Source organism: Tamandua tetradactyla, chromosome 2, assembly GCF_023851605.1.
Source record: "Tamandua tetradactyla isolate mTamTet1 chromosome 2, mTamTet1.pri, whole genome shotgun sequence".
Lineage (NCBI taxonomy): Eukaryota > Metazoa > Chordata > Mammalia > Pilosa > Myrmecophagidae > Tamandua > Tamandua tetradactyla.
Genome location: NC_135328.1, coordinates 77,606,254 through 77,894,611, shown reverse-complemented (window position 1 = coordinate 77,894,611; position 288,358 = coordinate 77,606,254). Strand labels below are relative to the sequence as shown.

At 37.0% G+C, this 288,358-nt stretch overlaps 3 protein-coding genes, 1 long non-coding RNA gene, 1 other non-coding gene and 2 pseudogenes across 8 annotated transcripts; 5 read left to right on the top strand and 2 right to left on the bottom strand.

The window, feature by feature from the left end:
- Positions 1-18,711: 18,711 nt before the first annotated feature.
- On the top strand, positions 18,712-20,415 carry LOC143660883 (E3 ubiquitin-protein ligase makorin-1 pseudogene; annotated as a pseudogene).
- A 2,160-nt stretch (positions 20,416-22,575) lies between these two features.
- LOC143675147 (U6 spliceosomal RNA) lies at positions 22,576-22,682 on the top strand. Its single transcript, XR_013171391.1, has one exon. It is a non-coding gene; the product is annotated as a U6 spliceosomal RNA (small nuclear RNA).
- Positions 22,683-43,074: 20,392 nt separating this feature from the next.
- On the bottom strand, positions 43,075-43,580 carry LOC143660878 (large ribosomal subunit protein mL49 pseudogene; annotated as a pseudogene).
- A 2,017-nt stretch (positions 43,581-45,597) lies between these two features.
- On the top strand, positions 45,598-58,193 carry LOC143660871 (uncharacterized). 2 transcript variants are annotated; one of them, XR_013164289.1, is made up of 4 exons: positions 45,598-45,893; positions 46,252-46,411; positions 55,106-55,140; positions 57,704-58,193. It is a non-coding gene; the product is annotated as an uncharacterized LOC143660871 (long non-coding RNA). The 2 variants fall into 2 exon arrangements; XR_013164288.1 differs by lacking the exon at positions 57,704-58,193 and having other exon boundaries at positions 55,106-55,535.
- Positions 58,194-102,559: 44,366 nt separating this feature from the next.
- DENND4C (DENN domain containing 4C) lies at positions 102,560-260,934 on the top strand. 3 transcript variants are annotated; one of them, XM_077148069.1, is made up of 33 exons: positions 102,561-102,997; positions 146,127-146,448; positions 153,330-153,582; positions 154,478-154,547; positions 156,297-156,466; positions 168,882-169,120; positions 171,197-171,263; positions 172,030-172,088; positions 173,402-173,546; positions 177,534-177,709; positions 192,303-192,403; positions 192,729-192,947; positions 201,052-201,197; positions 202,308-202,343; positions 202,431-202,561; positions 203,758-203,890; positions 204,944-205,150; positions 209,694-209,822; positions 210,017-210,161; positions 210,440-210,586; positions 215,042-215,164; positions 216,003-216,149; positions 225,310-226,487; positions 229,126-229,303; positions 230,841-230,950; positions 231,242-231,417; positions 242,908-243,090; positions 243,925-244,120; positions 245,783-246,028; positions 247,105-247,222; positions 255,093-255,243; positions 256,766-256,830; positions 257,060-260,934. In XM_077148069.1, exons 2-33 carry the CDS (start codon positions 146,144-146,146, stop codon positions 257,194-257,196), a joined length of 5,886 nt encoding a protein of 1,961 aa, XP_077004184.1. In that variant the 5' UTR covers positions 102,561-102,997; positions 146,127-146,143; the 3' UTR covers positions 257,197-260,934. The 3 variants fall into 3 exon arrangements, with proteins under 3 accessions (XP_077004186.1, XP_077004184.1, XP_077004185.1); XM_077148070.1 differs by lacking the exon at positions 102,561-102,997 and adding an exon at positions 104,649-104,924; XM_077148071.1 differs by lacking the exon at positions 210,440-210,586 and having other exon boundaries at positions 102,560-102,997.
- PDF (peptide deformylase, mitochondrial) lies at positions 231,432-241,421 on the top strand. The gene is given in 2 exon segments (XM_077148073.1): positions 231,432-235,128; positions 235,131-241,421. Coding segments are annotated over 2 exon segments (732 nt in total). The 5' UTR covers positions 231,432-234,722; the 3' UTR covers positions 235,457-241,421.
- On the bottom strand, positions 260,590-264,005 carry RPS6 (ribosomal protein S6). Its single transcript, XM_077148072.1, has 6 exons — positions 263,874-264,005; positions 263,204-263,335; positions 262,592-262,802; positions 262,254-262,400; positions 260,814-260,971; positions 260,590-260,731 (listed from the first exon to the last, which is right to left on the bottom strand). The coding sequence occupies exons 1-6, from the start codon at positions 263,877-263,879 to the stop codon at positions 260,636-260,638; spliced, it is 750 nt and encodes a 249-aa protein (XP_077004187.1). The 5' UTR covers positions 263,880-264,005; the 3' UTR covers positions 260,590-260,635.
- Between the last annotated feature and the right edge of the window lie 24,353 nt (positions 264,006-288,358).

Genomic DNA, 288,358 nt, shown 5'->3' with positions numbered 1-288,358 from the left:
GTTTGTTGTTTGTAGCTTCTAATCACAGTGGCTTCCTCTCTAAGCATCTGTGGGCCATCACTTAGTTCCTCTGGAATACAACACTAGGTTCTGGCTTGCTTATATCTCATGGGAAGGCACATGGTGATGTTTGTTGAGCTCTACCAGTGTCTAGGCATATGCTCTGTTGATACTCCAAGTATCTCCAAACATCCACATCTCTGTCAGCTCTGAAGCATCTGTTCTCCAAGTGTCTGCATCTGAGGTTTCTTCAAAATGTTTCTCCTTTTAAAGGACTCCAGTAAATGAAAAGATCAAAGGTAATGGTAAAGTTATATAGAGAAGGTAAGGTTTAACAAATGAGTATGTTGCCGAATCATTATATTGATACTACTTTTAGTCTCCAGTATCTTAGAGCAGCTAGAAGTAAAAACCTAAAATTGGGAGCCAAGATTGTGGCTTAGTGAGGAGTGAGGTTTAGTTCATCCTCCAGAGCAACTAGTAAATAGCCAGAAACAGTACAGAACACCTGCTGGGGCCACGTCAGTGACCAGACACACAGCGTACACCCGTCTGGACCACCTATGATCCCACCCAGAACCATGAGTTCCCCAAGCCATGGCAGTTTCACCCCTCCCCCCAGGCTGCTTCCCAGAGTGGAAAGGAAAGAGACTTTACGAGCAGCAAGGGCTGAGTGCAACTAAACTCCAATTGTGGAGTTAATTAACAAATTCTGATTATTAAAAATAGGCACACAGCTCAGCTGAATCTCAAGTAAAAGCCGAGGTTGCTGGTTTTTGCCCTTGGAGCAGAGAGGCCAGGGCTGAGGGAAAAAGAAAAAAAAAAACCTACAGGTTTTTTGGATTGGACAGCACAAAATAATTGAAAGGGTCCAGCCCCTGAAGGAAAGGAGGTGGCCCATAGGACCTGGAGATACACAAAGCAATGTACCAACTTAAGCTCTTGACTGGCGAACTCAAGGAATGGGAGTCCTGCTCTGAAAAGGATTTTTTTTTTCTTTTCTTTTTTGGGGGTGTGTTTCTACAGCTTCATTGCTCTTTGGATACAGCTGCAGGCTTCTCAGGCTCCAACTGCCCCAGGCATGGGCAGAATTAAGCTTGTTTGAGAGTTTGTCTGGAGACTGTGCCTTCCCCAGGAGAGGGGTGGGGCCCAGCTTAGGTAGAATCCCTCCCTCAAGAAATTCATACCCCAGCATCTGGAAAACTGAAGTGATTAAAGCCAGCCTACATCCTTTCCTCTGTCTCAAGCAAAACCCCAGCAGGAAGAGTCTGCTGAAGTTAAAGGTACCACAACACTTTATCCAGGTGGGACCCACTGGCAGACAAGCACCACATACCAGGCAGAATAGCAAAAACACAGAATCCAGAGGCTTCATATGAAAGTTTTTCAGCCTGCTGGGTCTCACCCTCAGGGAAACCTGATACAGGTAACACTTTCCTCCCAAGAGGAGGCCAGTTTTGTCTGGGAAACTCTGATTGGGGTCTATAATAGATATATAAGTAGACCCTCCTGAGGGGGATAAAAAGGCACCATACAGTCAGGGCAAGAAACAAGAAAACAAGAATAGAAAAACTCTGATCTGTTAAACAAAACCTTAGCTAGAGGTCTAAATAAACTGAACTGAATGTCAAAGAACAGATATACAACAAAGTCATTCAGCAAGCAAATGCTAGGTAAAAAAAAAAAGTGAAAACAATCTCCAGAATAAACTAATTAAGAAAAGTAAATGCCTAGACACCAGCAAAAAATAACAACTCATACTAGGGATTGAAGGTATGGCCCAATCAAAGGAACAAAGCAACAATGCAAATGAATACAGGAGTTGAAACAATTAATTCAGAATGTTCAAACAGACATGTAAAACCTCATCAAAAATCAACCCAATGAACTTAGGGAGGATATAAAGAAGGCAAGGAATGAACAAAAAGAAGAAATTGAAAGTCCAAAAAAACAACTCACAGAACTTATGGGAATGAAAGGCACAGTAGAAGAGATAAAAAGAACAATGGAAACCTACAATGTTAGAATTCAAGAGGCAGAAGATAGGATTAATGAACTGGAGGATGGAACATCTGAAATCCAACAAGCAAAAGAAAATATAGGGAAAAGAATGGAAAAATATGAGCAGAGACTCAGGGAATTGAATGACAACATGAGGCACATGAATGTATGTGTTGCAGGTATCCCAGAAGGAGAAGAGAAGGGAAAAGGAAGAGAAAGACTAATGGAGGAAACTATCACTGAAAATTTCCCAACTCTTATGAAAGACTTAAAATTACAGATCCAAGAAGTGCAGCCTACCCCAAACAGAATAGATCCAAATAGACATACTCCAAGACACTTACTAATCAGAATGTCAGATGTCAAAGAGAAAAAGATTATCTTTTTTTTTTGGTGTTTAAACAGGGGAATTTAACAAATTGCTAGTTTACAGTTCTAAGGCCAAGAAAATATCCCAATTACAACAAGTCTATAGAAATGTCCAATCAAAGGCATCCAGGGAAATATACCTTGGTTCAGGAAGGCTGATGAAGTTCAGGGCTTCTATCTCATTTGAGAAGGCACATGGTGAACACTGTCAGAGTTTGAAAGAGAGAATCTTGAAAGTAGCAAGAGAAAAACAATCCATCACATACAAGGGAAGCCCAATAAGACTATGCATAGATTTCTCAGCAGAAACCATGGAGGTGAGAAGACAATGGTATGATATGTTTAAGATACTAAAAGAGAAAAACTGCCAACCAAGAATTCTGTATCCAACAAAACTGTCCTTCAAAAATAAAGCGAGAAATTAAAACATTTTCAGGGGAAAAAATCACTGAGAGAATTTGTGACCAAGAGACTGGCTCTGCAAGAAATACTAAAGGGAGCACCAGAGACAGATAGGAAAAGAGAGGAGAGAGAGGTGTGGAGAAGAGTGTAGAACTGAAGACTATTATTAAAGGTTAAAAAAAAAATTAGATATGACATATAAAATCCAAAAGGCAAAATGGTAGAAGTACTACCCATACAGTAATAATACTAAATGTTGATGGATTAAACTCCCCAATCAAAAGACATAGACTGGCAGAATGGATTTAAAAACAGGACCCACCTATATACTGTCTACAGGAGATGAATCTTAGAACCAAGGATAAACATAGGTTGAAAGTGAAAGGTTGGAAAAAAGATATTTCATGCAAACAACAATCAGAAAAGAGCAGGAGTAGCTATACTAATATCTGACAAAATTAGACTTCAAATGTAAAACAATTAAAAGAGACAAAGAAGGACACTATGTAGTAATAAGAGGCACAATTCGACAAGAAGACATAATAATCACAAATATTTATGTACAAAGCCAGAGTGCTCCAAAATACATGAGTCAAACACCGAAAACAATGAAAAGAGAAATAAACACATCTACCATAATAGTTGGAGACTTCGATTCCCCTCTCTCATCAATGGACAGAACATCTAGACAGAGGATCAATAAAGAAACAGAATTTGAATAATGCAATAAATGAGTTAGACTTAACAAACATCCATAGAACATTGCACTGCACAACACCAGGATACACATTTTTCTCAAGTGCTCATGAATCATTATCAAGGATAGACCATGTGTTGGGGCACAAAGCAAGCCTCAATAAATTTTAAAGGATTGAAATCACACAAAACCCTTTCTTAGATCATAAAGGAATGAAGTTGGAAATCAATAATAGACAGGAGGCCAGAAAATTAACAAATATATGGAGGCTCAACAACACACTCTTAAACAACCAATGAGTCAAGTAAGAAATTACAGAGAAATCATAAAATATCTTGAGGCAAATGAAAATGAAAACACAACATATCAAAACTCATGGGATGCAGCAAAGGCAGTGCTAAGAGGGAAATTTATTGCCCTAAATGCCTGTATCAAAAAAGAAGAAAGAGCAAAAATCGAGGAATTAACTGTCCACTTGGAAGAATTAGAGAAAGAACAGCAAACTAACCCCAAAGCAAGAAAAAAAAAAAAGAAAGAATGAAGATTAGAGCAGAAATAAATGAAATTGAGAACACGAAAACAATCAAGAAAATCAACAACACCAGAAGTTAATTCTATGAGAAAATCAATAAGATTGATGGACCCTTAGCAAGGTTGACAAAAAGAAGAAGAGAGAGGATACAAATAAGTAAAATCAGAAATGGAGAGGAGACATAACCAGTGACCCCACAGAAATAAAGGAGATATTGAGAGGATACTATAAGCAACTTTATGCTAATAAACTGGACAATGTAGATGAAATGGACAACTTCCTAGAAAGGCATAAACAACCAACGTTGACTCAAGAAGAAATAGACAACCTCAGCATATAAATCACTAATAAGAAATTGAATTAATCATTAAGAAGCTCCCAAAAAAGAAAAATCTAGGACCAGATGCTTCCAATGTGAATTCTACCAAACATTCAAGAAAGAATTAGTACCAGTCATGCTCAAACTCTTCAAAAGACTTGAAGAGGAGGGAAGGCTAACTCATTCTATGAAGCCAATATCACCCTCATATCAAAGCCAGACAAAGATATTACAAGAAAAGAAAATTACAGACCAATCTCTCTAATGAATATAGATACAAAAATCCTCAACAAAATTCTTGCAAATCATGGGCCATGGTGGCTCAGCAGGCAAGAATGCTTGCCTGCCATGCCAGAGGACCCGGGTTCAATTCCCGGTGCCTGCCCATGTTTAAAAAAAATTCTTGCAAATCTGAGAGTGAAAGAATTGTGTAAGAGATTGCTCTTACACAATCTTCAGGTAGACCTTGCTACAAACCATAACATGCCAACCCTCAAACAGGACATTCCAGTCACTCCTAAAGAACACCTAGGACAATTTATAAGATTCTACAAGGGTTCCAGGCACTAGAGTAACTTTCCAGAAACTTACAACTTCCAGATGGGTCCCTGGTCCAGATAAAACCTGAAACCTAGCCCAGCCTCTCCAGAACATCAGGTAGTTCCATCTCCCTACCCCACATTAGTGGCAGACCCTTCCAATATAAAAAATTTAGACTTGCCATTGCCCAAACAACCCCAATGAGAGGTATGGAAAGATCAAAGTTGATGGTGGAATTATACATAGAAGATAGGACTTAACAAATGAATATGAATGCTGAATCATTAAAGGGATATCACTTTTAGTTTCCAGTATTTTAGAGCAGCTAGAAGTAAAAAACTAAAATTGTGAAATTGTAACCCCTGTCAAAGTCTGAAATATGTTCTACAACTAATTGTGGTGCTGTGCTTGGAAATTTATAGCTTTTTTTGTACAAATTCATTGTTCACAAAAAAAAAAGAAGGAAAAAAGTTGATTGTGATGATAAAAAAGTATTTAAGCCCTCTGCCTCCTATATTCTGGAGTGACTAGAAGGAAAAATATGTGAGGATTATTATGGTAGCCCACTGACAACCTCTGGGATCTATCCTGCAACCACTTTTTGAAGAGTGCTTTGGAAACCATTGCTTTATTATTTCTTTGCTTTGTATATATGTTATACTATAGAATAACAAAGTTTAAAATAAATAAAATAAAATAAAGCAAAAAACAATGAAAAAAAAAATTCTTACAAATCGAATCCAGCACCACATTAAAAGAAATATGCACCATGACCAAGTAGGATTCATCCCAGGTATGCAAGGATGATGCAACATAAGAAAGTCAATTAATGTAATACACCCTATCAAAAAATCAAAGCAGAAAAACCACATGATCATCTCAATTGATGCAGAAAAGGCATCTGACAAAATTCAACATCCTTTCCTGTTGAAAACACTTCAGAGGATAGGAATAGAAGGGAACTTCGTCAACATGATAAAGGAAATATATGAAAAACCCACAGTTAACATCATCCTCAATGGGGAAAAACTGAAAACTTTCCCCCTAAGATCAGGAACAAGACAAGGATATCCACTATCACCATTGTTATTCAGCATTGTGTTGGAAGTTTTAGCCAGAGCAATTAGACAAGAAAAAGAAATAAAAGGCATCCAAACTTGAAAGGAAGAAGTAAACCTCTCACTGTTTGCAGATGATACGATACTATAAGACAAAAATCCTGAAAAATCCACAGCAAAGCTACTAGAGCTAATAAATGAGTACAACAAAGTGTCAGGGTACAAGATCAACACCTCAAAATCAGTACTGTTTCTATACACTATTAAAGAGAAATCTGAGGAGGAAATCACAAAAAAAAATTCCATTTATAATAGCAATCAAATGAGCCAAACATTTAGGAGTAAATTTAACTAAGGATACAAAAGACCTACACAAATAAAAGTACAAGAAATTGCTAAAAGAAATCACAGAAAACCTAAATAAATGGAAGGGCATACCACGTTCATGGTTTGGAAGACTAAATATAGTTAAGATGTCAATTCTACCTAAATTGATTTACAGATTCAATGCAATACCAATTAAAATCCCAAAAACTTACTTTTCAGAAATAGAAAAAAAAAAATCAAATTTATCTCAAAGGGCAGGGTGCCCCAAATAGCTAAAAATATCCTGAGAAAGAAAAATGAAGTGGAAGGTCTCACACTACCTGACTTTAAGGCATATTACAAAGCTACAATGCTCAAAACAGCATGGTACTGGCATAAAGACAGATATACTGACCAATGGAATCAGATAGAGTGTTCAGATATAGACCCTCTCATCTATGGACAATTGATCTTTGATAAGGCAGTCAAGCCAAATCACCAGGGACACAACTGTCTTTTCAATAAATAGTGCCTAGAGAACTAGATATCCTTGTGCAAAAGAATGAAAGAGGATCCTATCTCACACCCTAAACAAAAATTAACTCAAAATGGATCAAAGACGTAAATATTAGAGTTAAGACCATAAAGTGTTTAGAAGAAAATATAGGGAAATATCTTATAAATCTTATAATAGGAGGTGGTTTCCTAGACCTTACACCCAAAGCACAAGCATTGAAGAAAGAAAGAAAGAAAGAAATGGGAACTCCTCAGAATTAAACAGTTTAGTGCATGAAAGAACTTTGTCAAAAAAGTAAAAAGACAGCCTACACAATAGGAGACAATATTTGGAAATGATATATCAGATAAAGGTCTAGTATCCAGAATAAATAAAGAGATTGTTCAACTCAACAACAAAAAGACAAACAACCCAATTACTAAATGGACAAACGACATGAACAGACACTTCTCAGAAGAGGAACTATAAATGTCCAAAAGGCACATGAAAAGATGCTCAACTTCCCTGGCTATTAGGGAAATGCAAATCAAAACCACAATGAGATATCATCTCACACCCACCAAAATGGCCATTATCAACAAAACAGAAAATGACAAGTGCTGGAGAGGATGTGGAGAAAGAGGCACACTTATCCACTGTTGGTGGTAACGTCAAATGGGACAACTGCTGTGGAAGGCAGTTTGGCGGTTCCTCAGGAAGCTAAGTATAGAATTGCCATATGACTCAGCAATACCATTGCTAGGTATCTACTCAGAGAACATGAGGGCAAAGATAAAAATGGACATTTGCACACCAATGTTTATAACAACATTATTTACAATTGCCGAGAGATGGAAACAACCCAAATGTCCCTCAACAGACAAGTGGCTAAACAAGCTGTGATATATACATACATTGGAATATTATGCAGCTGTAAGACAGAATAAAATAATGAAGTATGTAACAACATGGGTGGACCTTAAGGACGTCATGCTGAGTGAGATTAGCTAGAAACAAAAGGACAAATACTGTATGGTCTCACTGATATGAACTAACATTAATGAATGAACTTGGATAATTTCAGTTCAGAACAGAGGCCATCAGGAGATAGAAATAGGGTAGATATTGGGTAATTGGAATTGAAGGGATACAGATTGTGCAATGGGACTGAGTGTAAAAATTCAGAAATGGATAGCACAATGCCAACTGTTAGAACATTGAATGAAGCTGAATGTGAGAATGATAAGAGGGAGGAAATCTGGGGGCACAAATGAAATCAGAAGGAAAGATATATGATAAAGACTGAGATGGTATAATCTAGGAATGCCTAGAATGTATGATGATAGTGACTAAATGTACAAATTTAAAAATGTTTTGCATGAAGAAGAAAAAGGAATGTCAATAATGCAAGGTGTTGAAAATAGATGGTAATTAATATTTTAAAACTTTAACTTAAGTGTGAAACTAATGCAAAAAAACTTATTTGGTACAAAATTTATATTTTGACTAGTGCATTTCCTAATATACCTTATGTGGACAGCTTAATTGAACACCATAAGTACATGGAACCTTGAGTAGGGCATAAGATTTTGTAGGTTTGTCCGAGTGATGCCCCGATAAACCCCAGAGTGATTTGAACAGTGAATAAAAAAGTATTTGCAAAGTCCCATTGGGGGAATGGTGAGAAAGGGGGAAAATTCAACTTCCCCAAGTGGAGAATTCTTGATATTCTCACAAGCAGTAGGGACAATCGAAGCAATAGTCTGAACCCCCAATCTTGGTTTGTTCATAAGAAACTTAACCCTGCAAAGGATACATTGAGCCTACTTAAAATTAGGCCTAAGAGTCACCCCCAGAGAACCTCTTTTGTTGCTCAGATGTGGCCTGTCTCTCTCAGTCAACACAACAAGCAAACTCACCACCCTCCCCCTCTCTACGTGGGACAAGACTCCCAGGGGTGTGGACCTTCCTGACAACGTGGGACAGAAATCCTAGAATGAGCTGGGACTCAGCATCAAGGGATTGAGAAAACCTTCTCGACCAAAAGGGGGAAGAGCGAAATGAGAAAAAATCAAGTGTCAATGGCCAAGAGATTCCAAACAGAGTCGAGAGGTTATCCTGGAGGTCATTCTTAGCCATTAAATAGATATCACTTTGTTAGTTAAGATGTAATGGAGGGGCTGGAGGGAAGTGCCTGAAAATGTAGAGCTGTGTTCCAATAACCATGTTTCTTGAAGATGATTGTATAATGATATAGCTTTTGCAATGTGACTATTTGATTGTGAAAAACCTTGTGTCTGATGCTCCTTTTATCTACACTATTGACAGATGAGTAAAGCATACAGAATAAAAATAAATAATAGGGGGAACAAATGTTAAAATAAATTTAATAGATTGAAATTCTAGTGATCAATGAAAGGGAGGGCTAAGGGGCATGGTATGTATGAATTTTTTCTGTTTTCTTTTGATTTCTTTTTCTGAATTGATGCAAATGTTCTACGAAATGATCATGATGATGAATATACAACTATGTATGTATATTCATCAACAACTATGTGATGATATTGTGAATTACTTATTATATATGTAGAAAGGAATGATCATATATTAAGAATGTTTATGTTTGTTGTTACATTTTAAAATTAAAGAATTTTTAAAAATTCGTAATGTTTCTATATACAAGCAATGACCTAAATAAGGAGTCAATTAAGGAAAAAAATTCCATTCAAAATAGCAACTAAAAGAAGCAAGTATATAACATTAAACTTAACTCACAATATAAAGGGCCTGTACATAGAAAACTATATAACGTTGCTAAAAGAAATCAAAGAAGATCTAAATAGGTGGAAAGACATTGCCTGCACATGGATAGGAAGGTTAAATGTAGTCAAGATATCAATTCTACCCAAACTGATCTACAGATTCAATGCAATACTAATCAAAATTCCAGAAATGACCGAGCCAACAGAAACTTCACAGCAGGCTGACAAAGATGCTGACATTTTGTTCTCAAAGATGAGAACAAAGACACGTATGTCTGGAGAAGCTTGGAGCCTAGCAGATGTTACCATGAAATGTTAAGCAAGCCAGAACCTGTACAGAGCCAAGGGAAGCCAAGAGATGAAAGTCAGCCCTGGAGAAGTAAAGTGAGGAACTTCCACAGGAACAGAGGCTGAAAGCAATGGAGCCCAGAGCAAGGGACCAGTGTGGCTTCCCAGATGACAGAGGTGTTGCAGATGCATCGGCCGTCTTAAAATTAAGAGATTATGAGAAGGCAAGAGAGAAAGAGGAGGAGAGAAGGGAAGAGAGAATAAAGTGGTTAAGATAATATGGGCCAGGAGGAGACCTGACCTTAATTGATTGCAGATGAAATCAGCCACAGCTGCAATCAACTGACTAATTATTTAATAAGCCAGCCATGAAATAACCTTTCAGCAATGGTCAGGCCAGTGCTTACCTGACCAGACAACTGGGCATCATCACCGGTCAAGTTGACACCAGAACCTAAATATCACACTAGGACTGGGTTCACTGAGATGGAAATGACCCTGAGAGATCTCTAGTGTCCCCTCACTCTTGGGTGAACCTTTACTTATGCATCTGAGACTCATGATTGCTAATCTTATTTTAGAAATGTCCTCAGCCACTGCCCTGCTGCTGCTTGTCTTCTCCCCTGAGCTGGAGAGAGCCTATTGCTTTCTGGTCTCTATCCCTGGGCTCCGGGATTCCCGCCTCTGGGTCTCCCACTATCTGTGTCTTACCCCAAAGAGACAAAGACTCCTAACTCACTAGGTAGCAGCCCTTGCTTAAGCTTCCACACTGCCCTTAGCAGGGTACAAGTAGGGATGAAGGTTGAGAGTTCTGCGCAGCAGATTACTGCTGACCCTGCTGCTGCTTGGCAGCAACCATGCCACTTTGATTAATGCCAGCTGCAGGGCCTGCAGGCTGAATACAAGCCAGAAAAAGTTGTTTTGGGGCAGACTAGGTTTTTATTAGAAAATGAACAAAGCCTGCTTCCTTCATAGGAGCAAGAGTAGTCATGCACACTTCCGTGGAACAACTTGGCTTTGCTTTAGGCAATGCACTCAGCTGGAAACTTGTTGGCATCTATTTCCTTTCTCATTTTTAAAAAGTCTGCCCTGGGCCACGGTGGCTCAGCAGGCAAGAATGCTCGCCTGCCATGCCAGAGGACCCGGGTTCGATTCCCGGTTCCTGCCCATGTAAAAAAAAAAAAAAGAAGTCTGCCCTAGTAGATAGAACAAGTAATTGCCATGAAGTAGACTTGGGAAGCCACATTTAGATAAAGGGTAGAATTTCAGTGGCAGGCATTCACATTATCTTGCTACCCTCAAGTTTTAATGGTCCTGTTTTGGCTAACTAGGAAGGAAATTTTAGAGGTTTGCGGGGTAGGGGAAGAATTTTGGGAGGGAGTCAGAGTAATTGGACTGTTTCTAACCAGATGGAAGACCTCAGACAAGTCATTTTGCCTCTCTGGCTTCAGTTTCTCAATTTGTAACATGAGAATGATGAACTAGATGATATCCTTAGAGTTTCCCAGCTCACATAATGAAATTTTACACAGTATTTCTAGATATAGTAATTGAAAACAATACTTTACAGTCTGCTCTTTTTTGTCCTTAATAAAAAAGAGAAAGCAAGGTCAAGAAAGGGAAGTACGAGGTTAGCTCCTTGCTGGTAAGATGTCAGGCATGTGATACTAGACTGGGAGTTCATATAGACTGTAAATCAAACTCTTGGTTGGCCATTGATGTGTAGTTTCTCTTGACCTGAAAGGCCACCAATGAGACCAACTTCTGGTCTCTACCTCACTGGAGGTCCCAGCAAATGATTCAGTTGTTCCTCCAATCACCAGCAAGCAGGGAGGAGGCAAAGAAATCCTGCATTCACCTGTCAGGTGACAGGGCACATCTGCAGTTGTTAAGGACCATCTCGATGCACTGGGCACCTGGGCTGTCTGTTCTCTGTCCATCCTGCAGTGCTCCCTCTTGTCCACTCCCTGCCATTGTTGCCCTGCTCCGTGTTCAATCCTGGGCAGCTGACTACTGAGGCAGAAAAGAGAGACCAGGTAGCCCATTGTCTGGATCTAATTGAAGCCAGATGGCAAGGGAATGCACCTATGCATTCCACACTGGCAACCTCCTGGACCAAAGAACAGGGTAAAAATGGGTGGAGAATGGATTTGAAAGAGCAAATGGAAAATAACCAGCGCATTGCTTCTTCCCACTGCTCGTATGGAGGAAGAGAACCAGCACCTATACCAAAGTCTGTGCCAGACACTTCACTCATACCATTCCTGCAACACAAGATTCTTTATTCCTATGCCATGAAAGAAAAAATACTCAATGACTTACCTACCTGAGGCCAGAAGTGGAATTCAAAATCTGTGCTGGCTCATTCAAAGTCTTTGCTCTGGCATTGCACCATGGTGACTCTAGTAATGCATGTTCTATCTGGTGCCCAGAAAGGCTCCTAGGTTAGGAGACAAAAAGAAAAGTAGAACTTCTGAGCTGACTTAGAAGAACAATTATTTCCTGCAACAGAGAATTAAAAATCAGGAAATAGATGGCTAGCTCAAGAAAGTTGTCTTGACAAAAGAAGTCATGAACATGATCATGACACGCTTGTAAAAATGGGGAGCTGAGGACACAAAGGGCAACTCGGTGGGTCAGTACTTGAATCCCAATCTGTGTTCTTAGTAAATGCATCCTTTGTTGGTTCCCATCCTATGGTTTTAACTGGGGCCCATGGGCTCATTGAGGATCTGTGGTTGGAACTGTATTTCAATAAATTGGTTTCCTTTGGAAAAAAAAATTCCAACAACTTATTTAAAGGCTTGGAAAATCTAGTTATCAAATTCATTTGGAAGAGAAAGAGACCTTGAATAGCTAGAAATATCCTAAAAAAAGGAGAATGAAGTGGGAAGATCAACATGTCCTGATTTTAAAGCTTATTATAAAGTCACAATGGACAAAACAGCATGGTACTGGCACAAAGTTAGAAGTATTGAGCAATGGAATTGAATCAACAGCACAAAAAAAGACCACCAAATCTATGGTCAGCTGATCTTCGATCAGGCCCCCAAATCCTCTAAACTCTGAAAAAATATTCTTTTCAATAAATGGGCTTGGGAGAACTGGATATCAATAGCCAAAAGAATGAAAGAGAACTCTGCCACTGAGCCACCTTGGCGTACCAAGAACCGCTACCATAAAGCTCCTACAAGAAAATATAGGGAAACATTTTCAAGACCTAGTAATAGAAGGTAGCTTCACAAACTTTACATGCAAAGAACAAGCAATAAAAGAAAAAAAATAGATAAATGGAAACTCCTCAAAATCAAATGCTCTTGTGCCTCAAAAGCTTGTTCAAAAAGGTGATGAGGCAGCCAACTCAATGGGAGAAAAATATTTGGAAATCATATATTGGATAAAGGTTTGATATCCTGTATACATAAAGAAATCATACAACAACAAAAGAACAAACAACCCAATTATAAAATGGGCTAAACAAATGAATGGGTATTTTTTTTAGAGTGAATACAAATGGCTAAAAAGCACATGAAGAGATGCTCAATTTCATTAGCTGTAAGGGAGAGACAGATCAAGACTAAAATGAGATACTACTTTACACGTATAAGAATGGCTGCTATTAAACAAACAGGAAAGTACGAATATTGGAGAGGATGTGAAGACACTGGGACACATGCACTGCTGGTGGGAGTGTATAATGATACAACTGCTATGAAAGACAGTCTGGTGGTTCCTCAGAAAATTAAATGTCAAGTTGCATTATGACCCAGCAATACCACTACTTGGTATATACCCAGAAGAGCTGAAAGTAATATCATAAACAGCCATTTACACACCGATGTTCATAGCAGGATTATTTATAATTGCAAAAAGATGGAAACAACTAAGAGCCCATTAACAGATGAGTGGATTAAAAAAATGTGATATACATGTATGATGGAATATTATGCAGCAGTAAGATGAAATAACATCCTCAAGCACATGACAAAATGGATGAACCTTGAGGACATAATGCTGAGTGAAATAAGCCAGACACAAATGGACAGATACTGTATGTATGTATGCGCTTCTTATTTTATTTTTATTGATATATATTATATATTCACATGTCATGTAGCCACCCAAAGTGTACAATCAATGATTCACAATATCATCATATGGCTGTGCATTTATCATCACAACTGCCTTTTTTTCTCTTTTTTTGTGAAAAATAACAAAAATACAAAAAAGCCATAAATTTCAAAGCATAGTGCAACAATTAGCTGTAGAACAGATTTCAGAGTTTGGCATAGATTACATTTCCACAATTTTAGGTTTTTATTTCTAGCTATTCAAAAAGTCTGTAGACTAGAAGATATATCAATATAATGATTCAGCAATCATACTCATTTGTTAAACCCTACCTTCTCTGTATAATTCCATCACCACCTCTGATCTTTCTCCCAGTCTTTAGGGATATTGGGCTAGGCCCATTTCAACTTTTCATGTGGGAACTGGCTGTCAGTAATATGGGATAGGATGATGGAACTAGTTGATATTCTGGAGAGGCTGGCCCCTCTGCATTTCAGGACTGATTTTGTCCAGGGACCCATCTGGAGGTCGTAGGTTTCTGGGAAGTTTCCCTAGTGCATAGAACCTTTGTAGAATCTTATATAATGCCCTAAGTGTTTTTTAGGATTGGCAGGAATGGTTTTGGTTGGGGGTTGGCAAGCTATGATAGGTAACAATGTCTAAGTGAAGCTTGTGTAAGAGTGACCTCCAGAGTAGCCTGTCAACTCTATTTGAATGCTCATGGCCACTGATACATTATTTGTTACAATTCTTTTCCCCATTTTGGTCAGGATGGCATTGTTGATTCCATGCTGCCAGGGCCAGGCTCATCCCTGGAAGTCATCTCCCTAGTCGCCAGGTTGTCATGTCCCACATAGTGGGGGAGAGCAAAGATTTCACTTGCAGAGTTAGGCTTAGAGAGAGAGAGAGAGAGGCCACATCCAAGCAACAAAAGAGGTCCTCCAGAAGTAACTCTTACCTATAGGTAGGCTAAGCTTCGCTGCTACATACTGTATGATTGTGATTTTATGACCATGGTAAAGGTAAAGCCAGAGGCTTTTAATACAGAATACAGGGGATCTAGAGATACATGGAAGCTAGAGATGGGTAAATGGCTAGCTAATGAGGTTGAACTTAAATGCAAGGAAATAGATAGAAGTGAAGGCAGTTTGTTACTGGGTCTATAAGTAATATTGCCATATTGAAGTTTAACGTGATTGAAAGGGATTGCAGAGACCCATGTGTCCCACCAATTAACACTACAAATATAAATACATTTTTGTATGAATTATTACAAAGGTATGAATCTTGTATAAAGAGTATACAATATTGGGATATAGGGAGAAACTGCTATTGCAAGGTATGTGCTATGTTTAACAGGAAAACATCAACAGAACCACAGCAATACCAGGGGTAAATAATGCGGGAAGGGATTGGGTTGGGACTAAAGTAAATCAGAATACAGGGGTAAGGAAGACATTGTTTCTATTTCAGAACTTCACCTCTATGAGACCAAAGGAAGAGAGGTTTATTTTATTTTATTAAAAAATATAGGGTGGTGTTGAGTAGTAGACGTACTAGAGAGCATCCCTATCTTGTTGCCAATTTTAATAAAATCACTTAAACATTTTAGCATTTAATATAAAGTTTTCTGGCAATTTTTTTTAAATGGTCAATTCTAAGTAGCTCCAACCTATTACTATTTTTTTTATTAATATAAGTGGCTACTTAATTGTATCAGATATTTAAATATTAATTGATAGCATTTTGTGGCCTTTCTCCTGATGTATTGCTGTAACGAGTTATGCTGATTGGTTTACAAATGTTTAACTATTCTAGCTGTTTCAGTTTTCCATGATTGTTGTAACAAATTACCACAAGCTAGGTGACTTAAAACAGAAATTTATTCTCTCAAAGTTCTGGTGGCTAGAAGTCCAAAATGTCAGCAAGGTCATGCCCCCTCTGAAGACATATTCTAGGGGAATATCTTTCTTTGCCTCTTCCATTTTCTGGTGGCCTCAGGCCTTCCTTAACTTGTAGTTGCATTGCTTCCATCTCTACCCCCATTATCCCACGCCTTCTTCCCTGCATGTCTCTGTGTCTTTGCCCTCTGCTTTTCTTATAAGGACACCAGTCATAAAGGATTCAGAGTCTACCCGAATTCAGTATGAGCTCGTCTTACCTATTTATATCTGCAAAGACTCTGTTTACAAATAAGGTCACATTCTGAGGTTCCAGGTGGGTATGAAATTTGCAGGGACAGTTTTCAACCCAAATACACTAGCTTTCCTTGAATCATCTTTAATAGTTAAGGTGTATTTTTCTTTTGAGGTGCATCTGGATTTGATTTGTTGATATTTAATAGAAATTTTCACCCATTTTCATGAAAGATTGTCTCTAGTTTTCTTCTTTTGTTGACCAACATATATCAGTTTTGGTTTTAAGTAATTATCCTTTCATAAAATAAATAGGAAATTTCCATCTTTCCTTATGGACCAGGAGAGTTTATATAGCATGAACCCATTTACTCCTGCTTTAAGAAAGTCTTTCTTAATTTCCAATTGGTTAAGATACATTGCTCATCTTTTATTTCTAGTTTTATTGCATCTGATCAAGGAATGTGATCTTTCAAAGTCCTGTGTTTTAAAATGTATCAATCATTTCTTTGAGACAGAGTTAGTTGAATTTTTAAAAATGGTTCAGGGACATAGGAGTAGAAATTATGGAGTCTATATGTTAAAAGTTCTTTTTATGACTATTAAATCTAGCTTATTGATTATAATTTTCATGACTTTTTTTACCTTTAACTGTTTTTGTTAACTTGATCCATCATATTCTGAAGGAGGTATAATTTCCCACTATAAATTATGTTTTAAAGGTTTTCTTACATTTCTATGCATTTTTTGTTGAAGTTATTTGTATGTTTGTGTAAAGATCTGTGCATATCATATCTTCATCTATAATATACTTTTATTATTACAAATAATATATATATATATATAGGGTGGTACGATGGTGGCTCAGTGGCAGAATTCTCGCCTGCCATGCTGGAGACCCAGGTTTGATTCTTGTGCCTGCTCATGAAAAAACAAAATATATATATATGTGTGTGTGTGTGTGTGTGTGTGTATATATATAGAGAGAGAGAGAAATATCCACACACATACAGTTAAACATTATTGTACAATCAGTGGCTCACAATATCATCACATAGTTTTGTATTCTTAACCATTATCATTTCTAGAACATTTGAATTACTCCAAAAAAAGAACTCATACATCTCGTGCCACTTACTCTCTCTCTCTCATTGACCCACAGTATTTAAATCTATCCAATTTTTATCTCCCTCTATTATTCATTTAGTTTTTTATCCTTACTTTTTTTTTTTTAACTTATCTGTCCATACCCTAGATAAAAGGAGCATCAGACACAAGGTTTTCACAATCACACAGTCACACTGTAAAAACTATATAGTTATACAGTCTTCTTCAAGAATCAAGGTTACTGGAACACAGCTCAACAGTTTGAGGTGCTTCCCTTTAGCCACTCCAATACACCATAAACTAGAAAGGGATATCTGTTTCATGTGTAAGAATAACCTACAGGGTAACTTCGTGACTCTGAAATCTCTCAGCCACTGAAATTTTGTTTTGTCTCATTTCTCTCATCCCCCTTTTGGTAAAGAAGGATTTCTCAATCTCTTGATGCTGGCTCCCAGCTCATTCTCGGGAGTCAGGTCCCACATTGCCAGGGAGATTTACACCCCTGGATGTCATGTCCCATGGGGCGGGGGTGCAGTCAGTTCACTTGCCAAGTTGGCTTAGAGAGAGAGGCCACATCTGAGCAACAAAAGATGTTCTCTGCAGGTGACTCTTAGGTATGATTATCAGCAGGCTTAGCTTCCCCTTTACAGAAATAAGCTTCATAGGGGTGAGCCCCAAGATTGAGGGTTCAGCCTACTGAGTCACTTGTCCCCACTGCTTTTGAGTATATCAGGAGTTCCCCTGATGGGGAAGTTGACTATCTCCTCCTTTTTCTTCCATACTCCAAGGGGACTTTGCAAATACTTTATTTTCTGCCCAAATTACCCTGCAATATATCAGGGCATCACACTAACCTGTATAGACCAACAAGAGAAGAGAGGTTTATTTTGCCCAAGACCTAAATTTTCTGTAGCACATAATCTAACTCAACCTGTCCGGAAAGATCATTTTAATGAACCCAAACACAGGTTGCCCGGAATGAGAATAGGGCTTCTAATTTTGCATAGCTTACTGTAATGCCTGCATATATCCTAGAGTGTATTGAGCAGGTAATTAAAAAAAAAAGTATAGGCAAAGTCCCTTGAGGGATTGAACTTTACCACCTGTGACACCCCTGATACTGTCTCAAACATTAGGGATTCCCAAGTCAACAGGACAAGCCCTTGATCTTGAGGCTTGCTTTTGTGAAGCTTATTTATGTAGTGGAGAACCTAAGTCTACCTATAGTTATGCATATAGGTAGGACCTCTTTTGTTGCTCAGATGTGGCTACTCTCTCTCTAAGCGCAACTCTGCAAGTGAAATCAATACCCTCCTTCCTACATGGGACATGACATCCAGGGGTGGAAGACATCCATGACTTCCAGGAATGAGCCTGGCCCTGGCATTGTGAGATGGACAATGCCCTCCTCATCAAAAGGGGGAAAATAATTGTAACAAACAAGATATCAGTTGCTAAGAGAATTTAAATAGAGTCAAGAGGCTACTCTGGAGGTTATTCTTTTGCAAGATTTAGCTAAATATTGCTATTTATCCTGGTTTGACAAACTCCAACCAAAACCATGCCTTACGGCGCGGAGACCTACGGGAAGAGAGCGGATGCCTCAGTTCCCTTCCCCTCCCCTGGCCGTGCTCTCCCGGAAGCCGGACAGGAACTATGTGATCCCGGAACTTCCGGTGCCATTGCTGTGTGGCATAAACAGTAATGGCGGAGGCTGCAGCTCCCAGAAAAACAACCACAACATCAGGAGCAGGGGCGGCAGTGGCGGCGGTGGCAGCGGCCTCCCCCATCCCTATCCCCACGGTCACCTCCCCGTCCCTGGGGGCAGGAGGAGGGGGAGGCAGCAGTGAAGGCAGTAACTGCAGCTGGACTAAACAGGTCACCTGCCCCTATTATATGCATGGGGTTTGTAAGGAAGGAGATAACGGTCGCAACTCACATGACCTCTCTGACAGTCCATATGGTATAGTTTGCATGTATTTTCAGCGAGGGTACTGTATTTACAGAGACCACTGCAGATATGAGCATAGCAAGCCATTGAAACAGAAAGAAGCAACTGCTGCAGATCTAAGTGCAAAATCATCCCTTGCTGCTTCCTCAAGTCTCTCACCAGTAGTCAGATCACTTGTTGAAATGAGTGGGGGTGAACCTGAGTCAAGAAATTCAGACTTTGCAAGCATAGGAGCAGGAACAGAAGATTGGGTGAATGCCATTGAGTTTGTTCCCGGGCAACCCTACTGTGGCCATACTGCCCCTTCCTGCACTGAAGCACCTCCGCAGGGCTCAGTGACCAAGGAAGAAACAGAGAAAGAGCAAACCGCTGTGGAAACAAAGAAGCAGCTTTGCCCCTATGCTGCAGTGGGAGAGTGCAGATATGGGGAGAACTGTGTGTATCTCCATGGAGATTCATGTGATATGTGTGGGCTGCAGGTCCTACATCAAATGGATGCTGCCTAGAGATCCCAACATATAAAATTTTGCATTGAGGGCCATGAGAAGGACATGGATCTCTCATTTGCTGTCCAGCACAGTAAAGACATGGTTTGTGGGATCTGCATGGAGGTTGTCTATGAGAAAGCCAACCCCAGTGAGCGCCGCTTTGGAATTCTCTCACTGCAGCCACGTCTACTGTCTCAAGTGTATTCACAAGTGGAGGAGCGCTAAGCAATTTGAGAGCAAGATCATAAAGTCCTGCCCAGAACGCCGGATCGCATCTAACTTTGTCATTCCAAGTGAGTATTGAGTGGAGGAGAAAGAAGAGAAGCAGAAACTCATTCAGAAATACAAGGAGGCAATGAGCAACAAGGCGTGCAGGTATTTTGATGAAGGACATGGAAGCTGTCCATTTGGAGGTAACTGTTTTTACAAGCATGCGTACCCTGATGGCCGTAGAGAGGAGCAACAGAGACAGAAAGTGAGAACATCAAACAGATACTGGGCCTAACGAAGGAACCACTTCTGGGAGCTCACTGAGGAAAGAGACAGCAGCAATCCCTTTAACAATGATGAAGAAGAGGTTGTCACCTTTGAGCTGGGTGAGATGTTGCTTATGCTTTTGGCTGCAGGTGGGGACGACGATATGACAGACTCTGAAGATGAATGGGACTTGTTTCATGATGAGCTGGAAGATTTATATAACTTGAATCTGTAGCAACTTTCAGTGAATTATGAATTGGTCTGCTGAGCCTCAGACAGTAGTTATTACCTGTGGTGGTGTGGCACTGCCTGTGTTTCTCTCTTAGGCAGGCCTATCAATTCCTGGTGCTGTTGTAATAATTTTTACCTAGGGTCTGTCTTCTCAATCCCTCACCTTTCCCCAAGGAGTGTGTTGTTTTCTCTGTTTAAAAGGTTACAAAAAATAAATCTTAAAGTTAGTTTTTTTTGTAATATGAATTTAATTGTCAGACAGTTAGTGTAGGTTTGTTGCGCCATCTGCTTTCAACTGGATTCACACAGTTCTAGGATAGTATTAATGGATTTTCCACACTCATTTTGAGGACCCCAGGTTCAAAAAAAGCATTGGTGGTGCTTTGGGGTCTGAAAATAGGGGTGATGAGTGAAGGGAACTGAACTGGCGAGTAGACTTCGGCTACAGACTTCAGAGGTGGATATTTAAGGTTCCTGGTGAAATCTGCATATTTGTGTTTTTATATCTGTTGCATACCCTGTAATTCCCACCACATGCACTTGTTCTGTGGTTTTGGTCTCTTGTTTAATTGCACATGTGTAATACTACTGGGTAACCAGAACCAGGTGCGAATGTGTTGAGATTTTTACTGTGTTTAGCATGATAGGAAAATTGTGAAAGAACAGATTAAAAGATATAGTGGCATAAAATAAATGCTAAATTGAAAGTTAACTTCCAAGAGCTGATAGACTTGGCATGTGTGAGCCTGAGTGTATGATGATAAGCTTTTCATCCCTACATAGATGCCATATTCTTAGCCTTAGTAGGAAACTTGGTTTAGTGATTTCAGCGTAGTGTGGAAGATAGATCTTAAAGGACAAAACAGTATACTGATATTGGTGGTAGTTAATATAGCAGTGCTAGCTTGTTCTGTCTTTATACATTTAGAAATGGGGTTAGCCTTAGCGGTTTAAACTTCCTGGTTATTCCATATATTAACACAAGTTGGGTCTCAGATACACAGCTGTATTTAATGTTTTCTAATCTCCTAGCCTTTCTAGTCCAGGCACTTTTTGAAAAATCTTTGTCCTCGTTTGAGGGGTTCGGTCGGGTTTTTGTGTTTGTTTTTGTGGGTATTTTCCACTTTCCGTCTCTGAGCTTTGCAGGAGACAGATGTGATTCAAAACTATGTTTCTAAGGTGTTCATTGTAGTGGAGTCATTGGTTTGTAATAATCAGTCATACTTTTCCACTAATGGGAGAGAGGGTGGTCATCTACTAGACAAGCTGAAGTTAAGTCTTTAGAAGAATTCTTTAATTGGAAATTTTAGCTTTGCATTCTGTTGCTCTATTTCCTGAAAATAGCTTGGAGATACTCCTGATTTATCCATCTACTGTTTTGATTCCTTGGATCCCACTCATTCTTTCACTCTAAGAGAAAACAAGTAACTGTTGCAGAGGTCTTTGTATTTTGCAGCTGCCCTTTTGTAAGGAGCACTTTTCCCAAATAAAACAATTAAAACCAACAAAAAGACATGCCTGACAACCCTAAAGAATACCTCAGGCATTATATAAGATTCTACAAAGGTTCCATGCACTGTGATTACTTTCTGGAAACCTACAATCTCCAGATGAGTTCCTGAGTCAGATAAGTTCTGAAATGCAGAGGGGCCAGCCTCTCTGGAATATGAACTAGTACCATCCCCCCATCCCATATTACTGACAGCCCTTTCCAACATGAAAAAGTTAGAATGGGCACAGCCCAAATATCCCTAAAGATTGGGAGAAAGATCAAAGGAGAAGGTGGAGTTAAAACAGAGAAGATAGGATTTAACAAATGACTATAACTACTGAGTCTTTATATTGATATTTCTTTTAGTCTCCAGTGTCTTCAAGCTGCTAGAAGTAAAAACCTAAAATTATGGAACAGTAACCCATACCAAACTATGTAATCTGTTCTATGATTAATTGTTCAGTGTGCTTTGAAATTTATTGATTTTTTGTATATTGTTTTTCACAATAAAAAAATAAATAAATAACAAAAACAAAGAAATAAACAAACAACTGGGATCATTGAGTCTGTAGAACTGAAAGAAGAATGAAGAAGAAACATGAACAGACCCTGAGGAACCTGTGGAACACGACAGTATATGCATTCTGGGAATCCCAGAAGAAAAAGAGAAAAGGGCAGACAGAATATTCAAAGAACTAATGGTTGAAACTTCTCCATTTTATGAAAGACATGAATACACGCATCCAAGACACTCAACAAACCGCAACCTTAATAAACCCAAACAGACCCACCCAGATGTAACTCAGACTCTTGAAAGATAAAGAGAGAATTCTGAAAGCTAAAAGAGAGAAGGGTGCTCGCTTTGGCAGCACATATACTAAAATTGGAACGATACAGAGAAGATTAGCATGGCCCCTGCGCAAGGATGATACGCAAATTCGTGAAGCGTTACATATTTAAAAATAAATAAATAAAAATAAAAGAGAGAAAGAACATGTCACATATAAGGGGCCTTAATAAGATTAATTGCCAATTTTTCATCAGAAATCATGGAGATAAGAAGGTAGTGGGATGACATATTTAAAATGCTTAAGGCAAGAAACTGAAAACTAAGAATTCTATATCTGGCAAAAATGTCTTGCAAAAATGAGGGAGAGGGGGTCAAGGTTATTTCAGTGGTAAAATTCTCGCCTGCCTTGCAGGACACCTGGGTTCAATTCCTGGACCGTGCACTCCCACCCATCCCCCCCCAAAAAATTCTCAAATGGAAAAAGAATGATATGTGACCCCCACCATACAGCATAAAAAGCAAATCAACAAAAATGAGGGAGAAATTAAGACATGTCCAGATTAAACAAAAGCTGAAGGAGTTTATCACCACTAGACTGGCCTTATAAGAGATGCTAAAGAGTTATGCCAATTGAAAGGAAAAGAAACTAGAAAAATGATCAAAGCCCCATGAAGAAATAGATATCGCCATTGAGGATAATGGCATGGCTAAATATTAGTGCCAGTATTTTTGGGTTGTAACTCCATAAAATGAAATATAGTGTATAAACATGTAATTTGTGGCAAGAAATACATAAAGGTGGAGGGACAGAGGGGTTGAAGTTAATGAGATTCTTATAGATTTAGGATGTTACATTTAAACCCCATGATAACCAGAAAGAAAAAATCAGAGAATATGCAAGCTCACAGAGAAAGAATTTAGAATACAGGTTGCCAAGGACAGGGTGAATGTGGAGATAATGCATTATGGGTGCAGGGTTTCTGTTTGGGGAGATGGGAAAGTTTTAGTAATAGAAAGTGGTAAGCCTATCACAGTATTGTCAATGTAATAAATCCCATTGAATGGTATGCTTGGGGATGATTGAGATGGGAAAGTTCATGATATATATGTTTACTTATATATATATTCCCACAATTTAAAAAAAAAGAAAGATTGATAAATAGACAGATGGGTGGATAAATGAATTATATGACAAAGGTGGCAAAACGTTGAAATTGGAGGATCTGAGTATGGAGGGTGTGGGTAAGGGTACTTTGGAGTTCTGCATATGAGATTTTTATTATTTTTATAACTGTCCTATCAGTTTAAAACTATTTCAAAATAAAAGTTAAAAAATAAAACAAATTTAAATAGTTTTGTTGGCTTCCATTTTTAATGAGAAAGGGCTACAGCCAAAAAATATAAATCAAGGATATGGTTTAAACCAGAAACCTTTTTACATTGTTATAGGGAAATAGAATAAACTTTCTTAAGGACTATATCAAGTCATAGGTAATTTGTCAATTAAAGTATATACATTAAGGATTTTGGGTCAAAGTCTAAATGTCTTTTTTTTTCAAAATTAACCAGTCTAATATGTTAACTTTTAAAGAGAGATCATTTTTAGTACAGTAAAGAAGTGTGTTAACCAGGAAACTCTGTTCTTCAGAAATCTGTATCATCAGACACAGTGCTCTATTGTGAGATTATTTTTTAAAGTTCCCCAGGTGATTCTAAAATACAACCAGTATAGACTGGGAAGAAATTCTCCCTTCCACCCTTGATCCATCAACTCCCAATTCTCTCAGATCTAGCTACTGTTACTGGGCTCTTATAAATCCAGATTTATATGGTACATACATATCCCTGCCTTATGTATATATATTATACATTTATATGTATATAATCATGCATATGTATATATATAAATATATATATTTATGTATGTATATATGACACTCTGCACTACTACATACAATGCACACAAATGTAGTGATCAAGAAAAAGTTTACCTGAGTTTAAACAACAATTCCTCCAATCATTGGCTGTAGAATTTGGACAGACAATTTAACATGGGCAGGCACCAGGAATTGAACCCAGGTCCTCAGGCATGGCAGGCAAGCACACTTACCTGCTGAGCCACCATGGCCTGCCCCTGGACAGACAATTTAACTTCTACTTCCTCAGTTTCTTCATTTCCCTGTAATGTGGTTATAATGTAAGTGCCTATTTCCAAGGGCAGTTATGAAGATTAAATGAAAAACCCCATATTAAAGTGTTCAATAGATGTTGACTATTATTATTTCCCTCACTTTTCTGCACCTATCAGCTTTTTCAAAATGCATTTTGCAGCTAATTTAATATCAGTTCCAATAAATCTGCTTTCTTTTAACAGCTGTGTAATAATGCACTGTAAGATGTACAGTTGAACTAGTTCGCTGCTGATGGACACTTAGGTCACTTCCAGGCTTTTGCTACCACAAACAATTCTGCAAATATCTCCTCCCACAGATATTGGGCTTTGTCTGCAACAGCTATATACCTTTATGACAAATAGCTAAAAGAAGCATTGCTACATTTAAACTTTTGCTGGGTATTGCAAATCATCTTTTAAAACTCATAAGCCAGTATACGCCCCCACTAACAATGTATGAGAATGCCTTTTACCCTAAATTGAATCAGTTTATCAAAATTATGGGTATTTGCCTACTGAATAATTGAAAAATGGCATCTCTTTTTATAATTGTAATGTTGATTTTGTCATGAAGACAGTTAGGAATCTTTTCCAGAATTTGGGAAGGAAGACTTGTGAAAAAGAGAATTCAAGAAGAATAACAAAGATTTATCCAAGAATGTGCTAGTATTTGAGCTGAAGGATTAATGGGGATTTTGCCATGGAGTACGTTGATCCTGGTACATAACAAGCCAAGTGCTTTAACAATTAAATGCTGAGTTAAATGATGAAATTAAGACATTTTGAGAATGTGTTTTCTCGATAAGTGAGGAGATTATTAGCCACATACTGCAAGACACTGACTCATAATTACGTGCTACGCAGCAGATCTGACCATGGATTCAGTGGAGGACCAAGCAGACACTTTATAATGCAGTCCCAATTTCTTACACTTCCTGGATGTTGAGTGACATCTAATGGCCATATTTGAAAAAAAAAAAGTCTATATTTTCTTTATTTCATTTTCAAGGAAAAGTTCCATGTAAAATATGCACAATAAAAAAGTTTACCTCCAGATTCATGGAAAGACTCAGTTGGATTTTCAACCTGCAAACAGAGGAGGACACTGAATAGAATAAATGTAATTAATTTGTTTGGTCTGGTGCATTGCATGAAATAGGAACAGAAAAAAGAAAAAGAAACATGTGAGGATTAGAAAGGATGTTAGACCAGAATCCATGTTGTTTATTTTAACAATGAGGAATTTTATATCAGGAGTGGCTTGCTCAAAGCTACACAGTTACTATGTTATTAATTCCTGGTATAGTTAAGATTTTGCTCCAACTAAGAGAGGAATCATGAATATTTATTCTTCCATTTGCAAAGCACATCATCCAATCAACCTACCCTACATATTTACTGCCCTTTACATATGTGCACCATCACAGGCAACAAGTTGTGGCAAACTTGCCTCTTCAATCTGTTGATTTGTGTTAAGTCAAGAGCAGTTTGGAAGCGAAAAGGAAGTTACAACAATAGAAGAGCTACCCTGGGAGATAAATTCATTAATTCATTGAATAAGTATTTTTGAGCATCTTTTATGTATTAGTGCTAAGTACTAGTGCAGGGATCCAGACCCAAACCTTCATGGAGTTAATAACCTGCAAATGATGTGTTCACAGTTGTGACATCTGCTACAAAGAGAAAGCATAGATACCATAGTAATAATTTTTAATATTTACTGAGTACTTGGTATGTGCCATGTAGCATTCTTTGCGCTTAATGTATATTACCTCATTTAATCCTCACAACAATACTACAAAATAGGTTCTTTATCCTCATCTTACAGAAGAGAAAATTGAGAAACGGGGTGCTTTTGTTCGTTTGTATTTTTTTTTTAACTTGCCCAATGTCACACGGATGAGTGTCTGTATATCCTTGGGCAAAAGCGAATATCAGGGAGAGTCATCCTAGCCAGGAGAATTATGATCTATGTATAGAAGAAACATAATTACTACACATCTTGCAGAAGTGAGGTTGCTTGTGGATATGAACAGTTCGGTATTCTCTGCAGAGCTCCAGGTCCACATATGCCTATACACCAACTCCTCCTGGATGTCCCACAGGCACCTCAAAATAAAATTCTTCCCTATTCCCCTTAGATTATTCTTCTTTCTGGATTTTCTATTTCAGTAAATGGTACCACCACCCACTCAATTACCAAAGCCAGAAAACTGGGAATCAGTTTTACTCAACATTGATTTTGGACAATCAGTGCAAAAGTCAACACAGTGAAAAAGGCAAATGAAGTTTTTGTATTGCTTTGAAAATAGTTTTGACCTGGCTGACCTCCCTGAACCTGTCTCTGTGACCCCCACGGATCCACAGACCACACTCCAAAAACTGCAGTACTGACAGTTAAATCCCCTGTTAATTTTAGATATTGTGAATACTTCTCCTAGTCTATCATTTGTTAATTTCGTTTAAAGTGTTCTTCGTTAAACAGAAATTCTTAAATTTGGCAGATCAGATCCTTTAGGGCCTAGAGATCTACTTCACTATTTTAAATAACTGCATATCATTTCACAAAATGTACTATAATATATTTAACCCTTATCCTGTTTGATGGACATTTAGACTGTTTCCAACTTTTTGGTATAATGTTTAAACAAACACTTTTGTTATATTTCTTGTGCATAGTGTGAGGATTTATATAGGAGAAGTATTGCCTTTTAATTTAAATTTAAACTCAGACCTACTGTATATTAAGAGTCTATTTTCAAGCATTTACATCAACACTAAATGTTATAAGTTATTTTCACTATTATTTTCATTTTGTATCCGATCATTGAAAAGCAGTGCAAGACCATCTCTACTTTGAGTGATCAAGGAAGACTTCATCAAAAGATAACACTGAATATTTTAAATACAGGGGCCTTAAATATAGGTAATACAGACAAGGAAATTAAATGAAGTGACATTTTTTAGGCATATGTGAGGAAAGATGAGAGACCAGTGAGCTAAAAAGAGGTAGGTAGAGTGGGGTTTTATAAGTTAAGGCTAGGAAGGTGGATTGAGCTCAGTTGTTGTAAGGCATAGTAGAGTAGATAAAGGAACCCAACACATAGTCATGAGGCGCCATTGAAGTTTTGGAGCATAGAATGACAGAGCAACACACTAAATGCAATACTTTAGGAAAAAACCCATTAAGGAGAAATTCCCACCACTTGACAAGCTAACATGATTTTATTCTGGCTTCTTTTCTGTACTGTCCTTGGGATGAGGTACCTATGGCAAAATGTTGCCAATGCCTTAAATAATGAATTACCACTTGTGTCAAGGGTAAGGCTCAGAATACATCAGTGGCAAAATTAAAGATTCATGATAATATTTAAAGCAAATTTTAATTTCTAATGATTTTATTTTATGCAATTTTGGGGAAGAGGTCAAAGAATTTGACTTCTGTACTCATAGCTTGGTAAATTATAAAATATCTATTTCACCTCTCCCCCTTTCATTTGCTATTCTCACCTCCTTATAATTCCCATTTCTGGCACATGAATACCAGATGCAAGCTAGTAGAAGCCCTGTGGAAAAACAAGAAAAACAAACAAACAAATCCTGTTTAGTTTCCTGTCTGCTAAAACAAATACCATGCAGTGGGTTGGCTTAAACAGTGGGAATTTATGTCTTAAGGTTAGAAGTTCAAAATCAAGGTGTCATCAAGGAAATGCTTTCTCTGAGAAGACTGGATTTCTGGGGTTGGCAGCCTGAAATTCTTTATACTTGGCTTTTCTGTCTCATGGCAATGCACATGGAAGCCTCTTCTGGCCTCTTCTTTCTCTTACAGATTCTGTTGACATCCAGCTTCTGGCTGCTCCCAGTGGCTTTCTTCTCTGAAGCCTTCTCTGTAAGGCCTCCAGTAATAGGATTAAGGCCCATTTCCAGTCAGTTGGGCCACACCTTAACTGAAGCAACCTCATTAAAAGGACCTATTTACAATGGGTTCACACCCACAGGAATGGATTAAGTTTAAGAACATGTTTTGCTGGGGTACATAGCTCCAAGTCACCACACTGTAATGCTCGTGGAGATGCTAGCCTGTATTGCTTTGAAAGTGAAAGTTTACACTCCCATAAGAAATCCACAAAATATACTAAAAATAAATCCTGGCTAGTTAGAGCACCTACATATGTCTTTATAGTATATAATTATCTTAGGTCTTTGTGCTGACAGTTTTTCTTCCTTTGCTGTTTGAGGCATAGCTCTTAAAAGGGACTCATAGCTGAGACTCAGCATCAAGGGATTGAGAAAACCCCTAGAATGAGCTGAGACTCAGCATCAAGGGATTGAGAAAACCTTTTCGACTAAAAGGGGGAAGAGTGAAATGAGACAAAATAAAGTGTTAATGGCTGAGAGATTCCAAACAGAGTCGAGAGGTTATCCTGGAGGTTATTCTTATGCATTAAGTAGATATCACCTTGTTATCCAAGATGTAATGGAGAGGGTGGAGGGGACTGCCTGAAAATGTAGAGCTGTGTTCCAGTAGCCATGTTTCTTGAAGATGATTGTATAATGATATAGCTTTCACAATGTGACGGTGTGATTGTGAAAACCTTGTGTCTGATGCTCCTTTTATCTACCTTATCAACAGACGAGTAAAACATATGGAATAAAAATAAAGGGGGAAGAAATGTTAAAATAAACTTGGATTGAAATGCTAGTGATCAATGAAAGGGAGGGGTAAGGGGTATGGTATGTATGAATTTTTTTCTGTGTCTTTTTATTTCTTTTTCAGAATTGATGCAAATATTCTAAGAAATGATCATGATGATGAATATGCAACTATGAGATGATATTGTGAATTACTGATTATATATGTAGAACGGAATGATCATAAGTTAAGAATGTTTTTGTTTCTTTCTTGTCATATTTTTTTAAAAATTTAAAAATTAATAAAAAAAAATTTTTTTAAAAAGGGACTCATAGCTCCAGTACATTAAAGGGCTGATAATCTACTGCGCCCCCAGATCAACTTGCATCAAAATGACTATAAGTGCTTTCACAAATGTAGGTTTCCAGCCACACCCCACCCTCCACCCCTAGCACCATGCCTACTTCACTAGAATGGAGAGAAGAGGGGTTTGCATCTCTAATAAGCTTTGTGAATGATTCTTAGGCATTCTGCTCCATTGCTTTCTAATAGCAGTTCTACACCAATATAATCCAGAGAGGACATTGTTGTTTCCTTAGCTCTTACCTATCCTCTCCCTCATTTACTTCTGCAATGGTCATGCAGTAACATTGGTGTTTTAGGGGGTTGACTGGGGATAGTGGGATGGAAAAGTGGGGACAGGGGAGGCATAAACACCCACCTCTGCCCAGGGACTCTTCTCCTTTGGATTGTATGAAGATTTGTAAACTCTGAATTAATTTACCCAAACTTTACAGCAGTAATTCTTAAATTTTGTGCACAGAAATAAATAAATGCCTTTTTAAAAGCACAGATTACCAGGCTCTTCCCCAGGATTCTTCCTTATTCTAAGTGACTCTTATGTAGGTGATCCACAGATCAAGCTTTGGGACAGAATGACTTCAACCTGGAGAAGAATAACTCAAAGAAATAGTGAGGATGTGTGGTCTCTTTTGAAATCTAGATGCTGGCTACTCAATATTGATGATTTCATTGTCCCAACAAATACAAATTGTTTCTGCTGGAAGGAATAGATTCACTTTGGAAAGATTGTGTTCAGTAGTCTCTGAAGCACTGAAACATTTTTTCCATTCTCAGTGTGCAACAGATTGTTGGCCTTCTTCAGTGAGGCAGGCCCAGACAAAATCTCAGCAGGACCTTCTGGACAGTGTTTCTCCACAGATGAAATTAGGTCAAAGAGAAAATCCAGAGTGTCTTGAGGGGAAGAAAAATCTAGGAGAGGCAACATAAAGCACAAGGGGGAAGGAGACTGTCCCACTTGCTCTGCTTTGGTGAAGGCTGCTGTTTGTCACATGAATCTCAGGCCTTCCTATTCTCTGCAGCTGCTTCTGAGTCACTGTGGGCTGTAAGGGAGGGCCCTCTAACTTCAGGCCACATCATGACCACGTGACGCTTAGGTGAAGTTTTTGTGCCAGGCTAATTTAAAAATTAAAGAGCAACCACATCATTGCAGATTTTCATTTATTTTAAGAAGTTCTTTAATCTGCCTTTGTTTATAACTGCACATTAGCAACAGAAGGTACACACACACACACACAAAACAAGCTGGTAAGCGGAATTCACATCTCCTAAGTATAAACTGGTGCCAGTCCTATTAGTCACTAAGGGTGGAGTGCACTAGCAGGATAAATATACAACCAAAAGCAACACTTCCTTGTAATAGTTGGGGTTCCCTAAGAAATCTTTAAAATGAAAACCTAAATGCCTAGGCAGGCAAATACTATACATAGAAAAGCTAACCTTTTCTCTTTCTATTGTCCTTAGCTGTTGTGCAAAGTTGTTGGGTACACTATACCCTGTGAATTAAGATGTCTTTAGTAAACAAGTTTAAATTCTACAAAGACTCCTGCAATTTAAAAACTTTCAGCCTTCTAAACTGTGGCATTCGAGAATCACTCCAAGTAACAGAAACACTACTGAGGTGTAATGTGTTAGGACTCGGAATCCTAGCTCCCCCCTCAGCCCAATGCCTGGATACAAGACGTACTCAGTCAAGACTTACTGATCGCATAATCAACTTATTTGTTGTGGAAGAGAGTTATAATAATGATTAACCAACCTCTTCAAATTTCTATTTTTGCTTCTGTAAACAGGGAAGAAACCTGTTCTGCCTACCTTACAGGATTTTATAAGGATCGAATGAAATATATGTACAAGTGTTGCTTTCTTACCTCAGAAAAAATGCACTGACCATCTCTGGAAGGATCTATAATAAACGGAGACTAGTAGTCATGTCTGGGTAAGAAAACTAAGAGATATGGGTTATGGTAGGCAAAAGGTTTCTTGACATTGTATATAATTTTCACCATATGGGGAAAATACAGGTATAAGAGTGATGAATATGAAATTTACACTTTAATGTAATTTTCAAGAAAACACAGAAGCATGTATTTCATACATTCAGGTATGTTATTCAGACTTGGAACAGAGTGATTTGGGTGTGCTCTAAATGAGAATTAAAATTATACAGCAGAAAGCAGTATATACCTCTTAGGTTCATATTTCCTATCTGATGAAAGTCAATGCCCTTAAATTATTTTGTATAATGGAAATGTCAGTTCAAAGACACTTGAAAAGGCAAGATAGAAAAACTAGTAGGAAACTAAGAAGCAAAAATTCAGGATTTGTTTCCCATAAACAAGATACAAAACTGTTCATAACCATTATTGAGCATTAATTGTTTGAGGATGTCCTTCCATTTAAATTCAAGAGATTATCATGTTTCTTCCTTACCATCAGGAGGCCTAGAGTTCTGTCCTGGCCCTGTGTCAATAGTCATGAGTTGATCTTATCCATAAAACTTAAAAAAACAAAAAACTTCTCTGTATATCGAAACCAGAATAACAGAGAATAACAGACACAGTGTGATCTATGCAAAATCATAGAATCTTGTGCTGAAAGAACCTTAAAGATTACCTCATTAACCAGGTATTTTTTTCTTTTAAGTGGAACTTTCTAATCAAACAAAAATATAAAGTTACACAAAAGTTAAACAGCTCTGGTTGAAGGAGGGTGGGTGTTGTGGGATCCAGACTGCTGGTTGTCCGTTTCTTCACTATGATTTTAACTGCCCAGCACAAATTAAAGCACTGACTAAATCTAAGAGATTGTGAAACAGACTTAGGGAGGTTAGAGATTTTTCTAAGTTTTTCTGTACATTCATAGCAGATTCATGGCTCCATGCTTCATGGTTGTATTCATAATCATAACAATGAACACTGAATGATTCCTATGGGCTAAACCCTGGTCTAAGTGCTTCACTTGCATTGTTTCCTTTATTCCTTACAATCACCCTCTGAAGTATAGGATACACATGAACATAAATTTCACAGATAAGAAAAGTGAGGCAGAGAGAAGATAAATACATGGTCCAAGATCACACTGTCTAATTATGCGGGAATGGAGTTTCATGTTGTCCCTCTAGGCTTTAGATGCTTCTGTAAGAAGGAGCTGGACAAGATAATTTCCCTCTCTCTCATTCTTTCTTTTTTTCTTTCTTTCTCTCTTTTTAACTTTTATTGTGGTAACATATATAAATAACATGAAACTTCTCATTTTTAACCAAATTTGAATATACAGTTCAGTGGTATCAATTACATTCACAATGTTATGTTATTGTCACCACCATCCGTTACCAAAACTTTTTGATCACCACAAACAGAAACCCTGTACTCATGGAATATTAACTTCGATTGCCCCTCCCCCTACCACTGGTAACCTGTAATCTAATTTCTCTATGAATTTTCACATTCTAGGTATTTCATGTAAGTGAAATCATGCAATATCTATCTTTTTGTGTCTGGGCTTATTTCACTCAATGTAATGTCTTCATGGTTCATCTGTGTAATAGCATGTACCAGAACTTCATTTCTTTTTACAGCCAAATACTCCGTTGTGTCATATACCATATTTTGTTTATTCATCTGTTGATGGACACTTGGGTTGTTTCTATCTTTTGACTATTGCGATTAATGCTATTCACAAATATGATATTTAGTGTACAAATATCTGTCCAACTTCCTGCTTTCAATTTTTTTGGATATATTCCTAGAAGTGGGATTGCCAGATCATGTGGTATTTTCTATGTTTAGCATCATTTTGTATTCCCATGAACAACGTTATGAGGGCTCCTATTGTAACTGAAAAATCAGGATTTACTGGATGATTCTGATTAGTAAAACATTACATAAAAATTCCTTTTTGCTTTCTGGAATGTTGGAGTAGACAGGGAAATACCTGAGATCTCTGAATTGTGGCCCAGCTGCCTTGATATCTGAAATGAGTGTAAAAAGCCCTTATCCAGTGCCTTTCTGATTGCAAGAGCTGGTCATTCTCTTGTAGAGCGAAGGCTCTAATGCTAATGAAGTCACCATTAGCTACTTCTTCCTTTTGGTTTATACTTTTAGTACTGAAGTGATAGCTCTGCCTCCCCTCCTTTCAACTTGTGTTCTCCTATTGAAGTTATGATAACACTCCTTTTCTACTTTGAACTTAGCTATCTGAAGTGACCCCATCTCCCCTTGCTAAAATCCTTCAAAAACTTGAACCCCCTAAAGTCAGGGAGACAGATTTTGGGCCGTTATGCTGTCGGTTCTCCTGCTACACATGTAGTAATAAACTCTTTCTCTCTTTGAAACTCTGGTGTCTCGGGAATTGGTTATTGAGTGCCTCAGGCAGAAGAATCCACAGCCTTTGTCTAGTAACACTATTTCTCTGCATCCTCACCAACAGGACAAGAAAATTTCTAAAGTGCATGCTAGGTATACCTCTAAAATTCTGTAATTTTATGATTCCAAGTTGTGAGACTGGCTCTTTCACCATGAGTTGTTTTCAGAATCAATTAAATTCTTCAGAAACTCTTCACTATTTAAGGCCTACAGAGGTACATTTTAAGATGTAATTATTTCAATTCACCAATTAGTTGAGTCAAATACTACCACTGACTCAGTTTTTGTTGATGCAATAAGAGGTATGATGGTGCTGCACTGTCTTGGTCTTGGTGGATGTGGTGAGACCACCAGGAGGCAGATGGTGGGAAAAGGTGGAACAAAAGGCTTGTTCTGAGAGGATTACTTAGCAGAAGTAGCAAAAAGAGCCAATTATGGTGGGTGAACAGGGAACTGTAAGAGGAATTTTTTTTTCTTTTTTTTTATTAATTAAAAAAAGAATTAACAAAACAATTAGAAATCATTCCATTCTACATGTACAATCAGTAATTCTTAATAACATCACATAGTTGCATATTCATCATTTCTTAGTACATTTGCATCGATTTAGAAAAAGAAATAAAAAGAGAACAGAATAAGAATTAAAACAATAACAGAAAGAAAGAAAAAAAAAAACCTATACCTCACATGCAGCTTCATTCAATGTTTTAACATAATTGCATTACAATTGGGTAGTATTGTGCTGTCCATTTCTGAGTTTTTATATCCAGTCCCGTTGTACAGTCTGTATCCCTTCAGCTCCAATTACCCCTTCTCTTTTTTTTTTTTTTTAATTAACAGAAAAAAGAAATTAACCCAACATTTAGAAATCATACCATTCTACATATGCAATCAGTAATTCTTAACATCATCACATAGATGCATGATCATCATTTCTTAGTACATTTGCATCGGTTTAGAAGAACTAGCAACATAACCGAAAAAGATATAGAATGTTAATATAGAGACAAAAATAAAAGTAATAATAGTAAAATCAAAACAAAACAAAACAAAACAAAACAAAAACCTATAGCTCAGATGCAGCTTCATTAGTGTTTTAACAAGATTACTTTACAATTAGGTATTATTGTGCTGTCCATTTTTGAGTTTTTGTATCTAGTCCTGTTACACCATCTGTTTCCCTTCAACTCCAATTGCCCATTATCTTACCCTGTTTCTACCTACTGCTGGACTCTGTTACCAATGACATATTCCAAATTTATTCTCGAATGTCTGTTCACATCAGTGGGACCATACAGTATTTGTCCTTTAGTTTTTGGCTAGACTCACTCAGCATAATGTTCTCTAGGTCCATCCATGTTATTACATGCTTCATAAGTTTATCCTGTCTTAAAGCTGCATAGTATTCCATCGTATGTATATACCACAGTTTGTTTAGCCACTCTTCTGTTGATGGAGATTTCGGCTGTTTCCATCTCTTTGCAATTGTAAATAACGCTGCTATAAACATTGGTGTGCAAATGTCCGTTTGTGTCTTTGCCCTTAAGTCCTTTGAGTAGATACCCAGCAATGGTATTGCTGGGTCGTATGGCAATTCTATATTCAGCTTTTTGAGGAACCGCCAAACTGCCTTCCACAGTGGTTGCACCATTTGACATTCCCACCAACAGTGGATAAGTGTGCCTCTTTCTCCGCATCCTCTCCAGCACTTGTCATTTTCTGTTTTGTTGATAATGGCCATTCTGGTGGGTGTGAGATGATATCTCATTGTGGTTTTGATTTGCATTTCTCTAATGGCCAGGGACATTGAGCATCTCTTCATGTGCCTCTTGGCCATCCGTATTTCCTCTTCTGATAGGTGTCTGTTCAAGTCTTTTTCCCATTTTGTAATTGGGTTGGCTGTCTTTTTGTTGTTGAGATGAACAATCTCTTTATAAATTCTGGATACTAGACCTTTATCTGATATATCATTTCCAAATATTGTCTCCCATTGTGTAGGCTGTCTTTCTACTTTCTTGATGAAGTTCTTTGATGCACAAAAGTGTTTAATTTTGAGGAGCTCCCATTTATTTATTTCCTTCTTCAGTGTTCTTGCTTTAGGTTTAAGGTCCATAAAACCGCCTCCAGTTGTAAGATCCATAAGATATCTCCCAACATTTTCCTCTAACTGTTTTATGGTCTTAGACCTAATGTTTAGATCTTTGATCCATTTTGAGTTCACTTTTGTATAGGGTGTGAGAGATGGGTCTTCTTTCATTCTTTTGCATATGGATATCCAGTTCTCTAGGCACCATTTATTGAAGAGACTGTTCTGTCCCAGGTGAGTTGGCTTGACTGCCTTATCAAAGATCAAATGTCCATAGATGCGAGGGTCTATATCTGAGCACTGTATTCGATTCCATCGGTCGATATATCTATCTTTATGCCAATACCATGCTGTTTTGACCACTGTGGCTTCATAATATGCCTTAAAGTCCGGCTGCGTGAGACCTCCAGCTTCGTTTTTTTTCCTCAAGATGTGTTTAGCAATTCGGGGCACCCTGCCCTTCCAGATAAATTTGCTTATTGGTTTTTCTAATTCTGAAAAATAAGTTGTTGGGATTTTGATTGGTATTGCATTGAATCTGTAAATCAATTTAGGAAGGATTGACATCTTAACTATATTTAGTCTTCCAATCCATGAACACAGTATGCCCTTCCATCTATTTAGGTCTTCTGTGATTTCTTTTAACAGTTTTTTGTAGTTTTCTTTATATAGGTTTTTTGTCTCTTTAGTTAAATTTATTCCTAAGTATTTTATTCTTTTAGTTGCAATTGTAAATGGGATTCGTTTCTTGATTTCCCCCTCAGCTTGTTCATTACTAGTGTATAGAAATGCTACAGATTTTTGAATGTTGATCTTGTAACCTGCTACTTTGCTGTACTCATTTATTAGCACTAGTAGTTTTGTTGTGGATTTTTCCGGGTTTTCGACATATAGTATCATATCGTCTGCAAACAGTGATAGTTTTACTTCTTCTTTTCCTATTTTGATGCCTTGTATTTCTTTTTCTTGTCTAATTGCTCTGGCTAGAACCTCCAACACAATGTTGAATAATAGTGGTGATAGTGGACATCCTTGTCTTGTTTCTGATCTTAGGGGGAAAGTTTTCAATTTTTCCCCATTAAGGATGATATTAGCTGTGGGTTTTTCATATATTCCCTCTATCATTTTAAGGAAGTTCCCTTGTATTCCTATCTTTTGAAGTGTTTTCAACAGGAAAGGATGTTGAATCTTATCAAATGCCTTCTCTGCATCAATTGAGATGATCATGTGATTTTTCTGCTTTGATTTGTTGATATGGTGTATTACATTAATTGATTTTCTTATGTTGAACCATCCTTGTGTACCTGGGATGAATCCTACTTGGTCGTGATGTATAATTCTTTTAATGTGTTGTTGGATACGATTTGCTAGAATTTTATTGAGGATTTTTGCATCTATAGTCATTAGAGAGATTGGTCGGAAGTTTTCTTTTTTTGTAGTATCTTTGCCTGGTTTTGGTATGAGGGTGATGTTGGCTTCATAGAATGAATTAGGTAGTTTTCCCTCCACTTCGATTTTTTTGAAGAGTTTGAGGAGAATTGGTACTAATTCTTTCTGGAACGTTTGGTAGAATTCACATGTGAAGCCATCTGGTCCTGGACTTTTCTTTTTAGGAAGCTTTTGAATGACTAATTCAATTTCTTTACTTGTGATTGGTTTGTTGAGGTCATCTATTTCTTCTTGAGTCAAAGTTGGTTGTTCATGTCTTTCCAGGAACCCGTCCATTTCATCTAAATTGTTGTATTTATTAGCGTAAAGTTGTTCATAGTATCCTGTTATTACCTCCTTTATTTCTGTGAGGTCAGTAGTTATGTCTCCTCTTCCATTTCTGATCTTATTTATTTGCATCCTCTCTCTTCTTCTTTTTGTCAATCTTGCTAAGGGCCCATCAATCTTATTGATTTTCTCATAGAACCAACTTCTGGTCTTATTGATTTTCTCTATTGTTTTCATGTTTTCAATTTCATTTATTTCTGCTCTGATCTTTGTTATTTCTTTCCTTTTGCTTGCTTTGGGATTAGTTTGCTGTTCTTTCTCCAGTTCTTCCAAGTGAACAGTTAATTCCTGCATTTTTGCCTTTTCTTCTTTTCTGATATAGGCATTTAGGGCAATAAATTTCCCTCTTAGCACTGCCTTTGCTGCATCCCATAAGTTTTGATATGTTGTGTTTTCATTTTCATTTGCCTCGAGGTATTTACTAATTTCTCAGCAATTTCTTCTTTGACCCACTCGTTGTTTAAGAGTGTGTTGTTGAGCCTCCACGTATTTGTGAATTTTCTGGCATTCCGCCTATTATTGATTTCCAACTTCATTCCTTTATGATCCGAGGAAGTGTTGTGTATGATTTCAATCTTTTTAAATTTGTTAAGACTTGCTTTGTGACCCAGCATATGGTCTATCTTTGAGAATGATCCATGAGCACTTGAGAAAAAGGTGTATCCTGCTGTTGTGGGATTTAATGTCCTACAAATGTCTGTTAAGTCTAGCTCCTTTATAGTAATATTCAGATTCTCTATTTCTTTATTGATCCTCTGTCTGGATGTTCTGTCCATTGATGAGAGTGGTGAATTGAAGTCTCCAACTATTATGGTATTTGTGTCTATTTCCCTTTTCAGTGTTTGCAGTGTATTCCTCACGTATTTTGGGGCATTCTGGTTCGGTGCGTAAATATTTATGGTTGTTATTTCTTCTTGTTTAATTGTTCCTTTTATTAGTATATAGTGTCCTTCTTTGTCTCTTTTAACTGTTTTACATTTGAAGTCTAACTTGTTGGATATTAGTATGGCCACTCCTGCTATTTTCTGGTTGTTATTTGCATGAAATATCTTTTCCCAACCTTTCACTTTCAACCTATGTTTATCTTTGGGTCTAAGATGTGTTTCCTGTAGACAGCATATAGAAGGATCCTGTTTTTTAATCCATTCTGCCATTCTTTGTCTTTTGATTGGGGAATTCAGTCCATTAACATTTAGTGTTATTACTGTTTGGATAATATTTTCCTCTACCATTTTGCCTTTTGTATTATATATATCATATCTGACTTTCCTTCTTTCTACACTCTTCTCCATACCTCTCTCTTCTGTCTTTTCAGTTCTGACTCTAGTGCTCCCTTTAGTATTTCTTGCAGAGCTGGTCTCTTGGTCACAAATTCTCTCAGTGACTTTTTGTCTGAGAATGTTTTAATTTCTCCCTCATTTTTGAAGGATAATTTTGCTGGATATAGGAGTCTTGGTTGGCAGTTTTTCTCTTTTAGTAATTTAAATATATCATCCCACTGTCTTCTAGCCTCCATGGTTTCTGCTGAGAAATCTACACATAGTCTTATTGGGTTTCCCTTGTATGTGATGGATTGCTTCTCTCTCGCTGCTTTCAAGATCCTCTCTTTCTCTTTGACCTCTGACATTCTAACTAGTAAGTGTCTTGGAGAACGCCTATTTGGGTCTAATCTCTTTGGGGTGCGCTGCACTTCTTGGATCTGTAATTTTAGGTCTTTCATAAGAGTTGGGAAATTTTCAGTGAAAATTTCTTCCATTAGTTTTTCTCCTCCTTTTCCCTTCTCTTCTCCTTCTGGGACACCCACAACACGTATATTTGTGCGGTTCATATTGTCCTTGAGTTCCCTGATACCCTGTTCAAATTTTTCCATTCTTTTCCCGATAGTTTCTGTTTGTTTTTGGAATTTAGATGTTCCATCCTCCAAATCACTAATTCTATCTTCTGTCTCTTTGAATCTATCATTGTAGGTATCCATTGTTTTTTCCATCTTTTCTACTTTATCCTTCACTTCCATAAGTTCTGTGATTTGTTTTTTCAGTTTTTCTATTTCTTCTTTATGTTCAGCCCATGTCTTCTTCATGTCCTCCCTCAATTTATCGATTTCGTTTTTGAAGAGGTTTTCCATTTCTGTTCGTATATTCAGCATTAGTTGTCTTAGCTCCTGTATCTCATTTAAACTATTGGTTTGTTCCTTTGACTGGGCCATATTTTCAATTATTTGAGCATGATCCGTTATCTTCTGTTGGCATCTGCGCATTTAGACAGATTTCCCTGGGTATTGGATCCAAAAGTTTGGAAGGTTTTTCTGTGAAATCTCTGGGTTCTGTTTTTCTTATCCTGCCCAGTAGGTGGCGCTCATGGCACACGTTTGTCTGCGGGTCCCACCAGTAAAAGGTGCTGTGGGACCTTTAACTTTGGAAAACTCTCGCCATCTGGGAGGTTCGCTAGCCGAAGCAGCTTGGAAGAGTGCGAGCCGGCCCGGGGTCCGAACGCGGGAAGGGTCGCTAGCCGCCGCAGCCCGGGAAAGTGCCCGTCCGAATTTCCCAGTCGGCCCGGGGCGACAAGCGTGGCGGGAGGGCGCCAGCGGCAGCGGCCCGCCCGGGACAGTGCACCTTCCCGGGGAGTCACGGGTTTGGAAGGGGCCTCCCCCACCCGTCACCATTCTCCGCAGCCTGGGGATTTCCGATCCAATTCTCTCAGTTGGTCCGGGGGGCCGCGCATGGTGTGGGCGCCAGCTGCTGTGGTTTCAGGGAACTGCCTCTCCAATTCTCACAGCCGGCCCGGGAAGGGGGAAGGGAGTGACTCCGGCAGCTTGCCGCCCCTCCCGGTGAAGCCCGCGCGCCTCGGCGATCTCACCCGAGCGGCCTCTCAGCCAGCCAGCCGTTCCAGGATGGGGTACGCTGTCTTTTTTATCTCTGTTGTGGCTTTGGGTGCTGTTCTGTATAGTTTCTACTCCCCTAGTAGCTGTCCTGGAGAAGAAACTAAGATCCGCGCGTCTTACTAAGCCGCCATCTTCTCCGGAAGTGTAAGAGGAATTTAAGAACATGTAAGTAAGTAGTAGCAACAGCAAGTAATGACTAAGACACTATGGTAATGATAAATTTGGAGCAATTTTTAAATTATGTAAATCCAGTAGCAAAGTGTACAACTTTGCTTTACAATGAACTTGGCTAAAACCTAAACTTTTTGCATGGAAAACAAAACTTATTACCCAAATAATTCTGGAAATTTTGTGATGACCTTGCAAAAAAGGAGAGCAGTATTTTTATAAAGATAACCAGTTCTTGAACTTTGACCAATGTATTATACATACAGACAATTTATCTGACATCAAAGTAGCATGACTTGTTAATCTTCCTTATTTTATTGTTTCAAGTAACATTTAAACTCAAGGGTAGTTCACTACTTCCCTTGGTTTGAATTTCCTGCATACAGAGCTAGAGTTCTTATCTCTCCCTATATACATATTGAACTAAAGTACTTTTTACTCAAAGAGTAAAGTTACTATGATTTTAAAAATAGGCATTATAATTTTGATCGGCCTCTGACCCTTTTCTTTCCAGCCTCATCCTTACCCCATTCACAGTGTATTCTTTACTACAGTAATTTCCAATTTCTTATACTTCTCTAATACACTAGCCTCTCTCACATCTCTTAGCTTTGCACATGCTGTTCCCTCTAATTGAGACAACTTCCCTTCTTCCCATTCCCCACTCTACAGACCTGGCTAATTCCTAATCATGCTCTACAGCTCAGTACAAGTATCACTTACTATTGAAGTTCTTTACTATTATAAAATTGCAATCAGTATCTTGCATATATCTTTGCACACATTTATTATCAGTGGGAATTAGAAGCAGGATTACTGTGACAAAGGTTGTTCATATTTATATGGTTCTTTTTTTTTAATTTCTAAATATTCTACAAATTTTAATAGCTTTAATTGTATATACAGTGAAATAAAAACTTACATTAACAATTGATGGGGCTGGTATCATAAGGTCAGTGTGTCAGGCTCCTTTTCCTTGTCAAGGCAGTAGACTAGAGAGAGGTCTGGAGCTTCCAGCAGGGAGGGTTTTACCCATAGGCCAGCCAGCACTGTCCTTGGTCAGGTTGAATTAGTGAACTAGTAGGAAGACAGGCCCATTTTACACATGGAGACACTGAGCTTTGGAGAGGTCAAGTACCCTGCCTTAGAGAAGAGATGCAGTGGAGTCAGGATCTAAACCTTGCCTTAGCCAGTTGGTGGTGGGGTCAAGTCTGATAAGGTAGAAGACAGGACTTAGTGTTTGGCCTCTGAGACTCCAAAGAAGGGGACCTGGCATGGGATGGGATGGAATAGGATGGCATGACAAAAGCTAGCATCTTCCTGCCAGCAAACTTCTTGTTCAGCCTTGAAACCATGTAACCAGGCTGAGGTGGGTGGCTTTGTATTGGACACTCACAGGCACTCCCTTGTGGTCAGACTAACCAAAGCAAATCATTTAATTTCTTGAAACTTCCATTTTCAGAATTGTGGAAAGCCAGTCAAGCCCAATTCTGGTTTGGAAAGAAACAAGAACTCTAGCTAGGCCTTCTATCTCTTACTCAGGTACAAAGAGCCCAGGATTGAGAGGGGCACTCAGTGTCCCTACACCCAGCCCTGTTAAGACCTGCAGGATGTAGGCCTGAGTAATCTGTTTCCAACTAAGCCAGCTCTGACTTGAATGTGGGTAGCAGTGAGCTCAGGAAGGCCAGAAGGCCAAGGAAAAAGTGTTCCTGATGGGTCTGCCCTGTGCTGCCCTCCCCTAAACTGGGTTGGGCTATTACTTCCACTAGAAGAGTAGTTACCACCTCGAGAATTTGAATAGCTGAGGCCAAGGAGCCCCAACGAAGGGAAAGTGAAAATGGGGTATAGCAGCTAATGCCCCCAACTAGCTCAGCTGTTCCTGGTGGGTCTCTAATGTAGATATCCCTCCCCCAGTGCTGACACCTGTACAGAGTCCCCTTTCTCCCTTTATGCAGACAAGACCTAGTTTAGGCCCTTTATCCCTCAACTCACCCTACCCTGTCCAAGAAAATCTGGTCTCTAAATACCCCTTGTTCCTTGGTTCCAACACCCATCTCCTTCCGCGAAGGTCTCCAGTTTGTGGGGATGCTGTGATAATACAGGCTGCTCAGTGGGGCCTCAGAAGCCCTTCTTCAGGAGTCAGGCTTTGAGCTGCTGGTCAACATAGCCCTTGATGTTTGGGTACCTGTCACCTCGTTGACCTGGGTGACAGGTGTCTTCCCCAGCAGTGGGCTCAGAAAATCCTCCACATCCTTCTGCAGGGCCCACCTGCACCTCCACCTTCCTGATCACTGTCATCTGATGGTTGCCATGTTTGATGTCCCTGTAGACAGGAATGTTGCACATCTAAGAGTACTGCACAAAATAGGGCAAGTTGTGTAGAGAGCCTTGAGGGCGCTGCCAGCCACTGGAAGTGGGATACTGTTCATGTTTGGGGGGGGGGGGGGCTCTGGAATACTGGTAGGAGGTATAAGGTGTTCCACAAACTGGTATTCAAGCACAGACTCCACAAAGCTGGGGTATTCAGGTGGCCCCCAGCTCTGACTCAGAGGTCGTAGCAAGTGGTCCAGCTGGATGCCCGTTCTCAAGCCCCACAGTGCAGCCTGGAACATGGTCACTGCCATTTTGACCTGCCATTTATAAGGTTCTTAATACACATAAGAACACTTCCCTCTAAAAATAGTTGGGAAAGATAAAATGTTTATAAAGTCAAACATTTCCTCACTTGCAAATGACAGCACAAACAAGTGGCTCTGCTACTTCACTCCTCTTACCCTGAGCCCTACTGCTGCTGGTAGGTTCTCCTTTTCACAAATGCCCCTGTTCCTGAGGGAGCCCATCTTCTCTTCTCCTGCTAGAAATCTTTCTCTGTTGTCTCTGAAGTTGTCCACCTCCCTTACCCACCTCCTACCAACCATGCCACAGAGGAGCAAGGCTCAGGGTAGAGGCAAATACAGGCTCCAGGCTCCAGAATATAAGATGAAGAGGCACCAAATGGTCAAACTTCAGGGGCTTCAAAGGGAGCTGGTGCTACAATTTACTACATCCGTGGTTTTCAAAGAGAAGCCATAAGGTTTTTTAGAGGTGCTTCATAGTTTCAGTAGGGGAAGAGGGGAAAAAAGTCAAAGCCTACTGGAAAAAAAAGTCAAAGCCTGCACTTCAGCACAGTCCAGGTCTACTTTATGTATACTGTGCTCCAGAGTAAGGTTTCATTTAAAACAATAATAAATGAAAAATCCTAAGACTTAAAAAACAAACAAATTTGAACATGATGTATGAGTTTAATAAGCTTTGGTGGACTGGCCTATGAACTTTACCATTATGTTTCAACTTAGGTCTTTTTGGGAAAATGCATTCATTCATTTATTCCTAATTGATCAACTTATCCCAGTCTCGAACTTTCCCAGTTTTAGCAGTGAGAGTTCTGCATCTCCTTAGTCCCATGGAACTCAAGATGGTTAGTCATCCTATTTCATTCATCCTGTCCATTCATTGATTTTAAAAATAATAAATGGGAAGTTACCTTGTGCCACGTACCTACCAGGTACTACAGAATAAATAAAACTTGACAAAGTCCCTGATCTTGAGGAATTCAAAGAGTAGCGAGTGAAGGATAATAACACCTAGCAATAAAACTTGGCAAATGACATTACAGAGTGGTATCTTCAAAATGTTTCATGAACTCCATCATAAAAAAAAAAGAGCATATATCGGAATATGTATCTATTTATCAATTACATCCATGTACATAATAACAAGAATTAAAAATTTTCCTTTTTGTCCCTACTAAGTGCCAAACATTGTTCTAAGCAATGCTATTAACTCAATTAATTCCCACAACAGCCTTGAGGTTGGTACTATTATTATAATATCTTGGAAGATTAAAAATTTTTGCAAATTGTCTGACATGTCTCCTATCCTTACGCTTGAATCTTGCCTGGCCTTATGATTTGTTTGGTCAATAGAATGCAACAGAAGTGACATTCTGGGACTTCCAAAGTATGTCATTAAAAGTGTTACTCTGGAGAAAGCCAGATACAACGTGAGGAAGCCCAAGTGAGACACACTGAGGTCATATGGAGAGAGAAATATCCGGCCAGAGTCAGATGTTATAGCCCTCCGAGTCCAGGTTTAAGATCTGTGAGTAAAGAAGACTTCAGATAATTCCTGCCACAGTCACTCATGACTTAGTCATGAGTGTTTGCAACATGACTGCAAACAGATAACGGAGAACTACCCAGCTGAGATCAGTCAAACCCCAGAACTCTGAAAGATAATAATAAATTGTTTTTAGCCAAGACATGTCAGGGTGGTTTTTTATGCAGCAATAGATAACGGGAACAATACCCATTTACTAACGGGGAACATGAGGCACTGAATTGATAAGTAACTTGTCCAAATTAAACAGCCAGTAAGTGTTTGATTTAAGCCCAGGCAGTCTAGCTCCAGAATCTATACTTATAACCACTACACTGTTCTGCCTTTGTATTAAAAACTCACACACATTGGGTAGAGAGCAATACCAGTGGTCAATGAGAGAGGGAAGGGTAAGGTGTATGGGATGTATGGGGTTTTTCTTTTTATTTCTTTTTCTGGAGTGATGCAAATGTTCTAAAAATGATCATGGTGATGAATACACCACAATGTGATGATATATGTGAGCCTCTGATTGTATATTTTAGATGGACTATATGGTATGTGACGACATCTCAATAAAAATACTAAAAGAACACATACACAGATCACAGGTAAATTTTAAAGGGTGATAAAAGATACAAATAGAATTTCTAATATTTTCTTTCTGAATCTCTCAGGAATCATACTGGCCATTTCCTAGGCACTGCTACAGACACAGAGGATGTGAAAACATAGAACAGAACATCTAAGCAGGATCTTGAAGGATATCAGAGATTACTATCCAAGGAAAGGAGAAGAAGGTAAATTGTAATACAGTTAGACTGTGGTGTGCAAGGAAAAAGGTGGCAGGAGCTGGGGGGGGGGCTGGAAAAGTGTGCTGGAGGCAGGTTGTGAAGAGCCTCATCAACCAAAGGAGGGTGGGTTTTATCCTATCATCAGTGGGTGCAATCAGAGGTTTTTCAACAAAGATATGAAGAGATAGGTAAAAAAAAAAAAAAGACAATTTTGGTGGCAATGTAGAGACTAGCTGGAGAAAGATAAAGGCCCTTTAAGCAAGTGTTATAGACCAGACACAAGGGAAAGGATACCTAACCAAGAACTGGGAGAAAAAGACAGGCAGGTTTAAAAGACATGTGTGTTTCATACTATGACTGAGAGGACTTGGCAACAAATTGGCTGAATGAGAATGCCCTTCAAGATGACTCCAGTATTCCTGGCTTGATAGACTGGTTGAAGATTCACCTGATAACTCCAAGGAATTCTTCATGTGTCAGCCTAAGTATCACCTTTCTGAAGACAAAAATGTGTTCAAAGCAAAGTGAGTATTGTGAACAGAGGTACAGATCAAATGGGTCAGAGAATCCAATTACCTGTGGAGCTTCTAAAAAATACAGCTCCTAAGGGCTCTCTTTAAACAGAATCACCTGGGATAGCAATTGGGAATCTGTATTTTTATGATGTAACTCTGCATGGTCTGTGGGTTCCTCTTAGGAGGAATTGCTCTGAGGGCTCCTTTTAGTCTTTGTGTCTTAAAGGTCAATGTTTCCCAAAATGTCTATTCCCAATCCTCTTCTCATCCTATTCAGCCAGTCTGGGTCAACTCACTGGTTCTCACAACTTCAACTATCAAATGAATGCTAAGAATTCCCCAGTGTAGCCCAGCTTTCTTCTCTGACCTCTGTTCTGTATTTCCACCCTTGGTCCAAACATCTCTACTGGACTATGCAGTGGCATTATAAAAATGGCTAAAAACTCCCAGCTAACATCAAACTCAATGGTGAAGGACTAAAAGCTTTTCCCATAAGATCAAGAACAAAAATAAAGATGTCATTCTTGCCACTGCTATTCAACATTGTACTGGAAGTTCTAGTCAGGGCAATTAGGGAAGAAAAAGAGAAAAAAAAGGTATTCATATCAGAGGAAGAAGTACTGCAATCTCTATTTGCAGATGTCATGACCTTATAAATAGCAAATCTTAAGGAATCTACCAAAACTATTAGAACTAATAGTTCAGCAAGGTTGCAGAGTACAAGATCAATAAAAAACAATTAATTGCATTTTTATACATTAGTAATGAATAATCCTAAAATTATATTAGGAAAACTATTCCACTTATAAAAGCATCAAAATAAAATTCTTAAAAATATATTCAATAAAAGAAGTTTAAAGCTTGTACTCTGAAAAGTACAGAATTAAAGAAGACCTATATAAATGCAAAGACATCCCCATGGTTATAAAATGGAAGACTTAATAACTTAATATTATAAATTTGGCAATATATATGTCATTTTGACGGGTCTGCTATAACATATACCACAGATTAGTTGGCTTAAACAAAAATTTATTGTCTCACAATTTTGGAGGCTACAAGTTCAAAATCAAATTGTTGGCAGGATCATGCTTTCTCCAAACTTTGTGGCATCCTGGTAGTGGCTTACTTAACTCAGTCTCTACATCTGTCACATGGTCATTTTTCTCCCCAACTGTCTCCTCCTGTCTTCCACTACTATGGTTAAATTTCCTCTGCTTATAAGGACTCCAGTCATATTGGATTGAGGCTCAACATTGTTCAGTTTGGCCTCATCTTAGCTAACAGGATCCTTCAAGATCCTATTTACAAATGAGTTTACATCTACAGGGCTGGAGGTTGGGACTTGAACATGTCTTTGTGGGTGACATGATTCAATCCATAACAGCTCCTTAAATTGATCTGTAGATTCAACACAGTTCCTATCAAAATCCTAGTTGGCTTCTTTGTAGAAATTGATAAGCAGATTCTAAAAATAAAATGGGAATGCAAGGGACACAGAAGAACCAAAATAATCTTGGAAAAATGTTGGAGGACTCCACTTCCTTTTTCAAAACTTATTACAAAGCTACAGTAATCAAGATAGTGTGGTACTGGCATAGGAATAGACATATAGATCAATGAGGTAAAATTGAGAGTTTCAGAAACACTCATATTTATAGCAAATTGATTTTCAACAAGGATGCCACACAATTCAATGAAGAAAATAGAGTGTTTTCAACAAATGGTGCTGGGACAAAAGAATGAAGTTGGACTCCTATCTCATAACCAAACACAAAAATCAACTCAAAATGGATCAAATATTTAAATGGAAGAGCTAAAATTATTAAACTCTTAGAAGAAAACACGGATGTTAATCTTTAGGACCTTGGATTAGGAAATAGTTTCTTAAAAATCCAAAACACAAGTAATAAAAGAAAAAGCAGATAAATTGGATATCACCAAAGCGAAAAATTATTGTACTTCAAAGGTCACCATCAAGAAAGCAAGCAGACTATCCACAGAATGGTAGAAAATTTTTGTAAATCATATATCTGAGAAAGGGCTTGTATCCATAATATATAAATAACTTCTAAAACACAATAAAAAAGACAAATATTCAATTAAAATTGGGCAAAAGATCTGAATAGACATTTTCCTAAAGATACACAAATGACCAATAAGCACATGAAAAGATGGTCAACGTCATCAGCCATTAGAGAAATGAAAACCAAAATCATGAGATACCACTTCATACCTACTAGGATGGCTATGATCAAAAAGACATAAAAACAACTGTTGGCAAGGATGTGGAAAAACTGTAACCCTCATACCTGCTAGTGGGAATGTTAAATGGTGCAGTCACTTTAGAAAATAACCTGGCAGTTTCTCAAAAACTTAAACATAGAATTACAATAGGATTTAACAATTTGAACCCTACATATATATACACCCAACAGAATTGAAAACCTGTCCACACAAACCCTTGTACACAAAAGTTCATAGTAGCACTATACATAATAGCCAAAAAGTAGAAACAACCCAAACGTCCATCAACTAATGAGTGGATAAACAGAATGTGATATAGTCATATAATAGAATATTATTCAGGCATAAAAAGGCACGATACCTGGCCCTGGCACGGTGGGATGGACAATGCCATCCTGACCAAAACAGGGAAAAGAAGTGTAACAAATAAGGTATCAGTGGCTGAGACAGTTCAAATCGAGTTGAGAGGCTACTCTGGAGGTCGCTCTTATATAAGCTTCAGTTAGACACTGCTGCCTATCATAGCTTGCCAAACCCCAACCAAAACCATTCCTGCCAATCCTAAAGAACACCTAGGGCATTATATAAAATTCTGCACAATGATGTGAATGATCATGTGCGACATTTGGTGAGGTAAAATAAGCCAAGAACAAAAGAACAACAATGGTATGGTCACCTTTAGAAAATGCTTATAAGAAAACAGGGGTCTAGATTGTAAGCATATATATATACATATATATATATATATATATAACCTGATATTACAGATAAGAACGAAGCCAGTCAGGTTGGGGTTAAAGTAATTCAGAACACAGTGGTAAGAAAGGCAGTGTCTACATTTTTAAATCACACATACTCTTTGAGACCATTGGAAGAAAGGTTTATTTGATCTGGAACTGAAATTTTCTGTAGCGCATAATCTAACTCAATTTATCTATATAGCTCATTTGAAAAATTGAAACACAGGGAGCCCAGAATAAGAAAGAGGTCCTTTAATCCTGCATAGATTATTGTAATGCCTGGCTACATCATAGAGTATATTAAGCAGATAATAAAAAGGTATTGACAAAGTCCCCTGAGGGAGGGAAGAAAGAATATGGAACTATTAAACCTTACATTCAGAGAATCCCCTGATACTGTGTCAAACTTTAAGGGTATCCAAATCAATAGGCCATGCCCTCAGTCAAGAGCCTTACTCTTCTGAAGCTTATGTAGGTAGCGGAGAAGCTTAGACTACCTATAGGCATGCCTAAGAGTTACTTTTGGAGGACCTCTGTTGTTGCTCAGATGTGGCCTCAGTCTCTCTAAGCCCAACTCTGCAAGTGTAATCACTGCCCTACCCCCTATATGGGAAATGACATCCAGGGGTAAAAGTCTTCTTGGTGATGTGGGAAATGACTCCCAGGGATGAATTCAGACCTGGCACTATGGGATCAACGATTACATGCTGACCAAAGTGAGGAAAAGAAGTGTAACTAATAAAGTATCAGTGGCAGAGCAAGTTCAAATACAGTCGAGAGGCTACTCTGGAGATTGCTCTTACGCAAGCTTCAGGTAGACCTTGATACCCTCAATCAGGACCATTCCAGCCAATCCTAAAGAATACCTAGGGCAATATATAAGATTCCACAAGGGTTCCCTGCACTAGAGTAACTTCCCAGAAACCTACAACCTCCAGATGGGTCCCTGATCCAGATAAGTCCTGAAACCTAGCCCAGCTTCTCCAGAACATCAGATAGTTCAATCTCCCTATTCTATATTAATGAAAGACCCTTTCAATATGAAAAATTTAGACTTGCCATAGCCCAAACAACCCTAAAGAGAGGTATGGAAATATCAAAGGTGATGGTGGAATTATACACAGAAGACAGGACTTAAGAAATGAATATGAATGCTGAATCATTAAATTGATATCTCTTTTAGTCTCCAGTATTTTAGAGCAGCTAGAAGTAAAAACCTAAAATTGTGAAATTGTAACCTATGTCAAAGTCTGAAATTGTTCTACAACTAATCGTGGTGCTGTGCTTTGAAATTTATAGCTTTTTTGTATATAAGTTATTTTTCACAAAAAAAAAAGGAAAAGAAGTTGATTGTGATAATAACAAAGTACTTAAGCCCTCTAGCCTCATATATTCTGGAGCAGCTAGAAGGAAAAATATGAAAGGATTGTATGGTACCCCATGACAAACTCTGGGATCTGTCCTGTAACCACTTGTTGAAGAGTGCTTTGAAAACTATTGCTTTTTATTTCTTTGATTTGTATATGTTGTACTATACAATAAAAAAAGTTTTAAAAATATTAAATTATGTAATTTAACATAACTGAAATTTTAAAACATACAATCATTTCAATTAATTAAGAAAATAGTGATTTGTAATTAAATACTTATGTGATAGAAATTTTTAATAAACTTGTGATTAAAAGCTTAAAAAAAGGAATGATATACTGATACATGGTACAATGTGGGTAAACCTTGAAAAACATTATACTACAACAATTCGGTTACAAAAGTCCACATGTTGTATAATTTCATTTATATGAAATGTCCAGAATAGAAAAATCAAGAGAGACAGCACGTAGATTGGTAGTTGCCAAGGACTGGGGGAAATGGGAAGATTGGGAGTTGATGACTAGGTTTGCAGGGGTTTCTTTTGGGGGTGATGAAGATGTTCTAAAATTAATTGTGATGATGGATGCACACCACATCAATATACTAAAAGTTAATGAACTGTATACTTTAAATTGGTATGGTAAGTAAATTATAACTCAATAAAGCTGTGAAAAAATTTTACCGAGTTTCAGATGAAAATTAGTTAATGACTCTGTATCATTTCTAATGTAAGGGTTGAAAAACTATTGTGAATATATAACAGACAGGACGAACTAATGCAGGCTCTTTCTAAGAATAAAGCTTATTTTCATTTTGATAGCATGAATTCATGACAAAATTCCAGCACTAAGGAATATTTAAAAATTATATTTAGATATTCTAAGTGTCAGGTTTCATTTCCTTAGCATTCAGACGTAGAGTTTTAGCTCTGTACAAACTGCAATCGCATCGAGGAAAGAAAAACGTGACTTAAACTGCAAATGTGCAATAATGATTAAGGCAGGATAGTGAAATGCAATGGTTAAAAAAATCAGATATAAAATTTCATTCTTCAAATAAAATATAATTTGGAAGTCTAGCATGTGAAATAGATGAGAGTGTTATAAATGGAAGTGCTTTGGTTGAGGTATGGAGGGAAGCCTTTGCTTCTACTCATCTCCAGACAAAAGAACTCAGTGTAACCATGTCTAAGCAGCTTCTTAGTGTTCTGTGGGCCACAGTTTAAACAGGTATAGAAGACTCAAAGTCCCAGTCTGCCCTTATTGTGCAGCCTTTGGCAAGGTAGAAATCTATGGGCCTCTGTTCCTTACCTGTCAGGTGAAGGCGCTGAACTAAAATTCCTTCAAAGGCCCCTTCCTGTTCTCAAAATCTACAGTTCTAAGGTCCTAAAACGGCTAAAATAAAAGCCAGCAGCTATTGGTTTCTAAAATGTTTACCAGTCACTCCAGAGCTTAAGGAATTTAGCTTAAGGAACAAAGATCAAAACAGGCCCTAAACTTTCCCAATTCTATAAAATAAACAGCAAACTTGGATAAAGATAAAGAGTAGGGGAAAGGCTTACATCAAAGTGCATGAAACAACTCGAACAAAGGGCAGCTGGCTTTCATTGATCTTCTCTTATCTGTTAGATAAAGGTAGTTAATGGGCCATAAATACAAATTAAGGATCTGGTTACCATGTATCCCAGAAAGACAGGTCTCCTTGACGGGGAGGGAGATAGGGAGGCGAAGCAATACAGTATTGGCAGCACCTCAAGAACAGCCCATAGGATCCTTACTGAGAGGGAGAGCTGGGCCACTGGCCAGGAACACACAGTTGTGAGCGAGAACACATTCAGTCTTCAGAACAAGAAATTCAGTTGAAGAGCTGAGGGATGGGATAGAGAAGAGATCATGCTTATCAAAATGATGTCAAGCTGGGGAGAGGCTGTACTCAGTGAGGGAGAGCAGCCCTCACACAGAAACAACAGAGATGGGGAAGCCCCGTTCTATCTCCTCCAGGAGATGAGGTCTAACTCCTCAGTATTCAAAGTAGGGTCTGTTGACCAGCAGCACGAGCATCACATGTGAGCTTATTATGCAGAATCGCAGCCCCAACCTACACCTACTAAATCGGAATCTGCATCTTAACAAGATCCTTGAGATTGTCTATGTATTAAAGCTTGAGAAGTGAGGTACAGCTGGAACACTAGCTTCACAAAAATATGGACCAAGATTGGCCAGACCTAGGATAGAGAAGATCTCTGAGCTCTCAAGTCATTGTATATCCCAGTTATTTAAGTTTAGCTTAAAAAAAAAGTTGCTAAAAGTGATGAAAACTGCCCTTCAATCCTGGGAAAAGCCAGTATAAGCATAGATTAATTATAATTAATCCTGATACATGATAGGTAAAGATGATAGAAAAATAAACCAATGGAAATAAGGAAGCTGAATTCAACATTCTTACTTTCTAGTAACTTTTACCTGTAAGGCCCCTGAGGATGGGATCTATATCTATTTTCTTATCTAACACAATTCCTTACACATAACTGACACTCAACTAGTGTCAAATAAATGAGTGAAGATAAATTGGTACTCTAAAGGTTGAATTTTATTTTTTAAAAAAGATACAGTTTGTATGGATGATCGGCTAAGAACATACCAGACTGTAAATTCCATGAGGGCTGGGACTGTATCTGGTTCGTTAACTGTACTATCCCCAGCATCAATTTAGCATACTGCCTTGCACTTTGGGCAGGAAATACGTGAGTAAATGAATAAATGAATAAGTAAATGGAAAACAAGTCAATTCTCCAAGAATATACCTGGAAAAAAAAAGGAACCAACCTTACTTTAATCTCAAATTCCCATAATATCAAGGATGAATTTACCTGATATCAAAAAGAATCATCAATCTTATGTTAGTAGATATTCATATGATGTGTAAAATTGTAACATAGTTATTTTAACTTGAATTTCAGTAGTTTAAACTTCACCATAGCATGGAGTAAACTTTAGCATAAATGGGTCAGTCTTACATATTCTAGTTTCTGAATTGTTTTTAGAAAAGCTACTTACATAACAGCATTAGTTATAAAGAATTCTTCGTATGGATCTTGTCATAGTAGGCCTAGGCAAAATTAAGAAAATAAGGAATTCAGCTCTCAGGATTCTTTTATTTAATTATAAAAAGTATTCTAATATAGTATTTGATACATACAAAAGAATATGTGTGATTACGTATAATAAAATAAACATTATTTAAGGACAAGAAATTAACAATATCAAGATTTTCTTTCTTTGAGGATCTTATACCTATTTCTCAGAGCTTCTGGCTTCTAGCTACTTGGCATTAATGTAAAGGGTTTGAGAAATATATATTCAATAAGGTGATGTCTGATAACAGATTTAGATTTTTACCATCCTTGGGTGTAAAAATATTTTAATAGCATTTTTTTTCTGATACTAAAACCGTATGTACTCACTGCAGAAAATTTATAAGATGGGGAAACGTGAAGAAGAAAATAAAAATCACCAATAATAATCCTACTATCTCCAGATAATTACCAACATTTAAAAATACAAACACACAAAAGCACATGCACATTTTAATAGGGGCCTCATGTTCAAGACATAAAGATATGAATATCTAATAGAGAAATTTCAGGCATAGTGGCAGGCTAATGAGAAACTTACTTGTGATTAAGGTCTTTTCATATTGAACAAAACAAAGGATTTGCATTTCCAAACAGACAGCGCTATAATGATGCCTCAGGAATTCATTTTTTAAGAAACCCAAATAACTCATACAATATGGATGGTAGTAATTTAATGCTATAATTCAAATTGGCATCAAACTTATATACTCACAGTAAAATTTTACACAAGTGTTCTGCTTCATGCCAAATTCATGCTGAGTAAGCATATTCTTGATACCTCATGTGCATTCACATGCTCACAGATACATGTAATACCTGGACTGATCAGTGGTAACAGAATCAGAGGGTGAACGGTGAACCTGGACACCAGAACAGAACTAAGGTCTAGGGAAACCTTAGTTCCTCCTACTAAACTATCCATGAACTAGGCAAAACAGTGCAGGCAAGTGTGTCTGTATCTGGGAAGTAAATGAGGAGGTGACCATTAAAGTAAAGACAGATGGTTTCAAAAGAGAAATGAAACAGATGTCAGTGGCTGAGAGAGTTCAAATAGAGTCTAGAGGTCATTCTGGAGGTTATTCTTATATAGTATATAGTGTGTCCCTTTTCAGTTTTTGGTGTATTGGAGTAGCTAGAGGGAAATACTTGAAATTGTTGAACTGTAGTCCAATAGCCTTGATTCTTTTTTTTTTTTTTTGGCATGGGCAGGAACCAGAATCGAACCCGGGTCTCCAGCGCAGCAGGTGAGAATTCTGCCACTGAGCCACCGTTGCCCACCCTAGCCTTGATTCTTGAAGATGACTGAACAATTATAGAGCTTATAAGATGTGATTGTGTGATTGTGAAAACCTTGTGACTGACACTCCCTTTTTCCGGTGTATGGACAGAGGGCTAAGAAAAAAAAAAGGACAAAAAATAAATAAGGGAAGGGGGAGCATATGGGATGTTTTGGGTGTTCTTCACTTTTATTCTTTTTTTTGGCATTCTGAAAATGTTCAAAACTCTATTGTGATGATGAATGCACAGTTATATGATGATACTGTGAACCACTGATTATAAAATTTGGATGATTATCTGGTATGTGAATATATAATATATTTCAATAAAATTGCAATTTTTTTTAATGACAGGTTCAAATGTGTATCACATGTCTTTTCTTAATTCAAGGATGGCAACTAGTTTAGCAGGTTCTTCTTGCCCCCTTGGGGGAAAAGCCTGTATAAACAGATACTCTTGCATAATGTCTTTTGGATTAACAAGTTTAGTTTTTTTTTTGGGGGGGGGGGGTTCATCGTCCAGGAACTGAACCTGGGTCTCCCAGATGGAAGGCAAGCATTCTACCACTGAACCACCCATGTATCCCAAGTTTAGGTTTTTATGTGAAGACCCTCCACCTAAGAAGAGATTCTATTTAGAGACTAAGAAAGCTGCTTTTCTACCTGAGCTAATATATCCCTGGGGGGTTTTAGTCTCTAGGGTTTAGGTAATATCTCAGTTTAAGAGCTGTGTGGGTAGGGTTTGGAGAGGGAGAGTGTCAAGTTCAGGAATTTGAATTGAGTTACAAGCCTAGGATGGAAAAAGAAAAACTATGCCAAAGATAGGATCCAAAATATGAGGAACCAAATAAACCAAAATTAGAATCCAAAGCTAAGTTTACAAATCACTGTGTCAATCAAGGCAGAAAAGGCCAAGAGTAAGATCTAGAACACAAAGAGAATATAGGAAGGTTGATGTCAAATAGTAAGCTTCTGTATGGGGCTAAAAACAGTCACCTACAGGAGTGGAGCCTAGCAGGGAGATGAGGTCACTTTATCCCTCATTTGGCCAAAGATTCATGCCTAGCAGCCAACCCTATAACTAATTACATAGCATGTTATGGATTGAATCAGCCACTAGCAAACAAGTTTAAGCAAATAAATTTGTTTAGATTTCACACCTTACCATCATTTAAATTGTTAAATTGAAGAGGAGTTCCTGAGAAATAATTTTCATTTTTGATGTTTGTAGGAAGAAAGGAATACGTGATTCAGTTGGAAGAAGTAATCACTTCTAGGTTTATCAAAGAAACAAGCTATTGCCCCAAATCTAAAAATAATAGTCAACCTTGCAAAAGCCATTTGTCCATTAATCATGGGTATAAGAGTTTTGCTGGGTTTGATGTTTCTATTATAGTTTAAGGTTTCAAACTCAACATTCTGGTATTGTTTATTCCTTTGGATTTCAGAGCTAGAAATTATGTTTGGTATTATCTTTATTAGGGCCACAAGATTCAAACAACTGGACTTCAGCAGTAGGAATCCTTAGTCAAGAGGCAGAGTCACACATTTTTAGCTTCTTCTCTATATGAAAATACATGCAAGGGTATTGCTAAACACCAATTTAGATACCCATATCAGACAAGATTTTAATGAAAACAAACAAAAACATAAATTAAATATAATACTTTTGCCACATATCAAGGTATATTACATTTTGGTTTTATATGAAATCAACTGACTCTGAATATAATTCTCATAAAAGGTCTCTTGCCAAGATAGTCCCATACCATCCTGTAGTCTCAAAAATTCCACCCGTGATGTAGAGTTCAATGATTGTTTTTCCTTTATCTTAATCAAGGCCAGAGTATTCTCTTGCTAGACAAAAAAGTACTTCAAGAGTTAACTTAGTTCCTCTCCCACTCCCTACTCTCTTACCCCAAGATCAGCTTAAGCTCCTTATCATTTCTTCTGACTGCTTTGTTCTCTTTCCACTTGGCAGAAGAATAAAGAGATGATAGCCACAAAGATGAATCTTTATATGACAGAGTGAGCTCTAAACCTGCAGGGAGTCATTTATTATTCTCTTAAAAAGAGAGCAAATCTCTCATACCATAGAAATCCAGCTGTTCTCTGTTTGCTTTTGTTTCCTTTTCAATCTATTTCTGACCGACTTTTTTTTTTTAACTTTTACCAAAACATAGTCTTCATGTAAACATTTTAATGTTTTTATTAGATGCTTGTAATATGTGTTCATTGGAAATAAATTAAGGAAAATGAAGACAATCAACTATAAATGACCTCACCAAAAATGTTAGTGGTGGAATTTTTTAATGCATGTTGTATGCTGTGTCAGTTTGAAAGGATGTATGTACCCTAGAAAAGCCATGTTTTAAAACTAATCCCATTTTGTAAAGGCAGCTGTTTCTTATAATCCCCATTCAGGACTGTATGCTTGAAAATGTAATTAGATCATCTCCCTGGAGATGTGACTCAATCAAGAGTGGTTGCTAAACTGGATTAAGTGGAGATATGTCTCTACCCACTCTAGATGGGTCGTCATTACTTCATTGGAATCCATAAAAGAGAACAACAAGAGAGAAAGCCAGGAGATTCTGAGAGAGCAGAACGACATAGCCATGGGAAGCAGAGAGTCTACCAGCCAGTGACCTTTGGAGATGAAGAAGGAAATGCCTCCTGGGGAGTTTCATGAAACAGGAAGCCAGGAGAGAAGGCTAGCAGATGATGCCATGTTTGCCATGTGCCCCTCCAGCTGAGAGAGAAACCCTGATTGTGTTCGCCATGTGCCTTCTCACTTGAGAGAGAAACCCTGAACTTCATCAGCCTTCTTGAATGAAGGTATCTTTCCTGGGATGCCTTTGATTGGGCATTTCCATAGACTTGTTTTAATTGGGACATTTTCTTGGCCTTTGAACTATAAACTAGCAACTTATTAAATTCCCCTTTAAAAAAGCCATTCTGTTCCTGGCATATTGCATTCTGGCAGCTAGCAACCTAGAACATATATGGATATTCACACAAAAATTTTAAATGGTGTATACTGTTTTTTAGTCTGTGATTTTCTATATAAATATATGTATATATATTTCAACAATATCATTTAAAAAAATTTATTTATTAATTAAAAAATTAACAAATGAAACAAAAATTAACTTAGATAATCACTAATTCACAATATCATCATTTAGTTGCATATTCATCATTTCTTAGAACATTTGCATCCATTCAGAAAAAGAAATAAAAAGAGTAGAAAAAGAAATAAAACGAAAACAGAGAAAAAAAACCAAAAAGAAAAACTTATACCTACCATACCCCTTACCCCTCGCTTTCACTGATCACTAGCATTTCAAACTAAATTTATTTTAACATTTGTTCCCCCATTATTCATCTTTATTCCATATATTCTACTCTATCTGTTGACAAGGTAGATAAAAGGAGCATCAGACACAAGGTTTTCACAATCACACAGTCACATTGTGAAAGCTGTATCATTATTCAATTATTTTCAAGAAACATGGCTACTGGAGCACAGCTCCATTTTCAGGCAGTTCCCTCCAGCCTCTCCCTTACATCTTGAATAACAAGGTGATATCTACTCAATGCATAAGAATAACCTCCAGGATAACCTCTTGACTCTATTTGGAATCTCTCAGCCATTGACACTTGGTCTCATTTCACTCTTCCCCCTTTTGGTCGAGAAGGTTTTCTCAATCCCTTGATGCTGAGTTTCAGCTCATTCTAGGGTTTTTCTCAATCCCTTGATGGTGAATCTCAGCTCATTCTGGGATTTCTGTCCCACATTGCCAGGAAGGTCCACACCCCTGGCAGTCATGTCCCACGTAGACAGGGGGAGGGTGGTGAGATTGCTTGTTGTGTTGGCTGGACAGAGAAGCCACGTCTGAGCAAAAAAAGAGGCTCTCTTGGGGGTGACTCTTAGGCCTAAATTTTAAGTAGACTTGACTTATCCTCTGTGGGGTTAAGTTTCATATGAACAAACCCCAAGACTGGGGGCTCAACCTATAGCTTTGGTTGTCCACACTGCTTGTGAGAATATCAAGAATTCAACTTGGGGAAGTTGAATTTCTCCCAGCTCTCACCACTCCTCCAGGGGGCTTTGCAAATACTTTTCCACTCACTGATCAAATCACTCTGGGATTCATTGGGGCATCAATCTGGGAAAACCAACAAGCTCTCATGTGCTACCTGAGATTCCAAGTACTTATGGTGTAACCATATCACTTTTAATAGCTGCATAGCAGTACATCTTATGAATGTCCTACAACCGAGTTGTTTGATATGTGTTATTTTTACTAGTATAAACAATCCTATAGTGACCTTATAAGTAAAAAATAACTAAGTTATAGCTATATATATATAACCTGGGATTTAGAGATAAGAGTGACGCCGATCAGGTCGGGATAAAGGTAATTCAGAATACAGGGGTAAGGATGACATTACCGATTGTTCTCGTTTGTTAGCTGCTGGAATGCAACACACCAGAGACAGATTGGCTTTCAATAAAAGGGGATTTAATTAGTTAACATATAGTTCTTCAGAGGAAAGGCAGCTAACTTTCGACTGAGGTTCTTTCTTACGTGGGAAGGCACAGGATGGTCTCCTGGCCTTCTCTCCAGGCCTCTGGGTTCCAACGTCTTTCTCCAGGGTGATTCCTTTCTGTATCTCCAAAGGCCTGGGCTGAGCTGCAAGTGCCAAGATGAGGTATGCTGAGTTGCTTGGGCTGTGCTACGTTGAGCTCTCTCATTTAAGCACCAGCCAATTCAATCAAACATCATTCATTGCAGCAGGCATGTCTCCTAGCTGACTGCAGATGTAATCAGGAACAGATGAGGGTCACATGCCATCGGCTCATGTCTACAGCAATATAACTAGGCATCTTCACCTGGCCAAGTTGACAACTGAATCTAACTACCACACCTATATATTTTTTTTAAACTTTTTTTATTAATTAAAAAAATTAACAAACACAACATTAAGATATCATTCCATTCTACATATACAATCAGTAATTCTTAATATCATCACATAGTTGCATATTCATCATTTCTTAGAACATTTGCATCAATTTAGAAAAAGAAATAAAAAGACAACAGAAAAAGAAATAAATGATAATAGAGAAAAAAAAGATTTCACCTACTTTTTGAGACCAAAGGAAGATAGTTTTATTATGTCTAGAACCTAAGTTTTCTGTTGCACATAATCTAACTCAACCTGTCTGGATAAATCATTTAAATAATCCAAACACAGGGAGCCTAGAATAAGAATGAGAGCCTGTATAGTTTAATGTAATGCCTGGATACATCCCAGAGTATATATATATATTAAAAAAAAATTTTTTTTTCTTTAAACATAACAACATACAAAAATGAACATTCTGACCATATGATCATTCCATTCTTGGTATATAATCAATAGCTCACAATATCATCACATAGTTATATATTCATCACCATAATCATTTGTTAGAAAATTTGCATCAATTCAGAAAAAGAAATAAAAAGAAAAAAGAAAAAACCTCATACTGCCATACCCCTTACCCCTTCCTCTCATTGATTGCTAGTATTTCCATCTACCCAATATATTTTAGCCTTTGTTTCCCCTATTTTTTTCTATATCGTTTATCACTCCCTTTGGTTGATCAGTAGCATTTATTTTTTTAAATTTTATTTATTTATTTACTTACTTTTAAAATAACAACATACAAACACTAACATTCTTACCATATGCTTATTTCATTCTTCGTATATAATCAATAATTCACAATATCATCATGTATATTCATCACCATGATCATTTCTTAGAACATTTGCATCAATTCAGAAAAAGAAATAAAAAGAAAAAAGAAAAAAACTCATACATATCATATCCTTTACCCCTCCCTCTCATTGATTGCTAGTGTTTCCATCAACCCAATATATTTTAGCTTTTGCTTCCCCTGTTTTTTTCTATACCCTTATCACTCCTTCACTGATCACTAGCATTTCAATCTACTCAATTTATTTTAACATTTGTTTCCTCTATTATTTATTTATTTTTTTCCCTATGTTTTACTCATCTGTCCATACCATAGATAAAAGGAACATCAGAAACAAGATTTTCACAATCACACGGTCACATTGTGAAAGCTTTATCATTATACAATCACCTTCAAAAAACATGGCTACTGGAACACAGCTGTACATTTTCAGGCAGTTCCCTCCAGCCTCTCTGTCACACCTTAACTAAAAAGGTGATATCTATTTAATGCATAAGAATAACCTCCAGGATAACCTCTCAACTCTGTTTGAAATCTCTCAGCCTTGACACTTTGTTTTGTCTCATTTCTCTCTTCCCCCTTTTGGTTTAGAAGGTTTTCTCAATCTCTTGATGCTGAGTCCAGCTCATTGTAGGATTTTTGTCCCATGTTGCCAGGAAGGTTTACACCCCTGGGAGTCATGTCCCACCTAGAGAGGGGGAGGGCAGTGAGTTTGCTTGTTGTGTTGGCTGAGAGAGAGGCCACATTTGAGGAACAAAAGAGGTTCTCTGGGGGTGACTCTTAGGCCTAGTTTTAAGTAGGCTTAGCCTAACCTTTGTGGGGATAAGTTTCATATGAATAAACCCCAAGATTGAGGGGTCAGCCTATTGCTTTGGTTGTCCCCACTGCTTGTGAGAATATCAAGAATTCTCCACTTGGGGAAGTCGAATTTTCCCCCTTTCTCACCTTCCCCCAAGGGGACTTGGCAAATACTTTTTTATTCACTGTTCAAATTACTCATCCCAGAGTACATTAAACAGATAATTAAAAAGTATTGGCAAAGTCCCTTGAGGGATGGGAGAAAAATTATGGAACTATCAAACTTTACCACTGGGGAAAACCCAGATACTATGCCAAACATTAGGGAAATTTAGGTCAATAAGCAAAGCCCTTGATCTTGAGTTTTGCTCTTGTGAAGCTTAAGTATGTAGCGGAGAAGCTTAGCCTACCCATAGGTATGCCCAGTCACCTTCGAGTATCTCTTTCGTTGCTCAGATGTGGCCTCTCTCTCTAAGACCAACTCTGCAAGTGAAACCATTGCTCTTCCCTTTATGTGGGACATGACATCCAGGGATGAAAGTCTCCCTGACACCATGGGAGATGACTCCCAGGGATGAATCTGGCCCTGGCACCGTGGGATCAACAATGCCATCCTGACCAAAAGGGGGAAAAGAAGTGTAACAAATAAGGTATCAGTGGCTGAGAGAGTTCAAAGAGAGTCAAGAAGCTACAGTGGAGGTCACTCATACATATTCAGTTAGACATTGCTACCTTGTCAAACCCCAACCAAAACCAATCCTGTCAATCCTAAAGAATACTTAGGGCAGTATATAAGATTCTGTAAAGATTCCATACACTAGGGAAATTTCCAGAAACCTACAACCTCCAAATGGGTTCCTGGACCAGGTAAGTCCTGAAACCTGGAGGGACCAGCCACTCCAGAACATTAACTAGTTCCATTCCCCTATCCCATATTATGGACAGCCCCTCCCAAAATGAAAAATTAGAATGGGTATAGCCCAAATACCCTTAAAGAGTGGGAGAAAGAGCAAAGATGATAGTGGGGTTAATACAGAGAAGGTTGGGTTTAACAAATGAGTATGAGTGCTGAATCATTATAGTGATATTTCTTTTAGCCTCTAGTACCTTAGAGTAGCTAGAAATAAAAAACCCAAAATTGTGGAGTTGTAACCCATACCAAACTCTGAAACCTGTTCTACAACTAATTCTTGCGATGTACTTTGAAATTTATTGCCTTTATGTAAATATATGTTATTTAAAGAGAAGTAGGATTATAACAGAGAACATAGGATTTAACAAATGATTATGATTACTGAATCATTATATTGGAAGGGCTTATGATACTGATATTTCTGTTGGTCTCCAATGTCTTGAAGCAGCTAGAAGAAAAAATGAAAAGTTATAAAATTGTAACTCATACCAAACTTTAAAATCTGTTTTATAACTACTTGTTAAAATGTACTTGGAAAGGTATTGCTTTCCTGTATCTATATTTCACAATAAAAGAAATGTTTATAAAAAAAGAATTAATGGAGATAAAAAATATATAACACACAAAAAATAACTAAGGTATAGCCTTGGTTAAAATTAAAGGCATAGACTTATTTAAAATGGACTTACTGGACACAAAGGTATGAATAGTTTTAAGGCATTATAGTAATCACTGACAAACTGCCCTGCTGAAAGTATATATGAATAAACACATTTACCTGTATTTTATAGAAGTGCCTTTTCTCCAACACCGGTATTTATTTTTTTTCATTCTTTTAACTCCCCCCTTGCTTATCTGCTTGGTAAAAGATGATATCACATTAATTTGGATTTTTCTCTTATTACTAGTAAATGCAAAAATGTTCACATATTTATTTAACATTTCTGATTCTTCTGAATTGCTGGTTTCATGTTTCTGTCCACTGTTCTTATGTACATATAATATTTTATGATTTTCTTAGGTGAACATGCTGTTTGTATTTTTATTTCTGATTTTGAGAGGCCACATCCATATATTAATAATAATAAACCATTGTCTATTTATTGTAACTTTTTCTGTAATAAAGTTTTCCAAATTGGGAAATCCAGAACATCCATTAAGAAGTGACTGATTAAATACTTTATGATTTATTCATATGACAGAGTATCAAGGCAGCTAGCTGTGAGGAAGGCATGAAAGATGTCTGTGAGATGCTGTTGAGTGTGAAAGACTAGAAACAAAATATCACTTAGATTATGAGTCTTGTTTTTAAAAGTTACATGTTGAGGTACACACACTGCATATATATGTATTAAGAAAGGTCTGGAAATACATAATACATAGGAGGGTGGGCTCAGAGTTCACCTGCTGAGTTGGCTTGCAGAGAGAGGTCATATCTGAGCAACAAAGGAGGTTCTCTGAGGTGACTCTTAGCCATAATTATAAGTAGGCTTAGCTTCTCTTTTGCAGAAATAAGTTTCATAGGGGCGAACCCCAAGATTGAGGGCTCAGCCTATTGAATTGGTTGACCTACTGCTTGTGGGAATATCAGGAATTCCCCAGATAGAGAAGTTCAATATTTCCTCCTTGCTCTCCAGTCCTGCAAGGGGACTTTGCAAATACTTTTTTTCTCTGCCCAAATTACTCTGGGATATACATACACACATAAAAACCAACAGGATCTTACACCCTATTCAAGAATTCATGTAATTATGATGTTCAAATAAACTGATCCTACAAGTTAAATTAGATAATGTGCTACCCAAAATATAAATTTTACACCAAATAAATATCCCTTTCCTTGGTCTTTCACAGAAGGTACAAAACATTAAAACACAGTCAATATTATCCTTTACCCTTTAGACTGATTTACCTTAGTCCTATCCAAATCAGCTTCATTCATATCTCTAATTGAGGTCTGATCACTTTTTCAACTTTTTTAAAGGCTGCTGTATGGAGTAATGCTGACTTTCAAAGCTTCAGTGTTTTAACTCAGAATCTCAGGTGTCACATGCAAACCTGAAGTTTCAGGGAATGACCTGGTTATATATAAATAGCTCAGTATTCAGAATTTAGAAATAACAGTTACAATTCCTGAATATATGTGACTGGTGTAAGAGCTTACAATCTAGCACCCTTTACATAGGCTCCAACCTGATAACCCATGCTCTCAACTTCAATTCTCTGAGTTTGTACATAATAGTTAGTCCATATGAGTGAGGCATGATAATATTTGTCTTTTTGTTTCTGCCATCTCATTTAATATACTGTCTTTAAGGTTTATTCACCTAGTTGCATGCCTCACAAATTTTAATCTTTTATATACTTAAAAATCTACTTTGATGTAAAGTATAAATATATGTGAAGAATTTTATACATATTCCTAATGGAAAGCATTCTTGGAAATCAAAGAGTCATATAAACCATTATAAGATCCATATTCTACTTAATTAGTACACAAAAATCCAGTCTAATAATCTTAGGCACATATTTTTTTCTGAAAAAAAAAAGCCACCTTTGTTTTACCTAGGTCTATGTAACGCCTTGAACTGATCAAAAAGAAGAATTACAGCATTCTAGCGTTTCTCAGATGAGGACCTGTGGCCTAGAGAGATAAGTGACCTGTCCAGGTTGCTCAGGCTGCATAGTACTGGGTCCCAAACACAAAACTCTGGGCTCTTACTTCTTTTAAGGACACTATTACTATATGTCAAACGGAAAGAGCAACTCTAAAGCAGATTCAATGATCGGTATATCTGCAATAGCAAACACTATAGGAACTTGCTTTTATATGATATCCACTTCCAGAAGTAATTGCAATATATATATGTTTTAAGTGCATCAAGCTCAAAATACAAGCAAAAGTGGTTCTACCACTTTTTTTCTTTTCTTCACTAATTGGTTAAAAAAAAGCAACTGGCAGGAGAGAAGTGGTAGCGGAGGTGGAGAAGACAGGAAAGGCTTAGTATGAAATAGTCCTCTCGCTATGCAAAAGGTCTGGACAAGCTACCACCAGGCCCAATCTTGTTTCTTGAAACCCTCATCAAGCTTTTAGCTGTCTTGTAGGGGCCAAAGCATTTTGAAGAAATTAGAATGTTCAAAGACAGCTGGGATCCCTATCTAGAATTGCAGACAACCTATCAACAAGCTCCCTATCCCCTTCTCTGTAAAATTTTTCTCCTTAGCATTTAGCACCTTCTACAAACTATATATTCCTCTTTGTCTTAGTGTCTGCTTCCGCTGACTAGAATACAATCTCCTCAAAGGCAGGAACTTTTGTCTGTTTTGTCCTTCCTGTATCTGGAGAGTCTAGAATAGTGTAGGCCCATAGTAAATGCTCAAAAAATACTCATTGAATGAGTGAAAAATTAATGACCCTTTGCTTTTCCCTTAATATGAATAATAATCCAGGCAAGATTTCTAGCTGAATTATATTAAGCAGTTGTGGGACTTTCTGTAAAGACAAAATCCTTTTTTGTAATTTTTTTTTTTATCATTTTGGCTCAAAAAACTTTTACTTCTATCCTACCAGGACAACAATACTAATAGTACTTTGATTTTAGATGTCTTCTATGCAAACTAGTCTATAAATCCAGTTCTAAAATGACTTTCAATGTTTACAAAATGAAAAGCTGAAGAATATTATGATCAAAGTTTAAAAACAAACAAGCTATTATTGAATTGAATTTGAACAGATAAACTTTAAAACGTTTCTGAGCTTTTGTCCATAAATTGGAGGAAGTCTTCAGAAAAGTTACCCTAAGATACTCATTGTATGAAAAATAAACAAGTTGGCACTCTGCTAAGAAATAAAAAAATAAAAAATCTGGAGATCCCATGACTTGCAAAGTAAACATTTGAAAATGGCTTGTAAAACACTGAAAGATTAAAAAATCCACTAGCGATGAAAGGACAGTGTGCTGGTTTGAAATGATGTACATACCCTAGAAAAGCCATGTTTTAATCCTAATCCCATTTTGTAAAGACAGGCATTTCTAATCCCTATTCAGCATTGTATGTTTGAAACTGTAATTAGATCATCCCCCCCCCGAGATGTGATTTAATCAAGAGGGGTTGTTAAGCTGGATTAGGTGGAGGCGTGTCTCCACCCATTTGGGTGGGTCTTGATTAGTTTATTGGAACCCTATAAAAGAGGAAACATTTTGGAGAGAGATTCAGAGAGAGCAGAGAAGAACGACATAGTCACAATTATGACCCACCAGGCAGCAACCTTTGGAGATGAAGAAGGAGAACGCCTCCTGGGGAGCTTCATGAAACAGGAAGCCAAGAGAAAAAGCTAGCAGATGATGCCTTGCTCACCACATGTCTTTCCAGATGAGAGAGAAACTGTGACTGTGTTCATCATGTGCCTTCTCACTTGAGAGAGAAGCCCTGAACTTCATCAGCCTTCTTGAACCAGGGTATCTTCCCGTGGATGCCTTTGATTGGACATTTCTATAGACTTGTAATTGGGACATTTTCTTGGCCTTAGAACTGTAAACTAGCAACTTATTAAATTCCCCTTCTTAAAAGTCATTTTGTTTCTGGTATATTGCATTCCGGCAGCTAGCAAACTAGAACAAAGAGGATGTATCAATTAAGTCAGGACTCCCCTGAAACAAGACTGGTGGTCGTTTTTTTTTAACAAAAAACTTCTCAGAAATCACAACCTTTTTTTTTTTCACATGGCCAGGGACCAGGAATCGAGCCTGGGTCCTCTGGCATGGCAGGCAAGCATCCTTACCTGCTGAGCCACCATGGCCCACCCTGAAATCACAATCTTTTTACATGACTTTTCTACAGTTACAAAAGTATTGTAAAAGATAGGGCTGTCTTAAAAGAAAAAAACAACAAAAAAAATACAAGATTAAGAACTTCTGCCAATTCCATTTTCTTTCCCCTCTTTTGAGGCATTATTTTTTATTTTTTGAACTTTAAACAATTTTTATTATAAAATATAACAAATACAAAAAAAGCAATAAATTTTAGTGTATATTGTAACTAGTACTAAAACAGATTTCAGAGTTTATGGTATGGGTTACTGTTCTATAATTTTAGGTTTTTCTTCCTAACTGCTCCAAGAGACTAAAAGAAATAGCCTATAATGATTCAGCAGTCATACTCATTTATTAAATCCTGTCGTCTCTGTAATAATTCCTCCTTCTCCCAATCTTTAGAGGTATTTGAGCTTTGCCCTTTCTAACTTTTGCATGTTGGAAAGGCGGTTGATAATATGGGATAGGGGAATGGGACTAGTCGATGTTCTTGGAGAGGCTGGCCCCTTTGGATTTCAGGATTTATCTGGCCTAACAACCCATCTGGAGGTTGTAGTTTTTTGGAAAGTAATCTTAATGCTTGAAACTTTTGTAGAATCTCAGATAGAACCCTAGCTATTCTTTAGGGTTAACAGGAATGATTTTGGTTGGGAGTTGGCAATGTGTGGTAATTAGCAATATCTAGCTGAAACTAGCCTAAGAATAGCCTCCAGATTAGCCTCTCGACTCTATTTGAACTCTCTTGGTCACTGATACCTTATTTTGTTGTGTTTCTTTCCCCCCTTTGTGGTCAGGAAGACGTTGTCAATCCCTTGGTTCCATGGTCCCAGGGCCAGGCTTGTCCCTAGGAGTCATGTTTCACATCACCAGGGAGACTTTTACCCCTGGATGCCATGTCCCATGTAGGGGGGAGGGTAAGGACTTTCCTTGTAGAGTTCGGCTTAAAGAGAGAAAGGCCACATCTGAGCAATAAAAGAGGTTTTCTGGAAGTAACTCTTATGCATAACTATAGGTAGGCTTTGGTTCTCTGCTACAGAAATAAGCTTCACAAAAGCAAGACTCAAGTGCAAGGGCTTGGCCTATTGACTTAGGAGTCCCTAATGTTTGAGACAGTATCAAGGGTTTCCCTAGTAGTGAAGCTTAAAAGTTCCAGAATTTTTCTCCCATCCCTCAAGGGACTTTGCCAGTACTTTTTTTTCACATGGGCAGGCACTGGGAATCAAATCCAGGTCTCTGGCATGGCAGGCGAGAACTCTGCCATTGAGCCACCATTGCCTGTCCTGCCAGTACTTTTTAATTAACTAACCAACATAGTCTGGGATGTATCTGGGTATGACCCTAAATTATACAGAATTACAAGCCCTCATTTCCATTCTGGGCTCTATGTGTTTGGGTTGTTTAAATGAGGGTGCATTTTTTTACAATTTTTAAAAATTAGTATTGTGGTAATATATATATATATACCATATATACCAATATGTACTATAACATTTCCCATTTTAACCACTTACAAGCATACAGTTTGGTGGTCCTTTTGTCTTTAACCACTGAAATAACTCAAATTCCCTTTCTGCAGTCTGGCATATTTCCATAATCCCAATAGGTTAAGATAATGAATGAAAACAACTTGATTGATACACACTGCTGAATGCTACAGGTAGCACTGGTGTACTGAGAACTGTTCAGTTTTGGCCTACAAAGCTTAAAGAGCAGACCACCAATATCACCAAGACCACTGATTCTATTGAAAGCTGAGTTTCTACTTAGGCAAAAGCAAGTACAGCCAATTTTCATTATTTGAAGTAGTTATGCTCTATAAATTTACAAACACTGAATTAAATACTGAACCATTGCCTCTAGGAAAAATACAGTGTTAGGTTCCTGTGAGCCTCTGGTCACAATTTTGTCAACTGATCAATACATAACCTTATTTCTGATTAAAGACACCATATATCTTTCTTCCTCCTTAAACTTAGACATCATGATTCCCTAGGAAGTTCTTTGTTTCACGGAGCATTTTTTTTTTAACAATAGAAAAATATTGTTCACTGTTTATTTTGTAAATGTACAACAGGCTATTTACAAATAAGCAGAGTTCCAATAATGTATAGTATAATGGTAATCCTATCATTGTTTGAAATCTAAATGAAAAAAAAGCATTAAGGTATGTTTAATCTGTGAGTTTAAAACAAACTTGCTGATGCCGTGACAGATTCATTTTACTTTTGTCTCCCCCAAACACATAACCACCAAAGTTGTCAAAGAACGTTTAATATTTAGTAAAAGGTAAGGAATGCAAAAATTAAGGAAGGAAATTATTTCAAAAGGAAATCTTTGAAGATCAGTTTACTGTAAGTAAAACATATTAAACAGTGAGTGCACACTCCTGATAGACATAAATTCTAATAAGTAACAGGTACTCCAGAAATAGCAGCGCTCAAAACAACGGATATTAAATAAATTAAAGGTACTTCAGATACAAAGGAGAAAACAAAACAGTAATTAAAGAATGAAATAACCATCTCCATTAATATAACACAGACAGGAAGGATGAAGCGAACAAAACCAGGAACAAGTTTTTTCCCAATGTTTTCATCAGGGTGTTTTTTTGTTGTTTCTCTAAGCTTGCATATATTAGATTTATTACAATAATTCTCCTTGCCATTCTAAATATTAATATTTCACCCTTTAAAGAGAAGGGTTGGGAAGAGAGATAATGACAAATTCTTTTTGAAATTTACTGCCAGGTTCATTTAGGCCAAACCAGTGACGGCTCTTCTGTACAACTACAGAAGAGGCACACACATTCAATTTTAAGACTGCCCTCATTTAACCTCATCTAGAAACAGTATCATTGCCTTCAGAATATTTTAAAGCAACATTTAAACAAAGCCTCCTAGCACAAATTTAAGCATATTTAAATAGAAAATTGCATTGGGAAGCAAGTGATTGCACCTCTTTAGATAAGGTTTTGATTTATAACACTGAACTCATGGTTAACACACTATAACTCAGGCTTATCTAACACATGTATTTTTTTCTGTTAGGCACATCACAGCCTTCTTATGCTTAGGAACACTAGCCAGCAGTTCAGCACTATGCTTGGGGGCTATTTTAAACAGTGAAATCACCAGGAAAAAGCACAAAATGTGGAAAACGTGGCAGTAAATATACCGTGTAAAGGACACTTGTTTACAGCATGAGAGATGAAACAAGAGCATCACCTTGTTTGACCTCAGCTGGAAACATGCGTGTCAGGTGACTCAAATTTTTCACAGCTCTGTACATATCCATGAATGGCCATGAAAACACTGTGAATATTGATTTGGGGGTTACAAATAAATTTTAGTAAGTAGGTGAATTCCCACATAATAATTTGTGAATAATGAGGATTGGCTGTATATACTGAGAATTCTTCTGATATCACAAAGCCAGATTTTTGTACTAAATAAGTTGGCCAAATTAATTCAAAAATTGTTTTCAAAGTCTGCTTTTGCCTTAGTAATGATAGTGTTGATATTTTTCTTTTGCTTTTTTTATAGATACTTTAATAATTCTTACACAATAAGCTTAGGAAGGAAGGAACACATGGCTTAGTTTTTAATGATATGACTAATATAATGAATGCAGAGTGTGTGGAAGCATTTTCCAATTGATGACCTTGTTATATTTGTATTTTAACACTATATTTTAAGATATTCTTCCTATAGTACAAAACTGCTAAACTCAAACTTCTGTTGGTGTATTAAATATTGTTTGGCTCTAAAACATGGCCAACACGAGCACAGGAACTATAGTAGGAAATAAAGGATCAAATTTTGGCTCAAGTTCTTGCTCTCTGGGTGAAAGAAGGCCATGTCTATATTTGAGAAATGCAGGTATTATTCATAATGCCTACGTAAGGTGGACAAAGGAAGGTCTGAGAAATGAGTATATAAATAAACAATTTATACCTCTGCCTAACATGTGAGAGATATACAATGAAATTTAAAATTAGTTTAATACCATATACTTACAAGGACCTATCTTGTAAGTATATCTTACAAGATAGGTCTATCCCAAACTAACTTCCTCAGTATCCCTTACATAGACAGAGAGTTTTTATTCTGTAACAAGTTCAATTCTTAGGATTATAATACATCTTTCCCTGGACCAATACATAGAAAAAATATTCAGGATCATTTTGGAATTTGAATGTTTAGAGACCATTAATGAAATGTGTACAATTAAATATACAGACAAATAGTAATGATGATACCCATTTCAAATGAAAAGACCGAGGGACTATATTAATCTATATAATGCATCTACATGTATATTTCTTGTTTTTTTTAAGTTTTATTAATAAAAGCAATCAACATAAATATCAACATTCCTTTTTATCACATAGTTGTATATTCATCATCATGATCATTTCTTAGAACATTTGCATCAATTCAGAAGAAGAAATCAAAAGAAAACAGAAAAAAAAATTCATACATACCATACCCCTTTCCCCTCCCTTTCATTGATCACTAGAATTTCAATCTACTAAATTTATTTTAACAATTGTTCCGTCTATTATTTATTTATTTTTAATCCATATGTTTTACTCATCTGTCCATAGGTAGATAAAAGAAGCATCAGACACAAGGTTTTCACAATCACACAGTCACATTGTGAAAGCTATATCAATATATAATCACCTTCAAGAAACGTGGCTACTGGAACACAGCTCTACATTTTTAGGCAGTTCCCTCCAGACTTTCCATTACACCTTAACTAAAAAGGTGATATCTATTTAACACACAAGAATAACCTCCAGGATAACCTCTCGACTCTGTTTGGAATCTCTCAGCCATTGACACTTCATTTTGTCTCATTTTGCTCTTCCCGTTTTTGGTCAAGAAGGTTTTCTCAATTCCTTGGTATGAGTCCCAGCTCATTCTAGGATTTCTGAATCAGGTTGCCAGGAAGGTCCACACCCCTGGGAGTCATGTCCCACACAGAGATGGGGAGGGCAGTGAGTTTGCTTGTTGTGTTGGCTGAGAGAGAGAGGCCACATCTGAGCAACAAAAAAGGTTCTATTGGGGGTGACTCTTAGGCCTAATTTTAAGTAGGCTTAGCCTTTCCTTAGTGGGGTTAAGTTTCATATGAACAAACCCCAAGATTGGGGGCTCAGTCTATTGCTTTTGCTTGTGAGAATATCAAGAATTCTCCACTTAGGGGAGCTGAATTTCCCCACTTTCTCACCATTTCCCCCAAAGGGACTTTGCAAATACTTTTTTATTCACTGTTCAAATCCTTCTGGGATTTATCGAGGCATCACTCTGGACAAACCTACAAAATCTCTTGTCCTACTCCAGGTTCCATGTACTTATGGTGTTCAATTAAGCTGTCCACATAAGTTATATTAGGAAATGCACTAGTCAAAATATAAATTTTGTACCAAATAAATATTTTTTGCTTTAGTTTCACACATAAGTTAAAGTTTTAAAATATTAATTACCATCTATTTTCAACACCCTGCATTGCTGACATTCCTTAGTTCTTCCTCATGCAAAACACCCATTCCTCATGCAAAACACACCCATTCTTTGTTATGGGTAGCTGACATTTTCTCAATCAGTGACACCCCTTAGCCCCTTCTATTACAGACATTCTGGGGCCACCACTGCTCCCACTGTTCCTTTACATATCTTTCCACTCTGCCTATTGAGATGTTCCATGATAAACAAACTCCTTTCCATCCTTAACCTCTATTCTTTAAATACTATTCACTGGACTCTCCCCCTGAGGGCTCTGTAACTGAATTCTAATTCTTCCACAGGACATGGCTTAACACTCTCTGTAGTGGAGGCTGCTCACTCTATAGTATGCAATGGAATCTGGAAGTCACAAAGTAGGGTCTCTATTGGCCACCTATTTTTCCTTATTCTTTTATTAATTTATTTAGTAAAATTCTTTGCTCACTTAGGACTGTATAGTCACTTGGGACTGACTTTCTACTTTTCCTTGTCTGCTTTGCCTCTTGTCTTCTGTTTGAAGGGAAATTAACTCAGTTTTTTGGACTTGAGATACTAAATGAGCAATTCCTGGCCTCATCTGAACCTTGCGGATATATTTTGCACCTAAGAAATTTCAGAGTTCAACGAGAAACCCATTCTCCTAAATAACTAAATGGCTGTAGAGATGAGCATATAGACCTCATCTTGTAAGGGAAGCCCAATCTAACACCCTTGATCATGATCTATATATGACTGTTACAGACAGTGCAACTCTAGCCAGTTCCTACTTCCCAAAGCCTCTTCTTTTTCTTCCCAAGGAGACTGTGTTCTGCACTGACGTGAGTGAAGTTGTTCTGCATGGTTCCTCTGGAGCCTTTTACAATAACTGTGCAACCCTTCAGCATGATGACATTTTCTGGGATGTTGACAATATGGTTGCTGAGAATAGTCTTCATTCTTGCAGTTGACGAGGCAAAGAAAAGTTAACTCTTACTGTTTACTTTCAGGCATTAGTCACTTAATGGTTATTGCTAGCACAGAAGTGTTCACAACTATATTTAATGCCCTGGACCCAACTGAAAGAAATTTCTTATATAGATTGCAAAAGGACAAGATATGAATAATAAGAGTCCCAGATATTTCAGACATATTCACTCATATCTGCAGGATTAGAGTGGTGAGGTCAGTGGGGGATGAAACAATGACCAGAAACATGAAGGCAGAAGATGGGTGGAGAGAGCAGACCCCTAAAAGTGCTTCTTTATTTCACTGGTTCACCAACAAATATTTATGGATTTTTACTACTTGTTCTAGTTTGCCAGCTATTGGAATGTGATATACCAGAAACAGAATGGCTTTTAAAAGGGGGAATTCATTAAGTAGCAAGTTTACAGTTCTAAAGTGATGTCTAAATTAAAGCAAGTCTAAAAATTGTCCAAATTAAGGCACCAATAAGAGATTACCTTCACTCAAGAAAAGCCGATGAAGTTCAGGGTTTAGCTCTCAACTGGAAAGTCACATGGTGAACATGGCCACATCTGCCAGCTATCTCTCCAGGCTTCTTGTTTCATAAGCTCCCCCAGGGGCATATTCCTTTTTCAACTCCAAAGGTCTCTGGCTGTGTGGGCTCTTGTGGTTCTCGTGGCTCTAGGTCTCTCTCCAAAATGTTTCCTCTTTTAAAGGATTCCAGTAAACTAATCAAGACCCACCTGTAATAGGTGGAGTCACATCTCCCTCTAATCAAAGGTTAATACCCACAGTTGGAAGTGTCACATCTCCATGGAGATAATCTAATCAAGTTTCCAACCTACAGTGCTGGATAGGAATTAAAAGAACAGCTGCTTCCACGAGATGGATCAGGATTAAAACATGGCTTTTCTAGGGTACATAATCCTTTCAAACCAGCACACTAGTGTTCTAGGTACCAGGGATACAGTAGTAAATAAAGTGAAATAAAGTTCCTGCCCTTACAGAGCTTACATGCTAGTAGGGGAGATAGACAATAAGCATGTAAGTAAATAAACAGATAATAAATGTCAGCAGAGTATGGGGAAAATGTAAAACAGGGCAAGAAGACATAGAGTGATATGAATGTTCTTTTAGGAAGGGAAGGGAAGGGAGGCCTGCGAAAGTGACATCTGTGACCTAAATGAAGTGACGGTGGCTATGTGACCTACCCAGAGGAGAGCATTCTGGATAAAGGGATGGGAATGGCAAAGTGATTGTGTGGCTGAATGGACTGAGCAATAAAGAAAAGAGGTAGGAAATGATGCCCAGGAAGTGTACTACATGGGAAAGCACTCACCTGGAGGGGAGAGTGCTCCTTATACTTTTTGCATAGCATCCACACTAGTCTAGGCCTTAATTCAGAGAACCTGTCCCAAGTAAAAGGACTTAAGTAAGAAACTGTAATAAATTGTAGAATTATATCAGTAAACAAACAATTGGAAATGGAGAGAATAAGGCATCTGTGCATTCTAATCTAGATTTATACAGGTCAACACAAATGGGGGGAGGGTGCCTCCCCCATTTTAGTGTGGTGGCAGCTGGAGTGAGACAGCAGAATAATGATCACTTTATGGTGGCAGGGGACATCAGCAAACTGATATGGAGCTGAGATAGGGCAGAAACTACAGCAGAAGAAATCAAAAGTTCCAAGTTGGAAGACACTGATTCCTATTTTTTAAAAAAAGTTTCATTTTGAAATAATTTAAAATTTACAGGACCATTGCAAAAATAAGCCAAACTTAGATCAAGTTGGTGAGGTGAGAAGCTTCAGGGCTCCATCCCCCAACAGAAGCTTTGAAGACCCAACAGGAAATGGTGGAAACATCTTTCTCAAAGTTCTAGAAGACAATTAAGGTACTGTAATAACAGAATGCTGATTCAAGAAAAAGGCTACTTAAAAGTGGTAGGATCTTGGGGTGCCTTGGCTGCTCCCTCTCCCACCACTCATTTGCTTGGTGGGGAGCTGGCCTAAACTCCCATGGTGGGGCACTGGCCTGTGACAGGAGAGAGCAGAATAACTCTCGTTACTGGGAGCATGTATGTTTGGCCCAATCTATCTGGTGGTATCCTGAAGGATTTGCTCTCCCAGAATTTTCCTTGTGTTAGAAAGCAGCTCATAGATTTGTCCTACAGAAGCTATGGGAGAGCACTCAAGGCTAGGGATTGCTGACTAGAGGCCATAGAGTACAGTATCTGGAATCTATCCAGTGCATTACCTGAGACCACAAGAAAACTGTTTCCTAGGGAAGAGGGGACATTTGTAACTGTGTAAACAGGGGAATTCCTAGGGTCACACAAATACCAGGAAAAGATATATGCACAAAAAGCACCAGGAAGGCCCTATGCTTTGGCCTGGAGCTATTTTCTAAACTGATTATTTGAGTAAGCCCTGAAAAAAATCAATACTGCATGAACTTTCTCTACTTAACCACTCCCATGCATACAATTGAATTAATTATACTGGCATTGTTTTATGACCCTCACCATCATTCGTTATCTGAACTTTCTTATAACCCCAAACAGAAGCGCTCCAACCATTATGCATTAATCCTTTTCTCCCATTGCCCCACCCTGTAAACTGTATTCTACTTCCTGTCTGTTAATTTGCCTATTCTAGCTATTTAAATGAAATCACACAATATCTGTACCTTTGTATCTGACTTTTTTCATTCAACATGGTATCTTCAAGATTCATCCATGTAGTGGCATAATTTCATTTCTTTTGAGGGCTGTATAATATCCCATTGCATGCACGCACGTGTGTGTGTGTGTGTGTGTGTGTGTGTGTGTGTGTATAAATGACATTTTGTTTAGCCATTCATCTCTGATAGACTTTAGTGTTGCTTCCACCATTTGGCTATGAACCTTGATGTACAAGTGTCTATTTGAGTCCATGTTTTCAATTTTGGGGGATAAATACTAAGAAGTTGTTGCCTCCCGGCCAGAGGGACATCTATGCCTGGGAATAAAGTAATTCCCCTATTTCCCCTGTCTTGAGAAGTTGCAGACATTCATGAGGTTAAGCCTTTCTATAAGCTCTTTTACAAGCAAGCTCGGGCTGGAAGGAGTAAAACTTCCTGGAATATCGCATGCAGAAGTTTCCGAGAAGATTGCCCCCTGTCAAGGGGGTAGGGAGGAAGCGGGTGTGACCTGGGGGTGGTGACCCGCTAGATAAGGGAAGCTCTGAGGATACAAAAGGGAGGCAAGAAAACAGAATAAAGGTCTGACTCCCAAGAAGCAGGGAGCCCTGAGTGATGGAACCATACTTGTCTCCAGAGTGCTGATTTCTTAAGTCAACCTCGACGCCCCTCTCCTGACTCGGCTTCCCGGACGCGGCAAGAAGTGAAATTGCAGTTTATGATAACTCTACTTTTAACCTGCTTTTCTCAGATGCTGTACTATTTTACAATCCCACCAATTTTGTCATCATTTGCTGTTTTTGTCTGTTTTAATAATAGCTATTCTCGTCTGTATGAAGTGGTGTCTCATTGTGGTTTTGATTTGCATTTCCCTAAAGGTTAATGGTATTTACTTTGGTATGCTTATTGGTGTGTCACAGGTCTCTTGAGCTCTATTTACTTCTCTCCATTCTTTTTCTTTCTGCCTCTCAGGCTAAATCATTTCAATTGTTTTACGTTCAAGTTCAGATTATTTTTTCTGTCAGCATCACTCTGCTGTTAAACCCCTCTAGGGAATTTCCAATTTACTACTGTGGTCTTCAGCTCTGATTGGTTCATCTTCATGATTTCTATCTCTTTATTGATATTCTCTTTGTGTTCATCTGTTGTTTTTCTTATTTTGTTTAGTTCCTTGTCCATGTTCTCCTTTAGCTCTTTGGGCACATTTAGGACCCCTGAAAAAAAAAAACAAAAAAACTTTGTCTGGATTGTCCAAGCTCTATATTCCTTGTTGATGACTTCTAATTCTTTGTCTTTTCCTTACTTAAGCCATTACTTTTTGTTTCTTTATATGCTTTATAATCTTCTGTTGCAACCTGGACATTTTGATATTTTAATGTGTTATGTCTTAAACTTAGACACTGAGGAATCTGTTTCTTAATCTCACATCCATCTAGTGTTATGACAGAAATTTCCTTGAATGCCAGGAACTAACAACAACAACAAAAGAAAAAAATAGGAAGAAAAAGAAAACTCCATTCTCAGTATTTGCAGAATGGCCTGTGTGAGTGCTTTCCTTCAGAGCTTATTTGTCCTATAGTAACTTTAGTAAATAGCCCAAGGGCAAAGCATAGGGTACATGCTTTGGCATTTCTGAACATGCATCTTGTTCTGAGCATGCATGTGCAGCCTTAGGAATTCCCCGTTTATGTAGATTTATCCCTCACAGTCCTGGGGAACTGCACTGTATATCCCACAGACAGCAAACCCTTTCTCCCAGGCAGTTGCAATTTGAGTCTTCTATAGTCTTCCATACAAGAGCTCTGTGAGCTGCTTTTGACACCTGAGGCAAGTTTTGGTGTGGTAGGCTTGTGATAGCGTCTGGTTCAGTCCTTTAAAACTGCCATCAATTAGCACAGACATGCTCCTAATACGTTTACTAGGGTTACTGTGCTACCTCCAGAACATGGACCAGGGACCCACCAAGGGAGTGTGGGCCAGTTCTGTGCTGAGCCAATGGGTAGATGGAAGAGGGGTCAGCCAGGGTGCTACTTGGTCCTACCATTAAGTTGCCTTCTTCTTCATTAGGAACTTGTCCTGTTACTGCAACCCTTAACTGTTTTTCTGGAGCTTTAGAAAGAAAGATGGTTCTGCCAGCTCTTGTTTGTTTAAAGCTTCTGTGAGTGGGCACAGTTCTGGAGCAGCTTGCTCCAGTAACTTGATGACAAGAAACCGCTTGTCATTCTTATTTAAAAATGTATGATACAATTTTGTAAGCCACATTAAATAGGAGGACAGTTTCTGTGGCTGAGATGTCAACTGATTTCAATTGTTCGGTTGAGATGGAGAGTTCATATAATCACCCCATCCAGTAACTACTTATGGAGCACATTGGCCAGATACTATGCTTGGTGTTAGAATAAAATCAACATTGTGTTAGGCACTCTACAGAGATGGCACGTAGATTACCTCATTTAATCTTCACAATAATGATATAGTAAGTACTATAATTATTTCTATTTAACTGATGCAGAGGCTAAAGTTTAGAGGGGTTACATAGCAAATAGTGGAGCTAGGATTCAAATCCAAGCAGACTTATTCCTAATCCATTACATTGAATGTTATAAAGTGATATCCTGTTCTTACTTTTGTAGTTTTGTTGCACTCCAAGGTTAGTATTATCTGATGAGGCATGGACTATACATGTTTTGTTTCACTAATCTTGTATTTATGATTACCAGTTTAAAAGAACCCATTTATCAGTGTCCTCTTTGATTCTGCTTTGCAAGCAGTATAGAAACAATCCCCTTTGGCCACATCACTGAACCAATCATTCATTTGAGGTTCATCATGTAATTTTTATATATATCAACTATATTCTTGCCCCACCCATCACCCAACTTTACCCCAACAACTCAATTGTAGGCAAGTCTGAAGAAAAGAAATGGGCAGGTTGTTGAAGGAAGTTGTATTTTCCTCCTCTTTCTGGCTCCTGGCTACCACTAATCTATTTTTATTATTCGTTTCCATGGATTTGTCTCTCCTGGACAGTTAACATAATAGAATCATACCATGTATATGGCCTTTTGTGATTGGCTTCTTTTAACATGATGTTTAAGGTTCATCCATGTAGTAGCATGTACTTCATTTCTTTTAATTGCTAAATTTGCTGGTTTGAAACTGTTATGTACCCTAGAAAAGCCATATTCTTTTACTCCTAATCCAATCTTGTGGGGGCAACTGTGTTCCTTAATCCTGATCTGATATTGTAGGGTGGGAACTCTTGATTAGACTTTCCATGCAGATTTGACACACTCAATTGTGGGTGTGACTTTTTAATTAGATGGAGATGTGACCCTGCCCATTCAAGGTGGATCTTAGTTTACGGGAGTTATTTAAGAGGAGAAACATTTTGGACAAAGCTCAGAGGTAAACATTCGGAGACGCTTGGAGTGCTGATGGAGATGCTTAGAGAAGCCTTATGAAACCAGGACACCAACTGTTGAAAAGAAGAAATCTCTGGTCGTGGAATACTAAGCTAAGAGATAAAACCCAGAATTTTGCCCCAGAGTAGCTAAGTGAGGACCCACAGCCACTTAGAAAGGATGCCACAGGAATCAGAAGCTGGAAGCAATGGAATCAAGAACAAGGACCAGCAGACATGAGCCACGAGCCTTCCCATGTGACAGACATTGCCTTTCTTTGGAGTAAAGGCATCTTTCTCTACATGCCTTACTTTGGACATTTTTAAGTCCTTAGAAGTGTAAACTTGTAACTTAATAAATCTCCTTTATAAAAGTTGATCCATTTCTGGTATACTGCATCCCAGCAGCTTTAGCAAACTAAAATACCAAGTCATATTCCATTGTATGAATATCCATTCATCGGATGATAGACATTTGGGTTTGTTTCCAGTTTTTGGCTATTATGAATCATGCTGCTATGAATATTTGTATGCAAACAGACATGTTTTCAATTCACTTCAGTATATGTATCTAGGAGTGGAATTGCTGGGCCATATGGTAATTCAATGCTTAACATTTTGAGGAACTTCTAAATTCCAAAGTAGATGCATCGTTTTACATTTCCACCAGCAATGCATGAAAATTCCAGTTTCTTTACATCCTTGTAAACACTTTCTGTTAACTGTCCTTATTTTAACCATCCTAGTGGCTGTGAAGTGGTATCTCGTTGTGGTTTTGATTTGGGTTTCCATAATGACTAATGACATTGAGCATCTTTTCATGTGCTCATCGGTCATTTGCTTATCTTCTTTGGAGAAAGATGTATTCAGATTCTTATCCCATTTTTAAGTTGGGTGATCTGTTTTTGTATGATTGAATTATAAGAGTTCTTTATATATTCTGGACACAAATCTGTAAGGTCTACTATTGTAATAAAATCTGAATAAACGGTATTCATTACTCTCTTCAAAAAATATGTTGGTGGCATAGATTAGGGTGGCAGCAGTGGAAATGAAGATAAATCAAAGGGTATAGAATATGCTTAGGAAGTAGGACATAAAGGATTTCCTGATAAAGTAAAGAGAGGTGCGGGTAGAGGTGAGGTGAAAAAAAGGGAGTAATCAAGAATAACATTTAGATTTTTTTTTTTCTTGAGCAGATAGTGGTGCCATATCCTAGAAAGAGTTTTTCAGAAGTGCATGGCAGGTAAGAAGAATAGGAATTACAAATTGTGTTTTGAATATGTAAAGTATAAGGTACCATTTAGACATGGGAGGCAGCTGAGTAATAGAATCTATAATCTGTAGCTCAGGGAAATCTGGGGCTAGAGAACTAAATTTCAAAGTAAACACATGGGTTGTATTAAAGTCATTAGGCTGAATGAGATCACTTAAGGGTAGTAGATGAACTTCGAATAACAAAAAAAGAGTTGAAATAGTTGTTTCCTAGTGATTTTAGAGACAACTTCTAATATTAATCAGGTAATTTCCTTCTTTTCTTTCTGAAAGGAACCATAAAAATGGCAGAAAATTTAAATAGTCATTAAAGAGTATTAGCATCAGATCCCAAATCTATTTTTGTCAGGGCCTGTAAAACAATACTTAGCCTAGTGAACTCAGATTGAATATAAGCTAGGAATTGATATTATTTTTGAGATTTTTTTTTGGCAGTTTCTGATTCTTACGTATTACGGAGTTTTTGATCTTAATAAAGAACTATCTTTAGAGGGGAAAATCTCAAAGGAAAATAGTACCTATCCTATATTCTCTGAAGGCTGGAGGAAGCTAGTAAGGTATTAGGATTTGGAAAGCAACATTCAGCTTTATATTGAATATAAAATCAATAAAAGAGTTAAACGGCAAACCTAAACCCTCTAGGCAAGGATTGTATCCAAGTGAATCGATCCATGTAGACTGAGTAGGTGGGGAGGTAAAAGAAGATGCAATTTTAGCATTTGTGGATTCTCTGTCATTAAGAAATTAATATTAATTTTCAATGGTGATAATTCCTTGTGGTTTTGTTTTTAAAGTTCTTATCTTCTTGAGATACACATTGAAATGTTTACAGATGAAACATATCAAGTATTTGCTTCAAAACACTTAGGGAGAAGTGGAGAGTGGGTAGGGGTATAAATCAATCAAGACTGACGATAAATTGGTCATCTTGTTGATGTTGGATGATGAATACAAAGAGTTCATCGTATTAACTCTCTTTCAGTTTCTATCGTATTGTCTTCCAGACTAAAATATTTTTTAAAATTAATCTTTGACATAAAAAGTACACATATTCTTTAGTCAGGAGGATTTGAGATGATATGAGGAATATCAGAAGAACTAAGGCCAGGAAAAGGGGTCTGGAGGAAGCAGGTGAAAGTTGAACTCTAGTCAGGATAGGCAACAGTCCTCTAAGGTGGGAAACCAGGAACATATCTGTGATGGGTGGATGTGGACAAGTGTCAGTTAGGGAAACTGGTCATATTTGTAGCTGTTAGGTGAAGATGTGATATTTGGGTTATTACAGGGACTAATAACCTGTGGGGAAAGACTGAGGTTGGTAGAACAACATAGAATACTGAAGAATACTCATAAAAGCCAGTCCTGCGCAGAAGGCCTTGTATCTCTGTTATTTATATAGTCTGACTTCCTCTTTAAACTCTGTACCCACTACTCCTCTCTCTGCTAATCCCTACTCTTCTTTATGATCTCTTAGACACTGTTCTCAGGATTACTTACCCTCTGACTCAACTCAGAACCAAGAACCTTGCGCCAATCCTTCTGACTCCTAATCCAGCCATATTTGGTCTGTTGGACTAGAAAAGAAAGCTGGATAAAGAATGTGCTGAGAAACTGCAAAAGAATAGATGTCCCTATTCTGGTAATGCTGAGGAAGAGTCCTAGGCCAGTGAAGATCTGGGAGTAGAGCACAAAGAGTGTGCAAATATTCCCTGTGGGGACTGGGATACTGGGTCTATAGATAGCATATGAATAAAGCAGATTCAATGTTTGTTGATGCTACTCGTACTTAAACCTTTTTTCTGAAACAGTGGCTAAGAGTGCCTGCGGTATGAAGCACTAGGCCTTCAAAAACTATGCATGCTGGTTTGAATCTTTTACGAACCCCAGAAAAGACCATGTTCTCTTAATCCGTTCTTGTGGGGACAGACATATTGTGGGTGGGTCCTTTTGGTTAGGCTATTTTAACTGAGATGTGACCCTCCTCATTCAAGGCGGGTCTTAGCCTTCATTGGAGTCCTTTGTGAAGAGGCTAAAAAAACATAAAAGCCCAGAGAGCTTAGAGAGAAGCTAAGATAAGCTTCTTGTTTCCGGGGAGAAACAAGAAGGGCCAACAGAACCTGAAAGAGTGATTTTGAAATCAGAACCAGGAAAGAAGGACCAGCAGACGTCTGCCAGCAGCCTTTCCTCAGAGAAGGTATCTTCCTCCTGATGCCTTAATTTGGACATTTTCATGGCCTTAGAACTGTAAATTTAATACAGTTAAATCTCCATTGAAAAAGCCAACCCATTTCTGGTATATTATATTCTGGCAGCTTTAGCAAACTGAAACACTGTTTTACAAAAATTGGTGAGGTGGGCTGGATCCAAATAACCTTCTCATCTCAAACATACATCAAAAAGTGGAGACCAGGCTCAAATATTCATGTGATACTCCAATAAATGCCAGAGTGATTTGAACAGTGAATAAAGAGGTATTAGCAGGGCCCCCTTGGGGGTAGGGGAGAAAGGGGGAAAAATTCAACTTTCCTATTTGGAGAATTCCTGATATTCTCACAGGCAGTAGGGAAAACCAAATCAATAGGCCAAGCCCTCAATCTTGGGGATTGCCCCTGTGAGAGTTATGCCAGCAAAGGATAGGCTAAACCTTCTTAAAATTAAGCCTTAGAGATCGCATTAGCCATCTCTCCCCACATCTCCATGGAAAAGCCAACACCAAGGATGGCAGAATTGTGATGGGAAGAAGCCAAGCCCTTTAATATATAATTAAGCTAATAAATCCACTAATCCTGAGGCTGCCCTACCACTGGAGTACCTTCAAGATGGCCAAATACAGTAGCTTGAGATTACCTTTGTTCCACAGAAAGCTGGAGAAGGGACAGGAGGGCGAATGAGGTAGCGATCAGGAATGCGGCTGACGTGGGGGAGCCTTCTGCCCTGCATGGGGCAGCCCTGGTTGCAGAGGCCAAGGAACTGGGAGGCGGAAAGTGGAAGCCTGGTGCGGAGGCATGGAGCCCACAGGAGTGCAAGGACAGGAGTCGGGGACTAGGAGCAGTCCTAGAACTGTAAATATGCCTGGCCCTCAGCCACATGTCCCAGCTCTGAGAAACTGCTGACTTGCACAGCCCAGTCACATGTGCCCCCAATCCACAAAGGCATAACACCAACCTGCTGCCACAGCTCTACACATGCGCACAAAGGGCTCTATACCCAGACTGGTGCACACCAGGGTTATACCCCCTAGAACAGTGCAACCACACTGCTATATCCCTGGCTGCTGGGTGCCCACATTCACAACATCAGTGTAACATCCCCAACCTGCACCTATACCTGACTGAAACAAATCACAGCACCGAGTGCCCCCCACCGTGCCCTACTCCATGATGTACAACCATCCTGCAAACACAAGGCCTTAGACTACTGAAAGAAATCAACTTCCAAAGTAAATCAATCAAGATATTTACATGCAAAGAAGACAGCTGAAGCTCACTAAGCATACCACAATGCAGATAGATATAGCCCTGCCTAATGACCAAATTAAAACACTAGAAGAGATACAGACATTGGAAAAACTAATCAAAGATGTTCATACAACTCTACTTAATAAAATAAGTGGGATGGCAAATGACATAAAGGAGATCAAAAAGACAGTAGAAAAGCATAAAGAGGAATTTGAAAGAATAAATAGAAAAATAGCAGATATCACAGAGATTAAAGACTCTGGTGACCAAAGAAAAAACATACTACAGGCACATAACACCAGATTTGAAGAGACAGAAGAAAGAATAAGTGATATAAAGGACAGGATAACTGTCCTTTGAAGACTGACTTTGATAACTGACTTTGAAGACTCAAAACAGCAAATGGCAAAAAAGATGGAAAAAAAACAAATTGGATCTCAGGGAAATGATAGGACAAAACAAAGTGCACAAATATAAGAATCATTGGTGTCCCAGAAGGAGAAGAGAGGAGTAAAGGGCAAGGAAGAGTAGTTGAGGATATAATGGGGGATATAATATATGTCCCAACCCTCATAAAGGATGTAAATATACAAGTCAAAGAAACCCAAAGAATTCAAAACAGAATAAATCCAAACAGGCCATCCCAAAGATACATACTAATCAGTCTGTCAAATGTTGACAAGAAGCAGAAAATCCTGAAAGCAGCAAGAGAAAAACAACCTACTACATACAAGAGAAATCAAATAAGAACGAGGTCAGACTACTCAACTAGCACCCTGGAGGCAAGAGGGCAGTGGTATGATATATTCAAGATCTGGAAGGGAAAGACACACAGCTAAGAATTCTGTACCCAGCCAAATTGTCCTTCAAAACTGAGGGAGAGATCAAAGTTTCTGCAGACAAAGAAGTCCTGAAAGAATTTGTCAACCAGAGACGAGCCCTACAAGAAATACTAAAAGGAGTTCTGCTGGCTGAAAAAAAAAAAAAAAGACAGGAGAGGGAGATTTGGAGAAGGGCATAGAATTGAAGAGTACCACTGAGGGTAATTTAAAGACTACAAGGAGAAAGAAGGAAAAGAATATATAGATTTGACAAATAAAATTAAAAAGATAAGGTGGTAGATTCAAGAAATGCATTTTCAGTAATAACTTTGAATGTTAATGGACTATACTTATCAATTAAAGATACGGATTGGCAGAATGGATTAAGAAACATAATCCAGCTATATGCTGCTTACAAGAGACTCATCTTAGACACAAGGATACAAATAGATTGAAAGTGAAAGGATGGAAAAAGATTTTCCATGCAAGTTGTAACGAAAAGAAAGCATTGAGTAACTATACTAATATTGAACAAAATAGAATTTAAATGTAAAGACATCATAAGAGACAAAGAAGGGCACTATATACTAATTAAAGGATCAACTCACCAAGAAGATATAACAATCATAAATGTTTATGCTTCCAATCAAGGAGCTCCAAAGCACATGACACAGACATGAGCAAAACTGAAGGGAGTGATAGATGTTTAAAAAATAATAGGAGACATCAATACTCCATTCTCCCCTATAGATAGAACAACCAGACGGAGGATCAACAAGGAAATAGACAAATTAAATAACTTGATAAATGAATTAGACTGAACAGACATATAAAGGTCCTTGCACCCCATAGCACAATGTTATACATTCTTCTCGAGTGCTCAGGGAACATTCTCTAGGATAAATCATATACTGGGGCACAAAACAGGTCTTTATAAATTTAAAAACATTGAAATTATTCAAAGCACTTTCTCTAATCACAATGGGATGAAGCTGGATCTCAATAATCACCAAAGAACAAGAACATTCACAAATACATGGAGGTTAAATAACACACTCTTAAACAACCAGTGGGTCAAAGAATAAATTGCTAGAGAAATCAGCAGCTATCTGGAGATGAATGAAAATGAAAATACAATGTATCAGAACCTATGGATGCGGCAAAATATGTGTTGAGAGAGAAATTTATTGCCCTGAATGCTTATATTGAAAAACAAGAAAGCAAAAATTGAGGACTTCACAGCATACCTGGAGGAACTTGAAAAAGAACAGTAAACAAACCCCAAAGCAAAGGGAAGAAGAGGAATAACAAAGATTAAAGCAGAGATAAATGAATGGGAGAACAAAAGAACAAGAGAAAGACTCAATAAAACCAAAAGTTGGTTGTTGAGAAACTCAATAAAACTGATGGGCCGCTAACAAGATTGACAAAGGAAAAAAGAGAGAGGATGGAAATGAACAAAACCAGAAATGAGAAGGGGTGCGTTACCACAGACCCTGTAGAAATAAAGAAATCATAAGAGGATACTATGAGCAACTAAACGCCAACAAACTAGACAACTTAGATGAAATGGAAAAATTCCTGGAGACCCACAAACAAGCTACATTGACTCAGGAAGAAATAGAAGATCTCAACAAACCAATCACAAGTAAAGAGATTCAATCAGTCATCAAAAATCTTCCTACAAAGAAAAGCCCAGGGTCAGATAGCTTCACAGGGGAATTTTATCAAACATTCCAAAAAGAACTAACGCCCATCCTGCTCAAACTTTTCCAAAAAATTGAGGAAAAAGGAACTCTACCTAACTCATTTTATGAAGTTAATATCATTTTAATACCAAAACTGGGTAAAGATGCTATAAGAAAGGAAAACTACAGGCCAATCTCCTTAATGAACACAGATACAAAAATTCTCAATAAAATATTAGCAAATTGAATCCAATGACACATTAAAGAATTATACACCATGATCAAGAGCGGTTTATACCAGGAATGCAAAGATGGTGCAATGCAAGAAAATCATTAATGTAATACAGCACAATAACAAATCAAAAGGGAAAAATCATATGATCATCTCGATTGATGCTGAAAAATCATTCAACAAAGTTCAGCATACTTTTCTGATAAAAACACTCTAAAGGATAGGAATCAAAGGTAACTATCTCAATATGACAAAGGGAATACCTGAAAAACCAATAGCCAGCATCATACTCAATGGAGAGACTGAAAGCCTTTCCTCTAAGATCAGGATCAAGACAAGGATGCTCATTGTCACCACTGTTATTCAACATTGTGCTAGAAGTTCTAGGTACAGCAATCAGGCAGGACAAAGAAATAAAAGGCATCCACATTGGAAAGGAGGAAGTAAAATTCTCATCATTTCCCGATGATATGATACTATACTTGGAAGATCCTGAGAAATCTACAGCAAAGTTACTTGAGCTAACAAACAAATTCAAAAAGGTGCTAGGATATAACATTAATGTGCAAAAATCAGTGACCTAGCTGAGGAGTCAGTTAAGGAAAAAATTCCATTCAAAATACCAACTAAAAGAATCAAGTTCTTGGGAATGAACTTAACTAGGGACATAAAGGACTTGTACACAGAAAACTACAAAACATTACTAAAAGAAATCAAAGGAGCTCTAAATAGGTGGAAAGACATTCCCTGCTCATGGATAGGAAGGCTAAATATAGTTAAAATGTCAATTCTCCCCAAATTGATCTACAGATTCAACACAGTACCAATGAAAATTCCAACAACCTACTTTGAAGATTTGGAAAAGCAAAGTACCAAATTCAGCTGGAAGGGAAAGAGTCCCTGAATAGCTAAAAGCATCCTAAAAAAGAAGAACAAAGTGGGAGGATTAACACTCCCTGACTTTAAAACCTATTATAAAGCCACAGTGGTCAAAACAGCATGGTACTGGCTCAAAGACAGAAGCACTGACTAATGGAATCGAATTGAGAGTGCAGAAATAGGCCACCAAATCTATGGTCAACTGATTTTTTTTTTTTTTTTTACTTTTTTAAAGTTTTTTTATTGTGAAAATAACATATATACAAAAAAGCAATAAATTTCTAAGTACATTTTAGTAAGTAGTTATACAACAGATTTTAAAGTTTGGTATGGGTTATAGTTCCATAATTTTTCATTTTTTCTTCTAGCTGCTCTTTTTTTTTGGAAACCAAAAAAAAAAAAAAATCAGTATATTGATTTGGCAGTCATATTCATTTGTTAAATCCTATCTTCTGTATTATACCCTTCCTTCTCTTTTTGTCTTTTTTTTGTGAAAAATAACATATATACAAAAAAGCACTAAATTTCAAAGTACATTGCAACAATTAGCTGTAGAACAGATTTCAGAGTTGGTATAGGTTACAATTCCAGAATTTTAGATTTTTATTTCTAGCTGCTCTAAGGTACTGGAGACTAAAAGAGATATCAACTTAATGATTCAGTACTCATATTCATTTGCTAAACCTGGCCTTTTCTGTATAACCCCATCATCACCTTTGATCTTTTTCTCATTCCTCAGGGGTATTTGGGCTATGGCCATTCTAAATTTTTCATGTTGGAAAGAGCTGTAGATAATATGGGATGGGGGGATGGAAGTAGCTGATATTCTGAAAAGGCAGGCTCCTCAGCATTTCAGGACTTCTATGGTCCAGGGATCCATCAGGAGGTTGTAGGTTTCTGGAAAGTTACCCTAGTGCATGGAACCTTTGTAGAATCATACATAATGTTCTAGGTATTCTTTAGGATCTGCAGGAACGGTTTTGGTTGGGGTTTGTCAAGTTATCATAGTAGCAATGTCTAACTAAAGCTTGCATAAGGGTCAATGGTTTTTTGACAAGGCCCCTCAATCCTCTGAATTGGGACAAATAGTCTCTTCAATAATTGGGCATATAAGAACTGGATATCAATAACCAGAAGAATGAAAGAGGATCTGTATCTTACACCCTATACAAAAATTAACTCAAAGTGGATGAAACACCTAAATATAAGAACTAGCACCATAAAGTTTCTAGAAGAAAATATAGGGAAACATCTTCAAGACCTAGTGTTCTAGTTTGCTAGCTGCTGGAATGCAACACACCAGAGATGGGTTGGCTTTTAATAAAAGGGAATTTATTTTGTTAGTTCTTCAGAGGAAAGGCAGCTAACTTTCAACTGAGGTTCTTTCTTACATGGGAAGGCACAAGGTGATCTCTACTGGACTTCTCTCCAGGTCTCTAGGTTCCAACAACTTTCCCTAGGGTGATTTCTTTCTGCATCTCCAAAGGCCTGGGCTGAGCTGCGAGTGCTGAGATGAGGTATGCTGAGCTGCTTGGGCTGTGCTACATTGAGCTCTCTCATTTAAGCACCAGCCAATTAAATCAAACCTCATTCATTGCAGAAGGCACACCTCCTAGCCAACTGCAGAGGTAATCAGCAACAGTTGAAGTTCACATGCCATTGGCTCATGTCCACAGCAATATAACTAGGCACCTTCACCTGGCCAACTTGACATCTGAATCTAACTACCACACCTAGTAATAGGAGGTAGCTTCCTGAACTTTACACCCAAAGCGCAAGCAACAAAAAACAAAATAGATAAATGGGAACTCCTCAAAATCAAATGCTTCTGCACCTCAAAAGACTTTGTCAAAAAGGTGAAGAGGCAGCCAACTCAATGGGAGAAAATATTTGGAAATCGTATATCGAACAAAGGTTTGATTTCCTGTTTATACAAAGAAATCATACAACTCAACAGCAAAAGAACAAATAACCCAGTTATAAAATGGGCTAAAGATATGAACAGGCATTTCTCTGAAGAGCAAACACAGATGGCTCAAAAGCACATGAAGGGATGCACATTTTCTTTGGCCACCGGGGAAATGCAGATGAAGACTACAATGAGATACCACCTCACACCTGTAAGAATGGCCGCTATTAAACAAACAGAAAAGTATAAATGTTGGAGAGGATGTGGAGAAACTGGGACACTTATGCACTGCTGGTGGGAATGTATAATGGTGCAGCCACTATGGAAGACTGTTCGGCAGTTCCTTAGGAAACTTAATATCATGTTGCCCTATGATCCAGCAATAGAAGTACTTGGTAGATACCCAGAAGAGCTGAAAGCAACGACACAAACAGACATTTGTACACTGATGTTCTTAACAGCACTATTCACAATTGCCATAAAATGGAAACAAGCCAAATACCCATCAACAGACAAGTGGATCAACAAAATATAGTATATACATATGATGGAATATTATGCAGCTGTAAGACAAAATGACATTCTGAAGCACATGACAAAATGGATGTGCCTTGAAGACATAATGCTGAGTGAAATTAGACAGACACAAAAGGATAGATATTGTATGATTCCACTTTTATGACCAGCATAAAGGTATAATCAGAGGTTTTTAATACAGAATATAGGGACTTAAAGATACATAGAAGCTAGAGGTGGGTGAACCGTTAGCTAATGAGGTTGAACTCCAGTGTAAGGGAATAGATAGGAGTGAAGGTGGTTCTCGAATGGGTCTATAAGTAATATTACCATATTGAAGATGAACAGGATTGAAAGGGGTTGTATAGACCTACGTGTCCCAGTGAATAACACTAGAAATATAAATTAGTTCTCACAAGAATCACTTCAAAGATATGATTCATTAACAAAGAGTGCTTAAATCAAGGGGAACGGGGAAAACTGCTATTGCATGCTATGAGCTATGTTCAAAAGGAAACCAAATGCCAGAGACCTGGGTTCGATTCCTGGTGCCTACCCATGCCAAAACAAAACAAAACAAACAAAAAAAGGAAACCATCAGCACTACCACAGCAACAGAAGAGGTAAATAATGAGGGGAGGACAAAAGTTAAGAGGAGGTTTAGATTTCCTATTTGGTGAAGGTGTGTTTATTGGTTTTCTTTCTCTTGGGAACAATGAAATTATCTAAAATTGAGAATGTTGATGGACTGTGGACTTTGGGCCCTATACATGATGCCTAATGTATGAAGGTAGCTGAAGGATGCACTGATGGAGAAGTAGATTGGCGAATGATGGTGTATACTTAAGAACGAAGGCTGTGCTGCTACAAAAAGGAACAATGTCGTATGGCATGCAATGATGTAAATGAACATGTTGGACATCTGGTAAGACAAAATAAGCCAGAAACAAAAGAACAACAGTGGTATGGTCAGCTTTAGAAAATGCTTCTAAGAAAACAGGGGCCTAGATTGTAAGCTTTTAGAGCAGACACATTCAGTCCGGAGTGGTGATTATTATTTCTGGATTACGAAAGGCTGTTTTATATATATACCTTGATATTTAGAGATAAGAACAGAGCCAAAGAGGGTGGGATTAAAGTAACTCAGAATTTAGAAGTAAGGAAGACAGTGTCTATATTTTAGAACACACTTACTCTCTGATGCCAATGGAAGAAAGGTTTATTTGGTCTGGAAATGAAATTTTTGGTAATGCATAATCTAACTCAACCTATCTTGTATAGTTCATTTGAACAACTGAAACACAGGGAGCCCAGAATAAGAAACGGGTCTTTTAATCCTGTATAGATTATTGTAATGCCTGGAAACATCCTAGAGTATATTAAGCAGATAATCAAAAAGTATTCGCAAAGTCCACTGGGGGATGGGAGAAAGAATATGGACCTATTAAACCTTACCATCAGGGAATCCCCTGATACTGTGTCAAAGTTTAGGGACACCCAAATCAATAGGTCATGCCCTTGGATCCTGAAGTTTACTCTTGTGAAGCTTATGTAGGTAGCGGAGAAGCTTAGGCTACCTATGGGTGTGCCTAAGAATTACTTCTGGAGGACCTCTTTTGCTGCTCATATGCGGCCCCAGTCTCTCTAAGCCCAACTCTGCAAGTGAAATCATTGCCCTCCCCCTACACGGGACGTGACAACCAGGAATGAAAGTCTCCCTGGAGACGTGAGAGATGACTCCCAGGGTTGAATTCAGACCTGGCACTGTGGGATCAACAATTTCATCCTGACAAAAGGGGGAAAAGAAGCGTAATTAATTAAGTATCAGTGGCAGAGATAATTCAAATAGAGTCGAGAGGCTACTCTGGAGGTTGCTCTTAGGCAAACTTCAGTTAGGTCTTGCTACCTGTTATAACCTGTCAACCCTCAACCAGGACCATTACAGCCAATCCTAAAGAGCACCTAGGGCAATATATAAGATTCCACAAAGGTTCCAGGCACTAGAGTAACTTTCCAGAAATCTACAACCTCCAGATGGGTCCCTGGTCCAGACAAGTCTTGAAAGAGGCTCAGCCTCTTCAGAACATCAGATAGTTCCATCTCCCTACCCCATATTAGTGACAGACCCTTCCAATATGAAAAACTTAGAATGGCCATAGGCCAAACAGCCCTAAATAGAGGGATGGAAAGATCAAAGTGATGGTGGATTTATACAGTGAAAATAGGATTTAACAAGTGAATACGTATGCTGAATCACTAAACTGATACCTTTTTTAGACTCAAGTATTTTAGAGCAGCTAGAAGCAAAAAACCTAAAATTGTGGAATTGTAACCCATGTTAAACTCTGAAATATGTTATACAACTAAGTGTGGTGCTGCGCTTTAAAATTCATAGCTTTTTTTTGTATATATGTTATTTTTCATAAAAAAAGTAAAAAAAGTCAATTGTGATGATAAAAAAATATTTAAGCCCTCTGGCCTCCTATATCCTGGAGCAGCTGGAAAGAAAAATATGAAAGGATCATATGGTGCTTGACAAACTCTGGGATCTGTCCTGTAACTGCTTGGTGAAGAGTGCTTTGAAAACGATTGCTTTTTTATTTCTTTGCTTTGTATATATGTTAAATTATACAAGAAACGGAATGATACGTTAATGTTTTTGTTTGTTCTTAATTTTTTAAAAACTAACTAAATAAAAATTATACCAGAAAAAAAGTTTTAAAAAATTAAGTCTAAGAGTCAAGCCCAGAGAGCCCCTTTTATTGCTTAAATGTAGCCTCTCTCTCTCTCAGCCAACATGGAGGGCGAACTCACTGCCTCACTCTCTACGTGGTACATGTCCCCAGGGTTGGAAACCTCCGTGGCAACGTGGAACAGAAATCCTAGAATGAGCTGGGACTCAGCATCAGGGGATTGAGAAAACCTTCTTGACCAAAATGGGGAGGAAATGAGACAAAGTAAAGTGTCAGTGGCTGAAAAATTTCAAACAGTTGAGATTTTCCTGGAGGTTGTTCTTACGCATTATATAGGTATCCCCTTTTTAGTTTACAGTGTATCAGAGTGGCTAGAGGGAAGTACCTTAAACTATAGAAGTGGTTTCCAGTAGCCATGTTTCTTGAAGATGATTGTATAATGATATAGCTTTTGCAATGTGACTGTATGATTATGAAAACCTTTTGTCTGACGCTCCTTTTATCTACGGTATAGACAGATGTGTAAAAAATATGGATAAGAAATAAACAAATAATAAGGGGAACAAAGGTTAAATGAAGTAGATTGAAATACCAGTGGTTAATGAGAGGGAGGGTTAAGGGGTATGGCATACATGAGTTTTTTCTTTTTTATTTCTTTGGCTGGAGAGATGCAAATGTTCAAAAAGATAATAATGATCGTGGTGATGAATACACAACTATGTGATGATATTGTGAACCATTGATTATAACCATGTCAAGAATGTTGTATGTCAAGGATGTTTGTTTATTGTTTATAATATATATATACAAATACAGACATATATAAAAAAACAAAAAATCCTTGCTGGAATGCCACCCACATGCCTTCCAAGCTGACAGAGGTATTCCAGACCCAGTGGCCTTCCTTGGCTCAAAGTATCTTCCCTGGATGCCTTAGTTTGGATGTTTATATAGCCTTAGCATTGCAACCTTGCAACTTAATAAATACCCTTTTTAATAGACAAAAAAAGAAAACAAGCAAAAAAAAACTCCAACCCTTGTTGGGTCTTAATTTCCCATCTATGAAATAAGTTAATTAGAGTAGATGGATCTCTAACAATACCCCTCAGCTTCAAACTTATGATTCCATGAAAGCTTTAAAACAAAAGCAACCTTCTACTATGGAAAACTTCAGAAAGGCACAAAAAGTAGGGATCATAAAGAACATTCAATTATCTATCATCCCACTTCAGTGTGTGTCAAATTTTGTTTTACCTTACCCTCCACCTACTCCTGCCCCTTGACCCACTGCATTACTATTATTTTTTTTTTCTGAGCCTCTTGGGGCATTTTATTTTTATATATGTATTATATTCTTAGGAGAAGAATCTCAGGATTTTCCCTCCTGCATATTTTCATCAGCCAGCACCATGTCAGCTGAGGTTGTCAGTTCAATGAAACCAAACTGACATGATGGGAACAGGCTATTCAGCCTATTTTCTAGGTCTCTGAGTTGCCCATTAAATCTGGCACTAATCACTTCACACCTGTTTAATCTACTTGTGAGGTTTACAACAACTTTTCCCAGTTCTGTGATCATCAATGAGTTCAACATAACTAGAATTCATCATCAGTTAGAAACTGGAAGATGACCTTGGAGCATAGCCTGATAAGAACCTTTTCTCAGTATTGTTGATGTTCTTGAGAGCATTGGTCAGGATGTTCATGTACACCATTAAGGTGGCACAGAAAGATGGCCAAAAGTCTAGTGCATTTTTAAAAATTTATTAATGAAAAAAAATTAACAAACAAACTAAAACATTAACATGTGATCATTCTGTTCTACATATATAATCAGTAATTCACAATATTATCACTTAGTTGCATATTCATCATTTCTTAGAACATCTGCATCAAGTCAGAAAAAGAAATGAAGACAACAGAAAAAGAAATAAAACGAAAACAGAAAAAAAAAATTATACATACCATACCCCTAACCCCTCGCTTTCACTGATCACTAGCATTTCAAAGTAAATATATTTTAACATTTGTTCCCCCTATTATTTATTTATGTTCTACTCATCTGTTGACAAGATAGATAAAAGGAGCATCAGACACAAGGTTTTCACAATCACACAGTCACATTGTGAAAGTTGTATCATTATTCAATCATCATCAAGAAACATGGCTACTGGAACACAGCTCATTTTCAAGTAGTTCCCTCCAGCCTCTCCATTACATCTTGAATAACAAGGTGATATCTACTTAATGCGTAAGAATAACCTCCAGGATAACCTCTTGACTCTGTTTGGAATCTCTCAGCCATTGACCCTTTGTCTCATTTCACTCTTCCACCTTTTGGTCCAGAAGGTTTTCTCAACCCATTGATGCTAAGTCTCAGCTCATTCTAGGATTTCTGTCCCATGTTGCCAGGAAGCTCCACACCCCTGGGAGTCATGCCCCACGTAGACAGGGGGACGGTGGTAAGATTGCTTGCTGTGTTGGCTGGAGAGAGAGGCCACATCTGAGCAACAAAAGAGGCTCTTTTGGGGGTGACTCTTAGGCCTAAATTTTAAGTGGACTTAACCTATCCTTTGTGGGGTTAAGTTTCATATGAACAAGGATAAGATGATGGATGCAAGAAATGTCTTTTCAGTAATTAACTTTGAATGCTAACTGACTAAACTTACCAATTAAAAGCACATATTGGCGGAATGGATTCAGATATATAACCCAGACATATGCTGCTTACAAGAGACTCATCTTAGACACAAGGATATAAATAGATTGAAAATGAAAGGATGGAAAAAGATGTTCTACCCAAATTGTAACCAAAAGAAAGCAGGAGTAGCTATACTAATATCAGACAAAATAGACTTTAAATGTAAAGACATCATAAGAGACAAAGAAGGACACTATATACTAATTAAAGGGACAAGTCACCAAGAAGAAATAACATAAATGTTTATTATCCCAATCAAGGAGCTCCAAAGTACATGAGACAGACATTGACAGAACTGAAAGGAGCGATAGATGTCTCAACAATAATAGTAGGACACTTCAATGCACCACTCTCCTCTACAGACAGAGGATCAACAAAGAAATAGAGAAGTTAAACAACCTGATAAATGAATTAGACCTAACCGGCATATAAAGACCATTATACCCCAAAATACCAGGATATACATTCTTCTTTAGTGCTCATGGAACATTTTCCAGCATAGATCATATGCTGGGGCACAAAATACGTCTTTATAAATCTAAAAACATCCACAGTATTCAAAGCACCACGTTTGAGGTTACTTTGAACTCTCCTCAGTCTCTTTTATGATTTGTACCACAATCAACATGCTTTAGTGTTTTATACTAAAAACACAGTGGGGTAAAAATGGAATTTTCTTCTCTGATCACAACGGAATGAAGCTGGACATCAATAACCACCAAAGAATGAGAATTTTCACAAATATACGGATATTAAGTAACACTCTTTTTTGAATATTTTTTATTGTAAGCAACAAACATAAACATTCTTGACATACAAACATTCTGGACATGGTTACAATCAATGGTTCACAATATCATCACATAGTTGTGTATTCATCACCATGATCATTTTCTTTGAACATCTGCATCTCTCCAGCCAAAGAAAGACAAAAAGAAAAAACTCACACATGCCATACCCCTTACCCTTCCCTCTCATTGACCACTAGTATTTCAATCTACTCAATGTATTTTAACCTTTGTTCCCCCCATTATTTATTTCATATCCATATTTTTTACGCATCTGTCTATATCACAGATATAAGGAACACCAGACACAAGGTTTTCACAATCAGTCACATTGCAAAAGCTATATCATTATTCAATTACCTTTAAGAAACATGGCTACTGGAACACAGCTTTACAGTTTCAGGTACTTTCCTCTAGCCACTCTAATACACCATAAACTAAGAAGGGGATATCTATACAATGCATAAGAATTACCTCCAGGAAAACCTCTCAACTCTGTTTCAAATCTCTCAGCCACTGACACTTTATTTTACCTCATTTCTCTCTTCCCTGTTTTGGTCAAGGTTTTCTCAAACTCTTAATGCCGAGTCCCAGCTCATCCTAGGATCTCTGTCCCATGTGTGTGGGGGGTAGAGGGGGAGGTAGTGAGTTCACTTGCCATGTTGTCTGAGAGAGGCTATATCTGAGCAACACTAGAGGTTCTCTGGAGGTGACTTGTAGGCCTCATTTTAGTCAGGCTTAGTCTATCCTTTGTAGGAATAATTTTCATAGGGGGCAACTCCCAAGATTGGGGGCTCAGCCTATTGATTTGGTTGTCCCCACTGCTTTTAAGAATATCTAGAATTCTCCAACTGGGGAAATTGAATTTTTCCCCCTTTCTCCCCATTCCCCCAAAGGGACTTTGCAAATAAAATAACACACTCTTGAACAACGAGCGGGTAAAAGAAGAAACAGCTAGAGAGATCAGTAGCTATCTACAGACAAATGAAAATGAGAATACAACATATCAGAACTTACGGGATGTGGCAAAGGCTGTGCTGAGAGGAAAATTTATTGCCCTAATTGCCTATATTAAAAAACAAGAAAGAACAAAAATCAAGGACTTAACAGCTCACTTGGAGGAACCTGAGGAAGAAAAGAAAAGAACATTAGAATTTTGATAGAGATGGCACTGAATCTGTAGATCACTTTTGGTAGTAGCCATGAACACAGAACAGCTTTCCATTCATTTAAATTTTATTTAATTTCTTCCAGGAATGTTTTGTAGTTTTCAGTGTATGAGTCTTACATCTTCATTGTTAAATTTATGCCTAGTATTCTTTGTTTTTGTATACCATGGTAAGTGAAATTTTTAAAATTTCCTTTTCAGATAGGCCATTGATGTTATATAGAAAAACAACCAATTTTTGTATGTTGATGTTGTACCCTTCAACTTTGCTGAATTCATTTACTGGCTTCAACAGTCTTTTTATGGATTCCTGAGGACTTTCTATATATATATACATATATATATATATATATAGGCTCACATCATCTGTGAATATAATTTTGCTCGTCCCTTCCAATTTGGATTCATTTTGTTTATTTTTCTTGCCTAACTGTTCTGGCTCGAACTTCTATAACAATGCTGAATAGCGTTACCGAGAGTGGGAATCCTTGTCTCGTTTGTGAACTTAAGAGGGAACATTTTCAGTCTTTCACCATTATAAGGCTATGTATTTTTCATAAATGCTCTCACCATGCCAAGGAGTTATTTATATTCCTAGTTTACTTACTGCTTTTATCATAAAAATGTGTTGATTTTTTGTTAAATGTTTTTTTCCGTACCACTTGTGTTTTTTTTCTTCATTCTAGTAATGTGTTGTATTTAACTGAATTTTATATATTGAGATACTCCTGCAATCCTGGAATCAATCTTTTAAATATGCTGTTAGAAAAAAAAGAATCTGGGAATGGTTTAGTTGGATGATTCTGGTCCAGGGATTTTCAGAATGCAATCAAGGTGTTGGCTAGGGCTGCAGTCATCTCAAGTTCAGTTTGGAGAGGACCCACTTCTGAACTCACTCACATGGACTGCTCCACTGGTTTGACATGGTAACGGGCTTCCTCCAGATCAAGCAATCTAAGAAAATGAGACAGAGAACCCAGTCGTTTTTATAATCTAATATTCAAAGTGACCTCACATAGTTTCTGATGTATTTTATGTATTAGATACCAGTTGTTTTCATTTGCTAATATTGCCAGAATACAATATACCAGAAATAGATTAGGTATACAAAGAGGATTTATTAGGTTACAAACTTACAGTTCTAAGGCCATGAAAATGTCCAAATTAAGGCTTCAACAAGAGGATACCATCACTGAAGAAAGGCAGATTGTGTCTGGGGTTTCTCTGTCACATGGGAAGGCATAGGGTGATGTCTGTGGAAACTTCTCTCCTGGGTTGCTTTCCAAAATGGCTCCCTCAGCTTCTGCAGGTCTTTCTGGCTTCTACTGGGGCATTTTCTTTCTCTAAGTATCTGTGGGTTCTCTCTTTGCTTCTCCGGGGGCATTTTCTTAGTTTCTCTAAACTTTCTTGGCTTTCTCAAAGTACTCCAGTAAAAGGATCAAGATTCATCTTGAATGCATGGGGCCACACCTCCATGGGGGCCCCATCCAACAATATGTCTGTCTTCACAAGACTGAATTAAAGAACAAATACCAGATTCAAACCAGTATGCTAGTCAGTAAGTCCACCCCATACTCCAGGAGAGAGGATAACTGAAAGACTAGGAAGTAGGGATCATTGAAAGCCACTTGAGAGGCTGTATATCACAAGTGCTAAGTAAGTACTGATTACTGAACTGGTCTGTTTGATAACCATAGCTCACAGTAAAATATGGATAGTCTTAATTCTTAACAAATATCATTCTACCCATTTTACAGATGAAGAAAGGTTAAATAACTGCCCAAGGTTAGGTGGAAAGAAGTGAGGGAAGTGCAGACTTTTTCATTTCAACTATTCATTATATATTTTTGAGATACTCTTGTCAGGTACTGGAGTCCTGGAAGAGAACATAATAGATATGATCACTGCCTCAAAGAATTTACAATCTAGCATGAAATTCAGATATTAAGATGCTACAAAAGTAATTAATTACAATAATCAGATTAAACTATTAGTGTCTTAGTATGCCCTGCTGCTACCAAAAAAAAAAAAAAAAAACGACAGACCGGCTGGCTTAAACAATAGGAATTTATTGTCTCACAATTTTGGAGGCTAGAAGCCCAAAATCAAGGTATCAGCTGGGCATGCTTTTCCTGAAGTCTACAGAGTCAATCTCTGCCTCTATCACATGATGATCTACCTTTTTTGGTCTCCTCCTATACCTTCTACTCCTCCTCCTCAGTACCATGTGTCTCTGCCTGGATTTCCTTTGCTTTTAAATTCTTTAGTCATATTGGATTAAGGCCCACCGTTATTCAGCTAAATAGAATCTTCAAAAATCTTCATAGATCCTATTTACAAATGAGTTCATAGGACCAGAGATTAGAACTTGAACATGTCTTTGTGGGAGACATTATTCAATTTACTACAATTACATTAATAACACTTCCATTAAATACAAAGTTCGGCAAAACAGAGAAAAATACAGAAACATAAAGTTTGAATATTCCTGTGAAAAGCAATGTCTAGAATTTTTCAAAAAACAAACAGGAAGATGAAAATGATGTGGCATGCTGCAGTGAAGATGGCTGCCAAAAATATCTTGCTTATTTTAAGAAAATTTTCAACCTCTCCATTCAACCTCTTTGCATTGTGCATCCATCAAGAACTGTAGAAAGTTAACACAAAGTCTAGTCAGAAAGTAGCAAGGACAAACTTTCTGCTAGTGCCTACAGTATATTTCCCTCTTCAAAGGGTGATACTGTAACAATTAAAATGATTATACTGTTATTGGGCTCTTAAATTCCCTTCTGACTTTCTAGACAAATATTTTACCTTTTAAAAATGAAAATGAACTTATTTCAGTTCTAAACATGTAAAAGTGAAGTGAGAAGGTTGCTGAATCAAGAACTTCCAGACCTAAGAACAACTACCTCAGAGAAAAACTAGTCCCCAAGGTCTATTCAATGACACTTTGGGTAGAAAAAGACAATAAAAACTATGGCAAAACTACAGAACAATTATAATAGTGAAAAAAATTAAAGAAATCCTCGAATTCTATATCTCAAATTGAGAAAAATCTGTTAAACAATAGATTTACACTGACTTTCATTTTTCATTTCTGTGGTTGCAAAAAACTGGGAAAAGAGGAAAAAAACTCTCAATTCCTGAGTATTAACGACGTGCACCCGTTAAGAAATCTTGTCTGTATGAAATATTTTTAAACTAAAAATTAATTTGCATTCAAGGAAGGTAGGACAAGAAATACACAAACTAAATTTCAAAGTATTACTTTTTAAATTTCAGCCGTCCAAACCATCAATGACAAGGATTGGTTTCCATTAGGAACTTTTACCCAAACTACTATTAAATAAGATATATTTCTATTGTTATGCATTATTTCTGAATTAATTCTGACTGCTGATGTGGTTAGGAAACTAGTTTCTGCGAGTAGGTACATACAACCTCAGATTATCAGAAGTAAACTGACAACATAACACCTGTGAATTGAGCTCTAACCCCACACTTCTTAGCAACAGTATATACTGAATAAAAAGAGAATGACTTTCAGAAAAATGATCATTAAACGTATCATTTCAGCAGAAATGCACAAATCTTACTAATTCTCATTTTCACCTGCCATGGAATCTATGCAGTCACTCGCTTTTACTTTTTTGCTAGTAAGAAAAAAACGTTGTCCCAGTTTGTTTAAAACCATTTCCTTCTTGAATAACTAGTCATTCTTTCTCATTCACTACGACTTCGAAATGTCAAAAACATCCCGCAAGATTTGCATTACTCGAAACGGCGAAATGACTTCGCACGCGTCTCTGTAGATAAGGAGGCTATCCTTCGGCAGCAAAAAGGTCCAGATTATTTAATCAAGAGATTTCCACATTCGGAGCTCCCAACCCGAAATCTCCGCCAAGGGAGCACACGGAGTGCGGTCAGACTCACCTGGGGCGCTGCTAAGGGGAACCGGGCTCCGGGAAGCTGCAGCCGGACGGCCTCGCCCCGGCCCAGCAGACCCCGGGCCACGCGTGGGAATTCCAACTCCCACCCTGCTGAGAAAACTTCACATCTAGAGACCTGCCTCCATTCCGGAACTCTCGTCGGTCACCCTGGCCCTCTCGGCGCCACTTTCCCCGTTTTCGAAAAACCCTGAGAGGAGCAGTCGCCACCTGCCCGAGGTAATAAATCCACACGACACCGCGCGAGACCCGGCCCCGCAAGAAGGAACGCAAAGCAGCGCGGCGGGCTCCTTTTCCGCTGGTCAGTCTCTGTTCCGCGCCTAGGCATGGACGCGGAGGAGGGGCGCTCAGACTAGCTGACTGTGGACCCCGAGTCCCGCGGGGGTCTCTGAGGCCGCCCCGCCCCTTACACTCCCAGGGGCGGGGTTCCGGCGCTGCTCCGCCCCCGAACCCTCCCTTCCTCACCCTTCCCCCCGCCCTTCACCGCCCACCCCCGCAGTAGGAAAGGGAGCGGGAGGGGGCAAGGAAAGTGCTGTTCTCTGGGAAAGGGGCGGAAGGAGGGGGAGAAAAAAAGAAAAAGGGAACAGAAACATGGCCGTCAGCTGTCGGGGCGGCCGTGCCACAGGCAGCTCCTAGACGACCTGCCGCCCGCACGGCCCGAGGCCTCCAGTAATCCGAAGCGCTGGAGCCGACTGGCGCTCCCAGCCGTTACCCCTCGTTGCATGCGGCGCCCCTCGAGACCGAGCCTGTGAGACGGCGCAGGCGCAGATCAGGCTTTGCCGGCGGCGGCGGCTGCCGCTGGAGCTAGTCACCCGCCCGGTCCGGCCGAGGGCGCGCAGGCCGCGAAGCCGGCGGCTTCATGCCTTAGGAAGGGGCTGTGTCGGGGTGGCGCTGAAGGAGGAGCGGCAGCAGGTGAGTGCGACGAGGGCCTTTCGCCGAGGAGTCCTCAGCGCCTCCGCCGGGCCGGGGAGGGCGCTGGGCAGGTAGCAATTCGGAGGGCTGAACTCCAAGTGGAGGGTCGCCGAGGAGGCATAGAGTGGCGGAAGCTTGCATTCCAGACCTTTTTTCTCCGCGGTTTCCGGGGCTGAGGAATCCCCGGAGCCTGAGAGGTGAGACTACTTCAGGAAAGGCCTCCCCGCGCCGCCACCAGCGCTCCTACGAGCCTCTGCGTGCCTCTGCGTAGGAGCGCAAGGGGTCTGGGCCCGAGGGGCCCGCCCGGGTGGGTGGGGGCAGGGTGGGAGAGGGCGTGGGCGGGAGGTGCGGCAGCGGAGAAGCAGGCTGAGTGCTGGGCGGAGAGCCCCGGCGGGTAGTGGGTAGTGGTCCCAGGAGAGGTCTGGGGCCCGAGGGGCGTGGGAGACGCAAGCGGAGAGTAGGGGGGCCCGGGCAGGTGCCGCAGGTGAATTGAGGGTGTTTCCTCTTTGCCTTACGGTGGTGGATTCTCTGGGCTTTATTGTCCGGGATGATTTAGAAAAGCAGTGTCCATTCAACTCTTGAGTGACTAAACACAAATAAAACCAACTAACGAGCTTCTTGTGCTGACTCCTGGTAAAGAGCTGTAACTTTTTTCTGCATTGAGAAGGCTGTCAGTTCTTTTTTTCCTTCTCTTTTTCTGCTTCTTAAGCCTTTTTCCTCCTGAAAGCCGTGCCTCATCAGAACAAATAAGGAATGACCCAATTTTTAAATACCTCCCCCCAACTCCAATTATGTGTTTGTTTCACACGGGAAAATGGAGGGCAGTTACCGCAGTTACTTGTGCAAACGTGAGGGCAAGTGTCATCTATAGAAGTGAACCCTCAGCTGTTGGTATGGTTTTGCCTCAGAAAGATTGTCAAACATTTTTAGCCAGAGGAACTGATCTACTGTGCCTACTTAATTGTGTGCAAACACAATTAAGACATTATCCCCAGACCCCAATTTACGGTAGTAGTAGGATTTCCCTTCCCGTCCACTGCACTGTTTAGAGAGTGAAGAATATAGTAAGATGGGGAGGACATAAGTGCTGAGGCCCTAAGTTCTTAATAAATATTTACTGTGAGGTAACTGTATATTAAGCTATCTGAAATGCCGCGTGTTGTATGATTTTCTGTGCATGCATGGTAAAAGCAAAATTAGTTGTAAAAGAAAAACCTCATCTCTGAGCATTAAGGATACTGTTCTTAGTCTGTGTAATTATTTAAAAAGCTTGTATTTATATCCTGCCCTAGTCTTTTTATTACTGTGAAGGAGTTGGTAAACTGCCTTCTTGGGGTGAGACTGAGTACTCTAAAATGAACATACATTCTTGTAGAACATCTGCCTCTCTTATAGGCTTGCTTTGGTTTGTTTTTCTAGTACCGACGAAGGGTTTTCTACGACTCGATCCACACTTTCTCCCTTTTGCTATCTCCTGTGGCCATTTTGTAAAAGTGTCGCTTGAAATTAGGGATCTCATCTTTTGTATTACTGATTTTAGTGAACTGATTTTATAGCAGTTAACTTTGGCCATAATACCTCAATATATTTATTGTTTACACTTGTTGTTTTGGGTCATAGAAAAACTGTGATATTAGAAATGTTGAAGATGTGCATTGAAGTAATTTTACTTTTGTTTAAATTTGTAAATAATTGCATTTTCTTGTTGATTGTAAATACACTGTTTTATAGTATACATTTGAGCTGTTTTTTTTTTTTAGCTGAAGAAATTGCAGAGGAGTTCGTGTGGGGAGACTTCTTAAAATTCAGATGTTTTAAATGACAAGGAACTTCGTGGTGCCATGACTTTGAAAGATATTTGAGTGAGGTGCTTTCTAAAAAGAACATGTGAAGTATCTGCAATAAGAGCTAATTTGTAGATACTCAGGTATATTGCATGATAATCCAAAAGTCACCTTTGCTCTTTGTATATCTGCCATTAAGACTAAAATATTTCATATTTTCATTACAGTTTCCTACCAAGACAAATACTGGTTTTGCATTGGCTTTGCTGCTCAGTTTGAAAGTTAGATTTCAGTCTTATCCTTGCATCTTAAGTACAGGTTGTAAAGTAAAAAGAAAGTTGCTGAGTCAGAGGCAGATTGTCTTATATCATCTCTCTGATTTGCAAAATGGAATTAGTCTTACAATTTGACTTTCTAATATATGCTTGCTGAAATGTAAATTGTAAGGGGAAATAAGTTTTCATAATACATAAATTAAATTTTTATCGTCCCTGTTGTACCTCATTTCAGATTGTCAGCTTGACAGACTTGTAGTAATGGGATGCGGTATTATAATGAGAGGTTCCGTTATAAGAGTTTTAACTTGGGTACAGAGTTTTACGTACAACAGTTGGTGTAATACATTAAGTCTTTAACATCACATTTTAGGAAATTCCAAAATCAGATAACTTTATTGTTTGAACTTTAAAATTTAGTATTTTGTGGGAAGAAGTCAGGTGGTTTATAAACTTTAAAAATTTTTCTACTTATGGAAGTGCATGGGTGTAGAAGAACTAAATGTGGTATTTGAGATTTTTTTTAATCGGAAAAAAATATAACGTGATTAAAAGAATTTGAAAGAAAAAATTCAATTATTACCACCCATCTTACATTTATATTCTGCATTTTAATCCCATTATACTTTCATAATATATTAATTAGTATAATATACTAATCCTATATATACTTGTATATAATTTTGTGCTTAATGTTTATACAATTGTCTTTTTAAATTTAACATGCTTTCCCTGGTGCTGCATGTTATTATTTTTATGGATATGTAGTAGCCCAAATTTTTACTGCCAGTTTATTTAACCATTTCCCTGTCTTTGAATATTTTAGTAATTCCAACTTTTACTCTTAAAATAATGCAACAATGAAACCATTTTACTAATAGGATAGTTCAAATTAGTTTTAAACTTTTTGTTTTTGAAATTTTCAAGCATAAAATAAGTGTAGAGACAATATTATAATGAACCCCCAAGTGCCCATTTTCCAGCTTCAGTAATTTTCAACGTTTTATCAATCCCTAAACCAAGTATGATGCTCATTTGTAGTGTTAATGTTAGGCTTTAGTTAACATGCTTGTTTCTTCTTCCTTTTCATTACTTTTTTTTCCATATTAATTTAATTAACTTTATTAATACACTAGATTTTAAGCTAACACGTATTTATTTTTTTAGAAGTAAACTTTCTTTGAACTGTTGGTCTAGTTAAAACTAAAGTAAATCAGTATACAAGGTAAAAAATACTGCCTTTATTTCAAAGCTTTAACTTTTGTGTGAGATGAAAAAAATGTTTATTTTGCCCAAAATTTAAATTTTCTGTAGCACTCTATCTAAATTAATCTGTCTAGTCAGTTAAACAAGCTAATTCAGCTTTATTTGATGTATAACTTGGAATAGGAATAAAATCTTAATATTCTGTACAAGTTAATGTTATATCATAATGCATTTCAGCGTATTTTGGACAGAAAATGGAGTAATGTTTGCAAATCCCTTGAGGAACTGGGAAATAGAACTATTAAACTTCCTTACCTGGGAAATTCCTGGCATTTTCTTAAGCAAGAGGAGCTACCAATCTAATAAACCAAGGCCTCAATCTTGAGGCTTGCCTTTATGAAATTTATTTCTATATTAGCAAATTGATCCTACTTAAAATTAGTGCCAAAGAGTCATCTCCAGAAAACCTCTGCTGTTGGCTCAAATGTTGTCTCTCTCTGAGCCAAACTCTGACCTTTCCCCTTATGTGGGACGTAATTTTAGGGGTATAAGTCTGGCATCGTGAGACAATAAGTCCTAAGGATGAGCCTGGTCCTGGCATCATGGATTAGCAGACCGAAACAGGGGAAAATAATATATTTGAATTTTAATGGCTAAGAGATTTCAAATCGAATTGAGAGGTCGTGACTTGACTTTCAAATCAAGTCGAGAGTTTACTCTTATGGCAAGTTTCAGCTAGATGTCACAAACTGCCACAATATGGCAAATCTCAACCAACAGTGTTGTGGGAAACCTTGAAAGATATCCTGGGCTCTATAAAATTTTACTTATGAAGTTTGTTTTCAGAAACTTAAAACCTCCAGATTGAAGGATGCATAGGTGGTTCAGTGGTAGAATGCTTCCCTTTCATGCAGGAGACCTGGGTTCGGGTCCCAGGACCATGCAGCCAAAATCAAACAAGAACAAAAACAAACCGCCTTCCAGATTGTTCCAATGTCAGAGGAGCTCTGAAACCCAGAAGTACTGGACTCTCCAAGCACAATTGGTTTCATCCATTAATTCCTCTGCCCCTTAATGACAAAGCCCCTTTTCAGCCTTGAATTGGGTAGAAGAGTCATTGTCCAGATATCCATCAAGATCGAGAGATAATTATTAAATGATAGGGAGGACTTGTAACTGAAAAATAGGGTTTAAGGGATGATTTTTATTACTTGCTTTCTGTTATATTAGAGGGAAATATCTGAAATCCTTAAGCTGTAATTCAGCTGTCCTGATATCTGAGATGACTGATATGTGAAATGATTGTGCCTTCCTTTGTGATTGTGAGAGCTGTTACTCCTTTTATCTGGTCTTTTTTCTTTTTTGGTAGGGAAAAAGCTCTAAGACTAAGAAAGAATTTGAAGTCAGCTATTAACTAGTTTCAGCCCCTTACATTTGTAAATCCCCTAGACTTTGCTATTGAAAGGTAACTTTTCTGTCTTAGTTTACAGCTTTAATATTGAAACGATAGCTGTGCCTCCCCTCATTTCTGATTATGTTTTCCCATTGAAATGATAATAACACTGTCTCCTTTTCTGCTTGGAATTTGCTATTTGATATTGTAATGATTTCATCTCTCCTTTCTAAAATCCTTAAAAACCTTGAACCCTCTAAACTCAAAGAGATAGATTTTGGGTCAATAGGCCATCTGCTCTCCTACTACGCACCTATTGATACACTCTCCATTTGAAGCCCCAGTGTTTCAGAAATTGATTATTGACTGCCAAAGAATCCACAGCCTTTGTCTGATAACACTGTTTCCTTTGAAATGGTTTATTAGGACTACTACAATATAGTTTTGAACAGAGAACTAAATTAAAGCGAGATGAAAACCTGTACTTGTGCAAGTGCAACTTGACTTCATTAAGTAGAATTAAGATATAAAAATTCTGTTATTGACTTGCTACATATTTCTCTGTCCATTAATTTTAACTTTAGAATGTTGGAAGCAATATAATTCTTGTATTATAATGTCATGGGACTTAAATGTCTCTGTGTCCCTTGTTTCAACTAAACCTAATATATACAAATCAAATTTATAATATTTTGACTTATAGAGGAGTCATATTATAGGTTTTTAAAACATCTTCGACTATTTTAATTCTTTGCATCTAGTTCTTTAAACATTTATATAGAGTTCATTTGCCTTTTAATTTAGGGATGGTTAAATCCTAAAAGTGTAAGTGTTAGAAGACTTTTTTTTATCATGCATAGAATACAGAGTTCCCATATATCACTCTTATTGTTAACACCTTGCATTGATTGTTGTTAGTAATATACAACCGAAAAATCCCCTTTTAACTACATTCAAGTACATAATTCAGTGCTGTTCATTACATTCCCAAGTTATGCTGGCCTCACCACATCCATTATCAAAATATTTCAGTTGTCCCAAATAGAAGCTCTACACTTTAAGCCTTAGCTCCTTATTCCCTACCCCCACCCAGTCCCTTGGTAACTGTATTCTAGATTCTCACCCATTTCATATCAGTGAGATCATACATTGTGTCTGGATAAATTGATGCACACTTGTGTTGCTTCTTCCATCTCTTTGCAATTTTGAATAATGCTTCTATGACACTGGTGTGCAAACCTCTGTTCCAGTCCCTGCTTTCAGTTCTTTTGGATATGTACCTAGAAGAGGGGTTGCTGGGTCACATGGTAATTCTTTACTTAGCTTTCAGAGGACTTGCCAAATTTTCTTCCACAGTGACTGTACCACTTTACATTCCCATCAGCATTGAATGAGTTTTCCTGTTTCTCCACACCTTTTCAACATTTGTTAATTTTTTACCTTTTTAGTAGTTGCTATTCTAGTGGGTGTGAAATGGTACCTTGTGGTTTTGGTTTGTATTTCTCTAATGGGTAATAACATTGCACATGTTTTCATGTGCTTTTTGGACATTTGTGTATTATCTTTAGAAGAATGTCTTCTGAAGTCTTTTACCCATTTTTTAAACAAGTTTATCTTTTTATTGTTGAGTTGCAGAATTTCACTATATATTCTGGATATTAAACCCTTCTCAGGTGGTGGTTTCAAAATATTTTCTCCTATTTTGTAGGTTATCTTTTCATTTTCGTGATAATGTCCTTTGCACAAAATTTTAAATTTTAATGATTTTCCATTCATCTGTTGTTTCCTTTTGTCATTTGTGTGTTAGGTGTAAAGTCTAAGAAACCATTGCCTAACACAAGGTCCTAAAGATGCTTCCCTGTGCTTTCTTGTAGGAGTTTTAAGTTTCTGGCTCTTATATGTAGATTATTAATTTGTTGCTCAAATTGTTTTATATTTGGCCATTGGCACTTTCAGTTATTACCTATGCTTCTTTAACATATCAATTAACATATCAATGCAGGTTTATTTTTCTTCTTGTTATTGTACTCCCTCACTTTTTGGAATTACAAAATGCTCTAAGCTCATTTTGTATATTTTCTGCCTCCGTCTTAGAATCAGCCATTTTTATTGGAGGATGGTGTTAGAAACCAAGATGTGAGTGGTAGGTGTGCTTATTGCAGCTGGTTTCACAGAGTAGAGATTTTTGATTTCAGTGAAGTCCAACGTACCAGTTTGTCTTTTATGGATCGTGCTTTTGATGTGTCTGAAAAGTCGTTGCCAAACCGAAGGTCACCTAGATGTTACTCTGTGTCATCACCAGAAATTTTATTATATTGTGTTTTATCTTTAGGTATGGTCCGTTTTTTTTTAGTATTTATATTGGCAAATCTTAACACACATACAGCCCACACACGATGTCTTCAGGAATCAAGGCTATAGGAACACAGCGCAACAGTTTCAGGTACTTGCCTCCAGCTGCTCCGATATACCAGAAACTTAAAAAAGGATATCTAAATAAATAATAGGGGGAACAAATGTTGAAATGAATTTGGTAGATTGAAATGCTAGTGATCAATGAAAGGGAGGGGTAAGGGGCATGGTATGTATGAATTTTTTTTGTTTTCTTTTTATTTTTCTGAAAAGATGCAAATGTTCTAAGAAATGATCATGATGATAAATATACAACTATGTGATAAAAACAGAATGTTCATATTGTATGTTGACTGGTTTTATTAATAAAATTAAAAATGAATAAGTTAATTAAAAAAGGGATATCTATATAATGCATAACAATAACCTCCATGCTAACCTCTAAAGTGTTTGAAATCTCTCAGCCACTGAAACTTTATTTTGTCTCATTTGTCTCTTCCCCCTTTTGGTCAAGTAAGCTTTCTGAATCCCTTAATGCTTAGTCCTGGCTCGTCCCAGAGTTCTGTCTCACATTGCCACAGAGATTTATACCCCTGGGAGTCATGTCCCATGTAGGAGGGAGGTGCAGTGAGTTCACCTGCCAAGCTGGCTTAGAGAGAGAGGCCACATCTTACCAACAAAAGAGGTTCTCTGGAGGCCATGCTTAAGCCTAATTTTAAGTAGGCTTAGCCTATCCCTGCAGGAATAAGTTTCGTAGAGGCGAACCTCAAGATTAAGGGCTTGGCCCATTGATTTGGTTTTTTGTATGGTCCATTTTGAATTGATTCTTGGAAAAGGTGTAAATTCTGTCTAGATAATTTTTTTTTTTTGGCTCATGGTTATGTTTATTTCAGCACTGTTTATTGAAAAGACTGTTCTTTACCTATTGAATTGTGTTTATTTCTTTGTCCAAAATCAGTTACCCTTTTACCTCTTTTCTTTCCCTTAAATTTTTTATTTGTAAACATTTTCAAACTAGTTGCATAAATAACTAAAACCCATACAGAGAAATGCAACATAAGCTCACCCCCTCCCTGTTACATAGATACACCAATTTCAACATTTTACCAATTTTGCCATTTAATTATATTTCCTTTTATTTGTAAGCTATTTGAATCTCAATATTTAAAAATGCTTCTTATAGGTAGTTTATAGTTACTTTATTTAGCCAATTAATTGGTTTATTAAGTTGCAAGTTTATAGTTCTAAGGCGGTTAAAATGTCTAAACTAAGGCATCCATATAAAGATACCTTGATGCTGGGAAGTACGTAGTGATATCTGCTAGCTTTCTCTCCAGGGTTCTGGTTTTGAGGGACTTCCCCAGGGTCATTTTCCTTCCGCATTTTGTGTCCGCCTTTGTCCAGATTGACAGTGGTTCTGTCTACACCAACAGTCTCTGGCTATGAGAGCTCTGAAGCTTTTTTCCAAAATGGTTTGCTTTCTTTTAATTTTTTTATTATTTTTTTAAAATACCAAAAAAATGCAAACATTCATAACTTTTGGCCATTCCATTCTACATATATAATCAGTATTTCACGATATCATCACATAGTTGCGTATTCATTATCATGATCATTTCTTATAACATTTGCATCTATTCAGAAAAAGAAATAAAAAGACAACAGAAAAAAATTCATACATACCATACCCCCCACCCGTCCACCTCACCAGTCACCAGCATTTCACTCTAAATTTATTTTAACATTTGTTCCCCCTATTATTCATCTTTATTCCATATGTTTTACTCGTCTGTTGATAAGGTAGATAAAAGGAGCATCAGACACAAGGTTTTCACAATCACACAGTCACATCGTGAAAGCTATATCATTATCATCTTCAAGAAACATGGCTACTGGAACACAGCTCCACATTTTCAGGCAGCATCTTCACTACATCTTGACTAACAAGGTGTTATTCTTAATATTCTTAATGCATAAGAATAACCTCCAGGATAACCTCTTTTTTTTTTTTTTTTTTTTTACATGGGCAGGCACCGGGGATTGAACCCGGGTCCTCGGGCATGGCAGGCAAGCATTCTTACCTGCTGAGCCACCGTGGCCCGCCCCAGGATAAACTTTTGACTCTGTTTGGAATCTCTGTTTGGGTCCACTCTCCTGGCTGAGGTTTCTTGGCTTCAGACCCGATCTTCATGGTTCTCACTCTGCAAACTCCCAATTTTTCCCTTTTGTGTCCACCTTTTTCCAGTTTGACAGTGGTTCTGTCTACACCAACAATCTCTGCAAGCACTCCAGGACTTCTCCATCATTCGCTTCACAGTTCCTCCAAAATCTTCCCCTTATCCACTTAAAAAGCTGTTCCAATATGTTTGGTATTTGCAAACTGCAGCAGCACCCCACTTCTGGTACCAAAATCTGTTCTAGTTTGCTAGCTGCCAGAAGGCGACACACCAGAGATGGATTGGCTTTTGATAAAAAGGAGATTTATTTCATTAGTTCTTCAGAGGAAAGGCAGCTAACTTTCAACTGACATTCTTTCTTGCATGGGAAGGCACAGGGTGTTCTCTGCTGGCCTTCTCTCCAGGCCTCTGGGTTCCACCAACTTTCCCCGGGGTGATTCCTTTCTGCATCTCCAAAGGCCTGGGCTGAGCTGAGAGTGCTTAGATGAGGTATGCTGAGCTGCTTGGTTGTGCTACGTTGAGCTGTCTTATTTAAGCACCAGCCAATTAAATCAAACATCATTCATTGCAGCAGGCATGCCTCCTAGCTGACTGCAGATGTAATCAGCAGCAGATGAGGTTCACATGCCATAGGCTCATGTCCATAGCAGTATAACTAGGCACCTTCACCTGGCCAAGTTGACAACTGAATCTAGCTACCACACCCCTGTATTCTGAATTAACTTGATTCCAACCTTATTGGCTTCATTCTTTAAATACTAGGTTTTACACATTTAAAACAGCCCCTCAAAATCCTGAAATAACAATTACCACTCGGAACTAAATGTGACTTCTATAAAAGCTTACAATCTAGGCCCTAGTTTTCTTATAAGTATTTTCTAAATGAGATCATACAATATTTGCTCTTTTGTTTCTGGCTTATTTTGCCTCACCAAATGTCCCACAGTTCATTCACGTTGTTGAATTCCTTTCAACTTTGTTCCTTTTTGTAGCAGCACTGTGCTCCATTATATGTTTGCACCATTGTTCACCAATCTATTTCTCAGTCAGTGCATCTTAAGCCTCCACCATCTACTGGGCCTCATGTATAATGTCCAAAGTCAACAGTCTGTCAGCACTTTAAGTTTTACATAATTTCATTCTTCCCAAGAGAAAGATAGCCAATAAACATACCCTCACCAAATAGAAATCCAAACCTTCCCCTCACTGTTGTCTCTCCCTGCGTTGTGTACCCCTGTTATTGCTGTGGTACTGTTGATGTTTTCCTGTTAAACATAGCCCATAGCATGCAATAGCAGTTTTCCCCCTATACCCCCAAATTATACACTCTTTGTACAAGATTCATACCTTTGCAGTAGTTCATGGAAGAACTTATTTATATTTATAATGTTAATTGGTGGGACATATGAGTCTCTACAACCCTTTTCAATCATGTTCACCTTCAATATGGTAATATTACTTATAGACCCACTAGTGAACTGCTTCAGTTCTTTCTGTTCCCTTACAGTAAGTTCATCCTCATTAGCAAACTGTTCATCCATCTCAAGCTTCTATGTATCTCTAGGTCCCCTGGATTCTGTATTATAAGCCTCTTATTTTACCTTTACCATGGTCATAAAAGTGGAATCATACAGTATGTATCCTTTTGTGTCTGACTTATTTCCCCAGCATTATGTCCTCAAGGTTCATCCTTTTTTTTCTGCTTTGATATTTTTATTGTAAAACCTTAACAAACAAACATACATTCTTGACATACAAACATTCTATACATGGTGTACAATCAGTGACTGACAATATCATTGCATAGTTGTGTAGTCATCACCATGATTGCTTTTTTTAACATTAACCTCACTCCAGCAAAAGAAATAAAAAAGAAAACGGAAAAATATTCATACATACTATACCCCTTACCCCTCCCTTTCATTGATCACTAGCATTTCAATCTACTAAATTTATTTTAACATTTGTTCCCTCTATTATTGATTTATTTTTAATCTGTATGTTTTACTTGTCTGGCAATAAGGTAGATAAAAGGAGCATCAGACACAAGGTTTTCACAATCACACAATCACATTGCGAAAGCTATACCATTATGCAGTCATCTTCAAGAAACCTGGTACTGGAACACAGCTCTACATTTTCAGGCACTGCCCTCTAGCCTCTCCTTTACACCTTAACTAAAAAGGTGATATCTATATAATGCATCAAAGCAACCTCCAAGATAACCTCTCGACTCTGTTTGGAATCTCTCAGCCATTGACACTTTATTTTGTCTCGTTTTGCTCTTCCCCTTTTGGTCGAGAAGGTTTTCTCAATCCCTTGGTGCTGAGATCCAGCTCATTCTAGGATTTCTGTCCCATGTTGCCAGGAAGGTCCACACTGAGACCTATGTTCCACGTAGAGGGTGGAGGGCAGTGAGTTTTCTTGTTGTCTTGGCTGAGGAGAGAGAGGCCACATCTGAGCAACAAAAGAGGTTCTCTGAGGGTGACTCTCAGGCCTAATTTTAAGGAAGCTTAGCCTATCCTTTAATAGCAGCCATTTTTATAGATGTGAGATGGTATTTCATTGTAGTCTTTATCTATATTTCCCTTAGGCTAATGAGAGTGAACATCTCTTAATGTGCTTTTTAGCCATTTGTATTTGTTCTTCAGAATAATGTCTACTCGTATCTTTAGTCCACTTTATAATTGGGTACTTGTTCTTTTGTTGTTGAGTTTTATGATTTCTTTATGTATACACAATATCAAACCCTTATTCTGTGTGTGATTTCCAAATATTTTCTGCCATTGCGTTGGCTTCCTTTTACCCTTTGGAGAGTCTTTTGAGAAGCAAAGACATTTGATTTTGAGGAGTTCCTGTTTATCGATTTTTAATTTTGTTGCTTGTGCTTTGGATATAAAGTTTAGGAAGCTACTTCCTATTACTAGGTCTTGAAGATGCTTCCCGACATTTTTTTCTAGGCGCTTTGTGTTACTGGGTTCTTAAATTTAGGTGTTTGATCCTATTTGAGTTAATTTTTGTATAGGGTGTAAGGTAAGGATCCCCTTTCATTTTTCTGGCTATTGATATCCAGTTCTCCCATGCCCATATATTGAAAAGGCTACTTCATGCCAGTTCTGTGGATTCAGGGGACTTGTCAAAAATCAGTTTACCATAGATTTGGTGGTCTATTTTTTTTTAAATAAATTTATTTATTTATTAATAAAAAAATTAACAACAAACTAAAATATTAATGTGATTGTATCATTCTACATATATAATCAGTAATTCACAATATCATCATTTAGTTGCATATTCATCATTTCTTAGAACATTTGCATCAAGTCAGAAAAAGAAAAAGACAACAGAAAAAGAAATAAAATGAAAACAGAAAAAAAAAGATTATACATACCATACCCCTTACCCCTTGCTTTCATTGATCACTAGCATTTCAAACTAAATTTATTTTAACATTTATTCCCCCTATTATTTATTTTTGTTCCATATGTTGTACTTGTCTGTTGACAAGGTAGATAAAAGGAGCATCATACACAAGGTTTTCATAATTACACAGTCACATTGTGAAAGCTGTATCATTATTCAATCATCATCAAGAACATGGCTACTGGAACACAGCTCCACATTTTCAGGCAGTTCCTTCCAGCCTCTCCATTACATCTTTTTTTTTTTTTTTCCCAATGACATATTCCAAGTTTATTCTCGAATGTCTGTTCACATCTCCATTACATCTTGAATAACAAGGTGATATCTACTTAATGTGTAAGAATAACCTCCAGGATAACCTCTCGACTCTGTTTGGAATCTCTGAGCCATTGACACGTAGTCTTATGTCACTCTTTCCCCTTTTAGTCGAGAAGGTTTTCTCAATCCCTTGATGCTGAGTCTCAGCCCATTCTAGGGTTTTTCTCAGTCCCTTGATGCTGAGTCTCAGCTCATTCCAGGATTTCTGTCCCACGTTGCCAGGAAGGCCCATATCCCTGGGAGTCACATCCCACGTAGACAGGGGTAGGGTGGTGAGTTTGTTGTGTTGACTGGAGAGAGAGGCCACATCTGAGCAACAAAAGAGGTTCTCTTGGGGGTGACTCTTAGACCTAAATTTTAAGTAGACTTGACCTATCCTTTGTGGGGTTAAGTTTCATATGAACAAACCCCAAGACTGGGGACTCAGCGTAAAGCTTTGGTTGTCCACACTGCTTGTGAGAATTGGTGGTCTACTTCTGTGCTCTCAGTTCAATTCCATTGTCAGTACTTCTGTCTTTGTGCCAATACCAGGCTGTTTTGACTACTGTGGCTATATAATAAGTTTTATAATTGGGGAGTGTAAATCTGCCCACTTGATTCTTCTTTTTTAGGATGTTGTTAGCTATTCAGGGTCTCTTTCCCTTCCAGATTAATTTGGTAACTAAGCTTTCCCAAGTATTCAAAGTAGGTTATTGGAGTTTTGATTGGTACTGGTTGAATCTGTAGATTTGGGTAGAATTGACATCTTAACTGCATTTAACCTTCCTATCCATGAACATGGAATGGCATTCCACCTATTTTTTTTTTCACTTCTTTTAACAATATTATGTAGTTCTCAATGTACAAGTCCTTTATATCCCTTGTTAAGTTCATTCCTAGATACTTGATTCTTTTAGTTGCTATTTTGAATGGAATTTTTTCCGTCATTGCCTCCTTGGTTAGGTCAGTGCTTCTGTATAGAAAGATTACTGATTTTTGCACATTAATTTTATAACCTGCCACCTTGCTGAATTTATTAACTCAAGATCTTTGTTGAAGATTTCTCAGGATTTTCCAAGTAATAGTATCATATCATCTGCAAATAGTGAAAGGTTTTTACTTTTTCCTTTACAATTTGGATGTCTTTCATTTCTTTTTCCTGCCTGATTGCTGTAGCTAGAACTTCTAGTACAATATTGAGTAATAGTGGTGACAGAGGGCGTCGTTGTCTCATTTCCAGTCTGAGGGGGAAGGCTTTCATCCTCTTGTCATTGAGTAAGATGCTGTCTATGGGTTTTTTTTCCCTACTTTTTTCTTTTTTTGTTACAGGTTTTTTATATATGCCTTTTATCATGTTGAGGAATTTACCTTTGATTTCTACCTTTAGAATTGTTTTTATTAGAAAAGGATTTGAATTTTGTTGAATGCTTTTTCAGCATCAGTTGAGATGATTCTTGTTTTCGTTTGTTTCCAGATAGCTACTGATTTCTCTAGCAATTTCTTCTTTGATCCACTCATTGTTAAAAGATATGTTATTTAATATCACTATATTTGTGGAGGTTTTTATTCTTTGGTGGTTATTGATATCGTACTTAATTCCTTGTGATCAGAGAGGGTACTCTGAATAATTTGGATGTTTTTAAATTTATGAAGTCCTGTTTTGTGCCTCAGAATATGATCTATTCTGGAGAATGTTCTATGAACACTAGAGAAGAATGTATATCCTTGTGCTTTGGGGTATAATGACCTATACAGGTCTATTAAGTCTAATTCATTTATCAAGTTGTTTAACTTCTTGATTTCTTTCTTGATCCTCTGTCTGGTTGTTCTCTCTATAGAGGACAGTGGTGTACTGAAGTCTCCAGTGAAATGTCTGTTGCTGCCTTCACTTTTGCCAATGTTTGTCTCGTGTACTTTGGAGCTCCTTGATTGGGAGCATAAACATTTATGATTGTTATTTCTTCTTGGTGACTTGTGCCTTTTATTAATATATAGTGTCCTTCTTTGTCCCTTATGATGTCTTTACATTTAAAGTCTATTTTGTTCGATATTAGTATATCTACTCCTGCTTCTTTTGATTACAACTTGTGTGGAGCATCTTTTTCCATCCTTTCACATGAAACAGTCTGTTTGTAGCCTGTGTCTGCAGTGATTCTCTTGAAAGCAGCATATGTCTGGATTATATTTCTTAATCTAAACTGCCAATCTGTATCTTGTAATTGGCAAATTTTGTCTGTTAACATTTGAAGTTATTACTGAAAAGGTGTTTCTTCAATCTGCCATATTATTTTTTGTACTTTGTTTGTCAGATCTATATATTCTTTTCCCTCTATCTCTTTTTATCCTTTGAGTTACCCTTACCGGTACTCTTCATTCTGTGCCCTTCTCCAGACCTCCCTCTGCCCCTCTGTTGTCCTTTTTTTTTTCTTCACCTGGCAGAACTCCCTTTAGTATTTCTTGTAGAGCCAGTCTCTTGTTAACAAATTCTTTCAGAATTTGTTTGTCTGTGAAAATTTTAATCTCTCCCTCAGTTGAAGGACATTTTGGCTGGGTACAGAATTCTTGGCTGGAAGTCTTTCTTTTTCAGAATCTTAAATATATCATACCACTGCTTTCTCGCCCCCATAGTGCTAGTTGAGTAGTCTGAACTCAGTCTTATGTGGTTTCTCTTGTACGTAGTAGATAGTTTTTCTCTTGCTGCTTTCAGGATTTCCTACTTTTCTTCAACATTTGAAAGACTGATTAGCATGTGTCTTGAGGAAGGCTTGTTTGGATTATTTGGAGTTCTTTAGGCTTCTTTGACTTATGTATTTATGTCCTCTATAAGGGTTGGGAAGTTTCCCCCCATTATATCCTCAACTAGTCTTCCTAGCTTTTACTCTTCTACTTCTAGTACACACCCCCCACACACACACCACAGATGATGTCATCTTATAGCTACAACTCCTAACCAAATACATACACACACACCATTAAGAACTAATAAAGACAAATTCTGGGATCTGTCCTGTAACTTCTTGTTCAAGAGTGCTTTTTTATTCTTTGCTTTGTTTATATGTTATATTATACAATGAAAAAATTAAAAAAAACTAATAAAGTAAATCAAAAGCTGCAGAATACAAAATCAACACACACACACATATTATATATATATGTTATATATGTATATATGTGTGTGTATATAGTGTTACCATCCCCATTAGTTATTTCCAAAATTTTTCAGTATTGTAATAGAAAGTCTACACCCATTAAGTTACAATCCCTGATTCTCTTTCTCCTCCAGGCCTATGTAGTTTCTAATCTATTTTGTCTGTGTTAACTTGCTTATTCTAGTTATTTTATATAACTGGAATCATACAAAGTTTTTTCTTTTATATCTGACTTATTTCAGATAACATGTTTCAGAGTTTATCCACATTTTAATAAGAATCAGTATCATTCGTATTTGTAGCTGGATAATATTCCACTGTAGTTGTAGTTAGAAATAAAAAGAACACAGAAAAAAAATAATATATACTGTAACCCCTTACCCTCCCTTTCATTGATCACTAGCATTTCAATCTACTAAATTTATTTTAACATTTGTTCCCCCATTATTTATTTATTTTTAATGCATATGTTTTACTCATCTGTCCATAAGGTGGATAAAAGAAACATCAGACACAAGGTTTTCACAATCACAAAGTCATGTTGTGAAAGCTATATCATTATACAATCATCTTCAAAGAACACGGCTACAGGAACACAGCTCCACATTTTCAGGCAGTTCCCTCCAGCCTCTCTGTTGCGCCTTAACTAAAAAGGTAATATCTATATAATGCATAAGAATAACCTCTAGGATAAGCTCTCAACTCTGTTTGGAATCTCTCAGCCATTGACACTTTATTTTGTCTGATTTCTCTCTTCCCCTTTTGGTTGAGAAGGTTTTCTCAATTCCTTGGTGCTGAGTCTCAGCTCATTCTAGGATTTCTGTTTGTGTCCCGGCCATGCTTTTTCTTAATAAAATAAAATATAAAATAAAAATCTAACCATTTCATATTATTTTGATTAGTCTGCTTTATATTAAGTTTGATTATCAGGTTGTCTTAATCCTACAACTCTGTTTCTCTTTTTAAAGATAAGTTGAATAATTTCAAATCCTTGAAATTCCCTATGAATTGTTGGGTAAGTGTGCTGGTCTGCATCTGTGGTGGACCCTAGAAAAGCCATGCCCTTCGGTCTTCATTCAATATTGCTGGGTGGGAGCATTTTGATTGTTTCCATGAAGATGTGACCCGCCCAATTGGGGATGGTAACTTTTGATTAGATGATTTCCATGGAGGTGTGTCTCCGCCCACTGAAGGTGAAGTTGCTTGCTTGGAATCCTTTAAGAGAGGAAACATTTTTAAGAGAGTCTGTCCGGCGCTGTTCCGTCTGGCTTCCGATTATCCCCGCCGCCGAGGGAGGGAAGGAAAAAGAAACAGACACGGACACAATACTCACGGCCGATTCGAGTGCTAATCTTTACTGGGGTTAAGCTTTCATCACACGAATACAGTTTCCACACAGGGAAAAACCCCGTGGGGGACAACCTCCCTGCGGCCGTCAGGCACGGCTCTCTGCGGGTTGTCTCCTCTCCCCGTCCGGGTAACGCCTTTATATACAAAATCCAAACCCAATGGGCTAACGCCACGTATACAAGGGTGATTGGTAGACAGGGTTGGCGGGCGCGTACGTCATACGCGGAGGCAGGATGCGGGCGCCATCTTGGCTCACTCGATGGGCGGGGGGAACTCTAGGGCAGGCTGCGGCGTGTCCACTAGGCCAAACCCGGAAAGCGGCTCTCTACATCTCCCCCTTTTTGTTTTTATAAGAGGCATGGTCCGTAGACCGTATTCTTGTACCCAGTGTCTCTATTGATGATGGTGCTCCCGTGGGCCTGAGTGGCTCACAACATAGTTTGGTGCTTTGGGGAGTCTGGACTAGGCTCGCGTCATCACACGACGGAGCCTCTGGCACCGACCAGAATGCTCACCTCATATAGAGACCGGAGAGTCCGTGAACTGGATACCACGTGACTCCTCCCTGCAGTGCTCTGCCTTGCAACTGGGTCAAGCGGGGATCCTGAGAGCGACAGCCAGGGCAACGAAAGCGCTGCGGAGGCCTCGGTGCAATGGCTAGAGCCAAGTCCAGTCTGGCCAGGACTGTGACCGCGGCTCCACCGTCGAGGCGGCTAGGCGCGCAAAATTAACAGCCTCTGGCGTCTGCTATATACGGGTAGTGGCCAGGGAGTCCGCAACAAACCTTGCCGACAAGAGCTTTGCCCCAGGTGATTCAGATGAGCCATCCATCTGGGAGGGATGCACACAGGTATTCGAATGGGATGACATAGCTAACATAAATCTGGACCTTGGAGGTGAAGGGGTTAGTAAAGGCGTGACGACATTGGACGAGGTCAGCTCACTGAGCTCCCTCTGAGTAGTTCAGCAAGGGCTTGATGGAGTAGGCGTGAGGGTCGGTGGACCAAACCCACCAGTCATCACCTAGGCGGCGCGGGCGAGGCGAGGACATGCACCGGTGCCACTGAAACTCCTGCATCGTGGTTACCTGAAAAAGGTCATGCTCACATGGGGGGAAGAGGGGGTCGGGAGCGTCCCAGTCTTCAGCACACGAACACACGACGGGTCGGAACCCTGTAAGATTGAGGCATCGCTTCGTCTCGTTTTTTTCCAGTAAGCCCCTTCACGGTGATCAGGCGCGAAGGCCGGCCGGAGTCCGTGCACGGTGCTGGAAAAGGTTCCCCGTACGGGCCACCACTTGTCCGGCGCTGTTCCGTCTGGCTTCCGATTATCCCCGCCGCCGAGGGAGGGAAGGAAAAAGAAACAGACACGGACACAATACTCACGGCCGATTCGAGTGCTAATCTTTACTGGGGTTAAGCTTTCATCACACGAATACAGTTTCCACACAGGGAAAAACCCCGTGGGGGACAACCTCCCTGCGGCCGTCAGGCACGGCTCTCTGCGGGTTGTCTCCTCTCCCCGTCCGGGTAACGCCTTTATATACAAAATCCAAACCCAATGGGCTAACGCCACGTATACAAGGGTGATTGGTAGACAGGGTTGGCGGGCGCGTACGTCATACGCGGAGGCAGGATGCGGGCGCCATCTTGGCTCACTCGATGGGCGGGGGGAACTCTAGGGCAGGCTGCGGCGTGTCCACTAGGCCAAACCCGGAAAGCGGCTCTCTACAAGAGTCCCTTTTTGGTAGAGCCACATGAAAGCCAGCAGACGCTGCCATGTTCGGCATGTGCCCTTCCAGCTGAGAAACATACCAAGGTATCTTTCCCTGGATGCCTTTGATTGGACATTTCTATAGACTTGTTATAATTGGGGCATTTTCTCGGCCTTAGAATTGTAAACTAGCAACTTATTAAATTTCCCTTTTTAAAAGCCATTCCGTTTCTGGTATGTTGCATTCTGGCTACTAGCAAACTAGAAAAGTAGGTTTTCACATTCCTGCAAAAGGAATGTTGGCATTTTAATAGGTATTGCATTGAATTTATGTTTTGCCTTGGTAGTATTGCCATCAAAACAATATTATGTCTTTCAGTTGGCAAATACAGGATGTCTTTACATTTATTTAAGTCTTTAATTTCTTTTAGCAGTGTTTTACAGTTTTCATTTTATATGTCTCGTGCCTCCTTGGTTAAATTTATTTCTAAATTTAACAAAAAATTTCTTTTTTGATGCTGTCATATGTCGAATCGTATTCTTAATTTCCTCCTTGGTTAAATTTATTTCCAAATTTGACAAAAATCTTCTTTTTTGATACTGTCATACATGGAATTGTTATCTTAATTTCCTTATTGGATTTGTCATTGCTAGTATATAGAATACAACTGATTTCTTTGTGTTGATTTTGTATCTTGCAGCTTTTGATTTACTTTATTAGTTTTTTTTTTTTTTAACTTTTTCACTGATCAGTATACCATACAAAGAAAACAGAGATTAACAAAGCAATAGTTTTCAAAGCACACCTCACAGGAAGTTACAAGACAGATCCCAGAGTTTGTCGTTATTTGTTCTTAATTGTGTGTGTGTGTGTGTGTGTGTGTACATATGTGTGTGTATTTGGTTAGGGGGTTCTAGCTATAAGATGGTGTCATCTGTGGATAGAGATAGTTTTACTTCTTCCATTCCATTTTGGATGCCATTTATTTCTATTCCTTACCTAATTGCTGTGGCTAGAATTTCCATTGCTATACCACTTTTTCATCTTCCATTACCCCACTCGTATCTTCATTTATTAGCTACCCTATTAAATTGGTTCATTTTATAAAACATTTTAGTGTGTACTAGTGCTAAGTGCTGTAGTCTCAACTTACAAACTTTTTGTTCCTTTCTTTCTTCATTGTAATGAGGTCAAAACTCTAGTTCTGATTAAACCCAGTTCTTTTCTAATTCTGTGTTTCCTTGAATCTGAGCAGCTGAGTGTGGCTAAAGATTACAAATAACAGTGCTGGCTGGTTTCTCTTTAAATATGGCAACAGATTTCAGTTGTGTCTTCAACATTGCGTAGTCAGTTTGTTCTTTCACTTTCTTTAATGATAAGACTATTTCCTCCTTCCTTATTCTTGGCTGTTATTATGTTTATATGGCTAACTCTTCTTTATGTGCTGTGGCTTCCCTACCATCTTGCCAGTTTAAGAATTTTGGTTCTGGAATTATCCTTTTTCTACCCTACATTATGTTTTCTTTTTTTTTCCTCCTGAAACTTTCTGGTTAAATTTTTTTTTTCTTTCAATAATTGTGTGTTTACCCAACAGGCATGCACAAAATACAGGTTTTCCATAGTCACCCCACCACCAATGCATTGCATTGATGTGTAACATTTGTTACAATTGATATCACATTTTTTTCTTGCCCGTTGACTTTTTTATTTTTATTTTTAAAAATTTATTTATTAATTTAAAAAATTAACAAACCAAATAAAACATTAACATATGTAATCAGTAATTCACAATATCATCACTTAGTTGCATATCATCATTTCTTAGAACATTTGCATTAATTCAGAAAAAGAAATAAAGACAATAGAAAAAGAAATAAAACGAAAACAGAAAAGAAAAAAATGATTATACCTACCATACCCTTTACCCCTCATGATATCACATTTTAATAATTGTACCATTAACTAAACTGTATGGTTTAGCTCAGGGTTCACTGTTTGTGTAGTCTATTTACATGGATTTTTTTTAACTTTACTTTGTTACTATATATACAAACGTTTCCTGTTTAAGTCATATTCAGAGACATATTTCAGTGCTGTTAATTGCTATGCTGCCATTGCCACCATCCATTACCAAAACATTTCCATCATTCCAAATAAGGACACTGTACATTTTAAACCTTAACTTCCCATTCATTATCTCTCCCAGCCATCCCTGGTAACCTATATTCTACCTCCTGATTCTGAGTTTGCTTATTCTGATTGTTTCAAATCAGTGAGATCATAGAGTATTTGTCCTTTTGTTTCTGACGTATTTCACTCAATATAGTATCTTCAGGGTTCATCTGTGTTGCAGGTATCAAGGCTTCATTCCCTTTTTTTTTTAAAACATATTTATTGTGACATATATATACAAAAAGTGGTAAATTTCATAATACATTGTAACAAGTAGTTATTGAACAAATTTCACTATATGGTCTTGGTTACAGTTTCACAATTTCAGATATTTCCTTCTAGGTGCTCTAAAATACTGGAGACTAAAAAGAAAATCAATATGATGATTTAGTAGTCATACTTATTTGTTAAATCTAATCTTTGCTGTGAAAACTCCTTGTTCTCCTTTGATCCTTCTCCTGTTTTTTTTTGTGGCTTATTCTTTGGGTGTAAAGTTCAAGAAGCTACCTCTATTACTAGATCTTAAAGATCTTTCCCTGTATTTTCTTCTAGGTGTTTTATGGTACTGGCTTTTATATTTAGGTGTTTGATCCACTTTGAATTAATTTTTGTGTGGGGTGTGTGGTAGGGGTCCTCTTGCATTCCTCTGGCTAAGGATATCCAGTTTTCCCAGGCCCATTTCTTCAAAAGACTATTCTGTCCTGATTCAGTGGATTTGGGGGCCTTGTTGAAGATCAGTTGACCGTAGATCTGGTTGTCTATTTTCAAACTCTCAGTTAGATTCCCTTGATCAATATGTCTGTCCTTGTGCCAAATACCATGCTTATTTGACCACTGTGGCTTTATAAAAAGCTTCAAAATCAGAAAGTGTTAGCCTCCTTCTTCAATTTTCTTTTTTAGGATATTTTTGGCTATTTGAGGCCCCTTTTCTTTCCAAATAAATATGATGACTTGATTTTCCAAGTCTTCAAAGTAGGTGATTGGAATTTTGAATGGTATTGCTTTGAATCTGTAACTCAAATTTCTGTTGAATTGATATTGTAACAACATTTAACCTTCCTATCTATAATCACAGAATGTTTTTCTACCTGTTTCAGTCTTCCGTGACTTCTTTTTAGCAATGTTTTGTAGTTTTCTGCGTACAGGTTCTACACATCACTTGGTTAAGTGTTTTCCTAGATACCAGGTTCTTTTAGTAGCTATTGGGAATGGAATGCTTTTCTTAATTGTCCTCTAAATTAGGTCATTACTTGTGTATAGAAACATTAGTGATTTTTTTTAAATTTCTTTCTTGTATTCCTCCATTTCACTGAATTTGTTTATAAGCTCAGATAGCTTTGTCATAGATTTCTCAGGATTTTCCTAGTGTCATGACCTCTGCAAATAATGGAAGTTTTACTTCTCCCTTTTTTTGGATGCCTTTTATTTATTTGCGTTGCCTGATTGCTCTAGTTCAAACTTCTAGCACATTGCTGAATAATAGTGGTGACAGTGGCAATCCTTGTATCAGCCATTCCCCAATATCAGGGGAAAGGCTTTCAGTCTGTCACCATTGTGTGTGATGCTACGTGTGGTTTTTCATATATGCTGTTTATCATATTGAGGAAGTTTCTTCAATTGCTACCTTTTTAAGTATTTTTTATCAGAAAAGAAAGCTGAATTTTTAAAATTTATTTATTTTAAAATTAACAAATGAACTAAAACATTAACATACATAATCAGTAATTCACAGTATCATCACTTAGTTGCATATTCATCATTTCTTAGAACATTTGCATCAATTCAGAAAAAGAAATAAAAAGACAACAGAAAAAGAAATGATTATACATACCATCCCCCTTACCCCTCGCTTTCATTTATCACTAGCATTTCAAACTAAATTTATTTTAACATTAGTTCCCCCTATTATTTATTTTTATTCCATATGTTCTACTCGTCTGTTGACATGGTAGATAAAAGGAGCATCAGACACAAGGTTTTCACAGTCACACAGTCAGTCACATTGTGAAAGCTGTATCATTATTCAGTCATTATCAAGAAACATGGCTACTGGAACACAGCTCTGCATTTTCAGGCAGTTCCCTCCAGCCTCTCCACTACATCTTGAATAACAAGGTGGTATCCACTAAATGCCTAAGAATAACCTCCAGGATAACCTCTCGACTCTGTTTGAAATCTCTCAGCCATTGACAGTTTGTCTCATTTCACTCTTCCCCCTTTTGGTCAAGAAGGTTTTCTTAATCCCTTGATGCTGAGTCTCAGCTCATTCTAGGGTTTTTCTCAGTCCCTTGATGCCAAGTCTCAGCTCATTCCAGGATTTCTGTCCCACGTTGCCAGGAAGGTCCACACCCCTGGGAGTCATGTCCCACGTAGACGGGGGAGGGTGGTGCGATTGTTTGTTGTGTTGGCTGGAGAGAGAGGCTACATCTGAGCAACAAAAGAGGCTCTCTTGGGGGTGACTCTTAGGCCTAAATTTTACTTGACCTATCCTTTGTGGGGTTAAGTTTCATATGAACAAACCCCAAGACTGGGGGCTCAGCTTATAGCTTTGGTTGTCCACACTGCTTTTGAGCATATCAAGAATTCAACTTGGAAGTTGAATTTCTCCCCGTTCTTACCATTCCCTGAAGGGGACTTTGCAAATACTTTTCCACTCCCTGATCAGATCACTCTGGGATTCATTGGGACATCACTCTGGACAAACCAGCAAAATCTCATGTCCTACCCAAGATTCGATGTACTTATGTTGTTCAGCCAACTATCTACATAAGTTATATTAGGAGATGCACTAGTCAAAATATAAATTTTGTACCAAATAAACATTTTTTGCTTTAGTCTCACACATAAGTTGAAATTTTAAAATTCTAATTACCGTCTATTTTCAGCACCCTGTTGTAATGACATTCCTTTGTTCTTCCTCATGCAAAAAAATTTTTTAAATTTGTACATTTAGTCGCTATCATTATATACTCTAGGCATTCCTAGATTATACCATCTCAGTCTTTATTGTCAGTCTTTCTTTGTGATTTCATTTATGTCCCCAGCCCTCTTTCCTCTATCATTCTCACATTCAGCTTCATTCTGTGTTTTAACATAATTGCATTACAGTTAGGTAGTATTGTGCTGTCCGTTTCTGAGTTTTTATATTCAGTCCTGTTGCATGATCTGTATCCCTTCAGCTCCAATTACCCAATGTCTTACCCTATTTCTATCTCCTGATGGTCTCTGTTACCAATGAAATATTCCAAGTTTATTCACTAATGTCAGTTCATATCAGTGAGTCTGTACAGTATTTGTCCTTTTGTTTTTTGCTTATCTCACTCAGAATAATGTCCTTAAGGTCCATCCATGTTGTTACATACTTCATAAGTTTATTCTGTCTTACAGCTGCATAATATTCCATCATATGTATATGTCACAGTTTGTTTACCCACCCATCTCTGTTGATTTTGGCTGTTTCCTTCTCTTGGTAATTGTAAATAATGCTGCTATAAACGTTGGTGTGCCAATGTCTGTTTGTGTCCTTGCCCTCATGTCCTTTGAGCACAGACAGCACATAGATGGGTCCTGTTTTTTAATCCTTTCTGCCAGTGTATGTCTTTTGATTGGGGAGTTTAATGCATTAACATGGTGTTACTACTGCATGGGTAGTACTTTCTTCTACTATTTTGCCTTCTGGATTTTATATATCATATCTAATTTTCCTTCTTTTTACCTTTACTCATAGTCTTCCTTTCTACACTCTTCTCCACACCTCTCTCTTCTGTCTTTTCGTATCCGTCTCTAGTGCTCCCTTTAGTATTTCTTGCAGAGCTGGTCTCTTGGTCACAAATTCTCTCAGTGATTTTTTTTGTCTGAAAATGTTTTAATTTCTCCCTCATTTTTTAAGGACAATTTTGTTGCGTATAGAATTCTTGGTTGGCAGTTTTTCTCTTTTAGTAATTTAAATATATTATCCCACTGTCTTCTTGACTCCATAGTTTTTGCCGAGAGTTTTATGCATAGTCTTATTGGGCTTCCATTGTATGTAATGGATTGCTTTTCTCTTGCTGCTTTCAAGATTCTCTCTTTCTCTTTGACCTCTGACGTTCTGATTAGTAAATATCTTGGAGTATGTCTGTTTAGATCTGTGCTTTTTGGGGTATGCTGCACTTCTTGGATCTGTAATTTTAAGTCTTTCATAAGAGTTGGGAAATTTTCAGTGATAATTTCCTCCATTAGTTTTTCTCCTCCTTTTCCCTTCTCTTCTCCTGGGACACCCACAACATGTATATTCGTGTGCTTCATATTGTCTTTCAATTCCCTGAGTCCCCGCTCATATTTTTCTATTTTTTCCCTGTATTTTCTTTTTCTTGCCTGATTTCAGATGTTCCGTATTCCAGATCAGAAATCCTGTGTTCTGTCTCTTGAAATCTACCATTGTAGGTTTCCATTGTTTTTTTCATCTCTTCTACTGTGTCTTTCATTCCCATAAGTTCTGTGGTTTGTTTTTTCAGACTTTCAATTTCTTCCTTTTGTTCTTTCCTTGCCTTCTTTATATCCTCCCTCAATTCATTGATTTGGTTTTTGATGAGGTTTTCCATGTCTTTTCATATATTCTGAATTGTTTGAGCTCCTGTAAGTCATTTGAATTGCTGGTTTGTTCCTTTGACTGGGCCATATCTCCAATTTTCCTAGTGTAATTTGTTATTTTTTGCTGGCGCCTAGGCACTTAATGACCTTAATTAGTTTATTCTGGACATTGCTTTCACTTTTATCTAGGGTTTTCTTGCTGGATGAATTTGTTGTCTGTTCTTTGATATTCAGTTCAGCTTTATTGGAATTCTAGCTTAAGTTTTGTTTAACAGAGGAGAATTTTACAGTTCTTGTTTTCTTGTTTCTTGCCCTGCTTGTATGGTGCCTTTCCCCCACACTCACACTTAGGAGGATCTACTTAGGTATTATAGACCTCAGCCAGATTTTCCCAGACCAAACTGGCCTCCTATCAAAAGGAAAGAGTCACCTGCGTCGGTTTTCCCTGAGGGTGAGACCCAGCAGGTTAAAAGGCTTTCCTGTGAAGTCTCTGGACTCTGTTTTTCTTATCCTGCCCAGTATGTGGCGCTTGTCTGTTTGCAGGTCCCACCAACATAAGATGATGTGGTACCTTTAACTTTGGCAGACTCTCTCTGCTGGGAGCATGTTGGAGACAGAGGAGAGCTTGTAGGCTGGTAATGGCTTCAAATTACCAAGCCCTGATGTCTGAATTCCTTGAGGGAGGGATTCCACCTGAGTTGAACTTCACCCCTCCCGTGGGGAAGGTATGGGCTCCGACAAGCCCTCAAACGAGCTTGTTTCTGCCTATGCCTGGGGCATTTGCAGCCTGAGAAGCCCTCCCGCTGTATCCAAAGACAGTCAAGCCTTTGTAGAAACACAGCCACAGAAACCTGTTTCCTTTTTCCTTTTTTCTTTTTCCGTCAGCCCTGCCCCCTTGGGTCGGGGCAAAAATGAGCGACCTCCACTTCAGGTTCACCTGAGTTTGGGCCTATTTTTAGTAGTCAGAATGTGTTAATTAATTCCACAATTGGCATTTGGTTGGACTCAGCCCCTGCTGCTGGTAAAGTCTCTCCTTTCTCCTCTGGGAAGCAGCCTGTGAGGGAGGGGCGTCAGCCGCGGCAGCTTGGAGAACTCATGGTTCTGGCGGGGGGCTCGCAGCCGGTTCAGCTGGTCTGAACTGGTGTATGCTGTGTGTCCGGTTACTGATGTGGCCCCAGGAGCTGTTCTGTACTGTTTCTGGTTATTTAGTTGTTGTTCTGGAGGACAAACTAAAATGTGCATATTGTTAAACTGCCATCTTCCGGTGCTTGTGCTTTGGGTGTAAGATCTAGGAAACTGCATCCTATTAGAAGCTTTATATGGTATTTCCCTACATTTTCTTCTTAAAGTTTTATGGTCTTTGCTCTAATGTTTAGGTCTTTGATCCATTTTAGTTAATTTTTGTATAGGGTGTAAGATATGGATCCAGTTTCAGTCTTTTGCATATGGATATTCAATTCTCCAAGTACCATTTGTTTGAAGAGACTGCTCTGTCCCAGGTGGATTGTCTTGACCGCCTTATCAATGATCACTTGTCCATGGATGGAAGGGTCTATTTCTGAACATTTTTTGATTCCATTGGTCAGTACATCTATCTTTATGCCAATACCATGCTGTTTTGACCACTGTGCCTTCATAATATGCTTTAAAGTCAGGTGATGTAAGACCTCCCACTTCATTTTTCTTTCTCAAGACATTTTTAGTTATTTGGGGCACCCTTCCCTTCCAGATAAATTTAGTTGTTGGTTTTTCTATTTCTGCAAAGTTGGTTTTTGGGATTTTAACTGGTATTGCATTGAATCCAGAAATCATTTTGGGTAGAATTGACATCTTAACTATATTTAGTCTTTCAATCCATGAATGTAGTATATCCTTCCATTTATTTAGGTCTTCCATGATTTCTTTTAGCAATTTCTTATAGATTTCTATGCATAGGTCTTTTGTATCCTTAGTTAAATCTATTCCTAAATGTTTGATTCTTTTGGTTGCTATTGTAAATGGAACTTTGTTTCTTGATTTCCTCCTCTGATTGCTCATTACTAGTATATAGAAACACTACCCGTTTTGGGGTGTTGATCTTGTATCCTGCCACTTTGCTGTACTTAGTAATTAGCTCTAGTAGCTTTGCTGTACATGTTTCAGAATTTTTGACATATGCCATCTGCACACAGTGAGAGGTTTACTTCTTCATTTCCAATTTGGATACCTTTTATTTATTTTTCTTATCTAATTTCTCTGGCTAGAATTTCCAGGATAATTTTGAATAACAGTGGGCATCCTTTTCTTGTTCCTGATGTAAGAGTGGAAGCTTTGAGTCTTTCTCCATTGAGGATGATATTACCTGTGATTTTTTAATATATTTCCTTTATCGTGTTGAGGAAGTTCCCTTTTATTCCTATCCTTTGAACTGTTTCCATCAAGAAAGGTTGTTGAATTTTGTCACATGCCTTTTCTGCATCAATTGGAATGATCTTGTGGTTTTTTGCTTTGGTTTGTTGATATGTTGTATTACCTTAATTGCTTTTCTTATGTTGAACCATCCTTGCATACCTGGAATAAATCCCACCTGGTTTTGGTGTATAATTCTTTTAATATGCTGCTGGATTTGATTTGCAAGTATATATATATTTTTTTTTGTAAATTTAAATTTATTTCAAAATTAAAAATTTATTAAAAAACAATTTCTGAATGCATTGAAAATGTAAAACACTTATTTGCCACATAAATTCAATTGGTCAAATTAATTAAGTCCATGTGGTATTACAAACTCAATACATTATAAACTGTTCCCATGGCTCTCTTACATGGAAAGGAGAAAACTAATTGTTAAATTAAGAATACAATGTTTGTGTATTATTAAAATATACTCCCTCCTCCCCACACACAAAAAAATGATCATTTGCTTAATGAAGGTGTCTGCATTCCTAATTTTGAAAGAACTAATATAGGATAGTTCCTGGTAAGAAATGTGACATTTTAAAATTGTGATCATGGATAAAAAGATTGATTTCCGAAGTCTGAAAAATTTTTTAAAAATCTTTACTATATATAATTTGCAAGTATTTTGTTGAGGATTTTTATATTTGTATTCATTAGAGAGATTGTTCTGTAATTTTCTTTTCTTGAAGTATCTTTGTCTGACTTTGGTGTTAGGGTGATGCTGGCTTCAAAGAAATGAATTAGGTAGCCTTCCCTCCTCTTCCTTGTTTTTGAAGAGTTTGAGTAAGATTTGTTCTAATTACTTCTTGAATGCTTGGTAGAATTTACGTGTGAAGCCATCTGGTCCTGGACTTTTCTTTTTGGTAGCTTTTTGATGACTTATTCTATCTCTTTACTTGTGATTGGTTTGTTGAGGTCGTCTATTTCTTCTCCACTGAATTTTGGTTATTCATGCCTTCCTAGGAAGTTGTCCATTTCATCTATATTGTCTAGTTTATTAGCATATAGTTACTCATAGTATCTTCTCGTTACCTGCTTTATTTCTGCAGGGTCAGTGGTTATGTTTCCTCTTCCATCAGATTTTATTTATTTGCATCCTCTCTTTTTCTTGTTGTTAATCTAGCTAAGGGCCCAATGATTTTATTGATTTTTCTCAAAGAACAAACTTAAGGTTTGTTGATTTTCTTGGTTGTTTTTATGTTCTTTATTTATTTCTGCTCTAATCTTCATTATTTCTTTCCTTTTGTTTGCTTTGGAGTTAGTTTGCTGTTCTTTCTCTAATTCTTCTAGGTGAGCACTTAATTTCTCGATTTTTACTCTTCTTTCTTTTTTAATATAGGCATTTAAGGTAAATTTCTATTATCAATGCCCTTGCTGCATCCCATAGATTTTGATATGTTGTGTTTTCATTTTCATTTGCCTCTAGATATTTACTGATTTCTCTTCTAATTTCTTCCCACTGCTTGTTTGAGTGCATTGTTTACCCTCCATATATTTGTGAATTTTCTGGCCTTGTACCTTTTACTGATTTCCAACTTCATTCCATTATGATCTGAGAAAGTGTTTTATATTATTTCAGTCTCTTTAAATTTATTGAAACTTGCTTTTTGACCCAGCATGTGCTCTGTCCTTGAGAATGATCCACGAGCACCTGACAAAAGTGTGTATCCTGCTTTTGTGGGGTACAGTGTTCTGTAAATGTCAATTAAGTCTAGTTCATTCATTTTATTATTCATATTCTCTGGATCTTTCTTGATCCTCTGTCTAGATGTTCTGTCTATTGATGAAAGCACGTAATTGAAGTCTCCAACTATTATGGTAGCGCTGTCTATATTTCTCCCCTTCAGTGTTTGTGTTATGTACTTTGGAGCACTCTGGCTCGGTGCATAAATATTTATGATTGTTATGTCTTCCTTTTGAATTTTCCTTTTCTTAATACATGGTGCCTTTTGTTTCCTTTTCTTGTTTTACATTTGAAGGATATTTTTTTGCATATTAGTATAGGTGCTCCTGCTCTTTTTTGTTGTTTTCATGAAATATCTTTTCACAGCCTTTCACTTTCAACCTGTTTTTGCTCTTGGGTCTAAAATGAGTGTTCTGTAGACAGCAGATAGATGGATCCTGTTTTTTAATCCTTTGAACTAGTCTGTGTCTTTTGTTTGAGGAGTTTATTCCATTAACATGTAGTGTTATTACTGTAAAGGCAATAGTTTCTTCTACCATTTTGTCTTTGGATTTTATGTCATATCTAATTTTTTTTTCTTTTTACCTTTACTGATAGTATTCATTTCTACACTCTTCTCCAGACCTCTCTCTCTCCTGCCTTTTCCTATCTGCCTGTAGTGCTCCTTTTAGTATTTGTTGCCGAGCCAGTCTCTTGATCACAAATCATTTCCGTGTTTGTTTGTCTGAAAATGTTTTAAGCTCCTGCCCATTTATTTGTTTGTATATGCTGGGAATCAAACCTGGGTCTTCTGCATGCAAGGCAAACATTCTACCACTGAACCACCATGCGCCCACTAGTCCATTTTTGAAGGACTTTTTTTTTTTTTTTTTGGCATGGACCATCACTGGGAATTGAACCTGGGTCTCCAGCATGGCAGGCGAGAATTCTGCCACTGAGCCACCCTCACACCCCCCTTGATGGACAGTTTTGCAGGATTTAGAATTCTATGTTGGCAATTTTTCTTTTTTAGAATCTTAAATATATTGTACCACTGCTTTGTCGCCTACATGATTTCTGCTACGATATCTACACATAGTCTTATTGGGCTTCCCTTGTATGTGATGGATTGCTTTTCTTTTGCTGCCTTCAAAATTCTCTCTTTATCTTTGACATCTGACAATTTGACTAGTGTCTTAGAGAATGTCTCTTTGGATCTATTCTGTTTGTGATACACTGCAGTTCTTGGATGTGTAATTTTATGTATTTTATAAGAAATGGGAAATTTTCAGTGATTATTTCCTACCTTAGTCTTTCTCTTCTTTTTCCCTTCTCTTCTTCTGGGACATCCACAACATGTATATTTGTGTACTTCATGTTGTCATTCAGTTCCCTTAGATCCTGCTTATATATTTTTTTCCTTTACAATATATATATATTTTAATTTTTTATTAATTAAAAAAAATTACAAGAAACAAACATTCCTAGCACATACACTCAGCAATTCACAATATCATCACATAGTTGCATATTCATCATCATGATCATTTCTCAGAACATTAACATCAATTCAGAAAAAGAAATAAAAAGACAACAGAAAAATATAACAAACAGGAAAAAAAAATTTTTACAGGCCATACCCCTTACTGATCCCTTTCATTGATCACTAGCATTTCAAACTAAATCTGTTTTAACATTTGTTCCACCTATTATTTATTTTTATTCCGTATGTTCTACTCATCTGTTGACACGGTAGATAAAAGGAGCATCAGACACAAGGTTTTCACAATCACACAGTCACATTGTGAAAGCTATATCATTATACAATCATCATCAGGAAACATGGCTACTGGAACACAGCTCTGTATTTTCAGGCAGTTCCCTCCAGCCTCTCCATTACATCTTGGATAACAAGGTGATATCTACTTAATGCATAAGAATAACCTCCAGGATAACCTCTCGACTCTGTTTGGAATCTCTCAGCCATTGACACTTTGTCTCATTTCACTCTTTCCCCTTTTGGTCGAGAAGGTTTTCTCAATCCCTTGATGCTGGGTCTCAGCTCATTCTGGGATTTCTGTCCCACGTTGCCAGGAAGGTCCACACCCCTGGGAGTCATGTCCCACATAGACAGGGGGAGGGTGGTGAGTCTGCTTGCTGTGTTGGCTGGAGAGAGAGGCCACATCTGAGCAAGAAAAGAGGTTCTCCTGGGGGTGACTCTTAGGCTTAATTTTAAGTAGGCTTGACCTATCCTTTGTGGGGTTAAGTTTCATATGAACAAACCCCAAGACTGAGGGCTCAGCCTATAGCTTTGGTTGTCCACACTGCTTGTGAGAATATCAAGACTTCAACTTGGGGAAGTTGAGTTTTCCCCCGTTCTCACCATTCCCCGAAGGGGACTTTGCAAATACTTTTCCATTCAGTGATGAAATCACTCTGGGATTCATCAGGGCATCACCTGGACAAACCAACAAAATCTCATGTCCTGTACAAAGTTCCATGTACTTAAGGTGTTCAATCAACTATCTACGTAAGTTATATTAGGAGATGCACTGGTCAAAGTATAGATTTGTACCAAATAAACATTTTTTGCTTTAGTCTTACACATTAATTGAAATTTTAAAATATTAAGTACCATCCATTTTCAGCACACTGCAGTAAAGACATTCTTTTGTTCTTCCTCATGCAAACACATTTTTAAAATTTGTACATTTAGTCACTATCATTATACACTCTAGGCATTCCTAGATTACACCATCTCAATCTTTATCATCTGTCTTTCTTTGTGATTTCATTTATGCCCCAGCCCTCCTCCCTCTATCACTCTCATATGCAGCTTCACTCAGTGTTTTAACATAATTATATTACAGTTGGGTAATATTGTACTGTCCATTTCTGAGTTTTTATATTCAGTCCTGTTGCACAATCTGTATCCCTTCAGCTCCAATACCCACTATCTTCCCCTATTTCTATCTCCTGATGGTCTCTGTTACCAAGGAAATATTCCAAGTTTATTCACTAATGTCAGTTCATATCAGTGAGACCATACAGTATTTGTCCTTTTGTTTCTGGCTAATCACACTCAGCATAATGTCCTTAAGGTCCATCCATGTTGTTACATACTTCGTAACTTTATTCTATCTTAAACAGCTGCATACTATTCCATCTTATGTAAATGTCACAGTTTGTTTAGCCAACTGTCTGTTGATGGACATTTTGGCTGTTTCCATCTCTTGGTAATTGTTAATAATGCTGCTATAAACATTGGTATGTAAATGTCCATTTGTGTCCTTGGCCTCGTGTCCTTTGAGTAGAGACAGCATATAGATGGGCCCTGTTTTTTATTCCGTTCTGCCAGACTATGTCTTTTGATTGGAGAGTTTAATCCATTAACATTCAATGTTATTACTGCATGGGTAGTACTTTCTTCTACTATTTTGCCTTCTGGATATTGTATACATATCTAATTTGCCTTCTTTTACCTTTACTCATAGTCTTCCTTTCTACACTCTTCTCCACACCTCTCTCTTCTGTCTTCGTATCTGTCTCTAGTGTTCCCTTTAGTATTTCTTGCAGAGCTGGTTTCTTGGTCACAAATTCTGTCAGTGATTTTTTGTCTGAAAATGTTTTAATTTCTCCCTCATTTTTGAAGGGCAATTTTGCTGGATATAGAATTCTTGGTTGGCAGTTTTTCTCTTTTAGTAATTTAAATATATTATCCCACTGTCTTCTCTCCTCCATGGTTTCTGTTGAGAGATCTGCGCATAGTCTTATTGGGCTTCCCTTTTATGTGATGGATTGCTTTTCTCTTGCTGCTTTCAAGATCCTCTCTTTCTCTTTGACCTCTGATGTTCTGATTATTAAATGTCTTGGAGTATGTCTATTTGGTTCTATTCTCTTTGGGGTGCGCTGCACTTCTTGGATCTGTAATTTTAAGTCTTTCATAAGAGTTGGGAAATTTTCAGTGATAATTTCCTCCATTAGTTTTTCTCCTCCTTTTCCCTTCTCTTCTCCTTCTGGGACACCCACAACACGTATATTCGTGCGCTTCATATTGTCTTTCAATTCCCTGAGACCCTGCTCATATTTTTCCATTTTTTTCCCTGTATTTTCTTTTTCTTGCCTGATTTCAGATGTTCCATCCTCCAGTTTTGAAATCCTGTGTTCTGTCTCTTGAAATCTACCATTGTAGGTTTCCATTGTTTTTTTCATCTCTTCTACTGTGTCTTTCATTCCCATAAGTTCTGTGATTTGTTTTTTCAGGCTTTCAGTTTCTTCTTTTTGTTCTTTCCTTGCCTTCTTTATATCCTCCCTCAATTCATTGATTTGATTTTTGATGAGGTTTTCCATGTCTGTTCTTACATTCTGAATTAATTGTTTCAGCTCCTGTATGTCATTTGAATTGTTGGTTTGTTCCTTTGACTGGGCCATATCTTCAATTTTCCCAGTGTGATTTGTTATTTTTTGCTGGCGTCTAAGCATTTAATTACCTTAATTTGTTTATTCTAGAGATTGCTTTCACTTCTTTTATCTAGGGTTTTCTTGCTGGATGGATTTGTTGTCTGTCTGTTCTTTGACATTCCCTTCAGCTTTATCTGGACCTTTAGCTTAATTTTTGTTTAACAGAGGAGAATTTTACAGTTCTTGTTTTCTTGTTTCTTGCCCTGCTTGTGCAGTGCCTTCCCCCAACACACACTGAGGAGGGTCTACTTAGATATTATATACCCCAGCAGATTTTCCCAGACCAAACTGGCCTCCTATCAGGAGGAAAGAGTCACCTGCGTCGGTTTTCCCTGAGGGTGAGACCCAGCAGGTTGAAAGACTTTCCTGTGAAGTCTCTGGACTCTGTTTTTCTTATCCTGCCCTGTGTGTGGCGCTTGTCTGACTGCAGGTCCCACCAGTATAAGATGATGCGGTACCTTTAACTTTGGCAGACTCTCCCTGCTGGGGGTGTGGTGGAGACAGGGGAGAGGTTGTAGGCTGTTTTTAATGGGTTCAAATTACCAAGCCCTGGTGTCTGAATTCCTTGATGGAGGGATTCCACCTGGGTCGGGCTTCACCCCTCCCCTGGGGAAGGTACAAGCTCCAGATAAACCCCCAAAAGAGCTCACTTCTGCCTATGCCTGGGGCATTTGCAGCTTGAAAAGGCCTGCCGCTATATCCAGAGGCAGTCAAGCCTTTGTAGATATACAGCCACAAAAACCTCTGTTTCCTTCTTTTTTTCCCCCCCCTTTTTCTGTCAGTCCTGCCCCCTTGGCGCTGGGGCAAAAATGAGCAACCTCTGCTTTGATCAGGTTCTGCTAAGCTGGGGGCCTATTTTTAGTAGTCAGAATTTGTTAATTAGCTCCACAATTGGCGTTTGATTGTGCCTAGTCCCTGCTCCTGGTAAAGTCCTTTCCTTTCCCCTCTGGAAAGCGGCCTGTGCGGGAGGAGCGCTGGCTACCGCAGCTTTGAGAACTCATGGTTCTGGGCAGTGCTTACAGCCTGTCCAGCTGGTCCAGACTGGGGTACGCTGTTTGTTTATTTACTGTCGTGGCTCCGAAAGCTGTTCTATACTGTTTGTGGTTATTTAGTAGTTGTTCTGGAGGACAAACTAAAATGCGCACGTTGTTGAGCCGCCATCTTGACCCGGAAGTCTACCCTGCTTGTATTTTTCCATTCTTGTCTCTATATTTTCTTTTGTGTTTCGAGTTTCAGTTGTACAGTCCTCTAGTTCACTAATCTTTTCTTCTGCCTCTTCAGATGTATTGTTGTAGGTTTTCATTTCTTTTTTTTCATGTCTGCTATTGTGCCTTTCATTGCAGCAAGTTTTTTGATTATTTGTTCAGACTTTAGATTCATTCTTTTATTTGCCCAATGTCTTCTTTATTATCTTCCCTCAACTCATTAATTTGATTTTTGATGAGATTTTCCTTGTCCGTTCAAACATCCTGAATTAGTTGTTTCAACTCCTGTAGTCTCATTATGGTTTGTTTCTTTGGGCTATATCTTTGATATTCCTATTTTGACTTGTTATTTTTTGCTGGTGGCCAGGCATTTGATTTCCTTAATTAGTTTATTATGGAGGTTGCTTTCACTCCTGTGCCTATGATTTTCTTGCTGCATGGCTTTGTTCTCTATCTGTTCTTTGATATTTCCTTCAGCTTATTCTAGACCTCTAGTATAGGTTCTGTTTAACTGATCAGGATTTTTCAGTTCTTGTTTTTCTGTTTCTTGCCCTGCCTATATGGAGCCTTTGTGTGTGTGTGTGTGTGTGTGTGTGTGTGTGTGTGTGTGTGTGTGTGTGTGTGTGTGTGTGTGTGTGTGTGTGTGTGTGTGTGTGTGTGTGTGTGTGTGTGTGTGTGTGTGTGTGTGTGTGTAGGATCTCCTCAGATATTACAAACCCCAGTCAGATTTTCCCAGACTCTGCTGGCCTCCTTTTAGGAGAAAAGAATCACTAGCATCAGTTTTCCCTGAGGTTGAGACCCAGCAAGCAGGTTGTCAGACTTTCTTATGAAGCCTCTAGACTGTGCTTTTTCTACCATGGCCAGCATGTAGTACTTGTCTGCCTGTGGCTTCCCACCAGTGTAAAGTGATGTGGTGACTTGTTTTAGCAGACTCTCCCTGCCAAGGTATGGTTGAGACAGAGGTGAGGTTTTAGGGTTGGCATTAATTGCTTTGATTTTCCAGGCTCTGGGCCTGAATTCTTTGAAGGAGGGATTCCACTTGTGCTGGGTCCCACTTTTCTCTTGGGAAAGGTACGGCCTTTAGGAAATTAACTCCTTACCTGACTAATTACCTTGTCTCTCAGACAAGGTTAATTCTGCCCCTGACTTCTTCAGCGCTGGAGCCTGAAAAGACTTCCAGTTCTTTCAAATGAGCTGTTAAGGAGTAGAAAAGCAACAACAACAAAAACCTTTTCAGAGAGACCTTGGCTCCTGGGGTTTGTCACTCAACAGCTAAAGTTAGTTTGTGATTTTGTAACTCCAGGCCCTCTGTGCCCCATTTTCTTAATGTCCAGCCCTTTTCCAGTATTTTGTGCTGTCCCACTCAAAAAAAACCTCTGCTTGTTGTTTCTTTTCCATCAGTCCCGCCCCCTTTCTGCCAGGACAGAAACTCCTAGCACCGTTAGTGCTTATTCCAGGTTTATCTGTGCTGATTGCTTCTTGTCAGTTGTCAGAATTTGTTAATTAATTCTACAGTTGGACCTGGTTTAGCTAAACCCTTGTTGCTAGTAAGGTCTTTTCCTTTCTCTTCTGGAAACTAGCCTGCTCTGTCTGTGGTGGAGGGACGCTGGCCTCTGCAGCTTGAGGGACAGTTCTGTGTGGGGTCTCAGCTGGTCCTGTTGGTTCAGACTGCTATATGCTGTGTGTCTGGTCACTGATGTAACCCCAAGTAGTTCTGTACTATTCCTGGCTGTTTACTAGAGGATGAACTGAATTCCATACCTCACTAAGTGACCATCTGGACCCACCTCAGAAATTTCTTAAATTTGTACAATTAACGTGTGGTTAGGTTTCACTGATATATGGTCCCATGTTTTATCATCTTACTTTCTTTTAGTGACACACGCAACTTCACTTTCAACCATTCTTTGATTGAGCATTGTCATTTGCATGTACAGTATTATACTATCATCACATAGTATTGTGGTATCTGTTCCTGAACATTTACATTCAACCTTATTAAACATTCTTTACAGATTATAAGTATGTGCCCATTTTCTATCCTCTATTTCCTGGTTACTCACTCTGGAGCATTTAACTACTAGGCTTGATTCATTATAATTAGTTCATACTAGTGTGACCATATAGTATTTGTACTTTTGTGAATGGCTCATTTCATTCAACATAATGTCCTCAAGGTTCATTCGTATGGTTGCATGCATCAGGATGTCATTCCTTCTTAGAGCTGCATAATATTTTGTTATATGTATATACCAGTTTCTTTTTCCATTCATCTATTAAATGGGCACTTGGGCAGTTTCCACTTGCAGTCATGAATAATACTGCTATAAACGTTGGTGTGCAAATATCTGTTCTCATACCTGCTTTCAATTTTTCCTAGTATTTACCGTGTAATGGTATTGTCAGATCATATGGCAATTCTGTATTTAGCTTTCTGAGGAAATGCCAAACTGCCTTCCAGAGTGACTGTACCATTCTTCCTTCCCAGCAGCAGTGAATAAGTGTTCCTATTTTTCCCATCATCTCTAGCACTTGTAGTTTTGTTTTCCTTTTTCTTTTTTTAAATGGTGGCCATTCTCGTAGGTGTGAAATAATACCTCATTGTGTTTTTGATTTGCATTTCCCTAATACCTAGTGATTTGAGCATCTTTTCATGTGCTTTTTAGCCAGGGGAATTTTTCGTTTCAGTTACTGTAGTCTTCAACACCCTTTTCTCTTTTGTTTCTTTTTAAAATTCCTATCCTTTTTCTAAGACTCTCAGTGTTCCAATTCATTGTTTCCTGATATCCTTTAGTTCTTTCTCTGTGTTTTCTTTCTTCCCCTTGAGTGTTTTTATGATTTTTGTTTTAAAGATCTTGTCTTGTATGTCCACATTCTCGTCATCTTTGGTGGTGTTTTTTTGGATTTTTTTCTTTTTCCTTTGGATGGACCATCATTTCCTGATACTTTGTTTGTTTTGTACTCTTGTTGCACACTGTATATTTCAATATTTTAAAATGTTAACTCTGGAATTTATTCCCTGACATTCTGTTTTCTTGATTTTGTAAGCAGCTGGTGATAAGGTAAAGACTTCCTTGTGTTTCACCCCTCCTATCACTAAGGTGTGCCTAAGGTGAATACAGTACGCAGTCATTTTGGCCTCCCTTTCTGGGCCTCTGTCTTGAACTGGGCCTTTGCTTTTTAGTTGTTTTGGAGTTATCCTGTTTACAGGAGTTTGATTGTCTCTGCAGTTTACCATAGACCGACCTCCCTCTCCCAGGTGTTTGAAGCTGGCAAGCCTTTGACACATACTGTCTGCCTCTATGGTTTTGTATAGTCTTTTCCTTGTCTCAAGCTAATTTTGCCTTGGAAGCAAATTTTGAGAAGGGGGCATGCTGAGCATGATATCCCCAGCCCAAACAGGGCTGACTTCAACGTATACCTGCGAGGGATCAGGAATGGTGCCAGCTCCAAAGAGACACAAAGCTGATCTTTCCTGACCTGCCCAGCAAATGTAAACCTATAACTACTGTCCCCTGTGGCCTTGGAGTCTTTAGTTCCACATGCAGCCCTTGTCCATGGAGGTTTGAAACAATGGTGCTGCTCCCTTTTTTGGGGGTGTGGGAGGACTTGAAAGAATGGCTGCCATGGTCTGTTTCCAGGATGGGTTGAAACAATGGTTGACCTCAGAGCCAGACCCCCAGAGATTTGAAATCACTAATCAAAAACCATGATCAGTGATCATCCGTGCCCACTCATTCTTGGGAAATAGGATTTTTGCATCCCTTTCTGTCACCAGAAAGTTAGCCAGAGGCTGGATCTCTCAGTGGCCTGCTGTGAGAGTAGGGGATAGGTACTGGTTGGTGACAGTAGCCACTCAGCAAGGAGAGATCAGTTTACTAATCTTTACCTTAATTTATCAGCCTCTTCCTCCTACTCTTCCCTGGATGCCTTTCAGTGTACTTCTGGCTTCCAGAGTTTCAAAATAGTTGTTTCAGACAATTCCTGTGTGTTTAATAGTTTTGGTGAAAGGACTCAGTTCTGGAACTCCCTGCTCTGCCATCTTCCACGACCCCTTCTCCAGCTTCCTTACTGAATCATTTTTCTAACTAAATAGATGTGCTGTAGTAACACTGATCTCAAATAACTGTCAGTTCCCAATCACACACTTACATATATACATACACACACTTATACTCTCTTTTCTTCTCATTTATAGCAAAAACAATAAAAAACAATTGCTCATACCTCATGTCTCTGATTTCTTATTTTGCATTTTCTCTTGAACCCACTCCAGGCTGGGCTCTTCCCCCACAAAGTTAAAACCGTTCTTATTAGTTCTGACAAGATGTTATTCTACATTCCCATCAGTGTTTGACACGATGGGTCATTTTCTCCTTTTTGAAAAACTTCATGTTTTTCTGGATGCTATGCCATCCTGATTTCTTTTCTGGTTTATGGCACCTCCTCTTATTTTATAGATTTTCTTCCCTAATTTCTAAAGGTTGGAGTGGCTTACACTTAGACCTTAGACTTTTCCTTTATCAATACTCATCACTTATAATTCCATTGCTATAGGAATCATTAATTTGCCTTGGCATTTTCATCAAACTCCGTATTATATTGTCTTCTCTATTTGTTGAAAATTTTTAAATAGACATTTCAAACTTACCCTGTCCAAAATGGAATTCTTGGTTTATTTCTATAAATCCATCTTACTGTCATACTTTACCCTCTCAATATATGGCATCCTATTCACCCACTTTTCAGGCCCCAAACGGGAAATCATTCTGGCTTTCTCTTTATGTTAATTTTTAATTTTTTTAAACATGAACAAACGCAAACATTCTTACCATATGATCATTCCACTGTACATATATAATCAGCAATTCATAATATCACATAGTTGTATATTCATCATCATGATCATTTCTTATAATATTTGTATCAATTTGGAAAAAGAAATAACAAGAAAACAGAAAAAAGTTCATACATACCATACCCCTTACCCCTCTCTTTCATTGATCACTAGCATTTCAATCTACTAAATTTAGCATTTGTTCCCCCTATTATTTATTTTTAATCCATATGTTTTACTACTCTGTAAAGGTAGATAAAAGAAGCGTCAGACACAAGATTTTCATAGTCACACAGTCACATTGCGAAAGCTTTATCATTATACAGTTGTCTTCAAGAAACATGGCTACTGGAACACAGCTCTACATTTTCAGGCAGTCCCCTCCAGCCTCTCCATTACATCTTGACTAACAAGGTGATATCTATTTAATGCGTAAGAATAACCTCCAGGATAACCTCTAACTCTGTTTGGAATCTCTCAGCCATTGGCACTTTATTTTGTCTCATTTCGCTCTTCCCTCTTTTGGTTGAGAAGGTTTTCTCAGTCCCTTGATCCTGTGTTCCAGCTCATTCTAAGATTTCTGTCCCATGTAGTCAGGAAGGTCCACACCCCTGGGAGTCCCATGTAGAGAGGGGGAGGGCAGTGGGTTTGCTTATCATGTTGGCTGAGAGAGAGAGGCCACATCTGAGCAACAAAAGAGGTTCTCTGGGTGTGTTTCCTTTGCAGGGTTAAGTTTTATATGAACAAACCCCAAGATTGAGGGCTCAGCCTATTGCTTTGGTTGCCCCGCTGCTTGTGAGAAGAATTCTCCACTTGGGGAGGTTGAATTTGCCCCTTTCTCACCATTCCACCAAGGGGACTTTGCAAATACTTTTTTATTCACTGTTCAGATCACTCTGGGATTTATCAGGGCATCACTCTGGATAAACCTACAAAATCTCATGCCCTACCCATGTACTTATGGTGTTCAATTAAACCGTCCACTTAAGTTATATTAGGAACTGCTCTAGTCAAAATATAAATTTTGTACCAAATAAACATTTTTTGCTTTAGTCTCACACATAAGTTAAAATTTTAAAATAACTGCCATCTATTTTCAACATCCTGGCTTTCTCTTTTTCGTTCATACATCCAACCCATCAGCAGCATTTTTGCCTTCAAATTACATCCCAAATCTTATACTGACCATATAAAATATTGAAGAGGATGTGGAACAACTGGAATTCACTTATGTAGCTTGTAGGAATATAAACTAGTACACTCACTATAAAAAACTAGCAGTTCCTTAAAAATGCCTAAACCTACCGGATAATCTAGACATTGCATCCTAGGAATTTACCCAAGAGAAGTGAAAAGCATATGTCCAAATAAAGGCTTATACATGACTATTCATAGCAGCTTTATTTGTAATAGCCCCAAACTGGAAATAACCAAAATGCCTATTATGTGAATGGATAAATGTGTTTTGGTATAATTTTACAATGAAATGCTACTCAGCAATAAGAAAAAAAGTTCATACATACAACATGGATGAATCTCAAAACATTATGATGAGTAAAAAACACCAGAAATTAGAAAAAAATCAGACGGAAAAAGGGTACATACTGTATGAGTACATTTGTATAACTTCTAGAAACTCATCAATAGTGACAGCAGATCATGTGTTGCTTGGAGAGGGATGGAAGAGAGGGATAATGAAATAGTTTGAGGAAAATTTGCTTGGTGTTGGATATGTTCACTATATGGATTGTAGTAAAGGTTTCAAAGGTGTATATATTTGTCAAACCTTATAAAAATTGTATGTTTTTAATATATGTACTTTACTGTATGCAAATTATACCCGCAGTAAAGTTGTCTTCACAAAGCACATAAAAATCCATGGAAATATTTAAACCTCAGAAGCTTAATTTATTCTTAGCCCTATAACAATGGGACAATCCAAACTGAATTTAAAGGTCATTGAATTCTTGACATTCATATTCACTGGGTTTCTGTTGTGTACCACCTAAATCTCAATGTGTATTTTACATTTATTTTCTTCTCTTGTAGTTTTTTAAGCTCTTCAGTGTTTATATATGAAATATTTAATGATCCTTAAAATTACTTATTTTATACTGTGTGTTAAATTTCTTACCTACAAGAAACAAAAAGCCTAACGATTGAGAGACTAGCTTAATTATGTTTGTTACTATTTCATTTATTCTGTGTTAGACCTTGATTAGGTCATGATATACTCTGTTTAAATGTGAAATTTATCTCTAGGAATTCTTCTGTAACTTAAGAGAATGGTTTGAATATTGATCAAGTGCATTTTGTCATAGGAAAGCACCTTAGTTTACCTCACAGGATTTGATCATTTCTAATAGAACCTTAGGCATATGAAAGGAATGCTTTTGGCTTGCCAATGAATTGAGCCTGTAAACATGTACATTGTAGAAGATAAAAGCTGACCAAAGAACTGATCCCGTAAACATGTATACTGTAGAAGGTATAAGCTGACAAGATGGGACCAAAGGAGGCTGTTTCTACAGAATGACAACAATTTGATTATAAATCCAATTGGAAGGTGTACTAGTTGATCTCTCTTAACTAACGGTTATTTTCATTTTAGTGAGTCAGGATAAAAGTATTTTAATTTAGTCTTTTTTTCTTTTTTCTAGGAAATATAATAGCAGTCATGATAGAAGACAAAGGGCCAAGAGTGACAGACTACTTTGTTGTAGCAGGTCTTACTGATACATCCACTCTTTTGGACCAAGAAATAAATCGTTTAGATACTAAGTCAACTGGACCTAAAGCTCCAATTACAGACATTGCTGTCATTATCAAATCAGCCGGGGAGACAGTCCCTGAAGGTTACACGTGTGTTGAAGCCACTCCATCAGCTCTCCAAGCAAACTTGAACTATGGAAGTCTGAAAAGCCCAGAACTTTTCCTCTGTTATAAGAGAGGGCGGGATAAACCACCTCTTACAGATATTGGGTATGGTGATTAATTAATTTATTTTTTTGCTGTATGGAAGGGAATAAAAGATGCGTGAGAGGAGAAATTTGAAATCCTTGATACTTTTATTATTATTTCTTACTTCAGAGTCAAGACTAATCAGATACAATGTAACTTTACACACATTACTGAATTTCTCTACATTGTACTTCAATCATTAGATCATTGGCTTTCAAAAGATTATTGAGGGAGCTGCAATGGTGGCTCAGGGCAAGAATTCTTGCCTGCCATGCCAGAGACCAAGCTTCAATTCCCTGAGCCTGCCCATGTTAAAAAAAAAAAAAGATTATTGTAACGGCATTAGAGCCTGAAATGTGATTCTGTTTCTTGAGGTACTTATCAGATAAGTTTGTTAAATAAATGTTCAAGAGCTAGAAGTTACAATAAAAGAGACTATATTTTGTAAGGACTCCTTCAATTATGAAATGAGTTTTTGTGATGTTCCGATCTCATTTAACAAAGAAGCATTTTTGTTTTAAAAAAATTCACTTGTGCTGTGTGGTTTTAGTGCTGGGAAGGGTATTTAGAGCTTGGAAAGAATGTAGTTGTTATGAGGCAGTTAGTATCTAGTCCACAGTCAGTAAAGAACCTTCTTTGTAAAATACTTTTTTTTTTTTTTTTAACATGGGCAGGCACCGGGAATCGAACCCAGGTCCTCTGGCATGGCAGGCGAGCATTCTTGCCTGCTGAGCCACCGTGGCCTGTCCTGTAAAATACTTTTTTCAGAAATGTTGACATTGACTCTTTTGTGAATATGATGTCTGTTTAGAATACCTGTAATAACTTTTATACCATTCATTCATGTCATATATCAAGGTTTTTTTTTTTTTTTTTTACTATAATTACCATCCATTAGTTTATTTGAGAACATCCCAGGAAGTTAGAGTTATAAGATAGTCATTGCCTTTAAGAAGTTATTGTTTGTGGAGATAAGACTAACATTTGTAAAACAGAGGCAGCCTGTGCAGGACGGCATGATAAGCAATAAATTGTATGATATCAACTTATAGAGATGGGTGGAAGAAAGGAGTTCACCAAATGTTGAAAGAGTCATAGACAGTTTCAGGAAATAGGCATGTGAAAAATATGAATAATTGTCAGTGAAAATGAAAATTTTTTCAGGCATAGAGAACAGTATTAACCACTAGTGAGGCTGAAGTAAGTAGAATACTGAGGCAGTTGGCTTTATTTTAGAAGATACATATTTAGGAGGAATACAAAATAATAAAATAAAAATAATAATGCATAGAATTGGGCCATTTTATGGAGGACCTTGGAAGTCAACTATAAAATAAGCTTAAAGCAATAGAGTGTAAGGAAATAATGAAGGTTTTTAAGCGAGGAAGTAATATGATGAAAACAGCATTGACTCTGACAATATTTAAAATGGATTGGTAATTGATATGGATGAGATCATTATCTTTAATCTGTTCTGGTCACTTCTCCAACTTAATATTTTTTTTGTTCATTTTAAATTAATTTTAATGTTTTATTGAAGTAATACATTTGACTTGTTTAATAAGTCAGATAGTTCTTCATGGCTTATAATGAAATATGACAAGCATTCCCTTATCTTACCTCTCCCCAGCCCTAATTCTTAATTCCCAAAGGCAATCACTTTCAGCTGCTTTAGATGTTTTCTTCTGGTACTAACTGTGTGACATAAGACAAGTTACTTACCCTCTTTGTGCTTCTTCATTTGTAAAATAGGAATAGTACTAATATTTATTTTACAGGGTTGGTTCAGTTACATATAAGTTAATAAATGTATGAAGTGCTTAGAATAAGGCCTGGCACATAATAAGTACTAGGAATTATTACTTATATCCTTTTGCATTTTTAAATAATGTACTTATATTGACTTCCAGCCTTGGAAAGTGAAGATTTAGTTATCTTTTCAACCTCTGCCTTCAGATACATCTGTTCTTACATAGACCCAATTTTCTCTTCCCCACATTGGTCAGATATAGTTCTATCAAAATTCTTGGTTAAAGTTTTACATTACTGTGATTAAGCATTATTCTTAGCTGAATCATGTGGACCATGATTTTATTTCTTTATCTTTTTTGTGTTTCTTAGAGCTAATTCTTACTCTTTGATCTTTTATTACTTTTTCTATATGCTTTAACCATAACATATCCTTAAATTTAGTTAGGAGTTTACTTTCTTTTTTTTTTTCCATTCTTTACTCCCCCATTCTGAGGTATCTGCTCTATTCTGCTGCATGGGTATCATCTTTGGATAACTTTTGTCTTTTAATTGAACTAGATTACCTATGGTCTAGATCTTAACTAATTCCCCTGTTTTGTTGGAACATTTCCTTCAGTAACTTCATAAGATAGGATGCCAAAAGGTTAAGTATTTTATGATATAGTCTAAAAGAGTTTCTTTTGTTTACTGATAGTCTTCTTGAAAATAAAATTTTAGGTTGGACATAAATTCTTGAGGGGGAACTGGAGGAATGGTTCCAAAGCCTTGCTAACTAATAACAATAACAGGATTGGCCATGGTAATGGTTGATAACACTATGTAATGCTCAGTATGTGCCAGACACTATTCTGAGTACTTTACATATAGCTTCCTAATACCCATAAAACTACCTTGTATTGTAAATACTATTATTTGCCCTATTTTACAGATGAGGAGAATGAGGCGAATAGAGTAATTTCTCCCAAAGTCTCATAGCTAGTAATGGCAGAACTATTCAGAGTCTGTGTTCTTAGCCCCATGCTACTCTTAATGTCATCCCTGAGGTTATGTTGGAGATGTGCTAAGTTAGAATGAAAATATGTGTAATTTATATATAATTAATATTTTAACTTGGGTAGGTGTTTAACTTTCAGGAACTAGCCATGTGGTAACTACAGGCCAGTTCCTATGAATTTCTGAGTTCTGTAGCATGTCATTATGTTTCTAAGTTCTGAGAGAGAAGTCATCTGGCTCAGCTAATACACATTTTATTTTATTAGCTGCCCAGTTTCTTCTCTGATCTTTTATATCTATTATTAATATTTATTCCATAAAGTTTTCTTAATGTTTGTTAGTGTACAGACAATTTTTGCCCATTTTTCCCCCTCTTATTTTTCATTTTGTCATCTATAGCTCTTTATGTTTTTGAGTATGGCAATATCTTTACATTAATCTCAGGTTTAATATTTTACATATTTTAATAAGAACAGTTAAGTCCAGTGCTGCTGTTGGACATAGGTTAGTTTCTCTTTTTATTTGGGTCTCCTTTAAATTTGAAATTTTCCACATTGGAAAAATTTAAAAATATATGCAAAATTATGGAGAATATTATAATGCCCATCACTTAGCTTCAAAAAAATTAATTAATGTATTATTTTCTTTCTATATTTTGTGCATTGAATTATTTCAAAGCAGATTCCACATAGCATTTCATTCATAAATTCTTCAGAATATATTTCATTCATAAATTCCTCAGAATATATCTGAAGATACATACACTGAAGGATAGGGGGATATGATTAGTTGATAATCTTGGGGAGGCTGGTGCCTCTGAGCTTCAGGATTTATCTGACCCAGGAACCCTGTGGGAATTATATGTTTTAGGAAGGTAAACCTAGTGCATGAATCTGTATAGAGTCTCAGTTCGATCCCTCTGTGTTAAGAGTCAATAGGAGTGATGTTGATTGGGGCCCAGCAAACCATGGCAATCAGTGCTATCTAACCGCAACTTACATAAGAGCAGACTGTAGAATACCTGATCTCTCTTGGCCGTTGATGCCTTATCTCATTATACTTCTTTTCCCCCAGTTTGTCAGAAAGGTGCAGCCGATCTCATGGCACCAGGGCCAGACCCATCCCTGAGAGTTATTCCTTGCGCTCTCAGATATTCACCCCTGAATGGGTTTTTACCACGTAGTGGGGAAGGCAATGATTTTCCTGTAGGCCTAGAGAGAGAGGCCACATCTGAGCAAAAAAGAGGCCTCCTGGAGGCAACTCTCAGGCCTCATTATGGGTAGTCTTAACTTCTCCCCTAAAGAAATAAGATTCATAAGAACAAGCCTCGAAATCCAGAGCCCTGCCTATTTTCCTAGGATTCCTCAATAGTTGAGAGGGTACCCAGGGTTTCCCAGATGGGAAAGTTTAATAGTTTAATATATATGGAACCTGCCCCCTTCCACACAAATCACCTCGTTTGGAACCCTCAAGGGTCTCTACCAATACTTTTTAATTATCAACTTACCATAATATGAATTCTATAATTTAAAAAATAATCATTAACTTTTTTTTGTAATGAAATTTTTCTATTCTTTCTCCATGATTTTGAGTATAATTGAGGACGTGCATTTTTATTTATTCTGTGTGAGAAAATCAGTTCTGTTCCCTATTCTGTTTTGTCAAGTTCTTCCAAATTTGGCTAATGGAGCCCTTTCAGTCTGGCTACTATTTCAATAAAAATCTGTAACTAGGTGTATTCATTGCTACTGGGGTGACAAATCTAGGAAATATTTTATATATTTGTGTGTGCGTGTATATGTGTATATATATATATATTTTTTTTAAAATCATGAGCTCATATTAATAGTTCAAGTTCAAATTTACTATTAAAGGGCTTTTTCTTAATGCATTTTGAATTGTATTTGTTTTTCTGCACTGAAAATCTTGGTTCCAAGTAACATAAATACATTATGTACTGTTTTATCTTACACATACAGTTTCAGAGTTACTTCACCAGTAAAAGAAAATGTTTTATTTTAAAATTATTTTAGATTTACAGAAGAATTTCAAAAATAGTTCAGAGTTTCTATGTACCATTCACCCAGCCCATTTTTTTTTTTATTGAGAAATGTTCATGCACATACATTCTATTCATGGTGTACAATCAATGCCTCACAATATATAATATCAAAACATAGTTGTGTATTCATCACCGTGATCATTTTTTAGGACATTTGCATCACTCTAGGAAAAGAAATAAAAAGAAAAATCTCATACATACCACACAACTTACCTCTCCCTCTCATTGACCACTAGTACTTCCATCTACCCAATTTATTTTACCCTTGTCCCCCCATTACTTAATTTTTTAACCCATATTTTTTACTTACCTGTCCATACCCTGGATATAATGAGCATCAAATACAAGGTTTTCACAATTCCACAGTCATATTGTAGATGTTATATCTTTATACAATTTTCTTCAATAATCTAGGCTACTGGAACACAGCTCAACAGTTTTAGGTACTTCCCTTTAGCCACGCCAATACACCATAAACTAAAAAAGGGTTACCTATATAATCATAAGACTAACCCTCCAGGATAACTTCTTGACTCTGTCTGAAATCTCTCAGCCACTGAAATGTTGTTTTGTCTCATTTCTCTCTTCCCCTTTTTAGTCAAGAAGGCTTTCTCAATCTCTTCATGCTGGGTCCTGGCTCATCCTGGGCTTTCTGTCTCATGTTGCCAGGGAGATTTACATCCCTGGGAGTCATGTCCCATGCATGAGGGAGGACAGTGAATTTACCTGACATTGGCCCATTTTAAAATTGTTATTTATCTTTTTATATTGAGCTGTAGGAGTTCTTTACATACCCTGGATACAAATATCTTATCAGATACAGGATTCGCAAGTATTTATTCCCATTTGGTAGTTGTCTTTTCATTTTCTTAATGATGCTATTCTTTGTAGTGCAGAAGTTTTTAATTTTGATAAAGTCTAATTTATATATTTTTCTTTTGTTACTTGTGTTTTTGGTGTCATACTAAGAAGACTTTGCCTAATCCAAGGCCATGAAGATTTATTCCTGTTTTTTCCCCAAAGTGTTTTAGATTTTAACTCTTACATTACATTCTTTGATCCATTTTGAGTCTCTTTGGTGTATAATGCAAGAAAGAAGTGTCCAACTCATTCTTCTGCATTTGTATTTCCATGTATCCAAAAATTACTGTTTGTTGAAAAGACTGCATTGAATTACTGATGCTTTTGTGGAAAATCGATTGACTAAAAATAAGGGCTTATTTTTTTTACTTCATTCTATTCCATTGACCTATGTGTTTATCTTTATGTTAGCACAACACTGTCTTGATTACCATAGGTTTGTGTTTTGAAATTGAAAAGTGGGAATTCTCCAACTTTGTCCTTTTTCCAGATCATTTTGGTTTTTTTTATTTTTTTAACATGGGCAGGCACTGGAAATTGAACCGGGATGCTCTTGCCTGCTAAGCCACCGTGGCCCGCCCCAGATCATTTTGGCTATACTGGGTTCATTGCCTTTCCACATGAAGTTTAGGATCAGTTTGTTAATTTCTGCAAAATATGGCAGCTATAACTTTTATACAAACTGTGTTACATCTGTAAATCTTAGGTTATAATGCCATTTTAACATTATCTAGGGGTATATTGCCATTTTAACATTATTGAGTAATCCAGTCCATGAACCTGAAATGTTTTCCCACTTTTTTAGTTCTTCTTTAACAGTTTTATGGTTTTCAATGAAAGAATTTTAAAGGTAAAATTTTGTCAGAAATCATGAAGAAAATTTTTCGTGGAAACATCTAAATGAAACTTTTAGGGATTGTCCTAAGGATGTTCTGTTGCCCATTTCTTTTTTCATGTTTCTTGTAATAAACAGTTAATAAAGAAAATTGTTGGGTCCTATTTATATTTCTTAAAATTAAATTATAGCTTAGCTGTTGAAAAATAGTTGAAATTTATAATTTCTAGAGCGTTAGTTTTAATTTTGGTGCATAATTAAGATTTACGAAATAATAGAAGAGAACAAATCTTATATTTTTTAAGAAGAAAACTCATGCTAATGTGGAATGTATTTACCTGTCTCTCTGTATGTCTTGTCTATCTAATTTCTATATTCTGTCTCCTCCCTGCCATGCAGAGTTTTATATGAAGGGAAAGAACGGCTTATTCCAGGATGTGAAGTGATCCAAGCCACACCCTATGGTCGTTGTGCCAATGTCAACAATAGTTCAACTACTTCACAAAGAATCTTTATCACTTATCGAAGGGCTCCTCCAATTCGACCCCAGAATTCCTTGGCTGTAACTGATATCTGTGTTATTGTAACCAGTAAAGGAGAAACACCTCCTCATACCTTCTGCAAAGTTGACAAAAACTTAAATTGTGGAATGGTAAGAATAAAGTTGTCCTGTTTTCAAGGTTTTGATATGGAAGCCAAAAAATACGGGATATTTTTTGTGTTGCTGTTTACTACTGGGCATATAATTTACTCTCAGTTTATATTTTCATGTTTCTTGTCTCATAGTTGTTTGTTATGAATTGTAATAATTTTATAAATCCTTAGCTATATGATAAACTGAAATAATTTCATTAAGAAAATGGGTATTTTAAGTCGGTAATTCTTTTTTTTTTTAACTTAATATTGTCTGTGTTACTAACCTTTGGGTTTCAGTGGTATCTTCAAGGACAACTGCCAGGGAGCGTGTCAGGGACTCCCCCTATATTTATTTTAAATATTGTAGTTCTACATACTTATTCTTTCAAAGGGTATAATGAAGAAGAAAATTGCACATGGACATTTGATTTATAGTTTTATAAAACTAAAGTTTACTGTTGGATCAGATTTATTTTGAAGAATATTTTCAGTTCACACTAATGTTGACTTAAATTTGGTATGGTGTATACCCAGAACTAGTAAAGGTAGGTTTGTCTCTAGAAGTGATGACTTCATAGCATCCTGTGACCCCAGTCTTCCCTAGTTTGGGCTCCAGTGGCCACTCTACTTTGTGCTACCTCTCTGAAATAGAGACATTCTTTGGGTGAATACTGATTTCTAAACTTGCTAAAATTATCTTCAGAACAGTTTAATTTTCATAGCCACATTTTCTGATCCTCTCTTTTAGTGTTCTCAATTGCATGACTCACTTTATTTTATGCTATATAGTCTATTAGATAAACGTATATTTTAAATAGACTACTCTGAATAACTAATCAAAATCTTTAGAAGCTACTCGACACACTCAATTTTTTTATTCTTTTTTTTTAAATCTAATTTACATTTTACAGTGGGGTTCCAGTGTGTTTCTGTGTTACAAGAAGTCTGTACCCGCGTCTAATTCAATAGCATATAAAGCTGGTAAGTAAATAAAAATCAATTTGTCTCTATTACTACAGATATTGGTGGACATTGATATATGGCTAGAAGAAACAATGTGTGCTCCTTTATATAGTTTATAGAATTGATCTAATAAAATTGAATTATCTTTAATTTTAGCATGAAAAATCATGTTTTCTTAAATATGTTACACAAGATACATTATTATATATATTATATATTATACCTGTACATTAATATACCCTCCAACACAAACATTTAGCATGTTGTTAATTAAATTTGAAATTTCATCCAAAGCAAACATGTGGAATATATTCAAGCTTTTAAGCTATATTGATATTTTAACAAATCAATGGAAAACTGCTTACTCTCAACCTTTTGGTATTTTGGCAATCAGAAAGTTGTCATACCACCTCTTCTTATTATTTCCATTTCTTATTTCTCTGTGTCTTATTTGAAATCACATTACCTACCATAAAAGGTGGACTTGCTTACTTTTTCCCTTGTTACAAAGAATCAGCTATGTGGAGGAGAGAAGGGCCTGAGAATCTTAACTGCTGTGAAGTGTTTGAGAAATCTGTCCCCACATTCTTATTGCACAGTAAACTATCAAGGACTGTAAAGATTTAAGTTTGACCTCTTCATCCCGCTGTTATGGTGGGATAATAACTGAAAATGCAGGTATGCTCCAGTTGTAAATAGAAGAGATACTGGAATACTATTTTGTGAAAAGAAGCCATGTCAATTACTTTTTGATCATGCACAGTTTTTTTTTAATAAATTTTACTTCGGAGAAGTCAGGTAAATTCGTGTCTGAAAAATCTTGATTGTCCTCATGAAGACATTCATACCTATGAATCAAGCCATTTAGTTTATAATATAAAAATAAAGGCAGCTACTAACAGTTATGAATTTCAGTACATATTTAATAGTATTGTTGTAATGTCTTGAATGTATATGATTTCCTAATCTCTTTTTTTCTTTTAGATTTTTGGTGAGAGAAGGTGTTACTTAAAAAAATAAGTTAAACAAGCTTTGTGAAAATACTTAGGTATTTGATATGAGAGTTACTTTAAGATACAAAGTTTTGGAGACTGAAACTGCACTCAGAATTCTGCTTTTCAAGTTTTTGACTTAGAGGTAGTCTGTATATTAGACAATCAGAGGCTAATCTGATGCCACATTGCTTTTTATTCTAAAAGGGCTTTATTCTCACAATGCCTCCTACTCCTATTTTCTGAGTCTCAAATACTCTCTACTCAATCCCAAGACTTTCTGTCTCATTTACATTTCATGTTGCCTGCCATTTATTCTACTTCCCTCTCAAATGAGTTTAGCGACTTTAATAATTTCTGTTACCTTGTTGCTATTTCATGACACTTGTCCCTGCTCTGAGTTTTATACAGAAGACTAGTTGAAATAGTTGGTAAAGTTTTCTATAGGTTTTTTAACCGTTCTGCACAAGGTATTGACCATAGGTAGAAGAAAATATATAAAGTATGGTGGTTCTGTTGAATAGAGTCTTGACTAGCATATTTAGTAAATTTCATTGTTACATTTAGTTAATTAGAAATCCCATAGACAAAAAAAAACCCAAAAGATAATTAATTTATTTTAAATGTTTGATATGGTAAGAGGAAAACTGAGCTTGAAATTCCACTATAAATATTTCTATGAAGTTTGGTATTAAAGTATCCTATTAATTTTATTGTCACAAAATCCATGTAAAAGGAATTTTTAAAATTTATCATCTCCTCCTTTCTGTAAAAGGTTTAATTTTTAGATATCCAGAAGATGACTATGAGTCATTTCCACTCTCAGAATCTGTTCCTCTCTTCTGCCTTCCTATGGGAGCTACTATCGAATGCTGGGATACCCAGACCAAATACCCACTTCCGATTTTTTCGACTTTTGTCCTGACAGGTTCTTCTGCTGAAAAGGTATATTTTTGCCTCTTTGATTAAACTATTTTTTTTCCATGATTTTATTCCATAATAATGATTAATCAGTATAAGTTTTGTTTGAATAGAGGGTTATACGGACACAAGACGTTTTTGCTTAAATTTACACTGTGATGTCCAAGGTGAGATATTAATGTGAAAAGTGATATCAGAATAATGATACCCCTAGAGTTTCTACAGAAACATATTTAAACTTTCTCTGGAGAGATACCCCTAAAACCTAGACTGCAAGGTAGACTACAGTAAAAGTTAGAAGATATAGGTACTACACCATGTAAAAAAAAACAACAAGAACTGTAGACTCAATAAAAAGCTAGATTAGCACCCTCAGAACATTGAAATGATATTATGGTAATATGACAGATGTTATGAGTTGAAATATAATTGAACTGATTTAAGATCTAAGAGAGGAGTCAAAGCATCAAGGAGTGAACAGGATATTTTGAAAAATGGATAGGTTACAAAAGTATCAGATGTCTAGAAATGAAAATTATGGGCTTTAAAGTTAAAAATTCATGTATACTGCTTTAAACAGACTCTAAGACATGGCTGTAGAGAGAATTAGTGAATTGGAAGATAATTAACTCAAATATGGTCCAGAAAAATATAAAACATTTTAAAAAGTTAAAAACTGTGGATTATAGAAACAGATAGTCTTAGTAGTTATTTAATGAGTTCCAGAAGGAGTGACTAGAAAAGGGAAAGGCAGTATTCAAAGAGCCAGTGGTTGGTTGAAGTTTTCTGGGATTGGTTGGAAAAGTCTTTAGATTAACGATGTACCCTGAACCTTCAGCAGAAAAAAATAAAATAAAATAAAGCCATCTCTTTTCATATCACAGTGAACCTGTGGAAAACTAAGACAAAAAAACAACCAGAGAGAAAAGACAGATTTGCTCTCAAAGGAGTAACTATTAGATTAACAGCTAATTTCTCAAAACCGAGAGCCAAATGACAAATATTAAAAATGGAGGGAGAAGGCAAAGATATTTTAAATAGGGCACAGAAAGCAGCCTTAAAAGATAAGATAGATAATGGAACTTCATAGGGTTAGGAACATCTGTTTATTAAAAGACTACAGTAAGAGGGTGAAAAAGCAGACTACTGACTAGGAGAAAAAGAACACCTCGGACTTTATCTGAAATTCTGCAAAGGTTCTGTGCACTATGATTACTTTCCAGAAACCTATAACCTCCAGATGGGTTCCTAGGTCAGATAAATCCTGAGACTTAGAGGGGCCAGCCTCTCCAGACTGTCAACTAGTTCCATCCCCCTATCCTATATTATCAACAACCCTTTCCAACATAAAAAAGATAGAATGGGCATAACTCCTAAAGACTGGGAGAAAGCTCAAACGAGAAAGTGGAGGTATAACAGAGAAGTTGAGATTTAACAAATGAGTATGACTGTTGAATCATTATATTGATTTCTCTGCTTTAAAAAACTTTTTTATTGTAAAATATAATATGTCTACAAAGCAAAGAAAGAAAAAAGCAGTAATTTTCAAAGCACTCTTTAACTAGTAGTTACAGAACACATCCCAGAGTTTGTCGTGGGGTAGCATTCCATCATCTCAAATTTTCCCTTTGGCTGCCCCAAAATGCTAGAGGCTAGTAGGAATATTGATATAATGATTCAGCAGCCATTCTCATTTGTTAAATCTCATTTTCTCTGTTATACTTCCTCCTTTTTTTTTTTTTTTTTTTTTTGTGGGCAGGCACCGGGAATCAAACCCGGGTCCTCTGGCATGGCAGGCAAGCATTCTTGCCTGCTGAGCCACCGTGGCCCGCCCTACTTCCTCCTTTTTAAAAAAATATTTTTATTGAGAAATCTTCACACATACATATAGTCCATACCTGATATACAATCATTGGCTCACAGTATCATCATATAGTTATAATTCATCACCATGATCATTTTTTATAACATTTGTATCACTCCAGAAAAAGAAGTAAAAAGAAAAAATCCATACATCCCATACCCCTTACCTCTCTCTCTCACTGACCACTGGTATTTCAATCTACCCAATTTTTTTACCTTTTATCTCCCCTATTATTTTATTTTTTAAATATTTTTATTGAGAAATAGCCACATACATGCAGTGCATACCTGGTATACATCCAGTGGCTCACAATGTCATCACATAGTTGTATATTCTTCACCATAATCATTTTTAGAACATTTACATCACTACAGAAAGATAAATAAAAAGAAAAAACTCATACATTCCATACCCCTTACCCTTCCCTCTCATTGACCAGTACTTCAGTCTACCTAATTTTTACCCTTTATCTCCCCCTATTTATTTTTTTATCTTTTTTTTTAACTTATTTGTCCATAACCTCGATAAAAGAAGCATTTATTGATATCTCTTTTAGTCTCCAGTATCTTGGAGCTGCCAGAAGAAAAAACTTAAAATTGTGGAATTGTAACCCATGCCAGACTCTGAAATCTGTTCTACAACTAATTGTTGTAATGTTCTTTGAAATGTATTTCTTTTTTGTATATGCTACTTTTAACAATAAAATATATATATATTAGGTAATGAAAATAAACTTACAGAAAAATATCAATAGAATATAACTTAGTTTTTAAAAAATCTATCCAGAAATACCTCATCAACAGCATCTCCTTTATTTAAAAAATAAAACAAATATTTGTACCTGAAATGGATAGAAATCAAACAAGGAAAGATAAATAGAAAAAAACAAAGTAAAATCTTGTAAATGAAAGATTTTTGTAAATAAAAATGTAATCATTGAAATAAATTATATAGTAGAATAAACTTTCAACCAAACATAGTTGGGGTATTAGGACAAAACCGCAGAATTTACCCAGGTTACAAAGGGGAAATATATTTAGGAACTCTTAAGAGACATGGACGTTCTAGAAGAGAATATAGGAAATGGTGACGAAGCAGTATTTGAAGAGAATTGCTGAAGAATTTTATTGGATTAAAGAAAGACTTGAGTCCTCAGATTGAAACATATTGAATGTATTAATCAGATTGAATGAAAATAAATCATACTCAGATACCATATGAAATCTACCAGTATTGAGAATGTGAAGAAAGTTAGCTGTCAGAGAGCAAATACAGGTTGGTTCTCCAGGAAAAATGGTAAAAAGCAGACTCAAATTTAACAATAATAAACAGTAGGAGAGAAATGAATTAATCAAAATGTTGAAAGCAGAAGGAATATTTTTCAGTACCTTTTGATTCAGAGTGAGTAAAGTTTTTTTTACATATTGGTTTGTGCTGCTTGTGTTTTGTGCAGCTATATTAAAATTTTACTACATTAAAATTTAATATGTGTCAAGGCAGCATCAGTAAAGTCAAAATATATGCTGTAAGTTTAGGTGAATGAAAATACATAAGGAACTGTAACAGATCAGCTAAATAGAGAAGGATTAAAGAAAAATACACCAAAGAACTGGACAGGTGATTAATGGAGTAAGAAAACCTGTGGCCATTACTTATGAAAGACCTTGTCTCACTATTGATCATAGAAATGAGTATTAACAATTGAATGTTATTTCATATCCAATAGATCACTGAGTCTCAAAATGTAGACCAAGAACCTTTGAATTCCCTGAGAATTTTTCAGGGACTTGTTCAGGGGCTTTTTGATGTTTTCCCTTTGCCACCTATATGTTTAGAGGCTATTTTTTTTCATATGCTTTAGCCAAAACAACATATTGCAACAAATTGTATGTAGAAGTAGAGCTGAACATTGTTTTCTTCCATTGTGCTAGACATTAGAGATTTGCAAAAATATAAAACACTGCCAGTCTTCAACAATTTTGTTTTTATTTTGATGTATTTTTTATTAAGACCTTTGTTTCTGTTAACATGTAATGAGTTTTTAAAATTGCATTTAGAATGAATCAATAGATACACATTTAAAACTTCAGTTTTAAATTCTAAATGGTAAATGTTTATAGATGTATTCCACATAAACTAAAACTCTTTGGCAGTTTCAGTTTTTAGGAATGTAAAGGGTGTCCTTGGATTAAAAAGTTGGAGAACCACTGCATTGGGTTTACCATGTTTTAGTTAATAGTAAATTTTGTCCAGGTTGTGGGGAAATGTGAATTTTTATATATTGCCAATGAGAGTATAAATCAGAGAAACTTCTTGAAGATGTTCATGTAGTATAAGCCAGCAATTCTCGTAGGAATGAATGTTAAAGTAATTTCTTACATGTACCTGAGGACACATTTATGAGGATATTCATTATGGCACTAATTGGAATAATGGAAAATTGGAAACAATTTAAATGTCCACCAGTGGAAGTATGGGCAGACAAATTCGAGTGTTTTCATACAATGGAATAATACATGGCAGTTGAAATCGATAAGTTGAATCTGTGTATACCAACATGGAAATTTCAAGAATATGGTGTTGAGTGAATCAAAGCAAGCTATAGAACAGTAGCACACTACATTATTTAAAAAAAATTTTAACAGCTTTATTGAGGTATAATTAACATATAATAAACCACATATTTACAATATAAATCTTGATACATTTTGATGCGTGTGTATACTCTTGAAGTGATCACCATGTCAGTAGAATGTTATAGTAGTGTGGGTGTGGGAGCAGACCAAACTGCCTTCTGTTTTTTGTGACTCTGTTAGCAAGTTTATCCTCTCTTTCTTTACAGCAATATCCATCCACTGCAGGGTCTTTCTCCAGGTAATCATCAGATAGGAGATAGATCACTGTACTATCTATTTCTTACTGTACTCAGTTTGTGAGAAACTGAGATTCTGGAGGCAGTTGTAAGGAAATTGGAAGAAGATTCGCCAGTCTATGCTACAAAACAGGAGTATCCTCTAGTGTTTGCCTTAGCAACATCCCTGTAGCAAATGCAGTGGTTTTGGTCAACTCTTTCTTGTTTGTGAAACAAGAAATTTGTCAGTGAAAACCTAGGGCATGAAGCCAAAATTCAGTTACGAAAGCAGATTCTACAGGGGAGCCAACATAGAACGGTCAAAGTATTCAACATTTTGATGGTGATGTTTTACTGAATAAAACCTAGAATAACTCAAGCAGTGATTTTCAAGGGGGTTCAAAAAGAGTGAAGAGGTTCCTTCAGACTAAGTCAAGAGCTTTATGGAGAGTGAAATGCCAGGAATAGCCAGTGGGAGGTTAAGCAGGCTAGCCTCCAAGATGCTAGTTCTGCTTTTCAAATATTTACTTATTTATACTTTCTAATGTGGGAATTTTCAAATACAGGCAATAAATCTGAATTACTCATCACCCAGCTTCAAAAATTACCAACTCAATTCTGTTTCATTTTATACCCCTTATTACAACTAAAGTATATTCCATATATCATATTGTTTATCTGTAATTATTTCCATATTTTATTTAATCTCCATATATTTGTGAAAGTTCTGGTTCTTTGGTGGTTATTGATTTCCAGCTTCATTCCATTATGGTCAGAGAAAGTGCTTTGAATAATTTCAGTGAAATTTATTAAGACCTGTTTTGTGTGCAGCATGTGATCTATCCTGGAGGATGTTCCATGAGTACTATAGAATGCATATCATGGTGTTTTGTGTGTGTAGCAATCTATATTTGTCTGTTAGGTCTAATTCATTTATCATATTGTTTAGGTTTTCTATTTCCTTGTTAATTCTCTGTCTGGTTGTTCTGTCTATAGAAGAGAGCAGTGTATTGAAGTTACCACTGTTATTGTTGAAGCATCTGTTTTTCCCTTCAGTTTTGCTAGTGTTTGCTTTCATGTACTTTGGAACTCCTTGATTGGGTGAATAAACATTTATAATTATTTCTTCTGGTGAGTTGTCCCTTTTATTGATGTGTAGTATCCTTCCTTGTCTCTTATGACATCTTTTGTGTTTAAAGTCTATTTTGTCTGGTGTAGGTATAGTTACCTCTGTTTTCTTTTTGTTACAGCTCGTGTGGAATATCTTTTTCCATTCTTTCATTTTCAATCTATTTCTATCCTTGGGGTCTAAGATGAGTCTTTGTAAATAGCAAATAGATGGGCCATATTTTTAAATCCATTCTGCCAATCAGTATCTTTTAATTGGTGAATTCAGTCCATTAATATTCAAAGTTACTTCTATAAAGGCAGTTCTTTAATCTATAGTCTTATCCTCTAAGTTACCCTTATTAATACTCTTCATTTCTGTGCACTTCTCTAGACCTCTCTCTCCTGTATTTTATTTTCGGCAACAGAACTCCCTTTGATAATTCTTGCAGGACAGGTCTCTTGTTAAATTTTCACAAGCTTTGTTTGTGAAAATTTTAATCTCTCCCTCAATTTTGAAGGAAAAATTTACTGGAAAAACAGTTCTTGGCTGGAAAATTTTCTCTTTCAGAATGTTATATATGTCATACCACTGCCTTCCTGCCTCCATGGTGGGGCAGTGCATGTGGTGTGGCACGTTCAAGAAATACGGCTTGGTTTACTTCCTAGGCCCTGTTTTCCTGTCCATGCACTCCTGAGGGCTCCAGGGCTCCATTTGGAAAGGGGTGCAATAGGCTTTTTACACTAGCTGCATGGTCTTTGGTTCTTCTCTGTGTCTCAATTCTTCAGCTTTTTCCACCAGGGCTTCCTTATGTGGTGTAGAAAACCCTCTCAGGTCACTTGCACCCTGAAATCGCTGTCCTGGTCATTTTTCTTTCTCTTTTCTAGCTGTTCTTTGGAGCAGGGATGAACTTGATGTATTCTCTTCCCCTATCTTCTTGGAAATCCTGACAAGGTTGTTTTGAAAGTTGATTTCCCTTGCTCATCTAACGAGTTTATAATAGCTTGGGTTTGTGTTGAAGATCTCCTTTGGCGCTTGGTTTGTCAATAATTCACTAGTAGACCAAGGCTAGGAACTCATGCAGTAAGTACGACACTAATTGAAGATCTGTTAAAAGCTAGGCAGAAAGGCAATTTGCCAGCCTGCACTTTCCATGTCTCCCCAGCAGATGACAGTCCTTGGCCACCTCTTCCCCTCAGGCCCACCTCTCCCTGACTTTTTGGCCAGGACCTAGCTAGGTGAAAAGCCAGTCAAGTTGGCGAGTTTCCGTGCACCCTGAAAGCCACTAACCCTGAGGCTGGAGGTTGAGCAGTGTGTACCTCAGAAAAGAATCCACTTGTGGGCACAATGGGTCTGTCCCCAGACTCCCTCTGTGAAATGACCTTGGGCTGTTAAACTGAGTGTTTCACCTAGCCCTGCCCACAGCCAGGGAGTACCTGGTGGTACAGCCTGGTTCCCTTGTCTCTGCCTGCCTCTTTACTCCTGCAGGCTGTGGGGGCTAAGGGGTTCCGTGGATAAAGGATAGAAGCAACGGGACCCCAGGAGTCTCTTGCTGACTAATTGTCAGATCAGCTGTGTTCCATGTCCACTCCTCCCAACGGGAGTGTCCCACAGCTTCAGCCCAAATTAGGTACCCACAGCAGTCCCTGAGGAGTGGGGGGTAGGCAGTAATGCACCACTGCAAAGTCTCTGTGTATAGGTAAACCAAGTCTGCTGGCTTTCGGGTTCCCCACTGGAACTCTTAGCTGCAGAGCTGGAAGGGAGGATTTCTTCAAGCTGATACGGAGGTGGGAGTGCAGGGGCATATTGCTCCTTCAGCACCCGCTTCTGCCTGTGTGTGGCAGCCTGCCCCAGGTGCAGGTAAACTCACTCCGTCTACACAATCGTAATTTCTCTGCTTTTTCATCTAGGTCCTCCCTGTATAATAGAGAAGTTCTTTGCTGGTCACTTGTACCCTGGAACCACCATCTCAGTTGTTATTCTTTTGCTTCTCTATTGTTCCACAGAGCAGGGGTGAACTCAGCCTGTCCTTTTCCCCCTATCTTCCCTGGAAGTCTACATTATTTTTTAATGTATACTTTTAGAACAATCAAAACTAATACCATATACAAAATACATGGGAATCAAAGATACCAATTTTGAAATAATTTATTACCTCGGGGAAGATGGAGGATAAAGGAATTCTTTCATTCTTTGTATTAAGTATATTTAGTTTTAGAAAATATAGCAATACCTGTAATATCTCTTTATCTTGCAATATGTTTTAAATGTTATTATTTTTTTTAATAATTAGGAAAACAAAATATGTTCCTTACAAAGTGTTGGTTAGGATTAATGAGCTCAGTGCTGGCAGTCTGAGGCTTTCAAGGGCCAGATGGGCAAAATGAATGACGTTGACTGGGTTTCACCAACGTGAACTAGTAATATATCTTATCCAATAGTCAATTTTAAAATCATTCTGGGGAATAAGTCAAGTTTTGCCATATCTTCATATTTTTTTCAAAAGAATGTGGCCCACCACATTTTCATATGAAATTTTTAAATCTTTTAAAAATCTTCTATTTTTTTTTTTTTTTTTAAAGAGAGAGGGAGGAAAGGAAGGAAAGACAGAGAAGGAAGGAAGGATGGAAGGAAGGAAAGGAGGAAGAAAGGGAAACATTTTTTAAACATTTTCTTGTTTTATTATATTTTGTTTGTTTGTTTGTTTTTTACATGGGCTGGGGCCGGGAATCGAACCGGGGTCCTCCGGCACGGCAGGCAAGCACTCTTGCCCGCTGAGCCACCGCGGCCCGCCCAAAAATCTTCTATTTTTAAACTAACTTGTAGATCAAACAAAATACATCTCTTGACCTCATTCTACAGGTTACACATTTACAACCACTGTATTAAAGATAATATATGCAAATATTTAGTATAGTGCCTGGAATATACTAAAAGTTCACTGAAAGAAGACCAATACTATATTAAGTGGATTATCTACAACTAAATTCCTTAGCCTAACATATTTTCTCTCATTGAAAGCAATAAATGTCTTGTGGATACTCAGTGGTTGGCTAATCTTATTCCTTGGTTAGAGTATACCAACATATAAACTTTGCAGTTAAAGAAATTTACATTCGTGCTTTTATCTTATTGCTTGTTGAAAACTTTTGAGATCAGCTGATGGTAGAGTTATACAGAGAAGGTTGGGTTTAACAATGAGTGTGAGTACTGAATCATTATACTGATATTTCTTTTAGTCCCCGATACCTTAGAGCAGCTAGAAATAAAAACCTAAGATTATGGAATTATAACCCATGCCAAACTCTGAAATCTGTTCTACAACTGATTGTTGTGATGTGCTTTGAAATTTATTGCTTTTATGTATATAGGCTATTTAAAGAGAAGGAGGAGTGTTAAAGAGAAGATAGTTAACAAATGAGTATGACTGCTGAATCATTATATCGATATTTCTATTGGTCTTCCAGTGTCTTGGAGCAGCTATGAGAAAAAACGAAAAATCATGAATTATAACCCATACCAAACTTTGAAATCTGTTCTATAACTATGTGTTAGGATGTACTTGGGAAATTTATTTCTTTTTTTATATATGTATATATGTTATATTTCACAATTAAAAAACAGTTAAAACAACAACAAAAAAAACCTTTGAGATCAAGGTTCCGTGCACTAGGGTAACTTTCCAGTGAACTTCAACCTCCAGATGAGTCCCTGGACCAGAGAAGTACTGAAATGCAGAGGGGCCAGCCTCTCCAGAACATCAACTAATTCCATCCCCATAGTATCCACAGCCCCTTCCCACATGAAAAAGTTATAATGAGCAGAGCCCAAATACCCCTAAAGAGTGGGAGAAAGATCAGAGATGATCATGGAGTTATTCAGAGAAGGTAGGGTTTAACAAATGAGTATGATTGCTGAATCATTATATTGCTATTTCTTTTAGTCTCCAGTGTCTTAGAGCAGCTAGAAGTGAAAACCTAAAATTATGGAATTGTAACCCATATCAAACTCTGAAATCTGTTCTACAGCTAACTGTTGCACTGTGCTTTGAAATTTGTATTTTTCACAAAAAAAGAGAGTCAGTTGTGATCAATGCACAGCTATTTGATGATATCGTGAACCATTGATTGTACACTTTGGATGATTACATGGTATGTGACTATATAATACATAGCAATAAAAAATTTAAAAAAACCTTTGAGATCACTTTGAAATACTTGTATCTCAGTATGTCAGAACTCTATGGATGTGAGTTACATCATATATTTAGTGACTTATTAATAAAATTTATCAAAGTTCAGAGGGAAGGAATAATTGGAACAAAGAAATAAGTATAATGGTAGAAATGCTTCATAGAGAAAGTGACACAGTAGTAATTTAAAGGATGGACAAATCAGGAGGAACAAGCGCCAAAACAGCACAACATGTACAAAGGAACAAAACTATGAAATATTATATTATGTTCCTAATACTGTAGGTAGCTTTGTATTGTTGAAAGGATCAGTAGGTCTGTCAGGAAATGAGAACATCCTGACTTTATATGGTCTGTAACATTTTATGTATAATGGGGGTTTTTTGAAGGGTCAGATTATTATTTCAGGGGCACTGTCTCCAGTGTGTTTTCCACTCAAATACTTTCTCTTCTCACCGAGACCCGTTAGTGTAGTAGTCACTGGGATGTGGTAAATTAAGGTGGAATTGAGACTGACTTCTAAGTTTCTGGCTTGAGGATTGAGTAACAGTGTCATGAAGTAAAACTGGGAACATGGAAAGTACAGGTAGTGAATTCACTTTTCTTTTTTCTTTTTTGGCATGGGCAGGCACCGGGAAACGAACTGAATTCACTTTTGAAAATATTGTTTTATGGTGCTTGTGGGACATCGATTGAGGTAGAGATGTTGAGTGGTCATTTATAAGTAGGAGTCGAGTTCAGGAAAGAGATTAGAACTAAATATAGATCTGGGTTTTATTTTACAGTACTTACAGTTAAAACTCTGAGAGGTTAACTTTTTCAAATAGAAGAGAAGGGTGAAGCTAGAACCTTAGGGAATGCCAGTGTTTAAGTATTGGTCAACAATATTATGAATCCGTTGAAAGAAAGAGAAACGTAGCCGGAGAACAGAGAAGATTTATGGTGTCAGAGATACCAGAGATGTAGAGTTTTGAGACAGAAGTGTCAGCAGTATTTTATATCATAGAGAGGTCAAAATAAATTAATCACTGAAAGTGTCCACTGTAGTTGGCAGGAAATAATTGGAGACCTTGATTAGAATTGTTTTAGTTGAGCTGGAAGGCACATCGTAATGGATTGAATTGAAAAGGTAGAGGTACCTATTGTAGAACAGATGTCTTTTGGTCAAAGGTGCTTGACCAAAAGATCTAGGAGGGGTAAATAAGTAAAGCCTTATAGGGGCTCATAAATTGGAAGAAACTGGAGGTTTATAAAGGGAATAGAAATTTGGGATGAGACTGAAACACAGGTGCAGCTTGAGAGAGACATTAGAGTGCATTTTCTAGGATAGGAGCTGTGTGTATCTAATGGATAGAGTTGCTGAAATAACATACCAATAGGATTGCGGAAATCGCAGAAGCATAGGGCTTGTTATAGTGTAGGGATTGTCAGCACAGGGACTTAATTTTCCAAGATTATGTCAGGCATAGGGATGAATAGGAAAACCTGCTAATACCTAGTTGTGCTAAATGGCCTTTATAGAGGTCCTGTTAGCAAATGTTGTCAAAATAGACCATTATTTTCTAATCCTAATCCTTGTTGGAAATTTGCCTATCAACATTGGGAAGCAGTTCTACTGCTATGTAAGAAGTGCAGATATCTCTTTTTAGTTTTATTCATGTACTGTCTATGCCTATCAAAAGATACAGCTTCAAATTTGAAATGTCACTCACTGGTCACAAGTAGTAGGCCATGGGCTTTTGAGTTCTAAAGTTAGGAGAATTGCAAAAAAAATGTTTTTAACCTAAATACTTAGAACATAGCCTTATTCCTTCTGAAAATTTATCATTTATCTTTCTGAAATATTGTTTGAGGTTAAAAGATTACATTTTTTATTTATTGATTTTTGGCAAGGAAGAAGAAAATACAAAGGAGATCAATAGGAAAATAAGATTCCTTTGGAGATTTACTTAACCAGACTCCCAACAGTTTACATATTTCAAATTTGCTAAGACTGACTCTGATTTGTGTATCTGATTAGAAATTTTTGATGTACCTAAATAGTTATTACTTAAAAGAGACGGGACTAAAGCCTTTAAAAGCTAAATTCCTGTTTGACTTTGAAAAAAGATCTTAGCATTCCATTTTATGAACTGCTTATCCAAAATTGTAAAAAATTGTTATATTAATGATGTAAAAATTTTCATCGTTAGGTTAAAAATGAAAGCAAGTTACAACGAGGGTATCCATTTTTGTTTAAGATACATGGTTGTGGAAAAAATTTAGATTTACATTGAAATATGGTTATGTCTGGGGCAGAATTTGGGGTGAGAATTTTATTTGTATTTGTATCATTGTACTTTGAGCAAAAATTTCTGTATAATAATATAAATTAACTTTTAAAAACAAATTCTGTTTTCTTAATGGAATTCTATTATTCTGTAGGTATATGGAGCTGCCATCCAATTTTATGAACCTTATTCTCGAGAGCATCTAACAGAGAAGCAACTTATGCAGCTGGGCCTGTTGACACCTGTGGAGAGAAAAATTGTCTCTAAATCCATCAATTCAAACAAATGCATTTGTTTACTTTCACACTGGCCTTTTTTTGAAGCTTTTAGAAAATTTCTCATGTTTATCTACAAACTTTCCGTGTCTGGACCACATCCTCTTCCCATTGAAAAGTATGTATAATGATTAAAGAACTGTCTGGTAGAAAAATTGGATGTATAAATAGACATTTCATTCTTTATGTGAGTTGTCACTGGCAGCAAAGTTGACAGGGAAGGAGAGTCACAGTCACTTTACTTTTTACTTTTTTCCATTCTTCAACTAAGTCATTCATTGACTAGGCACTTAAAATTGAGTGATCGTGAAGATGATCAAATAAACTGAATTAAGCTGAAGGAGAAACTCACATACATTGTATTGCATTCTCTAGTAACCAAGAGAAGAACAGCTGTTGATATATAACACACACCATAGAAATGGCCTTTCCACTTCCTAACTAAAACATTCCTAAACTGATACAGAAATTAGAAAGAAATTAGAAATTCTTTCGTGAAGAGTGAGTTTGAGGGTGGGCCAAGGTGGCTTAGCAAGCAGAAACTAAGGTTTGATTCCGGTGCCTGCCCATGCAAAAAAAAAAAGTGAGTTTGAGGTGTTAGAATTGACAGAATATACATTTTCCCCTTTGGTTTGCAACTTCCTTTGTTATGGAAATTTTCTGTTAGCAAGAAAAATATATGTGGAGCCACTCTGTCCTTTATAAACCACATCTTTTATTATTTCTAGTGGCACCTCGGTTCTTGCTTATTAAAGTATGTAATTTAGGTACTCTGCTAACAAACCAAGAGATATCAAGAACTTTGTGGCACTGTGTTATATAGTCTCTTTATCATAAATTTTTCTTACAACATAAAAATTTTCATGTTGTGGCAGAAAGATTAACAATGAAAACATTAGCTTAGTGGATAAAGTGGGGATAATTATCTGAAGGATTTAAAGTAATGTTGCCCAAAAATTGACTTTATTTATGGTGTATTGGGTGGCTAGAGAGAAGTACCTGAAACTGTTGATCTGTGTTCCAGTTCCAGTAGCCTTGATTCTTAAACAGGAGTGTATAATTATATAGCTTTTACAGTGGCGGTGTGATTGTGAAAACCTTGTTTCTGATGCTCCTTTTATCCAGGGTGTGGACAGATGAGTTTAAAAAAGAAAAACAAAAGGATAAAAAAAATAAATAATAGGGGGGAGATAAAGAGTAAAAATAGGGTAGATTGAGATACTGTTGGTCAGTGAGAGGGAGGGCTATGGGGTGATAGAATGCATGAATTCTTTGTTTTCTTTTAATTTCTTTTTCTGAAGTAATGCAAATGTTCTAAAACTGATCATGGTGAAGAATACACACTGTGTGATATTGTGAGCCATTGTTTGTATAATATGATTGGACTGTGTGTGTGGATATTTCTCAATAAAAATATTTTTTAAAAATCAGCTTATTAGAAAAAACTCATCACAATTTGGAATAGAAATAGGATTTCATTTTTAATGTTCTACTTCTGAAATACCAGTTAAATAGTTCATATTTCTTGATTAATGTTCAGCTATCAGATTAGTTTTGAAATTTTTGAAGTAAAATTTAATATTAGTGACATGTTAGCAACCTTTTGAAAAGTTAAGTTTAAATGACTATTTTATGAAACTAAAATCCCTGTATGTGATCAGTTTTTTTCTCAGTTCACTTAATACTTTATATTTAATGACTCATAAGAGCTCAGAACTTTGGAGAAGTTTAATAAGCATTATTTATAAGTAGAGAAATAGAGACTGAAAGTTATAGTGGTAAATCTGGAATGAAATTGTGTTTTCATGTTAATTCATTATATCAGAGTTAATTGCTACCTGTACTGACACTTATGATCAAGCCTATTAAAGTTAGCTTCTTTCATGAAAACTATATTCATGCTGTTATTTTTTTCCTTCAAACAATATGGGATACTAATATAGACTTTGACTTAGGAATGTCTGCATTTCAGAAATTTAGTGAACCTGGGTATGATTATTTACACCAAGTAAATTTATTTAGTTAACATAAGTTTTAGTTAAATGGCTTTGTCAGATCTGGAGAGATATATTGATTTTTAATATTTGTTAATAACTGTGGAAGATTTTAGAAGAGTATTGAAAGAATGTATTTGCTCTATTAAAAATCCAATTAGGAATTTAGAATTACTATCTTTATTTCACAATTTTTCCAGGCACATCTCACATTTTATGCAAAATATCCCTTTTCCTTCACCACAAAGACCAAGAATCCTTGTACAGGTAGGTAATAAAAAAAGTATATTTGGGGGAAGCTCTGCATATATTTATTTAAATCATTGCAAAACAGATTCTGTAGTCTTTTGGGTTAGAGGTGGAGTATTATGCATTTATAGTCCTTGAATTCCTGTATTTTATTTCTTTACCAAGCATCCTTTTGTACTGTTCTTTTAATCCTAGATTTTCAAAACTGAATTAATTATAATCCTTAATTCATGACCTTATCATCATTTGTCCATGCATGGCTTTTTTGTAGCTAACTTATTATATTTTTTTTGGCATGGGCAGGCTCTGGGAATCAAACCCGGGTCTCCGGCATGGCAGGCAAGAATTCTGCCGTTGAGCCACTGTAGCTAATTTTAATAGCATAAAACTTAAAATTGTGTTATGGGAATGTCTGCAATATCAGAGCAACTAATAAATACTAAGTATGAAATAAAAACTCCCCATACCTCCCTCGCCCTGTCCCCTGGTAACTTATTTTTTTTTCTCTATGAATTCGCTTATTCTAGGTGTTTCTTATAAGTGGAATAATATAATATTTGTCCTTTTGTGTCTGCCTTACTTCACTCAGCATAATGAATTAACTATATTCTAACTGAATCAAAATTAGTTGAATTAGCCATTATTTAAAAAGAAGTTTTACATTGTAATATATGTTTTGTAAAGGGTTTCTATCTTCATATCAATATATGCTGCCTTTTACCTTTCATCTAAAAATTTAAATTTCAGAAAAGTTCATTTGCTTAATTCTTTTTTTTTTTTAAAGCTATCAGTCCATGATGCGTTGATATTATCACAGCCAGTTTCCACACCTTTACCACTAAGGTAATTAATTGATGGTATCTAAAATGATATATTATTCACTTGGAACAGAGTGCTTAAAAATTTTTTAGAGGTTAGGTTAATAGTGCTAAATTTTATTTTACAAATTAGGTAAAAAGAACCTTAATGTTTCTAACTTTGATAGCTAGATGGATAATGGGGCCATTTTAAAAGTGGGAACTTAAGAGAGTTGCAAGACTGGATGTAGGAACCCCTTCCTCTTCCTCTTCCTCTTCACCCCCTCCTCATGTCAAGTTCATAATTAAATGCTCAAGCTGTATTAATTTTAACTTAATAAATGTCTTGAATCCATTAGCTTTTCTTCACCTCCATCACTAGTCTAACTAAACTATCATGATCTGTCACCTGGACTACTTCAATAACCTTTTAATTGGTACTTTTTTTCTCTTCACCTCTTTCGATTTTTTATCCACACTGTAGCCAGTGTGTCCTTCAGCCTTTCTGTTCTCACCTCTGTTACTATGTTTTAGTCACAGTAAGTTTGTATTTCAATTTCTTGAATTTGTCAGTAGCTTTTTTTCTCCCTTAGGGCCTTTGCATATATTGCACTCCCACCCCACCCCCCACTCTAACCTACATTCCTTTGAGCTCTACGCAAATAGTTGTCCTTCAGATAAATTTTTCTTGATAAATACTCCTCTGTTACCAGAAGATTAGTTAAAATGTCCTTTCTTAGCACCCTGTACACTGTTTATCATTACATTTACCAGCAGTAAATATCCATGTGATTATTACTTGTTTTCGCCATTGAATATTAGATCCTTGAAGGCACTGGCCATTTTTTTTGTTGTTGTTCAATATTGTATTTCCAGCCCCTGACACAATGCCTGACATATAGTAGGCAATCAGGTTATTTGTTGAATGAATAAACATTCACGTCTAGAGGTATAAAAGTCTTTGGCTGGTTGGGAGAAGTTGGAGATATTAGAAATATGGAGCATTTGGGGGTGGTGTATTTGAGTGTGAGAAGAAAGTGTCATTATAACTATACTATTTCATTTGAAGGTACTTTTTCTAATTCTGTTTTTTTCCTGAAAAAAACAATAAAATTTAAGAATCAGCCATTATTTAGATTAAGCTTTCCTGCTTTTGTATTTAACACTCAATTATTTGCCCCTCTGGTACCTCATTCAATTTGCTACTTTACGCTGGCAAACTAAGTCAGAACTTGAAATTAACACTATTGTTTTTCATCTATTAATACTTAGGAATTATTTTAATAATTAAAAATAGAACATTTTATTAAAATGTTCTAGCAAAATAGTTCACAATAATCTCTTTTTCTCTTTTTCTAGTGGAGCCAACTTTAGCACCTTGTTAATGAATCTGGGTCCTGAAAATTGTGCAACACTACTGCTCTTTGTTTTACTTGAGAGTAAGATTCTGCTGCACTCTCTTAGGCCAGCTGTGTTGACTGGGGTAGCTGAAGCTGTTGTAGCTGTAAGTATAGAATTTTCCTTTTAGCACATAATTACTGAGAGAATTTTTACTCTAAGGAGAGATTTCTTTCAAAGAAAACAACTATGAAATTACCCATGTAGCAAAAATTTAACATAAATGTAATGAAGTGGCAAAGATAAATAGAAGTATAAAGAGAAAGCAAAGGTGATTTTTATGTAAAGGGAAATGTCAGTTCCTGATTTTTCAAATTTTAGAGTTCTTCAGAGAGTAGAACCTCTGATTACATAATAAAACTTGTGAATTAAAGCTGATGGTATTAAATGAGAAGTTGTGTCCAATTTCAGCTACTCTCAAATTGTACAAATGAATTATTCAGATAATTTCTTCCCATTTTATTACTTTTAATCATTGTGAGCCAGGTAATATATAGGAAATTCTAAGTGATTATGAAATAGGATAATAGACAAATACTGAGCATTGTGTAAAACATAATTAAAATAAAAGCAAATCTTCCCCTGCTTAGAGCTCTTTAATGGCTTCCCATTAAACTTATAACTCTAATCATGTAGACCTTTTTAGGCCATAATATAGAAGTTTGGATGTTTTATTTCTCCGACCCTAACTTTAATTATTTAATTTAAAATAATTTATTCTCCTCTCCTCTGTCCCTTCCCCATTTTAAGAATGTAAATCTCATGAAAATAAGGACCTACTTTCTTATTTACTCCACAGAGTAGGCACTCAAATACTTGTTAAATTAACAAATGGGATATGTCTCTAAGATCTTAATCTGGTTAGAGAAATGCTGTTGGGACTCAAAGCAATAATAACCATATGAGATGTTTTGTGGGAGGGCCTTCATTAAGTATTTATTTTCCACAGTTGCATGTGAAAGTAAAAGTCATTGTAACATAAATGACTTATAAAACATTAGTGTTTATTCTTGCCCCTTTGTCAAAGTATTTGTGATTTAGTCTCCTGATTGACTTAAGCAATAGAACAGATGGAAAAATTGTAATGTGGAATTGGAAATTTTAAGAAAAATGGAAGATTGACTGAAGTTCAGTTGGAGAACTGCCTAAATTACATGCAAAACCATTGATAAATAAGGATTTGGCAGTAAAGCAATTTACCATTTGAAGAACATAAAATTGAGAAGAAAGGTGACCTGATAAATGCTTCAAAAGGATCTGATTTGAATATCAAAGAATATCGAAATTAATGGAGACCCATAGCAAAAATTGATGAAAATTCTAAGAGTCTATAAAAAAATGACTAGACTTATGATTGTGCAGCAAAAGTCAAAGGGTAAGGGTAGGGTGCTATATTGTCCAGTCAGTCAGTTTTGTTCTAAGGTTTGTTACATAGTTGCAGATATAATGTATCTTTTGTTGAATAGAAGATAGTAAAAACTGAAATCCCTGCAAGTCCCCTCAGCTTCTACTACTCTTCCCTTTTCTCACTGTGCTCCAGCCACATTTGACCTCCATGCTATCCCTGAAGCATATCAGGCAGGCCCCTATTTTAAGGCTTTTGTTTAATTGTTCTCTCTCTTAGTTGTTCTCTTTTTTTCTCCTGGATATTCCCTTGGCTAACTTCCTCATTTTCTTCAGATTTCAGCTTGTCATTTTCTTAATGAGGTCTACCCTGTTTGTCCTGTTTAATAATACAACATGCTTTCTTTCTTTCCTTCTCTGAACTTCAAATCCCTTCACTGGGCTTTACTTTTTCTTGGTCCCATAGCATGTATCACTTCAGGACATAGAAGGTTTTATTTATTATGTCTTTTGTTTATTTCCTTATCTTTTCCTGCTAGACTAGGTGTTAGCAAACTACGGCCCATAGGGCAAATCCTGCCTGTCACCCGTTTCTGTAAAATAAAGTTTTACTGGAACATAGCTCATGTGTCTACATATTGCCTATGAGTATTTCCATACTACAATGGCAGAATTGAGTAGTTCTAACAGAGACAGTATGGCTTGCAATGCTTGAATTATTTACATTCTTTTAAAGAAAATGTTTGATGATCTTCCACTGGGTTATAAATCTCATGAGGGCAGGGATCATTGTTTTGTTCATTGTTATGTTTCCATCATCTAGAGCAGTGCTTGGCATATAGTAAGTGTTCATATATTTCTTAGATAAATGATTGAAGATAAAATTCCGATCCTAAATAACCTTCTAAAAGAACTGGCAGAGGTAGTTAGTACTATAGGCAGTTCTTTGGAGTAAAGTAAAATGGATAAGATGATAATTGAACTAGATATTGAAAGCTGGCAAGGACTTCATTGCAAAGGAAAATTTTTATCATTAGTGATTAAATTTTTAATATTAGCTGATTGTTAAAAGATTTTAATCTGCTATTTATGACTTATCAAAACACCTTTGTTTTAAAGCACATGTGACGTAATTAAAGCAGAACTTAGCAAAAGAAAGCTGGTAAAGAGCGATTTGAACAGTGAATAAAAAACTATTTGCAAAGTCCCCTTTGGGGAATGGTGAGAACGGGGGAAAATTCAACTTCCCCAAGTTGAATTATTGATATTCTCACAAGCAGTGTGGACAACCAAAGCTATAGGCTGAGCCCCCAGTCTTGGGTTTTGTTTATATGAAACTTAACCCCACGAAGGATAGGTCAAGCCTTAAAATTAGGCCTAAGAGTCACCCCCAAGAGAACCTCTTTTCTTGCTCAGATGTGGCCTCTCTCTCCAGCCAACACAACAAGCAAACTCACCACCCTCCCCCTGTCTACGTGGGACATGACTCCCAGGGGTGTGGACCTTCCTGACAACGTGGGACAGAAATCCTAGAATGAGCTGAGACTCAGCATCAAGGGATTGAGAAAATGTTCTGGACCAAAAGGGGGAAGAGTGAAATGAGACAAAGTGTCTGTGGCTGAGAGATTCCAAACAGAGTCGAGAGGTTATCCTGGAGGTTATTCTTATGCATTAAATAGATATCACCTTGTTAGTCAAGATGTAGTGGAGAGGCTGGAGGGAACTACCTGAAAATGTAGAGCTGTGTTCCAGTAGCCATGTTTCTTGAAGATGATTGTATAATGATATAGCTTTCACAATGTGACTGTGTGATTGTGAAAACCTTGTGTCTGATGCTCCTTTTATCTACCTTGTCAACAGACGAGTAGAACATATGGAATAAAAATAAATAATAGGGAGAACAAATGTTAAAATAAACTTGGTTTGAAATGGTAGTGATCAATGAAAGTGAGGGGTAAGGGGTATGGTATGTATGAATTTTTTTTCTGTTTTTGTTTTTTCTTTTTCTGAATAGATGGAAATGTTCCAAGAAATGATCATGATGATGAATATGCAATTATGTGATGATATTGTGAATTAATGATTATATATGTAGAACGAAATAATCAAAATAGGAATATTTGCATTTGTTAGGTGTTTTTTGGTATTTAAAAAATAAATAAAAAAACAAAAAAAAAGCTGGTAAAGATTCTTGAGGCACGTTTTATATTTACTAGGAATTTTTTTTTTAATTGTGAAATATAACATATATACAAAGAACCAATAAATTTCCAAGTACATTTTGACAGGTAGTTAAAGAGCAGATTTAAGTTTGGTATGGGTTACAGTTCCATGATTTTTCTTCCAGGATTTACTAGGAATTTTAAGATGCCTAGCTTTATTGAAGCTCTATCATTTTGTATGTTTGTTTGAAAACTTAAGAAGTTTGATTCCCAAGTGAATCATTAGTTTTTGTAGTGATTGATGCTCTCAATTGGATATTGGTCTCAAAGATTATCTTAAGCATTAAGATGAAATACATAAGAGTTAAAGATTATGGGTTTTAGTTTTTACTTTTGGGCTGCTTTATCATTCTGCCTTGACTTCTTTCCATAATATAGAAATATGAGTTTTGTATAAACAGAAGGATTCAATGCAAAGAGCCGCTACTATTTTTATTGTGCTTGTCCTTGAAAATTTTAATCACATTAAATCACAAAAAAATATCGCTTAGCAATATTTTACATTTTTATACTTTTTCTTTTCCCAGATGATCTTCCCATTTCAGTGGCAATGCCCATATATTCCCCTCTGCCCTCTTTCACTGGCGGCAGTGCTTAGTGCACCTTTACCATTTATAGTTGGAGTTGACTCAAGGTATTTTGATCTTCATGACCCACCACAAGATGTTGTTTGCATTGATTTGGATACGAACATGGTATATATGTAAGTTAATTCTGTTTATAATATCTCCCATTTATATTTTCCCCCATATTGTAGTTATATCTTTTTGAAAGCATCTAGAAGTATGCTAATTTTGAAACTAAAGGTTTTCACTTTTAATACCGTAATTCTCAATCAGGGTTGGTTCCAGAATCTTGAAAAGCATGTAGTTTCAGAAAAACATGTTCAATATTATAGTGATTTATATTTAGATAATGTAAATTGTAGGCAGGAGATTCAATGTTTATCAAAAGGGAATATAGGTTTTATAAAACTACTTAAACACTGCTTTCAGAGCATAAGAGATGATATGTTTTTGGAGTATAATTGGAAACCCATTATAAGCTTTTAAAAAGTGGATTTGCCTGTTTGAGATAGTCACAATGTAGGATGATTTTGTACTGTTTTGTTTTGTTTGTTTTTTTTAGTTAGCAGGATATGAATTTTATAAAGATCTGTTTTTATTGCGTCGAAGTTGATTTTAAAAATCAAGCCCTTGAGCCCCCAGTCTTGGAGTTTGTTCACATGAAACTTAACCCCACAAAGGATAGGTCAAGCTTACCTAAAATTAGGCCTAAGCGTCACCCCCAAGAGAACCTCTTTTCTTGCTCAGATGTGGCCTCTCTCTCCAGCCAACACAACAAGCAAACTCACTACCCTCCCCCTGTCTATGTGGGACATGACTCCCAGAGGTGTGGACCTTCCTGGCAATGTGGAACAGAAATCCTAGAATGGGCTGAGACTCAGCATCAAGGGATTGAGAAAACCTTCTTGACCAAAAGAGGGGAGAGTGAAATGAGACAACCTGTCAATGGCTGAGAGACGTTGAGGTTATCCTGGAGGTTATTCTTACGCATTAAATAGATATCACCTTATTAGTCAAGATGTAGTGGAGAGGCTGGAGGGAACTGCCTGAAAATGTAGAGCTGTGTTCCAGTAGCCATGTTTCTTGATGATGACTGAACAATGATATAGCTTTTACAATGTGACTGTGTGATTGTGAAAACCTTGTGTCTGATGCTCCTTTTATCTACCTTATCAACAGATGAGTAAAACATATGGAATAAAGATGAATAATGAGGAAACAAATGTTAAAATAAATTTAGAGTGAAATGCTGATGATTGGTGAAGGGGAAGGGTGGGGGGGGTAATGGTATGTATGAATTTTTTTCTGTTTTCTTTTTATTTCTTTTTCTGAATGGATGCAAATGTTCCAAGAAATGATCATGATGATAAATATGCAACTATCTGATGATATTTTGAATTACTGATTATATATGTAGAATGGAATGATCAAAAGTCACAAATGTTTGCGCTGGTGTTTTTTGGTATTTAAAAATATATATATATATTAATTAAAAAAAACCCAAGCCTTAGTTTATTATTACCGGAGATAATAAATACATGCAGTAGTGGTATTAATAAGGGTTTAGGAAACGTACTACATTAATGAAAGAAGCAGCAGTCTTAAGAGCCAACACCATTATAACCTTCATCCACACCCAAAACAGCCTTAAAGGGCGGTAAGCATTGAATATTCCCTATGTTGGTCAATATATGGAAAATTCCCTATGTTGTTCTATATTGTTTGAAATTGGGAGAAAATAAACACAGAATTTTGGATCAAGCCTAGATGGAAACAGCAACAGAATTTCTTGGGAAGATATACCTAAGTGAACCAAAAGCATAAATTAAGGAAGAAAGAAAATATTTGTTGTAACTTAAAAAAACAATCTGCAGTAGATCTACTACTGTTGTGTTTTGAAACCGTATAGCTGTGGTAGTTTCCTTCCTGTATATGTATAGATTTGTTTATAGCCAGGAAGTAATAAACTACTTCTATGCATTAATTTTTTTTCTTTTTTAACAAACAATGTGTTGTTTTAAGGCACCATCCACTTCAGGATTGCATACATTGCAGCACCTTTGGAAATGATTATTATTGAAGTTGTTTTATATTTGGTTTGAACTGAAGACCTCAAAAACAGATCTTATTTTATAAACTGAGTAAAATAACATTATGGAAATATTTCATTTTTCCAGTTTTAAACACTTTTTATAAAATTTATTTTCATCAAAACATTATTTTCTAAAATAATTTTGAGTTGTTTGCTCAGTTGTACTAAAAATTATGAAATGCTTTATATACTCTAGAATTATAGAAAATAATGTAAATACATCCACCACCTAGATTGAGAAATAAAATATTATCAATAAATGTGAAGCATCTGGATAATTCTCCCTAACCCTATCTTCTTCCTGTCCCCTAAAGATAATCATTATCTTGAATTTGTGTTTATCATTTGTATGCTTTTTAAAATATGTTTTTAAAATAGGCTTTATTTTTTAGATGGAATGCAGTTTCTCAGCCCATTCATCTCACAACAAACCTGGTATATTAGTTACATTACCATCTTCATTTTTTCAGATAAGAAAATTGAGTAACAGACTAAGTGATTTGTCTGGTCACGCAGATAGTAAATGTCAGGGCCAGGTTATAAACTGAAGATAACCAGAGAGTAATGATAATATTTAATTTGGGGTGTTGAAAGATAGCACTAAAATATTGGACAGCAATTACAGAAAAGGGAAGAGGTTGATAACAGATTTGGCCACTTTTAGAACACATAACAATTTCAGAGATGTTAAACTGTGTCTTCTAACTGTGCCTGACACATAAGAAGTGTTTAACTCTTTCATTATATAGTTAATTATCCTTCCAAAGAGAGCATTGTGCTTCTTTCTGTGCTGGTGGCATTATCGTTAATTATTTTGACTTGGAGCTCTTGGACCACACTAGTAGTATGCGTGTGTTAGCAAGCTTGTAGTAACAAATTCTCAGGGTAGGTTTTTACCCCCTACATTGAGAGTTCAAGCTGAGCTAACCTTTCAAGGTTTCTGATTGTATTTGGGATCTCAGTTCTGATACCGTATCTTGTGGAACCATGACTTTATCTTCTGTTCCCTTTGAAGCCTTTAAAACCCAAGGCTTTTTTTTTTTCCTTTTCTCCAAGATGGCAGAATAGGTAGCTCTAGGATTTAGTTCATCCCCCAGAACAGTTAGCAAACAAGTTGATACTGCCTGAAACAATTCTCTGGGGAGTTCTAGAGACCAGAATGACATAGTACACCATCTGGGGAAGAGTGGAAGGAAGAGACTGATAAACTGAGGTGAAGATCTGTTAGTGGCTCTTCCCATGCTGCTGAGGCTGGTGCCCATCCCCCACTGGCCTGGCAGGCTGCCTCCGAAGCCACTGTCTGACGGGAACAGAGGTGGGGGGACATAGCTGGGCAGGGATTGTGGCATCTAATTAGTAAATTCTGACTGCTAGGTACCAGCTCTTGGCACGGCGAAATTTACTGCAGAAAGCACCCTGCAGTCTCTCTTTCAGCCCCACTCTTGGTAGGGGAGGAAGCACAGGGTATTGAGAGACACAGGAACCAGCAGGGATCATTTGTGGCAGTAGGGATCATTTGAAGGACAGGTCTTCCCCAAGAAAAGGCAGTGAGGCTCAAGCCTGGTCACCTCCTGCAGTTTTCGATTAGCAAATTCAGAGTGCTGTATTCCGGCTCCCAGAACAGCTAAGAATTCATTTCAACCCGCCCAGGACAGAAAGTAACCAGCAGCCTCTGCTTAAATCACTCTCCCAGCTGGGATGGAAGAAAGTAAGGCTGATAAGGGACACTAGCTTTTTATATCTGCCGGTAACAGGTTGCTGAAGAGTGGTTCTTCCCCAGGAAAGGGGGGTTAATTAGTCCCGGACAGTTGGCAGCTGCTGTTCAGGGGATTCAGATGACAGTCTGGGATCAGATCAACAGTTTCAACCCACCCCGGCCAAATGCACCTAGCAGCCCCTGTCTCAACCATGCCTCCAGCAGGGAAAGAGTTGATTGAGAATTAAAGACACTGTATCACCTCAGTTCTGTGGGGAATAGGGAGCAGAAGAGTGCCATCTGCTGGGCACACCAGGAAAACACAGAATTGGGAGCAGTTATGGAGAAGATTAACGTTCTTCAGATATCCCCCCATGGTACTTTGGAACTGATCTACACCACTTTTGTGTGTCCGTGGACCTGTTTTGATGGAAGAATGGTATTGAAAGAACTGGATATCCATACCCAAAAGAATGAAAGAAGATCTGTATCTCACACCCTATACAGAAGTAAACTAAAAATGGATCAAAGATATAACATTAGAGCTAAAACCATAAAGCTTTTAGAAGAAAATATAGGGAAATATCTTATAAATCATGTATTAGCAGGTGGTTTCCTAGACCTTACACCCAAAGCAGAGCAATAAAAAAAAGAAATAAACAGAATCTCAAAATTAAATGTTTTTGTGCATCAAAGAATTTTGTCAAGAAAGTAAAAAGGTAGCCTATGCAATGGAAGACAATATTTGGAAACCACATATGAGGTACGGGTTCAATATCCAGAAATATATAAAGAGTTTCTACAACTCAGCAACAAAAAAGACAAACAGCCCAATTTAAAAATGGGCAAAAGACACGGAGAGCCATTTTTTCAGAACAAAATACAGGTGGCTAAAAGGTACATGAAAAGATGCTCAACCTCCTGGCTATTAGGAAAATGCAAATGAAAACCACAATGAGATATCTTGCATCTTATACCCACTAAAATGGAGATTATAAAAAAAAAAATAGAAAATGACAAGAGCTGAATACAACACAGAAAAAGACACACTTATCCACTGTTGATGGAAATGTAAAATGGTACAACTGCTCTGGAAGGCAGTTTGGTGGTTCCTCAGGAAGCTAAGTATGAACTGCCATATGATCCAGCAATCCCACGTACTAGGTCTGTATTCCGAGGAGCTGAAGGCAAGCTCACAGACTGTTTTTTTGGTATACTATATGGTGGGGGTCACATTTCATTCTTTTTCCATGTAAGTATCCTGTTACTGCAGCACCACTTGTTGAATTTTTGTTTGTTTCTTTTTTCTTTGTTGTTTTGGGAAGCGCATGGGCTGGGAATCGAACCGGAGTCTCCTGCATGGCAGGCAAGATTCTACCAGTGAACTACCCCTGTACCCCTTTGCATACTGATGTTTATAGAAGCATTATTTACAATTCATTTTGATGTATATAAGTTCGTCTCAAGTTCCTATGTATTATTCTCCCGAGTAGACCACGTTAGGTCACTAAGCAGGTCTTATAAAATTTTAAAGATGAAATTTATAGACAGCACTTTCTCTGATCATAATGGAATGAAGCTGAGAAATGAGTAATAGGTAGAGAACTGGAAAAGGCACAAATATATTGAGGTGAAGTAACATTCTTTTTTTTAAATTGATTATATGCCACCTTTTAAAAAAATTTTTATTAATAAAACCAATCAATATACAATATGAACATTCTTTTTTTAATCACATAGTTGTATATATTCATCATCATGATAATTTCTTAGAACATTTGAAAATAGCGCAGTCTTAAACAGGCAGTCAAAGAAAAAATTATGAGAGAAATTGGTAAATATCTTGACAAATGAAAACAAGAACACAATATCTGAAAACTTATGGGATATAGTGGAGGCATTGCTAACAGGGAAACTTGCAGAAGAGCTAAAGTTGAAGACCTAACTGTATACTTGGAGGAACTAGAAAAAGATCAGCACACTAATCCCCAAGCCAGCATAGGAAAGAAATAATAAAGATTAGAATGGAAATAAATACAATTGAGAACAAAAAGTAACAGAATCATCAAAACCTTAAATTGGTTCCATAAGAAACCCTTAGCTAAAATGCCAAAAGAAAAAGAGAAAATACAAGTAAATAAAGTCAGAAATGAGAGAACGGACATTCCTACTGACCCCACAGAAATAAAAAGGATTATAAGAGGTTACTATGAACAGTAGTATGCCAACAAACTAGACAGTTTAGGTGAATGGATGATTTCCTAGATACACATTAACAGTCCATACTGATCTAGAAGTAGTAGACCTCAACGAAGCAATCAAAAGAAAAAAGATTGAAATGTTTGTCAAAACCTCCCAATAAACAAGCCTGGGACCAGATGGAGTCACAGATGAATTGTACCAAGTCATCCGAAGAATCCTCCTCACACTATTCCAAGATAATTGAAGAGAAGGGACCACTAACTTGTTCTCTGAAGCCATCATCATCCCAATAAGAAGGCCAAATAAAGGTACTACAAGAAAATTATAGACCAATTTCTCCAATGAATATAGATGCAAAAATCCTCAAGAAAATACTAGTAAATCAAATCCAGCAGCACATTAAAATAATTATATACCACGATCAAATGGATTTTATCCCAGGTATGCAAGAGCAGTTCAACATAATGAAATCAATGAATGTAGTATATCACATTAAGACAATGAAGGGGTAAGCCATGTGGTCATCTTGATTGATGCAGAAAGGGCATATGACAAAATTCAGCATCCTTTCTTGATAACTTCAAAAAATAGGAATAGATGGAAACTTCCTCAATATCATAAAGGGGCATGACTCCAAACATCCCCTTTCTACCGCACTTTCATAATGTTCAGCACTGTTAATTATTCTCACAATAACATGCTACCATCATCTTTGTCCATTTCCAAATGTTTACTTTCAACCTGATTAAACATTCGGCACATGTTAAGCAACTGCTTCACGTTCTTTAGCCTCATTTTATTTCTTGGCAACGTATATTCTGTATTTTGTGTCTCTGAGTTTATATATTGTAATGAGTTCATAAAATACTTGTCCTTTTGTGTCTGACTTGTTTCTCTTAACATAATGTTCCATGTGTTTCAGGACTTCATTCCTTCTTACTGCTGAATAATATTTCATTATATGTATATACCACATTTTGTTTACCCATTCATGTGTTGATGGACACTTGGGCTGTTCCCATTTTTTGGCAATTGTGAATAACGAATAACATCTCTGTGCATATTAGTGTGCAAATGTCTATTAGTGTCCCTGCTTTCAATCTTCTGGGTATATCCTGAGTAGCGGGATTGCCGGGTGGTAAGGCAGTCTGTACTTAGCTTTCTGAGGAACCACCAAACCGTCCTCCACAGCAGCTGTACCATTTTACATTCCCACCAGCAGTGAATAAGAATTCCAGTTTTTCCACATCCTCACCAACACTTGTAGTTGCCTGTTAGTTTAACTGCTGTCTACCATGTTTTATATTCTTGGAATATAAAATTCTGGATAGAGCAGCTTTCATTAATTTGTTTTAAAATCATCACCCCAAGTCTTTGTTTTTTTAATGCTTTATGATCATGGTGTAGGTTCCCATATTTTTAATATAGATCTGAATGAGACTTGGTATTGTATGAGGTGTTTTTTCATGATTTGAGGTTTTTTGACCTTTCAGTGTGTTGAGGCCCACGATTTAAGTTATGTGAAAATTTTCCTGAGAAAATAATGACTTACTAATAATCAAATTTATTCTTTCTTATATATAATTTTAATATATAAAGTTTTTGGTGACATGTAATTTTGAGAATTTGGACTTTGGATATTTTTAAAACATTTCAAATGTCTTTTTTTGCTTGCTGTTACATACTTTCAAATTGCCATTGAGTTGGTCATTTCACATGATAGTGAGGACTGCATAGATTTGTACTTATTTATTGCTTGTTTCTATCTACTTCAAAAAAATGTTTTGGCTGTGCTTGAATTGACAAATAAGGCATATTTAGTAAACAAAAAGATCTTATCGAAGTTCTAATTATTATCACACTATTTCTTTCCTTTATTTCTTTTCAGGAATCTAACAAAAAACATAGATGAGCTTTTCTGAAACAGGAATAATATGAATACTTTTTAAGCAATGCAAAGATTTGTCCCAAAACAGTTCTTTTTTAGCTCTAATAAAGATAGTGTGGGATTCCTTTCGACTTTTGTAACCGAAAGTCTATCCGTTCTCACACAAACTCTTTTCTTATCAATTAATCCATATTACTCAGTGTTTCTGGTCTCCAAGGAATTTTTATTAAGAGTTCAAGATAATTGAGCAATCATTTCCAAATACTACCATATTTAACATGATGAGGTATAACAAAAAATCAGTTGTTTTATCATGAATATGGACCAGTGTTTAAATTTTCCCTTATGGAAGTTGTTGGAGATGTAAAGTTAAAAAAAAAAAGTGCTTTGTGGTTTTTCAGCTACTCCAGTAATAACACAGTGCACAGTTTCAGAATGGAACCTTAAAACCATTAAATGATCTCATGGCAGAGTGTTGCTGTTTCTGAAGATTTTTACAAATGAGGTACTACTTGACTTTAGAGTCTCATAATGTTTTAAAAATAGTTTTATTGACAAAACAACATACAAACATTCTTAACATGCAAGCATTCCATATTTGGTGTACAATCAGTGGCTCACAATATCATCACATAGCTGATATCATACCCCTTACCTCTCCCTCTCACTGATGGTATTTCCATCTACTCAACATATTTTATTGATTTATTTATTATTTATTTTTATGAAACATAACCACATACAAACACAAACATTCTTACCATATAGTCATTCCATTCTTGTTATATAATCAATAATTCACAGTATCATCACATAGTTGTATATTCATCATCATGGTCATTTCTTAGAAGATTTGCATCAATTCAGAAAAAGAAATAAAAGAAAACAGAAAAAAATTCATACATACCATACTCCTTACCTTTCCCGTTCATTGAGCACTAGTTATTTCAATCTAATAAATTTATTTTAACATTTGTTCCCCCTATTATTTATTTATTTTTAGTTCATATATTTTACTTGTCTGTTGATAAGGTAGATAAAAGGATCATCAGACACAAGGTTTTCACAATCACACAGTCACATTGCAAAAGCTGTATCATTATACAATCATCTTCCAAGAAACATGGCTACTAGAACACAGCTCTACATTTTCAGGCACTTCCCTCTAGCCTCTCCATTACACCTTAATTAACAAGGTGATATCTATTTAATGCTTAAGAATAACCTTCAGGATAACCTCTTGACTCTGTTTGAAATCTCTCAGCCATTGACACTTTTATCTCATTTCCCTCTTCCCCCATTTGGTCGAGAAGGTTTTCTCAATCCCTTGATGCTGAGTCCCAGCTCGTTCTAGGATCTCTGTCCCACGTTGCCTGCAAGGTCCACACCCCAGGGAGCCACGTAACAGGGGGAGGGCAGTGAGTTTGTTTGTTGTGTTGGCTGGAGAGCGAAGCCACACCTGAGCAACAGAAGAGATTCTCTTGGGGGTGACTCTTAGGACTAATTTTAAGTAGGTTTAGCATATCCTTTGCGGGGTTAAGTCTCATATGAACAAACCCCAAGATTGGGGGCTCAGCCTATTGCTTTGGTTTTCCCCACTGCTTGTGAGAATATCAAGAATTTTCCAGTTGGGGAAGTTGAATTTTCCCCCTTTCTCACCATTCTCCCAAGGGGACTTTGCAGATACTTTTTTATTCACTGTTCAAATCACTCTGGGGTTTATCGGGGCATCACTCTGGACAAACCTACAAAATCTTGTGCCCTATTCAAGGTTCCAAGTACTATAGTGTTCAATTAAGTTGTCCATGTAAGTTTTATTAGGAAGTACACTAGTCAAAATATAAATTTATAAATTTAAAATATAAATTTATTTCTGCTCTAATCTTCATTATTTCTTTCCTTTTGCTTGCTTTGGGGTTAGTTTGCTGTTCTTTCTGTAGTTCTTCCAAGTGGACAGTTAATTCCTAAATTTTTGCTTTCTTCTTTTTTGATGTAGGCATTTAGGGCAATAAATTTCCCACTTAGCACTGTCCTGGCTGCATCCCATAAATTTTGATATGTTGTGTTTTCATTTTCATTTGTCTCGAGATATTTACTGATTTCTGTTGTAATTTCTTCCTTGACCTACTCATTGTTTAAGAGTATGTTGTTGAGCCTCTGTATATTTGTAAATTTTCTGGCACTCTGCCTATTATTGATTTCCAGCTTCATTCCTTTATGATCTGAGAAAGTGTTTTGTATGATTTCAATCTTTTAAAATTTATTGAGACTTGCTTTGTGACACAGCACATGGTCCTATCCTTGAGAATGATCCATGAGCACTTGAGAAAAAAGTTTATCCTGCTGTTGTGGGGTGTAATGTTCTATAAATGTCTGTTAAGTCTAGCTCACTTATTGTATTATTCAAATTCTCTGTTTCTTTATTGATCCTCTGTCTAGATGTTCTGTCCATTGATGAGAGTGGGGAGTTGAAGTCTCCAACTATTATGGTTGATGTGTCTATTTCTCTTTTCAGTGTTTGCCTCATGTATTTTGGAACATTCTAGCTCTGTGCATAAATATATATGATTGTTATGTCTTGTTGAATTGTTACTTTTATTAATACATAGTGTCCTTCTTTGTCTCTTTTAACTGTTATACATTTGAAGTCTGACTTCTTGGATATTAATATAGCTACTCCTGCTCTTTTCCGATTGTTATTTGCATGAAATATCTTTTCCCAACCTTTCACTTTCAACCTATGTTTATCCTTGGTTCTAAGTTGCATTTCCTGTAGACAGCATATAGATGGGTCCTGTGTCCCAGTCTATGTCTTTTGATTGGGGAGTTTAATCCATTAACATTTAGTGTTATTACTGTTTGGGCAGTAATTTCTTCTGCCATTTTGCCTTTTGGATTTTATATGTAATATCTAATTTTTCTTCTTTTTACCTTTACTGATAGTCTTCATTTCTATGTTCTTCTCCATCCCTCTCTTGCCTGTCTTTTCCTTTCTGTCTTTAGTGCTCCCTTTAGTGTTTCTTGCAGAGCTGTTCTCTTGGTCACAAATTCTTTGATTTTTTGTCTGAAAATGTTTTAATTTCCCCTTCATTTTTGAAGGACAATATTGTGGATATAGAATTCTTGGTTGGCAGTTCTTTTCTTTTAGTAAGTTAAATATATCATCTCACTGTCTTGTCGCCTCCATGGTTTCTGCTGAGAAATCTACACATAGTCTTATTAGGCTTCTCTTGTATGTGATGGATTGTTTTTCTTTTACTGCTTTCAAGATTCTCTCTTTCTCTCTGACATTTGACATTCTGATTAGTAAATGTCTTGGAGTATGTCTCTTTGGATCTATTCTGTTTGGGGAACGCTGTACTTCGTGGATCTGTAATTTTAAGTCTTTCGTGAGAGTTGCGAATTTTTCAGTGATAATTTTCTCCATTAATTTTTCTCCTCCTTTTCCCTTCTCTTCTCCTTCTGGGACACCCACAACACGTAAATTCATGTTCTTCATGTTGTCATTCAATTCCTTGTGTCCCTGCTCATATTTTCCATTCTTTTTCCTATATTTTCTTTTGCTTATCAGATTTCAGATTTCCTACCCTCCAGTTCACTAATCCTACCTATCTGCTGCCTCTTGAAATCTTACATTGTAGGTTTCCATTGATTTTTTCATCTCTTCTACTGTGCCTTTAATTCCCATAAGTTCTGTGATTTGTTTTTTTTTCAGACTTTTGATTTCTTCCTTGTCTTCTTTATATCCTCCCTCAATTCATTGATTTGATTTTTGATGAGGTTTTCTATGTCTGTTTCAACATTATGAATTAATTGTTTCAACTCCTGTATCTCATTTGAATTGTTGGTTTGTTCCTTTGACTGGGCCATATCTTCAGTTTTCCTAGTATGATTTGTTATTTTTTGCTGATATCTGGGCATTTAGTTACCTTAATTAGTTTATTCTGGAGATTGTTTTCGCTTTTTCTTTTACCTAGGATTTTCTTGCTGGATGATTTTGTTGTCTATCTGTTCTTTGATATTTACTTCAACTCATTCTAGTCCTCTACCTTACCTAAACAAAGCTTAGGTTTTGTTTAACAGATAAGAATTTTTCAGTTCTTGTTTTTTTTTCTCTTGTCCTGCCTGTATAGCGCCTTTTTACCCCCCATTAGGAGGGTCTACTTAGGTATTATAGACCCCAGTCAGATTTTCTCAGACCAAACTGGCCTCTTCTCAGGAGGAGGAAGTCACCTACATCAGTTTTCCCTGAGGTTCAGACCCAGTAGACAGAAAGGCTTTCCTGTGAAGCCTCTGGACTCTGTTTTACATATCCTGCCCAGTATGTGGCACTTTTTTGCCTGCAGGTCCCACCAGCATAAGGTGATGCAGTACCTTTAACTTCAGCAGACTCTCCCTGCTGTGGGTGTGGTGGATACATAGGAGAGGTTGTCAGCTGTCTTTAATCACTTCACTTTTCCAGGTCCTGGGTCTGAATTCCTTGCGGTGGGGAATCCACCTGAGCTGGCCCCACCCCTTTCCCAGGGAAGGCACAGGCTCCAGACAAACACTCCAACAAGCTCAATTCTGCCTATGCCTGGGGCAGTTGGAGCCTGAGAAGCCTTGCTTCTGTCTCTAAAGAGTAGTAAAGCCATATAATCACAGCCCCACAAAAAAGAAAAAGAAAAATTATTTTCAGAGCAATACCCCATTCCTTGGGTTTGCCAGTCAAGAGCTTAAGTTGGTACTTTGCTCTGTGTATTTCCAGGTCCTATGTGCCCCCTCCTTTCCTTCAGGGCCCTGACCTTTTCAAATCCAAAAAACCCTCTGTTTTTTGTTTTTTTCTTTTTCTGTTAGCCTTGTCCCCTCTGCGCTGGTGCAGAACTAGCAACCTGGGCTATTACTTGAGGTTCATCTGAGCTGGGGGCCTATTTTTAGTAGTCAGAATTTGTTATTTAATTCCACAATTGGAGCTTGGTTGCACTCAGCCTCTGCTGCTGGGAAAGTCTCTTTCCTTTCCCCTCTGGGAAGCAGTCTGTTGGGGAGGGGCACCAGCCACTGCGACTTGGGGAAGTCATGGTTCTGAGTGGGCTGACAGCTGGTCCAGTTTGTCCAGGCTGGGTTTTGCTGTGTGTCAAGTCACTGATGTGGCCCCAGAAGTTGTTCTGTACTGTTCCTGGCTATTTATTAGCTGTTCTGGAGGATGAACTAAATCCCACACCTCGCTACGCTGCCATCTTGGCTCTACCATATCCAATATATTTTAACCTCTGTTCCTCCTATTATTTATTTTTTTAATCCTTATTTACAGCTCATCTGTCCATACCTTAGATAAAGGGAACATCAGACATAAGGATTTCACAATCCCACAGTCACATTCTAAACATATCTTCATATAATCATCTTCAAGAAAGAAGGCTACTGGAGCACAGCTGTGCGGTTTCATGTACTTCTCTTTAGCCACTCAAATACACCATAAACTGAAAACGGATATCTATATAATGCATAAGAATAACCTCCAGGATTGCCTCTCAACTCTGTTTGAAATCTCTCAGCAACGGGCACTATTTTTTCTCAATTCTCTCTTCTCCCTTTTGGTCAAAATGGTTTTCTCAATCCCTTGATGCTGAGTCCCAGCTCATCCTGGGATTTCTGTCCCATGATACCAGGGAAATCAACACCCCTGGAGTCATGTCCCACATAGGAGGGGAGAGCAGTGGGTTCCCTTGTTGTATTGGCTTGGAGAGAGAGGCCACATCTGAGCAACAAAAGAGGTTCTCTGGCGGTGACTCTTAGCTATAAATTTAAGTAGGCTTAGCCTGTCCTTCGCAGGAATAAGTTTCACAGGGGTGAATCCCAAGATTGGGGGCTCGGTCTGTTGATTTGGTTGTCCCCACTTCTTGTGAGTGTATCAGAAATTCTCCAAATGGGGAAGTTGAATCTTTCCCCCTTTCTCCCCATTCCCCTGAGGGGACCCTACAAATACTTCTTTACTCACTGTCCAAATCTCTCTTGGATTTATCAGGGCATCACACTAATCTGGACAAATCGAAAAAATCTCATGCCCTATTCAAGATTCCCTGTACAGATGGTATTCATCTAAACTGACCACACAAGTTAAATTATGAAGTGCACTACCCAAAATATAAATTTTGTACCAAATAAACATCTCTCCCTTTAGTCATACACAGAAAAAGTTTTAGGATGTGGATGATATCATCCTTTACCCAGTCTTCTGATACACCTTAATCCTATCCAGATCAGCTTCATTCATATCTGTGCTCATTATCTGATCACTTAATCAACTTTTTAAATCGTTTCTGTTTGGGGCATTGATGATTTTCTTAGCTTCAGAGAGTCACATAATTTTTGAAGTTGCAGTTAATTGGCATTCAGTTGTTAAGACTTGGATAATGGGTGTTGTCCTTTTCAGTTAATATGAGTGCTGAATAAACTATAAATGTACTTTTAATCCTTAAATTCCAGTCCCTCTATTTTGGCACACAATATTTTTAGACACTTGACAGATATTTTGGAAGTCTGAAGACAGTCAAGTTTGATGCTTAAAATATAATAATCATAAAATACAACTTTAAAAATAAGGCTTTAATGTTGTGTTCATAACTCCAGTATTAAAAATCTGTGTTGGAATTTTAGAATGAGATGACCAAATTTGACGGGTGAATTGAAATGAAATGAGAAATTGAAATGAAACAAGAGCTTCCTTGAAAACCACTTATTCCTATTGGCCATTATCAGTTGTAACTTCAGTAAAAGCACCCTTTCCATTTTTTTTAAATTTTGGCATAATTTTGTTTTATAAAGACAAATTATAAATAACGTATTTTATTAACTATGTTTCTTATTTAATAGATCAGACGAAAAGAAGTCCATGAACTGGAAGCAGCTTCCCAAAAAGCCATGTAAAAATCTGCTTAGCACCTTGAAGAAATTATATCCTCAGCTATCATCAGGTAGATATGGGGAATAAAGAATATTTTAAGTAAAGAATATATATGAGAAAGTTCCTCTTAAAATATTAGTAATAATTTTGATATACTTAAAAGGATTCTCTTTATAAAAGAAAATTCTAATAATAATGTTGTATTTTGTGATTTTTTTATATTCTTTCTGCCATGTATCTTCTTGTTAGCCCTTCCAGTGATTCCTAAGGAAATGGGGAGAGGAATTTCAGGAAGTCACAAGCTTTATTTTGAGTCTTTCTCTAATTGATGAATCAGTCAATATAGTTTGATACTCTAAATTGATGCTATTTTCTGTTCCTACTTCATTTGTCAGTTCATCGTAAAACTCAAGAAGGTTCAGCAATTGAGATGACACCAATTGAAGCAGATTTCTCCTGGCAAAAGAAGACAATGCAACTTGAAATGGAAATTCAGGAAGCATTTTTGCGCTTTATGGCAACTATTTTAAAAGGATATAGAATATTTCTCAGACCAATCACAGAGGCCCCTTCAAATAAAGCTACAGCAGCTGATTCGTTGTTTGACCGACAGGGTGAGTGGCATTGAAAATACAATTGCTTTTTAAAATATTTTCTACTGTTTATTGCTACTAAGATTAATCACAATGTAACTTATTAGAAATACATATTAAAATATAATGATCTTTAACCAAGCTCTATTATGTATGGAATTTCTTTTACTTTTTAATTCTCCATTTTTCCCCTGAGAAATTTGAAACTAGAGGGCTTTAATTATGAATAATGAAAGATGTCACCTATATTAGCAATAACGTATTGTCAACTATCTTTGTAGAACATAGCTGGTGGTAGTTTGCTTCTAGGTATTTTGTGCAGTTTTGCAAACTTCTTGGCTTTATACACCCTTTTTTATCTTAAATGCAATCTTTTGAGATATATATTCACATAGCATATAATCCAAACTGTACAGTCAGTGGTTCACAGTATCATCATATAGCTGTGCATTCGCCATCACCATCAATTTTTGAACATTTTTATTACTCCCCTCAAAAATAAAAAAGAACATGCAAAATATCCCATACCTCACTCCTTTATTTATTTATTTATTTATTTACTCACTCATTTGTCCATACTGGATAAAGGGAGTGTCATTGATAAGGTTTTCACAATCACACAAACACACCTTAAAAGCTCTATAGTTATTCAGTCACTCTTTATGAATCAAGGTTATTGGATTACAGTTCAACAGTTTCAGGTATTTCCCCCTAGCTACTCAATACTCTAAAACCTGAAAAGGTATATATATATATATACACAATGCACAAGAATAACCTCCGGAATGACCTCTGGACTCTATTTAAAATCTCTCAGCCACTGAAGCTTTATTTTGGTTCATTTCTCTTTCTACTTTTGGTGATAAAGGCTTCCTCAATCCCGTGATGCCAAGTCCAGACTCATTCCTGGGAGTCATGTCCCACATTGCCAGGGAGATTTACACCCCTTGGAGTCTTGTCCTACGTAGAGGGGGGAGGGAAGTGAGTTTACCTGTGGAATTGGCTTAGAGAGAGAGGCCACATCTGAGCAATGAAAGAGGTTCTCTGGGGGTTATCCTTAGGCATAGTCATAAATAGTCTTAGCTCCTCCTTTGCAGGAATAAGTTTCATAAGAACTAGCCTCAGGATCAAGGGGCCTGGTCTATCAAATTGCAGTCCCCAATAATTGCAAGAATATCAGGTCTTCTCCAGGTGGCGAAGTTTGCCCCATTCCTCAAGGGGACTTTGCAAATACTTTTTAATCTTCTTCCCAGTTTATTCTGGGTTGTATTGGGGCATCACACCAACCTGTATAAATGACAAAGATCTCACTCCCTATTCAAGGTTACATATGATTATGGTATTGAATAACCTGATCATACAGGTTAAATTAGATAGTGTGCTACCGAAAATGCCAATTTTGCACAATGTAAACCTCTCTTCCTTGGTCTCTGAATGAAATTTTAAAATATAGTCAGTATCATCCTTTACCATTTAGTCTGATTTACTTTAGTTCTCCCCAGATCAACTTCATTCATATCTCTAATTGAAGTCTGCTCATTTTATGTCTGTGACCTGTGCCCTGCTCCTTTAACAATCATGTATCCACATCCCAACCCCCTGGTCCCTTCCCCTTGCACCAGGACACACCTGCGCCCTGCCCTCACTGTACCCCGATCTCTGTGCTCCATACTGAACATCCTGATACCGATGACATGTACGCTCTGCTCACCAGGCCCCGTGCATCTGCACAGTCCCCCACATCCACTTCCTGCCATGCTCTTCCCATGTCCCTCATGCTGCACCTGGCTCTTGTGCTCCAAGGACTGCCCCCACACCACAACCCTGCACCCCACGTTTACAGGCACTAGCGTAGCGACTTGACCCATGCCTATACTTGCACTGCAACCCATCACCACACTGTTATGCCTTGCTCATGCCCCATATCCTGTTCCACACCAGTCCCACAAATACAAAGCTTTAGACTACTGTAGATAATCAACTTCCAAAGGAACCGAATTGTTCTAGTTTGCTAGCTGCCGGAATGCAACACACCAGAAACAGATTGGCTTTTAATAAAAGGGGATTTATTTTGTTAGTTCTTAAGAGGAAAGGCAGCTAACTTGCAACTGATATTCGTTCTTACACGGGAAGGCACGGGGTGATCTCTGCTGGCCTTCTCTCCAGGCCTCTGGGTTCCAACAACTTTCCCTGGGGTGATTTCTTTCTGCATCTCCAAAGGCCTGGGCTGAGCTGTGAGTGCTGAGATGAGGTATGCTGTGCTGCTTGGGCTGTGCTACATTGAGCTCTCTCATTTAAGCCCCAGCCAGTTAAATCAAACATCATTCATTGCAGCAGGTACCCCTCCTAGATGACTGCAGATGTAATCAGCAACAGATGAGCTTCATTTAGCATTGGCTCATGTCTACAACAACAGAAGTAGGCACCTTCACCTGGCCAAATTGACACCTCAACCTAACTACCACCTGTATCAAGATATTTACATGCCTCAAAGATAACAGAAGATCAGTAAGCATAACAAGATGCAAACAGATAGAGCCCAGCCTAATGACCAAGTTAAAACACTGGAGGAGACGCAGACTTTGAAACAACTAATTACAGATTTCATGTAACTCTACTAAATAAAATCAGTTGGTTGGCTAATGACATAAAGGAGATCAAGAAGACATGAGAAGAGCATAAAAATGAATTTGAAAGAGTAAATAGAAAATTAGCAGATATCACAGAGATTATAGATACTGTAGACCCAATCCAAACTGTACTAGAGACACACAACAGTAAATTTGAAGAGGCAGAAGAAGGAATAAGTGAACTAGAGGACAGCCCAATTGATTTCAAATACACAAAAGAGCAAATGACAAAAAAAATAAGGAAAATTTTGAATTGGATCTCAGGAAATTGATGGACACAGCAAAGCACACAAATATAAGAATCATTGGTGTCCCAGAAGGAGAAGAGAAGAATAAAGGGCTAGGAAGATTAGTGGAGGATATTATGGGGGGAAACTTCCCAGCCCTCATAAAAAATATAAATGTGCAAATCAAAGAAGCCTAATAAAAAATTCCAAATAGAATAAATCCAAATAGGCCTACTCGAAGATAATATACTAATCAGATTGTCATATGTTGAAGAGAAGCACAAAATCCTGAAAACAGCTAGAAAAAAACAATCTACTACATACAAGGGAAACCACATAAGACTGAGTTTGGGCTATTCAATTGGCACTATGAAGGCGAGAAGGCAATGGTATCCTGAAAGAGAGAGACTTACTGCCAAGAATTCGGTATCCAACCAAATTGTCCTCTGAAAGTGAGGGACTCACTGATTAACAATAGAAATATAATTAGTTCTTGCAAGAATTACTTCAAAGATATGATTCATATACAAAGAGTGTTTAAGTCCAGGGTACAGGGGGAAAGCTGCTATTGCATGCTATGGGCTGTGTTCAAAAGGAAAATATCACCACCGCCACAGCAATAGCAGAGGTAAATAATGGGGGGAGGGGCAAGAGTTAAGAGGAGGTTTAGATTTCCTGTTTGGCGAGGGTGTGTCTATTGGTTTTCTTTCTCTTAGGAGCAATGAAATTATCCAAAATTGAGAAGGTTAATGGACTGTGGACTTTGGGCATAATACATGATGCCTGATGAATGCAGGTGACTGAAAGATGCAGACTGAGAAGTAGATTGGCAATGGATGTTGTATACTTAAGAATGAAGGTTGTGCTGCTACAAAAAGTGAAGTCATAAGGCATGCAACAATGTCAACATGTGGGACATTTGGTGAGGTAAAATAAGCCAGAAACAAAAGAATAACAGTGGTGTGGTCTTTAGAAAATGCTTATAAGAAAACAGGGGCCTAGATTGTAAACTTTTGTAGATGACACATTAAGTTCTGAGTGGTAATTATTATTTCTGAATCTCAAGAGGCTGTTTTATATATATATAAGCTGACATTTAGAGATTAGGAATGAAGCTGATCAGGTTAGGGTTAAAGTAATTCAGAACACAGAGGTAAGTAAGGAAGACAGTGTCTGTATTTTAGAATCACACATACTGTCTAAGACCAAAGGAAGAAAGGTTTATTTGGTCTGGAACTGAAATTTTCTGTGGCGCATAATCTCACTTAATCTATCTGTATAGCTCACTTGAACAATTGATACACAGGGACCCCAGAATAAGAATGAGGTCTTCTAATACCGTATAGATTAATTTAATACCTGGATTCATCCTAGAGTATATCAACCAAATAATAAAAAAGTATTGGCAAAGTTCTTTGAGGGATAGGAGAAAGAATATGAAACTATTAAACCTTACCGTCAGGGAATCCCCTGATACTGTGTCAAACTTTAGGGACACCCAAGTCAATAGGCCATGCCCTCGATCCTGGGCTCACTCTTCTGAAGCTTATATAGGTAGCAGAGAAGTTTAGACTACCTATAGCTATGCCTAAGAGTTACTTCTGGATGACCTCTTTTGTTGCTCAGATGTGGCTTCACTCTCTCTAAGCCCAACTGTGCAAGTGAAATCATTGTCCCCCTATGTGGGACATGACATCCAAGGATGAAAGTCTCCCTGGCGACATGGAAGATGACTACCAGGGATGAATCCAGCCCTGGTACCATGGGATCAACAATTCCATCCTGACCAAAAGGGGGAAAAGAAGTGTAACTAATAAAGTATCAGTGGCAGAGATAATTCAAATAGAGTCGAGAGGCTACTCTGGAGGTTGCTGTTATGCAAACTTCAGTTAGAACTTGCTACCTACCATAACCTGCCAACCCCCAACCAGGACCATTCCAACCAATCCTGAAGAATACCTAGGGCAATATATAAGATTCTACAAGCTTTCTATGCACTAATGTAACTTTCCAAAAACTTACAACCTCCATATGGGTCCCTGACCAGATAAGTCCTGAAACCTAGAGAGCCCAGCCTCTCCTGAACATCAGTAGTTCATCTCCCTACCCCATATTAGTGACAGACCCTTCCAACATGAAAAAGTTAGAATGGCCATAGCCCGAACACCCCTGAAGAGAGGGATAGAAACATCAGAGGTGATGTTGGAGTTATACAGAGGAGATATGATTTAACAAATGAATATGAATGCTGACTTATTAAATTGATATCTCTTTTAGTCCCCAGTATTTTAGAGCAGCTAGAAGTAAAAACTTAAAATTATGAAATTGTAACCCATGTCAAACTCTGACATATCTTCTAGAACTAATTGAGTGGAAATTTGTTTCTTTTTTGTATATATGTTATTTTTCACACAGAAAAAGGTAAAAAAAAGTCGATTGCGATAAAAATTATTTAAGCCTTCTAGCCTCCTGTATTCTGGAGCAGCTAGGAGGAAACATCTAAGATGAGCATATGATAGCCCATGACAGACTCTGATATCTGTCTTGTAACTACTTGTTGAAGAGTGCTTTGAAAACTTTTGCTTTTTTATTTCTTTGCTTTGTATATATGTTATACTATACAATAAAAAAGTTTTAAAAAAAGGTGAAGGAAAGATTAAAATTTTCAGACAAACAAATGCTGAAAGAATATATCAATAAGAGATCGCCCCTACAAGAAATGCTAAAGGGAGTTCTGCCAGCTAAAAAGAAAAAGGACAAGAGAGAGCAGTCTAGAGAAGGACAGAGAATGATAGAGAAAGAGGGAGAGCATATGTAGATTTGACAGATAAGTACAAAGGATAAGATCATGGGTTCAAGAAATGCCTTTACAGTAATAACTTGAATGTTAATGCACTAAATTTACCAATTAAAATATACACATTGGCAGAATAGGTTAAGAAATATAATCCAGTCATGTGCTGCTTACAAGAGACTCATCTTAGATACAAAGATACAAATATATTGAAAGTGAAAGGATGGAAAAATACATTCCATGTAAGCTACAACCAAGATAAAGTAGGAGTAGCTATGCTAATATCAGACAGAATGGACTTTAAATGTAAAGACGTTACAAGAGACAAAGGATGAGAGCATATATTAATAAAAGGGCCAATTCATCAAGAAGATGTAACAATCACAAATGTCAATGCTCCCAGTCTAGGAGCAAATATTGGCAAAACTGGAGGGGACGATAGACATTTCAACAATAATAGTAGGAGATGTATTCATTAGTAGGAGACTATTATTCATTCATTTCAACTATAATAGTAGGAGACTCTCCTCTATAGATAGTTGATAGGAGAAGATAGGATTTAACAAATGAATATGAGTGCTGAATTAGTATATTGATATTTCTTTTAATCTCCAGTATCTCAGAGCAGCTAGAAATGAAAATCTAAAATTTTGAAATGGAAAGAAAAAAGAGAAGGAAGAATGTAATAGAGTAGATAGTATTTAACAAATGAAAAAAAGAGAGAGAGAAGGAAATGTATAATAGAGAAGATAGGATTTAACAAATGAAAAAGCAAAGTATAGGCAAACCTCCTTGAGGGATGGGAGAAAAAATATGGGACTATTTACATTTTACCTCTAGGGAAACCCCTTATACAGTATCAAACATTAGGGACACCCAAATCTGTAGGCCAAGCACTTGATCTTGAGGCTTGCTCCTGTGAAGCTTACATAGGTAGCGGAGCTTAGTCTACCTATAGATATGCCTACCAGTTACTTCTGGAGGACCTCTTTTGCTGCTCAGATGTGGCCTCCTTCTCTAAGCCCAACTCTGCAAGTGGAATCATTGCCCTCCCCCACTACATGGGGCATGACATCCAGGGGTGAAAGTCTCCCTGGTGTCATGGGACACAGCTCGCAGGGATGAGTCTGGCCCTGGCACCATGGGGATCCACAATGCCATCCTGACTAAAAGGGTGAAAAGAAATGTAATAAATAAGGTATCAGTGGCTGAGAGAGTTCAAATAGAGTTGAGTGGCTACTCTTGAGGTCACTCTTATGCAAGCTTCAGTTAGACATTCCTAAGTATCATAGCTTGCCAAAACCCCAACCAAAACCATTCCTGCGAGTCCTAAAGAACACCTAGGGTGTTATGTAAGATTCTACAAAGTTTCCGTGCACAAGGGTAACTTTCTCGAAACCTACAACCAGATGGGTCCCTGGGCCGAGATAAGTTCTGAAATGCAGAGGGGTCAGCCTCTCCAGACCATCATCTGTTTCCATCTCAGTATCCCGTATTATCAACAGCCCCTTCTAATATGAAAGAGTTAGAATGGGAATAGTCCAAATACCTCTAAAGAGTGGGAGAAAGATCAAAGGTGATGGTAGAGTTATACAGAGAAGATAGAGTTTAACAAATGCTTATGATTGCTGAATCATTATATTGTCTTTTCTTTTTGTGTCTGATATCAAAAATAGAGAAAAATAGGAACTTAAAATTTGGAATCGTAACCCATACCAAACTCTGAAATTTGTTCTAAAACTAATTGTTGCAATGTGCTTCAAAATGTATTGCTTTTTTTGTATGCTATTTTTCATAAAAAAGGAAAAAAAAAGTTGATTGTGATGGTAAACGCTCAGCTATATGGTACTACTGTGAACCATTGATTGTACATTTTGAATATATGGTATGTGAATATATAATATATTTCAATAAAAAATTTTAAAATGGGATACATATTTAAAATGATGCCTTAGCCATTACAAAGAATGACATTATTATTGTACAACATTGATTTATTTGTTTCATAGGTGATATAAATTAGACAGAAAAGGACAAATATTTTATGATTTCATATATTTGAAATAGCTAGCATAAACACATTCACAAAAATAGAAAGTAGATTAGAGGTTACCAGGGCCTGAGGGGAAGAAGGATTGGGAGTTATTGTTTAAAGGGTAAGAAAGTTTCTGTTTTTGGGTGGTGAGAAACGTTTTAGTTATGGAAAATGATAGTTATGGTAATATGACATTATAATGCTACTGAATCATACACTTAAAATGTCAAATTTTATGTTATATTTGCGTCTGTTACCACAATAATAAGATTAATGATACAAGTTAAGATTTTTTTATGGTAGAATCAGGCAGAATATATTATGGTATTAGTAGAAGCTTCCATTAAATATTGATAAACATAAAATATAAGTTTAAAATTATTTTATATAATATCTAGTTCTATTTTTAAGTTATAATTGAATTGTAATTTTTTTTCAGGATTTTTAAAAAGTCGAGATCGTGCCTATACAAAATTCTACACCCTTTTATCCAAAACACAGATTTTTATTCGTTTCATTGAAGAGTGTAGTTTTGTAAGTGATAAAGATACTGGATTTGCATTTTTTGATGACTGCATAGAAAAGGTAAAATTTGGTCCTATATACCACTGTTAAGGAAAAATTTTAGCAGTTTGGCTTTCCAGTATAATCGTCATTTTATTATCAGCCCCAAATGAGACAGGCTATGTTGGGAGGTGGCAGGGTTCATGTATGTTACTGATTCTGGGCTATAGCATCCGTTTCGAAACTTTGTATCATCTAATTGCTACCATACATAGCTCACTGTTCTCTTTGAATCTCACTTTACTTCTGTAACCATTCAGTACCAAGAACATTTCATTGAACCCTCCAAGTCTTATATTTTTATTTAAATTAATAAGATAGAAACTCATAGTTCATTTTTTTTTAAAGTTCATTTTCATGGGTAGTAGAATTTCTATGTGCTTTTTTGTTTTGTCATTTCAGATACGTTTACTTATATGTTTGCTGTGTCCTGATTTGAACATATGTTGTTTTAAAACTTTATTTACCTTTACCCATGTTAAGGAAGTATTGACGATGATGACTGACATTTTTTTTTTCATTTTTAATGGGTTTTTATTTTTTCTAAGTGGATTTTGGGTCCAATTGTTTATGTAAACAATATGTTTTAAGAAATTTGAGATTGTATCCAAAGAAAGCTAGAATATTATGCTATTTTAATTTTTATGCACTGTTAATGATTTGTATGCCATAGAAGACTTTAGTAATTTTAATTTTCTTCCATTCTATCAGGGTGATCAAGAATCACAGGGCTATTATTAAAACTCCTCAAATTTTTTTGTATTTATGAAATTGATATTCCAACTACCTTCTGCTTAGATGGAAAGCTTAGAAAATGTCAGTAGCTAATGCAGTGGTTTAATAATAATGAATATGATTTGAGATCATCAGATTCCCTTTGCGATTGGCCATATTTTGTTTGTGAAAAGAGGAAAATAACAAATCAAAACAAGTTTTCTGTCCTGATGATCATGAGAGAAATATGCTTTAGCCTAATGGCATGGCCCAAAAATATTTTGTGAAATGTTTGCTTCTGCCTTGTACTAAAAAAGACTAGGTTTGTGTTTTTTTATTTTGTGTTTTTTTAATCAGAATTTGATCTCTTAAATTCACAGTGGACATTTTTACAGAGAATCTCTTCTCTTTTTCTAGTTGTTTCCTGATAAAAGCACAGAGAAAACAGATAAGGTAATTTTTTCTTAGATTTATGTGTTGAGATTTCAGAATTGCATTTTGTTTACATGCAAATTAATTAGAGATAATAACTATTTTCAGGTTGATTTTGATTCAGCAGAAGATACCAAATTGATAGAACTAGATGATTCACAGAAAAGTGAGCACACTGTATTCATAATGCCACCAGAGCCACCTCCTGATATTGGAGAGGAACTTTCACCAAAGTACAGGTAGCACGAATTTTTTTTAAAGAGCTGTTTAGGTATGGCTTTGATTATTTTATTTTCTATCTTTTGTGATTATTAATCATTTGTGTAGTCATTTTCAACATGTATTCAGCAAATGAATGGAGAGGAGGAATATTTTATGGAAATGCCACCAGGTATAACTAGAATTGGATAGCCTCGTTGGAAAGGAATTCAGATATATATCATTATTCACCTAAAAGATTAATCCCATATCAATCTTTTAAAAATAACCAGTTCTGAAGAAGAAAAATATTTTGTGAACCCTACTCCCTCCCTTTCAAGGTGTTGTGGTTAATATAAAGACTGAAATCCTTTATGAGTTACTAAGTTATCAGAGTAAATGTAAAAGTAGAAGACCAGGAATTGTTCATTATTAAAATAAATGTGAAGAATAGGATTTGGATGGAAATCTTTTAAGAATTAAAGTGGATTTGATTGTTTTTTATTACTATAACTACAATGATATCCAATTTAATAAATGAAATAAAATTTAAAAACTAAAATCTTAACATTTTAGTTCAGTTGCTTAATGTCTATTAACAATCAAATGTGTGCTTCCTCTCTTTTTATGCATAAGTATTTGTTATCCTTAAATATGAGTTGATCTTGTACATACTCTTTGTAACCTCTGTTTTCCCTTATTGACTTGAAAATTTCCAAGCCATTAAATAGTCACAAAGATATTCATAAATATCAGAAATTTATGCAAGAATTCTTAGTTAGAAAATTCAGAAATAACCTTAAAATGTCCAAAAATAAGGGATTGCTTAAATTGTGGTATATCCCTAAAATAAAATTATGGGATTTTTTTCCCCCTTTAAATGCTACCGCAAGGTAATTTGTACAAAGTATATTATTATACATTCATATAAAATATTTAATATATGGATTTTGTTGAAAAGATTAACATCTTGTGAAATAAGATATCAAGATTTTCTGTTTAGAGGGATTGGTTAAAAATAACAAATAGGGTTGGAGAGCCAGTTTCCCACATGGTAATTTATGTATCTTATAACTATTTCATCTTAAATTGGGGGGGGGGGAATTTCTTATAAGGTTTTGTGGGGAGTGATATTGGATACTCTTTGAAGTTTATAAATATTTACCAAACTATTGAAATAATATGAAGAGTTATTGTATTTTCAATCAGCAGTTGTATTTTTGCTTTTTTATTTTAGTTACAAATACTTTCCAAGATTGGATCTTAAGCTTTTTGATGGACCACAGGAGCTGAAACTTTGTTTTAGTAGACACCCTACTGGGAATAGTATTACAAACAGCCCAGCTCTCATGGCTAAGAGAACTAAACAGGTCAGATACTCTTTGTCTAATGCATGTTAACTTAAAATGTAGGATGTGTATATGTGATATTCAGTTCATAGGTTAGAGTTATTACCTATAATTTTGAAGACCTACTATGGTTATTATTAAATTAAACTTGATTACTTGCAGTACTACCTATAATACTGAGACTGAAGTTTTTGAAGGCATATTTTTGTACTTTAAGAGAACCAAATATTGGGAACCATCTATACTTTTTTTATAAACAGTTTTATTGAGGTATGACTCACATACCATACATTTCACCTAAAGTGTACAGTTTCGCATCTTTTAGCATGTTCACAGAATCGTACATGCATCACCACAGTCAATTTTAGAAATTTTTCTCATCCAAAAAGAAACCTTGCTTCTATCTTACTGCTGTGTAATATTCCGTCGTATGTATATACCACAGCTTGTTTAGTTTGTTTTGACTATCAAACTATTAGTTAGTAAGATCCACAGACTTTCTCAGACCATCTTGCCTTAAAGAAATAGGACTTTTTAAGAAATCACTCAGTGAAGGAATTAACACAGACTGTGGCTAGAGAGGGTATAGTGGAAACCTTGACAGGTAATAGCCTAAGGCATCTTAAACTTTTGTAGAAGAGTGAGAGGAATATCTCTTTTCAGAAATGATACTGAAGAACTCATAAGGTATAAATAATTAAATTGGGGTTTATGGTTTTAGACATCCTTTCATCCATCAAGCATATGACTGCTTGTATGTGAAGGGTACCTTGTTAACCATTATTTTATAAAAATAACAATGATATTTGCCCTCAAGGAATATCTAGTCTTATTAGGAGACATGTGTGTGCCAACAAATAGTTCTAGTAAAGTCCAGAGTACTGCTATTGGTGTGTATTTAAGGAACCATGTAATACTGAATATAAGAAGCCACTCAAAAAAGTAAAAATAAGATATTTGATTTAAGTCAAATTTTATATATTAAATTCTTCTCTCCTTTTTCCTTCTCACTTCTTCTCCAACCCTAAAGAATTTTAATAAATACCTTAATATCTTATTTTATTCTCTTTGTAGGAGATAAAAACAGCTCATAAATTGGCCAAGAGATGTTATACAAATCCACCACAATGGGCCAAGTGTCTGTTCAGTCATTGTTACAGCTTATGGTTTATTTGTCTCCCAGCCTATGTTAGATTTTCTCATCCTAAGGTCAGAGCACTTCAGCAGGCATACGATGTGCTTATTAAGATGAGGAAAACAGAGGTGGATCCACTGGACGAGGCAAGTATAAAATAGAGTCACCATTACTAAGATGAATTTATTTTTGTATCTTGAAGAAAATTTAGGTCTCACTTACTTTAAAGTGACCTTAAACGTTTTTCATTAAGAAAGGTGAAGTTCTTATTCTGTTTCAATGGAGCTCATGTATATTGTTTATTTTTAAATATGTTTATTTTAAAACTACTTTAGAATGAGACAGACACCTCCTTACTTAGACCTGATATTTATTTACCCTTGATAAATAGAGAATACTAGTGGCTTAGTTTTATTCTTTTTTTTTACTTGGGCAGGCACTGGGAATCGAACCCGGGTCCTCAGGCATGGCAGGCAAGCATTCTTACCTGCTGAGCCACCGTGGCCCACCCTTAGTTTTATTCTTAATATAACTTTATTAGGGAGCAGATGGGAAGTATGCATTTAGTAAGTGGCTGTACACTTAGGACTTGTGTCCTAGGGTGAGTCACACAACCCAGTGTGTTTCAGATTCTGAAAATATAGATCAGAGCCTCTCAACTTTGGTACTATTGACTTTTTGTTTCACATAGGTCTTTTCTGTGGTGACCTGTCCTGTGCATTGTAGGCTGTTTAGAAGCATTCCTGGCCTGTGTACTCAATACCAGCAGCAATCACTAGCAATGACAGTCAAAAACGTCTCCAGATATTTCCATATGTCCCCCCAGGGCGGGCGGGGGGGGGGCAAAACTGCCCTCCATCAAGAACCACAGATTTAAATAATAAGTACCATTCTCATGATTTTAATATGAGGGTTGTCGGGTAATTCAGCTAAGTGCCTTGGATAATGCCTGGCTCATAGCAAGCACTCAGTGCATGTGGTTCCAAGCATTTTGCATGTATTATATCTCTTAAGCCTCAGAACCATTCTAAGAGATAGTGATATTGCCCAGTTAACAGTTGAGAAACTGATGCTGTTATTTAGCCTTTCTCTTTGCTAATTTTCTCTTTAAAAATTATTTTAAGTTTTAAGATAACAACCAATAATATTTGGAACCAGATTAGAACTTAAAGTGAAGTTGACATAAATAAAAACCCAGAGTAATGGATGTCTGAGACAGGGAATAGGGAGAACACAGGGATAGAAAGGAAGTGGGTCGCAGAGGGGCATGTGGCTTCAGCAATAATTGTAATTTTTTTAACTTTTTTTAATTGTGAAATGTAATATATATACAAAAAAGCACTAAATTTCCAAATGCGTTTTAACAAGTAGTTACAGAACAAGTGTAATTTTTTATTTTTTAAAAGCAAAAAGATCATAAACTAAAACAGAATATACAAATACTGAGATCTGGTAATGCTTGTGGACATACTAGAACTGTAGTTTCTGTATATTATAAAAGCTTCTAAAATAAAAAGATAAAGTTAGAAAACAGGTATTAAAATATCCATTCTCATATTTTGATTCATTTTCTCTCATCTGATGTTTATAAAGATTTTGGAAATTAAACACACTTGATCAGAGAATCAGTATTTTATGCAGCATATATTTTAGTGTTTAAAAAAGTGTACCTTCTTTCTAGTTCTGATAGTTAATTTTTAAATTTAAGGTGTGTTTTAGCTTTGTGTAAAGCATAATGAAGTATATTTTTAAATGTTTTAAATTGTGCTTTATAAGAACAAACACTAACTTTTTTTACTGTATTTTAAATTCAAAGAGCAATATTAAAGTTGCTTTGAGAAATTATAAGTTCATAAGACATCACAAATTACCTTAAAAGTATTTTTCTGGGCCACGGTGGCTCAGCAGGTAAGAGTGCTTGCCTGCCATGCCCGAGGACCCGGGTTCGGTTCCCGGTGCCTGCCCATGTAAAAAAAAAAAAGAAGGTATTTTTCTTCTATAATTATTAGTTATCTGGCAAGTCTCTGATATAAATAATTGCATACTCTTATAACATGCAGCAATTATGATTTGTAAGATAAAAAAATTTTTCAGACTATATTCCCAGTAAAGGACATGAATGACATCAGGTCTGAAATTTGGAAGTTAATTTATTGTATTCCTATTTCTAACAAGTTATTTTGACAGATTTATAGTCTCTTGAAATAATTACATCTCTACAAATTGGAAGAAGTAAATATTTACTTTAAAACAATGCATATTTGCTAGACATATTTGATGCACTTAATCTGCTAATAGATTATACTTAGAATAGCATGTTAAAGTTTTCACAGTATTTTCATACGCATTACTTCCTTTGGTATTCCCAACAATTCTTTGAGGCAATTTATGTAGTAACCATATTTTACAAAGAAAGAAATTTGAAACTTAGATGAAATGACGCTAACATAAGGCTGCCTGGTAAGTAAGTAGATTCTGATTTTTAGGTCTATATTGCATTAGAACCCACTGTTTCATTCATAAGCTTAATGTTTTAATTTGGCAGTCTTTGTAATCTACGTGTAATGTGTAAAAGTGGTAATTACTTAGATTTAAAAATAAAACTCTTAGAAGTCCTAGAAATAAATTACATATACTAAATTGAAATTAAAATGCCTAATGCATTTTGCTTTAATACTATTTATTGGATTTTTCACAAAAATGAAATACTCGTGTCAGGCCTATTTTTACATTGTCTCATCAGCCTATTCAAACAGATATTATTGTATATTGCTGTATAACAAACTACTCCAAAATTTAGCAGTTTAAAACAACCATCTATTAAATCTTATCATTTTATGTGCAAAGAATCCAGGAAGGATTCCTGGTGATTTTTCTGCTGCACATCATATCAACTAGAATCACTTGGTTGTAATCAGTTGCTAGCAGGTCTGGTCTGGAGGTTCCAAAAATACCTTATCTTAACTCAAAAGATGGCCAGGCCTCTTGGCAGGGTTGGAAGGAAGGCTGGACTCAGTTGGGTTCCTCTCCTTCCATGTAGTGTCAGGACATCTCCATATGATACTTGGATGTCTTCCATGATAGCTTAGAGTTCAAAAAGGAACTGTTTCAAGACACAGGAAATAGAATCTGCCAGTTTCTTAAGGCCTGAGCCAGGAAACTGGCACATGCCACTTCTGCTGATTCAAGGGGAAAAGTACCAAAGACTTTGGCCATCTTTCATCTACCACAGATATCTAAAATATTATAGGCAACAGAACGCTTCAGTTGAAAATTATATACCTGGCCTTATTATTTCTTTAGTCTACCTGCCTAACTCTTACGCAGGTAAACATGGAAAGTTATAGGAAACACTTTGTAACTGCAGAACTCATCAGTTTGGATGGCTTTGAAAATTCAGAGAAATTGCACTTTGACATAGAAAATTATTTTCTCTTTCATGACTCACAAACTTTTAGAGTTAAATAGGACTTTAAAGATATTTTAGTACATCTTCAACTTCTAAAGCTGGGATTTCATGTAGAAAGTTTGTAGTATATGGGTTCTTGTGTATGAATTAGCTCTAATTATTTAAAGTGTGTTTTATGTTGAGTTTATTTCTGCCTTCTTGTGGCTTCTTTGGAATGGCACAAACTGTTTACTCCTGTTATGACAGTACTTCAGAGTTGAAGAACCCTCATGTGTCTCACTTTTCTTTATCCCTTAATATATCTGCCTAGTTCCTGCAGATCCTAATTTATGTCATTTTCTAACATTTCTTTACCCTAGTCTTTTATATAGTTGTACTTCTCCTGAGTTACATTCTCCCATTTCTAGCTTCATAATACAGATCTGCCTTTTCAAAAACTCTTTTCCAATTTAATTTCTTGTTTTCTTGAATAAAATGCCACTTCTCAAATCTTTTCACTTTTTCCTTTAATAGAAAAAGCTATTTGGCTTTGTTAACCAATTCTATCATAAGGAGCACATTTTAAAAACCCCAAGAAGAGTATCTTCTCTATGTAAATTTCCTTATTCTCAAATTAAGCTGCAGTACACTGTGGCTGCCCTGTCACTTTTCATATAAACTCGCCTCTTTTCCAAGAATCCTTGAGATTACAGTTTCATTCTGCCTAATTTATAACCTCTACTAATATGGAAGATTTTAACCTCTAGAATTTTCTAATTGACTTGCCCTTTTAGGATCAAATCTAGCCTGCTTCATGAGACACAAGTCCTCAGAAAAGCCTTTACTAGTAATATTACAGAATATTAAACTTTCTTCTTCTCATTCTTTTTTAAGATACAGGTTTACAGAATTGTTTTTGTTATACAGGCATCCTAATAAATGCTGTTTTTAATACCTTTGGCCTAGACTATGAAACTTAGTGATTGAGCAAGAACTATTTTAATTATACTTGATTTTAAAATGAATTCCTTCTTAAATTATGGGCTGTAACAGTCATTCTCTTTGTGAGGACTCAGTTCCTCAAACAAACAGGACATGTGGCCATCGGTCTTATGTAAAATAGTTAATAATGCTGTTATTTTCATTAATGAATAGTTGTACAAATACTTAATGAGACTCTCAGACTAGAACAAAGAAGAAACAAGTGCTTAGCAATTATGAGAAGAATTGATTAAAATAAAAAAATCTCTACATGTTACAGAGAAACTATTATGCTAATTTCTGATGTTATTTTTTGTTAGGTATGCTATCGAGTAGTAATGCAGCTTTGTGGACTTTGGGGCCATCCTGTTTTAGCAGTAAGAGTCTTATTTGAAATGAAAACTGCTAAGATAAAGCCAAATGCTATTACATATGGTTATTATAATAAGGTAAGTAAGTTTGAAATTAGGCGGTATATCCTGTTTATTAGGAATAGTATTTTTACCTTTTATTATTCCTGATAGTTCTCTGGAGGAGGTTTTGGAATTGTAAATGTACATACATGCATCTATACAGTCACATAATATGTGTGTAGGTATTCGTTATATCAAATTTTCCAAATACACATTATTTTTACCTTTAGGTAGTTTTGGAGAGTCCGTGGCCTAGCAGTAACCGCAGTGGTATCTTCTTATGGACGAAGGTACGAAATGTGGTGCGTGGCTTGGCACAATTTAGGCAACCGCTTAAAAAAACTGTGCAAAAGTCACAAGTCTCCTCAATATCAGGTAATATATGTGATTGAAAAGATAATTTCTTGCTGAATTGTAGCTTTATAGATACATGAACTTTTAACTTTGATAAAAGACTAAAATGAAATTCTGGTTGATATTTTCATACACAGCTGTAGACAGAGATTACCTGTTCCAAAACTATTTTTGTAGGGTTTTTCCCCCAGCAATTTAGAAAATGTTCTGCAACTCTAAATGAACTGTGGATCATTCATTTTTAGTTTCAGAGATTATCAGTGCTTGAGTTATTGAACTGTTGTTATCCTTATCTTTAGCTCCTCAGAATGCCACAGGTGGAAGTGATGGGGACACACTGAGCCATGGTAGCGTGGATAGTTCTAATGATGCTAACATTGGGGAGCACACGGTCTTCGTCAGAGATTTAATCAGGCTTGATTCTACTGATAATCACTCTAGCACAGGTACTAAAATCTAGATTTTACTAACCTTGTACTTACCTTCATGTTAAGTCTTTCCTTATGTTTAAAGTTCTTCCCCTACTTTGATGAGTTTATTTGATAGAAATACTTTGAAAATACTCTATATTAAGGGAAGAATTTACACCTCTGACTGCAGATCACTGTTCGTTATTTCATGTAGTGCTTGTGCACAGCATTCTAACTTTGGAGTGCTGTACACAAGGTTCTAGTGTGATGCTTCTTAAACAGCACTACTGTACATTTATTTATTAATTTATGGAAGTGCATGATATAATTGTTTTGAACATTAACACAATTTGCAAATCTTTTTTTCATTAAATGGAAAATATATCTAAAGGCTTTGAGATTATGAATATTAAAAAGAGAAGAAAATGTCACATTCCCCATGATAAAAGCTATTCTGTTTGCTTAGCTATTAATTTAAATCAGATGTTTTAAGATCCAAGAAGCTATTAAAACTATGGGCATCACCCTCTGTCCTTGAAAGTTAGAAATAAGCATAATTAAAGCAAATTGGGCAGATATATGTGTGTCCCACGTTCTTCTTCTTGATTTGTTTTTTTTTGTTGTTTTGCTGGGTTTTTTGCTTTTTTTTTGGTTAATATCTCAAGCTTTTCTTTAAAAAGAATTCTGAGCCTGATTCCTGTGCTTCATCTGATGAACTTGTCTCAATTACTGAAGTTTCCTTTTCTCTGCTCTTTGTTGCTATGCTTTTTGCTCTGTGCTGTTTCTTGGTGCTGCACTTGTCCTTGGCTGTCATGGTGTGGGGTGCAGACAGACTTGTTTGACGTGAAGCCATGGATACACGTGTGCATTAATTCTACCCTTGAATGTTAACTACTTCAGGTAATTTCCCATTTATTAGGTTAAATTTTGCAGACATGCAAGGGTGGGGGAGAGATCTTCTCTATTTTTAAGTATTGTTATAAGTGGAAAACAATTACAATTTTTTGGCTTTTCTATAAATTCTACCAAAAATATCCAACCAACAATTTATGATCAGTTTGCAAAGCATAGTGTTACCATATTTGAAAATATATTGTGCCTTGCTGTAATTCTTATTTTGAGATTCATTTGCAAAGCATCATTGTGTTAAATAGTATGATGGGCATTACTGAATTCATTGTTCCATAAGGAGCTGTTAAGATGGTTTTTGCTTTCTAAAACTGGATGGTTAAATTCTTACAAATTACCTTCCAATAATTACAGGAGCACATATAAATCATTAAAATTCAGCTATAAGTCACAATCTTGTTTGTAAATTAACTTTCTTTCAACAAATAAGACTTTCTATTAGACTTTCATTTTAAAGCTACTTTATTTTACAGATGAACCCTTTACTCCTCTATTTTTGCCCTAATTTTAATAGAAGAAATGGGTTTTATTTATGAAAAACCAATAAAATAATTTTTGGGGTATGAAACCAGTTCACCAGGGGTAATAATGATAATGATGGTAATAATAGATGAATACTCTCCTTATTCCTCTAGCTTTTTAACTTGTCTCATTATAGAGGCAAATCTTCAGTGGGGAAAAATATCCTCCTGATGATCCTAGTAATTGGTATAAAGATTCCAGTAGTTAGGGAAGAACCTTCAGATCCCTCTTTCTTATATTACTTTTGAGCTGCATTTCAAATGGCTGAAGCCCACGTGCTGAATTTACAGTGATTGTGTATCTCTCTAGGGTTTCTGGTGATGCTATTGGATGATTTGGAGACTTCCAGGCCAGATGCTTGAGTTGTTCTTTTCATTAATGATTGTCTCACAGAATCTTTCTACTTGGCACCTGATACTGAGTCACTTAGCCTGTTGTGGGTATATCTGGACTAATCAGTTTATCCACTTCCCAACCCAGTATTCATTTCATAGCACTATATTGTTCTACCAGACTTCCTTTAGGGAAGTGGGGGCATTGCAAAAGTGGCTGAAGTTATTCTAAAGAGCAGTTGATTTTTTTAGAGGTCTGGTTCTTTTGTTAATGGTAAGCCTAAAGTTTGAGTGGCAGTTGTGGAAATTGGGAAGTATAACATAGTTTATTTTATGTATCTTTCTTTGATTCTGTAGTAACTGGTCTCAGTTTTCTGTCTTAAATTATAGAGCTTTAAAGCCAAACACACTTTTAAAAAACTTTTTGAAATATTTTCAAATGCATAGAAAAGTTACAAGAATAGGACAGAGAAACTTTGAATATCATTTGTCCAGATACCCTCATTTTTAGTTTGTTGTATTTGCTTTTTTATTTATCTTTATGTAAATATACACATTATTTATTTTATATCATTTGGAAATAGGTTATATGCAACATGATATTTCAGTAATATTTTCTGTTACATAATCATAGTGTAGTTATCAAATTTAGGAAAACATTGATATGCTACCTGTTTTTGCATGGCCAGGGACTGGAAATCGAACCTGGGGCTCCAGCATGGCAGGTGAGAACTCTACCACTGAGCCACTGTAGCCCACTCTATTATTGCTACTTTTTATATTTTGTTTATTTTTTTCCCATGTTCTTTGTAGTGATCTGCACCCTCTCTTTATTCTCCTTTAACCTGGCATAGTTCTTCATCCTTTCTTTGTCTTTTATGACCTTGACCTATGAAGAATTCAATACAGATAATTTGTAGGATGTTCCTTAGTTTGGGTTTGTCCATTTCCTTGTGATTAGATTAGGTTACAAATCCAAGGTTATACTAGTTAAGCATTGTATCCTCAAATTATCACATACCACAGGCACACAGTGTCTGTGTGCCACTCATTGGTGATGTTGATTTTGATCATCTGGTCACAGCAATTCTCTGCTTTCTGTATGTATAGTTATTGTTTATCCACAGTGTCTGTGTGCCACTCATTGGTGATGTTGATTTTGATCATCTGGTCACAGCAATTCTCTGCTTTCTGTATGTATAGTTACTATTTATCCCCTTGCAGGTAATAAGCAGTCTGTAAAAATATCCTCCTCATCATCATATTTTCTCTTTGATATTGACCATCCATTGGCAATTCTTGCCTCAACCAATGTTTACTGTGATGGTTCTAAACTGGCAATGTCACCAACTTCATCACTCCTTCCATGTTTATAAGATGGCATTGTACTGTATGGAAGAATTTCCCTTCTCCATTTTTTTTTCTTATTTATCTATTTATTTATTATCAGTAGGGACTTATGAATCCCTGTTTTATTAAATGGGTTATAAGCCATTACTGTCATTATTTATTTTGATCTTCAAATTCTCCCATCAATGGAAACTCCTGTAAATGGATTCCTGTGTCCATTAGACATACTTTCATCGCGTTTTTTAACAATGATTCCTTTTTGGCAAAACAGAATGATCCTGGCCTATCTTGTACCTTCCCTGTCTGAGCTCTGGATCAGCCATTTCTTCAAGTATCCCAGTTTCATTTTATTGGGGAGTAGATGTTAGAAAGTAAGATCTGACTCTAGAGAAGCTCATTATTATCAGGGTTATTGCGTCTAGACTCTTTTGAGCAGACAGAGCTAGAAATACATCTATGTTTTGTTGTGTGTGTGTAGAATACATCTATTTCTAGTCCAATCCCACAAAGATCTTTTTGCCTTCTTTTCCATTTTTAAAAGTACCTCTCCTCTTCCTCAGTAAGAATCCTTCCTCTTAAAAACATCTTGACATTTATACTTGTTTAGAGCTTCAGTACACATAAAATCATTTCCATACTCATTCCCCTGTGAGGAACAAACCTAAGGAATTCAGGCTTTGATTATATATCTCCATGCTTAGAATATTTACTCAAAATACTGTATTCAGAAGTTACTTGGATTTAGTTTCCCCACCTCTAATATGATTATATTATTCATATGAAATACAGAGTGGTTCCTTTGTTTCTATTTGCATTTAATTTTAGTCTCCCCACATTTTTGTTGATTTAGTTTTTTAAATATGTAGAAGTTAAGATGTTTCCAAAAATAAAAACCATTAAAAAAAGCCGTACTTAGAGAAGTTTCCTCCCTCTCTTATCCATTACATCTCTTTTCACCCACCCTTTGTAGGTAATTAATTTTACTGTCTTCTGGCTTATCATTTTTGTGTTTCTTTTTGCAAAATAAGTAGATATGTGTGTGTTTTATTTCCTTTTTCTTACACAAAAGGTAGCATACTATGGATAACCCCCCAGAAGAAATTTTTCAAAATTTCTTGTCCAGATCTCTTAATTTATAGATGAGGAAATTGAGGTTCAGTCCTTCGAAATGTGTAATGCTCTGTAGTCTTTGATGTTCCTGTTTCTCCTATTCTTTGCTTTTTATCATTGTTTTAAAACCTCTGCGTGCTTTGTGAGCTTTCTTGTGTTCCATTTTTCTAAGTTTGTGGCGTAGGTCAATTGAATTTTCTTTTGATAATTTATATGGATTTTAAATGTATGAAAATGTTTATATGTAAGCCTTCATTGCTTTTTACAGGTGGTCAGTCTGACCAAGGCTATGGGTCTAAGGATGAACTTATAAAGGATGATGCAGAGATTCATGTGCCTGAAGAACAAGTAGCAAGAGAACTGATAACTAAATCAAAAATGCAAACAAAAGGTTAAGTACTGGATGTTTACTAACTTTACTTAGAAAATTACATGTATCAATTCCAAGCTTATGTTATTTAATAATTTTGGTTATAATTTTCAGAAATGTAAGGTCTGGCTTATTCAAGATACCATATACTAGTATATAAGATAGACTTTAATAGTCCCTGAATTTTAGAATCTAAGATCCTCTAGAGACTCTGTATGTCATCCCTTCATTTTGTGGTAAACTCTAACTCATTGTAGTATTTATTTATATAGCTGCTTTTTTGACAGAACCAGGACCAAACTTTGAGCCATCCAATTTATATTCCATTGCTTCTTTTAATTTAGAACACTTTTACTAGAAGTTATCCAAATATCTAAGTGAATATTTTTTATTGGTAAGTTAAAGATAGTATGCATGGTTTTACAGGTTTTTTATAGGACTCATTGAGGTTACTTTGTAGTAGTAATCATCTTTTGAAAATACAGAGGGATATTTTGGCTTCATGGTAATAAGAGATCCTTTCTAGTCTCTTCACAAAAGTATACTTTCTTTGTCATTTGAGTTTAACAGAAGCAGGCCCCTCTCCTAGTTGCAAGTAATAAGAAGTATAATTGAAGGCTAAAGCCTTAATTGAGTTACCCAAGAATGCTCAAGTGAGGATTTTTTAATGCTAAATGAAGTGCTTATTTCAGTCAATACTTGCAACATTTATGGCATTAAGGAAACCAGACATGATAAAGCAGTATAAAATAGGCATGTGTTCGCCCCTCTGGAGAAAAAATACATAAAATATACCAGTAAATTTCTGTTGCATATTGGCAAAAGCAGTAGTGGTAACATCTAAATATTTTTTCTCCAGAGTTGTATGATGTCTCTGCTATTGTGACAAAACACTCACAATCCAGTCCCGAGCCATGGTGTCCTACTGAACCTCTCGCATGGGGCAGTAGTATAGTAAAAGTTCCATCTGGTATATTCGATGTAAACAGCAGGAAAAGTAGCACTGGTAAGTCTGCATATTAGTTATTAAATATTTAAAATACATCTCTACAGTTATATATGAGTCTTTAATGACTTTCAATTGTTGATTTAATGTACTGGACATACTAAAGAGTTTAAATTCATAATTGAGGTAAAGCAAACATTAAACTTATTGGTATCTAAATGTATTTTTTTTTATTAAACATTTTATTTTGTGACAATTGTAGCATCACATGAAGTTGTTAGAAATAATAATGATCTCTTGTACCTTTTACCCAATTTCTCACAGTGGTAACACCTGTGTAACTGCAGTACAATATCACAGCTAGGAGATTAATATGGAAGTAGGTAGATGCAGAACATTCTCATCATAGCAAGGATCCCTGATGTTGCCTTTTTATACCCATACCCACCCCCTCTACCTCCTTTAGCCCTGACAGCCACTAATCTGTTTTCTGTTTCTACAGTTTCTCAATTCAAGAATGTTATATAAATGGAATCTGACAGTATGTAACCTTTTGGGATAGGCCTTTTTCACTCAGCATAATTCAATGGAGATTCATCTGCATTGTTATATGTACCAAGTGTTTGTTCCTTTTTACGGCTGAGTAATATTTCATCAACTAAATGTACTACAGTTTAACATCAGCAGTTGAAGAATACCTGGGTTGTTACTGACAGCATAAAGCTCTATAAACATTCCTGTATAGGCTTTGTGTGAACATAAATTTTCATTTATTTGGAATAAATGCCTGGGAGTGCAATTGCTGAGTAGTATGGTAGTTGCATATATGTTTAGTTTATTAAGAAATTGTCAAATTGTTTTCCAGACAATTTGGAAAATTGTCTGTTTTTCCAAACAGACAATTTTCTGTTTCATGTGACATTCTCATCAGCAATATATGATTCACTTTTTCTGCATGCTCCCCAGCATATGGTGCTGCCATTCTGTTAGGTGTATAATGATATTTCATTGTGGTTTTAATTTCCTTTCCCTAATAGCTGATCATGTTGAACATCTTTTCAGGTGCTTATTTGCCATCTGTATATCCTCTTTGGTGAAATGTCTCTTCAGGTCTTTGACCCATTTTCTTTCTTTATTTTAATTGTTTTTTATTGATGTGTTGTATATAGTCACATGTATTTTTAAAAGGGAAGTATTTAGGGTATTTCGGTTATTATTTGGCATACCTTTACTGTTTTCAGTTTAGTCCTTTTTTTATTGTAGATAATGTAGGAAGATTTTCAGGGTCTCCTATGATGAGACAGGCAGTGATATGATTCAACTCCAGGAAAGTGTATGTGGCAGGGTAGTTTCTATCACTGAAGGGAAATAGAAGAAAAAGACTCACATCACTTTTGCTCTATGCAAATAAACAGCAAGTCTTTAATTGTAGCTTCATTGTTATAGGTACCCTGAGTCACCTTTTTTTAATAAACTTTTGTTCTTGAAATAATTTCCAAGTTGCAGGATAGTTGCAAAATTATTACAAAAACTATACAGAGAATTTTAAACTTGTCCCCCACCTAGATACACAGATCCACCCCTTTTTAACATTTTCCCACAATTGCTGTATCACTCCCTGTCTATCTCTTCATGTTTCTAATTTCTAAACATTTGAGAGCAGGTCCTGTACATCATTCTCCTTGAACACTGTTCTAGTTTTCTAGCTGCCGGAATGCAATACATCAGAAACGGAATGGCTTTTAAAAGGGGTAATTTAATGAGTTGCTAGTTTATAGTTCTAAGGCTGAGGAGATGTCTCAATAAGACAAGTCTATAGAAATGTCCAATTTAAGGCATCCGAGGAAAGATACCTTGGTTCAAGAAGGCCAGTGACGTTCAACGTTTCTCTCTCATCTGGAAGGGCATATGGCAACCATGGCGTCATTTTGCTAGCTTCTCCTGCTTCCTGTTTAATGAAGCTCCCTGGGAGGCATTTCCCTTCTTCATCTCCAGGGCCACTGGCTGGTGGACTTCAGCTTCTTCTCATGGCTATGTCGTTCTGCTCTGCTCTCTCTGAATCTCTCATTCTCCAAAATATTTCCTCTTTTATAGGACTCCAATAAACCAATCAAGACCCACCCAAGTGGGTGGAGACATGTCGTCCCCTAATCCAGATTAACAACCACTCTTGAGTAAATCCCATCATCCAGGAAGAGAATCTGATTACAGTTTCAAACATACAGTATTGAATAGAGATTATTCTACCTTTACGAAATATTTTTTTTATTAATTAAAAAAAATTAACTAACACAACATTTAGAAATCATTCCATTCTACATATGCAATAAGTAATTCTTAATATCATCACATAGATGTATGATCTCATTTCTTAGTACATATGCATCGATTTAGAAAAAGAAATAGCAAGACAACAGAAAAAGAAATAAAATGATAATATAGAGAAAAAATAAAATACAAAAATATATAAGAAAAACAACAAAACTATAGCTCAGATGCAGTTTTATTCAGTGTTTTAACATAATTACATTACAATTAGGTGGTATTGTGCTGTCCATTTTTTTTTTTTTTTTTTTTTTTTTTTTAGAAATCATACCATTCTACATATGCAATCAGTAATTCTTAACATCATCACATAGATGCATGATCATCGTTTCTTAGTACATTTGCATCGGTTTAGAAGAACTAGCAATATAACCGAAAAAGATATAGAATGTTAATATAGAGAAAAAAAATAAAAGTAATAATAGTAAGAACAAAACAAAACAAAACAAAACAAAAACCTATAGCTCAGATGCAGCTTCATTCAGTGTTTTAACATGATTACTTTACAATTAGGTATTATTGTGCTGTCCATTTTTGAGTTTTTGTATCTAGTCCTATTGCACAGTCTGTATCCCATCAGCTCCAATTACCCATTATCTTACCCTGCTTCTAACTCCTGCTGAACTCTGTTACCAATAACATATTCCAAGTTTATTCTCGAGTGTCAATTCACATCATTGGGACCATACAGTATTTGTCTTTTAGTTTTTGGCTAGACTCACTCAGCATAATGTTCTCTAGGTCCATCCATGTTATTACATGGTTCATAAGTTTATCCTGCGTTAAAGCTGCATAATATTCCATCGTATGTATATACCACAGTTTGTTTAGCCACTCGTCTGTTGATGGACATTTTGGCTGTTTCCATCTCTTTGCAATTGTAAATAACGCTGCTATAAACATTGGTGTGCAAATGTCCGTTTGAGTTTTTACCCTTAATTCCTTTGAGTAGATACCCAGCAATGGTATTGCTGGGTCGTATGGCAATTCTATATTCAGCTTTTTGAGGAACCGCCAAACTGCCTTCTACAGTGGTTGCACCATTTGACATTCCCACCAACAGTGGATAAGTGTGCCTCTTTCTCCGCATCCTCTCCAGCACTTGTCATTTTCTGTTTTGTTGATAATGGCCATTCTGGTGGGTGTGAGATGATATCTCATTGTGGTTTTGATTTGCATTTCTCTAATGGCCAGGGACATTGAGCATCTCTTCATGTGCCTTTTGGCCATTTGTATTTCCTCTTCTGGTAGGTGTCTGTTCAAGTCTTTTTCCCATTTTGTAATTGGGTTGGCTGTCTTTTTGTTGTTGAGTTGAACAATCTCATTATAAATTCTGGATACTAGACCTTTATCTGATATGTCGTTTCCAAATATTGATTCCCATTGTGTAGGCTGTCTTTCTACTTTCTTGATGAAGTTCTTTGATGCACAAAAGTGTTTAATTTTGAGGAGCTCCCATTTATTTATTTCCTTCTTCAGTGCTCTTGCTTTAGGTTTAAGGTCCATAAAACTGCCTCCAATTGTAGGATTCATAAGATATCTCCCTACATTTTCCTCTAACTGTTTTATGGTCTTAGACCTAATGTTTAGATCTTTGATCCATTTTGAGTTAACTTTTGTGTAGGGTGTGAGATATGGGTCCTCTTTCATTCTTTTGCATATGGATATCCAGTTCTCTAGGCACCATTTGTTGAAGAGACTGTTCTGTCCCAGGTGAGCTGGCTTGACTGCCTTATCAAAGATCAGATGTCCATAGATGAGAGGGTCTATATCTGAGCACTCTATTCGATTCCATTGGTCGATATATCTATCTTTATGCCAATACCATGCTGTTTTGACCACTGTGGCTTCATAATATGCCTTAAAGTCAGGCAGTGCAAGACCTCCAGCTTCGTTTTTTTCCCTCAAAATGTTTTTAGCAATTCGGGGCACCTTCCAGATAAATTTGCTTATGGGTTTTTCTATTTCTGAAAAATAAGTTGTTGGGATTTTGATTGGTATTGCATTGAATCTGTAAATCAATTTAGGTAGGATTGACATCTTAACTATATTTAGTCTTCCAATCCATGAGCACGGTATGCCCTTCCATCTATTTAGGTCTTCTGTGATTTCTTTTAGCAGTTTTTTGTAGTTGTCTTTATATAGGTTTTTTGTCTCTTTAGTTAAATTTATTCCTAGGTATTTTATTCTTTTAGTTGCAATTGTAAATGGAATTCGTTTCTTGATTTCCCCCTCCGCTTGTTCATTGCTAGTGTATAGAAATGCTACAGATTTTTGAATGTTGATCTTGTAACCTGCTACTTTGCTGTACTCATTTATTAGCTCTAGTAGTTTTGTTGTGGATTTTTCCGGGTTTTCGATGTATAGTATCATATCGTCTGCATACAGTGATAGTTTTACTTCTTCCTTTCCTATTTTGATGCCTTGTATTTCTTTTTCTTGTCTAATTGCTCTGGCTAGAACCTCCAACACAATGTTGAATAATAGTGGTGATAGTGGACATCCTTGTCTTGTTCCTGATCTTAGGGGGAAAGTTTTCAATTTTTCCCCATTGAGGATGATATTAGCTGTGGGTTTTTCATATATTCCCTCTATCATTTTAAGGAAGTTCCCTTGAATTCCTATCCTTTGAAGTGTTTTCAACAGGAAAGGATGTTGAATCTTGTCAAATGCCTTCTCTGCATCAATTGAGATTATCATGTGATTTTTCTGCTTTGATTTGTTGATATGGTGTATTACATTAATTGATTTTCTTATGTTGAACCATCCTTGCATACCTGGGATGAATCCTACTTGGTCATGATGTATAATTCTTTTAATGTGTTGTTGGATACGATTTGCTAGAATTTTATTGAGGATTTTTGCATCTATATTCATTAGAGAGATTGGCCTGTAGTTTTCTTTTTTTTGTAATATCTTTGCCTGGTTTTGGTATGAGGGTGATGTTGGCTTCATAGAATGAATTAGGTAGTTTTCCCTCCACTTAGATTTTTTTGAAGAGTTTGAGGAGAGTTGGTACTAATTCTTTCTGGAATGTTTGATAGAATTCACATGTGAAGCCGTCTGGTCCTGTACTTTTCTTTTTAGGAAGCTTTTGAATGACTGATTCAATTTCTTTACTTGTGATTGGTTTGTTGAGGTCATCTATGTCTTCTTGAGTCAAAGTTGGTTGTTCATGTCTTTCCAGGAACCCGTCCATTTCCTCTAAATTGTTGTATTTATTAGCGTAAAGCTGTTCATAGTATCCTGTTATTACCTCCTTTATTTCTGTGAGGTCAGTAGTTATGTCTCCTCTTCCATTTCTGATCTTATTTATTTGCATCCTCTCTCTTCTTCTTTTTGTCAGTCTTGCTAAGGGCCCATCAATCTTATTGATTTTCTCATAGAACCAACTTCTGGCCTTATTGATTTTCTCTATTGTTTTCATGTTTTCAATTTCATTTATTTCTGCTCTAATCTTTGTTATTTCTTTCCTTTTGCTTGCTTTGGGATTAGTTTGCTGTTCTTTCTCCAGTTCTTCCAAGTGAACAGTTAATTCCTGCATTTTTGCCTTTTCTTCTTTTCTGATATAGGCATTTAGGGCAATAAATTTCCCTCTTAGCACTGCCTTTGCTGCGTCCCATAAGTTTTGATATGTTGTGTTTTCATTTTCATTCGCCTTGAGGTATTTGCTAATTTCTCTAGCAATTTCTTCTTTGACCCACTCGTTGTTTAGGAGTGTGTTGTTGAGCCTCCACTTATTTGTGAATTTTCTGGCACTCCGCCTATTATTGATTTCCAACTTCATTCCTTTAAGATCCAAGAAAGTGTTGTGTATGATTTCAATCTTTTTAAATTTGTTGAGACTTGCTTTGTGACCCAGCATATGGTCTATCTTTGAGAATGATCCATGAGCACTTGAGAAAAAGGTGTATCCTGCTGTTGTGGGATGTAATGTCCTATAAATGTCTGTTAAGTCTAGCTCATTTATAGTAATATTCAGATTCTCTATTTCTTTATTGATCCTCTGTCTAGATGTTCTGTCCATTGATGAGAGTGGTGAATTGAAGTCTCCAACTATTATGGTATATGTGTCTATTTCCCTTTTCAGTGTTTGCAGTGTATTCCTCACGTATTTTGGGACATTCTGGTTCGGTGCGTAAATATTTATGATTGTTATGTCTTCTTGTTTAATTGTTTCTTTTATTAGTATATAGTGTCCTTCTTTGTCTCTTTTAACTGCTTTACATTTGAAGTCTAATTTGTTGGATATTAGTGTAGCCACTCCTGCTCTTTTCTGGTTGTTATTTGCATGAAATATCTTTTCCCAACCTTTCACTTTCAACCTATATTTATCTTTGGGTCTAAGATGTGTTTCCTATAGGCAGCATATAGAAGGATCCTGTTTTTTAATCCATTCTGCCAATCTATGTCTTTTGATTGGGGAATTCAGTCCATTGACATTTAGTGTTATTACTGTTTGGGTAATATTTTCCTCTGCCATTTTGCCTTTTGTATTATATGTATCATATCTGATTTTCCTTCTTTCTACACTCTTCTCCATACCTCTCTCTTCTGTCTTTTTGTATCTGACTCTAGTGCTCCCTTTAGTATTTCTTGCAGAGCTGGTCTCTTGGTCACAAATTCTCTCAGTGACTTTTTGTCTGAGAATGTTTTAATTTCTCCCTCATTTTTGAAGGATAATTTTGCTGGATATAGGAGTCTTGGTTGGCAGTTTTTCTCTTTTAGTAATTTAAATATATCATCCCACTGTCTTCTAGCCTCCATGGTTTCTGCTGAGAAATCTACACATAGTCTTATTGGGTTTCCCTTGTATGTGATGGATTGTTTTTCTCTTGCTGCTTTCAAGATCCTCTCTTTCTCTTTGACCTCTGACATTCTAACTAGTAAGTGTCTTGGGGAACGCCTATTTGGGTCTAATCTCTTTGGGGTGCGCTGCACTTCTTGGATCTGTAATTTTAGGTCTTTCATAAGAGTTGGGAAATTTTCAGTGATAATTTCTTCCATTAGTTTTTCTCCTCCTTTTCCCTTCTCTTCTCCTTCTGGGACACCCACAACACGTATATTTGTGCGGTTCATATTGTCTTTGAGTTCCCTGATACCCTGTTCAAATTTTTCCATTCTTTTCCCGATAGTTTCTGTTTGTTTTTGGAATTCAGATGTTCCATCCTCCAAATCACTAATTCTATCTTCTGTCTCTTTAAATCTATCATTGTAGGTATCCATTGTTTTTTCCATCTTTTCTACTTTATCCTTCACTTCCATAAGTTCTGTGATTTGTTTTTTCAGTTTTTCTATTTCTTCTTTATGTTCAGCCCATGTCCTCTTCATGTCCTCCCTCAATTTATCGATTTCATTTTTGAAGAGGTTTTCCATTTCTGTTCGTATGTTCAGCATTAGTTGTCTCAGCTCTTGTATCTCATTTGAACTATTGGTTTGTTCCTTTGACTGGGCCATATTCTCAATCTTCTGAGTGTGGACAGTTATCTTCTGCTGCTGGCGTCTGGGCATTTAGTCAGATTTCCCTGGGTGTCGGACCCAACAAGGTTGTAAGATTTTTCTGTGAAAACTCTGGGCTTTGTTTTTCTTATCCTGCCCAGTAGGTGGCGCTCATGGCACACGTTTGTCTGCGGGTCCCACCAGTAAAAGGTGCTGTGGGTCCTTTAACTTTGGAAAACTCTCGCCCTCCGGGAGGTTTGCTAGCCGAAGCGGCTTGGAAGAGTGCCAGCCGGCCCAGGGTCCGAACGCGGGGAGGGTCGCTGGCTGCCCCAGCCCGGGAAAGCGCCCATCCGAATTTCCTAGTCGGCCTGGGGTGCCAAGCTTGGCGGGAGGGCGCCAGCTGCAGCTGCCCGCCCGGGAGAGTGCACGTTCCCGGGGAGTCACGGGTTTGGAAGGAGCCCCCCCCCCACCGTCGCCGTTCTCCGCGGCCTGGGGATTTCCAATCCAATTCTCTCAGTTGGTCCGGGGGACTGCGCGTGGTGTGGGCGCCAGCCGCCGCGGTTTGAGGGGACTGCCTGTCCAATTCTCCCAGCTGGCCCAGGAAGGGGGAAGGAAGTGACTCCGGCCGCTTGCCGCCCCGCCCGGTGAAGCCCGCGCCCCTCGGCGATCTCACCAGAGCGGGTTCTCTCAGCCAGCCAGCCGTTCCAGGATGGGGTACGCTGTCTTTTTTTATCTTTGTCGTGGCTTTGGGAGCTGTTCTGTGTCGTTTCTACTCCCCTAGTAGCTGTCCTGGAGGAGAAACTAAGATCCGCGCGTCTTACTAAGCTGCCATCTTCTCCGGAAGTCTCATGAAATGATATTTTGATTAAAACATGGCTTTTCTAGGGGGCATACTTCCTTTCATACCAGCACATAATACTTACATGTGCTTTTCCAAAGGACAAAGATAATTCACTCCCATAAGCCACCTTACATAGTTATCAAGTTCAGGAAACTTAACATTGAAATAAAACTTATTCTATATTCTAATTTTTTCATTTGTTCCCCAGAATTGAGCCTTTTCTACTCCCTTGCTAGATCCCATCCAAGATCAAGATGACTTGTTATTGTTTCTTTATTCTTTCTTTTTTTAATTTGTGGAAATATATATACAACATAAACTTTCATATCTCAACCATCCCAAACATACGATTCATTGGGATTAATCACATTCACAGTTTTTTGCTACCCTCACCACCGCCTATAACCATAGCTTTCCTATCACCCCAAACAGAATCCCTTTAGCTGTTCTTTTTTTCATAGTTGCATATTTTATACCTTTTGGTTCATTTCTGAATCTTTTACTCTGAAAATAGATCACTTCCATAATCACAAAAAAATAAAGTAAGCTTTTTTAAAATTAAAAGATACATCAGAAAATAAAGATTCACTTTTAATATTGTATTATCTCTTTTAGGTAGTACATTGAATGTGCTATTTTCTACTCAAGATCCAGTTGAAGATGCAGTGTTTGGTGAAGTTACTAATCTCAAGAAGAATGGTGATAGAGGAGAAAAAAGACAAAAACATTTTCCAGAGAGAAGTTGTAGTTTTAGTTCTGAGAGTCGAGCAGGAATGTTGCTTAAGAAGAGCAGTTTAGATTTGAATTCAAGTGAAATGGCCATCATGATGGGAGCAGATGCCAAGATTCTGACAGCAGCATTGACATGTCCTAAGACTTCAACACTTCAAATTGCAAGAATGCAGAGCTTTGAGAATGTTGGCTGTCATCTAGCTGATACTCACATTCATCTGTCGGAACGCCCCTGGGAGTCTGAACACAGATCATCTCCGGTGTTAGAGATGCTAGAGATGCTTGAGGAAAGCCAAGAGCTCTTAGAGCCTGCGGTTGATGATACTGTAGCTCAGACTACAATGACAAAGGATATATGTGATGGTCTTCAAAATGATAGTAATAGTAATCAATTCAGAGACTTGAAAGCAGGATCCAAAGACCTAATAAATAGGAGAAATAGTTTCTATGGTGTTGGGAAAGCTGTTGAGAGAGAAGATGTTGAAACAGGGCTAGATCCTTTGTCTCTTCTAGCCACTGAATGCATAGGAGAAAAAATTCCTGATTCTGAAGATAAGATGTTTTCTCCAATTGTTGCACGTAATCTAGCTGATGAAATAGAAAACTATATGAATCTAAAAAGTCCCCTTGGTAGCAAGTCTTCTAGTATGGAATTACATGGAGAGGGAAACAGAGAGTGTGTTACTTCCACTGCATTTGTTCACCCTTTCGAGAGGAGATCAAGCTTACCTTTAGATAATGGTCCATCAGCACAGGAAAATCCTGAAAGTGAAAAAAGGTCTCCTGCAGTGTCTAGGTCTAAAACTTTTACTGGGCGTTCTAAGCAGCAGACTCCTTCTCAAGCTCATAAAGAACGTTCAACTTCCTTATCAGCTCTGGTGCGTTCTTCACCACATGGTTCACTGGGTTCTGTAGTTAATTCTTTGTCCGGACTAAAGCTGGATAATATACTCTCAGGGCCCAAGATAGATGTCCTGAAATCTGGTATGAAACAAGCAGCAACAGTAGCCAGTAAGATGTGGGTAGCTGTCACATCTGCCTACAACTATTCAGATGATGAGGTAAGGAAGTTTTATTGTGTTTCGTCTGATATTGAAATTTTGTAGTTTTGTTTTTTCTTTTGAAATTATTATTTAGAGACTTCTTGTAACTTTGGTTGTTTTATCTTAAAACTTAATCCATATTCTATTTCTTTCTTGAAATGACTTGAACATATATGTAAGGAAATTAACATAGAAAGAGGATATCAGGACCACTTTATAATTCCATAGATCATTGTAAACTGAAAGTTTGCTTATTTTCTTTGAAAGCACTGATGATTAGTGTTTGAATCTATTAATAATGCCATATTATATTTGCATAGCACTTCACCTTTTAAGTAACTTTTTCTTACATTATCTAGTTGATATATGTGAAGTCATTATGCAACTTAATCCATAGATTTCATTACTGCATGACAAAAATAATTAATTCTCTTAAAAATAATTGTAGAGAGTTATTCGTTAGATCTTTTTATGAAAATAGAAGTGATTTACAGAAAAAAAGTTTGAAATTTTACCTTTGTGTTTAGATTATTCTATCGTATCTGGGTGCTTTAGTGTAGTAGAAATGATAGACATTATAAATGTTTGCTATTATTGAAATACTACATTCTAAGTACTGTCATAAATTATATCTATTTAGAGATGTGAATATATACACACACACAAATATATATTCATTTAATTTTATAGCAACGCCATGAAATAAGATGATACCACATTTTACAGATGAGCTGAGATTCACAGAGGTTAATTAACAACCCAAAGTCACACAACTAATGAGTAGCAGACTAAGATTTAATAAGTCAGGGAGATCGACTCCAGAGTTCATGGTCTTAACCCCCTAGGTAACAAAGAAGGGAACAGTATCTGAGAAGAGGTTCAGGTGAGGGCTGTCCAGATAAAGCAAAAGCAAGTGATATCTACATTGTATTTTAAAGGATAAATATGAAATTTTGCATTAGTCAAAGAGATAAGGTGGCAGCAGAGTGTATCTGGGAGAAAGAATAATATGTAAACATGGAAGCTTAAAATGGCATGCATTTTCAAGATCATATCAATTTCAGATTGCTAAAACTCTAAATAAGAAGTAGAGACACAAGACAGTTAATTGGAGAAACGATCTCTATACCATTTGAAGGAAAACTTTATTCTAATGGAAAAATATTAACTAATTAACAGTACAATGTTGAATATTGTAAGACAAACTGCATTCTGTATTTAAAGAGCTTACTGAATCAGTCAGGGAAAGATGCAATACGCTAGCTTCAATGTGTGTCTTGGTATTACAATAAAAACATTTTATTTTGAAATTTTGTCTAACAGTGTTAAAAAAAAAAAAAACACCCAAAACTTTCTACAGGGTAATTTGGACTTGGAATGTATGGCAGTATAAATTCTAAGGAGTACAGAAGCAGCAAGAAGGAAAAATCTGAGATGATTTTTGTATGGTAGCCCATGACAAACTCTGGGATCTGTCCTGTAACTACTTGTTGAAGTGTGCTTTGAAAACTAAAAAAAAAAAAAAAATCTAAGGAGTCATGGATCTTGTCTTTCTTTCCCTTTTCATTTCTACAGCCCTGGCGCTATTTAGCAGTACCAGGCAAAAGGCAAATAGAATATTTTCAAATGAAAGAATGAATAAAAGATCTCTAAAATGTTCGTAACTTTTATCCAGAATTTAAGGGAATAAGTAGAAATATGTTTTAAAATAGCTAAAGGGAAATTCATCAATGTAATTTAAATCATTTAAAATTTAAAGCATTCTGAATGTTTAGCAATAGGGGGTTAATTAAATATTTAATAATACCTCAGTATTACAGATTACTTGGTGTGGGTTTGAATAATGGAGAAGAAGAGTTAAGTGACATTAAAATAAATTATATGAGAAGGTGAAAGTAAAACTTTTTTCGTAAAAATTTATCATTTGATTTAATGTGTATATTTTAAAATGATAGGAAAATATATGTCAAGATTTTGATTATACTCTTTGGGTGTTGGTATTACAAGCTTTTATTTCTTGTTTTGCCTCTCTGTGTTTAAATTTTTGGAAATTTTAACAAGATTTTGTAACAAGGAAGATATAAGTCTTTCTCTTAAAGCTAAAAATAAATGAGGGAAACTGCTCGTCAAACTTTTCTATCTAAATCAAATATTCAACAATCACTATATTAGTCAAGAATTATATGTTTTATGCCTCTCATATTGTTCACAGCTGTAATTCTCACAACAAGCTTATTCCACAAAGGACTCGTTATCCATATTTTTCAGATGATTTAATTAAAAGTTATCAAAGTTCATTTCTTTAAGGTCACATACCTAAAGAAATGATGGAGAATCAAGATCAGAATCTGGCTGTTTGACTCTAAAACCTCTACTCTACGTGTATTGATATCCATGATTCCTTTATTTTATAATATTAAATATTAAGAGATACCCCACACCCCAAACATACAAAAGGGGCACAGCAAAATCTTTATCATAGGTCATTGCTTGAATGTCTTTGAGTATAGAAGGGACATTTCAATAGTGAGATGAGTTCGTGGTTTTGAAAAAATGATTAGGATTATGGAGGAGTTTAATTCTGAAAAGGTGGGATGAATTTATTTCCATTTAGAAGGTATTTATGTATGTGGGATTTTATTCTTTTCAATTATAGGAGGAAACTAATAGAGATTATAGTTTCCCAGCTGGCCTAGAAGATCATATTTTGGGGGAGAATATATCTTCTAACATGGGGATCTCAGGGTTGGTCCCCAGTGAGCTTACCCAGAGCAATACAAGCCTTGGCAGTAGCAACAGCAGTGGAGATATAGGAAAACTACAGTACTCAACAGGTATGGAAAAGGATTATCCTTTCTTCTTTTAATCTTTGTTTGTTTTAATTTAGATACCCACACCTGCTCAGTACAGTAAGCTCTATTTGTTGAGATGACCTAAAGATTTTTTGTAATTGCCATGCCTTACTATCCCTTTAATTGTATCATGATGTACAAATACTGTAGTCACCCACTGTTTTTGTTTTTATTTCTCTGTATTTGTGGATTATGTCAATAATTCTCAAACTCTAGTATGCATCGTAAGCAGCTGAGGAATGTGTTTTTAAAAATACGCAGATGTCCAAAACTTAGGCTAGAACTTCTAAAATTGAATTTGTGGGGGGAGATCTGAGAATATGTTTTCGTTTTTTGTAAGCTCTCTAGGTAACTTGCATTGTTTTAGTTTGCAGGCTGCTGGAATGCGATATACCTGAAATGGAATGGCTTTTAAAAATGGGAATTTAATAAGTTGCACATTTACTTAATTAAGTGTGTATACTTAAAAATAATAGGGTTTAATTTAATAAGTTGCACATTTACTTAATTAAGTGTGTATATTTAAAAATGATGGGAAAGCATATGTCAAGATTTTGATTATACTCTTTGGGTATTGGTATTATAAGCTTTTATTTCTTGTTTTGCCTCTCTGTATTTAAATTTTTGGAAATTCTAACAGGATTTTGTAACAAGGAAGATATGAGACTTTCTGTTTTAAAGCTAAAGATAGGATTAATTAAGGCTGTGAAAATGTCCAAATTAAAGCAAGGCTATAGAAATGTCCAATCTAAGGCATCCAGGGAAAGATAATTGGTTCAAGAAGGCCAATGACATTTCAGGGTTTCTCTCTCAAATGGAAAAGCACATGGTGAACATGCTGATGTCTGCTAGCTTTCTTTCCAGGCTTCTGGTTTTCCGAAGCTCCCCCAGGGAGGGGCATTTTCCCTCATCATCTTCAAATGTCTCTGGCTGCTTGGGCTTTCATGGCTTTCAAGCTTTTCCCAAAATGTTTGCTCTTTTAAAGGATTCCGGTAAACTAATCAAGACCCACCTGGAATGGGTGGGTCACATATCTGTGGGAGTGATCTAATCAAATTTCCAGCCACCATGTGACTAGGAATTAAAAGAAATGACTTCCTCCACAAGATGGATCAGGATTAAAACATGGCTCTTCTAGGGCACATAATCCTTTCAAACCAGCATATTTGTATATACCAGAGTTTGAAAGTCCCTGGAATGTATCTTTGAAATTTCTTAGTTCTCAATTCCTCTGGTATTTTTAATGATATTCTATGTCCCAAACTTTTTATTATGTAAATTTTCAAACATATTGAAAAGTTGTAAGAATTGTATAGTGAACGATCATCTGTTTTCTACCTAGATCTCTCTATATGTATACATACTATCTATATATATGCACACATATATTTTTATATCGAACCACTTGAAAATAAGTTATAGGGTTCATGATACCCTTAAATTGCATCCTTAAATGCTAAAGAATAAGGACATTCTCCTCCATAATGTGTTATAATTGTTGATGCTTACTTTCCTCTAGATGAAGTGCCATTTCCAAAAGGCATTAAAGGGCAGGAGTTTGAAAAATCAGAACATGGTTCTTCTCAAAATACCAGCATGTCTAGCATCTACCAGAATTGTGCAATGGAGGTAAAAGTTCTGCCCATGATAAAATGACTTTAAACTTATAGTTTTATTTCAGAAGGGCAATTAACACAATTCCATGAAACCCAGCAGACAGAACAATAAAATAAGTAATTTTCTTGAATTTACTTGTAAATCCGGTAATGAGTTGCTCATTTTACCTATAAAATAATAGAAGTGTTTATTACAAATTTACCTACAGAATAAATAAAATTTTATGCTTATATCAAGGGAATGGCTTATTAATAATCATTCTCATCATAAAGATTCTCAGTGTTTGCATTTTTCTGTTCTTAGGTTTTGATGTCAAGTTGTTCACAGTGTAGAGCCTGTGGAGCTTTAGTTTATGATGAAGAAATTATGGCTGGATGGACTGCAGATGATTCAAATTTGAATACAACCTGTCCTTTCTGTAAATGCAACTTCTTGCCTCTCCTCAATGTAGAATTTAAAGACTTGAGAGGCTCTCCAAGGTTAGTATTGTAAAAACACCCTTAAGAGGTAGGTGCCCGCAAAAAAAGTAGGAATCTTGGGGGAAGAGTGAAATGTTCTTGGTATTTTCCTTTTCTTTCTCTCCTTTACCTTTGATATTTAAGTAGAAAGTACTAGTTAATGTAGGAAACTATACTTTTCTATTTTAATTAATGTAAAATTATCAGTAGTAATTAATTCTCAGAACTAAGTTTTATGATAATTCAAAACTCTTAGACATTATTTTTTTATTTTAAAATTAAAAAAAATATTTAACAACAAACACATTCTTAACTTCTGATCATTCTGTTCTACATATACAATCAGTAATTCACAACATCACATAGTTGCACATTCATCATCATGATCATTTCCGAGAACACTTGCATCCATTCAGAAAAAGAAGTAAAAAGACAACAGAAAAAATTCATACATACCAAACCCCTTACCCCTCCCCCTCACCAATCACCAGCACCTCAATCTAAGTTTATTTTAACATTTGCTCCCCCTATTATTCATCTCTATTCCATATGTTTTACTCGTCTGCTGACAAGGTAGATAAAAGGAGCATCAGACACAAGGCCCCCACAATAACACAGTCACACTGGGAAAGCTACATCATTATATAATCGTTTTCAAGAAACATGGCTACTGAAACACAGCTCTACATCCTCAGGCAGTTCCCTCCAGCCTCTCCATTACATCCTGACTAACAAGGTGATATCTGTTTAATGCATAAGAATAACCTCCAGGATAATCCCTTGACTCTGTTCGTAATTCCCCAGCCATTGATACTTTATCTTGTCTCATTTCACTCTTCCCCCTTTTGGTTGAGGTTTTCTCAATCCCTTGATACTGAGTCTCAGCTCATTCTAGGATTTCTGTCCCATGTTGCCAGGAAGGTCCACACCCCTGGGAGTCATGTCCCACGTAGACAGGGGAAGGGCAGTGAGTGCGCCTGTTGTGCTGGCTAGAGCGAGAGGCCACATCTGAGCAACAAAAGAGGCTCTCTTGGGGGTGACTCTGAGGCCTCATTTTAAGTAGTATTGACCTATTCTTTGTGGGGTTAAGTTTCATATGAACAAACCCCAAGATTGGGTACTCAGCCTATTGCTTTGGTTGTCCCCACTGCTTATGAGAATATCAAGAATTCAACTTGGGGAAGTTGAATTTCCCCCTGTTCTCAACATTCCCTGAAGGGGACTTTGCAAATACTTTTTTACTAACTGTTCAGATCACTCTGGGATTTATTGGGGCATCACTCTGGACAAACCTATAAAATCTTATGCCTTACTTAAGGTTCCATGTACTTATGGTGCTTAATTAAGCTGTCCACATAAGTTATATTAGAAAATGCACTAGTCAAAGTATAAATTTTGTACCAAATAAACATTTTTAGCTGTAATCGAACACATAAGTTAAAATTTTTGAATATTAATTACCATCTATTTTCAATACCCTGCAGTAATGACATTCCTTTGTTCTTCCTCATGCAAAAAATTTTTTGAATTTGTACATTTAGTCACTATCATTATACACTCTAGGCATTTCTAGATTATACCATCTCAGTCTTTATCATCTATCTTTCTTTCTGATTTCATTTGTGCCCCCAGCCCTCTTCCCTCTGTCATTCTCGCATTCAGCTTTATTCAGTGTTCTAACATTATTTGTATTACAGGTAGGTAGTATTGTGCTATCCATTTCTGAGTTTTTACAATCGTCCTGTTGCACAATCTGTATCCTTTCACCTCCAATTACCCAATATCTACCCTATTTCTATCTCCTGATGGTCTCTGTTACCAATGAAATTCTCCAAGTATATTCACTAATGTCAGTTCATATCGGTGAGACCATACAGTATTTGTCCTTCTGTTTCTGGCTGATCTCACTAGACATTATTTTTAACCTTCCTTAATTATGTCTACCAGAAGAAAAAAAAAAGGGAAGGGAGGGATCTAGATGATCCACAAGGTAAGTAAATCATTCATTAAATAATTGAGAATTTGGTATCTGTTGCTCACCTAAGTAATTATACTTAACATTCTATTTGTTTTATGGAACCAAATGAACTTTATATTATTGCCTGCTTTTAGGTGTTATGTTTATATTATAATCTCTTACCAGAGAGGTTTTCCTACTCTTAACCTCTGACACATTATCATAATTAATCTTTGTGCGGACCCTCTTTTATTTAAACCCACCTCTTCCCCATTACCCACTCTCATTCCCTTACTCAACAGAGATACTAACACTGCTGTATATGATATATCCTTGAATATATATCTTTATAAAATATAGAGGGTAATTTTTTATTATTGTTTATTTTCAATTTATATAATTGGAATTGTGCTGAAAAATCTCATTTTTTTTATTGCTTAAACTTTATGAGCTATTATATGTTCATCAAGTTTATTCCTTTTCACCTACCTGAAGTTAATATTCTTTGTACTTATACCTTAGCTTAACATTGGATACTTCAATTGCTTTCAGTTCTTTGTAGCTGCAGAATCACTACAGTGAACATCCTTATACATGTCTACTTCCAAAATTGTTCAGAATTTTCTCTTAGAAAAATATTGAAAATGAGATTATTGGGTTGTTTGTATAGATAATGGCTATCCTCGTACCAGACATGTCCATGTTAATTTCCTATATTGTCAAGTGTCCTTAGTTGAGGAGAAATCATCATTATTTTTTTAAATATAACATACAAACATGAACATTCTTACCTATGATCATTCCATTCTTGGTATATAATCAGTAACTCATAATATCATCACATAGCTGTATATTCATTATCATGATCATTTCTTAGAACATTTGCATCAATTCATAAAAAGAAACAAAAAGAAAAAAAATTCATATATACCCTACCCTTTACCCCTCCCTCTCATTGACTGCTAGTATTTCCATCTACCCAATATGTTTTAGCTTTGTTTCCACTATTTTTTCTTTAACCCTTACCACTCCCTTTCATTGATAACTAGCATTTCAGTCTACTAAATTTATTTTAATATTTGTTCCCCCTATTATTTATTTATTTTTAATCCATATGTTTTACTCATCTGTCCATAAGGTAGTTCAAAGAGCATCATACACAAGTTTTTCAAACACAGTCACATTGTGAAAGCTTTATCATTATATAATCATCTTCAAGAAACGTGGTTACTGGAACACAGCTCTACATTTTCAGGCATTTCCCTCTAACCTCTCCACTACATCTTGACTAACAAGGGGATGTCTCTATAATGTGTAAGAATAACCTCCAGGGAGTACGAGGCCACCGGAGTCTTGCTCAGGGTTTGCAATGGACCGATGGGGGTGTAGGCTGCTGCGGGCAACCCTGTGGACGCGGGTACGGCATTGCATGGGGCCAGACCTGTCATGGGGAGGGTGTAGGATGGCTCCCGACACCCGGGCCTGCAGTTCCACTCTTGCCCCGGCCGGCCTCGAGGGCCCTGCATGCCCGCGCTCCTACTGGCGCTACGTGAGACGTCTGGTGAGGGGACCGCCACAGCCGCCGTACACGCGCGTGTGCCAAGTGGGGGATCCGGCGCTGCGGACCGTGGCCGCTCGGATAGAGCCGACGCAGCTGTCGGACCCTGAGCTGCAGCGGCTGGTGCAGGTGATGTGGCGCCGTCACTGTGTGGGACTGAGCGCGCCGCAGCTCGGGGTGCCACTTTAGGTGCTGGCCCTGGAATTCCCCGAGGCACTTTACCGCGCATGCGCGACATCCCACAGAGGGAGCCCTTCCCTCTTCGCGTATTTTTGAACCCCAGCCTGCGGGTGCTGGACAGCCGCATGGTCACCTTCCCGGAGGGCTGCGAGAGCGTTGCCGAATTCCTGGCCTGCGTGCCTCGCTTCCAGGCCGTACAGACCTCAGGGCTGGACCCAAGAGGAGAGCCGGCCGTGTGGCAGGCAAGTGGGTGGGCAGCCCGTATAATCCAGCATGAGATGGACCACTTGCAGGGCTGCTTGTTCATTGACAAAATGGACAGCAGGACGTTTACAAACATCTACTGGACGGAGGTGAATGACTAAAGCTTTCCTGCTGCTTCTGACCAGAACACACACACAGTGTCTTTGAGCCAGGCACATTACATAACTTGAATCTAATAAAAAACAATGTACTGCCAAAGCTGCCAAACCCAGTTGTATGAAGATGTGAGAAATGTTTGCCCTGAAATCAGCTATGGACAAAATATTGCCCTCAGCTTGAGAAGAAAAATACCCCCACCTCCCTACTCCAAGGAGCATTTCCTAACAATTTTGCGTGGAGATCACTGGGGTGAACAAATAACCATTCTCAGTAGAATTATTTCATAAGACCTATGTATAATCTATTCCCAGAGCCAAGATTTGACAAAATATCTGGTGGAAATGCTTGTTTAAAGAGGCAGGTAAGGTTGTGATTGACCATCTTCACTGGATTCTAATTCTTACAAAGGACTCGTGTGCATATGTATTACCTGCAGAGTCCTTGGTTTGCCTAGGACACCAGTTTGCTTGTGGAAGTAAAACACAGGATACAGTGACCCCAGTTCAAGAAGTATTTAATGACAATACTCATGTAAATAAGTACTTACACAGTTTAACAGGTTCAGGTATAGTTGAAGTCTCCATCTTTTGCTTTCTACTTTTTACAGACTTCAGGAAGATTTTTCTGCTCATATCTCTTGAGCATCTGGTACTTGGCTCATTCACTGGGTGGAGGCAATGGAGCAGGGTTTGGAGAGGGGGTGATAGTTGAGAGGGAGCAGTGAACCTCTCCCTTAGTTGTAAGCAAGCAGAAACGGCAAACAGAACTTGTGCTTTCTGATCACCACACTTGTTAGGAAAAATAAATTACCATTATGTTCAAGAAAAAAAAAAAAAAGAATAACCTCCAGGATAACCTCTTGACTCTGTTTGTAATCTCTCAGCCATTGACACTTTTTTTAAAACTTTTTTTTATTAATTAAAGAAAAATTAACAAAACATTAAGATATCATTCCATTCTACATATACAATCAGTAATTCTTAATATCATCACATAGTTGCATATTCATCACTTCTTAGAACATTTGCATCGATTTAGAAAAAGAAATAAAAAGACAACAGAAAAAGAAATAAAACGATAACAGAGAAAAAAAAAGATTATACATACCATACCCCTTACCCCTCGCTTTCATTTACCACTAGCATTTCAAACTAAATTTATGTTAACATTTGTTCCCCCTATTATTTATTTTTATTCCATATGTTCTACTCTTCTGTTGATACAGTAGCTAAAAGGAGCATAAGACACAAGTTTTTCACATTCACAGAGTCTCATTGTGAAAGCTATATCATTGTTCAATCATCGTCAAGAAACATGGCTACTGGAACACAGCTCTACATTTTCAGGCAGTTCCCTCCAGCCTCTCTGCTACATCTTGAACTACAAGGTGATCTCTACTTAATGCGTAAGAATAACCTCCAGGATAACCTCGCAACTCTGTTTGGAATCTCAGCCATTGACACTTAGTCTCATTTCACTCTTCCCCCTTTGGTCGAGAAGGTTCTCTCAATCCCTTGATGTTAATTCTCAGCTCATTCCAGGGTTTTTCTCAGTCCCTTGATGCTGAGTCTCAGCTCATTCCAGGATCTCTGTCCCACATTGCCAGGAAGGTCCACATCCCTGGGAGTCATGTCCCACGCGGAGAGGGGGAGGGTGGTGAGACTGCTCGTCATGTTGGCTGGAGAGAGAGGCCACATCTGAGCAACAAAAGAGGTTCTCTTGGGGGTGACTCTTAGGCCTAAATTTTAAGTAGTCTTGACCTATCCTTTGTGGGGTTAAGTTTCATATGAACAAGCCCCAAGACTGGGGGCTCAGCCTATAGCTTTGGTTGTCCACACTGCTTGCGAGAATATCAAGAATTCAACTTGGGGAAATTGAATTTCTCCCCGCTCTCACCATTCCCTGAAGGGGGCTTGCAAATACTTTTCCAGTCATTGATCAAATCACTCTGGGATTCATCGGGGCATCACTCTGGACAAACCAACAAAATCTCATGTCCTTCCTGAGATTCCAAGTACTTATGACATTCAATCAAACTATCTACATGAGTTATATTAGGAAATGCTCTAGTCAAAATATAAATTTTGTAACAAACATTTTTTGCTTTAGTCTCACACATAAGGTGACATTTTAAAGTAATTCCCACCTATTTTCATCACCCTGCAATAATGACATTCTTTTGTTCTTCCTCATGCAAAAACATTTTTAAAATTTGTACATTGTACATTTCACTATTATTATACACTCTAGGCGTTCCTAGATTATATCATCTTGATCTTTACCATCTATCTTTCTTTCTGATCTCATTTATGTCCCCTGCCCTCCTCCCTCTGCCATTCTCACATGCAGCTTCATTCAGTGTTTTAACATAATTACATTACAGTTAGGTAGTATTGTGCTCTCCATTTCTGAGTTTTTATATTCAGTCCTGTTGCACAATCTGTATCCCTTCAGCTCCAATTACCCAATATCTCATCCTATTTTTATCTCCTGATGGTCTCTGTTACCAAGGAAATATTCCAAGTTTATTCACTAATGTCAGTTTATATCAGTGAGACCATACAGTATTTGTCCTTTTGTTTCTGGCTAATCACACTCAGCATAGTGTCCTTAAGGTCCATTCATGTTGTTACATACTTCATAACTTTATTGTCTTACAGCTGCATAATATTCCATCTTATGTAAATGTCACAGTTTGTTTAGTCAACTGTCTGTTGATGGACATTTTGGCTGTTTCCATCTCTTGGTAATTGTTAATAATGCTGCTATAAACATTGGTGTGTAAATGTCCATTTGTGTCCTTGGCCTCGTGTCCTTTGAGTAGAGACAGCAGATAGATGGGTCCTGTTTTTTAATTCATTCTGCCAGACTGTCTTTTGATTGGAGAGTTTAATCCATTAACATTCAGTGTTATTACTGCCTGGGTAGTACTTTCTTCTACTATTTTGCCTTCTGGATTTTATGTCATATCTAATTTTCCTTCTTTTTACCTTTACTCATAGTCTTCCTTTCTACACTCTTCTCCACACCTCTCTCTTCTGTCTTCCTATCTGTCTCTGGTGTTCCCTTTAGTATTTCTTGCAGTGCTGGTCTCTTGGTCACAAATTCTCTCAGTGATTTTTTGTCTGAAAGTGTTTTAATTTCTCCCTCATTTTTGAAGGACAGTTTTCCTGGATATAGAATTCTTAGTTGGCAGTTTTTGTCTTTTAATAATTTAAATATACTATCCCACTGTCTTCTCGCCTCCATGGTTTCTGCTGAGAGATCTGCACATAGTCTTATTGGGTTTCCCTTGTATGTGATGGATTGCTTTTCTCTTGCTGCTTTCAAGATCCTCTCTTTCTCTTTGATCTCTGACATTCTGCTTATTAAACATCTTGGAGTATGTCTATTTGAATCTATTCTCTTTGGGGTACAATGCACTTCTTGGATCTGTAGTTTGAAGTCTTTCATAAGAGTTGGGAAATTTTCAGTGTTAATTTCCTCCATTAGTTTTTCTCCTCCTTTTCCCTTCTCTTCTCCTTCTGGGACACCCACAACACGTATATTCGTTCGCTTCATATTGTCTTTCAATTCTCTTGAGTCCCTGCTCATATTTTTCCATTTTTTTCCCTATAGTTTCTGTTTCTTGTCGGATTTCAGATGTTCCATCCTCCAGTTTTGAAATCCTATGTTCTGTCTCTCGAAATCTACCATTGTAGGTTTCCATTGTTTTTTCATCTCTTCTACTGTGTCTTTCATTCCCATAAGTTCTGTGATTTGTTTTTTCAGACTTTCAGTTTCTTCTTTTTGTTCTTTCCTTGCCTTCTTTATATCCTCCCTCAATTAATTGATTTGGTTTTTGATGAGGTTTTCCACGTCTGTTCGTACATTCTGAATTAATTGCTTTAGCTCCTGTATGTCATTTGAATTTTTGGTTTGTTCCTTTAACTGGGCCATATCTACAATTTTCCTAGTGTGATTTGTTATTTTTTCTGGCGTCTAGGCATTTAATTACCTTAATTAGTTTATTCTGGAAATTGCTTTCACTTCTTTTATCTAGGGTTTTCTTGCTGTATGAATTTGTTGTCTATCTGTACTTTGACATTCCGTTCAGCTTTATCTGAACCTTTAGCTTAAGTTTCGTTTAACAGAGGAGAATTTTTCAGTTCTTGTTTTCTTGTTTCTTGCCCTGCTTGTGTAGTGCCTTCCCCCACCCCCAACACACACACACAACACTTAGGAGGATCTCCTTAGATATTATAGACCCCAGCCAGATTTTCCCGGACCAAACTGGCCTCCTATCAGGAGGAAAGAGTCACCTGCGGTTTTCCCTGAGGGTGAGACCCAGCAGGTTGAAAGACTTTCCTGTGAAGTCTCTGGACTCTGTTTTTCTTATCCTGCCCTGTGTGTGGCGCTTGTCTGACTGCAGGTCCCACCACCATAAGATGTTGCGGTACCTTTAACTTTGGCAGACTCTCCCTGCTGGGGGCATGGTGGAGACAGAGGAGAGGTTGTAGGCTGGTTTTAATGGCTTCAAATTACCAAGCCCTGGTGTCTGAACTCCTTGTGGGAGGGATTCCACCTGAGTTGAGCTTCACCCCTCCCCTGGGGAAGGCACAGGCTCCAGACAAGCCCCCAAAAGAGCTCACTTCTGCCTATGCCTGGGGCATTTGCAGCCTGAAAAGGCCTGCCACTGTATCCAGAGGCAGTCAAGGCTTTGTATATACACAGCCACAAAAACCTCTGTTTCCTTCTTTTTTTTTTTTCCCCCTTTTTCTGTCAGTGCTGCCCCCTGGACGCCGGGACAAAAATGAGCAACCTCTGCTTTGATCAGGTTCAGCTAAGCTGGGGGCCTATTTTTAGTAGTCAGAATTTGTTAATTAGTTCCACAATTGGCGTTTGATTGTGCCCAGTCTCTGCTGCTAGTAAAGTCCTTTCCTTTCCCCTCTGGGAAGCGGCCTGTGGGGGAGGGGCACTGGCCGCCACAGCTTTGGAAACTCACGATTTGGGGGGTGCTTGCAGCCGGTCCAGCTGGTCCAGACGGGTACGCTGTGTGTCTGGTCACTGACGTGGCCCCAGGAGCTGTTCTGTACTGTTTCTGGTTATTTAGTAGTTGTTCTGGAGTACGAACTAAAACGCGCATGTTGTTAAGCCGCCATCTTGACCTGGAAGTTCGACACTTTATTTTGTCACATTTCTTTCTTCCCCCTTTTGGTCGAGAAGGTTAACTCAATCCCTTGATGCTGAGTCCCAGCTCATTCTAGGATTTCTGTCCCATGTGGCCAGAAAGGTTTACACACCTGGAAGTCAGATTTACACACCTGGGAGTCATGTCCCACGTAGAGAGGGGGAGGGCAATGAGTTTGCTTGTCATGTTGGCTGAGAGAGAGAGGCCACATCTGAGTAACAAAAGAGGTTCTTTGGGGGTGACTCTTAGGCCTAAGTAGGCTTCGTCTGTCCTTTGCAGGGATAAGTTTCTTATGAACAGACCCCAAGTTTGAGGGTTCAGCCTATTGGTTGTTCCCACTGCTTGTGAGAATAACAGGATAAATCATTAATTTTGATGTCCTCGTTCACTAACTTTTCCACTCTATGTATTGTGCTTCGGGAGTTATGGTTTTTTTTTTTTTAAAGTTGTTCCTCATCCTTACCATATGAAACTTTTCTCCTGAATATTCTACCTTTATATTTTATTTTTCATGTTTAGATGTTTAAACTATCTGGAATTTACCAGCCTTGTGTATATGATATTAGGGATCCAGCTTTATTTTTCTCCATATAATAAACAAGTCTTCCCAATATCATCTATGAAATGTATCCTGTTTTATTTTCCCCCATTGATACGTGCATCACCTTTATTGTGTATCAGGATTCCACATATACCTGTCTCGTTCTCAGTGTTCCTGTCACTATTACATTGTTTTCATGCTTTGTCTTTGTGTGGTTGCTGGTAGTAAGTTTCCCCTCTTGGACTTTTTTTTTTTTTTTTTTTTTTGCTTATAATGGCCAATTGTTCTTTGACGCTTATTCTTCCACAGAAGATTTTACAATCAGTTTTAATTCTTCAAAAATCCAGCTGTAATTTTCATTGGGGTTACAGTAAATTTATAGATAAATGGATTATTGGAGAAACTTGAGTTTTTCAGTATTATTGTCATATCTATTCGTATGGTACATATTGTTTTCAGAGCCTCTTCTCTGAGTTTTAAATTATTCTTTATAATTCTTGTATGTTTTTTGTTGAGTTAAGTATGTTCAAGTTATTGTGTATAGAGGAGTATTATTGATTTTTCCTCCCTATTGAAATTTTAAAACTTACATCAAGGCTTAAATAAAGATTTTTACAGTGAACACTCAAATACTCCTATATCATACAATTAATTTTCTTTACTTGCTTTATCATGTGTGTTTCCCTCCCCGCATCCATTAGTTCATCTTATTTCTTGATCCATTTAAAAGTAAGTTACAGGGCGGGCCATGGTGGCTGAGTGGCAGAGTTTTCGCCTGCCATGCCAGAGACCTGGGTTCCATTCCCGGTGCCTGCCCATGTGAAAAAAAAAAAAAAGTTACAAACCATGGAAATGTTTTGGTGATGGGTGGTGGTTCATGGTAGCACAGCAATGTGAATGTAAATAATGGCACTGAAATCCATATCTGAATGTTGTTAAAAGGGAAATGTTTAGGCTGTATGTATGGTACTAGAATAAAAATTTTTAAATATATAAATATATAGCACATAGTGCTTTGCATGTGCTAAATAATGTACACATATAAAAAGTAATAAAAAAAGCTGTAAACATCAGTACATTTCTCCTCAGACACTTCAGCATGTATATCATTAATTAGATATCCATATTTTTTTATTTTTATTATTTTTTTTCTTTTGAGGCAAAATTTATATACTGTGAAATGTACAAATCTTAATTGACTTTTGGGAGAGTTAATGCATACAAACCAAGATACAAAATTACCATTACCTCAGAATGTTTTCTCATATCCCTTGCAAGTCCTTTCCCTTACCCAGAGAGAGAGAGTGAGAGATAAGATGAAAACACAATAATAAGCAGGGGAGAGCAGAAATGACTGGTGAAAAATGGAGGTTTATAAGGAGGGGAAAAGATATTATGAACATTTACAGGTTCATGCATTTGAAAATGCTTCTGCTACTCTTTCTTTAAAAAAAAAAACTTGAGAAATTAATAAAATTATTCTGTCTCTCCTCTTCCTTTATAGCTTTCTTTCATGGTTCTCATAAACCAAAGGTATCTTATACTGAACTTGAATGTCCTCCTTTAGATCTTTTGAGAAGTTTAGGACAAGAAGGAAAGCAGATGAACAGGACTGTGTGTGTTTGAAATAGTATTTCCTGTTATGGATTGTATGACTCACTGATGACTGTTTTATAGAATATTTCTAAATATGATGACATTTAAAGGTATCTTGGCTCTTTTTTTGACTACTCCATATTTAGCTTTTTCCTGAAACCAAGCACCTCTGGTGACAGTTTACAAAGTGGCAACATTCCATTGGTACCTGAACCCCCGGAACACAAATCTGTATCCTGTTCAGCAGAAACAGACTTGATCAACTTTATGGATTTCCCAAAACATAACCAAACAATAACTGAAGAAACTATCTCTGCAGTTGAATCAAGGTACCATGGGATACAGAAAACTCTTTATAATAAATTGAGTACCTGTATAAAAATTCTGTCTCTAAGGACAGCCTAACTCATATAGGCATAAGTTTTGGCATTTTAAAAAATTTAATCTTTATTTTTTTTACTACCACATGCACCATACATGGTATTTAAATATCTAATGAATGAATCTGATGATAAACTATTTTTGAAATATAACTTGGATACTTTATATTGGTCTTTTATGAAATGAACTTCTCAACACTAAAAAATATTTTCCCCTTCAGTGTAGTTATTGCCAGTTTCCAGAGGAGACATGTTCTCTTTACTGTGAAGTAAAGTCTTACTCTTTAATATTGATCAAATCAAACATTTATTGAGAGTCTGTGTGTGCTAAGCATTATGCTGAACACTAAAAATTTAAGAAATAACTAAGATATGGTCTCCATCCTTAGGCCTGGTGAGATGAAATACTTGATAGTGAATTTAAAATTGTAATTTGCATGCAGTATGCTTCTTTCTTTTTGTTTAATAAAGATGAAATCATGTTTTGAATAAAGTAGCTAAATGGACACTTTATCTTTTAAAAATAGGTGTTCTTCCCACTGCTCACCATTCATCCACTTAATCCTGTTTTTCTCTTCAGTTTTACAAAAATACTTGAAGGGAATTTCATTCTTATAAGGCAGTATTGACTCCTGTCAGATATGTTTAGTAGCCCTAAGTTTCGTTGTAGAAGATGATACCTTAACTCTTAACTCTACAGATTTAGGTTGGGTTTTTATTTCCCCCAGGACAAAAACAAGTGTTTCTTCTTGATTATTATATTTTCTTGATTATTTTTTCAAGTGATGAACTACAGAAAGCCAGTGGAGATGTCCAAACTATGAAAATTTCATCTGTGCCTAATAGTTTATCAAAACGAAGTGTATCTTTGATTCGGAGTCACAGTGTTGGAGGCCCCTTGCAAAATGTTGACTTCTCCCAGCGACCATTTCATGGCATTTCAACAGTTAGTCTTCCAAACAGTTTGCAGGAAGTTGTGGTATGTAACAACATTATAATTAAACAGTATTCATGTAAGTATTTACTTGAATAGTATATAATCCTTCCATAGTAGACTTATTTTAATCATATGAAAAGTGATAGATAACAATTTATAGAAAAAATTTATTATAGAAATTTTCAAGTGTATACAAAAATAAGCTATAGAATATGAGTCCCTTTGACCCATTGTCTAGCTTCATTTATTTTCAACTTATGACTAATTCTCTTTCATATATGCCCCATTCACTTCCTCCTTCCCCCCATATTATTTTGAAGCAAATTTTAGATCTCACTTGCCATTTATAAATGTTTAAGTATGTATCTTCAAAAGATAAGGACTTTTTAAAATATAATCACAAACAATAAAGTTATTCTGTCTTTGTTCAGATTTCTAATTTCAGAAATGTCAAATGTGTGTGTGTTTTATACTTTGAATCAGGATCAAATAAGGTTTATGTATAGCTGTTGGTCTTCTTAAATTTATAAATTCCCTCTCTTTTTTTTTTTCCCTATGCAAATTATTTGTTGCTAAAACTGGGTCATTTGTCTTTTAGATGTTAGAGCCTCCTACAATCCAGATTTTGCTGGTTGTAACTCTGTAAATTAGTATTTCTGTACAGAAGTTTGATCAGATTCAGATTTTTGTTCTGTTCTGTGGTTTATTTGTTTATTTTTGCAAAATATTTTCATTGGTGGTGGTAAATTCCTCTACTAGGAGAAAAAGTATCTGGCTCTCTACCTTTGTGATGTTTGTAGCTATTAATGTCTTAATGTCCAGTCAAAAAATTCATTAGAAGCTATAACATGGATTGTCTAATTCTGTCATTTTTTCCTTTATTGTATGGAACATAGACACCTAGCATTCTGCAAGGTGATCAATTAAATTTTTTGGAGGGGTATGATTATGAACTCAGATTTAAATATTCATTGCTGTTGTTATCATTATCACAGCTATATATATATTTTTTCACAGATATATATATATATCCTTCTCCAGACCACAAATCAGCCATTCCCCTAAGAAACCCTCCTTCATTTAGAGGGAGATGGTATTTGAAGACCACAGTATGGGTACTAATAGGGTACTCATTGATACTGAGTTAATCATAAACATCTTATTGTGATTATAAGATTTCACAGTAATAAATTCACAATTATAAAACCATGTTCTTAATTCAGTTTTTGTTGCCATCAAATGTATAAAAGGGTTGGGTATAATTTTTTAAGGAGTCAACAAAGGACATGAGCACAAAAAAATTTGCCTCATCTGGGTTTAGAGTTGTAGGAGGAAAATAGGGTCACACATCTTTTGGTGTCATTACTGTAAAACATCTTAATTGCAAATATTTCTTATAAAACTTTGCAAATGAAAAGTTGATCATATATGGGCATTGCTCTTTATCAGCATGATAGAGAAACTCTGTTTTACAGGGTCTGTTGAAATATGAATTATTAATTTTCTATTGTAGCCGTGTAAAAGCTATTTAAGGTTATTTAGGCAATTTTTTTTTTTAGGTTTCCATCAGAGTGTTCTGTATGTAGCAATGGCCTTGAAATGACTGATTTTGAAAGAACAAATAGAAAAGCATAATCTAATTGAAAAATACTCTTAAACATACAGATTTAATAGATTATATTCACTTATTTTTCTCTTTTTAAGGATCCATTAGGGAAAAGGCCAAATCCTCCCCCTGTTTCTGTGCCTTATTTGAGTCCTCTAGTGCTTCGAAAAGAACTGGAATCTCTGCTAGAAAATGAAGGTGATCAGGTGATTCACACGTCCTCTTTTATCAATCAACATCCAATCATTTTCTGGAACCTTGTTTGGTATTTCAGACGTTTGGACCTTCCTAGTAACTTGCCAGGACTTATCCTCACATCCGAACATTGTAATGAAGGTGTACAGGTAGGGTACCAATTTCTATACTTGCACTGCATTTGCATGAGTTAACTTACTTCAAGTAAGGGAACGTGTATAACAACAGTTGGTTAACCAACACAGTTTTATTGCTCTCTTACTTAAAATGTGGGTAGGTGTTCTGGAAATGATACAGTTTTGTGAACCCGAGATGCTTGTCTTTTTGCTCAGCTGTGCAAGACCTCCATTTCTAAGTTTTGCTCATGGTTTAGGATGACTGGCTGTAGATTCAAGCTGTCACATCCACAGTCCATCTAGCTGTAAGGAGAAAAATGAATAGAGAAGCATATGTCTTTCTTCTCTAGGGAAAACTCTTGGAAGTTAAATGTAATATTTCCATATATATCCATTTGGCCCCAGTTTAGATATATGGTCATATCTGACCAAAAGGCTGGCTAGAAAAGATGTCTTTTTCTGAACAATCATATTCCCAGCCTAAATTCTCAGAACAGCCTTATTTGAAAGGACTCATACTATCCATATTTCTCAGATGATGATATTTAAAAGCCATTTCTGCAAGGTGACATACCTAGTAAGTGGTGGAAAGCCAGGATCAGAATCTGACTCACAAGTCCCTACTCTGCTTGTACTGGCGTCCATGATTTCTTTGGAGAGAGTGAGCTCCTAGAGTTCCATTATTTTATAATATTGAATATTGAGAAACACCTCACACATCATACATACACCAAAGGCACAACAAAATCTTTTCTTAAAGTATTATGAACTAGTTTGAAATATTTATTTTAAGTGGTAACCAATACAACAAAATCATCTGGTAAGGCAGTAGAAAATATTGCTCTTTCTCTTACCTTGAAGTTTGTTGTAATGGAGATTAATCTTTCATATAGCTATTATACCAGTTAGTTGCCATTCTAATCCTTGAAAGTCAGAATGAGAAACCTATACCTCAGAAAATAATAGTGTTTTATCATAAAACAGAATTTAGAAAAAAACCAAAACAAAATTTAGGTCTACTCACCTCTTTTATATCACATCAAGCTTTGCTAGATCCACTGATAATAACTATGCTTAGGATATTAATACTTTTTATTAATCTTTTTTAGCTTCCTTTATCATCTCTGTCTCAGGATAGCAAACTTGTATATATACAGCTGTTATGGGATAATATCAACCTTCATCAGGAACCAGGAGAACCTCTGTATATTTCATGGAGGAATCTTAGTAAGTAAAATAGAATTAAAGACATAACATCCCCAAACTGGAAAAAACAAAAAAGCAACCATTCACAAAGTAAATAGATAAGTAAATTGTGGTACATCCATCTATACAGTAGAATATTATTGAGCAATAAAGAAAAATGGACAACTGAAAAGAAATAGAAATAGATGAGAGAAACAAATTATTTTGCTGTATTTTTCAATTTTTCATTGTTTTGGTATCTCTTCTTTCATTTGAGTTCAAATTGATTTGCTATTATACAGACCCCATTAACATCAGGTCTCAGATGAATTGAGAAGTAGTTTTTTTGTGTGATTTTTTTTTTTTGTCAAATACCAATTAGGTTGGATATTCTGAGCATAAATTCTATATACTGGACAAGTACTTAGATGTATTGGCAGAGGATCATTTCAATTATATTGATGTATACTGACTGGTTTCAAAAATTCTGGTTTCATTTTTAGTCTTTTATATTTAACATCTGTTGTTATAAGTGGACTAAAGGTTATCTGTGTATTCAGAACCCTGTGAATCAATCAGAAAAACAAAATAACTCAGTACATAAGTGAGTACATGGTAATAGTAGGCACATCATATGCCTAAAGCATATGAAAAATGCTCAGTCACAATGCATAAAAGTGATGATAGATCTTTGGTTTTTGACATACAATGTATAAAGATGTAATTTGTGACAAGAACAACGTATGGATATGGAGATGGAAGGGCATAAGAATATATTTTCTATGTTCTATTGACATTAAGTTGGTAATAAATCAAATGATTGACATTAAGTTGGTAATAAATCAAATGAGATTGTCATACATAGATTTAGGACTTTAAAATTAAGCCTTATGATAATCACAAAGAAAATATATGAAAAATATACATAGAAGGCTATGAGAAGGGACTCAAAATGGTTCACTTAACAATATCAAATAAATACGAAAGTAGGTTAGTAATGGAAGAATTAGGGTTACAGAAACCAAATAGCAAAATGGCAGAAGAAAGTCCTACATTATCATAGTTATTTTAAATGTAAATGGATTAAACTCTCAGTAAAAAAGCAGGGATTGGCAGAATGGATAAAAGCACATGACCCAGCTCTTGTTTATAGGAGACCTTAAATTCAAAGAAACAGGTTCCAAATGAAAGGATGGGGAAAACAAAAAAATGTTTCATACAAATAGTAACCAAACGAGAGCTGTGGTGGCCATATTAATATCAGATGAAATATACTCTAAATCAAAAATTGTTATAAGTGATGAAAAAGGAAACTAAATGGCCACATCAATATTAAATGAAATACACTTGTAGTAGTTATGTTCAGATAGCAACTTGTCCAGGTGATGGTGCCCAATTTTTCTGTTTCCATGGACTTCAGTCCCCAGCATGTGAAATTCACCTATGGCTGCTTATGTCTGCAGTTTGCTAAGGAGAGTGCCTTCCTCAGTCAATGAGGCTTAAAAGGAGGAGTCAAAAGAGAATAGCTAAGAGGCAGTTCAGAACCAGACGTCTGGATATACAGAAAGGGCACACCCCAGAGAAAGCTGTTTGAACCCAGAAGTCGAGAGAGAGAGAGAGGGCCAGCGGACATCTCTGTGTGCCTTCCCAAATGAGTAAATTTGTAACTAAAGAAATATTCTTTATAAAAGCCAGTCCATCTCTGATGTATTGCATTCTGGCAACATTAGCAAATTAAAGCAACATCTTAAGTCAAAAATCATTATAAAGGATTAAAAAGGAAACTATATAGTGATAAAAGAATCAACTCATCAAGAAGACAAAACTGTTATAAATATATATGCACCTAACAGCAGAGCCCCAAAATATATGAAGCAACATTAACAGATTTGAAGGGAGAAATAGATGGTTCTATATTAATAGTTGGAGATTTCAGTACACCCCTTTCAATAATGCGTAGAATTTCTAGACAGATCAGTAAGAAAATAGAAGACTTGAACAATACTATAAACTATATTTAGCCGATATATACAGAACACTTCTTCCAACAACAGCAGAATACGCATTTAACTCGAGTATATATAGGTCATTCTGTAAGGTATCATATGTTAGGTTACAAAACAAGTCCCAGTAAATTTTTTTTTTTTTTTTTTTTGGCTTGGGCAGGCACCGGGAATCGAACCCAGGTGTCTGGCATGACAGGCAAGAATTCTGCCTGCTGAGCCACTGTGGCCCGCCCCCAGTACATTTTCAGAAGATTGAAATCACAGTGTTTCTTCAGTGACAATGGAATGAAGCTTGAAAATGGGTAACAGGGAGAACTGGAGAATTCACAAATATGAGAAAATTAAACAATAGACTCTTAACCAACCAATGGGTTAAAGAAGGAATCACAGGGAAATGCTTTTTTAAATCTTAAGATGAATGCAACCTTCAAGAATACAGCATACCAAAACATATGGAGTACAGCAAAGGCCATTGTGAGGGAAATTTATACCTCTAAATGCTTACATTAAAAGAGAAAAACTCTGTCAAATCAGTAACCTAACCTCACACCCAGAGGGACTAGAAAGGAAGAGTAAACGAAACCCAAAATAAGAAGGAAGGAAATAACTTTTAGAGTGAGATACACAAAATAGAAAATAGAAAAACAAAGAAGAATTCAATGAAACCAAAGTTGGTTTTCTGAAAAGATCGATAAAATCAACAAACCTTTAGCTAGACTGACAAGAGATGAAGCAAGTAATTAGAATCCAAAATGAAAGGGAGGATGTCACTACCAACTACACAGAAATAAAAAGGATTATAAGAAGATAATATGGACAGTCATATGTCAACAAATTAGGAAACCTGGATGAAATGGATAAAAATTCCTAGAGACACAAACTATCTATACTGATTCAGGAAGATATAGAAGACCTCAGAAGACCAATAACAAGAGATTGAATCAGTAATTAAAAACCTCCCAACAAAGAAAAATCCAGGACCAGTTAGCTTCACTGGTGAGTTTTACCAAACATTCCCAGAAGAATTAACACCAGTCCTGCTCACATTCTTCCAGAAAATCAGAGAAGGGAACGTTACTTTACTCATTCTACGCGGTCATCAACCCCCTAATATGAAAGTCAGATAAAGATACCACAAGAAAAGAAAATTACTAACCAATATCTCTTATGAACATAGATACAAAAATCCTCAACAAAATGCCAGCAAACCAAATCCAATAGCACGTTAAAAGAATTTGTGGATTTGTCCCAGGCAAGGATGGTTCAACATAACAAAATCAGTTAATGTAATATACCACATTAAGAGAATGAAGGGGGAAGAAACTGCATGATCATCTCATTGACACAAAAAAGGCATGTGGCAAAATCCAGCCCCCTTTCTTGATAAAAAACACTCAGAAAACTAGAATTAGAAGGAACTTTCCATAACATTATAAAGGGCATAAATGAAAATCCCACAGCTAACATCATGCATCAATGGTGAAAGAATATTTTCCCACTAAAATCAGAAATAAGCAAGGATTTCCCCTGTTACCACTGCTATTCAACATTGTATTAGAAGTTCTAGCCGGAATAATTAGTCAAGAAAAAGAAATAAAAGACATTCAATTTGGAAAGAAGTAAAACTTTCCCTATTTGTAGATATCATGATCCTATATATAGAAGGTCCTGAAAAATCTACAACAAAGCTATTATAAATAATAACTGAATTCAGCAAAGTGGTAGAGTACAAAAGTAACATCACAAAAATCAGTTGTGTTTCTATAACCAGCAATGAAAATCTGAAAATATTTCCATTTACAGTATCAACTAAAAGAATCAAATAGCTAGGATTAAATTAACCAAGAATGTAAAGGCCTTCTGTAGAGATGATTATAAGTCATTACTAAAAGAAATGTAAAAAGACCTAAATGAATGAAAAAATAGCCTGTGCTCATGGATTAAAAGCGTTAATATAGTTACAATGTAATAATACTCAAAGCAATATACAGATTTAAAACAATACCAGTCAAAAATTCCAAAAGTTTTCACAGAAATGAAAAAGCTAGCCATCAAATTCACATGGAAAAGCCAAAGACCTCAAATGGACAAAACATTCTTGAAAAAAAAAAAGAGTAGAGTTGGAGGACTCATAATTCACAATTTCAAATCCTGTTTATTACAAACCTTAAGTAGTTCAAATGTGTACTGCTAGCACAAGGACAGATATATACACCATGGAATAAAATTGAGTTCAGAAATAAACTCATACATCTCTGGCCACTTGGTTTTTGATGAGGGAGTCAAGTTCACTCAATAGGGAAAGAAAAGTATTTTCAACATTGAGTGAAATGTCATAGCACAGGACAGATAGTTTATCTATCTTGAGAGAAGTAGCTGGAACATGCAAACTCAGACTGATGGTAGGTTACTATATCCACTGTTAAAGCTATATCCACATGCAAAAGAATGAAAGTAGACCCCTAGCTAACACCATAGGCAAAAATTAACTAAAATTGATAAACAACCTAATTCATAAGAACTACAACTATTAAAATTAGAAAATACCATAAAGAAATATCTTCAGGACCTTGTAGTAGACAGTGGTTCCTTAGACTTAACAGTGAAAGCACAAACAACAACAACAAAAATAGATATATTGGACTTCATCAAAATTAACAACTTGTATATCTAGGGACATTGTCAAGAAAGTAAAAAGACAGCCAACAGAATGGTAGAAAATATTTGGACACCATTTATCTGATAAGGGTTTAAGATGTAGAATATGTAATGAATTCCTACAACTCAACAACAAAAAGACAATGCAATGAAAAAATGGACAAACAACTTAAGTACACATTTCTCCATAGAAGATATGCATGTGGGCAATAAGCACATGAAAAGATGCTCAACATCATTAGGCCAATAGGGAAATGCAAATCAGAACAACAATGAGATACCACTTTATACCCACTAGAATGGCTTTTATTTAAAAGTTGGAAAATAACAAATGCTCTCCAGGATGCAGAGAAATAGGGATCCTTATGCATTGTTGGTGGAAACGTAAAATGGTGCAGCTACAGTGGAAAACTATTTGGCAGTTCCTCAAAAAGTTAATAAACATAGAATTGCTGTATGACCTGGCACTGTCACATGTAGAATATATATATATATATATATATATATATATATATATATATATATATATATATATATATATATATATATATATATATATATATATATATATATATATGTATACCTAGAATTAATAGCAGGAACATAGATAGTTGTACACCAATGATCAGAATTATGCACAAAAGCCAAAAGGTGGAAGTAACCCAAAGTTCCATCAGCAAGTAAATGGATAAAGAAAATGTGGTATATAACCAATAATATTATTCAGCTATAAAAAGGAATGAAATCCTGACAGTTTATCTATCTGGAGAGAAGTAGCTGGAACATACAAACTCAGACTGATGGTAGGTTACCATAGTTAGTGGGTAGGGAGACTAGTGATGGAAAAGTTCTGATGATGGTGGTGAGCATAGCGCAACATTGTGAATTAGATTAATCCCATTGAATTGTATGTTTGGGAGTGATTTAGGTGGGAAAGCTTGTTGTATATATGTTTCTACAATTTAAAAAAGTGAGATCAACTAAAGTGACGATGACAATTAAATGCCAGTGCATAACCCTGGATGGGCTCTAATAATGGAGGTGAAAAAGTTCAAAAATATATTTTAAAAAAGAAGGAATATAGACTGTAAGCTTTATATCAGTGTTAAGTTGCTTGAACTTAGTAACTGTGCTTACTGTGGTTACCTCAGTGAATATCCTTGTTCTTAGGAAATGTACATGGAACTATTATGTATTCAAGGAGCATGATATATACAGCCTACTCTCAAATGTTCAGAAAATAGCTAGCTAGCTAGAAAGAATGATTACAATTGTGAAATGTGGCAAAATGTTAAAATTAGTGGATCTGGATATTGAGAGTGGGGAGTATGTAGGAGTTCGCTGTATGGATTTTGTATCATCTTTGCAACTGTTCCGTAAGTTTGAAAACATTTCAAAATAAATTTAAGAAAAAAAATGTAATGAAGTACTGATACCTGCTACAACATGGATGAATTTTGAAAACATGAAAGAAGTCAGTTACAAAAGACTTCATATTCTATGATTCCTTTCATATGAAATATGCAGAACAGGTAAATTTGTAGAGACTGGAAATAGATTTGTGGCTGCCTAGGGCTGGGGGTATTGAGAGGATAGTGGTGTGATTGCTTGGGTTTCATTTTTAGGCTGATGAAAAGGTCCTAAAATTAATTGCAGTGATGGTTGCACAACTCTGAATATACTAAAACCCATTGAATTGTACACTTTAAATGGGTAAATTGTGTGGTTTGTGAATTATATTGAGATATAATTATTTAAAAATGAATTGAATAAGATACAGTGAAATATCTTACTTGGATTATGTTCTAAAATCAAAACCGTAAGGTTTAGGAGGTGAAAGAGAGAAGAGGTAGACCAAAAAGCCTTAGAGTGAATGAGTTTATTCCTACGCTCCCAGGCAGAGCTCACAGAACTCCAGGTAGGGAGTTGCGAGCTCGCCGCTGGGTCCTGGTGCGGGCGGTTTTTAAGCAAGGAAGTTAGGTGACGTCTAGAAGGGGCGGCACATTTTACACAGCTCAAGTCATGGTGACCTTCCCTGTTCCCCCGACCTAACAAAAACATAGCACAAAAATCAACTCTATTCAAAGTTTATCATTTAGCAGGTGGAAAAGCTAGGATTAAAACTCAGAGCCTAGCATTGTGAATGTAATTAACAGCACTGAATTATATATTTGAATGTAATACAAACAGTACTGTACAACACAAACAGGGACCCCCCAGTGTTAATTGTGGAGTACAGTTAATAGTGCAGTTTTAATAATATTCTTTCATCAGTTGTAACAAAGGTATCACACCTATGCAAGGTGTTAATAATGGGGCAGGGGAGGGTGGGGAAGTATATGGGAATTCTGTGTTTTCTGCATGATTTTTCTGTAAACCTACAACTTTTCTAATAAAATTAAAAGAAAAAACAAAAACATAGCGGCCACCATTTTCTCTTGTGTTGTAATAGAGGACTTTGCGATATCCATGATTGAGTACAATTGAAGTACTGCTAGTTGCCTTTATTTAAGGTCTGTGTTGTATGAAAAATACAACAGCTTGCCTTTGATAGGTATTCAAAGAGAAGCTGACTGAGGAACAAATGCGTACATATTCCTGTCTTATGCTATTATGGGTATAAAAAATATGGGTGCTAGGATTGCCTGCACTATTTAAAGTTTTCCCATTTTCCAAGCCAAGCACCTATTGTTCAATTTGTATACATTTGTTTTTAGTATGATTCAACTCCACTATATGACTGGAGTACTTTTGTAATCTGTGAAATCTGTATAAATATTTCTTGTTAATAGTTCTAGAATTAACTTTGTATCAGTTAGGATTAGACTGCTATACTTAATAGAAAATAGCAGAGGCTTATTGTGGATATTATTCTCTCATATAACAAAGTTATGAATTAGTCTAGGATTACTAAACAGCTTCTCTTTACAAGGGACACTGGCTTCTTCTGTTTTATCTGCTTTACCATTTGTAAAGGTTGCTTTATGGTCATAAGATGGCTGCTGGAGTACATGATACCATCTCCCAATCTCAGGCAGGAAGCATTGAGAAGGGTAAAGGGACAGGTCTCCCCACCTGAGGGGAGCAGGAAAAATGTTTCTTTAACAGGATACATTGCCCCATAATGTTAGCAGTAAAGGGGAGGCGATATTGAGTAGACAACTAGAAAGTGCACAATGCTAGAGGAGAAAAAGTTCTTAATTAGGGGAAACAAAATTTATTCTTAATCACTGTGCTTTTATTTTTAGGTTCTGAAAAGAAATTCTCTCTCCTGTCAGAGGAAAAACAAGCAATGAGCACTTTAGTAGAAAACATCAGGGAGAGTATTCAACATAATGATGTTGTTAAACCTATCCACCTTCTTTCACGGCAAATGAAGCCGGGTGTGAAAAGACAAAGGTAATGGTTCAGCATTTTCTGCTTGATGCTACTCAAAATAATTTCATGGTTCTTTTAAAAAAAATTATTATACTTTGTAAAAATCTCTGATTATAGAGGAATACCTACTTATTGTGGAATATCTGATTAGTTTAAAGTGCTTACCCAGATATATGTATTCATACTTGAGCCACAAACATGTAAGGAAAGTATCTGTCTGGGGGAATAGACTAAATATTAGAAAGATAATTCACCGATGTCTAAAATGTACTGAGTCTTTGGGAAACATTTCTACTATTCACTGGAAACTTAAGAAATTATAACACTGATATTACACATATGTACTATTTTTTCATGCCCTGTGATACCCATACATCTTTTTGGAATATGAGAGAGTCGAAAGTTTAGGAAATTGAAGCAGTGAATTGCAAAGGATATGGAGCTGTCCTAATCCTCTACTATTCTCTGTAATGTGCTTGGATCAGTACTCTTCTGAGTCTCAGCATAAGTGAATTTTGTGGTGGAAGCATCTGTAAAAGGGGAGTGATCAAGTCTATGGAACATTAATAATGTTTCTAGAGCTCCCTTTAAGTTTCTTCAATACACTGTGAAGCACCCTTCACAGTTTGTGTCCAAGGATTTTAAACCCCTAACTTAGAAATTAATCTGTTATTTTGTCAAGTGGCAAAAAAGGGAGAAGACTCTTTTTGTGAAGTTTAATTAAAAATTAAAGTTAAAATGGTTATGTATTACTTCTATTGTTTAAAAATATACGATAGTTAAAACAATCCATTTTTAATATTTGATTAGGTAGGAGAAGTAGATTAAAAGGCAAGAATTGGGTTATTGGTACAAAACTTTATGCCCATTAACTTTTTAAATTCTATCTGATTGATACATACTCATATACCATGCAATCCACCCAGAGTATACAATCAGTGGCTTACTGTGTCATCACATAGTTCTGCATTCATCACCATGATCAATTTTAGAACATTTTTATTACTGTAGAAAAAGAAGTAATTAAAAAGAGGACCCAAAACATCTTATACCCCTTATTTCCCCCCTCCCCCATTATTGACCCCTCGTATTGGTGTGGTACATTTACTAATATTAATGAAAGACTATTAGATATTACTATTAACTACAGTCCATAGTTTGCAGTTGGTACATTTTCCCCATATATCCCTCTCTTATTAACTCCTTGTAATAGTGTCATACACTTTTTCTAATTCATGGAAGAACTTTTTTGTATTTGTACAGCTTTACAATTTGAAAGAGACTTGCAGGACATTGCAAAAATTAAAATAGAGTCCAGTGTCCCCACACCTAGCTTCCCCCAGAGGTAACTTTCATAGCCATAGTACAATCTCAAAACCAGGATATTGACATAGGTCCTCACTGTTGACTAGACTACAGAATTTACCGTTATCACCATTTTTTTTAACCTGCCTTTGTGTGTGTGTGTGTGTGTGTGTGTGTGTGTGTGTGTGTAATTGCATGCTATATGCCCATTAATTTTTCAATTATCTTTATTTTATAGGAGTTTATACAGAGAAATTCTTTTCTTATCATTAGTGTCTCTTGGAAGAGAGAATATTGATATTGGTAAGTTGAAATGAGGGATTACTGAAGGAGGTTCTTAGTTTCATTATGAAGTAATTTAAAAATTATAGCTGGCATGTTTAAAGACTGCTTGTCTTTTTAAATATGTCTATCTCTAAATATAAGTTTAAATACATAATTAATATAATTTGACTCAGTACCATTTAAAAATGTATGACTTTTGATACTTCCTGTATCAAGTTATAACTGCATTTTTGAAAATGTCTTTCAGAGGCTTTTGACAATGAATATGAATTTGCATACAAAAGTCTATCTTCAGAGATTCTTGAACAGTTGCAGAGAATTGATGCTCCACCAAGTATCAGTGTGGCGTGGTGCAGGAAGTGTTTTGGAGTGCCTCTTATTTAAATAAGAGATTCACTAGACTCACACAAAGTCAGGGGAATAGATTCAATCTTGAAAGATTCAAGGTTTTTTCAAATCCTAAGAATTGGTGAAAACTGAAATGAGCTAACTCTTGGGGACAATATATAATGAATTGTAATGCATAATGAATCATCTCAGTGTAAAAGGCCATGAAAATGCCCCAGGGTTCATTGACACTGAAGACTTTCACCTTCTGAACTGTTTCTCGGCCTCTGTTGAAAACTAGGTTTAGATTCCTCAGTAGTTGTACTTTGATAGAGACGGTGCAAAACCATACTCAATGTAGGTATTTTATTTATATTTGAAGCTATTGAATTTGGGAATGGCAAATTAACATAAACTTGTCTGGCCTTCAAGCTAATGAAAATCTGAGTTATAAGAGCAATCAGTTGTGTATCTGTGTATATATATGTGTGGCTGTATAGGAATGTATATATACAGCCATATTATGTGTGTATTTATTAAAATCCTTAATTGCATGTTGCAGTGCAATTTTCTGAAAGGGATCTCGTTGACTATTAAATAAATGGCTACTACTCAACTGGTCTGTAGTCATTTATCTCAAAATTACCTGTAAGTCTAATGACACCTGCCTTGCCTCTGATTATATTAAATATCTTCACCCTTCATATTGTCTTTGCTTAATAGAGTTGTTAAATATTGTTACTTCCATCATTTTCACAATACCATATTAATAGCTTTAAAATTGGAATGAATGAGCCAATCAGATCATGTAAACTAATTAAATTGGCTTTATGGTCAATTTACAGAATTAATTGAAACATGCTTAAAATGCAAAGCATATTTTATTGTCTTTGGACCCGAAATCTACATTCAGGCACATAATTATTGGTTTTTTTTTTTAAACCTGTGGGATAAACTTGCACTGCACACCAGTTTTATTATTGTATATTTAGATTTGTATGGTTGTGAGTAAAATGTACATTTGTAAATACTGTTTTTTAGATTGAATCAAGTCTCAAAACTTCACATTTTGAGCTTGTTGTCATTAGGTTTAAGAATATCATGACCTCACATGCCTCACTTTGACACTTACTATGCTTTTTTAAAAACATCCCTTAGAACAGAAAGTTTGCCTTAACTCATACTCTTCATGATTTAAAAGCCAGTGGTGTGGTGTAGTACTTTTAAGGTGAATTTGCTTTTACAGCAGTTTCGCAGATGACTAAATCAGCTGATGAAGAAATTCATTTCCAGGTGGTACAGTTTAATGGCAGAAATCTCGCACCTGGTGTAACATATTTTAAATTGGCCTACCAGTCCTTCTGCATTTCAGGGCTAATCTGACCTATGTGGACTGTTTATTGTGAGAGTGGTAAATGAAAGTTGTCAGCAATTATATGCAATTCTCATTACCTTCAAAATGGACCTTTTGCACTGTCAATTTATTTTTGCAAATTAAGACTTGGTACTAAAGTTTTAATACCTAGAAACCTAGCAGTTTGTCATAAACATGCTATTAGACTGAAACCATATAAAAAATTGAGGTCGAATAAAGTGAAAAATTCTAATGTTTACTCTGCTTGTGTCTTGTTACATATTGAAAGCTCCTGTAATGTATAGGATTAATTTGGCTTTTTTGTTCTTCAGAATTCCAATATTGTTTGTTCTTCCATTTCTTCTCTGTAGTCTTCATAAGTTGAACTTACTTAACCAAAGAAAGCACTTCTGGTTTTATATTACTTCATGAAGATCTCCTTAAACATTTAATATATGGCTGTTATTTATAACTACCAGTGATAGAAAATGTAGCAAACACCTGATCTAACCTCAGTATTGATACCAACTTAAGCTTTCTAGTGACTTTAACTTAAAATTTGAAGACATCACCGTCTTCTCTAAACCTTGAAGAATGTATAAGTTCCAGTAAGCAGATAATTTTGTTGCTTCCTTGCTCATGTAGATCTGAAAATCTGTCTTGGTTTATTAAGACAGACTTGTGTACATCTTGGAACGCTTTGCCAGCTGCTGCCATTTAGATATAGAGACTAATTTCTTATGTTAAATTGCTTAAGAGCTTGTCTCATCACAAAAGTGTACTGATAAAAATTTACAGCAAGAAAAATATAGATCATCTCTATAGGCAGGTATTACTAACACTGGATTGAACACCTTTGTAAGAAACTTCTGAAGTATTCTTTTAATCTTTCTTCATGAGGTAAAATAATAGTCTAAGCAAGCTAGAGTTGTCCTGAGTGGCTGCACTTCTTGAAATTAGAAACAGGTTGCTTTTGTTTTGCATATTAGTCAAGCTCTGATTGATCAAGAATCCTGGATGTAAACGAGCCTTCCTTTTTGGCCTTTAAGTTTCCCCTGTGGTGGTCAGCCTTTTGTTGGGTACCTTTTCCCCCCTTTTGATTTGCAAATTCCAGCAACTTTTTACATTAATACCGTTTGATTTTTTTAATGTATATAGGTGTATCAACTTTTAACACCATGTATAAAAAAGCAGTGGGGCTCTCTTAAGAACTTTGTTACTCAAAAGTATGGTCCAGGGAGTGGCAGCATTGGCTTCACTGGGAACTTAATTAGAAATGTACAATATGGGACCCCACTTGTAAACTACTGAATCACAATCCACAGTCTAGCCATATCCCCAGACTTATATGCACATTTAGTTGTAAGCACAGCTTTATTCTCTATACTTGTTTTAGCTATTTGGAAATTTTAGTTACCTGTGGTTCGAGTTCAAATAAGGAGCTTCTTTACTTCAACCTTCAAGCCTCATGTGCCTTCTTTTTAAGACCTAGTCTGTAAATGCTAAAGTAGGCTGCAGTTACTGTAATTACATTGTACACAAAGTATACTTTTTCTTTGTGCATCCTTGGTTGATGCAAGTTTACTTGTATAAGCACAGTCAACTCTCCTTTTCAGAGACTAAGAACATGAATAAATTAATTCATTAGAGTTGAAAAGCTTTCTGTTAATGCAACAAATTTGCACTGGTTTTTAAAGCTTTGTAAACTGTTTAAAAATGGTATCCATAACTATGCTTTAACACTTTTTTTAATGTATGACAAATGTCCATCTTCACAAGGGCACTTTCATGTATTAGACTTTATATAGATCCTAAGAAAATCTGTATTCCTCAAAATAAACTGTGTAAAAGATTTATAATCTAGTCACCTTTCTAGTTTTTGTTTCATGCATTGCTGAAAAGGCAACACACCTCCTGCTACTTGTAGATGACACTGCCTTGACCATCTCTTCCACTATCACAAAGGTCTGTCTATATTTGCAGTATCTTCCAAGATTTGTCCACTGTTTGCTATGTGGTCCCCTTTCTACCCACACAAGATTCCAAGGACCACGTTTCCTCATTTAATAAGTTTTTCACCAATGAAAAGACTTAAAGAAGTTTAATCTCTGGTCTTATTTATTTGTAACTCTACTCTCAATCTTATTTTTGACTGGACTCAGACTTAGAGGTAGAAGCTCTTAGAGAGGACAGCCTCCGTCTCTTGGCAATCTGTTCCTGGCGTTTTTCTTTGGCCTCCTAAACAAAACAAAAAAGCAGGGTTAAGGCACAAACCCCAAGGCTGGGCCTGAGTCTTTTTTCTTAAACTGTCTAGAATTACCTTCATCCTCTTGGCCAAAAGTTTAGCATATTCTGCAGCCTCTTCCTTATTTTTCTTAGTGCGCTGTTTCTTCAGGGCAATACGCCGACGTTTATGTTGCAGGACCCGTGGAGTAACAAGACGCTGAATCTTGGGTGCTTTGGTTCTGGGTTTCTTACCTAAAAATTCAGATGATAATAAAAGTCAGTAAGAGTTCACATCCACATTTTAAAACAATAGGTATAGTACTTATGAGAAAAACTTGTCCACAATTTAAAATTCTAATGGCAAAGCCCTGCCTTAAGAAAACTAGCCATCTAACTTTATTATGTGCTGGTGTTTCATCTACTTAAATTAATCCTTACCAACTGGCTCATTAAGCCATGTTTGTTGGATAAGCTCATTTTGTTCATAAGCAATGCCATATGCCCTGCCTAGGAAGAAAAGCAAACTATATTACTACTCACTGTGATTTTCCATCTGTCCAGATAAGGTAGTTATGTTTTGAACATATATTAGCATTGTTTTAAAACAACTACTTGATTAGTCTTTATTTTCCATGACTTATCTTGCTAACTTAGGAACAAAATCATTAATATCATGTGTTTGTAGACAATGTTCAGTTAGCCTTTCTGATTTGTATTCCAAAATGCTTATGAATCATAGATCATACATTTCAAGCAAAGTCCTCTTCAGGTATATACAAAAACCATCCTAAAAACACCTTTCAACAGGTTTTATCACACTATTTCTAAGAGGTAGAATTAAGAGAAATTGCCAACTTTTTGCCACTTTAAGTGTCAGATGAGAATTCACTATACCAAGTCCAGAGTTCACAATTCTGAAAATCAAACCCAGATTTAATTGTCAGGGAAACTCGAATTCACATGGTGTCTCATACATTTCACCACAGAAACAATGTTAGGAAGTACTGCTGCCACGGATCTCACTGTGATGGGTATGCTGCCTAATAAGCTATATATACATTCTTCAGGTTTCAAGTTCCATAGTCCCAAACACCTGCTTCCTAGTATTTTGGATTAAGTCATATTATCATCTTTATTCTCACAACACATGCCAGATAAGGAAACCATGGGCCAGATGTTAAGCAGGTTCATTCAATGAAAATATAGATTTTTAAGCAAAAAACTTTTTAGAACCTTTGAAATGAGCAGAAAATGCAAAAATACATGGGGACGAGAACAGTCCCAGAATTACCAATCATTCCTGCGACTAATAAACATAAAACCCATAAACTTTATCAACTGCTTATCTTATACCTCACCTCCTACCTCCCAGTATTTTCCTTAAAACTCCAGATACTGCTAGATTACCTTCAAATAAGGCACAGGTTTTACCTTCTAAAATATATATGTGTATATATATATATATATATACACACACACAAAATGCTAGAATAGGTAACCAAAATTAAGTCCTAAGTTGTATTATCCCTCTCACCTTCTTTGTTCAGGGGCTTTCTCACAACATACTGGCGGACATCATCTTCTTTAGAGAGATTGAAAAGTTTGCGGATTCTGCTGGCTCTTTTGGGCCCAAGACGACGAGGCACAGTAGTATCAGTCAGTCCAGGAATTTCCTTCTCTCCTTAAAATAAGTCAACGAGTTGAATGAGGACATTTACAATTCAGTAACTTTTTTTGTAAATAAAAATACTATATCAGGTATTTAGGCGGAATTGATAACATAACTACAATCATGAAACAAATCCCTCCAGTCACCAAAACTGGACACTGCAATGTATAAGCACTTAAATTTTTAACACAAGTAAGCCTCACCTTTTTTTACAATAACCAAGTTGAGAACACTCAGATTGGCATCCACAATGCAACCCCTAACAGATTTGCGCTTTCTTTCTCCAGTTCTTCTTGGTCTGTAACAGGAATGCCCCTTACTCAGTAAAAGGCGCACACGACCATGGGTCAAGACACCCTGCTTCATGGGGAAACCTTGTTTGTCGTTTCCACCACTGATTCGGACAACATAACCCTGCATGAGAAACAACCATACATTTATTATTTCTGTTCCAAAACACAGGACGGTAGCCTCTATGAACTACCCTGCTAATTTGGGGGAGTAGACAGTTCCTTCAATCCAGTGTGAAACTTCTAAGCAAATCAGCATTTCCACTAAGTTTTGTCTAGGTTTAACAAGTTGCCAAATTCAATAGCAAATTCCTTCGAATCAAGTCACATTTCTAACATTTTACTGTATTTACTGTTACTCTACATATATACTCCTGCCATGCAATAGCTCTACTTTATAAACTGGCTTGCGAAAGTAACTCATCCAAAAGTCAAAAAAAACAGAAAGTCGATCTCCTTTCTAAAGCTATGGTCTTACCATAGCTTATGTTATTGTAAACGACAATAACAACAGTTAACTTTTACCTTCCACTCTTCGCCCAGAGCATCAGCAGCAACTTCTGTTGCCATTCGCTTCTCATAAAAGGTACGTAGTTTGCGTTCATCGTCCACTTCAATGAGCTTCTGGCAGCCAGTGGCCGGGAAGGAGATGTTCAACTAGGAATTGAATGAGGGGAAAAAGGGACTTACAAAACACGCAGAACCACCTACATAGATAATTCCGTTGTAATAAGCGTTACCCCCACACAATTTACAGAAATTTTTCGGATACCGACTGTATTCACTAAAGCTTTCGTGGGCATAACGCGCAACAGGCCCTGCAGGGCATTCTTCCCTCTAATTCCGCGGAATGACCCCGGGAGCGAGGGGCGCTCCACGACCGCTCACCCTCTCGGAGCTAGGGGCACCACGCAGGTAGCGGAGATCGGGAACTCGCACCATAAGCCTGCCTCCGTGCCGACTGGGAGCGAGGGCGCCACCATGGCGCTCCCAAACCGGCAAAACTCCATCCGCAATCCTCCCCCATCCGCTCTCCCGTGGCGTCCTGCTCTCGAGGGGCTCAGCTTTGCTTCTGACCTAGACCCTTTCCAACCTAGGGCCTGGATCTTGGAGCGCCAAGACGTTGGCAGCACCGCACATTGGGTCTCGATCCACGTTCCCCCAGTATCAACTAACTCCCTCTACCACTTCCTACCTTCATGACGAGGCAGCCGACCGCCTCCGAGGCGCCACGAAAAAGAGACCAGATTTCCGCTTACAGCAGGTCACATAGACGCCTTTAGTTCTCGCGAGATATAGAGACGCCTGGGATAGCGGAAGCGAAGACAGGTAGGTAGCACTTCCGGGGGTAGGTCAAATCAGGAGGAAAATGAATATGGAGGGCGGCATGTTGCTAGCTGGGTTGGCGGCGAAGTCCTGGAAAGGCGAGCTCAGGCTTAGTTCTGTGGTTAGACCCTCCCGGGTCCTATCTTCCCGCGCTTGCGTGGGTCCTACAGCTGCGCCGGGCTCCGCTCCAAATAGTCTTTCCCAAATGGTACCGGAGGATGAGGGCAGGACCGGAGTTCAGTTTTTCTACTTGGGTGTCCTGTCCCTCAGCCTCCGCCCAAAGATTTCCAGTTCGGAAACGTGTAGTGCCTTGGTCCCTGTGGATCACTGCAAAAACTCGTCCTGAAAGCCGTGGTTTTTTTTTTCTTAAACATTCGATCTCTGTCATTTCTAACCGCTCTGCAGCCTCGCTACCCGCTCAGTGAATGACTTCTCTAGCCATGTCGTACAAGGCAGGAGCCACGATTACCCCACGTCCAGGCCGCCATCACATACCTCCTAAGCAGTCCCTGCTTTCTCTCTTGCCTCACTGCCGTTCGTTCTCCACCTACTCACTGATTAAAATCTTTTTTAAAACGCAGATTTATATTACTCCCCCTGGAGGTGCATCATTTTCTTAGCACTGCAGTGGAATGCTGTCCGTATTCTATGTCTTTCCAAACTTTCCGCAGTCCCAAACTTAACTGTTGCTACTAGTTTAAGCCATGCAAGCCTTTCATATTAAATTTGACCTCCTAAGATAAACGTTTCCTGACATCTTACACTACCTAAAATAGTAGCCGCCTTCTTATTCCCTATCACACCACTATTTCCTTTATCCTGCTTTATCGTGATACGTGGATGGCTTGTTTGTGGTTTGTCTCCTACACTAGATAATAAATTAGGGCAGAGGTAAAGTGCAATTTATTTCACTGTGGTGTACTCCGGACTGAGCAAAGTGCATAGCACGTAGTAAATGCTCAGTAAATATTTTAAATGTTGATACCCAGCTTTGAGCAAGTAGAATGTGGTAGTTTGGAGTCAGCCAGCAGAGAGAGGATAAGTGAATGTATTATGGTAAATCTTGAATAAGCAATAATGTGACTCTTACTACTACAGAAAAGGTGTAGAAAAGATAGGTGCAATTGATTAGTCCTCCAGAACATTCCTGGAAGAACAATCATGGAAACCCTGGTTACCCAACTCTGAAGCCCACATTTAATCAGTACCGTGAAGGAAGTAATATTTATTTTCTATTAAATATTTACTCCGTATTTTCTTCTTCAAAAAAAATTAAAGCTTAATAAGTAAACAAAAATAATTTTTATTTTCTGAAATTATTACATACCATCTTCCACTTCAGTATTCAAAGTTGATTCTTCTGGATCGTGTTTGGTCGTCTAACATGAATGCATAGACTGTTGGTGAAATGATCCTATTTAAAACCTGTGGAAGTATTTTATTCACATAACATAAAATTAATCATTTTACAGTGAGCAGTTCAGTGCATTTACTACATTCACAGTGTTGTGTTATCAACCACCTCTATCTAGTTCTAAAACATTTTCATCACTCCTATATTAAGCCCGGTACCCTCTAAGCAGTTTCTCCATCTCCCCCCGCCCCCTTTTGCCTCGCGAGCACAAATCTGTGTTCTTTATGGATTTACCTATTTAGGATATAAATGGAATCTTACAATATGTGACCTTTTGTATTTGGCTGTTTTCACTTAGCATAATGGTTTTAGATTCATCCATGTTGTAGCATTCACCAGTACTTCACTGCTTTTTTTTTTGGTAGGCTGTTTGGCAGGGTCACATTTCATTATTTTTCCATGTGAGTTATCTGTTATTATGGCATCATTTGTTCAATTTTTCTTTGTTTTGTTTGTTTGTTTTGCTAGTTTGTTTGCTTTTTTGCTAAGTGTATGGACTGGGAATTGAACCTGGGTCTCCTGCATGGCAGGTGAGAATTATACCACTGAATTACCCTTGCACCCCCACTTCATTGCTTTTTATGACTGAATATTATTCCATTGTGTGGATATGCCACAATCTGTTATTCATCCATTGATGAATGTTTGGGCTATTTGTACCTTTTGGCTATTGTGACTAATGCTGTTATGAATGTGCATGTATGTTTTGTTTTGAACACCAGTTTTCAGTTGTTTTGGATGCGTACTAAGAGTGGAATTGCTGGGTCAGATGGTAATTCTATGTTCAATTTTTTGATGAAACACCAAACTGTTTTCCATAATGACTGAACCATTTTACATTTCCACTGGCAATGTATAATGCACTGGGATCCAATTTCTCTACATCCTCACCAACATTTGTTATTTCCTGTTTCTTTTGTTATAGAAATCCTAGTGGATATAAAGTGTTACTGATTTGCATTTCCCTAATGACTAAAGATGTTAAGGTTCTTTTCATGTGCTTGTTGACAGTTTAAATATCTTCTTTGAAGAAATGTCCATTCATGTCCTTTGCTTAGATCTCAATTGGGTTGTTATCTTTGCTTTCTTGATAATGGCTTTCTTGATAATGTCCTTAGGTGCACATTTTGATGAAGTTCAATTTGTCTATTTTTTTCTTTCGTTGCTTGGACTTTTGGTATCATAGCTGAGAATCCATTGCCAAATCCAAGACCATAAGGATTTACTCCTATGTTTTCTTGTAAGAATTTTGTGGTTTTAGTTTTTATTTAGGTCTTCCATCCATTTTAAGTTCATTTTTATACATGGTATGAAGTAGAGCTCCAAATCTATTCTTTGCATGTGGATTTTCAGTTTTACAGCACTATTTGTTGAAGAATGTCATTTCCCCATTGAGTAATTTTGACAAACTTGTCAAAAATCAATTGGCCAAAGCCCAACCAAGAGTAATCCTGAATACCCTAAAGAAAACCCAGGATTCTGTCTAAGGCTTTATAAAATTACTTATTAAGTTTTATTTTTCAGAAGATTGTTCCTATGTCAGCTAAGCCCTGAAACTTAGAGGTACCAATCTCTCCCAGAACATCAACCAGTTGCATTCCCCAACCCCATAATGGTAACACTACTCTTTTTTTTTTTTTGAACTTTTTTATTGTATAATATAACATATATACAAAGCAAAGAAATAAAAAAGCAATAGTTTTCAAAGTACTCTTCAACAAGTAGTTACAGGACAGATCCCAGAGTTTGTCATTTGCTACCATACAATCCTCTCAGGTTTTTCCTTTACTGCTCCAGAATATAGGAGGCTAGAAAGCTTAAATATTTTTTTATCACCACAATCGACTTCTTTCCATTCTTTTTTTGTGAACAATAACATATATGCAAAAAGCAATAAATTTCAAAGCACAGCACCACAATTAGTTGTAGAACATATTTCAGAGTTTGACATGGGTTACAATTCCACACTTTTAGGTTTTTACTTCTATCTGCTCTAAGATACTAGAGGCTAAAAGAGATATCAATTTAGTGATTCAGCAATCATTCATTAGTTAAATCCTATCGTCACTGTATAACTCCACCATCACCTTTGATCTTTCTATCCCTCTTTTTAGGGGTGTTTGAGCTGTGGCCATTCTAACTTTTTCATGTTGGAAGGGTCTGTCACTAATATGGGGTAGGGAGATGGAACTATCTGATGTTTTGGAGAGGCTGGGCCCTCTAGGTTTCAGGACTTATCTGGTCCAGGGACGCTTCTGGAGGTTGTAGGTTTCTGGAAAGTTACACTAGCACATGGAACCCTTGTGGAATCTTATATATTGCCCTAGGTGTTCTTTAGGATTGGCTAGAATGGTCCTGGTTGGGAGTTGGCAAGTTATGATAGGTAGCAAGGTCTACCTAAAGCTTGTGTAAGAGCAACCTCCAGAGTAGCCTAGCGACTCTATTTGAACTCTCTCTGCCACTGAGCCTTTGTTAATTACACTTGTTTCCCCCTTTTGGTCAGGATGGCATTGTTGATCATACAGTGCCAGGGCTGGATTCATCCCTAGGAGTCATCTCCTATGTTGCAAGGGAGACTTCCATCCCTGCATGTCATGTCCCATGTAGGGGGGAGGACAGTGATTTCACTTGCACAGTTGGGCTTAGAGAGAGTGAGGCCACATCTGAACAATAAAACAGGTCATTCAGCAGTAACTTTTGGGCATATCTACAGGTAGGTTAAGCTTCTCTGCTACCTAAATAAGCTTAACAAGAGTAAGCCTCAAGATCAAGGGCATGGCCAATTGATTTGGGTATCCCTAAAGTTTGACACAGTATCAGGGTATTTCCTGATGGTAAAGTTTAATAGTGCCATATTTTTTCTCCCATCCTCAAAGGGACTTTGCTAATACTTTTTTTTTTAATTAATTTTTTCATTTTTTTAAAAATACCAAAAAAACACCAAAAAACACGAACATTCATAACTTTTGATCAATCCGTTCTCTATATATAATCAGTAATTCACAATATCATCACATAGTTGCATATTCATCATCATGATCATTTCTTGGAACATTTGCATCCAGTCAGAAAAAGAAATAAAAAGAAAATAGAAAAAATTCCTACATACCATACCCCCCACCCCTCCCCCTCACTGATCACCAGCATTTCATTCTAAATTTATTTTAACATTTGCTCCCCTATTATTCATCTTTATTCCATGTTTTACTCATCTGTTGTTAAGGTAGATAAAAGGAGCATCAGAAGCAAGTGTATTAGTTAGGGTTCTCTAGAAAAACAGAATCAGCAGGGAACACATGCAAATATAAAATTTATGAAAGTGTCTCACGTGACCGTAGGAATGCAGAGTCCAAAATCCACAGGGCAGGCTGTGAAGCTGATGACTCCAATGGATGGCCTGGATGAACTCCACAGGAGAGGCTCACCAGCCAAAGCAGGAATGGAACCTGTCTGCTCTGAGTCCTCCTTAAAAGGCTTCCCATGATTGGATTTAGCATCACTAATTGCAGAAGACACTCCCCTTTGACTGATTACAAATGGAATCAGCTGTGGATGTAGCTGACGTGATCATGACCTAATCCTATGAAATGTCCTCATTGCAACAGACAGGCCAGCGCTTGCCCAATCAGATGAACAGGTACCACAACTTAGCCAAGTTGACACCTGTCCCTAACCATGACAGCAAGGTTTTCACAATCATACAGTCACATTGTGAAAGCTATATCATTATACAATCATCATCAAGTGATATTTTCCAAAGGGAGGTAGAAATACGGAAAAGAGAAGTGTTAAGGAAGGAAATGTGCATGCATTTCAGTAAGTTGTCTCCTTCTGGCCCAAATCAAGGAGAAAGGAAAAAAAAAAAAAAAAAAGAAAGAAATCAGTTTCAGCACAGAAAGCTAAATTTCAAAGACGATTAGTACTTATAAGGAAAAAATGGATTTTTAAAATATACCATGTTGTGAGCCGACCCGCCCGCCCTCCTCTCCCCTCTTCCGCCTTCACTGGCTCCTCCGCCACCGGCCTCGACAGCCTTGCCACCCTCACCTTTCCTCCTCCAGAACAGCTACTGGGGGAGTGGAGACAATACAGAGCAGCTCCCGGAGCCACGACGGAGATCAAAGGGACGGCGTACCCCATCCTGGAACGGCTGACTGTCTGGGAGAACCAGCTCCGGTGAGATCACCGAGGGGCGCGGGCTTTCCTGGGTGGGACGGCAAGCGGCCGGAGTCCCTCCCTTCCTCCTTCCCAGGTCAGCTAGCAGAATTGGGCAGGCGGTCCCCTTCGGCCGCGGCGGCTGGCGCCCCCACCACGCGAGGCCCCCCGGACCAACTGAGAGAGTTGGGTCGGAAATCCCCAGACTGCGGAGAACAGTTACCGGGGGGTCCCTTCCAAACACGTGACTCCCCGGTCCGGCTGGGAACAGTGCACTCTCCCAGGCTGCGACAGTTGGTGCCCTCCCACCACGCTTGGCGCCCCGGGCCGACTACGTAATGCGGCCGGACGCTCTCCCGTGCTGCGGCGGCCGGCGACCCTCCCAGCGTTCGGAGCCCCGGGCCGGCTGGCACTCTTCCAAGACGCTTCGGCTGCCGAACCTCCCCTACGGCGAGAATTTTTCAGAGTTAAAGGACCCACAGCAACTTTCACTGGTGGACCCGTAGACAAACGTGTGCCATGAGCGCCACCTACTGGGCAGGATAAGAAAAACAGAACCCAGAGATTTCACAGAAAAATCTTTCAACCTGTGGGGTCCAACACCCAGGGAAATCTGACTAAATGCCCAGACGCCAGCAGAAGATAACGGATCACGCTCAGAAAATTGAAAATATGGCCCAGTCAAAGGAACAAACCAATAGTTCAAATGAGATACAGGAGCTGAAACAACTAATGCTGAATATACGAACAGAAATGGAAAACCTCTTCAAAAACGAAATCGATAAATTGAGGGAGGACATGAAGAAGACATGGGCTGATGAAAAAGAAGAAATAGAAAAACTGAAAAAACAAATCACAGAGCTTATGGAAGTGAAGGATAAAGTAGAAAAGATGGGAAAAAAAATGGATACCTACAATGATAGATTTAAAGAGACAGAAGATAGAATTAGTGATTTGGAGGATGGAACATCTGAATTCCAAAAAGAAACAGAAACGATCCAGAAAAGAATGGAAAAATTTGAACAGGGTATCAGGGAACTCAAGGACAATGTGAACCACACAAATATACGTGTTGTGGGTGTCCCAGAAGGAGAAGAGAAGGGAAAAGGAGGAGAAAAACTAATGGAAGAAATTATCACTGAAAATTTCCCAACTCTTATGAAAGACCTAAAATTACAGATCCAAGAAGTGCAGCGCACCCCAAAGAGATTAGACCCAAATAGGTGTTCCCCAAGACACTTACTAGTTAGAATGTCAGAGGTCAAAGAGAAAGAGAGGATCTTGAAAGCAGCGAGAGAGAAGCAATCCATCACATAAAAGGGAAACCCAATAAGACTATGTGTAGATTTCTCAGCAGAAACCATGGAAGCTAGAAGACAGTGGGATGATATATTTAAGTTACTAAAAGAGAAAAACTGCCAGCCAAGACTCCTATATCCAGCAAAATTGTCCTTCAAAAATGAGGGAGAAATTAAAACATTCTCAGACAAAAAGTCACTGAGAGAATTTGTGACCAAGAGACCAGCTCTGCAAGAAATACTAAAGGGAGCACTAGAGTCAGATACAAAAAGACAGAAGAGAGAGACATGGAGAAGAGTGTAGAAAGAAGGAAAGTCAGATATGATATATATAATACAAAAGGCAAAATGGTAGAGGAAAATATTATCCAAACAGTAATAACTCTAAATGTCAATGGACTGAATTCCCCAATCAAAAGACATAGACTGGCAGAATGGATTAGAAAACAGCATCCTTCTATATGCTGTCTACAGGAAACACATCTTAGACCCAAAGATAAATATAGGTTGAAAGTGAAAGGTTGGGAAAAGATATTTCATGCAAATAACAACCAGAAAAGAGCAGGAGTGGCTATACTAATATCCAACAAATTAGACTTCAAATGTAAAACAGTTAAAAGAGACAAAGAAGGACACTATATACTATTAAAAGGAACAATTAAACAAGAAGACATAACAATCATAAATATTTACGCACCGAACCAGAATGCCCCAAAATACGTGCCCCAAAATACGTGAGGAATACACTGCAAACACTGAAAAGGGAAATAGACACATATACCATAATAGTTGGAGACTTCAATTCACCACTCTCATCAATGGACAGAACATCTAGACAGAGGATCAATAAAGAAATAGAGAACCTGAATATTACTATAAATGAGCTTGACTTAACAGACATTTATAGGACATTACATCCCACAACAGCAGGATACACCTTTTTTTCAAGTGCTCATGGATCATTCTCAAAGATAGACCATATGCTGGGTCACAAAGCAAGTCTTAACAAATTTAAAAAGATTGAAATCATACACAACACTTTCTCGGATCATAAAGGAATGAAGTTGGAAATCAATAATAGGCGGAGTGCCAGAAAATTCACAAATACATGGAGGCTCAACAACACACTCTTAAACAACCAGTGGGTCAAAGAAGAAATTGCAAGAGAAATTAGTAAATACCTAGAGGCGAATGAAAATGAAGACACAACATATCAAAACTGATGGGACGCAGCAAAGGCAGTGCTAAGAGGGAAATTTATTGCTCTAAATGCCTATATCAGAAAAGAAGAAAAGGCAAAAATGCAGGAATTAACTGTCCACTTGGAAGAACTGGAGAAAGAACAGCAAACTAATCCCAAAGCAAGCAAAAGGAAAGAAATAACAAAGATTAGAGCAGAAATAATGAAATTGAAAACATGAAAACAATAGAGAAAATCAATAAGACCAGAAGTTGGTTCTATGAGAAAATCAATAAGATTGATGGGCCCTTAGCAAGATTGACAAAAAGAAGAAGAGAGAGGATGCAAATAAATAAGATCAGAAATGGAAGAGGAGACATAACTACTGACCTCACAGAAATAAAGGAGGTAATAACAGGACACTATGAACAACTTTACGCTAATAAATACAACAATTTAGATGAAATGGACGGGTTCCTGGAAAGACATGAACAACCAACTTTGACTCAAGAAGAAATAGATGACCTCAACAAACCAATCACAAGTAAAGAGATTGAATTAGTCATTCAAAACCTCCCTAAAAAGAAAAGTCCAGGACCAGACGGCTTCACATGTGAATTAGATCAAACATTCCAGAAAGAATTAGTACCAATTCTCCTCAAACTCTTCAAAATAATCGAAGTGGAGGGAAAACTACCTAATTCATTCTATGAAGCCAACATCACCCTCATACCAAAACCAGGCAAAGATATTACAAAAAAAGAAAACTACAGACCAATCTCTCTAATGAATACAGATGCAAAAATCCTCAATAAAATTCTAGCAAATCGTATCCAACAACACATTAAAAGAATTATACATCATGACCAAGTAGGATTCATCCCAGGTATGCAAGGATGGTTCAACATAAGAAAATCAATTAATGTAATACACCACATCAACAAATCAAAGCAGAAAAATCACATGATCATCTCAATTGATGTAGAGAAGACATTTGACAAGATTCAACATCCTTTCCTGTTGAAAACACTTCAAAAGATAGGAATACAAGGGAACTTCCTTAAACTGATAGAGGGAATATATGAAAAACCCACAGCTAATATCATCCTCAATGGGGAAAAATTGAAAACTTTCCCCCTAAGATCAGGAACAAGACAAGGATGTCCACTATCACCACTATTATTCAACATTGTGTTGGAAGTTCTAGCCAAAGCAATTAGACAAGAAAAAGAAATACAAGGCATCAAAATTGGAAAGGAAGAAGTAAAACTATCACTGTTTGCAGACGATATGATACTATACGTAGAAAACCCAGAAAAATCCACAACAAAATTACTAGAGCTAATAAATGATACAGCAAAGTAGCAGGCTACAAGATCAACATTCAAAAATCTGTAGCTTTTCTATACACTAGTAATGAACAAGCTGAGGGGAAAATCAAGAAACGAATCCCACTTACAATCACAACTAAAAGAATAAAATACCTAGGAATAAATTTAACCAAAGAGACAAAAAACCTATATAAAGAAAACTACAAAAAACTGCTAAAAGAAATCACAGAAGACCTAAATAGATGGAAGGGCATACCGTGTTCATGGATTGGAAGACTAAATATAATTAAGATGTCAATCCTACCTAAACTGATCTACAGATTCAATGCAATACCAATCAAAATCCCAACAACTTATTTTTCAGAAATAGAAAAACCAATAAGCAAATTTATCTGGAAGGGCAGGGTGCCCCGAATTGCTAAAAACATCTTGAGGGAAAAAAACAAAGCTGGAGGTCTCGCGCAGCCGGACTTTAAGGCATATTATGAAGCCACAGTGGTCAAAACAGCATGGTATTGGCATAAAGATAGATATATCGACCAATGGAATCGAATAGAGTGCTCAGATATAGACCCTCTCATCTATGGACATTTGATCTTTGATAAGGCAGTCAAGCCAACTCACCTGGGACAGAACAGTCTCTTCAATAAATGGTGCCTAGAGAACTGGATATCCATATGTAAAAGAATGAAAGAAGACCCGTATCTCACACCTTATACAAAAGTTAACTCAAAATGGATCAAAGATCTAAACATTAGGTCTAAGACCATAAAACAGTTAGAGGAAAATGTAGGGAGATATCTTATGAATCTTACAACTGGAGGCGGTTTTATGGACCTTAAACCTAAAGCAAGAGCACTGAAGAAATAAATAAATAAATAGGAACTCCTCAAAATTAAACACTTTTGTGCATCAAAGAACTTCATCAAGAAAGTAGAAAGACAGCCTACACAATGGGAGATAATATTTGGAAATGACATATCAGATAAAGGTCTAGTATCCAGAATTTATAAAGAGATTGTTCAGCTCAACAACAAAAAGACAGCCAACCCAATTACAAAATGGGAAAAAGACTTGAACAGACACCTACCAGAAGAGGAAATACGGATGGCCAAGAGGCACATGAAGAGATGCTCAATGTCCCTGGCCATTAGAGAAATGCAAATCAAAACCACAATGAGATATCATCTCACACCCACCAGAATGGCCATTATCAACAAAACAGAAAATGACAAGTGCTGGAGAGGATGCGGAGAAAGAGGCACACTTATCCACTGTTGGTGGGAATGTCAAATGGTGCAACCACTGTGGAAGGCAGTTTGGCAGTTCCTCAAAAAGCTGAATATAGAATTGCCATATGATCCAGCAATACCATTGCTAGGTATCTACTCAAAGGACTTAAGGGCAAAGACACAAACGGACATTTGCACACCAATGTTTATAGCAGCATTATTTACAATTGCAAAGAGATGGAAACAGCCAAAATGTCCATCAACAGACGAATGGCTAAACAAACTGTGGTATATACATACGATGGAATATTATGCAGCTTTAAGACAAGATAAACTTATGAAGCATGTAATAACATGGATGGACCTAGAGAATATTATGCTGAGTGAGTCCAGCCAAAAACTAAAGGACAAATACTGTATGGTCCTACTGATGTGAACGGACATTCGAGAATAAACTTGAAATATGTCATTGGTAACAGAGTCCAGCAGGAGTTAGAAACAGGGTAAGACAATTGGTAATTGAAGCTGAAGGGATACAGACTGTGCAACAGGACTAGATACAAAAACTCAAAAATGGACAGCACAATAATACCTAATTGTAAAGTAATCATGTTAAAACACTGAATGAAGCTGCATCTGAGCTATAGGGTTTTTTTTTTTTTTTTTTTTTTTTACTATTATTACTACTTTTATTTCTTTTCTCTATATTAACATTTTATATCTTTTTCTGTTGTGTTGCTAGTTCCTCTAAACCGATGCAAATGTACTAAGAAACGATGATCATGCATCTATGTGATGATGTTAAGAATTACTGAGTCCATATGTAGAATGGTGTGATTTCTAAATGTTGTGTTAATTTCTTTTTTTTTCTTTCCGTTAATAAAAAAATTAAAAAAAAAAAGATACCATGTTGTGTTTGGGAGAGGAAGTTAAAGAAATGAAGCTTGAAAACCATCTTTGTGATATCTCTGTAACTATATCCAGGAGCAAGAATTAGAATGGATTTTTCACCCTTTGGGTCAGTGTTTAAGAGATGTTTTGCAGAGTTGTGGAAAATCAGATTTGGCACACAATTATGAAAGATTTGGTGGCAGGCACTAAGGAAGTAGGAATGACAGGGAAAGTGCAGGAATAAACCAGGTTTTTATCAGATGAAGTCACTTTTTCAGGGCAGTCCTTTTCCTGGCCCACGTATAGCTTTGTGACCTTGGACAACATATTCACCTCTCTGTGCCTCATTTTCTCCATTTGTAAAATGGAGGTAATAATAGTACCTTCCTCATAGAGTTCTTGTCTTTGAGCTAATACATGAAAAAGGTTAAAAGAGCTTGGTACATAATAGACTTTCAATAAATGTTAGCTTTCCCCATTATCACTACCCCCATTATTATCAGCATTGTCATTTCTCATGCCCCTCTGGCTTTGCCCATATCTCTCTACTGGTAAAAGGCAGGAAACAATCTAATGTCTGGGTCACTCCAAAGCCTAAAAATCATGCTGTAATATCACTTGACCTTAAAAATCCCATCTTGAACGTGCATCCTCATCTTGCTACCATTTCTACAAAGCTGGAAAGAATTGCTATACTTAACTATTTCTACTTTCTCACCTCACATTCACAACTCTTTTAATTAAAAAAAATACTTCAAATTTTAAAAACTAAGGAAAGGTATGTGGTAATTTGAATTATGTACCCCAGAAAAAAACCATGTTCTTAACCTTAATCCATTATTGTGGGTGTGAACCTCTTGTAAATAAGACCTTTTGAAGATGTTATTTTTAGTCAAGGTGTAGGCCAGCTAACTGAGGTTGGGTCTTATTTCTAATGCTGGAGGATTTATGAAGAGAAAGATCATTGGAGGAGAGAAAGCTGGAAGTCTGGAACCTGGAAGAGAAAGGAGAGGACATTGCCCTGTGATGGGAAAACCAAGGAACCCAAAGGTAACTGGCCAGCCAGAACTCTACTGATCCCAGGAAGAATCAAGCTCCTCCCAAACCATGAGCCAATAATTCCTGTTATTAATCCAACCCATTGTGTGGTATTTGTCTTAGCAGCTCAGAAACTAAGACAAGTGTGCCAGTCTGAAAGTATTATGTACCCCCCCCAAAAGCCATGCTTTAATCCTGATTCAATCTTGAAGGAGCAGCCATTTATTTTAATCTTGATTCAATATTGTAGGGCAGAAAATCTGATTAAATTATTGCCATGGAGATAAGGCATGCCTGATTGTGGGTGTGACCTTTTGATTACATGGAGATGTGACTCCGCGCATTCCAGGTGGTTTTTGATTAGTTTACTGGAATCCTTTAAAACAGGAAACATTTTTGAGAGAGTCAGAAATTATGGAAATGACAGGCCGACAGAAACTTCAGAGCAGAGCTGACACAGATGCCAACACTTGGAGAACAGAGTTTGGAGATGCTCGGAGATCAGCAGACACAGCCATGAGTTGTTAAGCAAGCTAGAACCTGGAGAGAGCCCAGGGAAGCCAAGAGATGAAAGCCAGCCCCGGAAAAGAAAGATGAGGAACCTCCACAGGAACAGAGGCTGAAAGCAATGGAGCTCAAGAGCAAGGGACCAGCAGATGCCAGCCACGTAACCTCCCAGCTGACAGGTGTTCCTGTCAGCGTCAGCCTTCCTTGAATTAAGGTATCTTTCCCTGAATCCCTTAATTTGGGGAATCTTATAGGCTTAGAACTGTAAACTTGTAATTTATTAAATTCCCATTTTTAAAAGCCTTTTCAATTCTGGTATATCGCATTGCAGCAGCTTGCAAACTAACACAACAAAGTATGCAATTTTTTCACCTTGTACAGTTAGCAGTGATATTAGTTTCTTGTTTATACATTCAGATTTTTTGTCAGTATATTTACATATCATAAAAATATACATTCTCTTTCTCCGCCGGCCCGCCGCGCGGCGCCCACGCCCCGCAGCAGCCGACCCGCCCGCCCTCCTTCTCCCCTCTCTTTCTCCGCCAGCCCGCCGCGCGGCGCCCACGCCCCGCAGCAGCCGACCCGCCCGCCCTCCTTCTCCCCCCTCCTCCCCCTCCTGCTCCGGCCGCTCTCCAACCACCACGGTGCCCTCTTCCCCCGTCTTCACCGGCTCCTCCACCACCAGCCTCTACAGCCTTGCCGCCCTCACCTTTCCTCCTCCAGAACAGCTACTGGGGGAGTGGAGATAATACAGAGCAGCTCCCGGAGCCACGAGGGAGATCAAAGGGATGGCATACCCCATCCTGGAACGGCTGATTATCTGGGAGAACCAGCTCTGGTGAGATCACCAAGGGGCACGGGCTTTCCTGGGTGGGACGGCAAGCGACCGGAGTCCCTCCCTTCCACCTTCCCAGGCCAGCTGGTAGAATTGGACAGGCGGTCCCCTTCGGCCGCGGCGGCTGGTGCCCCCACCACACGAGGCCCCCCGGAACAACTGAGATAGTTGGGTTGGAAATCCCCAGACTGCGGAGAACAGTGACCGGGGGATCCCTTCCAAATACGTGACTCCCCCGTCGGCTGGGAATAGTGCACTCTCCCGGGCTGCGACAGCTGGTGCCCTCCCGCCACGCTTGGTGCCCCGGGCCGACTAGCTAATTCGGCCGGACGCTCTCCCGTGCTGCGGTGGCCGGCGACCCTCCCCGCATTCGGAACCCCAGGCCGGCTGGCATTCTTCCAAGACGCTTCGGCTGCCGAACCTCCCCTACGGTGAGAATTTTCCAGAGTTAAAGGACCCACAGCAACTTTCACTGGTGGAACCCGTAGACAAACGTGTGCCACGAGCGCCACCTACTGGGCAGGATAAGAAAAACAGAACCCAGAGATTGCACAGAAAAATCTTTCAACGTGTGGGGACGAACACACAGGGAAATCTGACTAAATGCCCAGACGCCAGCAGAAGATAACGGATCACGCTCAGAAAATTGAACATATGGCCCAGTCAAACGAAGAAACCAATAGTTCAAATGAGATACAGGAGCTGAAACAACTAATGCTGAATATACGAACAGAAATGGAAAACCTCTTCAAAAACGAAATCGATAAATTGAGGGAGGACATGAAGAAGACATGGGCTGAACATAAAGAAGAAATAGAAAAACTGAAAAAACAAATCACAGAACTTATGGAAGTGAAGGAGAAAGTAGAAAAGATGGAAAAAACAATGGATACCTACAATGACAGATTTAAAGAAACAGAAGATAGAATTAGTGATTTGGAGGATGAAACATCTGAATTCCAAAAAGAAACAGAAACTATCCGGAAAAGAATGGAAAAATTTGAACAAGGTATCAGGGAACTCAAGGACAATGTGAACCGTACAAATATACGTGTAGTGGGTATCCCAGAAGGAGAAGAGAAGGGAAAAGGAGGAGAAAAACTAATGGAAGAAATTATCACTGAAAATTTCCCAACTCTTATGAAAGACCTAAAATTACAGATCCAAGAAGTACAGCGCACCCCAAAGAGATTAGACACAAATAGGCGTTCCCCAAGACACTTACTAGTTAGAATGTCAGAAGTCAAAGAGAAAGAGAGGATCTTGAAAGCAGCAAGAGAAAAACAATCCGTCACATACAAGGGAAACCCAATAAGACTATGTGTAGATTTCTCAGCAGAAACCATGGAAGCTAGAAGACAGTGGGATGATATATTTAAGTTACTAAAAGAGAAAAACTGCCAGCCAAGACTCCTATATCCAGCAAAATTGTCCTTCAAAAATGAGGGAGAAATTAAAACATTCTCAGACAAAAAGTCACTAAGAGAATTTGTGACCAAGAGACCAGCTCTGCAAGAAATACTACAGGAAGCACTAGAGTCAGATACAAAAAGACAGAAGAGAGAGACATGGAGAAAAGTGTAGAAAGAAGGAAAGTCAGATATGATATATATAATACAAAAGGCAAAATGGTAGAGGAAAATATTATCCAAACAGTAATAACTCTAAATGTCAATGGACTGAATTCCCCAATTAAAAGACATAGACTGGGGCGGGCCGCGGTGGCTCAGCGGGCAAGAGTGCTTGCCTGCCATGCCGGAGGACCCCGGTTCGATTCCCGGCCCCAGCCCATGTAAAAAAAAAACAAACAAACAAACAAAATATAATAAAACAAGAAAATGTTTAAAAGATGTTTCCCTTTCTTCCTCCCTTCCTTCCTTCTCTCTGTCTTTCCTTCCCTTCCTCCCTCTCTCTTTAAAAAAAAAAAAAAAAAAAAAAAGACATAGACTGGCAGAATGGATTAAAAAACAGGATCCTTCTATATGCTGTCTACAGGAAACACATCTTAGACCCAAAGATAAATATAGGTTGAAAGTGAAAGGTTGGGAAAAGATATTTCATGCAAATAACAACCAGAAAAGAGCAGGAGTGGCTTTACTAATATCCAACAAGTTAGACTTCAAATGTAAAACAGTTAAAAGAGACAAAGAAGGACACTATATACTATTAAAAGGAACAATTAAACAAGAAGACATAACAATCATAAATATTTACGCACCGAACCAGAATGCCCCAAAATACGTGAGGAATACACTGCAAACACTGAAAAGGGAAATAGACACATATACCATAATAGTTGGAGACTTCAATTCACCACTCTCATCAATGGACAGAACATCTAGACAGAGGATCAATAAAGAAATAGAGAACCTGAATATTACTATAAATGAGCTTGACTTAACAGACATTTATAGGACATTACATCCCACAACAGCAGGATACACCTTTTTTTCAAGTGCTCATGGATCATTCTCAAAGATAGACCATATGCTGGGTCACAAAGCAAGTCTTAACAAATTTAAAAAGATTGAAATCATACACAACACTTTCTCGGATCATAAAGGAATGAAGTTGGAAATCAATAATAGGCGGAGTGCCAGAAAATTCATAAATGCGTGGAGGCTCAACAACACACTCTTAAACAACCAGTGGGTCAAAGAAGAAATTGCAAGAGAAATTAGTAAATACCTAGAGGCGAATGAAAATGAAGACACAACATATCAAAACTTATGGGACGCAGCAAAGGCAGTGCTAAGAGGGAAATTTATTGCCCTAAATGCCTTTATCAGAAAAGAAGAAAAGGCAAAAATGCAGGAATTAACTGTCCACTTGGAAGAACTGGAGAAAGAACAGCAAACTAATCCCAAAGCAAGCAAAAGGAAAGAAATAACAAAGATTAGAGCAGAAATAATGAAATTGAAAACATGAAAACAATAGAGAAAACCAATAAGACCAGAAGTTGGTTCTATGAGAAAATCAATAAGATTGATGGGCCCTTAGCAAGATTGACAAAAAGAAGAAGAGAGAGGATGCAAATAAATAAGATTAGAAATGAAAGAGGAGACATAACTACTGACCTCACAGAAATAAAGGAGGTAATAACAGGATACTATGAACAACTTTACGCTAATAAATACAACAATTTAGAAGAAATGGACAGGTTCCTGGAAAGACATGAACAACCAACTTTGACTCAAGAAGAAATAGATGACCTCAACAAACCAATCACAAGTAAAGAGATTGAATTAGTTATTCAAAAGCTCCCTAAAAAGAAAAGTCCAGGACCAGACGGCTTCACATGTGAATTCTATCAAACATTCCAGAAAGAATTAGTACCTACTCTCCTCAAACTGTTCAACATAATCGAAGTGGAGGGAAAACTACCTAATTCATTCTATGAAGCCAACATCACCCTCATACCAAAACCAGGCAAAGATATTACAAAAAAAGAAAACTACAGACCAATCTCTCTAATGAATACAGATGCAAAAATCCTCAATAAAATTCTAGCAAATCGTATCCAACAACACATTAAAAGAATTATACATCATGACCAAGTAGGATTCATCCCAGGTATGCAAGGATGGTTCAACATAAGAAAATCAATTAATGTAATACACCACATCAACAAATCAAAGCAGAAAAATCACATGATCATCTCAATTGATGTAGAGAAGACATTTGACAAGATTCAACATCCTTTCCTGTTGAAAACACTTCAAAAGATAGGAATACAAGGGAACTTCCTTAAACTGATAGAGGGAATATATGAAAAACCCACAGCTAATATCATCCTCAATGGGGAAAAATTGAAAACTTTCCCCCTAAGATCAGGAACAAGACAAGGATGTCCACTATCACCACTATTATTCAACATTGTGTTGGAAGTTCTAGCCAAAGCAATTAGACAAGAAAAAGAAATACAAGGCATCAAAATTGGAAAGGAAGAAGTAAAACTATCACTGTTTGCAGACGATATGATACTATACGTAGAAAACCCAGAAAAATCCACAACAAAATTACTAGAGCTAATAAATGAGTACAGCAAAGTAGCAGGCTACAAGATCAACATTCAAAAATCTGTAGCTTTTCTATACACTAGTAATGAACAAGCTGAGGGGAAAATCAAGAAACGAATCCCACTTACAATCACAACTAAAAGAATAAAATACCTAGGAATAAATTTAACCAAAGAGACAAAAAACCTATATAAAGAAAACTACAAAAAACTGCTAAAAGAAATCACAGAAGACCTAAATAGATGGAAGGGCATACCGTGTTCATGGATTGGAAGACTAAATATAGTTAAGATGTCAATCCTACCTAAATTGATTTACAGATTCAATGCAATACCAATCAAAATCCCAACAACTTATTTTTCAGAAATAGAAAAACCAATAAGCAAATTTATCTGGAAGGGCAGGGTGCCCCGAATTGCTAAAAACATCTTGTCTATTTATATCCTTTGGGTAGGCACAGGGAATGCCCATTTAAAAATAATACTTTTATTATAAACAATGAATAGACATACCAATATTCTTAACACACAAATATTCTTGACATGGTTGGAATCAGTGGCTCACAATATCATCACATAGTTGTGTATTCATCACCGTGATCATTTTTCTGAACGTTTGCATTTCTCCAGCAAAAGAATGAAAAAATAAAAAACTCAGCCTTGCCATACCCCTTACCACTCCCTTTCATGTGATCACCAGTATTTCAATCTACTCAATTTATTTTAACCTCTGTCCTCCCTATTATTTGTTCGCTTTTTATCCATATTTTTTACTCGTCTGTCCATACCATAGATAAAAGGAGCATGAGACACAAGGTTTTCACAACTACACAGTCACATTGCAAAAGCGATATATATCATTATACAATCATCTTCATGAAACATAACTACTGGAACACAGCTCTACAGTTTCAGGCACTTCATTTTAGCCACTCTAATACACCATAAACTAAAAAGGGATATCTATATAATGTGTAAGAAGAACCTCCAGGATAACCTCTCAACTCGGTTTGAAATCTCTCAGCCACTGACACTTAAGTCTCATTTCTCTCTTCCCCCTTTTGGTCAAGAAGGTTTTCTAAATCCCTTGATGTTGAGTCCCAGCTCATTCTAGGATTCTGTCCCACGTTGCCACAGAGGTTTATACCCCTGGGAGTCATGTCCCACATAGAGAGTGCAGTGGGAGTGCAGTGAGTTCGCTTGCTGTGTTGGCTGAGAGAGAGACACCACATCTGAGCAACAGAAGAGGTTCTCTGGAGGTGACTCTTATCTTTTGCCCATTTTTAAAATGTTTTTTTAAACATTAAAATAATCCTTCAGAAGGGAAGAGGAAATAAATAATTTCTCAGACAAAAACTGAGGGAATTTGTTGCTAGTAGACATGTCTTGCAAGAAATGTTCAAAGCAGTTTTACAGAGAGAATGAAAATGACGTAGGTCAGAAACTTGGATCCACATAAAGAAAGGAAAAGTATTAAAGAAGGAATAAATGAAAGCAAAATAAAATCTTTTCTTTTTTCTTATTCTTAAAAAAAGGGAAGATTTGTAAAAAAAAAAAAGTATGTAAATGTATACCTAGGTTAGAATATACAAGAATATACAAGAATATACAAGTGTTGGTAGTGGGATTATGGGTGATTATTTTCCTTTTTGCTTACCTCTGCTTTATACCTTCTCTGCATTATACTCTTAATATGAACACAATAAAAATTATTTATTAATTAAAAAAGAGAAAGGAATAATCTAACTAGAACATGGCAAAAGATATGAAGAGGTCTTTCAACAAAGAAACTATGCAGAGGGCAAATAAGCACGTGAAAAGATGTTCAATATCATTAGCCATTAGGGAAATGCAAGTTGAAAACACACTGAAATATTACTGCACAACTATCAAAATGGTTAAAATTAAAATAGCGATACCAAATACTGATGAGGATGCGGAGAAATTGATTCACTCTTACATTGCTGGTGGGAATGTAAAATGGTACAGCAACTCTGAAAAGCAATTTGGAAGTTTCTTAAAAATTAATAATGCAATTCCATACAATCCATCAGTTGTACTCCTGAGCATTATCCCAGAGAAATGAAGACTTATGGTTACATAAAATCCTGTGCATACATGTCTATAGCAGCTTTATTTGTCATAGCCAAAAATCTGGAAACAACCCAGGTTTCCTTCAGTGGGAGAAAGGTTAAATAAACTATGGTACATCCATACCAAGGAATACTACTCAACAATAACAAGGAATGAACTGTGATACTTGCAACATCCTCAATGGATCTCATATGCTTAGTTAAAAAATCCAGTTCCCAAAGATTATAATCTGTATTATTCAATTAAATGTCATGTTCTTGAAAGGACAAAATTATAGACATAGAGAATAGATTAGTGATTGTCAGGGATTAAGGTGGGGTGAGGACGGCAGGTGTGGTTATAAAAGAATAAAATGAGGGACCCTTGTGGTGACTGAACTGTTTTGTACCTTGACTATATAATATGCTGATTGTGATATTATACTATAAGTTTTGCAAAATGTTGCTGTTCAAGAAAACTGGATAAATGTATCCAGTATCTTTCTGTATTATTTCTTATAACTGTATGTGAATCTATAATTATCTCAAAAAAAGTTTAATTGAAAAAACCTGGTTCCTTTTTGAATGGTAATAGGTTTAGAGCTGGGTACAGACTATGCTTCTGACTACATTTCACATCCTCCCTTAAAGTCACTTTGGCTGTGTGATTAAACATTCACCAATGATATGTGACTTAAACTAATGTTTGCTACATCTCCGTAGGGGCCTTTATGAAAGTGCAAATGACTTTTTTACATTCTGTTTTCCTATCTACTAAATGGATAGAGATTCCATTGAGGCCCTTGGGGATGGTGGAACCCAAGATGAGAGCAGCGTGGGTTCCTGAATCATCTCATGAAAGACAGGAGACAGGAATTCCCACCTGAACTCTCACTTTGTACTGCTATATGAGCAAGAAATACACTTCAAATTATGGTCAAGCCATTTCAAGTTTAGTTTAGTTTTCCCTAAATAATAACTTTGACTGTAAATAATTCTTGTTGATGACTCCAAATTTGTACCTCTGGATCTGAGCTCCAGTCTAATACCTCCATTTGCCTCTTTGACTTTTCCACATAAATGTTTAAGGGTATTTTAAACTCTATGTGTCCAAAATAGAACTCTGCTCTCTAAACCTGTATTTCTTTAGAATTTTACCTATTACACAGTACCATCATCCACCCCTGATGCCAAAAACCTAAATCTTCCTTGACTTCTCCTTCTCCTCCACACCACAACAATTCTACCTTAAAAATATATCCCTGTAGGGGTTTGGAGCTCTTTGTACCCAGAAAACATGTTTTAAATTTAAGCTACTTCTATGGGTGTGAACCCATTGTAGGTAGGACCTTTGATGAAGTTACTTCAGTTGAGGTGTGGCCCAACTCAATCAAGATGAGCCATAATCCTATTACTGGAGCCCTTCATAAAAGAATGAAATTCCAAGAGTGATAAAAAGCCACAGAGGGAGCAGCCAGCAGCTGAACATCAGCAGAATCCAGAAGTGGAGGGATAGGTCAGGAGAGGCTACCTTGTGACAAACTAAGGATCGAGGTATACCAGCAGCCAGGTCGAGGATGCCACAGTCTCTGGAGAGAGAACATCACTTTAACGATGTTTTGATTTGGACTTTTTTTTGTTTTTTCCCCTTCTTTTTTTAAAAATTTTTTAAATTAATTAAAAAAAAATTACAGGAAACACAAACATTCTTAATATGTGATCATTCCATTCTACATATATATTCAGTAATTCATAGTATCACCACATAGTTGCATATTCATCATCATGATCATTTCTTAGAACATTTGCATTAATTCAGAAAAAGAAATAAAAACACAACAGATATAAAAGAAAAACAGAAAAAAAAACCGTACAAACCATACCCCTTACTCCTCCCTTTCATTGATCACTAGCATTTCAAACTAAATTAATTTTAACATTTGTTCCCCCAATTATTTATTTTTATTCCATATGTTCTACTCATCTGTTGACAAGGTAAATAAAAGGAGCATCAGACACAAGGTTTTCACAATCACACAGTCACATTGTGAAACCTATATCATTACACAATCATCATCAAGAAACATGGCTACTGGAACACAGCTCTACATTTTCAGGCAGTTCCCTCCAGCCTTTCCATTATATCTTGAGTAACAAGGTGATATCTACTTAATGCATAAGAATAACGTCCAGGATAACCTCTCGACTCTGTTTGGAATCTCTCAGCCATTGACACTTTGTCTCATTTCACTCTTCCCCCTTTTGGTCGAGAGGATTTTCTCAGTCCCTTGATGCTGAGTCTCAGCTCATTCCCGGTTCTCTGTCCCACATTGCCAGGAAGGTCCACACCCCTGGGAGTCATGTCCCACATAAAAAGGGGGAGGTTGGTGAATTTGCTTGTTGTGTTGGCTGGAGAGAGAGGCCACATCTGAGCAACAAAAGAGGCTCTCTTGGGGGTGACTCGTAGGCTTAATTTTAAGTAGGCTTGACCTATCATTTGTGGGGTTAAGTTTCATATGAACAACCCCCAAGACTGGGGGCTCAGCCTATAGCTTTGGTTGTCCACACTGCTTGTGAGAATATCAAGAATTCAACTTTGGGAGGTTGAATTTTCCCCTGTTCTCACCATTCCCCAAAGGGGACTTTGCAAATACTTTTCTGCTCACTGATGAAATCACTCTGGAATTCATCAGGGCATCACTCTGGACAAACCAACAAAATCTCATGGAACCCAACCCATTGCATTGGTATTTGCTTGAGCAGCCAAGGAAAACTAACAATCTGATATGACCTTTAGTCTTCATCCTTCTGCTCCCACTCTGGTCCAAGCCACATCTTCCTTTACTTAGATTACTCACTATAGTCTTCCAAGGAGTTTCCCTGCTTCCATTTTCTCCTTTGACCTTATAGTCTATTCTCTACAAAGCAGCCAGGGCATTGTGTTAAAGACATCCAACAGAAGGTTTCCCACCCCCTCTTAAAACCCTCTTTTGGTAAGTTCCGGGCCAAGATGGCGGCTTAGCAATGTACATGTTTTAGTTTGTCCTTCAGAACAACTACTAAATAACCAGAAACAGTACAGAACAGCTCCTGGGGCCATGTCAGTGACTGGACACACAGCATACACTAGTCTGGACCAACAGGACCGGCTGTGAGCCCCCCCAGAACCATGAGTTTCCCAAGCCATGGTGGCCAGCCCCCTCCCCCACAGGCTGCTTTCCAGAGGGGAAAGGAAAGAGACTTTACCAGCAGCAGGGGCTGAGCCCAACCAAACACCAATTGTGGAATTAATTAACAAATTCTGACTACTAAAAATAGGCCCCAGCTTAGGGGAACCTGGTCAAAGTGGAGGTCACTCATTTTTGCTCCAGTGCCAAGGGGGCAGGGCTGATGGAAAAAGAAAAAAAAAAAAGGAAACAGAGGTTTTTGTGGCTGTGTTTCTACAAAGGCTTGACTGCCTTTGAATACAGCAGCAGGGCTTCTCAGGCTGCAACTGCCCCAGGCATAGGCAGAAACAAGCTCGTTTGAGGGCTTGTCGGAGCCCATACCTTCCCCAGGGGAGGGGTGAAGCCCAACTCAGGTGGAATCCCTCCCTCAAGGAATTCAGACACCAGGGTTTGGTAATTTGAATCCATTAAAGCCAGCCTACAACCTCTCCTCTGTCCCCACCACACACCCAGCAGGGAGAGTCTGCCAAAGTTAAAGGTACCACGTCAACTTATGCTGGTGGGACCTACAGTCAGACAAGTGCCACACACAGGGCAGGATAAGAAAAACAGAGCCCAGAGACTTCACAGGAAAGTCTTTCAACTTGCTGGGTCTTACTCTCAGGGAAAACTGATGCAGGTGACTCTTTCCTCCTGATAGGAGGCCAGTTTGGTCTGGGAAAATCCAGCTGGGGTCTATAATACCTAAGTAGACCCTCCTAAGGGTGGGGGTGGGGGCAGGGGTGGGGAAGGCACCGTACAAGCAGGGCAAGAAACAAGAAAACAAGAACTGAAAAATTTTCCTCTGTTAAACAAAACCTAAGTTAGAGGTCCAGAAAAAGCTGAACTGAATATCAAAGAACAGATAGACAACAAATTCATCCAGCAAGAAAACCCTAGGTAAAAGAAGTGAAAGCAATCTCCAGAATAAACTAATTAAGGTAATTAAATGCCTAGACACCAGAAAAAAATAACAAATCACACTAGGAAAATTGAAGATATGGCCCAGTCAAAGGAACAAACCAACAATTCAAATGACATACAGGAGCTGAAACAATTAATTCAGAATATACGAACAGACATGGAAAACCTCATCAAAAACCAAATCAATGAATTGAAGGAGGATATAAAGAGGTCAAGAAATGAACAAAAAGAAGAAATGGAAAGTCTGAAAAAA

Excerpts from the sequence above, each read along its gene's own strand:
- DENND4C (XM_077148069.1), top strand. The coding sequence starts at position 146,144 with ATGATAGAAGACAAAGGGCCAAGAGTGACAGACTACTTTGTTGTAGCA. Across the intron at positions 146,449-153,329 it reads CCACCTCTTACAGATATTGG|AGTTTTATATGAAGGGAAAG; the intron begins GTATGGTGATTA and ends CCTGCCATGCAG. Across the intron at positions 154,548-156,296 it reads TTCAATAGCATATAAAGCTG|GTTTAATTTTTAGATATCCA; the intron begins GTAAGTAAATAA and ends TTTCTGTAAAAG.
- RPS6 (XM_077148072.1), bottom strand. Across the intron at positions 262,803-263,203 it reads CTCTGGGCGAAGAGTGGAAG|GGTTATGTTGTCCGAATCAG; the intron begins GTAAAAGTTAAC and ends TTTCTCATGCAG. Across the intron at positions 260,732-260,813 it reads TTTTGGCCAAGAGGATGAAG|GAGGCCAAAGAAAAACGCCA; the intron begins GTAATTCTAGAC and ends TGTTTTGTTTAG.